This window comes from Neolamprologus multifasciatus, chromosome 4 (assembly GCF_963576455.1).
Source record: "Neolamprologus multifasciatus chromosome 4, fNeoMul1.2, whole genome shotgun sequence".
Lineage (NCBI taxonomy): Eukaryota > Metazoa > Chordata > Actinopteri > Cichliformes > Cichlidae > Neolamprologus > Neolamprologus multifasciatus.
Genome location: NC_140442.1, coordinates 29,384,566 through 29,639,112, shown reverse-complemented (window position 1 = coordinate 29,639,112; position 254,547 = coordinate 29,384,566). Strand labels below are relative to the sequence as shown.

At 41.1% G+C, this 254,547-nt stretch overlaps 4 protein-coding genes and 3 long non-coding RNA genes across 15 annotated transcripts; 5 read left to right on the top strand and 2 right to left on the bottom strand.

The window, feature by feature from the left end:
- Nucleotides 1-7,622: 7,622 nt before the first annotated feature.
- Nucleotides 7,623-11,250, top strand: LOC146520782 (prolactin-2). 3 transcript variants are annotated; one of them, XM_085157748.1, is made up of 5 exons: nucleotides 7,625-8,020; nucleotides 9,161-9,273; nucleotides 9,947-10,039; nucleotides 10,281-10,463; nucleotides 10,571-11,250. In XM_085157748.1, exons 1-5 carry the CDS (start codon nucleotides 7,909-7,911, stop codon nucleotides 10,742-10,744), a joined length of 675 nt encoding a protein of 224 aa, XP_085013874.1. In that variant the 5' UTR covers nucleotides 7,625-7,908; the 3' UTR covers nucleotides 10,745-11,250. The 3 variants fall into 3 exon arrangements, with proteins under 3 accessions (XP_085013871.1, XP_085013874.1, XP_085013873.1); XM_085157747.1 differs by having other exon boundaries at nucleotides 7,629-8,020; nucleotides 9,944-10,039; XM_085157745.1 differs by having other exon boundaries at nucleotides 7,623-8,020; nucleotides 10,281-10,606.
- A 1,798-nt stretch (nucleotides 11,251-13,048) lies between these two features.
- On the top strand, nucleotides 13,049-20,581 carry LOC146520781 (dual specificity protein phosphatase 3-like). Its single transcript, XM_085157404.1, has 3 exons — nucleotides 13,049-13,333; nucleotides 18,091-18,323; nucleotides 18,572-20,581. The coding sequence occupies exons 1-3, from the start codon at nucleotides 13,158-13,160 to the stop codon at nucleotides 18,778-18,780; spliced, it is 618 nt and encodes a 205-aa protein (XP_085013530.1). The 5' UTR covers nucleotides 13,049-13,157; the 3' UTR covers nucleotides 18,781-20,581.
- A 13,708-nt stretch (nucleotides 20,582-34,289) lies between these two features.
- LOC146520780 (uncharacterized) lies at nucleotides 34,290-43,257 on the top strand. The gene is made up of 2 exons (XR_014873763.1): nucleotides 34,290-39,655; nucleotides 41,324-43,257. It is a non-coding gene; the product is annotated as an uncharacterized LOC146520780 (long non-coding RNA).
- A 2,998-nt stretch (nucleotides 43,258-46,255) lies between these two features.
- Nucleotides 46,256-174,011, bottom strand: LOC146520778 (thyroid hormone receptor alpha). Of its 4 annotated transcripts, none has more exons than XM_085157393.1 (11): nucleotides 173,320-174,011; nucleotides 159,833-159,921; nucleotides 124,655-125,769; nucleotides 95,154-95,367; nucleotides 72,156-72,217; nucleotides 68,460-68,560; nucleotides 64,213-64,360; nucleotides 62,082-62,287; nucleotides 58,570-58,716; nucleotides 55,592-55,850; nucleotides 46,256-51,044 (listed from the first exon to the last, which is right to left on the bottom strand). In XM_085157393.1, the coding sequence occupies exons 4-11, from the start codon at nucleotides 95,207-95,209 to the stop codon at nucleotides 50,794-50,796; spliced, it is 1,230 nt and encodes a 409-aa protein (XP_085013519.1). In that variant the 5' UTR covers nucleotides 95,210-95,367; nucleotides 124,655-125,769; nucleotides 159,833-159,921; nucleotides 173,320-174,011; the 3' UTR covers nucleotides 46,256-50,793. The 4 variants fall into 4 exon arrangements, with proteins under 4 accessions (XP_085013519.1, XP_085013518.1, XP_085013522.1 ...); XM_085157392.1 differs by having other exon boundaries at nucleotides 68,460-68,581; nucleotides 173,320-174,000; XM_085157396.1 differs by lacking the exons at nucleotides 95,154-95,367; nucleotides 124,655-125,769; nucleotides 159,833-159,921; nucleotides 173,320-174,011 and adding an exon at nucleotides 76,123-79,345.
- Nucleotides 135,856-137,360, top strand: LOC146520779 (uncharacterized). 2 transcript variants are annotated; one of them, XR_014873765.1, is made up of 3 exons: nucleotides 135,856-136,026; nucleotides 136,120-136,239; nucleotides 136,326-137,360. It is a non-coding gene; the product is annotated as an uncharacterized LOC146520779 (long non-coding RNA). The 2 variants fall into 2 exon arrangements; XR_014873764.1 differs by having other exon boundaries at nucleotides 135,856-136,239.
- An 8,413-nt stretch (nucleotides 174,012-182,424) lies between the features above and the next one.
- Nucleotides 182,425-254,330, bottom strand: nsfa (N-ethylmaleimide-sensitive factor a). Of its 3 annotated transcripts, XM_085157376.1 has the most exons (22): nucleotides 254,191-254,319; nucleotides 226,818-226,835; nucleotides 214,700-214,785; nucleotides 210,740-210,839; nucleotides 210,614-210,653; nucleotides 208,551-208,717; nucleotides 208,350-208,460; nucleotides 199,971-200,046; nucleotides 199,558-199,713; nucleotides 198,800-198,999; nucleotides 198,550-198,715; nucleotides 198,232-198,306; nucleotides 194,346-194,533; nucleotides 193,263-193,358; nucleotides 192,987-193,143; nucleotides 192,747-192,880; nucleotides 192,463-192,609; nucleotides 187,242-187,376; nucleotides 186,768-186,881; nucleotides 186,265-186,320; nucleotides 185,866-185,923; nucleotides 182,425-183,598 (listed from the first exon to the last, which is right to left on the bottom strand). In XM_085157376.1, exons 1-21 carry the CDS (start codon nucleotides 254,200-254,202, stop codon nucleotides 185,893-185,895), a joined length of 2,265 nt encoding a protein of 754 aa, XP_085013502.1. In that variant the 5' UTR covers nucleotides 254,203-254,319; the 3' UTR covers nucleotides 182,425-183,598; nucleotides 185,866-185,892. The 3 variants fall into 3 exon arrangements, with proteins under 3 accessions (XP_085013502.1, XP_085013504.1, XP_085013503.1); XM_085157378.1 differs by lacking the exon at nucleotides 226,818-226,835 and having other exon boundaries at nucleotides 254,191-254,330; XM_085157377.1 differs by lacking the exon at nucleotides 185,866-185,923 and having other exon boundaries at nucleotides 254,191-254,318.
- On the top strand, nucleotides 208,898-209,877 carry LOC146520777 (uncharacterized). Its single transcript, XR_014873766.1, has 2 exons — nucleotides 208,898-209,141; nucleotides 209,716-209,877. It is a non-coding gene; the product is annotated as an uncharacterized LOC146520777 (long non-coding RNA).
- Nucleotides 254,331-254,547: the final 217 nt, after the last annotated feature.

Below are 254,547 nucleotides of genomic sequence, written 5' to 3'. Positions count from 1 at the left end.
AGTACTGTATCACCCCAATAGAGTAATTTGCTTTTCCCTATGATATTGAAGGGAAAGCACAGCCTTCAGTTTTCAAATCAAATCAAATCACTTTTATTGTCACATCACATGTGCAGGTACTCTGGTACAGTACATGTGAGTGAAATTCTTGTGTGCGAGCTTCACAAGCAACAGAGTTGTGCAAAAATACAATAACGTAAAACAAGCAAATATAAGAATGGCTAAATCTGAGAATTATATGAATAAATATATGTACAATATAAGAGTGTATGCATATTACTGGATGTGTATACTAAATATGTTTTTCTACGTGTGTGTGTGTGTGTGTATACATATTTTACAAATTAAATAGAGTAAACAATAAAATAAAATATATAAAAATATACAGAGTTGGTTGAGACATGTGCAAAACAGTGGCATTAATGTACAGTATGTAGTGCATAATGTTGAAGTTCCAGTAGTGGAGGTGAGGTGTCTATGAAGTGTTCAGCAGTCTGATGGCCTGGTGGAAGAAGCTGTCTCTCAGTCTGCTTGTTTGGGACCGGATGCTGCAGAACCGCCTTCCTGATGGAAGTAGTCTGAACAGTTTATGGCTGGGGCGACTGGAGTCCTTGATGATCCTCCCCGCTTTCCTCAGGCACCACTTCCTGTAGATGTCCTGGAGGGAGGGAAGCTCACCTCCAATTATCCAGTTTTCAGGGCTCTCTTCCGTGGAAACATCTCCCAATTTGGATATGGGAGACAACTTTTGTGATTAGGCTTTAAACTCAAAGCTTTTTGATATAGCATATAGGCAGGGCTGGAGCAGGTGACCCTGAATCCTTCCTTAGTTACCCTGCAATAGGTCTAGGCTGCTTGGGGCTTGATGCACTGTGTTTCTACTCCATTTTGCATTTCATTAATTAACATGCTGGCCTTAATTTTTAATTATTAATCACAGGCTCTCTTCCACAGTGTGTATTTTGTCCTATGCTCCGACTGGTAGCAGCAGATGGCTGCTTCTCCCTGAGCCTGGTTCTGCTGGAGTTCCTTCCCACTGTCGCCATGTGCTTGATTGGTGTTGCTTGATTGTTGGGTTTTTCCCTGTGTTATTGTAGGGTCTCTACCTTACAATAAAACCTTGATGTGACTGTTGTGATTTGGCGATGTACAAATGAAACTGAATTGAATAGGACTACAGAAGCATTGTCAGTGACACAAATGCATTGGTGGTGGGCTGGGACTGTTTATGGCTCATTCCACCCAAAGTCATCAAATTAAAAATAAATAAATCACAAATCGTCCTTAAAATGTTCCAGTTGAAAGATATACTTTCTAATAAGATTCGTGCAAAACTTCTTGCTAATAATATATTAGTTATAGATGCATTAATTTGTCCTCATATTAACTCACATTCAGAGTAGAGCCAGAATCTCACACATTTTAAAGAGAAAGAGAGAAATTCTTCCACAAATAGTGACATAGTTACTGCAGAGTAACAATGTCACTATTTGTGGACGACTGCAGAGGGCGCTCAACAACCTTGTTTTGATTTTGGAGCATAAGTAGAATACAGCCATTGAGCCCCGCACTGCAAAGAGAGGCGTACCTGATGAGTCACTCTTATCAGTGCACGCACTCGTGCTGATTGCAACTACTTGCAATTGGTCACCAAACATTGAGTGCAATCTCTGAGCAGCCATCGATGTTTCCTCATCACAAAAAGCTGCAGTTCTATGTTCACTCTAATGTGACTGAGCCACTGGCAAACTGGCAGCAATATTTTTAAACTTGAAAAAAAAAATTGGTTCACCTCTTTGCTTTTAGGCTTTTGGATAAAAATGCACAGACCTGCTTTATTTTAAACTCCATGTACAGCTGCCAACTGAGAGAACAATGTTTTGTGTGTTTTTGTGTGGAGATGATTATTATACGTAGCATAACGATACAAGTGGTTATAACTCATTATTCATATATAGGGATTTAAAAAGGCCTGTTCTTGGAAAAAACAGGAGATCCCTCCTTTAAGAGCATTTCAAATTCTATATAATTGAATTAAAACGGTCAAACTGATGGTTCCAGGTCTCAGTGTTTAACTAAGATCTTTTATTTTAACAGAGAAACAAATTGTGACCCTGAAGTAACATTTCTGTAAAGGTTTGATGAGAAAAACTGACATCCCTATAGTAACCCTTAAAAAAAAATCTAAAAATTAAATTTTTAGAAAGTCGCATCAATTGGTGATTATAAATTTCCTATAGCTGTGAATATGACTGTGAATGGTCTGCCTGCAGTTTAAACTGCCAAAAGTCATGTCCACCTTATTCCATCCATTACTTACTGCTACGTGCATTAACTAGTCATTTTTGGGAATAAAAGTAGCGGCAAGTTATTTGGGAGCAGAATGGGAATAAAGAATCTCATCAGGATTTAGAATATCTGAAGCCCTCTATGTGTCACCTCAGCATTATCCCCACTTGTCTTTTTAAAGAAGTCTTTGACACTATTGGACACGGTAAAAAACAAATCTTGATGCAACAGTTCTTTCAAATTCAAACTTCCTTTCCTGTCCAAAGTCCAGGAGAAAAATTGTGTTTCTTTGGCTCCAGGCTCTTCTGGGAATGACTGAGATCGCCGAAATATTTCAATTCAGGTTTACATTGCGCTGAAACTGTTTTTAAAAGTTTTTAATGATCTTTTAATAATTGCTGCCTCGGGTGACTGCCAACCTTTAGTTTTTCATTTGAGAAACAAATAAATTCTGTTGTAAAAGAACTGCCTTTGAATATTCTAGAAAGTTGATTTTCTGAAACTAAAAGCAACACAGCAGCACTTTTTTTAAGACCGGTGAGTAATGGCTGTATATTTCAGGAGAGAACTCTCAAGTATATGTGAAGGACAGACAAGAAGCACTGTCTGCTAGAGTTTAACAAATGTCCTCACAAACATAGGCTTGGATAGATAAGGGAAGCATATCTGCACATAGCATGCACCCACGCATCCTTCTTCCTCGGCTGCTGTGTTTGTGCTTTCATGTATCTGTCCTGATTCCACTGAGCTGGCGTTCAGTTGGAGCTCCAGTCTGCAGTCTGCTCTATTTTTAGCTCTGAGGCAGGAGGTGCTAAGTGAGGCAGCCGTCCCAGAAGTTCACAGTGAAAAGAAGAACATCTCTCTGAGGCACAGCAGTGCATTTATATGATGGGAAAAGGAAACATGGAAAAATGGTGATCCTATACTTGCACACCTGGGATCTTCAGAAGAACCTGTTTAACTGTAACAATTAGCACTATGACTGAGTTAATATGTATCTTTTTAGCCTACATGAGTAAATAAAAAACTGACATTCGTCTGAAAATTGGGTTGCCGGGGTACAAACATCACGAGTAGATAGGCATAGCACTCCATATTACAACATAACCACTTTTACAGGATGAGAAAAAGCCACTGTGTTCGGCAATGTTTGGAGAAGTTTGGATTTTGATCTCGTCTTCTTGAAGTATCAAAGGAAAACCCAAGCAACTCAAAGGGATCATGGATTAATAAAAAAATGTAGCGATTCTGATTCCATTTTTGATATAATTTATTGATTTAATTCCTAATTGATCCTTGTGATTTCTCACTGGGCTCTCATTGGCTCAGCTTTGAGAGTCACCACTATCGCTAAGCAGCAAAAACATTACATTTATGCATTCATGTGATCAGTGTTGGTCATTACTCAAAAAAGTCATGTACTACACATATTACACAGAACTGCTTTCTTAAAAGTGATGCAGTAACTACTCCCAGGAGAAAGTAATTCATTACATTACTTGTTATATTACTTTCACGTTTGAAGAGTGCAGGGATCCAAACAAACTGACTCCAAACTTTTAAACAGTAGTGTGTTTTGTGTACATGTGTCTGTAACTAATCAGGATTTTTTAGTTGTGTCTATCATCAAAAACTGAGTTGACGTGTTTTAACTCTGATGGCAAACTCTCCCTAACAAGTCCACTTTGAGCCCTACACTAGAGGTGCTGTGTCTCGCTTTTACAGGGCCTTACTAGATATATACAGTCCTTCATCTGATACTTTTAGGGAGCAGTGGCAGGAAGAACTGGGGGTGGATGTTACTGATGATCTTTGGCAAGAGTGCATTAAGTTGCATTAAGAATATATATTGTAGTTCTATAAATGCTAGACATTGTCTGATCCAATTTAAGGTTGTGTATAGGTTGCATTTTTCTCCCACGAAAGTGGAAAAAATATATAAGAACGTTTCAGCCCTCTGTGTTAAGTGTTCAAGTGGTCGAGGAACTTTATCTCACCTTTTCTTTCAATGCCAAAACCTACAGCTTTTTTGGAATCATTTGTTTGATTTTCTGACCAAAGCCATTGGCAGGGAGGTCCCATGTACCCCCTTTGCAGCATTGTTCGGGGTGTCTGAACCGGGATGGGCAAGGGACAAGACAGAGACGCAGGTTGTGTCAATGACTACTCTTGTGGCTAGAAAGCTGATACTTCTCTGCTGGAAGTCTGATAAACCTCCTACCTTCGAAATGTGGATGAGAGAATTTGGAAATGTACTCCATCTGGAGAAAATCAGGTTTATCGTGTTTAACCGAGAGAGTGTGTTTTATAAGATTTGGCAACCAGTCATTAGCCTGATGGATAAACTTAAGTGAAATATACTCTGTCTTAACATTTATGTATGCTGTATTACCACCTTGTTGACTTGCCGTCCACCTTCTATTGTGTTCTTTTGAAGGTGATTGTTGTATACTGCTTAATTATAAAATCAATAAAAATATATTGAAAAAAAAACCAAGTCCACTTTATGCTGCTTCCTGATCTGTCACGCTCATCAGTGGCTCATGGTTAAGGCCTTTGTCTGTACTTGACCACAGAGGCAGAGCATCGTTCAATCCTGCCAGCTGCCTATAGGGAGCATTTCAAGGATGACAGACTCCACTTTCTCTGCAGCAAGACAGCTCATAACGTTTTAACAGTGTCTCCCTGTCCTCATACTTCTACATCATCTTCTATCATTATTTTCCTGAATTAGAAGAAGGTGATAACTATTACATTTGTTAAACTGATTTGTTTTACATTAGACTGCTGATTTATTGTGAATGGATGATATTGTTTTATGATGCATTATACTGCTGAGTTAAGAAGAGAGTCGGGGCCTTGGTGCTCTGATAGCAGAGGAGACAGAGCACATTCCCACCCCACCACCTTGTTGGGAGCAGAAAAACAAGGAGCCGAGGTCATAACTTAGGAAAGAATGTGAATGTTTAGGCTTTTACGACTAGGTGTGGGCCACTAGAGGCTATACGAGCTTGAGTAACCCTCCACCAGTTTGAGATTTGCTGTGACCCTCTGCATGCATGTCTCTCCATCCAGATGGTTTATGCTCATAAAGTGTTGAATTGTATGGAATAAAAGATTGTTGATTGAGCATTTATACACCGAGTATTGTCCTTCCTTCAGCCCAAAGATCGAAAGAATTGGGAGGATATAACATTAGTAACAGCAAATTAGTCAGAAATGTAAAAATATGAATGTTTAACAGTAACTTTGATCATAAATCATGAATGAAACATCTACACAGGTGTACAGAGGCCAGTTTACAGCAGTAACACCTCCTTTGTTCCATTATGTAACCAACTGTCTGTTTATCATGTTAAAGCCCAACTAATCCGTCAACAAACGTTTATCGAATGACATCAACACTGACCAAAATTATTTTGTCAACTAAGACAGTAATACATTTTGTCACATTAGAGTCCTGAACGCCCCATTTTCTCTTCCTTATTCTGATTACATCAAGTTTGCACTTTTCTATAAAAACACTGGCACTCACGTGTCTTCAAAACCCTCAGCGTTTATTTTCTGTTTCACAAATGGAATTGTTTTTATTTCTTAAAATAAAATAAAATGTTTCCCCTTTTGCAGTATAATTGCAATTAACAGCAAAACCATCAAAGACTTAAACTGATGTGTTTAAATTTAGCAGTTAGTGCAAGTTCGACTTTATATTAAGACTTCAGTATGAAACAGCTTTCAGTTCAAGCAGACGTGTCAGGTGAGTATTTGAACCAATGAATGTGGATCAGTTCTACAGTCATCGGCCTATCCCAGACCATCCCAGCAGGGCGGATTATCGACTACGCCTTGAGTGGGGTCGGGTTAACATTTTGCACAGTCTGTTGTCTTTTGTTGGTTGTTTCTAGATTAAGTTTTCTACATATTTCATTAGCACAGTTTGTATCGTATTACAACATTATATATGTGCATTTGTAGGAATTCTTCATGGGCCAAAAGAACGTACTCCTTAATCGTAATTGTGTTCCTTCCTAAATTATCAAAAGTACGGAGCCCCGCAGGGGACATGGGAGAAAAAAAATTAAGACGGACCCAGAAAGAGTAATATTACAACTAAGTAGCTGCCGCCATTGTTGGAATTCAACTTTTGCAGGATCTTGCAAAAGTTTTGCGAGATCTCGCGAAACAAACTCGCAATCTCGCAAAACTTTTGCGAGATTCTGCAAAAGTTGAATTCCAACAATGGCGGCAGCTACTTAGTTGTAATATTACTCTTTCTGGGTCACAAAATACACTTTTAAGATATTTTGAGGCGTGGATGTAGTTGTGTAACGTCAGATACCTGCTCGGTTTACAAGACATCACATATTTGCAAAAGTGCTCCGACGTTTTCGGAGATCTGACACCCACCATCTCGAAGCTAACGGGAGGTCGAGACCTACTACAGCTGGGAGGAACACCGCTTTCCCGGCACATCGTGCCTCGACCTCCCAGTCGGCTTCAAACTGGCGGCCTTTGAAGAATGCGGCTAAAACTTTTGCGAGATCCCAAGTTTGTTTTGCAAGATCTCGCAAAGGTTTTCGCGAGATCTCGCAAAAGTCAGTCTTAATTTTTTTTTTCTCCCATGTCCCCTGCGGTGCTCCGTACTTTAAGGAACAAGTGAGTGTAACCATTTACTTTTTTGACTTAAATGTGAGCCAATGAAGAAAAATTAAAATGGGAGAAACATGAACCGTCATTCTGGTCCCTGTTCTGCTTCTTGTTGTCGTCTTTTCAGCTGAAGGTTTTACAACAACCTGATTAATAGCTGAAAATAGAAAATACAACTTGAACACACAGTTTTCCAAATTGTAGGAGATGAAAGATGTTTTTAATGTGAGCGTTAAATGACACCTGAATAAAAATCTTCGGTGTCACCGTTTTGGCCAAGGTAATGACATCAATATTAAACATCTTATTTGACACCATGTTTCTAAGATTTATATACAAAGTACAATAACCTTGGTTTCTCTGAATTTAGAATTAGAAAACTAATTAGAGGTCCAGGTCTTTATGTCTGTAGTTTATTTGTGTCATTTGGCTTCATGGACAAGCACAACTGGGTATGCTGATGATCTGAGGCCAAGAAGAACAAGCAGAAGCCATAAGAAGGTCATGATTAACCTGCAGTAGTGTTTCTGTTTCTGACGAACTCTGACTGCAAATCTTCAAATTAGTTGGATTTAAGAAAAAACAGAACCTGTAAAAACCATTTCAGACTTAAAAGAACAATAAATATAAAGAGTAGAAAAGTTGAAGCTGGAAACTTGAAATACTAAAAAGAAAACCTGAGACGCTGTTGGTCAGTCACGTGAACCTGCAGGTGCCACCGTGCTATTACAGAACATTAATGTTTTTATTTATTCAGTCAATTAAGAGCAAGGAGGGACGTTTTCCACCAACACACACAAACACACACAAACACACACAAACACACACAGAGTTGTCAAACTGCAATTACGTCCTGTTGCATCCATTCAAATCCATGTTTCTCATTATAAACTGGTTCCAGCACGTTCTTGGTAATTAGCAGAGTCACCCTGCTGCTGCATAACCAAACGACCGGAGCCGAGAAATTATAAAATGGAGGCACAAAGGAGCAAAAGTGAGAAGAAGACGAGGAACCAGAAGCTGACGGACGGCAAAAGAAGAGAGATGGCTCAGAGAAGAATCAGGGGAGGCAACCTCATGATGGGTGAGAAGAGCTCAGCCAATACAAAGCTTCACAGTGCTCTACACATCATTTACTTGCTTAAAAATGTAAAGAAATGAAAAACATTAAACCTGAGATTCTACCCATAAGAGGATTTTAGCTTAATTAAGTTAGAACCAATATGACCAGTTTGCTCACCAGCTCACAATCAAAGTTTTGGTCTTTAGCAACCAAATCTCTTGCACAAATATTCATTTAAATGTGATCGATTTGGAAGAAACAAATGACCATACATCAGAGATGTAGTATATATATGATATGAAAAATTATTCCTTCAATCATTCATCTTAGAAAAATAATTTACAAAGATGTGAAATAACCTGCATTTATTTTTTGTTTATTTATGATTCACTGCACCAGATTTAATAATATTATGAGTATAAAGCCACGGCTTTGCTCAAATTCTATTATTGTTGGTTTGGCAGCCCTTAAGAGGACAGCGCTAATAATAATGATAAATGAAAACTTTTATTTTAAACTTTTACAGCTATTTGTATGAGACCTTTTATAGAACAGGTTCAAATGTAGCTGAATACGGAGCCCCGCAGGGGACATGGGAGAAAAAAAATTAAGACGGACTTTTGCGAGATCTCGCAAAACTAACTCGGAATCTCGCAAAAGTTGAATTCCAACAATGGCGGCAGCTACTTAGTTGTAATATTCCTCTTTCTGGGTCACAAAATACACTTTTAAGATATTTTGAGGCGTGAATGTAGTTGTGTAAACATCAGATACCTGCTTGGTTTACAAGACATCACATATTTGCAAAAGTGCTCCGACGTTTTCGGAGATCCGACACCCACTAGCTCGAAGCTAACGGGAGGTCGAGACCTACTACAGCTGGGAGGAACACCGCTTTCCCGGCACATCGTGCCTCGACCTCCCGGTCAGCTTCGAGCTGGCGGTCTCCGAAGAATGCGGCTAAAACTTTTAGCCGCATTCTTCGGCTCTAAAAGTCCGTCTTAATTTTTTTTTTTTCCCATGTCCCCTGCGGGGCTCCGTAGCTGAAAGACTGCTTGAGGAGTGTACTTATTAAAGGGAAAAAGCCAAAAGGACACCAAACTGTGGCCCTGCAGCTGCTTCCTCCAACTCTGCCTCCGCTCATCTTTTCATGCTTCACAGTGTTGTGTGTGGTGGCGATGTGCAGAGCCGTCCCCATCAACGACCTCATCTATCGAGCCTCTCAACAGTCTGACAAACTGCACACGCTCAGCACGATGCTCACCCAGGAGCTGGTGTGTACCTGTGTGTGTGTCTGTGTGTGTTTGTGTTTGCACTGTAAATAAAATGTCACAGTCTCCCTAAACATAAACTAAATCCTGTTTAAACCCGATGCTTCCTTATTAGCTCGACATGCAGTGCAGTGGGTCTGCTTGAAGCTGCCTCGTTAGCAGTTTTCTAAGTTACAACATTTGGTTAAACTCTTGAAAAAGCAGCAGCCTTTGTGTTGAATTAAAGCCTGCCAAGCAGTTGTTCGTTATACGATAAGTTAAGATAACCTTTATTAGTCCCACACTTGGGAAATTTGTTTTGTTACAGCAGAAAGTATGTATGGTCGGAAGGGTAAGATGGCTCTGGCAAAAGGTCGGCAGCCTTAACCCCGTTTCCTTCATGGGTCGACCTTCGGGATCAATAAAGTTTTATTGAATTGAGCTGAAAAGTGGATAGTGCAAAGTGATATAGAAAAATTAGAAAAACACTGGAATAAGATAAGAATAAGATACTGTACACAACTGTACACAATAGAATAGAATAAAATAGAATACAAATGCTATTTACAATTGAGTATAATACAACAATGCCAGAAAAGAGTATTGCACTTGTGTTATTGCTATCACTGATCAATAAAGGTCAGCATGCTAAAGCCTGAACAATCTGTCTGATCTGTCCCATTCATTTAAACAGCAGGGCTCTGAAGTATTCCCTATAGACAGGGTTCACGCGTGCCACACCTCCTCTCTGCAGACCCCCACTGACAAGGAACAAGCACTTCAAGTATCAGTAAGTCATTTTACTTCATCTTGTTTTTTGCAGCCTTGCCTACTCTCTGTCACACTGTTGCTATGTCATATCTCTGATATCTTCAATATCTCTGCATCTCTGCTCACACAAGACACAATTTATTCAAGAGCCCCTTCAAACAGTAGTTTAAAAGCCAACGAGAACAAAGGTGTCTTCATCTCACTGAGACATATGTGCACACCAAATCTCCTTCACCTTATTGTTTTGATTTCTCCTCTAGGAGTCAGATCTGTTGTCCCTGGCTCGCTCCCTCCTGCAGGCTTGGTCGGACCCTCTTGTAGTCCTGTCCTCCTCTACTAACATCCTCCCGTACTCAGCCCAAAGCACCTTATCCAAAACTATCCAGAAGATGCAGGAGCACTCCAAAGACCTCAAGGATGGCCTGGACATACTATCTAGCAAGGCGTGTGGGCTGCAAACAATAATTTCTGAATATACATTTATTTGAACCAAGAATATTTTTTAAAAAAGTCAAATGAAAATAATTTTCTGGACTCTGTTTGTGTCCAGATGGGTCCAGCTGCTCAGACCATCACTTCACTTCCATTCATAGAAACCAATGAGATCGGCCAGGACAAGATTACCAAACTGCTGTCCTGCTTTCGCCGGGACTCTCACAAGATCGACAGCTTCTTGAAAGTCCTGCGCTGCCGGGCAGCAAACATGCAACCCCAGATGTGCTGAAGAGTGGCTGTCCAGCCTGAATCTGTGAAAAGATCGTTCTTACAGCTTCTATTGCTTATCAAATAGAGAAGTGCTCATGATAGAAATTTGCTGTCTTAGATATTATCTGGTTTGCTAATTAGTAACCTTTTTAGGAGGAATTATAAGACACGCACACAGGAAACTATCCATGGTTTGACTCTTTTAGCACAGTGAGTAAAACAGTGATCTTACTTTGCATTGAGCTAATTCTGTGTGTAAAATCTGTGACTCCTCCTTGTCTTTTCCTTCTGTTGCAGCAGAATCCACTGAAAGCTAATCTACTAAAGCTGAAATCTAAGGCTTCAATGAAGAATTATGTTTTCTTCCTAACTAGTGCTTAGTTGATGAGAAACTGCAGCATTTGACTTGAGTCGTGTCTTTTAAAAAGCTTTGTGAATTCAGTGACTTTTAAGTAAACTAACTAAAATCGGTATTTCAATTAAAAAAAAAAAAATCTTGCACGGTGAAATTCTGTTATTTATGTTTGTTTGTTTTTTCATGGGAAATGCAACACCTGTGGAAAAATTAGGAATACACTCAAATTTCTTGGTGACCATAGACTGTATATAAAAGACAGACCTCACAGACGTTTCACAGTGGTGTTACCTACAGAATTGTTGATTCACATTTTAAAGCGTCAATTTGATAGTACGGTGGCAGGGTGGTTAGCACTGTTGCTGCACAGCAAGAAGGTCCTGAGTTCAATTCCACCATCAGGTCTTTCTGTGTGGAGTTTGCATGTTCTCCCCGTGTTTGCGTGGGTTCCCTCTGGGTACTCCGGCTTCCTCCCACCGTCCAAAGACATGCAGCTTGTGGGGATAGGTTCATTGGATAATCCAAATTGCCACTAGGTGTGAATGTGAGCGCGAATGGTTGTCTGTCCCTGTGTGTTGGCCCTGCCACAGACTCTCGCCCTATGACAGCTGGGATAGGCTCCAGCACCCCCCGCGACCCTGAAAGTATAAGCGGAAGCGAATGGATGGATGAATTTGACAGTATTTATGTAGAGCAGTATTCGAGCCAGAAACAACCATAAGGTGTTGTGCTAAGGTCATCAGCTGAAGCTAGGTGCTATAGGTGTATAGACTGTCTAAAAACAAAGATAGCTGCTAAATAACAGGCTAATAAAACCCTAGGATTTTGCTGACAATACTCAAGCACAAACTACAATATTTACACAAAGCCAGACGGACTAAGAAGCTAGCAAATAAGTTTAAATCAACTTGACCTGACTCACAATGATGATGATAACAGTTGCAATATATATAGATATATACATATATATATAGATATATAGATATATATATAGATATATACATATATATATAGATATATAGATATATATATAGATATATACATATATATATAGATATATACATATATATAATTCCCACCAATGTAATTGAGCATTGCGTGGCACATCCAACATACTGTTTTACTTTAGTCCATGACACGCTTACCTTCAGGGTCATACGTCACATGAAAACCAAAATAGTTCCAAACGCCAGATCTGAATGAGGGTGGGGGAGGTTCAATTTGCCATGTTGCAACGAGCTTAGCTTCTGTCTGCTAGCTTGCCCTGCGCTCAGTGAATCTGTGTTCGACTACTCCGCCTAGCCTGCACTGTCGAGCGCAGATCCACTGAGTGCTCAACACAGACAGCATCGTCAGAAGGAAAGTTGATAAAATAAATTAAAAATTTTGTATTGTTCGATACATATGCGTACCGAACCGAAAGCACTGTATCGAACGGTTCAATATCGATATGAGTATTGTTGCACCCCTAATATATATATATATATATATATATATATATATATATATATATATATATATGTACACTTCCGCATTATAAGGCACATTAAGCGAAACAAAACAGTCAGATAAGTCAAACTTTACTTAACTCATTCTTCTTGCTTCTTCTACTTCCGTACCATTAATTGTTTCATGCTGAATTCTCTGGCTGCTGCTCTATTCCCATGTTCTGCTCATGAAACATGGGAATAGTTTCATGAGCAACTATTTAGTTTGAAACTAAAGATCAAACTAAAGGGTTTGATCTTTAGTTTCATTTTATAAACTGGACTTATTTTTCTACAAAGGTTTGAACTTTGAGAGTATTTAAACAAGAGAGAAAAGTGTGAAAATGTAATAATACTTATTATTATTATGATACTCTAATGCAATTTTCTCCTCTTTTCTCTCCCACCATGGTGGGGACCATTGGCCCAGGGCCGCCCATACGGGCGCTCCGGCCCTGTCGGTGGGTTTAATCGAGCCCACACTGAGCAGCGCGCTGTTCAGAGCAGCAGAGCGCTCCATCAGCCTGGTAAGCCGATACCTATCTGCCACGTTCATTCCTTCTCGGCGGATCCACTGCTTTGCTTCGGACATGAAGAACAAACATAACCAACAGGTGAAGACATCGGCTTCCAACCGATTCGACATGTCCAGCTTTGAGGTGTCACTCCAGCAACTCAACGATCTGTTGACGGACGAAAGCGGCTTCTACAGCTGGCCAACAAAACACTTCCACGAGGTCTACCCGAGGATATACGTCGGCAATGCGTGAGTCATTGTTGTCATGTATAAAGCGCTTTTTATAGACAATACAAATCCTTAATTATGACCACGTGTTTGTAAAAAGCCCGTATCATTCTGAAAATATGCGCATACGTGCAGGATGCACTATGAAACTTACAGAAAAATATGGAGAATATGAATGAAGTTATTATTGTTATTAGATTATACCCATATGACGAGGAAAGGTCAGCATGCAGAGAGGATTCACTGAGTAATGAAAGATGTAAACACATCATTGCATCTGTTTGCTTTGCACGCTTCACTCATGCGCTGTAGAAAGATCTCGACGCTCCAGAGAATGAATACTTTAGCTTGAGCTTACTAAAAGGACTTATTGCTATTAACCAGCACCGTCATATATGTGACATATTTAGATTTGTTAAAAATCCATTTTTTTCTCTTGTCTGAGTGTGAAATAAAATAAAAGCATGCAGGAAACCAACCAGCATACCATAGCCTGTTTAATTTTTGAAGAGGTGGAGGGGAGAGGGAAAAATGGTAGGAGTGGAGGAGTTTATAAATAGCTCATGTTCTTAACCTGCAGAGCATCCACAGAGGCATGCTCTACTTTGACTGATTTCTGCATGGTCACCATTGATGGCACACTGAACTGTGTTGAATTAATCTTTTTGAAATGATAAACTATACCTCAGACATCCAGGATCCAGGATGTCTGAAGTCATGTTTTATTCGTAGCCTATAGCATGTTTGAACAACAGACGTTGACCCAAACTTAGAGACGGACACATTTATTTTCCAGTACTCCAAAAAGTACAGTTTGAAAATACATGAAAAGCTAAGAGGTGTCTGTTATAGTACTGTGGAAAATCAAAATCACAAAATGTGTTTCAGAATTTATAATTGATGAGCTGATTCATCACATAAGTCAGTGCTTTCCCCTAAAGCTTATAAAGCCCCTCTATAAGTTAAACGTATCGGCAATTGAAATACAAATAGAGGGCTGTTGAGGAAAGTGAAATACAGGCCAACGTAGAGGGATTGGTTTAAATTTATTTCAGTTAAATGTTATTAATATAGTACCAGTCATCTCATTGGGCTTTATATTATAGAGAGTGAAGAATCTGTATTACTAGCATGTGGCAACAGTGGGGAGGAAGAAAGACAAGACAGACATAAAAAAGGAAATAGGACAAAACACTAAGTTCATTTGCCATGGGGAGGAGCTTGCCTAGTTAAGCATGCACTACAAGGATGAGTACAAGATGCCAAAGACACCCAGAAAACATGGTTAAAACTCTCATCTCCCTGGTGACAGCTGGTTGAAGTACGACCGCACGTTTACATTGTTTCTGCACAGAGAAGATGGTTAAATGCCATTAATCGGTTAAATGTGTGCGCATTTTTTAAAACAGAAACTAACCCAGTTGGTAGATGGTTGTAAACAGATGGCCACACAATGTCTTTTGCACTTACTCAGATTCTTATAAGTGGAACATTTAGATGTGCATAAGCTACTTATGCACAAGCAGAACTTCTCTGTACATATCGTACACAACGTTAGCACGTTAAACCCAGGGATGCAACCAGGTGATTATGAAAATGGTTAGCTCAATAAAACAATGACACAATGTTTGTATTTTACTTCTCTTTTTTCCAATAATAATGTTTGTTTTAACTGTAATACACAATTATATAGCAGAAACCTGTTCTTGAACACAATCTTTGTCCTGCTAGAAAGTCTAAGGAGGACATTCAAATGAGGTTCAAATGGTGATATCTATGGCATCAGCTGAACTTTTATTTTTGACTCATTTTTCAAATAGGAATGTTCCAAAGTACTTTTACTTTACCCCGATGATGTTAACAAGTTTGTCTCAAAATGTAGACTTCAGATGTTTAGCTGAAATCTTTCATTGTATATTACATGTGTGGAGTTTGAAAGAAGTAAGTCTGTAGCAGATGTGACCTCCAAGACGTTAAAGAAGCTTTCAGTTGATGTCGGGTAGTTTTTGGAGCTTGATCCATGGTAGAAACAATCTTTGAAAAGATAGAAAAGAGTGATTATACAAATAACACGAAGCATGTTCATGAAGTTTTAGAGGCTCTGATTCAGTGGAATCAGACATTTGTTTAACTTTCATAATCTCTGTGATAGCTAGCCTAAGTGTTAGCTTACTATAGTGCTGCTAACACATGACACTACATGGCATCTTCTTATCTCACGCTCACAAACACTCTTTCCCCCCAATAAACATAACCAATTCTAAAAGGTAGTCACAATGTTTATTAGATGACAGATAATCATGTTTTTTTAATCATATAATATAATTGATAATTAAAAAGTGCTGGAATTCTAATGAGTTAATGCACATGTTAAAGTTTGAGGTAAACATCATTTGAATTCCTTCACAGCTCTTTAATGTAAGCTGTATGCAGTGAGGAATATTCTAGATTTGAAAGAAAATAAATTTTACATGGCTGACTCTAAAAGCTTCACAGCAGCACTTTTGTTTTTTAGACCAGTGAGTCATAGCAAGACCTCTCTAGTATATGTGAAGGACAGAGCAGAAGCCCTCTCAACAAATGTCCTCACAAACATAGGCTTGGATAGATAAGGGAAACATATCTGCACATAACACGCACCCACGCATCCTTCTTCCTCAGCTGCTGTGTTTATGCTTTCATGTATCTGTCCTGATTCCACTGAGCTGGCGTTCAGTTTGAGCACCAGTCTGCAGTCTGCTCTATTTTTAGCTCTTTACATCTCTGAGGCAGGAGGTGCTAAGTGAGGCAGCCTTCCCAGAAGTTCACAGTGAAAAGAAGCACATCTCTCTGAGGCACAGCAGTGCATTTATATGATGGGGAAAGGAAACATGAGGCAGAAACATGAGTGACACTACACTTCCTTCTTTAGCTTGCAGTCTTGTGTTCTCCAGAAGAATCTGTTAAAACTGAAGAAACACCATCAGCAACAGCTCAGGTTCATTAACCTGTAATTGCTAGTGAGCATAGACTGTATATAAAAGATGAATACAGTCACCATGATATCAACCACTGGTTAGGGATGAAGGTGCTAAAAGCAAGGGGTGGATCTGACTATTATAACTACTGATATAATCCTTGTTTGACCTTAAATCATCAATGGAGTTCATGAATGTTCTAGAGATTTACAGCCCATAGTTACCTGATTCAGAAAAACATTTATTACCTTTATTAATCACATTTATTAACATTTATTAATCACTTTAAGCATATTTGCACTGCACAAGACACTAAATAATGTGGATTGCACAACACTGGACATTATATTCCTCATTTCCAGTTAATACTTGTACAGCTGCTGTTATTGTGTATATATATATTTATATTTCTTCATACATTCTTATATATTTCTATACTGTGTATTGTGTATTTTGTTGTACAGTTATTTTATTTTCAACTTTAATTTATATATTTTATCTTATTCTTTCCCAGTTAAATTTACCCTTCATTCTAATTTGTGTTGTACAGTTATCTCATTTTTAACTTAATTCTTATATTTTATTTTATTTTATTCCTTCCTAGTTAAATTTACCCTTTTTAATTTTCATATTTATTTCCTATCTTATTCATAGCCTTTTCTTTTTTTCTTTAGGTCACGAGCAGTTGTCTAAGCATTTCACTGCATATCGTACTGTGTATGACTGTGTATGTGACAAATAAAATTTGAATTTGAATACCTTGTTGCAGAACGAATAATGAATGAACAACATGAATTATGTTTTGTGTTGTAAAAGCAAGAAATGCACAGGTGTTGTTAATGTTGGCTTATTTCCATTAAGTCACACTTAGCCAGCGGGCTTCCATAATATATGGTTTAAAACAAATCACAGTTTGTCTGGAGCCATGTTTCCATATTTAGTTTCTCAGTTTTGAAATTATTTCATTTGATAGTCTGGTGTCTGCTGGCCTCTGCTGGACACTCCCAGCACTCCTCCTCACAGCCAGACTGCACTGATTTCAGTGCATGAATTAACTGCATGTGAAAAAATTGTCAGTAGATAATTGCCAATGTTTATAATGAACTCAATAATGGTGCCATTCAAAGCAACCTAGCTGCCAGTTTTAGCCATGAATGGGTATTTTGTTTACTCTTCGTGCTTGCTGCCGATAAAGTTTGAGAGAATAGGAACCAAATGCGGATAAATGAAAGCCAAGGACGTAGTTCTGTGCAGCAAACATATCTAACAGTGCAAAGACAGGAAGCAAGACAGATACTGGCAGCACATCAGTAAGCAAGGGAGGCGGGTTTGTTCTTTTAGTCATAATTACTGTTTTATTCTACTTTCAAATTCAATTTTAATTCTCTAGTATCGTGTCGCAGCAACAGTAATCTGCAGAAAGGACCTACAGTATCAGAGAGAAAGCTCCAACAATCAGATGATCCCATAAGATCAAGCATTTAGCAGCGGTGGGGAGGAAGAACTCATTTTTAACAGGAAGAGGCCAAGAACGAGGACAGTCGTCTGGTGTTTCTGGTTGGGAGTTGAGAGGAAAGAGATGACTACAAGAAGATCATAAACAAACTGAGGTTACACAAAATTTTAGGACATGCATTGTTTGCGATTGTGGCGAGTCCAAAGCCACGCAGCGTAGAAATTTCACAAAAACCTTTTGCAGTAGTCCAAGCACTGAGTCAGAGGGGTCAGACTGTGTTTAGTGTGTTGTCACGTTGATATTTAGTACAACCTGTAAGGGCCCCTTCATATTACATATTTGCTTCTGTTCTTTTCTTGATGCAGATTTGTGGCGACGAATGTGATGCGCCTGAAGCGCCTGGGCATCACCCACATCCTGAACACTGCAGAGGGGAACTCCTTCATGCACGTCAACACCAGTGCTGAGTTTTATGCTGGCACAGGCATCATCTACCACGGCATACCGGCCAGCGACACAGACCACTTTGATATCAGCGTTTACTTTGAAGAGGCGGCCGATTTTATCGAGAAGGCTCTGGCATACAAAAACAAAAAAGGTCAGAATAGAGGAGCACACAGATGTATGTGAAGTATTTGAAAAAATACAGTCATATCACGCTAACTGCAAGGAGTTCTCGCCAGTCAAGACGCTGGCTAGAACTAAAAAGGTTGTAAAAGGAGTGGCAAGTTTCATAAGTTTCATACTTTGAGGCCAACACGTATTAGATTAGAATTAGATTTGTCAGGTGATAACTTTGCACAGGTTTGATCAAACTGTAACACCTGCATCTCTTTTCCTCTGTAGGGAAAGTGTACGTCCATTGCAGGGAGGGCTACAGCCGCTCGCCTACCTTAGTTATCGCCTACCTGATGCTGCAACAGAACATGGACGTCCACACTGCTCTGGCCATGATCCGACAGAAAAGAGAGATCGGACCCAACGACGGCTTCCTTCGGCAGCTCTGTCGGCTAAACCAGAGGCTGTCCGCTGAGGGGAAGCTCTGGAACAAATGAGGCAGGCAGGAAAACATGCTTATGCTTAATCGCACACCCGTCCTTTCACTTGTTCTACAGCCTGAACGAGCCACAAATATGTGAGGGAGTGCCTGCTAAACATGGAATTTAATGTGTAAATTCGGGTACACTGAATTCCCAGCATGTTTACAGGGTCTCGTGTCTGTGAATATTACGTTCATCTGAGCTCACCTCGTATTTTTCAGATCCAGTCTGTGTAGCGTAAATGTTTTCCTGTTGCTCACTGTTTCAGAGAACATTTTAAGATTACGAAGTAAATGTTAATATACATTTATATATGTTGGAAGTGGTGAAAATTTAGATAGCATAGTGCTGTGTGATACTGTCACCGCCTTTTCTCATTGAAGCTTCCATACTCTTCCGCCCTCGTGGGGTCGAGCGCTTAGTGTTGGCTTCTCTCCTGAAAACACTGCCAAATGTCTCAGTGCCAGCCGCTGCCGAAGGGGACTTCAAGTGGATACTGTGATTTTTAAAATCAAATCAATGATTTTATTGCACTAGTATAATAGCTATTTTTCAACTTCTAATACTCTGACATTTATGTACAATATCGATGTTTAGTATATGCTTTAGGTAAGTGCACATATTCTGACCTCACATCTGATAGCCTGCCTCAAAAGTATTTTTCAGTCTAAACATCATTCTACAGTTATTGTGCTTTATAGAGAAATGTTAAAATGTTTTACATTGCCAAATTGTTACCTTTTTATTAAAGAGAAACTAATGTACTTTAATATTATTGGACCTGCTAAAAAGAACAAATTATTTATGAGAGTTGGATGAAAAGGTTGAGGGCAAAACACAAACCTACAGCTGCCAGTTAGCTTAGCACAAAGGAAAATGCTACGCTGTAGCACAGTAGCTAATATGAATATCAGAAGAATTATAGTTGGACATTTTGGTATATTTTTGTAGAAATTTAAACAAACAAGGAAAAGCATGTTAAATATTGAGCTTTACAGTTTTGTGTGTAGCGTTATGCAAAGGTAGGCTCCTTTGTTTTGTTTTTTCTTTTTCTTATTTTTTAAGCTATGCTAGCCACCTGCTAAAAGTAGCTTTGTAGTATACAAACACGTGGTATCAGAGAACTTCTAATACAGAGCTCAACAGTAACATACTCCCTTTTTTTTAATGGTTTAGGTTCCATTTTTACCACTGATGTTTCAGAAAAACCTTAAATATAAACTTTTGGGTCATGAATCCAGCTAACAGGCTGCAAGATGAATCATGACCATGAAGAGATTTGATTTTTAATCCCACTACAAATACCAGATACCACAGCAAATTATCCTTTTCATTATCCCAGTGCTGTATAATAGTTATGAGTAGCTAAGAATATCCTTTTGAGCTTCTCCTGTGCGTGTGCGTGTAGTGGATTATAGCTTAAATAATGATATGATACAGTGCTTCATTTGTTGCTGCAATCACTGTTCTCACAGTTTCTGAGAAAACCCCCCACAAATCTAAAATTTGAGGGTATCCATAAATCACATTTTTCAAAATAAAAGGGATAGAGATAAGCGGTACTGTTCAATTTGTTGTTCCTTTAGCCATTGAACTCCTTTTGCTTGCAGTCATTGAGGACCATCTTGCAAGTGCCCTCTGTTGTAGTGATGTTCGATTCGTGAACGAATCGTTCAATACTCGAGAATCACTTTACTGACTCGTGAATCATGATTCACAAGCCCAACTGACACACTGACTCATCCCTGTTGCTGTTAGCAAACTAATTTCATTAGTAGAAATATATCTAGCTTATAATTAAAACTGTGGGGGGGGGGGGGGGGGGGGGGGGACAACAGCCAGTTTCTTAACAAAAGCCTTTCTGCTCTGAACTGGAAGAAAAAACCCTGAGTAGAAGCTCACATCAAGAAAATAGCTCCTCGGTTCACAGTAGCATCGCTCTGCTAACATGCTAACAGCACATTTGAGCTACTCACCCCCTCCCTTCCTGTGCTGAATCGTAAGCGAATCACTCAGGACTCGCTCACCCCCTCCCTCCTGGCTCACAGCTTCTTCTTTTTTTTGGTTGGCAACCAATGTTAAGGCGCATTACCGCCCCCTGGCTCACAGCTCAGTGGACATTTAGATGAGAAAATATATATTTGACACATTTAAGGAAAATACTAATAAAATACAAATAAACAAAATAAATGTTTATTAAGCAATTTTGATAGGAAATTGCTTAATTTTAGAAATGTTTTTGCTCTTTTTTGCTCTATAAAATATTTTTTTTGTTGTTGTTTTTTTTTTAGAATCATTCATCTTAGCAGTAGGATTTACATGAAAAGAGAAACAAATTAAGTTTGAGTGAAAATGTACATTTTTTGCATCTCTGGTCAACTGACTCAGTGAATCAAATGACTCAAAACCTGATTCACTTTGGTGAGTGACTCATTAAAACTCGATTCAGTAAAAAGAATCACATTTACCATCACTACTCTGTTGAGCTTCTAACTGAAATACAGCTAAATGAGATTAACAGGACGTTGAATTGTGCTCCCTTATTGGCCCCAGTGGTATCAATCCAATCATCTAACTCTCATCATGACCATGAAACTATTTTTCAAAATGTCAAACTCTTCCTTTAATGTTAGCTTTGGGAGATTTGAATTCTTCCACTGAGCAACTCTATAATTGTAAACTGATTGTAATGTTAATACTGCCAAAACAAGACAATTGTTTGCCAGTTGCTTCTCAGTCAACGCCTTTTGCACATTTGTATGTTCATATGAGTGTTTTTGTCAAACTATATCTAGTTTTATATTATACGGCAGCATGTCAAAGTAACACTTTTAGCCCTGTGTACACACAGCTGTGTATATCTGTGTATATCTGCTGAGTCATGGTGTGCATTATTAAGTGTGCATTATTCGTCACAATGTGCATTAGTGTGCCTGTGACTTGTGAATCATCATGTGCATTACTGAGTAGTGGTGATATAACTGGTCATGTCAGAAGACTTTCCGATGATGACACTGCTCTTATGAAGTGCACTTTATCCAATGACACTGGTGATTGTTGTAGCTCTCTTTTCATATATTCATAAATAAATAAATGAAGTCTGTCTTTCTTTAATGTGTGGCTTCTTTCAAAGGAAAATATCTCAGGTGTGAGGTCTCAGCATGCCAAGATCCACAGCTAGAATAGATTACACAATCCATAATAGCAGCAGTTACACAATAGCACATTTTATTTTATCCCATCATACAGAATGCAGTACCACACAATAGTATTTTTACCAACAAGGAGATTCACAAACCGTTATGAGGTGAAATGTTTGCATGATGTCCAGCGTGTCCTGAAAAAGGTCTGAAGCAGCAAAAGAAGAAGTTTCAAGCCTAAAAGCAACAAAACAAAACAAGCCAACAAAAAAAACTGTCTACAGCAGATGAACCGTATCTTAAAGTCATGAACTCAAGAAGAAGAATCCAGATGTGACACAGGACCTTACAGATGATCTGGTGGCTGTCAAGAAGGCAGGGAGGGGAAAATGGGAGAAAAGAGTGTTTGAACTAAAAATCAGTGGCAACAGGTTTCATGAAATGATGAATCCAAATTTGAAAATCATCATCAGTATGTATGGAGGTGGTCAGGAGAGAGATACAACAGCAAGTGTCTATCCAGTTTTTAAACGATGACATAATGAATCCTGCGTTCAATAAGGCTGTTGTGTTTTTAACATATTGTCACTGTCAGATCACTGTGGGCCTCGGTTTTTATTACAGCTAATCAATTCAAAGCTCAGTGTTACGGTCGCATACCGCAACACGCATACCGGTGCCCCCTGCTCAAGAGGGAGTTAATGAAAAAAGAGGTACAGTACCTGCTTGAAAATGGTTTGGCCATAGCTCTTGGAGATCTCCATGTCTGCTGACACCAAAGTCAGACGGTTCTCCTCATTTTTGTACTGATTTTAGGAGGGTAAATGCAGTCGCAGTCCCTGATTCACATCCATTGCCTCGCATGGAAGACTTCATAGACAGAGTTGATGGCATCAGTCACCCGGTTTCCAATTCTCAGCTAAGTTCAAGCCTCATCAACTCAACTATTCCTCCATTGAGAAGGAAACCCTGGCCATGATTGCTTTGCAGCATTTCGACGTGTACGTGGGGTATGGTTTATACTGGCCATAACCCTCTGGTATTCCTAAAGCATATGTACAATCACAACCAAAAATTGAGGAGATGGGCGTTGCTCGCTCAGGAGTACAACATAGACATCAGAGAGGTATGGACAATGTTGTAGCTGATGCACTGTCCAGGACCCAGTGTTAATCTCGATAACAAAGTTGGTGACATGTGTTAAAAGTATATCTGTTTTACTTTATGTGATATTTTATGTGTGTGGGGGGGGGGTTGTTACGGTCGCTGACCTCGCGTGGCTCTCCCTATGTGAGAGAGCCTTTTTCTCCCTCTCCTGTGTTCCAGGTCTGCCTGATGAGCCGCAGCTGCGGTGTGTTGCAGCTCGTCAGCCACGGCATAGGTCGTGTCCAAATTCATGGGCTGCATCCTCCTGAGGACCCGGCCTTCGCGGTCTACGTGGACCGGGTCCTCAGATGGTCGGGTAGGCCGGAAGTAAACGGCTGGGGAAATTGGACGGTCTAGCCTTCTGATTAGCGTCACTGCTGTCTTGGTGGAGTTTAATAAACTCGGCCGTCTGCTCCTTGCTATCTAAAATATAACAGGACACTGGCGTAAATTCTCGACCGTCTCACACTTCTGTTTAATCAGTTTTCTGTTTGACGTTTAGTCAGCTGTGTGAAAACCAAGGAGGAACCCACCCGGGGGATTAATAAAGTTTTATCTAATCTAATCTAAACTTTAATCTCAGCCAAACCGATTTACTCACGAACAAATAAAACACTGAAAAAAAGACAACCTAAAAATGATATTGTTGGGCAAGTGACTTATATATTACGTTTAACCTGAGTAGCGAAACTCCGCGGTGATCTGAAAATGATGTGCCGGGAGTTGTGCCGCTCTCGGCGACTTCAGTAACCCTCGAGCACCCGACTAACTATCGAGCTGGTTGGTAGCAGATGCTCCGAAAACGTCGAAGCACTTTTGCAAATATGCGATATCTTGATAAACCGAGCAGATATTTGATGTTTACACAGCTACTTTCTCGCCTGAAAATATGTTAAAAGTTTATTTTGTGACCCAGAAAGATTAGTAAGAGTAATTTTAAAACTTAGTAGTGGCCGCCATTGTTGGAAACTGGAGTTTGGCTGGGCCGCGCTATGAATTATGGGATATGGTAGGCCACGAAGGACACACCCGACCCATCCTTCAAATTCGGGGAAAAGGAGGACGCATTTGTCGGCTGCATTCGGAGGAGTCTACGAATTTGGACAGCCTTCGGCGCGTCGCTGTGACGTAATCGGTCTACAAATGCGGCCTCAAGAGGGTGCAGCCCATGAATTTGGACACGACCATAGGCTGCCATCTCAAACCGCCACGCCCCCTCCACTTCCCCCATTTGCCAGAGCTGTGAGCTACAGTGGTTTGGGCAGCAGGCTTTAGCTGTGTGTGTGTGTGTGTGTGAGAGAGAGAGAGAGAATTTAAACTGTGTAACTTTGGTTTTCTTTCTTTATTGTGAGCAAAGGTGTGCCTTTACAGTGTTAATCGTTAATCACAGTGGAAGCAGGCAGAGGTTCTCTGCCATTTTTGTTTCAATTGTTTTCTCCTGTTTTTGGCGAGACAGGGACCTCGGCCATTGTATTTTGTTTTTGGGTAGAGAGTTCTTGGTTTGTTTTTTAGTTAAAGGGGGTGCTTTGTTTGGCCTTGGAGACCCTGAAGAAAAGAGCTTCCCTGTGTTCATTTTTACTTTAGTAGTTTTGTGCAATAAATTAGTGATGGGAATTCCGGCTCTTTTTAGAGAACTGGCTCTTTTGGCTCAGCTCACTAAAAAGAACCGGCTCTTTCGGCTCCCAACCGGCTCCTCAGGTTGTTTTGTTGCTTTAATTAATTTAATATTAACAACATTACTAATGTTAAAAAAAAGTGGTTTTATTTATATATGTTTATATATAAATATATACAGTGGCCCCTAGAGAAAAAGCACGTACAAACTCCAAAACACATTTCTGGCCTTAACTGAATTTCCAAAACAGAGCTACCTAGATCACTTAAATTACACAATTGAAAGCATATTTCTATTGTTTGTGTATTTATATACTAGCACTCAAATAATAAAAAAAAAAAGTTAATTTACCTCTTACTACCACACACCAAATCCAGTCGTTGGTACTTGCTGGCTTGTGTAGCCACTATGTAACAAAGCTCAACACTGCGCCCGAGCATCCCGGAGCACTTCTGTTGTGTTTTGTACGTGTTTTGGAGTTTTTACGTGTTTTGGAGTTTTTACGTGCTTTGAAGTTCGTACGTGCTTTGTCTCTAGGGGCCACCGTAAATATACTTTTATTTATTCACTCCACATACAATGTTATAAATAAATCATATAATAAAAAAACGAACTATTTACATTTCAACTTTTAACTATTTAAATTTTCAGCTTTTTCCTTTTACAAATTTAAAGTGAAACAACACAAAACACTGCAAACCACAACACAATTAAATATAAATTATAATATGAAAACAAAAAGAAGATGCATATTCTCTGTCATATGGACCTGCATGAATAAACTTTCTAAATCCTTTATCATCTGCAACTGAAAATAGTTGTGGATGATTACTATACCTTTCTAATGTGGCTGGCTCTCTTTCTCTCTCTTTCTCTCCCGCTCTGTTCCTGTGCTACTGCGAGTGTAACTACCGCCCCTCCCCCCTCTGCCCAGCGCAAAGCACAAGGCTCGCAGGCGGAGTGAAGCAGAAAAAAGGTGTGAGTGAGAGGGTGAGAGAAAGAAAAAAAAACCCACGGCTCCCAATAAGGAGTCGGCTCATGTTGTTCACTCCAAAGAGTTGGCTCTTTGGAGTGAACCGTTTTGTTCGCGACCGACACATCACTACAGTAAATCATGCCTAATGACATATTATAGTCATATTTTTCAGTAGTTTGGTTTCTTTTTCACTTTGTGTTACCCCCCACCCCAGATAAGACTTCGTTTTTAAGTGGGGTGTAACACTCAGTTTTTAAAACCTTACGATGTAACTGCAGCCCAGCCCATGCAGCAGTATATTAATGTTAACCTCTTAGTGTGGAAGGATTATCTCAGTTGTTCTCCTGACTGACATTTGGTCCGTTTACAGCATCCTGCCATGCGATTGCATTTGTTCCTAACCATCGGGAACCCTCATCTTAACTTTTATCGAGTGGAAAAAAGTTAGCGTTCATCCTCCAGCTTTACTGTGTTTATATTATGCTAACATAGCTGTGTCGCTAGCAATCACATAGCACATCATTATCTACCAGCTAGCCCAACTTCAGTAGCCCTACAAACGTCACTGCTGTTTAGTTTTCTGTCTTCATTTATGTTGGAAGTGATAACAGAGCTGTACGTTTGAATTTGTTTCAGAAATCCCTCAGTCAGAACCTGCTATATTATATTTAGATGGAAACTATCAAGCTAACTTTCTGCTAACTTCTAACTTCGATAAATTTCATAAATTCTGTTTTCTTGGATGCCTGGATGTTAAACTTAATTGTTACACCTGGTAGAGCAGCCACACTGATCATTTTATTACAGATGAAAGAATTTAGACAGTTTTTAACTCTCAGTGATGACGCAGTGATCGTTTGACTTTGGGACCTGCAGCGGAGTTTGGGCCCAGACACAGCTAATGACGTCAGACTTAAAGACTGGATAGCCATCTGTAAAACATGGTGGAGGCTCTGTCATGTTTTGGGTCTTATTCAAGCCAGTGGTGCTGGGGATGTTGTCAAAATTGACAGATATATGGACAACATGGGCAACAGCTTAATTTTTCACCAATAATCCCAAAACACACCTCCAATGCAGTAAAAATTTGAAAATGAACAATGGAACATCATCAGTAATGGATTGGCCTCCCCAGAGGCCGGACCACAACATTAGGGATCATCTGGACAGAGAACAGAACAAAAGGCAGCAAACATCCAAAGAAGAGCGTTGACGATCCTTCAAGAAGCCTGGAGAACTATTCCTGTAGTAGTCTTTAAGACTACTTAAAGAATTTCCCAGAAAGTTGCCTAAGAGAATTCATTCTATGTTGAATAGTCAAAGTTTTCTTACCAGATATCGAAGTATTGGTGGTGTATTCCTGTGTATGTTTGCATGTTTCTATGAAATGCTGCACACACTATGTTGAAATGCACCTGAAGACCTTTCTGTTTCCACCCAGTCTCTCCATGGAGTTCCTACCTGCTTCATTAATGGTGGAAGCTGCCAGTAGAGTTTTTTCTTATATATTTCAGTCTAGACGCCATGCACACGATTCAGCAAAGCAGCCAAAATTGTCTATCAAAACATTTGAATTCATATTTTAATCTCACATCTATTTTTACCTGCATCCAAATATTTTTTGTCTTGTCATTTTTGGTAACTATAGTCAACGAGGCACAAAAAGACACAAACATAAACCCTGGTAACTTTGAACATTGATAGCTGGTTGTCATTTACTGTGTCCTCTAGAGGGGGCTGTGGGACTACTAGAGTTTTAACAGCAGGTTAAGCAAAGCATCACGATGCTATATTTACAACATTAAAAGTTCTATGCACTGCCAGACTTTCAGTCACAATTGTGCTGTCTTTTTGCTTCAGTGTAGCATGCATTAATGCCCACAGCAAGCAGGAAACCCATATAAGAGTTCTGTATTTAACACTTTTGAATACCTTTAAAGGCCATTTTAGAGGAAATTAAATCTGGATTTTTATATGTTTTATAAAACAAATACATTTCCACATTGGGTTTTCAGCCAATTCCTGGAAGACTGAAATATGCAGAAGCTAAGAAGTAAAGAATCAAGACACATAAAAAAAATATAATCGAAATAATAAACTCAAAATGCAAGATCTTTGAAATCCACTGTGACATTTCCACAGTGCTTCATGTCATCTGCTGGTGTTGTTGGTGGTTGGTACACTTTGTTTTATCAAGTCCAGAATCAACACAGAACCTACAAGAAGCTTTATCTGCTACGTGAAGATGCTGATTTCCTTTTTATCACTGTTTGACTCGCCAGCCATCCCAGCTGACCTGAACCCCACAGAGTTCTCGATTATATCTGTGTTATCAGGAACTCTGTGGGAAAAACACCTGACCCAGAAATACAGACAAGCTGAGGGCTGCTATCAAAGCAACCTGGGCTTCAGCATCACGTTAGCTGTGCTGCAGGCTGACTGTCTCTATGCCACGCTGCAATCATGCAGTAATTCATGGAAAGGAAGCCCCGGCTAGGTGTTGAGGGTATAAATGAGCACCTGAGATACTGGAGTCAATGAACTGTGAGCCACAATCATAGAAATAAAAGCAAAAAAGCTTTGAACTATATGGAAATTTACCTTTTTTGAATTAACAGAAAGTAATATTAATCAAAACAAGGAAACAAAAAAAACATTTCGCATATTTAAGATTTAAAGGGCGCAACATATTCCAGTGATCCAGTGAGTGCGGTGTAGTGTAGCTCTTGGCTTGACTTTGATGATGCCATCAGGTACAGACAACATTTTTTGAGGCTAACATCAAAGAGGGTGTTATTCTCAGAGTTACCACTAGAGGGTATATTTGGACCAACATGTTCTAATGCGCTTCGTACTCAACATTCATTTTTTCCACCAGTCGTTATCGTGTTGTCACTAACTTCAAAAAAATAAATAAAAAGTACATGACTTCCATCACATTTATCATATTACCAAGAGTCAAGTCTCTGGCGTCCTGACAAGGACATTTTAATAAGCACCTCGTCCTCACTGATAAACCGTGCACATGTGCATTCCACAGGTTTGACAGGTTGAGCTCCGTGGTGGGGCCCCCTCCCTCCCTGATGTTATCCTTCCTCGTCTTTTCATGCCTGAGTTGATGCAAGGACATGTCTGTTAGGAGAGGAGGGTAACTCTCTTACATAACCCCCATCTGCATGAATGAATCCTTGGGGGTGGGGCAGTGTGTGAGGTGGTTGTCTGTGTATATCTGCCCAGTATTTGAAGGAATTTATTTCCAACTGGCTGATCCACTTTTAGCCTCTTAAACCTAACCGACCCTGCTGCCGGCACATCACACACGAAATATTGAAATTCAGTTGTAATTCCTGCGGTGATGGGAGGGGCCTATTAAATGGCCCCGTTTGTCAGACAGTGTTAAATGCTAACACGCTAACGTCAACTTTAACTCCCTTTGATCACTGCTTAGCACTAATCAGAACAGCTCAGGCTGATTTTGGATCTTTTTGTACATTTCATGGATATCTATTTAATGCAGTCTTCAGTAAGCTCTCATTTCTTTATATTATGTCAGGAAAATCGGAAATAGGTGCAGAAATTTACTGAAATGTGCAAGCAAACATGAGAATACATTATATAAGGCAGTTCAAATCAGTTTGCACACTGTCTTAATAATGCTGAGGTTGAGCTCTAAGGAGGCCAATCCATGACTAATAGGGTTCTATTGTGTGTTTTTCTATCTAGGTGTGTTTTTACTGTGTTTTTACTTACTCAAAGTTGCATGGTGGATCAAAATCTGGCAGTAGTTTTCTGTGTTCGTAATTCCATCGGTTTTGAGATTCCTAACACCACTGGCTGAAATGCAGCTTCGAATCATGACAGAAGCTCCACCAGGTCTTGCAGATGGGAGTAGACACTGATTGTAGAACTGACTTCCTTTGTTCAGATAATGATTTGAACCAAAAATTTCAATTTTTAAGAAATCCCTTAATGGGACCTGATTTTCAGCCCAGTTCTTGTGTGATGTAATCATGAACAGAAGATTTTGTTTCCTATTTCTTAAAGACTTTTCAGATACTGCTCGTCTGCTGTACATATTTTTGCCTAGTAAGCCTGCCACTTCTCCTTGTGTCCTCCATTGGTTCAGTTTCCTCAGACTTCTCCAAGTTTATACCACACCATGCCGAGCTGTGTCAAGCTTTCAGCTAATAGCTCTTTGCCAAAATAATATTTTATGGCTGTCAAACTTGACTAAAGCAGTAACAAAGTACCCAAAGATAATTTTTAATATGGTTTCTTTGCTATGTTGTCTCTTGTGGGCTGACAAAATACTGACTCATCCCTCGAGTTAGTTGTCTCGAGGGATGAGTCCTATTTCCGGCTGCTTGGAGACAAAATATAAAGAAATGACGGATGGCTCAAGACTTTTGCACAGAAAAAACATGTACAGCTATTTAGATGTTCCGACTTTCTCTTTACAAGGGACCCGTGGGTTTACAGACAGCTATGACTGGACTGAAGAAACCCTAAATCCTGATTATTCTTGGGTGAGACACCTGCTTTGTAATAATGGATATCTAAGGTTTTACTCAACAGTGTACAATTTTGTATCAAATCATCTGTAACACGTGGGTTTATGTTTTTAAAAAAAGACACGTGTGCTTTTCTTAGAAAGATTAAAATTGCAGGGAATGTCATTGTGAATGTGAGCATCATCAAAATACAGTGTTCTATTTTAAGAGGCTTGCTGCGAGCGCTTTTCCTTTAGTTGAGGGGAAAAATCTGTAATGGATGTCCTGATCTGTCAGTCTGTGTCTGTGTACAAGGGTGTATGTATGTGTCTGTCTGTCTGTCTCTCTCACTCACTCACACACACACACTCCACGCCAGTCTGCTGCATGTCTGTTCTGTACCAACTGTGCCCTTCTGTTTTTTGTTTTTTCTTTTGAGAGGGAAGCACGGGGTGGGTTGGGGGTGTGAGTGGGCTGTGAGGGACTTTGGATTGGTGGAGATAAAAGCTGCTCATTGTTACATCATCTCCTCCACAACAAATTTGACATCGACTGGCTTTTATGACTCGTGGTGTTGGTCATAATTTAGTATTCTGTGTCCAAGTGTAGCTCAAACAGGGTGAAGGAAACATACTTAAACTATTTCAACTGTACAGAGACAGGATGGAGAATTAAAAGTCAATAATAACTTTTAACTAGAAAAATTTGCATTTCCTGCGAAAATGCTGTGTGGATGCTTTAAAGCTGAAGCTGTCCGCTGAAACTAGATGAAAAAGCTGAAAAGTTGCAGAAATTGTAAAAACTTTGCCAAAGCATAAGAACCTTGCAAAAATGTAATTACTTAGCAGAACTGCAATAACTTAGAGCAGGGGTGTCAAACTCAAATAGACAGTGGGCCAAAATTCAAAACTGGAACAAAGTTGCGGGCTAACATTAATATTTATTGAAATATATTTATTCCTCCAGATATAAGAATGAATCTTTTCTTATGGACTCAAACACGTTTGCTGAAAAACTGAATATGGAACAAGCAAAGCTTAATACTAAACAATATATATATTAGCTGTATAATACCAGTAGGCCAGCTCTAATACTAATTTGGTATGGCTTCGCGGGCCAAATGTAATTAGGCTGCGGGCCAAATCTGGCCCGCGGGCCAGAGTTTGACACCTATGACTTAGAGGAATCATAATACTTGGCAGAGACACAAGAACATAGCAGAGCTTAGCAGAAATTTTGTAACTTGGCAGAAACATGATAACTTCTCAGAAATGAAAGAATTAAGGAGAAATACGATAAGATAACTGAAATACTATATTTAGCAAAAAATACTTAAACATTGCAGAAATACTATGATTTAGAATAAATACTACAATATAGCAGAAATACTCTGATTGAGCAGAATACTGTGATTTAGCAGAAATACTATAATTTAATGGAAATACCATGATTTGCACAAATAATATGACTTAGCAGAAATACTGATTTAGTACAAATACTATGATTGAGCAGAAATACTATGTTTTAGCAGAAATACTATAATTGCTAATAATTTGGTTAAAATATTTTGATTTTGCAGAAATACTATGATTTATCAGTCATTTTATAAAATAGTAGAAATAGTATGATTTAGCAGAAATAATATATTTAGCACAAATACTGAAAAGTAGCATAAATACTATGATTTAGCAGAACAGTAATAACTTAAGTAGAAATATAGGAAAAGCAAAATGCACAACTGAAAAAATGCTGAACATGGTTAAGATCCCTCAAATGTACTTGTTCAATTGTGAAAAATTGGCAAAATAATAAGAATAAGAATAAGAAGAATAACAGCCAGGAGATACACACAATTATAAATATGGACACATATGGAAACACAAATGCACAGAGGGACACACACAGGATCTAAGCCACTCAACCAGTCTGAATATATTCAATTTGAATCCTGCAATGAGATGCTGCTAAAAAAGGGTCTCTCTCTCTCTCTCTCTCTCTCTCACTCACTCACTCACACACACACACACACACACACACACACACACACACACACACACACACACACACACACAAACACACGCACACGCACATAAAGTGTGCTTCTATAAAGTTATTAGAAGTTCAAAAACTTTTTCATATACTGACTATTTTCGACTTTATATTTTCAGCTGTATCTATGACAGTCCAACAGCCTGGATCTGCCCAATTTGAATGCACCAATCAGAGATGCTGCTTCTGCCTGCTTCATCAGGCTGTGTAGTTGTTTCTGTTAATACAGCTACACCCCTTGCTCACACAGACAAAAACACGGGCATTCTGCAATGTATTTCTGACATGGAGCATCAATAACATCTTAGCAAAAATTTTGTGACTTAAGAGAAACATAATACTGTAACTTAGTGGAAATACTACAACAGAGCACAAAAACTATGATTTGGCAGAAATATTATAACTTAGCAGAAATAATATATTTAGCACAAATCCTACAAAGTAACAGAAATACTATGATTTAGCAGAATAGTAATAACTTAAGCGGAAATGTTGGAAAAGCAAAATGGACAGCTGAAAGAAGCTGAACATGGTTAAGTTCCTTCAAAACTAACTGTGAAAAATTGGCAGAAATTTAGAAAAAAAAAACAAAACAAGAAAAAACAGCCAACAGATACACACAATTACAAATATGGAAACTCAGATGCACACACACACACACACACACACACACACACACACAGGATCTATGCCTGTCAACCAGTCTGAATAGGTTCAATATAAATGCAAAAAAAAGGGTCTCTCTCTCTCTCTCTCTCTCTCTCTCTCTCTCTCTCTCTCTCTCTCTCTCTCTCTCTCTCTCTCTCTCTCTCACACACACACACACACACACACACACACACACACACACACACACACAGAAAGAGCAGGAAGTGAACAGAGGGGGCCCTTAATAGTGTTCCCTGCATGTTTCTAGGTCAATCAAACAGCCAGGAACTGCTCAATTTGAATCCACCAATCAGAGAGTCTGTGTACTTTTTCCCGCCAAAACAGGTGCACCTGTTTTTACACACGCAGCACCGAGAGAGACAGGATTTCTGCAGTCTATTTCACATATTGATGATTCCCCTCAAACAAATGGCCATAATTTCCTAACCATAGGGGCTACAACTGTCATTCTCAGATCGTTTTGTTCAGAAGAGATGGGGGAATCCTTAAGTGTTGAGTATTTAAAATAAAAATAAGAATTATTAGAGATATATGACATAGATGATTGGTTGGCTTAGAAACCATGAAGGCCTCAATATGCCAATTTTAATGTCCCAGCCCTCAGATATGATTGGCTGGTTGGGAAGCCATGCAGGCCCTGATATGTAAATTTGAATATTACAGTGCTCACAGAGGATTGACTTCCTGGGGACCTGGCAGAAATATATAGAAATACTATGATTACCCAGAAATACTACATTTAGTAGAAAATACTATGTTTTAGCACAAATACTATAAAATGGCAGAAATACTATAATTAAGCAGAAATACTATATTAAGCACAAATCCTAAACAAAGCAGAAATACTGTACTATGATTTGGTAGAAAAACTATAATAAATCACAAATACTATATTTGTCAGAAATACTATATTTAGCACAAATCTTATAAAATAGCAGAAATAGTATAATTTAGCACAAATACTGAAAAGCAGCAGAAATGCTATGATTGAGCACAATAGTAATAACTTAAATAGAAAAATTGGAAAAGCAAAACGGACAGCTGAAAAAATGCTGAACATGCTAAGGGTCCCTCAGATATACTTGTTAAATGAAAAAAATTGGCAAAAAAAATATAACAGCCACGAAATTACACAAGAAGATCCAATTCAGCCAACCAGTCTAAATATATTGAATTTGAATCTTACAATGAGATCATCCCATAAAAAGGCTTTCTCTCTTTCTCTCTCTCTGTCTCTCTCTCTCTGTCTCGCACACACACACACACACACACACACACACACACACACACACACGCACACACACACACACACACAGGGAGAGAGAAGCAAGTTTCTAGGTAAGTCAAACAGCCTGGACTGCTCAATTTGAATCCACCAATCAGAGAGGCTGTGTACTTTTTCCCGCCAAAACAGGTGCACCTGTTTTTACACACAATCAGCACTAGTGATGGTAAATTTGATTCTTTTTACTGAATCGAGTTTTAATGAGTCACTCACCAAAGTGAATCGGTTTTTTGAGTCATTTGATTCGCTGAGTCAGTTGACCAGAGAGTGCAAAAAATTTACATTTTCACTCAAACTTAATTTGTTTCTCTTTTCATGTAAATCCCACTGCTAAGATGAATGATTCTAAAAAAACAACAACTATTTTATAGAGCAAAAAAGAGCAAAAACATTTCTAAAATTAAGCAATTTCCTATCAAAATTGCTTAATAAACATTTATTTTGTTTATTTGTATTTTATTAGTATTTTCCTTAAATGTGTTAAATATATATTTTCTCATCTAAATGTCCACTGAGCTGTGAGCCAGGGGGCGGTAATGCACCTTAACATTGGTTGCCAACCAAGAAGAAGAAGAAGCTGTGAGCCAGGAGGGAGGGGGGGAGGGGGTGAGTGAGTGATTCGTTCGCTCGCTCTATGATTCAGCACAGGAGGGAGGGGGTGAGCGAGTCCTGAGTGATTCGCTTACGCTTACGATTCAGCACAGGAGGGAGGGGGTTAGTGAGTCCTGAGTGATTCGTTCGCTCGCTCTATGATTCAGCACAGGAGGGAGGGGGTGAGCGAGTCCTGAGTGATTCGCTTACGCTTACGATTCAGCACAGGAGGGAGGGGGTTAGTGAGTCCTGAGTGATTCGTTCGCTCTATGATTCAGCACAGGAGGGAGGGGGTGAGCGAGTCCTGAGTGATTCGCTTATGCTTACGATTCAGCACAGGAGGGAGGGGGTGAGTGAGTGAGTGATTCGTTCGCTCGCTCTATGATTCAGCACAGGAGGGAGGGGGTGAGCGAGTCCTGAGTGATTCGCTTACGCTTACGATTCAGCACAGGAGGGAGGGGGTTAGTGAGTCCTGAGTGATTCGTTCGCTCTATGATTCAGCACAGGAGGGAGGGGGTGAGCGAGTCCTGAGTGATTTGCTTACGCTTACGATTCAGCACAGGAAGGGAGGGGGTGAGTAGCTCAAATGTGCTGTTAGCATGTTAGCAGAGCGATGCTACTGTGAACCGAGGAGCTATTTTCTTGATGTGAGCTTCTACTCAGGGTTTTTTCTTCCAGTTCAGAGCAGAAATGCTTTTGTTAAGAAACTGGCTGTTGTTTTTTCCCCCCCCACAATTTTAATTATAAGCTAGATATATTTCTACTAAGCGAATTAGTTTGCTAACAGAAACAGGGATGAGTCAGTGAGTCAGTTGGGCTTGTGAATCATGATTCACGAGTCAGTAAAGTGATTCTCGAGTATTGAACGATTCGTTCACGAATTGAACATCACTAATCAGCACAGAGAGAGACAGGATTTTTGCAGTCTCTTTCTCATAGTGAGGATTCCCCTCAAACAAATGGCCATAATTTCCTAACCGTAGGGGCTAGAATGGTCATTCTTAAACCGTTTTGTTCAGAAGAGATGGGGGAATCTTTAAGTGTTGACAATTTATCATTAAAATATGAATTATTGAAGATATTTAACTTGTAATGCACCATAACTGAGTCGAGGCGAAGCAAAACTGCCTTGGCTTGCCCTCAAACAACGCTTTCTAACTCTAAATCTATTTGGAGCATCGATATCATTCTTTCACCATAAGAGACAGCAGGCTTTGGTGAACAGTCATGGAAATTTTCAGGTCTCTGTGGAAATCCATCAAAAAGATATGACAAGAGAAAAAAGTGCCTCATTTCCAGAGTTTGAAATGTGAAGAAATCTGAGCGACGGACGAAGTTCCTTCCTGCCCTCAAACAAATGTGACTCATCTCAGAACAGTAATACGTGATAAAATAATTCTTGAATTGTGAGCATCAGGAGTGTCTGAAGATATATTGGCACAAGCCTCATGTCTTAACTTTGCTTCGTTAAGGAGATTCGAAAATGCCTCTCATTAGAGAAATCCAGCGGTGATTTTGAACAAACTTTCCATTGAGTTTCTATGGACTGTTTTCAGACTTTGTATTGCTCTGAGGAGATTTGCCAAAATTCTATAAATCCCACAACAATGATAGTGACATTTTCTGAAAGCCAGCAAAAATACCTACGTTTTGATGTATAGATTGTGGTAGTTGAGTGAAAATTGAGCAAGTAGCAAGAAGTTGTTCGGACATGAAGAGAAGATTGAAAAAGGACAAGCGGCTCACTCAAAGCCAACTGCATAGCAACCATAACAACGCATGAATTTTCTGAAAAACTCAAAACTTAAAGAGGGATAAGATGAAAACGGTAACAGATATGAAAAAGCTGAATCATACATGAATAGCCCAATACTTTGTGAACATTTTAAAGTTTGAATGGAGTTTCTAAGTGAAAGTATGAGGAAGTAGTTAAGTTTCAAAAGCGGGCAAGTTTTAGCAGAATTGCAGAAGTTTCCCATTCATTTCAATGGGACAAATTAAAGGAAAAAAGCTTAATATTTCAAAAAGTATAATAGTAAAAAATATTTAAAAAAAATTGAGTAAGTAGTTAAGCGGCGAAAAACGGAGCAACTAGAAGAATAATAAAGTATAAAGAATAAAGAGAAACACGAACTCAATAGTGTGGATGCTTAATCAGCATCCACACAATAAACAACATAAAAAACGCAATTAATATTTTTGGATTCGGTCATTTGAGAACTGTATTTAATGTGGTTTGACTTACTGCATCTGATGAAGGTCATGTGTGGTGGTGAAACAGCTGAAAAGTTGTCCAACCCTGAAACCAGCCTTAAGCATAAGTTGTGTCAGCTGACTGTACTCTGGAGAACTGAGACGACAGAACAGATGACCTCGAATTCCAGGATAATGACAAAAATTACAGCACGTACTGTGGTCTGGGGTGCTAAACGTAAGGCCCGGGGGCCAGAATCAGCCTGGCAAAAATGTTAAAGACAACATAAAATTTTAACAGTATTTTTATAGATTTTACAACTTGTCCTGAAGGTACAGACCCACAGCCATTCATATTACACCAAAGCAACAGAAATCCATTGAATTACACAAATGTTTGTGTTTTTTGGCTGCTGTGTGTCCACACCAAAATAAAAGCATCTGTGAATCAACAGAAGCTTTCTGTTTTATAGTTACAGGACAGTCATGAGCCAACAGAACAGACAGATTTTTTTTTCATTTACCACACAAGTATTTCTTTATCGTCCAGAAAAATTGAGGCTTGATGTTGTAATTGCACTTTTTTTCTTTCTTTCCTTCTTTTTAATCTACTGACAGAAAGAGGATTTTAACTGGTTCGGCCCACTTAAGATCAAAGTGGGCTGTATGTGGCCACAATGCAAGAGTGAGTTTGATGTTCCTGCTGTAGGTCCCCATGTAAGTAAGTGTATGTGAATAGAAAAAGTCTTATTACTTACTTACCTATGAAACTTCAGGAAAAATACTGCAAGTTAAACTTTACGATAAGCTCAGGCATGAAATGCTACATTATTATATTACGGCTACTATTAAATAAGTTTTCTTCTTCACTACACTGCATGGTGTTACATTTTTTAACTTATTATAGATAAGATTAGAGATATTTGCCATAGAAACAATGGTCAACAAAATTCAGGTGGATATCTAGGGATGGGAATCGACAACTGATCCTGTAAAGAACCGGTTCTTGGAGTTGAGCTACTTGTCGATTCCATTTGCACTCGCACCACAATCAGCTGATTTCAGTTTGTGTGGGGGAACGGAAATTTGCACGAATGTAATCTGTTTGACATGTTGCTTAGTGATGGAGTAAAATCTCAAAGCAGAGCCAGTGAGAACCTGTGTACCATGAGTACTGATAAGAAATCGAACCAATAAGCGATATTGATAATGGAATCAGCATCACTCAATTCCCATCCCAATGGATGACTTGCTGTGGTTCCCAAAGGTTGGACGCAGAGTCTTTGCGGAGGGAGCGTGGTAAGAATAAAAAAACAAAACAGGATGCGTGGACACTGCTAGCATAATGGACAGGTTTTTGACGGGGCTCCCACACAGACACAAAGCAGGAGATGAAGTATCACCAAATATGCTTCCAAACCAACTTCCTTCCAAGCCAAAGACTAGAAAATATGATGATATTGGTGGTCCCAAGATAGCTATCCCCATCCCTAACAGAATTTGTTTCCCCTCCCCTCGGGAGCACACGCTGGGCTGTCCAAATCACAGACAAACAGTATCCCACATTCTTGACTTTTAGTTCACAAACACTTCTTATAATGGAATTTTGCCGTTACAGTAGGATGCAAATAATATCAGGCTGATCCTGCCACAGTTTGTTCCACTGGTTCAAATCTCGGACGAAGAGGATCCCACAGTTGTTTGTGTTTTTAAAACCATTTTGCACAGAGAAGGAGGCGAAGATTTTCTTGTAAAACAAAGGGGGCCTAGCCAAAAAAGTTTGGGAACCACTGATTTAGAGAAAGAAATCGTAACCCTAAACGTTTTCGTACCAAGCTGTAAACATGTTCATTTCCTCTCTGAAGTTGGGCGTTTTAATGAAGGTTTATGGAGTTTGGCTCGCTTTTAGCGCTGGCCTCAAGCAGACATTTGAAGAACTGCAGTTTGTTTGTTGTTCTCCTTTTTTGTGTTGCCTTCATTTTTCAGCACAACAGTTTGCAACTTTATGGATCTGATCTTCAAGAATGGGGGTAACGTGCAGAGATGTGATGAGCCACAGGAGGAACGCTTTGGGGAGGAAGTAGCTACGTCTAGGCTGCCTTATTCCCAAAGAGTCACCACAGCAGATAGCTCCAACCTTCCCAACAGAACAGCTTCCCGGGATCAAACCAGGGATCTTTCAGGGAATGTGTAAACACCTTGGACACTTTTTATATGTGCTATTGCTATTGGAGTTTAATCATCGTGTGTTTTATTTATTTGCTATTGTGAAGCAATAGTGAGCAGTGATCAAGAGGAAGTCAGGAGTCTTTAGTGAGTGTATGGTAGGAGTGACAGATGGGTTCAAAGCTGGGATTATGCCGAGAGCTGAGCGTGTTCACAGTGGTGACGGATGATCAGGCAACGGTCTAAACAGACTGATGTTTGTATGTGATGCTCTGAGGAGGCTCTGATAAAGAGTGTGCAGTGAAGAGTACACTTTGTTTTTTTGTTTCTCTTTTTTAAGCTTGGCTAACCTCCCGTCCATTAACACTGAAGGAGCGTGGTCATGATTGTGCTGCTTCCTGCCTGGTCCACAGCGCCATGGATCCATCCCTGATCACTACAGCACAACATCAAGTTTAATTTTTGTTGCAAAATGATAGAGACGTAGCGCCTTCCATCTGGTGACTGGTGACCATCAGGGAAATGCTCAAGCTAAGAGCTCTAATGTACCTTTTCTATCGTTTCGCACAGGTGGGTGTGTCGGGAGTTTTACCCAAGCAACAGCGGCCTGTGTATAAACCCTGTGATACGGAAAAGGCAGTGAACACAGATCAGATGATGTCGATGCTTGGGTAACATAACAGGATGTTCAGCAGTGTCTTGTGTTTTCTAGTTCTCGGAGTTCTGCCAAAAGAGTTGGTTTATTAGTCTCATCAGGACAAAGAATCTTTTTCCTCGTGCTCCCAGAGTCTTTTAAAGACAGTCTGGCAAACACTGAATGTGGTGTCATGTGCCTTTTATTCACAGCTGCTTCTGTCTTGCTGCTCCACCAGAAAAGCCTAGGTGATTGTCTTTCCTATGAAATCTTGATTGTTCTGCCATGAAGCTTTATATCCACAGGGTGTAACTTGAGGGTAACAACGATCTCCATATTATTTGGAGTGGGTGTGGCTCAGGTGGTAGAGGCAGTTGGCTACCAATGGAAGGTCGGTGGATGTTGGTAGTGTAGTAGAAATAATGGAGGACTTAAACTGAGTAGAAAAGCCTGTTTATCATGTGTTCACAGGATGCTCTCGTTGGCTTTCCTACTCGATTTTGCCAAGTGGCCAATTTTACAGAGTTAGGTTATATCACCCCCCTATTTTTCACACTAACCTTAAAGCTTGGAGTGTATGGGCTTTACATGCTTTAATGTTCAAAAGACATATTTTTCCTCATTTACTACTGCTGCATTTCAGCTCCCGTCTCTTTGCTGCGCCTCTGGAAACGTCTCCTTTCAATCGGTCAGCTGGCACGATCAAAGCAAAGGTTCTGTGTATATAAGGCACAGCCCTAAAGAGCTGCTGACCAGTAAAATGAAATAAGCTTCAGTCACAATAAACAATAGAGCTGAAAGCATGGCTGTTATCTTCATATTACATCAATGGTCAGACTATGTTATGACATCAGGGTTTTAAAAGAAGCTTGAAAAATGGCTTCAAAGTGTCGGCTGGTTTACAGGTTACAGAACTGAGTCTGAATGTGCAGCATTTGGATTTTTGGATCACCACATCATGTGTCTCCTGCTGCCTGACAGCAAAAATGGAAGATATGTAAGAAAGCACAGCCTGTTTTTAAAAAGAGTAAGCGTAAATGTGAACACAGGAGAGGGGCAAGCACGTCAGCTGCCACTGTGAGGACACTAAACATAAAGAGATTAAAAAAGCACTGGGTCTTCAGTTACTCAGATGCTATAGGAGTGCTTTGAAGACTTGTGTTTGTTCTTGCAGCATAAAATGCAGCATTTGGTGTGCTTTGCTCACAGCCAAGACATTTTAGGATTAAGGGCTAGAGAGCTGAGTGGAAACACAACGGCTGACTGTAAGGGAGTCTTTGCTCGAGTGAATGAATTAATGATCTTTACTGTTATACATAGTACAATAACATTTGGTTTGGCGTTCTCTTCATCCTAAAAGATGACAATAAGCAGATTAAGAAGCTTAAGCAGCATCATTGTAAATGGTCATATTGTTTGTGTGTGTATTGAAGTGTATTCTGAGGATTTCTGTGTTTACAGTCAGTTGTGTAGTGTGGCTGAAGCTGGGGTGATGGAAGCCGACCCTGTAGGGTAAAACGTGTCTGAGTCTGTTGATTCTTGTTTTTATTGTCATGAACAGTTTGCCAGATGGCGGTGACTCAAACTATTGATCCTGTCTGCAGCCTTCCTTATCCTGATGGCACAGATGGATTCCAGGTGTGGAAGTTTGGCCCATTTCAGTTTTCTGAGGAAGAAGAGGCTCTGTCGTGCAAACCTGACCAGCTGGCAGGTGCAAGTGGGAGATGTGGTTTCCTAACCGTGGACCTTAAGCGGAGGTGCTGAGGATCATTGTATCTACACTGCTGACCATCAGTCGGATGGTCCACTTCCAGCCTGCAGGCCCTTTCCATCCTCATTAGAAATGTGGGTGATCATCTGCAAACGTGATTTTGGAGTTTGGGGAGCAGATGGTGTGAAGTCATAGGTAAATATTGTGTAGAGCACTGGACTCAGCTCACAGCCCCGTGGGGTGTATCTGTGTTTAGTGTGGGAGTAATGGAGGTGTGTTTGCTGAGAGCCGGTCAAGCAAATCACTACATGGGTGTCGAGTTGCTGTGTCACATAGTAACGTACACATTGGGACTGGAAGAAAAGATTGTGCTGCAGTATTTTCTGTGGCAAGGACACTAGGCCTTTGTAAACCACATGCACGAGAGGAAAAAACACAAGAAGGAAAATCCAAAAAGCGTAACACTGCATGAGTGATTTAATCTGACCACAGTTTGGAATGCCTCTGCAAATGATCTGAATACTCAGACATGTGGAAACTATTGTGTTATACAGAGTACAATAAAGTGTGGTTTGGCGTTCTCTTCATCCTAAAAGATGAAAATAAGCAGATTAAGAAGCTTAAGCAGCATCATTGTAAATGACCAGGTCATATTGTTTGTGTGTGTATTGAAGTGTATTCTGAGGCAAATGAGTTTGCTCTTTCTCTTTACTGCAGCACACATAACGTCATCTTTTAGGTTCAGTTGCACTTAATGTGACATTAAAACAAATTCTGCATATAGTTAAAAACAGTACTGTGTACTGCTGAGAGCTATTCTAATTAAAGGAATTACAGTTGCTGCCCCCTTTTTGGAAGCAAACTATAAAAAAAATGAGGGATGCTTTAAGACTTTTGCAGCGTATCGAACACTGTACTTTTATATTTAGCTAGTTTAGTGTTTATTTGTCTATTAATTGTGCATCTGAAACCGAGACGATATAACTCCTGATCACTTGGACAGAGACAAAGTAGGCAGACTGTTCTCAAATCATTTTATAACGCTGTAAACGAATGCCACAGAGCCACAAACACAAACAGCTGCGAGCCACTGAGATGTCATTATCTGATTGTGCCATAAATGATTTGTCACAGAAAAGCAAAACAAACAGCAAACAAACCCACGACCAGCGAGATTGAATACAATATCAAACTGTCGTCTGGGGCGCTCCGGCTCACATCTCACTCAGCGTTACATTCAACACTGTGCTCTGCCATCAAACACATCATCGTCCCATGATGCGTCTCGGATAGAATAATTAGAGCCGGGATGGATTCTACTGCAGGGAGCAGCAAAGAAATAAAAAAGGAGACAAGTCTAATCGTGGGGATAGTAGTTTGGGGACGCTGGGTCCTAAACTGTTCTTATTCAAGGCACAACTTGCTGGCCTGTATTATATACACTAAATGCAAATGTTTAATTGCATTTTTGCACTTTTTTGCAATTCCTAAGAATACTGGACTCTAATTCACACTTGCATTAATAATTTTATTTGACTTTGACTTGGTATACCCCTCAGGTACGCTGTAGTGATGAAGTCCTCCCTCTCTTTGTGCCATGATGCCAGCTGATGACTAATACCTCAAAGCTTGGCTTCATATTTCACCAGACACAACAAAATAAGTCTGCATTTTTTTTCCTGAAAAACAACACTGTCACAGTGACATATCTTATAACCTGAAGAGAACCTGTAAGCATTTTATCACATTAACCATATACACTGCTACTTTTTTATCCAGTTCAGCTTATTATTTCTGGCATGTGAAGAGGCCAAAAGAGAGCGAGCGTTCCATATTTTTCCATGATCAAAATGATCGCTCCCAGGCCCTTCCTCTGGCACACAGCAGTACAATGAGGTATGAAAAGTTGTATATATCTCTTTCTTCTTCTTTTTTTGGTCTCTGTTTGATCATTTATCGTCATGTGTTTCTTTACACTTCTTTTTTGTTTAGTGAGCTTTGTTCTCCATCAAAAGCTATATTATTGTTACAACACTGACACTTTTACATATGGCAGATGTATACATTGCACGATTAACCTTAGCTGGAAGTTTGATAGATGCTGACATCAGGATGCAAATGTTTTTTTCTTATTTTTATTGACTCTAGCTTAACAAATGATACAGCTAAAGCAACTGTGGAGAGCACAAATCAGGTTCATTCACTTTCAGTTCCAACTGGACGATGGATTTGGCAACACTTTATCTTTTAAACAAGTTCAGAAATATTTTCACTGAGATGGTAACCTGGTTATTCACATTTCAGAGGTGTTATAAGGGACTGTACGTAAATTATTAATGAGGGGTGTGAAAGAAAAGATGTTTATATACAAATATAAATAATCCCCTAAAATGTAAATATATATAGAATTGAATAAAATAGTACACCTGAAACCATACATCTCTGTGTATTTGTTATATGGTATTTGTGGCCAAAGTATTTACTGTACTGAATACCTTCTGAGTCAAGAGCAAGGCCCATGTATAGCAAGGAATTCAATGACGTTTTCCACACCAATTATCTATGTACCTTGTCAAAGAAAATCTTTCATTGTATCAGCTTTTAGCAAAACTATTAAAATATGGTGTCAACACCAAATGGGCAGTAGACAGAGCGAAGTTAGCTCTAAGCTAGTAAGCTAATCTTTGGGCCCAACATTAGTTGTAAAATTGACATTAGCTCAAATTGACTATAGTTTTTTTTAATCACCTACATCTATCAAATTAGCCCAACACCAAATTGCTGATAACTCAAGTATGACCAGCAAATAAAAATATTATCATGAGTAAACCTCAAAACAGCAAGAGTACAACATCATCAGCTAGCTAGCTAATTAGTGGTTTTACTTAGAACAGAGAGTAGAGTTTGTCAGAGCAAAGATTAGTTTATCATTTATGTATTAAAATTAATTTAAGAATTGCAGGACGTTGCGGGCTGTCACCGGGTGAAATTATTTGCAAAGACTGCGCTAAAAAGGTTTGTGTGACACTCTTCACAGTTTCACTACAGCTTAGCAAATAGTTAGCAAGTGGTTACAGAGTGCTAGCAACCACCAAAGTAATCCCGAGGAGGTTTTCGCTGCAGTCGTAAACCCTTAGATGACCAGTTTCACCTGGTGACAGTAAGCAACTTTCTGCTACCACTCTCCAACTGGTTGGGGAGAGATTTTTCACCTGCTGCCGGTGATTACCACAGGATCACAGACTAGTGTAGGCGAGCCTAACTGAGCCTTTAGGAACTGACTTCACAGCAACTGCCAGCAAACTTCAGCAACTGTTTAGAGAAAATACATTTGTCCCGAACAACTTCTGATTGCCAGGCAGTCACTAACTGGTCTCTAAGCCTGTGTGACTGGGACAGTGGTATATTACGTTTTAGCGTATGAGAGGTTGCAGTAGTGACAAAATAAAAAAAGGTCAGAAGTAAGAAAAACGTAAGATTTAAAACCTTAAAAAAAAGTATGAATCCAAAACACTGACTAGCTTATCACACTAAACGTATATTTTTGAATAATGCAATTCATTCATTCTTATACAGCAGTGTGTATTACAGTGCAAGCAGTACAGCTGCTAGATACAGCCAACTATGGTGCCAAATGCAATCGCCTGTTCCAAGAAGTTTCAATCGTATTTATTAATATGGCTTCTTTTTCAGTTGGCTAAACTGAAGATGAGCTGAACCCTGACCCATGGGTGATGTCTGAGCACTAGCTACCACTGCACCAATGATGGTCTGAAAGTGCATATACAGCCATATTCTCACAGTAAAGCATCAACACAGATAGACATTCACTTACCAAGAAAAATCAGATGCAAATAAAGACAAAAGTATCATTAAAAAAAACAAAAATTAAAAAATTCCTCTATATAACATTCACTTCATCCCTTCCTTTAAATCACTCAAACGTTTTCAGTCATCACACAGTTCTTTCATAGACATACTATTTTTTTCTTAAAACGACTCATCAGTAGCAGTCTGTCACAGGACGTGGTTCATGTCCACCTCCAAAGCTCAACGGCCCAAGAAAAAGCAGAACGACGAACACTTGGTGCACAACAAAAGCAACATCGAAAGCAACATGAGTGTGGGACTTCACATCGTGTCTTTAATTATACAATTTCAGTATTTTACATTCCACGTGTGGACATATTCCTGCAGGGATTGTCGTCTTTCTCCACCAGAGAGTGCTAGCATGAGCCGTAGCAGGTTTCTGGGAGAGGGCGTGGAAAGGAAGGAGAGGCATATGGAGGAAACACCCGGGGGGGTTGGAGTTGGAAGGATGTGGAAAGGTGGATGCAAGAGCAATGATGTTGGCTTACGGATGTTTTCCCTGGGTAAGTAATAAAAACAGTAGTATTTGTTAGCTTTGTGCAGCTGCAGAGCTTAGCATCAAGTTCACATTTGAGTTTATTGTAAACGTAATATAACCCTTCCTTTGATCTCAGAGGCAGACAGAGAAAGCAAACTGTAGTGATGGTGTGGAAAACATGGAGACTGTTATTCTACAGCTTGACTGGGACGTCAGGACATGAAGTGGACGGAGGTGGCCTACCTCTGAGTGGCCTCAATTATGTCCAACAATGCTACACTGCCACAAGAACACGTGTTTTTGACTCTATGGCTCACACAGGTGAGCTTCGCCTGCATAAGTGCACCAACTACTTGAGCCATGTCCAAGCAGACAGAACAAATCAGTTCTTTTATTCTGATTTCTTCATGTAAAATGATTTTTTGGTTTTTTGTCTTGTCACTGAAGCACTGCTTGGAGATTATGAAGCCAAAAAAATTAGAAAAGACACTCCATGCTATTAGTAACAGAGCTGTCATGCAGAAAATATGCATGGCTACTTCGTCACTATGATGATCAAGACAACAAATGAAGGTACGGTCCTGTGCAGCTACTTCTCATCGGAGTTTAAAAACCCAACCGCTGAGATCAGACTTAAAGAGCTACCTGGACATGTCTGCTATGTGATGATGACTGTGGAAGGTGAGAAGGATGGTTGCTGTCTCTCCACTATGCTGGTGCAGCTGATCACGGCTGAAGGCAGTGTGCTCTGTGGTGCTGGTGTGCTGTGTTTTTTTTCTCTTTTTAAAGGACAGGAAGAGGATTTCCCCAGTGATCATTTGGCTGAGAAGGAGAGAGAGGGTGAGACAGAGAGGCCATGCTGCCAGCTCCAGTCTAAATCACGAAGTTGACCTCAGTCTCAAACTCGTTTGGGGTGGGGGGGTGGGGTGGGGGGATTCACCAAGAGGTTTGCAAAAAGCAAATCAGCCATGAGTTGATGATCTCCACAAGGCATCTATAAAAATTATATGTATGCATCCACACAGGAAGTGCATCATTTTGAAGCTGAACGTTGGTGATTAGCAGATGTTACCAATGGCCAACTAATATAGTAACCTTTGAATGTATTTACTGCAAATCATATGTCAATTACATACCCTGTTATGCTTATTTAAAGCTCTGTTCTGGTTTAAAAAACGTCCTTTTCTCGGTGTAGCACTTCAGTTCATCCACTGCCTGAAACAAGCGATTCTACGCTCTCCTTCCCTCCCGATAAACAACTTGCTGTTTTTCTGGGATGAGCGACTTCTGACTCGCAGGATTACTTGTACATCCACTCAACTCATTATTTGAAACTTCTCTGTTTAAACACAGTGACAGAATATATGAAAACGCACATCAGGTCCAAAGTCTAACCCCAAGTCCAACGTATTAAAAACAACTGTATTACAGACATTGATTCTTGTGCTACATGAGCGGTCAGATTCACGATCTGATTGGAACTGGCAGCATAAACTCACCCACTGATAGCTCGAATGCCACATACAATAACTGTGTTGTGTTTGTCTATAAATATTTGCTCCTGTATTGGGTATATTTGTACAACCTCTGTGAGGCACATTTACATGTGTGAATTAGAAAGCCAGCAGTACCCTGTCTGAGCCTTAGCCCGGTTGCAGCGTGGCTTTCATTCACAGTGATAGTGAGTGCAGTACAAACACAGCAGGTCTGCAGACGGCCGCTCTGAACTTGTACAGCTCAATCATGCTATTGCCGTGTGTGTGTGTGTGCAACTGTATCCCTGTATAAGCACGTTCTATTTAAATACCCTGCAACATAGATTGGTAACACTGAGAGTGGCAGCGCCGCGTCACAGTCCTTGTTGGTTATATAAGATCATCAGGGAGGATATTGGGAATGCTACAGACTAGCAGGGAAAGGGAAAAGTTTAGGAGAGGTCATAGAGGAAAGGAGTTCAGGGCTGCTGAAGAATACAGGCATGGTTTTAGTGCAACAGAAAAAAACCTGATAATCATTTGTAGAGGATGGCAGTGCGGGATATGATTGGTGGAGATGGTCTCAGAAATGTTAAATTCATGATTTGAATTTCTGGGCCAGTGTTTTCCGTTTGTGCTGCGATGGCGAGGGAAGAATTCAGGGACGTATCGCTCGGCGTCTGCGTATGTTTGCTGGTGGCCTGAACTGCGTCACACTGCAACGGTCACACACACTCGCCGTTTCCCTCGCTTCGGCCAGGACGAAAAGTCATATCCTCAGGCGGATTCTGCTGACTCGGTTGCTGTTTATTTACCTTCCAGTCACCACCCAGAAGAGTCTCTTGGGCTGATCGGACAGGGCTAAAATTCAACTGGGGTGCCAGTTTCCAGCTGTCACCGTGTCCTGACAGCTTCCTCCAAGTTCAATTGGCACACAGATCCAGATTCACAGATTCATGTCTGCAGTGTTGTCACTTTAGGTTCTTAAATAAAAATTAAAAATGACTCTTGATCCCAATTTTTTTGTGATAAAGTCTGAAAAAGGGGGGGGTGACTGAATTTCAGCTGTTGATCTCTGGCCCATGTAAAAGACACTCAGTGGGTCCATGCTTGCAAGTCCTTTGTGCACGGTGAGTACATATATCTGTATTTTTATATCTCTGTGCATGTTTATGTGTATGCGCTGCAGGTAGAGGGGGAGCTCCTTTTAAATGAGAGGTGAGGTAGAATCTGCCAGTTTCAGGCGGGACTTGCAATGGATACAGGCGATGGGGAGAAGCCTGAAGAGGTTTCCACAACCACCACCATGTGCTAGTGCTGAACCTAACACAAATCAGTGGAAAGCTGAGGGCGCGGACCAATGGGATACTCAAACACTGACCCAAAGACACAGGAAGTGTGCACAACTCAGGAGGAGGAAGTGCTGATCACAAAACAACTGCGGTAATACATGTGATAATAACTAAATGGGTGTTTAATATGCATATGAGTATGTGAGGTAAAGACAACAGCAGGTATGTGTTGGAGAGGTATTCCAGCTGTGTATAAATATAAGCAGACGTCCTGTGTATGCTATAGTTAGTATAAAAACAACGTCGCAATCAGCTTTTCTCTTCCTGGATGCTTAAGATGCCATGACTAAATCAGTGCTTTCTGGGGAACGGGGCTGGAGCTGGCCATTAGCCTTTCAGCAGCTAATGGCCAGTTGGAGGTAAAGATGATCCAAATCCACTGAATCCAATGAACAAGAAAAAAAAAGTATTATTTTTATTTTTTATTTTGGTAGATCATGAATGAAAAATATGTTTTAGAATAAATCTGCTTATAACTCCTTGCTGCTACTGTTGACATGGAAATGATAAAAACAACGTCCTATAACTCCTGAAGAAGCAATAAAGTAATAGTGACTGATATTCTGGGAAACAGGATTTCTTTCTTTGCTTTCTTACTTTGGTGAAAATAACACAATTTCCAAATCTGTCCCTTAAAAAATAAACTACAGCCAATAAAAACACTAACTTAGCACAAAACAGGAAATAATAAAACATCTGGCTTTAAACATTCCAACAAACAACAACAACTAAGCTAAACATAAAAAAAAATCATCCACAGTCACCGCCGCGCTATGAATCCTGGGATAGGCTGGGCAACAAAGGATACACCTGACAAATCCTTCAAATCTGGGGAAAAGGAGGACGCATTTGTGGGCCGCATTTGGAGCAGCCCTGGGACAGCCTTCATCGCCCGGTAGTGACGATGCTATGCTAGCATAGCATAGCTTAGCTTAGCATAGTTTAGCATAGCTTAGCATAGCTTAGCATAGCTATGCTAAGCTAAGCTAAGCAGTCTCTAGCGTTAGCTTCAAATACTGCATAAGAATGGTATCAAAATTTATATTTAAGTCACAGCAAGAAAGAAAGTAAACCTGTTTCCAAGAATATCGAACCATGTCAGTAAACAAAGAGAATTTACTGCACAAAGATGGATAGCAAAACACTTAGCGATCACAGAAAGCACCGTGATGTTCATGACATCTTGTAACCCCTGATGCACTACAGTAATTAATACCTATGGATTCAGTGTCCCAGGCATGGATTAAGCCCAGTTCCACACTTGAAGGAAAATTCAATGAAGATTTCAACTGAAAACAAAGTTTTTAGTGTTTTTTTAGACTGGGTTTCATCCCTGCTCAGGAAATCGAGCGATAACATCTCATGTCTGCAGTTATAAGACATATCTGTATATAAATAAGGGCTTCATACAAAGTTTTCTCACTGTAGCTTGCATATGGTTTGACTAAATATTACATGAGTCTGTGTTTTCTAATCAGAAAGGTAATATTGTTTGAGGTAATATTGTAGGGGTGTCTTTTGTGCATGTACACCATGTGCCTGTGTATACACGAGAGAGAGAGAGGTCAGTACGTGAGGGAGGTAGGTCAACAAAGACTCACGGGGCCTTGGCAGGTTGAGGGCTAGGCTGCGGACAGAGGATGGCTTTGCAGTTAAGGAGATGTGAGGGAAGTGTAGGGATTGAAAGAGAAGCTAATGATCAGGCCCCAGAGATTAAAACAAAACAAAAAAAGCACTTATCTGAGGTGATAGGTGGCTGTGCAGCTAGTAGAAACCAACCAAGCCCCTCAGTTTGCATTAGTCAGGAGCAGTACAGCTGTGTATCCATGGGGGTGCAAAAAGAGGCAATGCAATTGTTTGCATATAAATACACTTTTTATGGTGTATGAATGTGTGAATAGCTATGTAAGTATTTACATTGCTTGGACTTTGTGTGTGTGCCTAGTGCGACTGATTGCATTCCTCTGATAATATTGATGTGTGCTTGCTGGTGGTGGATGTTGTAGTTGCTTGACAAATCAAAAAAAACAAAACAAAAAAACAGACACAAAGGGGCAACAAAAGAAATTTACAGAGTGTGTTCTCCATGAAGAGAAAAAAAAATCCAGTTTTTCGTCCTCGCTTGTCCTTCAGCCAAACTTCCCCTCAAAGCCACCACAAAAGTGTTCTTTCTGAGGGTGATGTACAGTTACACTTCCTGGTCCTCGAACACCTCCAGGAAGAGCGGGGGAAACAGTTCATTGGGACACTCGACCTTCATGTGAAGGAAACGGCTGGCGTGGCAAGCCCCGATCATGCGCAGGTCTGTCACCTTCATCAGCAGCTTGGGCCAAAAGTGGGGAATGTTGTGCTTGCGGTAGTTTATATAGTGCTCGAACGCCAGAAGGTAAGCCTCTTGGCACTGCTCAATCTTCTCCACGCTGGTCAGCCCTGAACGGTCTGCAGGCAATAAAGAACACAGGAACAGTTACATGGGAAATGTGCCCTCCGCTGCCGGGTTCCTTTTAAAACAGGAGAAAGACTGCAAATTGAAATGCTGCATACATTTTTCTTGGAGAGGGCAGAATAAGTGATGTGACAGTGAGTACTGGAAACAGAATCTCTGAACAGAACATTGTATTTATATATAACTTATATAAATGAAGCTGTTGGTTTATTGAAAGTAGTATAAAGGATTATTTTGATAGTCAACTAGTCACCGATTATTTTTGTGATTAGTCAACTAATCATGCATCCATTGGAGGTAAAACGTACAGCTTATTGCACCAGCAGCATCTGCTCTTATATAACTATCATTAGCTTACAGCTTTAAGTGTTTAAGGTCTGTGCTAACTAAAAATAAAGACAAGATGGTAAATGGTTTGTATGTGTATAGCGCTTTACTAGTCCCAAAGGACCCCAAAGCGCTTTACACATTCAGTCATCCACCCATTCACACACTGGTGATGGCAGCTACATTGTAGCCACAGCCACCCTGGGGGGCACTTACAGAGGCGAGGCTGCCAAACACTGGCGCCACCGGGCCCTCTGACCACCACCAGTAGGGAACGGGTGAAGTGTCTTGCCCAAGGACGCAACAACCGAGACTGTCCAAGCCGGGGCTCGAACCGGCAACCTTCCCATTACAAGGCGAACTCCCAACTCTTGAGCCACGATCGCCCCAGATGATAGAGATGATAGTTTATTAAACTTTTAATGTTTGCAGATTGTCTCGGTGGAGTTCAATAAACTCAGCCGTCGGCTCCTTTCTATCTAAAATATAACAGGACACTGGAGTAAATTCTCTACCAAATTCTGTTTAATCAGTTTTCTGCTTGATGTTTATTCAGCTGTGTAAAAACTATAACTTTAATCACAGCCAAACCGATTTACTCAGGAACAAATAAAACACTGAAAAACGCCAAACAATAACATTAAGTCTGAAATGATGTGCAGGGAGTTTGCTGTTCTCGGCTCTAGTGACCCCGGTCAGCTATCGAGCTGGTGGGTAACAAACGTTTCCGAAAATGTTGGAACACTTTTGCAAATATGTGGTGTCTTGATAAACTGAGCAGATATTTGAAGTTTACACAGCTACATTCTCGCCTGAAAATATCTTAAAAGTTTATTTTGTGACCCAGAAAGACTAATCAGAGTAATATTAAAATAAATAGCTGCTACCATTGTTGCCAGCTGGAACTGGCTGGGCCGCGCTATGAATTCTGGGATAGGTTGGGCCATGAAGAATACACCCAACCAATCCTTCCATTCTGGGGATAAGGAGGACACATTTGTCGGCCACATTTGGAGGAGTCTTTGAATTTGGACATCCTTCGCCATACCCCTGTGACGTAATCGGCCTACAAATACGGCCTCCGAAGGATGCGGCCCCTAAATTTGGGCACAGCTACAATACCAGACACCGGACATGCATTCCTGCCATCTTCTGTTTCAGTCCGTTATTAAGCTCTTAAATCCTACTACTTATTCCTGCGTCTTTCAGGATCTTGCAAAGCTTCAAACGACGCGTCGACTATTAAAGTAGTCGTCAACGATTTTGATAGTCGACAAACCTAACTGAAAGTTGCAAAAGTGTGGCAGTAAAACACTGGAACTGCGTGTTTGCAACCAGAGAATTCGCAGCCATCAGCTACAAGGAAAAAAAGCCCAATATTCACAATTTGGAAAAAGCTGCTGTGTTCAGTATCTTTACCCCTAAAAATATCTCAAATGTACTCAGAAACAAACACAACCTGACAGAATTCCAGCAGCAGCACGTCCATAAATAAGCTGCCTTAGGTCATCCTAGGTCTTGGAGGGATTCCAGGACCTTGAATGACCTGCAGGATCTGCTCTTCTGATCTGCAGTGCTGCACAGTGCTTTGCTTTCCAACTATCAATCATGCCGATACTGTCTGTCCCTCCCTTGTAGTGTTGTTCAGATATTATTCTGTCCATCCTCTGAGTGTATCACTGCACACTAGTTACATCATTTCAACTATAAAACAGAGAATTAAAGAGATTTATGAGAAACTATTATTGCATTTTATTTTATAGCAGATGGTTTTGTGAATAAGCATCTAACATAATTAATGTTAAGGTTGCCTCTGGGTGTCTTTTACTTCACACTTTGAAGAAATCCAGCCCGAGTGGGGCTTTGTGGCCCAGCTTCAGAGACAGTGACTGTCTAGGAATTAGGGCTGTGTGGTGATAGGATTAAAAGCAGATTAGACAAGATTATTCCCATTCAGGTTGTTTAGGGAGTGTGGGAATTTAGTTGATGTGTTTTTCCTTCTTCCATCAGTGTGCAAATAAAGCCGGTGTGATCAGCTTTATGTCTGTGGTTAAAGGCTGTTAAACTGTGGTAGACTTTTAGCATTAGAGCAGAATTAAACTACAGGGCCAGTCCCATGGTGGGCGTTTTTTCCACTACAAATGATTGAAAAATTGGAAGCAAATAACGTCCTTACAAATATCTTTAAATGGCAATGAGCAAGCTCCACCTGCACCAGTGTAAGGACTGACCATGAACGCACTGGAAACTGCAAAGTTGCCTAATTGGCATCGTTCTGGGACACAAAAGAAGGTTGTCAGAAAGCTCCTTACAGACTAGAAGAACAGAAGTCTACTATTCTTTCCAGCTATCTTCCGTTTAATGACTGAAAACAATTGAAAATGTGATTTCTGTCAGGAGGGCACTCTGCCCTTCTATGTAATTATATAGAGAGACTAAAGGAGAAGCAGCAGCAAGACCCACCACAGAACATAACAGGCAGTCAACTGCATTATTTACAGAACATGCAGAAAGTAAGTATTCCTGTTACTTGTTCCACATTTTGTTATTTACACCCTGTTTTCCCTGATCGTCTGTTAGATGTTTCTACAACTTGATTGGAGTCCACCTGTGGTAAAGTCAGTTGATTAAACATGATCGGAAAAGATCACAAACCAAGCCATGAAGTCCAAGGAATTATCTGAGACAAGATCGTATTGAGGCACAGATTTAGGGAAGGGTACAGAAAAATTTCAGAAGCACTGAAAGTCCCAATGAGCAAAGTGGCCTCGTCATCCATAAATAGAGGAAGTTTGGAACCACCAGGACTCTCCCTAGAGCTGGCCATCCGGCCAATCTGAGCGATCAGGGTAGAAGGGCCTTAGAGATGACCGAGAACCCAATGGTCGTTCAGCGTGACCACAGAGCTCCAGGATTGCTCTGTGGAGAGAGGAGGACCTTTCAGAAGGCCAACCATTTCTGCAGCATCCATCAATAAGGCCTGTTTGGTAGAGTGGCCAGATGGAAGCCACTCCTCAGTGAAAGGCACATGACAGCCCGCCTGGAGGTTGACAAAAGACACCTCCGAGACAACGAGAAAATGCGCTCGTCTAATGAAATAAAGATTGAACTGTTTGGCCTGAATGCCAAGCATTGTGTTCGAGGAAACCCGGCGCCGCTCATCACCAATAGCATCCCCATAGTGAAGCATGGTGGTGGAAGCATCATGCTGTTGGGATGCTTTTGGCAGCAGGTGGAAAAAGATAAATGCAGCAACGTACAGAGAAATCCTCGATGATAACCTGCTTCTGAGTCTCTGAACCTCAGACTTTCAACAGGACAATGACCCTGAGCACATAGCTTAGATAACATAGCTTTGGGACTACTATGTGAATGTCCTTGAGTGGCCCAGTCAGAGTACAGACTTGAAGCTGACTGAAGATCTGAAAATAGCTGTGCAGTGATGCTCCCCATTTAATCTGATGGAGTTAGAGACGCTCTGCAAAAGAGAATGGAAGAAAATGCCCCAAAATGTGCTTAAACAAAGTACTGAACAAAGGCTGTGAATACTTATGTACATATTTTAGCCTTTTGTTTTTAATAATTTGCTAAATTAATCTGTAAAAAAGATAAAATGTGGAACATTTGAAGCACTGAATAATTTACACTAAAACTGCACAAGCAATACAAAAGAGCCAGGTGGAGTGGGGTTGCAAAGTGGCATGCAGAAGCATACAGCAACTATAATCAGATTGAAACATCTTGAGGTTGACTTCGTAGACGGTCAGAACCACCACACCTGAGATTTAACATCAAGTAATGTTATTAATGTTTTTTTAAACCTACCAAACTATAAAATTAAAAAAAAAGACTTGATAGAAGACAAATCAATCCTGCTATTATTGGCTGATTTGTACTCAGTGAGTGGAGCAATTTCATTGTGTGATGTAGCAACAGTGACTTAGTTTCCAACATAGTGTTGCATTAATGTGAAAAAAATCATTGTTGTTTTGTTTTGAAACATGTTTCAGGGAAAAATTATTTTTGTGTTCTTTCATAAGACCACAAAAGATAAAAAATCCTCACTTGCTGGTTCATATCTGAATTTATTTTCAGTGTCACGATTGTGGTGGGAATACAACCTGAAATCTAACGAAACCCGTGTTGAATGACAAACATCACATCTTCTCTCTCAAACAGTTTTTAGACGATGGTAACAATATTCGTTTTTCACCTGAGCTCATGAGCAGCACCGCCTGCATCAGCGCCACCTCCGAGTCATCCAGATTAAACTGTGCTAGACTCTTGCCCAGATCAAAGATGGCGTCCGACACCACGCCCAGCCCGCCGTTCTTCAGCTGCTCGCGTTTCACGGCCATCTCGCCGTTTAGAGTAAGAGTCTCGCTGTCGGGATCGTAGCGCACAGCGGCACGCAGTGACATGATCTCCATGCAGCAGCCTTTCAGCAGGATGATCTGGTCCTCACAAGGCAGCTGGGAAACAAGATTTGAGCTCGTCAGGAAATGAGACCACGGAGCCCCGCAGGGGACATGGGAGAAAAAAAAAATTAAGATGGACTTTTGCGAGATCTCGCAAAACTAACTCGGGATCTCGCAAAACAAACTCGGGATCTCGCAAAACAAACTCGGGATTTCGCAAAAGTTTTGCGAGATCTCGCAAAAGTTTTGCGAGAAAAGTTTTGCAAGATTTTAGCCGCAGTTTTAGCTCGAAGTTTTAGCTCGACGCTAACGGGAGGTCGAGACCTACTACAGCCGGGAGGAACACCGCTTTCCCGGCACATCGTGCCTCGACCTCCCGGTCGGCTTCGAGCCAGCATCCGAAGAATGCGGCTAAAACGTTTGCGAGATCTCGCAAAAGTTTTGCGAGATCCCGAGTTTGTTTTGCGAGATCTCGCAAAAGTTTTGCGAGATCCCGAGTTTGTTTTGCGAGATCTCGCAAAAGTTTTGCGAGATCCCGAGTTTGTTTTGCGAGATCTCGCAAAAGTTTTGCGAGATCCCGAGTTTGTTTTGCGAGATCTCGCAAAACTTTTGCAAGATCCCGAGTTTGTTTTGCGAGATCTTGCAAAACTTTTGCGAGATCCCGAGTTTGTTTTGCGAGATCTCGCAAAAGTCCGTCTTAATTTTTTTTTTTCTCCCATGTCCCCTGCGGGGCTCCGTATGAGACAATGCTGAACTTCAATCAGAAAAGTCTGGCCTGGAAGTCAACAGTTGTGTTTGTTTTCTAAACTAGTGACACATTGATGATAGAATAGTAACTAAAAGCTAGCAACATTAAGCAATTTGTTACAAAAATAAAGTTACACCAACTGCAATGATCTTTTTTTATTTACATTGACACAGTGTCCCGACTCTTTCGCAATAACAAACAGAATCACACAGTGAAATGGATTAGGACTGCTTTTCCTCCACCCCATCATAAGAGGGGAAGGGTTATAATATTATATTCACAACAAGTCCTTTGCCAGGCTTTATGTAACCAGGAAGCCCCTACAATATACATGATGAGTGCACTCAGTTAGGTGGGAAGCATGCGATGGCACTTGCTCACAGATCGTTTGCACAGAGAGCAAAGCAATATCAGTGAGTGGTGAGTCACCACTTAATACAGAGAGAGAGGGAGACAGCGGTGGGGGTGTGGGGTGGATTAGTCGGTGTAATCCCAGCTGACAAGCAGCAGGACAAAAGCTTCAGATGGAGGGAGTTCCCAATCAAAAGACCCAGCTTAGGTTAACGAGCTTGTTAGTGTTTACGCTCACAGTCTGCCTTTAAACATTACAGTGAAAGCAGAGTGTGCACACGTGTCGTTTAGATAACAATGTTAAATCATTTATAGCCTAAATTCAAAGTGGAAATCAGAATTTAAAGAAATGACAATAAAGAAACTCATAGTGTTCATTTCAGTAAAAGTGGAAGCTCGAGAGAGCGACGCATTTTTAAAGCCACTGGATTGAATTGTTCTTGTCTTTGAAGTCGACGGGCTATATTTAGGTACTGTGTGAGCTGACATTTTGGGAAAAGATATAAAAGACTGAAACGGGGGTTTGGAAACCTTTCCTGGGGCACAGAGTAAGAAATCCGACTGCTGCTGATGTTTCTCTTAAAACTTGTCTCTTACTGAATGCAGCATAAACTTAAAGAACACTATTGCAGATTTTTAGAAGCCTCTTCAATTAAATGTTGCACATTATTTACTGAGGTTCTTTAATCTGTGCTGCTAACTCATCTTGTTACCCGACTTTCATGTTAAGAGTAATTTCTGTCGATGACAGCTGGGGTCACCCATAAGTTCATGTTATCCAAGCCAGAAGGCAACACACTGGGTCAGCTGAAGGAAAGTTAAGTTGAAGGGTTGCCATTGTGACACACTGGAGGAGATCCAGCATATAATGCAAAGGCACAACTGCGAGGGACAGAACGGGACTTCCAGGCAGTGATCTAGAAATAGCAGCAGAAGTGGAAGCAGTCCAGAGCTGCACGAGAACATGACCTTCACGGTAAAATGATTTGGTGGGAAGCGACCTGTCGGCAAACAAACACAAACACGTTGCAGTCAATCGGAGGCAGGCTGTGCTGATGACTGCAACTCGTCTGCATCTCTTTTCAATAAGAGATTTGACTCAGCTGGTTGTATTCTGCTTATATTCCTACATAAAAGCAATACTGATAAGAGTCGATGTGATTTATTGTTAAATTGCAGTCTTGCAGCAAATATGTCACAATTTAAAGAGAAATATCTGATTTTTCTCTTTGATGAGGTTCCGTCTGGACTGGAATGTACGCCATTAATGTGAAATTTTGTGTATATAAACAGCAACAGTTTTGCGATTATCCCAACTCTGTCATCACGAACAGATTGCATGCTAACTTAATCCTGTTCAACTGCAAACTGATAGCAGACGAAATCCATCTTACAGCTAATGTTTCATATTAAAGAAATCCACATAAAAAGCAGATTTGTTTTATTGTACTATAAATCTAGTCCTGTGTAAGCGGGATGTGAGGAAAAGTCCGAGTCTGTCTGGAGCACACACACAGCATCCAAGGCAGAGGATCCTGACCTGTGAAGTTATCACTGAATAAAAGGCGTGAGTGATCGGAAAGTTGGGAAACTGATGTGATGTGCAAGCAGAATCAAAGCCTGAAGATAAATACCAAACAAAGAGTGATGTAAAGCCCCACGCATACCACATACCTCTGAAAACATGGGCAGTTTCTTGGCAAAGTCGACGACGCGAGTGATGGCAGGGGTCATTATCTTGGTGAACTCGCTGAAGACTTCCAGATCCACCTTATCTCCGTCTGAAGTGGGCACCATAGGACCCTGGCCAATATCATCGGGCTAGAAAGGAGACATTGTTCAACTATTAAATATCACAAGAAATATCTGCTGAATGAGACGCTTAACGCCTGACAATGTAATTGCGTGGTATTGCCACAAGGGGGAGATAGTGGTGAGTGCGATAGGCCGTTGCAACGCTTCTCTGCCTCAGACGAGGAAGAGCCTGCAGACCGAACGCAACTGATGTCTCCTGTCTCTGCTTTTCTCTTAAAAAAAACAGGTCAGTAGTTCAAGTTTGCTCACTGAAATGTACATATAAAGGCAAGAAACCTTTTTCTGTCTTAGTTTAAAGACCGCGAATGTTGTGTGAGAGTGTGTTTTCACCGATTGAGAGAAAGCTAACTATACCGCCATTTGTAATGGAAACCGCCATTCCACTTGTAGCCTAAATAGGCAGCTGGTCTTCTTACCTGTTTTATTTTGTGACAAATGCAGCTCTTAAGACGCTTCTTTTATCCTGACATTATTGGAAGTTACAGTTGATTAGGACCTACCCAGTTCTTATGTGTGAAATGTAAATAGTCTGATGTATACTGTTTGTGGATGATTGTAAACTGTTTGTGAGCAATGGTAGAATATTTTTGTTTATTGGTTCCATCCATCCATCCATTCGCTTCCGCTTATCCTTTTCAGGGTCGCGGGGGGCGCTGGAGCCTATCCCAGCTGTCATAGGGCGAGAGGCGGGGTACACCCTGGATAGGTCGCCAGTCTGTCGCAGGGCCAACACACAGAGACAGACAACCATTTGCACTCACATTCACTCTTTTATTTATTTATTTTATTGGTTAAAAATGTAATATATTGTTTAATCTGTTAAAGTATAAAGAAAGTATAATGGCGACATAAGCAGGTTAATTGCAGTGTTAACCCTTTAAGACCTACCATAGAACCAAGTCCGCCAGAGCTTATATTATATGTTTACATGCTGTGGAGCCATTTTTGGGAGCATTTCAAGTTGCTATACATCAATACAACCATTACAGCCTAAATTTTAATAATATGTCTGCATTAAGTGCATAGTAATTACATAAATTGCAAAAAAGTGCAATAAACTACAAAAAAATTGAAAATCGTTTTTGTTTTTTTAACATATATTTCTAGTTAGAGAAATTTAAGAGGCTTATCCCTCAAAACTGTAAATACAAAAAAGTTGCACAAAATAGTTTCCCACCACAGGAAATTTATTTTGAGTGTCTTCATAGTTTTATTTTTGAAATACACCAATTTTTATATACTGCAGGAAAAACGAAAATAAATATTATGATGCAAATTTGCAAAAAAGCAGCATGTGCATCAAAATAAACTATTTCCAGCAGTGCAATATGAGTCCTAAGCATCCCAGAAACCACACAGAAAGTCATAAAGTCAAAGATAACTTTTAAAAACACCAGTATAGGCTCATGAGGCCCTGATGGTAAAAAACTACATTTCCTCAAAATGACGTCACTTCCGGTTTCGGGCAGGTCATGGCGGACATGCGATAGTTCACGCTGATGGACGTAGGAAGTGTTACAAACAGCTGATCGGATCGGCAAAGCGTGTTTCTGGAATATTATGTTTTTGTTGCTGCAAGTGCTTTTTATGCAGTTTTTGCAAAGCTATATGTGGAAGGAAACTGTGACCGAGGACAAGCTGATGGCATAAGATGTAAGTACAACTCCTCCGGTTTCATATGCAAAAAAAATTATTGCGCTAGCTCACGTGGTTGCAGAGCTACCGGGATTTAAAAATAGTTACGCAAAACGGAGCGTGCTGCTCCGACCGGTTTTAAAGGGTTAATGGAGCTGCACAGAAATGGTTTTGATGCTGAACAGCAGTAGAATTGGTTACAGATTTACTGTGAAGGACACTCGTATACAATGATTATTTTGTAAGTTTATTTTTGCGTGAAAGCAAGGTAACCAAAAGGGTTTGAGCTGTGGACCGAATTGAATGTGTTTGTGTTGTTAAAAGAGAAATGTGTGCGTCTAAATGAAAAGAAAAGGACGTTAAATTCTGTTAATAAATCAGACGAGGAAGAGCCTGCAGACCGAACGCAACTGATGTCTCCCGTCTCTGCTTTTCTGTTAAAAAAACAGTTTAAAAACAGACCCCATCGAAGGCCTGTAACGCAGAGGAGGCGTATCAAAGAAGCTCAAGGAAAAATGGAGTCGGTTTAGGAGATTACAGCTTTAGAAGAACACGATGTAATATAAATGCAAATGCAGCATATACGATGTTACGTTATGATGTTACAAAACGGAAACAAATATTTAAAACTGCATGTTTCTGCTCTTTGATGCCAACTGTTCAGCGGTGTGTGCAAGATGCAAATCAAATCACAGTGGTTGTTTTAGTTTAAGCACATGAATGTTCGCTCTTTTGTAATATCAGCACAATGCCTAAGAAATTATTTCCAGTTGCTGGCGATCCAAAGCGTGAGCTGTGATTCGTGTCCTCCTCCTCATGTATCATGTTGTCTTTACCTTCCAACATAAAGCGCCCTGAGGCAGCGCTACATAAATGAAAGTGAGCTGAATCGAACGGTAACCTCGGCCTGCAGACTGTTCAAAACGTCAAAGCCGTCTTTACCTTCATGGAACTGTTGCCTGGTAACAAACATCTGACCTTTGCGTCAAGGTAACCTTGGGAGGTTTAAAGCACGTGCGCCTGCACGTTACACTGATCACATGGGACGCCACAGAGCGAGCTGGCCGCGATGAAAAGGAGAGCTCTCAAAACGGCGTCTTTTGAAATGAAAAGAAGTCGCCTTCTTTCATGTTGATGTTTGATATCTGAAGTGGAACGGACTTTCAAGGCGCTGTTGAATTCTGGAATAACGAGCTACATGAAAGAAGGAAGGAGCTGTTGCGAGGACCAAACAGCAGCCCGATTCAAATGCCCAGATCTGTGTTATGTAATGGTTTTCATAATCTAAGATGATGCTTTATACTTTTTCCACCTCTGTTGCTGTATAATTTACATTTTTGCTTTCTATAATCTTCATATTTGTTATCTCTAAAGCACCGTTGGGTGTGCAGGCAGTCATCATTGGACCGTTTGGAAGTTTTTGTCCTGCACAGGATCCTCCTCGGTCACATTGGATAGATCTGTGTGTAATAAATACATTTTTGCATGACGCAAAAGAGCGATTGTTGGCAATTAAGGTGCAAACGGCACCTCGGGTTCCTCCACGGGCTGTGTGCCACAGACCAACAGCGTGATGTAAAACTCTGCAAATCTTTACATCACTTTTACAGCAGTGTCGCGTTCAGTTCTCTGAACTGAACACGACACTGCTATTGACTTTCATGTGAAAGATTTCTGTTCCAGTTCATGCAACAGTACTCAGCCTAAAGGCGATGTCCACTCAACTAAAAGCCTACCAGGAATTTGCGCTTCTGTTTCCAGCTGGAGCCCTGGGCGTTGGTGTGCCGGTGGGCTTCGGTCACCATCCTGATCAGCTCCCACTCTGCGGTGTCTGGCTCTGGCCTCGTCTGTAGCATCCGCATCATTTCCTCTTTCTTCCTCTTCTCGCGATTCTCCTCGATCAGACGGCGCTTGGCCACGCGCTTTGAGTCATCCAACACCACTATCAGACAGGGGCAGGAAGGACACAGCAACATGGGATAGATGAGTCTTTATGGAAAGCCTAACAGTTTAGTCACAAATAGGCACAGTGAACATGCATTATTGGACCGAGAAGCTCTGATGTTTGTCTACAGCTGAGCTGGAAACCTTTCCAATGCAGTAGCTGTTGATCGCAGGTTTTACACTGAAAGGACTTTGCTAATAGGCTAATTATGCACTACGCCTGGATGCCTGTAATCGCAGCTCTCTTCCAACATGAGGACTCTGTGCACATTCAGTGTCAGTAATAATCAATCCCTTCCTGTAAGGACACGGGCTAAATCAGTTTTAGCAAACGTGTTCCAAACATGACAACAGAAGTGGAGAATGATCACAAATAGATGTTACTTCTGTTGCATAACACTTTGTAGTAAAATCCTATACACGCTGGCTGCTGTATAAAGGCACAAACAGCTTGCATACAAGGTTGCACAGATGATATCCTGGTTACGCACTCAGTGCTAATAAAAGCACCTACTTTTGTTTACACTGCCATCCTCGTGCTTGCAAGCAGCTCTGGTGACACTGAGTGTGTTTATCAGACGTGACCGAAGTCTCCTCCTCTGCTAATCCACTGCAGTAAATGGCTTACAAATTTAAAGCACTATTGCTGCTAAAGCAAAAACTAAAACAAACATAAAGAAGTAAATATGCTACAAATATTCTGAATGTGTGTTTGAGGTTTTTTTAAACATCCTGGGAAAAACAAACCCTTTCCTAGATCCACACAAGCAGATGCACTTGCAAAGATGCTGATGAGCATGTGAGTGTTCCCCATTATTCATCGCTCTAACTAGTTAGACTGCAACGTTGTGCAGAAATGTGTGAACACCCAGTAACACTTTTTTGCAAATTTTGAAAGGGTGTACTGTTGATCCCAAATTAGAGTCCAGTACAAAGTTTTTATGTGAGAACAAAAGGCTCAGGCTACCCACGCATGCACGGGTTTCACGCTGCGATGCTCTTGCCTCTCACTTACTTTGAGTGGATCCATCGTTCTGATTTGTTTGTGATGAATATTTCCCTCTCTGCGCTTGTGGATAAGGATGACTGATTGTTGTAGTTGTATGCGAACAACGCTAGGTGCCGATAGCTAGCTTAGCTCGTGCTAATCAAAGCTCCGTTAGCTTGTTTTGTGAAGGATTTTTATAGATGCTTTGAAGATTATGCCAGCACAGCTTCAGGCACAGCTGCTGTAACAATGTGCTCTGCTCACGTGGGCTGAAAAAGATAAAGCCAACGCAAAAGTAGCAAAAACTACTGCATAGCTTCACTTTACATAAAAATGACACAGTGCACAGTGCAGGGATTTGACAGGTGTCACAAATCAGGGAGCTAACTCAACCTCTGAACTGGACCTCTTCACCCTGTTTGTGCTCCTGCTGTCTTTTGGGACATTTTAATGGAATTAACTGAACAATAATTTGACTCTCTGTGGGGTGACACAGCGAACATTTTGATTCTGATGAGTAAAATTCTAGTATTTTTATCACTTTGTTACTCAGCACTGGTTAGCAGCTATCAGCACTTGTACATTTGATGAATGCCCGTAGCTGAGCACACTTGCAGGCATTATCAGATTAACAACTAATCACCTTCTCTTCTAAACAGAGTAACTTCTGGCTCTAAAAGTCCAACACGGCAGATAAAACAATCGACTAGCACCGTAACTGCCAGACACAATCTATTTTACTTTTTTACTTCTAGGTGAAATATTTATTTTTACTAGTTACTAGTTGTAATTTTTCTTGTTTTACTTTAACAGCACCTTCAATCTGCCTCTGTGTAAGAAGGCTGCTTTTTAAATAAATGAACCTCGGTGAACTAAAAATCGTTACCTCTTGTCTAAAAACTATGACGAGCTTAAAAAACAAAGAAAACACTCACAGTCCATGGCCATGCCCACAGAGATGCATTTCTTAAAGCGGCACAGCTGGCACTGGTTGCGCGTGATCTTGTCGATGATGCAGCAACCTTCATATTTACAGGAGTAGGACGGATGGAGGTTCTTCTGGATGGTCCGGCGGAAAAAACCCTGAGAAGGAAAGTGGAACAGGTGTCTTCCTGTTAAAAGGGAGTTTTTCCTTCCCACTTTCACCAAAGTGCTTGCTCATAGGGAGTCATTATGATTGTTGCGTTTTTCTCTGTATGTATTACTGTAGTTTCTACCTTACAGCATAAAGCGCCTTAAGGTGACTGTTGCTGTTATTGGGGCTGTATAAATAAAAATGAATTGAACTGTTGTGAAAATTAAATCCAGCAATTAAATGTTCTTGTGTTCTGATTACAATAAAACAAGTTCATTAAATGAGTCACATCACAAGGCATGTTGGTGACTGTGAGCCAAGATCCTGTTTGCCAAAAATCTTGAAGTAATGAACTGATGACTGAGCATCTCTCGCAAGCTTTACATGAGACGGTTTGATTGGAATAACACAGCAGACGTGGTTTACAAAGACCTGGTTTGAACCAAAAGTGGAGCGAGGTAGGAAATGTTACTCTGTTATTTGAAAGTTCAGTTCAGTTCATTTTTATTTCAAACATGAGCCTTCACAATCATTACAAAATATCATTCCATTATTTGTTTGAAAGGAGTAGGCAGAAGTATTTACTTATTTGTCCCTACCCCCTCAAATTTTACCTCTCATTCATTTAATTTTTTTTTACTTACCTTTTAATTAAACAAACAACATATGAAACAAAAGTAAAGCAAAACAAAGCATACATAAATCAAAAACAATAAATTAGCAAGCTCCACCACAGTATAGTTTCTTTCATATGAAAAATACAGAAGGTGTATATTTGCAGATACACAAGTTATGGAAAAACAAACAAACCAAAACAATAACAAAAAAACCCCCAAAAAGAACCACAACACCATTACCAGCAACATTACCGTCCTGGGTTAACCCCGTTTTCTTCATTCTTATACTTATTTAAAATTAGGTTTTTATATCTTACTTTAAACTGTTTTATGTTTTTACTGTCTTTTATTTCTTCTGTTAGACTGTTCCATAATTTAACTCCTGCAATTAAGTGAATACGAAACAAGTGTTTCTGCCTGAGGAAACACATTTAAATGTAAATGTTGCTTCCCCTGCGAGTGTGTTATATTGAGAGTAACTGCAGCCAGTTTGAGGGGCTGCTGTCAGGCTGCCAGTCCTTAGATCAGTTCACCTCTGTGCCAGCCATCAAGGAGTCTGCTGCCAACTCACTAATGTACAGTATGGCACATATCACTGTATTTAACACAGGAGATTGATGCTTCCTTTAGTGATTTTTCCCTGAATGTCAAACTGCTAAACAGCTGGATGCTAAACATCATAAAAGGCTGTTTTTTCTGTAGCCCACAAATCAAAAGGGACAAATAAAGACGCTATCAGACGTGTCAGACATGAGGCCCGATCACAGAATGGAATCTTCTCCACTGTTTGGCTGTGCTTTGTAAAATTGCAGTGCACAGGGGGATGGGACTTTTTCCTCTTGTTTTGTGCTGAGAAACTCATTTTTTTTAAACATTTAGAGTATTTAAGGTGGAACTGTTAATTTCCTGTGCATGACTCCTCAGTTTTACAGCCTTCTTACTATCAAAGAGCCGGCTGCTTCGAGTGAATGTGAAACTGCACTTATTTTTCTAAACACGTGTCAGATTGCTGCTCATGTGGAAAGGATTTATAAATATGAGCATTTTCAAAAACCACTTGTTCACATTAGAAGAAAACTGGGTGTAGCTTATGAGGCAATGGCGTTACTGGTCACATCAAACTCAACTTTAACTGGTTTTATGAACTGAGACCAGTCTGACGGCACTGATGTGAACTGTAGTGACAGATGTTCAGTCAAACTCACCTACTGTGTATATTAGGACACCGAATGTGTTTTCATCTTGGGCTGCAAACAGTCCCAAACAAAGTCGTCATTCTTACTCATGCTGGGAGCACAACAGCTGTGGTACCAAACAGACTAAATAAAGACTAAAGTGATTTCCTTTAAATAGAAAAAACTGAATATTTTTAAACCAGTCATGCTGCTCAGTCACATGAGGATCGTTAACAACCTAAATTGTGTCGGATGGACTGTGGCGTGATCAGAAAGCAACAAAGAGGCTATTGCTACTGAAATTGATTGAATGCTTGTTAGCAGCTAACATGGTTCAAAGGTTGCATAATACTCAAATTATAGCAACACTGCAGGGGCGTTTGGGAGCTTTGTAACTGCTGTATGCTATCCTGAGAAAAAGCTCCTCTCCACTGTGGAGCATCTATTCAGCTCTCTGACTACATGCATATTGTAGCTGCACAGAATGAGCTCCTCTTCATCTACACAACAAGACAGCTCTGCATCAGTACGCGTGAAAGAAATGGTGTCAGATATTACTGAGGTGGATTAATACAAAGAATGAGACAGCCTGAACATGCTAACATCTGAGGTTGGAGAATGAATTTTGATGGTAGCTTTCAGCTGCAGAATAATTCAGTTAGCTGCAAAAATACATTGAGCTCACAATGGTTCTTTCTTACTGATCCTCAGTGTTTCCTAAAGAAGTAAATGCAATTTTTATGTATAGAGTGAGGTGGGAGTGGGGGCACATGCAGGTGAAAGGAAACATAATCAGGAGGAGTAATCGTAGCTGCCTCGTCTAGTACTATTTTCCTCCGCAGCTTCAATTAGCTTGGCGTTATTAGCTTAGCTTGCAGACTCTCATGTTTACCCTGCAGAGGCGGGAGCCTATGACGCTGGAGTTGGAGTCTGTCCAAGACAAGAGACGTCCTGGAGATACAGCTGAATGTCATCACAACAGTGAACAAGTCAGTTGCTGGTAGGACAACAGAAGACATGGCGGGCTGGGGCTAGCTCGTTAGCAGTGAAAGAACTTACAAATCACACTGTTCACTATCTGCACAAGTACTAAAATACAGCACAAATGATACCTGGGCAGCCCACCCAACTTCACGATTATGTGTTTCGAACACTGAGCTTTTTCACATTTAACTATTCAGCTACATGCAGCTCTTTGAAATCAGTTTACAAGACAGTTTGCTAGTTTTTAGATTAGGCTTAAACCTTCCATTTTTGATAAAACTTATTGCTATGGCCTGAATCCTAGCTTAGTTATGCTCCAACAGGCCAGGCCGCTGTGGGCTTTCCATGAAGCACTTTTTTCATTCACTCTTTTCACTCTCCACATGTTTATACAGTTTGCACTCTGTGTTTAATCATTAGATCTTCTTAATCTCTGGCTTTCTTCCTCAGTGTGTCTTTCTACCCTGAACCCATTCCTTCTTCCTGTTAAAACAGAATTTTTCCTTCCCACTCTTGCCAGGTCCTTGCTCATAGGGGGTTGTCTGATTATTAACAGGTTGTCAGGTTATTAACCTCTGTCTCTCTTCCACAGCATGTCTTTATCCTGTCTTCCTTCTCTTACCCCAACTGGTCGCAGCAGATGGCCCCGCCCCTCCCTGAGCCTGGTTCTGCTGGAGGTTTCTTCAATTCAATTCAATTCAATTCAATTTTATTTATATAGCGCCAAATCACAACAAAAGTCGCCTCAAGGTGCTTCATAGATACAAAGAAAAGCCCAACAATCATATGACCCCCTATGAGCAAGCACTTTGGCGACAGTGGGAAGGAAAAACTCCCTTTTAACAGGAAGAAACCTCCAGCAGAACCAGGCTCAGGGAGGGGCGGCCATCTGCTGCGACCGGTTGGGGTGAGATTCTTCCTGTTAAAAGGGAGTTTTTCCTTCCCACTGTCGCCAAAGTGCTGCTCATAGGGGGTCATATGATTGTTGGGTTTTTCTCTGTATCTATGAAGCGCCTTGAGGCGACTTTTGTTGTGATTTGGCGCTATATAAATAAAATTGAATTGAATTGAATTATTGAGGTTATATTATTTTAGAGTCTTTACCTTACAATATAAACTGCCTTGAGATGACTGTTGTTCTGACTTGGTGCTATATAGATAACAAAGAATTGAAGTAACTGCTTTCAGATTTATAAGTTCCTTTGTGGTGATGTTAACTGTCATTTTAGAGCTGGATCAGCCACCTCTACCTCCTGCCAGAGCTGTCAGAGTGTATAATACATGACAAACTAATATCTGCACCATGTTGACACAGCAGAGGTGTTATGTACCTTGCAGCCCTCACAGGTGATGCAGCGGTAGTGGTACCCAGTCGCCTTGTCCCCACACACTACACATGGCTCGTCCTTCTCCAGGTAGCTGGGGATGTACCCTGGAACAGAGACGCTAAGAGCTATAGGAGAGGAAGAGGAGGTCGAAAAGGAAGATAGGATGGAATGAGAGATGGGTGAAGGAGTGCGAACAAGGGAGTACAAGCAAGATGGATGGTGAGGCGTGATGAGGGCAAGAGTGATAAAGGAGGATCAGGATGAATGGGGCCAGAGAGGGAGGAAGAGAAGAAGAGGAGGAGGAGTGATGAGGAGGAGTGGAGAAGGAAAGGAGGGGCGAGGATGAGTGTTATCAATGAAAGACCTGCATACACGGCCCCTACAGACTGTGATACCAGATGAAACATATACGCAGTTGCAAGAATAAGACAGTAAACCAATAACATGTGAGTTTTGAAGTCAGACGCTTAAACTTCATCTTAGTCACAATTACAGACAACACAACCTGATTATTGCCAAGACTTGCACATCAAGATGAGAGAGAGTTCAGCTCATCAATATTTCTTCTCATCAAGCAGCAAGCTCCATCTCAAAGGTCAGAATTCCGATTTGATCATTCCAAAACCAGATGCCGTACAGTGCAGCGAGGAATGCCCAGACCTCTACATCGGAGAGACCAAACAGCCACTTCACAAGCACATGGCACAACACAGAAGAGCCACCTCCACAGGACAAGACCCAGCAGTCCATCTGCATCTTAATAAGGTCAAAGGTCACTCTTTCGAGGACGCCAACGTTCACATTTTGGACAGAGAGGACAGATGTTTGAAAGAGGAGTGAAAGAAGCATCTATGTCCACTGTGAGCGACCATCTTTGAACAGAGGCGGCGGTTTACGACACCAACTGTCTGCCATCTATAATCCAGTTTTGAGTTCCCTCCCCAGACGCCTTAACGCCCACTCACACCCTGGGCCATCTGACCTCAGGAATTCACATGATAAGGTGGGGCCAGGTTTCACAATGAACTCACCCGAAACTCTGGCTGATTGGGACCCACACCCAGTTCCACACCTTGGCTCAGGCGATTAGAGGATCATCAGGGGGTCCTTTTGTCCCTCTGTGGGGGGAAACTCCCACTAGGTTCATATCTGGGACTCTCCACCATTTGACCTTAGAACTGAAGAAGCTTCTCGGATGAAGGTGAAACGTCTTCAAGTAACTTAAAGAAGTCCAGACGCTTTTCTTTGCAAGATCCTTTGACTACGATGACCTGGATGACTGAGAACCTTCACAGACATCCAAAACCAGAGTTTTCCTCTTTTTCAGCCATTCTGATATTTGTTCACTTGTGTGCTTTAGGATCAGAAGCTTCATTCTCCTATAATCTTATATGTTTTGACACAATTCTGAATTCCCATATCCCTCAATGACTGCAAGGATCCTGGCCTTGAGGAAATCAACTCCACAATGCTACTGCTCCTCACATACAAGTCGAGGGCCCCGCCCCTCCCTGAGCCTGGTTCTGCTGGAGGTTTCTTCCTGTTAAAAGGGAGTTTTTCCTTCCCACTGTCGCCAAAGTGCTTGCTCATAGGGGGTCATATGATTGTTGGGCTTTTCTCTGTATCTATGAAGCGCCTTGAGGCGACTTTTGTTGTGATTTGGCGCTATATAAATAAAATTGAATTACTTCCACCACACTTCATGGTGGGGATGTTTTGGTACCTTTTCAGTGTCAGGCAAAAGCTCAGCTTTTGTCTCTTTACGTTACGTGTTTTTTCATGAACAAAGACCAAAGACCAAAGCTAAGTGTTGGGATTTCTGCAAACATTTTACTCCAAACGCTGGGTTCTTACCAATCTGCCAGGACTGCATGTTGTGTTCTTGGTGTCCTGAACTTTGCTCCATTTGTGGGCAGTTTGCCTACCCATGGACTGATGTACAGCCAACTCTTGCTTTTGTAGCCTTTGCCAGCTTCATACCTCTTTTAAGGTCCTCTAAAAGTTTTGAGCAATGATTGAGGAACAGTTCACCAGCCAGCCTTTTTTAAAGATGATAAGACTAGTAAACAGATTTTTTATGGCTTTACTAATAGGGGGAGGGGGGGCTCTATAACCAACAATTGCAGTCTCCTTAATAGGAGCACCTCACTCCCAGAATCTTTTGGAGAAATCACTCACACAAAGTTTTTCTGCTTTTGTCTGTAAATGTGACTTAGACTTAAGGTCAAATATGAGTGGAAAGCCTGTTAATCCTTGTATAACAACCTTTTTCTTGCAAATTTAAGACAGGCCGTCTTTCCCGCAGACTCTGATATCATGCCAGCTTATAAAGTTTACACTCACATTCCCAGAATTCATGAAATATGCTTTTCATCTTCACATTTCGTTGACTAATTTATTTTTCTTCAGAAGTTTCCTTGAACTCTTTGATCCTCTGAAGTCACACAATATGAATATATGTAACGTACATAAGAATTATAACCTCTAAGCTGTCATGTAGTTGCACAAGGACAACCAACCACCCAAAGCACAGGTGCAAACAATAACCCACATGTACAGACGCTGCTGGAAATCACAAAAGTAAAGTCTGCTCCACAGGGAGCATACTTATTCAGTCAATCCTCTTGTACTACTGAAGAGAAGAAGAAAAAAAAAGTAGATCCATTCTGATTCTGTATAATTTCATGCGATAATGTATAATAAACATATAAAAGTGAACGAACAATGCCGTTCCTGAGTTAAGTGGTTTACAGGAAGTCGTTTGCATCTTCATCACAGACGTGATCTGCAACATAGCTTTGGTCGTGATGTAACAGTTAGCTTGTACAAGACCTACCAACTAATTGGTGACTGGCAACCATTGGGATCTCTGGAAAAAGCGTATTTCCTGACAGTGATGCATCCAAAAATTCCTTGTGACTGTTTTGGTCGTTAGCAGACTAGCACACTCAACTACGGTTTCTGTGGAAAATGTTAATTTGTCTGAAACCACACGCAACTACTGTGAAAAGTGTGGCCCAAACCTTTAGCCATCAAGTAAAAGTTGGATCTTTTGAAATGCACTGGTTCCAGCAGTAAGGCCCACCTTGGATTAAACGTGAACGTTCCAGTTTTAGTGTGCAGGAAAAGCCCAATTAAAGACATGTCTAGCTTCAAAGACTGTTGTGATTTTGCAATTTCAATACATACAATTCATAATCTAGATTTTTAACACGGCATTTGCCCCGATTAATTTGGCTCGACGATATCTGAGGCTAGCATAGTAAATCATGAAAAAAAACATGAACCAAATACAAAGTTTACAGGTAGAAATAAATGCTGATTCTGTTTATTTATCCATAACATAAATAATGAATATTGCATACATCTATTTCTTTTCTGATATAATCCATTAAAGATTAGTCCTGAACATTCATAGACCTGCCCAACCAATCCCCCTTGGTTAGCTGATTTGTGTTCAACAAGGCCTCTGAGGGAAACTATACAATGGTGACGAGGAATAATCATATTCCTGACAATAAGGACACCACTAAAAACCCAGGGGAGCTGCCGAGTCACGGATTTAAACCAATCACTGGCCGAATCCAGCAGTACATCAAAAGACATCGTCTTAGAGGAAATAGCTTTGAATTGTGTTCACTTCCATGTGGGGGGCGACACAAACAACAAGAGTGAGGCAGAGATAATAAAGTTAGTTACCAGACATGCTCTTCATGGAGCACTGGCTGTTCTTTCTCTTCCTTTTCGGCACCTCTGGCCATCTGGGAGGGTGGAAGGAAAAAAAGACATAAGTGATTAAAAAAAGATAACATTATAGCAGCTTCAGGATAAAAAATCATTAATAAGATTTCTTTTTCCAATCCAGATAATGCAAACCTGTTTCTGTTTTAATTTTTTTTTAATTAACTACATTAAAAGAAAATGCCCACTATAATTTTACAGCTAAAAATAAGACATAAGATAACACTGCTAGAAAAACTGGTAGAGAAACGTGGAAACGATGCTGCATTTTAGATATTTAAAGGAATCCTCTCCATAAATATGTTGGTCTGCAGTCATAGCACAGACTTACATTTTACATTTGGTTTGTTGGGTAACCAGAGCTGTTAGTTTGCTATGAAAATGTTTTTAATTTCTAAAGATCTACTCGTCAAGGTTGTCCCTTGTCTCCGACTCTTTTCGCTCTTTACATTGAACCTTCAGCAAAGGCAATAAGAGAAAATAATAGTATTCATGGGGTTGTAGTTAATTCAAGAGAACACAAAATAGCTGATGATGTCCTTTTGTACTTGTCGAATCCGGCTCTGTACTGACGCCCCTCTTCTGGACGACTGGTTGAGCGTTGTTGAGGAGATTCATAAAATGGAAAAACTTGCCTTTTTGTTAAGGCTGCAAGGTAATATCTATACCACAAGATGGGACAAGTGGTTGAAATATATATATATATATATATATATATATATATAAATATATAAACCTCTGCATGCCTCTCCGAGGCTGCTCTTACATCTGTAGATGTGCTGTCAATTCATGGATATAAAGTCATGTTCTCACTGCCAGAATTGCTTTGTGGGAAAAAGCTGTGCTTTTCAGTCGACTGCTTGTTTTGTTATTGTTGTTTTTGGTTGTTTGTTGTTTTCCTTTTCTGTTAAAATATGTAAAACCTTTATTAAAAACTAAGTAATAAAAAAAAAAGAAAATGTTTTTAATTTCTGTCTCCTTGTCTTGCTTGTTTTGAAATATGTTCAACACGTGGTCCCAAAATGAGTTCCTGTAATAAATTTGCTAAAGTCACGGTTGAGCGTGGAGCTAATTAGCAATCCAAACCACCACAATATGCATGGTAAACAAAAACAGCATAATCCAGTCTCTTCAAACACCACTTCAGCCTCGTCTATGGTTACAGCACAAACAGGCTGGTATATTTTAATCTTGTTATTTTGCTGCACTATTGAGTTTGTTCTGCAAATAGACTTTGGTTTGAGCCCATTTCCTTTTTGTTGCTAGGCAAAATTCTTACCTTGTTTAACGTTACTTGACGAACTATGCTACCCAAGCTAGCTAGAGTAGTGTTAGTCGATAATGGCACAGCTTAAACACTTGACCATACATGGTAATGACCGGTTTAAAAACAAACAAATAAAACGATAGGATAAGAACAGGATAGTTTACAAATTATCGAGTGTTGTCGTGTCATTTATGTCGGGCTCTAATGTCAGTTTGTACTGTAAGCATTCTGCACATGTTAGCATACTACGAATGGCTGGATGGACAAATGAACTGATAGGCAACAAAGTTTAACTTCCAACACTTTTGGGGGATTACTGACAAACTCTGGTCACGGATTCAAAACGGAATCATACCAATGCTTCCCATGCATGGACATGAAGGCTACAGACTTAAAGACTGCACAGGCACAATTCATCCCCACCTTCTGTCTCTTTCTATACTTTTGTACCCTTCTCCTTTATCACGCTCACATGACAAATTCTGTTATTTGCAGCAGATTTGGATTACCACACTCCCCCCCCCATCTATCCACATGTTCGGCTGTTTGCTCCACACCCCTCCCATTCCCATTTTCTCTGTGTCTCTTTAAAAACTCCGTCTCTCTCTCCAAACCACTGCCACTTTGTCGACTCACAGCTACTGCTATATTCCCTCGATCCTCCCAGTGATTTCTGTCTTTCCCTCCGCCCCACCTCTTTCCTCTTCTCCTCCCTCAACTTCCATCAACACTATTAGGTAACACCCCTGTCGTCCCTCCTTCCCCTCCTTCCCCCTGCTCACTGGCTGTCAAATTCACTTTGCTCTTCCAACCTAAAAAAAAGAAAAGAAAAAAAATCCTCTGACGTCTCTTTTTCAGTCCTTGCTGCTCTTCACGGTCCATGAAACATATTATCTTTAATGCAGTGCACATGGTGAGGCAGTAACATGGTGGGAAACTGTCTGCTCCGGTAGTTGATCAATGTAAACTGAACTGGAGTTTATGTCAGTGTTGACGGCTCTTGTATACATTTTCCACAATGTGAAGGAATAACTCAAATGTGCAAGATGGTGAGGTTTGGAAAGATTTCCAGAGAAGGATTTAGCGCTACTTGAAATCCAAATCCAACTTAAAAAATGACAATCCACAGGGTAGAGGAAGTTTACGTCTTTTGAAAACTGCAATCATAAAGCTGCAACCATTCATTCCTGACCGCTATGGGGGCAGCAGAACAGAACAGGCTGAAGACGTCCAGCCCTCAGTGGTCTCCATGGTGGTTATAGAGAAGAAGGGTGAACGATTAACAGTTTTGTATTTATACATATATTTTTTAGCAAGTTGTTGTGGTGTCTGCCATTTATCAATGAGAAAAGCCTGATATGTTACGAATCTGAGGAAGCTGCAAATCTATGCAAAAGGCGACTGCTAGAGCAAACAATCAGTCATATATGAAAATTATCAGAGCACAAATCTTTGCGTTCTTAGTATGTAGGCATGTTGTGATTCCAGAAATCCAGTAGTCAGCACCAAAATCATTCCTAATATCTACTTTCGCACCAAACCAATGTGTCCTTAAACACAAACCCCTTAACGAGTTTGTTTAAATGCCTGACAGGATGGTAGCAGGATGTTAGTTTGAAATGGGAACATTTATTTTGTTGACAGACAATAAACCGGTAACACGCATTTTTGGATAATTTTAGGATAAAAAGAAATGCACAGATCATTTCACACGTTGAGCTGAGACTCAGTCAGCTTGAGTCCTTACGATGGATCTCTTACAGGTGCGTCACTAAACTGAAAATGAGCCTTAATTGCTCTGAAAAGCAGGGCAGCATTTTCGCATATTGTCTTTTGCAAATCAGATGACTGCCATTCTTATCAATGAGTTGGGACAGAGATACTGCGACAGTTGGACAAGCCCATCTTCCAATGACAGTAGTTTTCACTGTGTGTGGGTGTACACAACTTTCCATTAGATGTCCCCTGGAGTTCTGAGGATTTCCTGCCCTGGCTTTTGGTCTCAAAACGTGTCGTAATGATCGGCTGTCACACCCCTAATGAGCTTGTTTAAACCATTACCATCTTCGTTAGATTTTAAACACTATAACTACCTAATTAATTAATTGATAGCTTTGTGAGTTAGTTGAACAAGCAGTCTTAGGCTGATTTGTTAATGTTACTACTCTTGTAACAAGCTACTTGGCATCCATGCTACGGCAGCTTTAAATAGAACCTTTGCCTTAATGAGATTCCCTTTGACAAAGAAATAAATAGAAACTATCCAAAGTGCATTTCTGTTAAAACAGAACATACATTTTGTGATAATGGAAACAATTATGTGGTTGCAAAGACAGACACAGGAGCTGGTCTAGAGCTCTGTCCTGGGGGCATCAGTTGAATGATCTGGATGTGGTACATGCACTCACAACAGATTTATTGTTAAGCTAGCAAGGCTTACAGAATCACTTGGAAATCAAATTTCTGGACTACTGTTATGAATTTGTGACTAATAAACTTACAGATAGTGAAGACCATAAACAGGACTCAACACACACAGACATCTCATACTTTGTTATGAGCATGTGACAGGGGGCACAGATGCCAGCAGAGCACACACCCACTTCCAACAGACATACATGCAATCGCAGAGAAATGCATTCCCGCAATCACACCAACCTGTTGATGCAGTACGGCTGTAAGATATGCATGTTGCTCCTTTTGAAGGAATATCAGCAGGAGAAGATGCAGCCCAGCAGCACCGTCTGCTGATCCAGCCTCCCAGGAAGTTACTGCACGTGTCCCACTCAGCCTGGTTCACATGAACACAAGCTGTGTTTGCAGACCTCAAATCCCCGACTATCAGCCTCCCACTGAACTCAGCGACGAGTTGATCCCAGACAAAAGAACTGAGCTTGAGTTGCTGCAATCAACTGAAACAGACTTCACTAGTAGCTCTGTGCCTCGGACTGGCTGCTGGGAGGAACGGCCGCGCTGTTTATTTCCCTCCGCCACCCTGCCTCCCTCTTGCTCTCCCTTCTTTCTAGTTGCTCTCGTCCAGCCTCCCCTCCCTCCCTCCATGTCTGCACGGCGTGGTGTAGTTCCTCCCCCCTACGTGTCATGCTCTCTGTCATCACAACACAACTCGTCATGCCCAGGTTTACCTTGTACAACCTCTCTCTGTCTCTTCCTGTCCTTGCTTTAATATACACGTTACATGTTTCTTCAGCGCGACTTTCCCTCTTCTCCCTCTCCGGATCTGTCACCTGTCGTTGCTGCTGATATTTTTACATTTGACTCCTGTCACTTTTCTATTTTGCCCTTTTTATTTCGTTCCCCAAGAGGAAAAAAAAACTGTTGCCTCTCTGGATCCAAACTCACTTAAGCTTTAATGCTAACTTGATTACATAACAGCAGTCTGATGCAGTCTCCCTAGTAGAGCCAAGCGAAGTCTTATGAGGACACAGAGATGCTAGATATCTCAACAATTGAATTAGCCTTTGTTTGTGATCTCTTTTTGCTCCTTGTGAAATCACAAGTTGTAGCTGGTTCAAATTTACCTGGGAGGGTGTAGCTGAATGATCCCAAGCAGGGTTCATCTGAGGCAGAAACAACAAGCTCCACAACAAACCACAAATACAGAAGAAGCTTTCATTTGCTCATTATTTCTTCTTGCTGTTTTCCCAGTTTCACATGAAAGGGAACGACTTTGACTTTGAGAACTATAACTGACAGCATGCACATTTATTTGCCAAAGTTTTATTTAAATGAATATTCTGTTTATGTTCAAAATAAAATATTGTCATTTAATATCTTGCATTTTCATACAGGACCTTCTGACTCCACAGGTTACTGTACGTCCCACTTTAACCAATATCCACGACTCATTCTCAAAAACACAAACTGCTTACATAATAATGACTTTATTTGTTGTTCCGTTTTTTTTCTTCTTCTTCTTTGAATTATGAACATAAAAACGTACCATCAGATTCCGAACCACCATGCAGTACCATCTGGAAACCATCTGATTGGCAACAGCTTCATTTTTCACCACAACAATGATCCAAACACACTTTCAATGCAGTAAAAGCACACCTGGATAGTGCTCCAGTACGTGTGTTTTTTTGCCCTCCATAGAGCCTGGAGCACAACATTATTCAAGCAGTGTGGAGAAAGGACCATGAAGGTGGCCAACATCCAGAGAAGAGCTTTGGATGCCTTTCTAGAAGTCGAACTTTTCCTGAAGAGTACTTAAAGAAAGCTGCCTAGGAGAGTTCCCGCTAATTTAAATAAAAATAATGATAAAGATTGGCTTACACATGTTTCCATTTATGTTTGCTATTGTGGCAATAAATCACAGCACCTGTTTTTATATGAGAGTGCAAAATGTGCACTCCTAGCATGTCGTCCGCAGTAAAGGCTAAACATATTAGACACATCTACGACTGATCAGCTCTGGTGCAAAAAAAAAGCAACTGAGCATGAAGTTTTTATATGAACCGACGTCAACTTTTTGATAATGTGCACAACAGCTTGCTTTGACAGTTTAGTGTGGCAAAACTAGGTAATTACCATTAAACAAAACAAATCAGTGTTTGGCAATGAGAATGCTGAAGTAATGAAGAAGTCGGGCGACTACCAGAGTGATAACATTTATCCTGAGGGGATCATGCGTGTCTTCAATAAAATTTATTATGGTCTGCTTTAAGCTATTATTTTTCAAGAAATTTCAAGCTTGCTGGTTTCACCAAAGGGAAATGTCAGGGAAATGTCAACCTCAAAGTGATAAGACTTAATATTCCGCAGAATGTAAATGCCAAATTTTCATGGCAATTCACCCAATAGTTGGAGAGAAGTATGAGAGATCAGGGTAAAAGCGGTCGACTGACTTGTAGATCTATACAACCACATCACTAAAATGAAGAGGGAGTCCAACTCCAAGTGGAACTAATTGTGTTTTCTTGATTTACTATAAAGTGGTGATTCTGGGTATGAGACAAGCAGAAACATGAAGCCAATGGAGACAAAAACTGCATACCGTCCACTGGCTAATAGAGTTTTTATAATGTTGAATTTTACACTGCTAAACAGCAGGTGCACACCCTAGTTTAGTTGGTGCTATAGCTAATTCCCAGCTTTTCGAATACTGTACGTTAGGTACGAGAAGTTCCTCTGAGCTACACGTTTCCATCACGTCTGTCATGTTGCTGGTTTCTGGAGCAAATTTGAGAAAGAACGTGAGAAATGTTTGCTCACTTGCATGAATGAAATTCTAGTATTTTATTTGCATGTTGCTTAACAAGCATATGTGTGTTTTTGCCTTGCACACGTGCAGCCTATAGATGCATCTTGCTGGTCTGTAACTACAGTATGGTCTCTCTTTCTTTTCTTTTTTTTTAAAACAGGCAACAACATGTCAGGTTCCTTGTAAATGCTGGCAGTAATCTCAGTCATGCCGCAGTCTCCAAATCGTGTTTTTTCATTGAATGACTGTAGCTGTAAATAGACTGATGGACTGTTAAACGGACTAATACAACCGCGGCTTGTATTCACAAAGCGTCCTTGTACTAAGATTAACTCCTCATGATGAAATTCTTAGAAAAGTCTTAGAATTATGACATTTGCTAGGAAGACAGTTAAAACTAAATCCTGATAAAATAAATAAACCAATTACGGAGCCCCGCAGGGGACATGGGAGAAAAAAAAAATTAAGACGGACTTTTGCGAGATCTCGCAAAACTAACTCGGGATCTCGCAAAAGTTTTGCGAGATCTCGCAAAAGTTTTAGCCGCATTCTTCGGGCGCTGGCTCGAAGCCGACCGGGAGGTCGAGGCACGATGTGCCGGGAAAGCGGTGTTCCTCCCGGCTGTAGTAGGTCTCGACCTCCCGTTAGCTCGAAGCGTCACAGGCTCGCTCCCACAGGACCACCCGTTAGCTTCGAGCTAACGTCAGGTTCAGACCACCCGTTAGCTTCGAGCTAACGGGTGGTCGAGACCTCCCGGTCGAGACCACCTAAGAATGCGGCTAAAACTTTCGCGAGGTCCCGAGTTTGTTTTGCGAGATCTCGCAAAGGTTTTGCGAGATCCCGAGTTTGTTCTCGCAAAAGTCCGTCTTAATTTTTTTTTCTCCCATGTCCCCTGCGGGGCTCCGTAACCAATCAACACGGGTTATATCCAAAAAATGTTAGCCCTTAGGACAGCTGATGAGGTGAAAAACTGTTTCACGAAGCTTAAGACTTGTTAAAAAGAGGGAGAAACAACGGCAACATAATTGTAGTCCTGATGTGGCACACTGAAATGAAAGGACATCACCTTCTTCCTCCTGGTGAGCAAACAGAATATTTGCTTATTCAGTTTGCAAAATCTAATAATGCAATTAATTAATCTTTTTCAGTTTAAGAAGATCCAATCATCACTAATCCATTTCCGCCAGACAATCTGCACTTTGTGTTACCCTGAACAATAAAACAGCATCCAAAAACAACAAGGCGGTACACATAATACATGCTCTTTTTAATAAAATAACCACCAACAGAAAGGAGGGAATGCTGCAGAGCCACAAAATTACCAATGAAATTAAGCAGTTAATGCAATTTATGCATCAAATGGATTTGCTCGAGAGGAAAAAATACTAATCTATTAAACATTTATTATTAGCTTCACTAGAGTGGCAAGAGTGGATACGAGGACATCAGTGCTGGCACAGAGGGTACACTGTACTACACAGAGAAGTCCTTGATGTACACAACAGCAAAAACTCCCATGCGTTTCTTTACAAGGTGAGGAAGAAATGTCCATTAAGAATTGCAAAAGTCACTACAGTTCAGGTAGCGTTATATCTGCACCCCACTTTACTGTTCATCTTTCTTTCTCTCTTAAAAACAGTTCTTCAATGATTCTGCGTTCAAATGATGCATAAAATGTAACTTTTATTAAATAGAATATTTCCGTTTATATCCATCTTGCATCGTGTCTTTTTGTCTGTCATTCCTCTCCTTTAGTTCCCCACCTCTGCTAACGTCTTTCTTTTTACAATGTCACCCTTTTTGTTAGGCTCCAACAAACCACTGACAGTTTTAGCAACACCTCAAGGTAAATTCCACAGCGTCAGCTATCTGTCAGCTGCGTCGCTGACTTGAAGAGCTGGAAACAGCATCGAAAAGGTTTTTATAGAAAACTGTGGTGATACTTGTACATTTAGTTTACTGTTGACAGAGCAGTCGTTCAGTTTTATGTCTGAATCTGCTGTTAGACACTAGCTAACCTGCCTGACGCAGGAATGTGTTGCTACAGGATGCATCTGCCCACTCTGATAACTTTTTAAAAAGCCTTCATGGTTCCTTAAGTGTCATTGTCTCTGCAGCATTAAAAAATGATGCAGAGGTCTGACCTCTGTGACTGTGGAAGGGTCATACAGTTGCTTTCCTCTGGTGGTTACACAAAAAACACACACAGATAGAGGCAGTGTTATGTCACTATCAGTGCTGGGTACTCATGTTGCAGTGCTGGTGTCCTTCCTAATTATTTCCTAGAGGACTGATAACTGCCACACTAAGGACGACATATTTACTTGTATAAAATAAGGAAGCATAACTGAATCTTGGGATATAAAGTCTACTCTCCTTGTTGCTGTTCATCTTGTAGCCTCATCTCAGTGATCACTGCTGCTGTGGTGTAGATCAGCTGGTTGGTTTCGTGATGGTAGCAAGGAGGGATTGCCCATAATGCTCCATTCACACCTTCTAGTAGACCTTCAGAAGGTTTCCAGCTTAGCCATGATCATGATGGGATCAGCTCAAGGGTCGTCAGGTCCTCAGGTCGTCAGACCAACTGTGTGGGGTGATGGAGCACCTCTTCAACCTGAGCCTGAGGCTGGGGAGAGTCCCACAGCTCTGGAAAACCTCCTGTGTTGTACCAGTGCCAAAGACCTCAACAGCTACAGGCCGGTGGCTCTGACATCCCACCTGATGAAGACCCTGGAGCGGCTGGTCCTGGCTCAGCTTCGGCACCTGGTGAGCTCATTGTTGGACCCACTTCAGTTTGCCTACCAGCCTGGCATTGGAACGGATGATGCCGTCATTCACCTCCTACATCGTTCCCTCGCTCACCTGGAGACCGCTGGGAGCACTGTGAGAATCATGTTCTTTGATTTCTTCAGTGCCTTCAACACCATTCTTCCCACAGTCCTGAAGGACAAGCTGGAGAACACAGGAGTGGATCATCGCCTCACTTCCTGGATTTTGGACTACCTCACTGACCGACCACAGTCTGTGAGAACTCAGGGCTTTGTGTCGGACAGGGTCGTCTGCAGTACGGGGGCCCCACAGGGAACGGTTCTGGCTCCTCTTCACCATCTACACTGCAGACTTCTCCCACAACTCCACCCTGTGCTTCCTGCAGAAGTTCTCTGACGACTCTGTAATAGTCGGCCTCATCACTGATGGGGACGACAAGGAGTACAGAGGACTGACCCAAGACTTTGTGGACTGGTGCAGCTGAACTACCTCCAGATCAACACTAGTAAAACCAAGGAGCTGGTGGTAGACTTCCGCAGGCACAAACATCCTCCACTGCAACCACTGAACATCCAAGGTATGGACATCGAGGCTGGACAGTTACAGGTACCTTGGTGTTCATCTGAACAACAAACTGGACTGGACTCATAATTCGTTTCACATACTTGGGTCAATTACTTTTCACAGTGTTATCAGTTCTGTCACTAGTTAGCTGCTTAGCTAACGTAAAGTAATGTAAGTCTATTAGTCGCAACCAGCCAACCAACCGGTAACGTAATGTTCTGTACTGGCACAAGAAGGCGTTAAACATGTTCTTAAAACTTAAAGTTTCAACATTTATTTCTTAAGAGTAGGGCTCCATAATGTAAATTAGACTTTATGCATGTAGAGTTTACTGACAGAGAAGGCTACACCTACGGCTTGGGTTGGGTGGAGCTGCTGCTACTGGCAGATTACAGAGCCAAAGCTGTCGCTAGATACGCCTGCCATAAAACTATTCTTATACCAAACATTTTTACTGAGATGGTAAATGGCCTGTATTTATATAGCGCTTTTACTAGTCCCTAAGGACCCCAAAGCGCTTTACACATCCAGTCATCCACCCATTCACACACACATTTACACACTGGTGATGGCAGCTACATTGTAGCCACAGCCACCCTGGGGCGCACTGACAGAGGCGAGGCTGCCGGACACTGGCGCCACCGGGCCCTCTGACCACCACCAGTAGGCAACGGGTGAAGTGTCTTGCCCAAGGACACAACGACCGAGACTGACCAAGCCGAGGCTCGAACCGGCAACCTTCCGATTACAAGGTGAACTCCCAACTCTTGAGCCACAATCGCCCCAAATTTTGGATTTGAGAATGCCAAATCCAAAATTCCATCCAAGTAACTCAGAGGAACTCTTCAAAACTGTTGGTATCAAAGCATTTCAACAATAAAAAAGAGGCAGCAAAAGTAAAACACTGGAAGCACGCTGGGATAAATCCTTTGCTGTCCAAAAGGAAAACGAAAGCAGATGAATGTGAAAAACAAAGGCAAGGCCATCTGGAATAATGTGCTCTAAATAGAAGAGATAAAGACGGATGTTTGCCAGAGTAATAATAGACAGATTTGGTGTAGACAAAACCATCCCCTTTTAGAATAACCTCAAGAACCTCAACAATGAAACACCAGGGTGCATGTGTTTCTGAAAGAAATAGGACCAACTATCAGAACTTCAATGTCCAAGTGTTTACAGTCATGATTTTTCAATAAATAGCAGTGGAACGGTCAGATATTGTGTTGTTGTTTATGGGAATTTTCACAGAATCTATCAATTTAAATCTACAGTAGACAGGAAGGTAGGTGATGGGCAGCAGATTGATCTGAATAGATTCAATTCAATTCAATTTTATTTATATAGCGCCAAATCACAACAAAAGTCGCCTCAAGGTGCTTCATAGATACAGAGAAAAACCCAACAATCATATGACCCCCTATGAGCAGCACTTTGGCGACAGTGGGAAGGAAAAACTCCCTTTTAACAGGAAGAAACCTCCAGCAGAACCAGGCTCAGGGAGGGGCGGGGCTATCTGCTGTGATTGGTTGGGGTGAGAGAAGGAAGACAGGATAAAGACATGCTGTGGAAGAGAGACAGAGATTAATAACAGATATGATTCAATGCAGAGAGGTCTGTTAATACATAGTGAGTGAGAAAGGTGACTGGAAAGGAAAAACTCAATGCATCATGGGAATCCCCCGGCAGCCTACATCTATTGCAGCATAATTAAGGGAGGATTCAGGGTCACCTGGTCCAGCCCTAACTATATGCTTTAGCAAAAAGGAAAGTTTGAAGCCTAATCTTAAAAGTAGAGATAGTGTCTGTCTCCTGAATCCAAACTGGAAGCTGGTTCCACAGAAGAGGGGCCTGAAAACTGAAGGCTCTCCCTCCCATTCTACTTTTAAATACTCTAGGAACAACAAGTAGGCCTGCAGAGCGAGAGTGAAGTGCTCTAATAGGGTGATATTGCACCTGTCAATCTCAATCACCTTCAAAACAATCCATAAGGAAATAGCTTATGGAACATTTAAGCTCTCCTCTCTCTGTATCCCAGAGATCGGAAGAATCAAGACCAAAGCTGTGGCCCAATCCGTCACTGAGACCTTTTCATGGTGGTTTCTCCTTTAATCTGTATATTTGATATAAATGGTGAAGACTCGAGAGTTCAATGTTTAAAGAACAGCATGCTACTGTTTTTTCTGTTGTTTTTTTAACATGTGAATTTCACTCTACTCAAGATGTGGACCAATAATCCTGTGGCAACAGTTGAATACTGTCTTCTGCGGCTCTGGTGGAACGTTACCTAAAGACAAACGCTGAAGCGTGGAGGTTAAGAGAAGCGACTCTGTTGTCGAAGACAGCGAGTGAATGTTCTCCAGTTGTAGAGTGGACTGAAATGCTCAAGGCCTGAGTAAAGCTTGCTGAGCTGACTCAGATAACTAATTCACAGCTGTGTCTTCAGTTCCTGAGTGCAGATCTTATAACATGTTCTAAGTATTGTTAACACGCTGGAACTTCAAAGCGCTAATTTTCTCTTTCTGCCTCTGTCAATATAGGAATGCTCGTAATCCGGCACCACCTGCTAAGTCTTACTGATGTTAAGAGGGCGGTCGTATGGGTGTCACTGCTGCGACATCTCTCTTTATGTTTGCCCTGCAGGCTGTTGATCTGTCTTCTGTTCTTCACAGTGACGCTGCAGGCATGTGAGGCCGAAAGAGATGACAAACAGCACAAGTACCTAAAAACCAAACTGCACAGTTGCTTTTAATACTTGGTTTTGACACAGGATGTCATACGATAACCTTCGTGCTAAAATTAAATTACAGGTAGGGCTGCCATGACTAGTCACGATTACGCCGACTATCAAAATTGTTGACGAGTTGTTTGAAGCTTTGTAAGATCCAGAAAGACGCAGGAATAAGTAGTAGGATTTAAGAGTGTAATAACGGACTGAAACAGAAGATGGCAGCACTGCATGTACAAGGATGCCAGCTGCCGTTAAACGCCAAAGAAGAAGAAGCAGCAGTCTTCGGTATCGTAGCTGTGTCCAAATTCAGGAGCTGCATTCTTCGGAGGCCACATTAATAGGCCGATTACACGACAGCGACGCGACGAAGGCTGTCCACGTTTGAAGACTCCTCCAAATGTGTCCTCCTTCTCCCTGGATTTGAAGGATGGGTCGGGTGTATCCATCGTGGCCCAACCTATCCCAGAATTCAATGTTTGATGCTGTTTTTTGTTTTAAACTCTGTTATTTTAGTGTAAGAACAACTATTTCAAACAACATGCACTACAAAATTACAAAAAGCTCAATCTTTTACTAAAATATGAAGGAAGCTGTAAAGAGCCATGCAGTTTGATATAAACGTCAGGATAAAAAAAAAACAAAAACTCATCAATGATTAAAACAGGAAGAGAATTTTTTAAAGGAGAAATGTGTTCAGAAACCAGAGATTCCACTGACTAAAAAGATGCACACATAAAAGAGTAGAAAAGCTAAATCTAGTGCCGTCTTTCATGTCCAAAACAAGCTGCACAGACATGTTCTTTAAGTCTGACTATAGCAATCGCAAGAGCACAGAGCAAGTGCCACCATCAGTGCTCTTTCCTACCAGAGATCTGTGCTTTGTCTTTGGAGCTGAAAAATCAGCTTTGTGATCTGAAGGACACGAGCTCCTCTCAGCAGAAACGATTCTCTTCAAAACAGCGTGTCGTGACGATGTGCCTGCATTCAGCCATGAGAAACTACAGCAAAAATACACCAATTAAATATCATATGTAGAAATCCACCTTTTTACATTTTACACAAACAGGAACATCACGGTGGATCACGCAGTGGGAACCACAGGTGGACAAAAATGTTTTGCCAGTGACTCAATGAGACTCTTGGGGGATGATCTGATATCCTCGTGTTGGTGTTGTTCCCAGATCATCATGAAAATGTTGTTCCAGGTTCAACATTGCAAGTGACCAATCACAGTATTGTGACGTTATTCTTTTGCGCACCAACCCATTCGTGCATTTATGAAATTCCAATGTTGCAAGGACAATATCAATTCTGCTTAGCGTTTATTAAAGGGTTAGGGTCAGGGTTAGGGTCCGTTGATCGGCGGACAAAGGCGGTTTCTCGCAGCTTAAGTACAGTTTTTTGTTTTACACCGTTTTTTCCCGAAGTCGAAAAAGTATGACATCACAACATTCTGATTGGTCACTTGCAATGTTGATCCTGGAACAACATTTAGTATGATGATCTGGGAACAACACCAACACGAGGATATCAGATCGTGCGACTCTTGGGATGTATCAGTGCAGGTAAAATATTTAACGCACTTTAATTTGTTCTGCTCTGGGTCTAATACACCAAAGACTGTTTAAAACAGATGCAGGTAGCATTCTGAAATATAACTGTGATCCAGCGTCTTTGAATCTCAGAGACTTTGGAGGTGGCAAACCTGGCAACGGTTGAACCTTTAAACACCTCTAAGCGAAGCATGGTTTTAATGCAGTCATTCATCCTTTGTGCTGACGTTTCAAAGCCATTTCAAGTGGGGGAAGTGTAACAGTGAATGAGCGGTGAGTCATCTCCAGTCAGTGTCAATCAACTCATTTCATACACTGGAGCTGATTTTTCCACCATCGCTGCCATTCGTTTTTTCTGCTTACAAATTCTCAATTCCCACATTGTTTTCTGACGAGTGGAAAAAAAGACCAAACAAAACTATTTTATTATCTCTGCATTCCAAAGACTCCCACGTGTCTCAGCTATTCAAAGGCTCCACTGCCACTTTCACTTATAGGCACCAATAAACTAAAGTGAAAAACTTGAGGGGAATGACTGCAAAGGGTCAAAAATTTGGAACCTGCCTTCACTGCAATTCCTGTTCCAATATGCACGGAGACACAATTTTCCATCATAACCAGCAATCCCAGTGTAATCTGTTAACACAGATGGTAGGAGCGGTCTAAATCAGCCAGCTCGATTACTCAAAGAAAGCAAACAGCACATGTTACGATATCTCAGCATTAGGGCTGGGCGATATGACCCAAAATTCATATCTCGATATATTTTACCTGGACGGCGATATAAGATATATATCTCGATATTTTTTTTTAAAGCCATAAAGTAAGAACAAAAAGAGAGTTCTTAGTCAAAGCTGTGTCCCAGATGTCACACAGGCACTTTTATTAACATAGAGCATAGATGTACATAAAATTTACTCAAAAATAAATTATGAGCATTTATTAAATAATAATGCTCCATAAATAAAAGAAAACAATGTTGTTTTTGTGCATAACAAAAAGCTCGCAATTGTGCAGTCAAAATGTAAACTAACAGATGCTGAGCATAGTAACAAAGACAGATTTCACAGCTGCTCTGTTCCCAACTTCTACTGTGTGACTGACAGCATTGAGTTTGAAATCCTCTTCGTAACCACGTCTCTTAACAGGTGCCATTTATGGTCCTTATACACAGTAGGGTAATATTACGTTGAAGCACAGTACGTATCACTCCGCGAGGCTCCTCGGTAGCCGTAATGCTCCGACAATCCATCAACCGGTGCAGCTCCGTAGCTTACCAAAGTCGTACTAAAACATTTTTTGACAGATTGCTGAGGGCTGTGTACCACATAAAATCGGTTCGCGGCCATCAAGCACAACCAGAATTCATACATAAGGCGCGCTGTCAACTTTTGAGAAAATGAAAGGATTTTAGGCTGTGCAGCGCCTCTGGGCTGCATGGCGTTAGCGTGGTTAGCTCGTTAGCGTGGTTAGCTAGCTAACACGTTGACGGCGTCCAGCCCCACGCACGGGGCGATGCGCAGTAACTCGTTAATGGAGATTTGCCGTGTCCATCTTGTCGCTTCCTGCAGGTGAAGCAATGGGGGAGGAGGGGGAGTTGTGTTCAGTGAAGGAGGGGCGAGGCCGAGTAATGTTGCGTAGAGACAAAAGTGGACGAAAGAGAGGCAAACTTGTGGCTCCACAAGTATAGTTATAACGTAACATAGACTATATCGATATAAAGGATATTGTCACATCTTAAATCTCGTATAAAAATATATCGATATTTTTTAAAAACTCGATATATCGCCCAGCTCTACTCAGCATCTTAAATCACTGCCTTCTATTCTTATTTTCAACTTTTACTCATAAATGATGAAAGCTGAACTGAAGTGGGCTCGATAAGGAGTTTAAAAGAATTTACATTTGATATTGGAGTCAGTATCTATGAAATGCCAATCCACCCCCCCAGCCAGCTAGCTGAGAGCGATATGAAAGCACTGATCTCAGTTCTGCATTACAAACATACGAGGTTATTCTAAGCACAAAAGTAAAAAGAAAAGCACAGAAATTCTTGTAATCACACAAATTTCTGCATGCAAACTTCTTCAAACACACATCCAATCACTCAGTTGCAATTCTGCTTTGCAGACATTAATTGAATCGCTCTGATAAAAGCGAACTGCCTCCTGAAACATTCAAAGGCTTCGCACTGCGGTTAATTTTGAGACATACACACACCAAATTCTATTTCAGCTCCCCGACTCCAGGCTATGCGAAGCCGTGTGTGTGTGTGTGTGTGTGTGAGCGCTTGTATCAAGAACACGCTGTGACTCAGGCAGCACAGAGGGGAGGGGTCAGGGCATGAGGCAGCACTCACAGGAACACGTGCGTGCCCAATGATACTCAGAATCACACGTGCGCATGCGCAAAAACAACACAAAGCGACAATCCCCTGTGATGTCGCACACTGAGGTGTCCCAAACTGTCCTCTGCTTTCTGCGGCTCCATCTGCCCTCACTGCTCCTAATCCAGCTCTCTTCACTCCGCTTATCCCCACACAGACGCACACACGTGCGCTCGTACGAGGCACGCATGTAAACACACACGCCAACATGCATACATTATTCATACAGCTGGGTAGGTACGTGGCACGTGCAACTTTTGAAAGTTAATCGGGGTTTTTTCTGGCTCAGAGTGGCGAGGAACTCTGCATGGCAATAAGCAGGTTTGTTTTGTTTTTTTGGAGACTGTGTGTTAATTTCTGACCATCTTTATGCTGTTTATGACAGTTGTCTTTATTTATACACAAAATCACACCTGTGTCTTTGGTGGTGGTCTGGGTGAGTCCATGATATTCTTTCCTGTTAGAGGAGGTAACCTGCTCAACCGTGCATATGACATGTGTTCACCTCAACGCTAAATGCATTTGTTAGAGTTTATAAACCCCTACTCTTTAATAGCTCTGATTTGTCCCAGCAACATTTCTGCTCATGTGACCGGGATAAACAGACTCACAGCAGCTCTGTTTTGAGGCCTTTTTCCTTCTGCTCTCTGCTCTGTGCGAGAGGAAATGCTGTGACGCTGTTGTCTGGATGTTCTTCTACATGTCTGAGGAAATATAGGTAGCACTCCAAATACATGATTACAATTTCAAATATGTGAATGTGTAATGAGCAGTGTTGGTCAAGTTACTTGAAAAAAGTAATCAGTTACTAATTACCGATTACTTCCCCCAAAAAGTAATCCTGTTACTTTACTGATTACTTATTTTCAAAAGTAATTAATTACTTAGTTACTTAGTTACTTTTTAAAAACACGATTTACAACCTGAATAGGTGATAAAGTGATAGATCTTTCAGCCCAATTCTACTTTTTCTGCATAATCATCATACAAAATGTAATCAAATGGAAAAGTCTCTTTTTAAAACTTGTTTTATTAGTTTTAATCTTTTAACTTTATGCATCAAGCAAAAATTTAATTATCTGCAACATTCTCTGACTGGAAGAAATTTGTTTAACATTTAAACCTATTTTCTGCACATTCCAGCACATAAAATAAAATATTTTTTTTTGTGTTTACACTCAGTCTTTCAAATAGATGCAAGTAAAACACAGCAGAAAATAAATAAAGTCAAAGACTAGCGGTCCTGTTGCTCTATTTTCACCTGTAAAGCAGGAGTGGGGTAGGCGGAGGTTTACCCTGGTGCAGGTGTGCAGCGGTCAGTGGAAGAATCCACGAGTTTCTCTGTGAGTTTCCCATTACGTCGTAGCTACTCGGTGCTTGTTTGGAAGTTTAGGGGTTTTTTTCGCTGTAAAAAGAAGTTTTCTTCCCACGCACAACGGACACTAATGTTTTTGTCACTTTTTATGGAATCAAACTCAAAGTAAGGTCAGTACTTCCACGCTTTAAACGCTGCACGCTCATACTCTCTCTGCACTCGATATATGATCCACTGTTGATCTGCACACAGCTGTTGTCACGAACGTCGCACTCGCTTACGTCACTGTCATGAAACATTCTCGCAAAAAAAATCACGGTTTTAGTAACGTGGTTACTAAACTAACGGCTTTTCCCCGCAGCAAGCCGTGCAATAACTACTTCATGCATCGGGGAAAACACTGGACTCCAGGTACACGACGCCCAGATGAAAACACTTCACACAAGTCGAGCTGCCTGAGATTTACAGAATTTACGATAAATGTCTTTTATCGGGATATGAGATTTTGGTCATATCACACAGCCTGTATGTTTGCAAGTTTTCTCCCTAACATACACAACAATGTCGATGAAATGTTTTGCACCGTCAAAGGTAGGGATGGGTATCGTTTAGGTTTTATCCAATACCGGTGCCAAACCCCTACTTTTGAAACGGTGCCGAAAACAGCTGAACATGAACCTCTCATGTTCAGCTGTTTTTTTGTAAAAAGATAACAATGTTAGCCTTTTCTGCAGCTATAGGGCATATATGGTATCACTCTTGGCTGGAAGCAGCTTAAACAATGGAAAAAACACAAACTTTGTCCAAAAACCTCTCATGTTTAACTGTTTTCCACTTTTTCTTTGGTCATTTTAGCCTTTTTGTCCAGGGTGAAGGGAGTATCTGCCATCAAACAAGAAGACAGCCGCATGTAGCTATGATGGTGTTTGCTAGTTCACCTTACATGCATTAATGCAATAACGTGGTTAGCTTACTCAACGTAAATTACACACGAACAACATTAAGCGACTCACGCAGAGAAGAACGGCTGCTGCTGCATCATCATCCTCATCATTTCTGCTACACTGGCAGGGCTAGGGGCCAGGACGCTCCTCTTCGGGTTTTTGGGGGATGTTGCAAATTCCAGGTCCGATAACAGGCACCACACCCGCAGTAGATGTGCTCGGTGTGAGGTCTCGCAGCAAGCTATCAAATACGGCGCATTTCTCAGCTTTAAAAAAACGCTATGCGTCGCCAGGTGTTTCATCAGATTTGAGGTGTTACCTCCTTTGACAGTATCACAGTATCAGCTTAAAGCACTTGTTGCAGCTGCTGAGTTTGCATCTTTTGCTGTGAAGTACAGCCAGACTTTTGACCTCTTCGCCTTGGGCGTTTTAATCTGTAGCTCTGCTCTAAAAGAACTTACGTACCTGGACCCGCCTACTATCCTCGGAAACGTAAAATGATTGGCTAGAATCTAAAGTGTATCACAGCTCAGGAAAAAAAAGCACCGAAATGTGCGCTGCTTTTCGGTCTGGTTACTACCGTTTATGTCAGAACCGGTGCCTATACCGGTACCCATCCCTAGTCAAAGGCGCCTGCGGTAGCACCCATAAGGGAGAGGAAGATGCTAACCATCGCACAAAAAGTTGGACTAAAGGAAGGTAGAAATTACCATATTTTTCAGATTATAAAACAAAACAGTCATATAAGTCAAACTTTACTCAACCCATTCTTCTTGCTTCCACCATTGATTGATTAATGTTGAATTCTCTGGCAGCTGCTCTATTACGATGTTCTGGACCTGAAAACAAGGTTTGATCTTTGGTTTCAGTCTATAATACTGGACTTCTTTTTCTACGAAGGTTTGAAATTTGAGTTTAAACAAGAGAGAAAAGTGTGAAAATGTTCACGCCTGTCTCTGGAAAGTGTATAAAGTGTGTAGTGAGGAGTTTTACAGCCTTAAAACATCGATAATAATTGTAAAAAAAAAAAAAAAAAGCTGGCTACTTCACGGATTTCACCTGTCGAGGGAGCACTGTAAACATACGCTGTGCTTCTGATTGCCCCAGAAGCTCCAAACAGGCTCTGCTGGAAACATGTGGCCGTGCTGAGTCCAACAATTTATATGTGACTTTAAGGTATAGTCAGTGTTTCACATTAAAGAGTGTGTGATGTGGTCCGAGTAACATACACGGGTGCAAAAAGGTTGCATTTATCAAACGAGCCACGCCCTGATATTTAAAGGAACAGTGTGATATCAGCTATCAGCAGATCACAGAGTGCAGTCAGCTGAGTTCTGTTTTCACCACCTCCTGGTTCATGTGGAAAGTCACAGCTATGGATTTAGACTTAGACATCGTACAGTTGCTTGCACAATGAAATTAGGTAGCAAGACCACAAAGATGCACAAGTAAAGAAATGTAAGAACACTATGTAGAGTATATACACGATGTTTGGGTTACAGGAAGCATGCGGTGTGTTCCAGGCATCATAATGAAATATGATGCCTGGAACACACTGAATTAAATATAATAAATTTATTATTTATTACGTTTATTAAATATAATAAATAATAAATAAGGGCAGAAGGGCTGTGGTCGTTAAGGATATGTTGAGGGATGGAAATTGCACATCTGCCGAAATATTGCACAGAACAAAATATTGCACGAAAGAAAAACAAAGAAACATAATAAATAGCAAATAGCAGCAACAGAATGATTGTACGATTGAATGGAGATCAGCTCACGCTCTTCGTCCGCTGTAGCACAAACAACTCTGGCTTGTGGTCAGCTGTCCAGAAGGATTGCATGTCTAATCTGTTGACATTAAGTACAATATAAGAAATAAATCAGGATGTTTATGCACATTTTTGTGCATTAGAGGCCTGACTTTGCTCAGGAAGAGGCTGACATTTTATCCAGATGCCGGTTGCTGCTGGATGATAAAACATAGTAGTTATGGTGAGTGATGGGAATAATGGCGTAACGGCGTTACTTTTTTCAGTAACGAGTAATCTAACTAATTACTATTCCTATCGTTACAACGCCGTTACCGTTACTAACAAGAAAATGCGGTCGCGTTACTATTTTTTAACAAACAGACGGTTGAAGCTGTGTTCAGCTCACCGCAGCTTATATCAGTTGCATGGAAGTAGCTGTAAGTAATCTGGGAGCTGCAGCTTTAAGCAGCTGCGCACAGATCAATCACTTTCTGACAGATGATCACTTCTTGGTAACACCTGGAGCTCAGGGGTAAATGATGACCACTTTAAGATGACAAAGCAACGAGGTAACATATACCACGTAAAACCAGAGTCATGATAAACAATATATACGCCTGTTTTTCCTCAATAGTTTCGTCACGTTTCACATCGAGGGACAACGCTAACAAGCACTCTCTGCTCATGAGCCAAAATAAACAAAACAAAAACATCCTGACATTTAGTTGTTTAGGCAAGTTTCAGGAGTGACGGCGATGGCGAATGGTTACTTTTCCTAGTAATTAATTACTTTTAGAATCTCGTAACTCAGTTACTAACTCAGTAGCTTTTTTGAAGAAGTAACTAGTAACTATAATTAACTACTTTTTCAGAGTAACTTGCCCAACACTGGTTATGACCCTTCACATCTTGAGTCTGAAGATGCACAAACGATTCGCCTCTTCGACACGTGAACGCCTTTAAGTCGTCTTCTCTGCCTTTGTTGTGCTGATTCTGCTCTTTAGCCACAAACATAAAACATGATGAAGAACAATCAGTTCAGCTTGTATTCAAATGACCGGGCCACATGGCGGCTTCCACAAACCGGCGCCTGCTGTAATGTATTTATTATGGATTTATTTTAACTATCAGAACGCAGTTTGTTGGACGCTGCAATGATGGACATACTGACTGACTACAATATCGTTTCTATTAAAGCCCCCAAACAAAATGGTTTAGTCAGCTCATGTCTCACTATTAAAAAAAAAAGATTTTGCTTTATGTGCAATAAAAATACAAGATATAAAAGTTGACCAATTTGAAGTTTGGCTGTGATAATGGACGCGTCTGTGATGTGTTTCAGCGACAGGCTCAAACTAATCTCAATGTTTGACAGCAGTTTCACATGAAAAGCTTCTCATTAAAAGAAAAAAGGGGATGCAGCAGCACAACAGTGCAGCTTGTTGGAGGAACGCGCGATAATAGTGTTCTGCTAAATTTGCTGGTGATCATATCTATAATATTGATTTATATATGTGCCGACATAAAGCAAATCTCAATAAATTTACTTTTTCAGCTTTCTTGCAATTTCCAGAATCTCTACAAATAAAACCAGTGGGTGTGACTAATAAAGCCCAGAGGGAAAGAAACTCCATGTGACTGTTGCTACATATGACAAAACGCTTCACAATGAAAGCACTATGAAGACATAATAATCACGTATTTATAAACAGTTACATGACTGTAGTATCAAAGAGGGACGTGTGGGACGAGCTATGGATTCTTGGTGGTCCATGTTTATTTCATTTGTTTACAAACTTCAGCTGGAGCTCCTCCTCACCGTCGTTTTGTGACACTTTTGTTAATTTAGTTTCGTTTTATTTCATTAACGCACTCTTTGGGTCTCTGTGCTCCAACATCGTCGCCACACAGCAGTGGCTTCAGTTTGCTTTAGTTTCTTCTTCATCAGCCTGATGTGAGTCTCTGTGAATTTATCTCGTGAAGCGGTAAAAGCAGTATGTGCTGCGTGTGTGTGTGTGTGTGTGCAGCTGCACGTGCAGGAGCAACAGTGAGTACAGTCGGCAGCGTGACAGCGCTCAGCCGTCCCTTTTACTGCTCCTAAATTCTGCTAAATTCATGCATTCCTTCTCTTTACCTGCTGAGACAACAGCCTGTCTCAATCATTTGTTCAGCTTCTATTTTTCACTTCATACCTCAAATTATTTGAACTTGTAGCTAAAAAAAAGTGTTGCTGCAGCTCCTAATCTTTCATTAATCCATCCATGCCTACAGCTCTGCTTTTATCTGTTGTCCTGCCACACCATTAATCTTAGCTTTCCTTTCATGTTTACATCAAAAATGGACACACACACACACACACACACACACACACACACACACACACAGCCAAAGGCAGATGTACACTCCATCACGTTTTGTTTACCACACACACCAGACCCCACTGTCTCACCCTTTCTCATCTCCCTCAGATGAGTTGCTATCCTGCTTGTTGGACATTGGCTCCATTCAGCCTCAGTCCCATCCAGCAGCCAATCACAGGACAGCGAGGCAGACACTGAGCTCGCCAGCCTGCTCAGCGTTCACTGGCAGCCCCCTCAGTAGCTAACCATCCCAGACTGTAGGCAGCGGTTGGCTGGGAGGAGCGCAGTGGGCGGAGCAGAAAGCTGGAAGGGCAGAGAAACAATGCAGTGAGAAACAGGCGGACACATGATGTGGATCATGAAATATTTCACTACATTTTTAATTCACAGCGTTACATAATGACAGATGTGATATTTCAGGTTCTTCTTTTGTTTCCAAACCACATCGCTGGATGTTCATCCAATCACGTGAATGAAAGGCTGGATTAAAAAATGTATCATTTTTTCAATATCAAAGTCACAGTTATTTAAGGTAGCTGTAGTATTAATGCCTGTAGCACTTAGCTAATTATGTCTATAATCCAAAGTAATTCAAATCAAAATAATGAACTGTGACGGCAGCAGATCGCACAGGTTGGCCCGGCTGCAGTCACTCTCAGACAGATCGCTGAAGGTCTGCAAATAACTGACATCTACATTAATAAACACAGACAGAGGCAGCAAGATGTAATCAGTCAGACGAGTGCCTCAAACTTTTGTATCGTGCTTATATTCCTATATGAAAGCAAGCTTGCCGTGTGCCCACATTTAATGCAGACAGCGATAGATTTGAATCCGATTTGTGATTTTCACACAGATTCCCACAAAGCGTTGTGTTCGATTTACACATTTTTACCCCTTGAATCAGGAAAGTCTGAGAAGAAATGAGGATAAAATGTGATTTTTGGCAGGACACACACACAAGCAGCCGAGACTGTGGGAGGAAAGCATCCCGAGAGAACTCGGGCCGTCACATGTAAACTCAGCTCCACGCAGAAAGGCCTGGCAGGTGGATTCAAACCCAGACACTGCTAACCTCTACACCGCTGTGCTTTACTTCATGTAGGGTTTTTTTTCATCTTAAGAATAAAAACACAAAAATACTTATAATAAGAATTATTTTTCCCATTGTATTATTATGATTATTATTATTATGTAACAATTAGGGATGCACCGATACCGATACTGGTATCGGTACTGATGGTACCGGTATCGGTATCGATACCGATCTACCATGGTATCGGTTCATGGTATCGGTTAACTTTTACGAGTATGAGTACACACACATTTTACAGTACTGGTATCGGTACTGGTACCGATACTGATACTGATACCAATACTACCAATACAATAATACCCGATACCAGTATCAGTATCGGGGCAGTACTGGTATCGGTATCGGTACCGGTACTAGTACCGATACCGATACCAGTACTGCCCCGATACCAGTATCAGTATCGGGGCAGTACTGGTATCGGTATCGGTACTGATACCGATACCAGTACTGCCCCGATACTGATACTGGTATCGGGTATTATTGTATTGGTAGTATTGGTATCAGTATCAGTATCGGTACCAGTACCGATACCAGTACTGTAAAATGTGTGTGTACTCATACTCGTAAAAGTTAACCGATACCATGAACCGATACTAACTTATTTCATTAATCAGAGGGTGGCTGGTCATTTCTGTTGTAGTTTTTTAGATTGGCCACTAGGGGAACATCCCGCGCTAAACAGGCACAGGGTTAGGCGAGTGAGACTGGCGGCTCCCGATAAAAAAGAGAAACTGGAGGCTGCTGTAGCTAGGCTAAACAAAATGTCAGCAGTGTGGAACAGCCAACTTTAACTCAGGTTTTGGAAAAGCGAAGAAAAATGTCAAGAGAAAATCCACGGGCAGTTAAAATAACAGAGGCTCTGACTCATTTTATTGCTCTGGATGACCAGCCAATGCCAGTCGTGGAAAACATAGGATTGCACCGTCTTCTCAGCATACTCGAGCTGCGATATGAAATATAATAAATAAACAGAAGTGTTTATTTATTATTCTGAAAGCTCGAGACAGTGCCAATAGTTCAGTGATATTTTGTTAAATTACAATGTGGAGACTCCGCAATAATTTAACAGAAGTGCTTATTTTTCACTTGAAATTTTTTTGTGGTCATTTTTATTAAGATTTTATTTTTTATCGGCAGAGAATAAAATAAAACCTGTCTTCCAATTCATTGCATGTGTGTGTGTGTGTGGTAGAAGTATCGGTTTTTGTACTCTGTATCGGCAAGTACTCAGATCCAAGTATCGGTATCGTATCAGTTTGAAAAAATTGGTATCGTTGCATCCCTAGTAACAACAATAAACTTCCATGCATGCGTGAACAAGCTTCCGATGTAACGTTTGACTTTATTGATCAGACCCTCCAACCCAGTTTGTGCTTTAATTGCTTCGTTACATTTTCAGGGGTGATTTCATGACGGCTTCTCTTGACTCCTGTCACGTATGTTTTTTAACTCAAACTCCAGGATGTGTATAAAAAAAACAGAACACTGGTGAAAACTTTGCAGACCTGCATCGACTCGTGTGACAAAACGAGGTTTCAGGACAGTTACGAATGCGTCCTCACTGTTGCTGCCTTCACAGTCGAGGCAGCACTCGACTGTGAAGGCAGCCGCAGGTACTGCATCACTGGTTTTGCCGTACGTCGTAGCATGGGTGCAAGAGTCGAGTGAACGATGATGTAATGGGAGCACTGGCCAACGGCGGAGTTGGGAGGGAGGGGCAGTGGTACTTGGGGAGGGTGCAGATTACTGCGTCCTAATCTGAAAACGTTCTGCGGCCGACTTCAGACTTCAGGGATTGTTTGTTCTTATAAAAACAACATCTGTGTTCTCACTACTGTTAACAGCAGAAATCCTGCTTCTATTACAGGAAACCGACTCCAGCCAAGTCTAATTTACTACAAGCTACTTACAAGTCCTCTGAAAGGAATTTAGGCTAAATTTCACCCTCACAGCTACGTTTAAACCCTGTTGAGCAAGAAAAGCAAACGAAACTTTCTCTACTTGTCTGCAGTTTGTACACTTTTGATCAGACTTCTTATTTACACTATAAAGTGTGTAATTAAAACGCTGTGTGCGATCCTTGTTATAGTTGTTAAAATCCTCACACCTAAAGACAGATCTGGATAATATCGATTATTTACAGTTTGTGGATATCAGGCAGGATAAGAAAGGCTTTCGTGCTCTGAACACATCAAATATCAACGACTGTTATTTCAGCAGCAATGCAGCAATTCAATGTTGTAAACACAAACTTGGTAATATTCTCAAATATGGTTGTTTGCAGAAACCTAACGGCCATTTCATACATGTAACTTGCCCGGGGCCGGTCTGGTCTGTGTGGGGTCTCTCTGGGCACCTCGGCTGCCCCCACAGCCCAAAGATATACATGTTAGGTTTGCTGGAGAGTCATGTGTAAATTAACTAAATTTTGCCATGTGTGGATCACTGCGAGCATGAATGAATAGGTCTCTTTGTGAGCTCTGTGACAGACTGTCCAGGGCGTACCCAGCCCCAAACGACCCTGAAGTGGATAAGTGGATCCATCACATACACCCATATCAGAGTCTGAAACCAGTTAAGCATAAGTGAGCAACTGTGAGCATGTGGATTCCCCCAGGCACAAGTGCTGAGTCCGATGCTATACGCCCTCTTCACATATGACTGGGTGATTTCCCAGACCACACTTCCCATTATAGCAGATGACACTACAGTCATTGTGCTGATCACTGACGGGGAGGTGACAGAAAACACAAGAGAAATGTCAGGAAGATGATCTCTCCCTAAATGCAGGTAAGACCAGAGGAGGACACAGCAGCAAAATACAAAATATGCATTCACAAATACAATAATATTTTGTATATTTCAAGGACTCTTCTATTTTTGGAGTGTATTTTTTATGTGTCTGTATTATATCATACATGCACTTTAAAAGTGAGTCTCTGTCCAAAAAATGCACTCAGTTTACTTTTTACTCACTATGAGCATCATTCATTATTCTCCCAGTAATTAAGGCTAGGATATTTTTTTATTCCAATACATTCTTCTTTTGCAGCATTTAAATAAGCTTTATCTGATTTGATGGTTTTGTTACAGACTTTTCAAAAAAGTGCTTTTCTTTTCTTTCACAAATGTACAAACCAGTGATGTCATGTTTTGTGACGAGGACCCAGGCACAGAGAGACTTGATGAATTTAAGAATCTTATGATTTAATAAAGAAATTTGCAGACTTGCACAGAGATGCTAAAATTATGATGACTGATAACAGAGAGAACAGAGACGAGGACAGGGAGGAACAGGTTTAAATGCACCAAGGAGACAGTCAGAGAGAACTCGGGACAACTGGAGACATTTAAGGATGCAGGGACTGACAGAGACGGGAAGAAGTCTCATCGTGACGAGTAAAGTTTATCTTGCCTGGATGGGCAGCTCTCTGGGTGCTCAGCACCCCCAAAGCTTGATCCTAGAATCACCCCTGATCTCACCAGATTTCACAAAACCAAAGAGCTTGTGAAGGAATCACAGCCATCTCACCTTCAAGTCAAATCAAGCACAGCAACCTCAGATTTGACATGTCGACTAAAATCCTCGACAACTTTCACAGTTCACAGCATCATCAGGCTCTCAATTAGTCTGCGGTTCAGGTTCACAAGGTCAGGCCATGTTTTTGTTGCTAAAAGGAGAAAGGTGTGAGGGGACGAGCAACATGTTTTATCGTGCATTTGAAAAAACAAACTACAACGGAGCCTTTCATAACGTTTTGGTCTCATGATGTCTGATGATGCCGTGAGCACTTCTATTGATGTCTGTGGACAACCCTGCATTTTGTAAGATGATGCTAAAGTTGGAGCCGGTGCATGTAATGTACTAAAAGCAGAGCCTTCAGCTGTCGAACCGACCGATTCAGGAAACTTAAGACTTCAAACTTTCCTTTTTGACAAACTCAGGCTGGCACCATGTGATCAGGAACCATCAGGAACCATCAGGAACCTTCAGGAACCATCAGGAACCAGGCTCCTGGGACCGCTGCTCCACTCCCGTCTTTACAGGACTGGACTGCACGAGCCATGTTCTTCCAAAGTCTCACAAAAACAATGCCCTCTCAGTTTCATTCATTATTAACTGAGTCATGTTTCAGCAGCTGCAGGCCTCAGCACGGATTAGCATGTCCACACTGTGGACACTTGCCAGGGATTAAAATATTACCGTCTGTTAACAGTTTGGTGCAACAGTCATGATCCTTTTGGACAGTGACTGTTCCTTTCAAAGCTGGCAGCTCAATGAGGCTTTTGAACCCAACTATAAAAACTAGAATACACCCTCGATCCAGCTGATTATACAGACACACGTAACTATGTATGACTACAACCACAAACCCCTCACAGCCCACCATCAGTCAGAGCATGCTTACAGTATCACTGTGTGGGGAGCAGAAGGGCCAGATGAGGGCACCAGAGTCACTGCAGCGCTGCTGTTGTGTATCCTGAGATGACCTGTGTCCGGCACAGAGACTCTGTGTTGTCACATGCAGCAAGTCTGATGAGAACTTGTGAAGTGTGACTTTAAAGATCGAGTTAGATGTGAAGAAAACTGAGAGGTCTGAATACACACTCGTGAATTGAAATGTGTAAATGTAATCAGACTAAATTCATCAGTGTTAGAGCTCAGACGCTTAAAATGCTAAACAATCAAGTTTTATTGACACGGGGGATAAGACTGTAAACAAACCTTAATAGAACTGCATTAAAAAGAAATGAGGGACAATTTTCCCTCTTTTTAATTGGAAAATAATACAGAGATTGTCTGTGAAGGTGCTCAGTCAGCCAGCTCACGGTAATCTCAGCAGGCTGGAAAGAAGAACGACTTCTGAAGCTTCTTGGATGAACGTCTTCATGAAACTTTCCATTCACTTTTCTTTCCAAGCTCCTTAGACTGACTTCAAGAACAGTTAATGTCATGATTAGAATCTGTTTAAGGATTCACTAAAGAATTTATTTTTTCTACTCCAGATTAATATCAGAAGGTAACAGTTTGCTCAGACTCGTTTCTTCAAAAGTCTCTGATCAATCGAACAACAATCCAAAAGCAAAACTTGCAATAAAGAGAAAATAGTCCGAGTTATTTCCACTGTAGATTAGTCATTATAAAAGCACCATTAAAATTATTTAAATTAATTTAACTTATTTAACAGGAACAGAAGAGATTATTACCTGATCTGCAGCTTTTCATTATTGGACTCAATATAAGCAGTAAAACTTTGAGATTTGGTCTCTTTTTAGTTTCTGCTTGATTTCAAAACCGGTTCCATACTAAGGAACTGGTTATATACATGTCTTCATCATCATAATGAAATATCACTAACATTCCTAAATATTTGCATGAACATGTCGGCATCTGTCCGTCTCAGTGACTCTATGTGAACAGGTTTGAATATTGCTGCCTGAGCACCTTCACTTCTTCAAATATGACACTAGGTGGCATCAGAGTGTGAGAAATCTATAGATGTGATGTCCTTTTGACCCAACAGTCCAAATACTGTAACCACACACACACACACACACTTTAGTGCCCAGGAGAACTCAAAGACTTTTAAAGCTGAGTAATATCTCCAGAGTGGAATGGAGCAATGAAACATTAATTACATTTACAGACAAAAAACATTTGCAAAAAGCATCATCTGCATGTTATAAATTATTTATCGGTTCAGTGAATCAAAGCAACAACAACAGTAAACGTTTATGTTGTGTCATGAGTTCACTGTAAGCTCTTCTGAATTATTGCATTTTTTATCCTGTAGGACTAAATCAATATCTTCTCTTCATGTATAAATACATACAAACTGGTGACCTGCACAGAGAGAACTTCACCCAGCTTTGCCTCGTCTGATCATTGTTATTGATAAAAAAAAAGGAGTAATTTTTAGCCAAGCGCTTAGAAATTTATCTACAACACAGATACTTTATAAAATATATGGACACGATATCTTTAAAACGATTTAACGTTCGTTAAACGTTCGTAGACTTAAATCACACCTTTCTTGGCTGCTACTTCAAAGCACATTGTGCGCTGTCTGTCCTGCGTGCTGCACAACAACATTCAATATTTAGTATTTACTGCTGTTTACACTTAGCTAGATTAATGCGATGGTGTTGTGTATAGTATGTTGCTTTGTTTTGTTTTTTTTGCTTGTTTTCTCTTTTTCTCTCAACAGGTGATCCCGGAGATATTTTTTCTTCCCCCCTTTCTCACTGTCCCTCTCCCCTTCTGTTTTTCTTTTCCTTCCTCTTTCTTTCTCCCTTTCCTATCCCTCACTCATGTCTGTCCCGTCTGTAACAACTGAAAATAAAATAAATAATAAAAACAAAGGTCGATCAAATGGACCAATACGGCAATGCCATGATGATCCATTTGGCAAAATAAATCCATTGGGTATCCTTGTTGGTCTTCAGACAACAATTCTGATGGCTAAAGAACCAAATGGGACAGGCGGGAAAAAATAAAAAATAAAAAAATAAAAATAAAAATAAAACGATTTAACACAAACATACTATTCAAATTCCAGCATTTCCAACTGGCAGACGTGATTTCATTTACGTCACATTAAAATCGCTTTTTAAAGAAAACATTTTGTTAAGTGCAGAGAAATAACCATCAGTTACAGTAACGGCAAATATGCATTCAACTTAAACAAAGCCATAAAATCAGACACGTAGTCTGGAAGGCTTCCTCACATTAGAAGGAGGGGAAAAAAATCAAAGAGTTTTGACAGTTTTGTGTTTTTGTGAACATGTACGTTTGTGTATGTGCGTAACTTTGCTTGCACATGAGTGATTCTGTGTGTTTGAGCCTTTAATGAGCTCGTGGTGGTGGCGGCAGTGAAGAAATGTGAGCACATCAGCGTTCTCGAGGCTCGCCCTGCGCTTTGATGCAAAATACCTGCAGCAGAAGACAGATGTTCCACCATGACACATTTTATATTTATCTAAATGTGCAAAATGATGTCGCAAAAAGCCTATTTTAATGTTTGCATAACCTAATGTCACTTCCGGAGGCTTGCTGTAACAAAAGGCGTTGGTTGGGAGGAATCTGAGAACTGTAAACACGTCATTCATTAAGAACCAGTTTGACACGGTTTCAGTTTTGTGACACGGTGCGTTAGAAGATTGGCACACTGTCCTCATGAAGGGTCAGCAACAATACTCAGGTAAACTGACTATTGTTGGTACTAAAGGACCCAAAGTGTGCTAACACCATTACACAACCATCAGTCCGAACCACTGATACAAGGCTGCATAGATTCATGCTGTGACTTCTAACTCTACCGTCTCAATGTCAGAGAAAAATTGAGACTTGTTGTAGCAGCCAACATGTTTTCAACAACAGTCTCCCGTTCTTAGCTGAAGGGACCCCCAGTGTGGTCTTCTGCTGCTGTAGCTCGTCTACTTTAAGGTTTGACGTGCATTCAAAGAGTCTCCTCTGTATACTGTGGATGTAATGAATGGTAATTTAAGTTACTGTAAACATTCGTATCGACTTGAAGCGGATTAGCCATTCTGCCCTAGGATCTATAAGGTGTTGTCACCCAGAGAACTGCTGCTCGTTGACTATTACAGACCTCAGATCAGACCGTCTGACACCAACAACCATGACACATTCAAAGTCACTTAAATCTCTCATTTGATGCTCAGTTTGAACTTCAGCACATCATCCTGACCATGTTTACATGCCTAACTACACTGAGATGTTTGTCCTAACAATTAGTCAAATATAATAAATCTAATATAAAAACCAACTATTTTTACAGTTTTATGATGCTCATTGAATGTGTCTTTTAAAAATAATTCTTAATCATTAACATTATTTGTATTGCATTGTTGTTACTAAAACGAAAGAAGTTTCAGTTAGCGACTCATTTGTGCAAAACTCCTGTCAAACCTGCTCGACCACGTTACGATGAATGTTTCGTGCACTGACTACAGACATATACGTGCTTACTAACTAGGCCAGAGGTCGGCAACCTGTGGCTCGCATCGAAGCGTCGTTAGCTTTGTAGGTATAAGTGAAACCAAAACTAATGTGCACACTAAAAATTGTGTTTATGGACATGTGGATCAGATGTATATTTAAATACACTAAACAAGTTGGAGGTATCTAAGACGAGTCAGTAGGTAACGACAGGGAAGAATCTCTTTAAAGAGTGGTGAAAGACACAGGCAATGCCAGCCCTGAATCCAAAAGACAACCTTATAATATAACCTTTTAACATCATATACCTACAAGGGACAGTTCACCCCAAAACATGTTTTTGAGAAGATGTATACTTGTATGGAAATATAAGCTTAGAATATGTCAAAGGGCAGGTAGGGCTTGCTGTTAACACAAATTCTTGAAAATTTTACTTCTAAATCTAAGATTGAGTTAGTTCTCTACAGTTACACATTCCAGTTTCCAGCTAAGCACTTCCAGGAAGTATCTGAAGTCTACATGAACCATGTGGTGACGCTGTGGTCAGAACCACTGATTATGGATCTCTTACTATTTGAGGGCTCAGGCAGCACTGAAGTCGCCTATTAGATAAGTAAGTAGGGATGGGTACCGGTATCTGGTGCCATGATGGCACCGGTTCTGACATAAACGGTAGTAACCAGACTGAAAAGCAGCGCACATTTAGGTGTTTTATTTTCCTGAGCTGTGATACACTTTGGATTCTAGCCAATCATTTTACGTTTCCGAGGATAGTAGGCGGGTCCAGGTACGTACGTTCTTTTAGAGCATAGCTACAGATTAAAAATGTCCAAGGTGAAGCGGTCAAAAGTCTGGCTGTACTTCACAGCAAAATATGCAAACTCAGCAGCTGCAACAAGTGCTTTAAGGTGATACTGTGATACTGTCAAAGGAGGTAACACCTCAAATCTGATGAAACACCTGGCGACGCATAGCGCTTTTTTAAAAGCCGAGAAATGCGCCGTATTTGATAGCTTGCTGCGAGACCTCACACCGAGCACATCTACTGCGGGTGTGGTGCCTGTTATCGACCCGGAGTTAGCAACATCCCCCAAAAACCTGAAGAGGAGAGTCCTGGCCCCTAGCCCTGCCAGTGAAGCAGAAATGATGAGGATGATGATGCAGCAGCAGCCGTTCTTCTCTGCATGAGTAGCTTAATGTTGTTCGTGTGTAATTTACGTTGAGTAGGCTAACCACGTTATTACATTAATGCATGTAAGGTGAACTAGCAAACACCGTCATAGCTACATGCAGCTGTCTTCTTGTTTGATGGCAGATACTCCCTTCATCCTGGACAAAAAGGCTAAAATGACCAAAGAAAAAGTGGAAAACAGTTAAACATGAGAGGTTTTTGGACAAAGTTTGTGTTTTTTCCATTGTTTAAGCTGCTTCCAGCCAAGAGTGATACCATATATGCCCCATAGCTGCAGAAAAGGCTAACATTGTTATCTTTTTACAAAAAAACTGCTGAACATGAGAGGTTTTTGGACCAGTTTTGTGTTCTCCATTCTTTAAGCACCGTTTAAGCACCGGCACCGTTTCAAAAGTACCGGTTTGGCACCGGTATCGGATAAAACCTAAACGATACCCATCCCTATAAATAAGATAATTTTTTCACTGTACGTCAGTCTACTTCTTGTACCTGACCATGTTTTTTTGGTTAAACCACTTAACTCTGGTTCATGAGTCATGCAACCATGAAAAAGGCGCCGAACACAAATGATGTTCCACTGTTGCAGAAAAATGAGCAAGTAACACATTAAATTGTATCTTTAGGCACTTTGTTACAAGCAGCTTGTTGCAAAAACATTTGCATCTGTAAAATACGCTGGAGGCTCTGTCATGTTCGGGGCTGCAGCTGGTCGATATGAGGACGATGTAATATTGCGATACACAATATATATCACAATATGTTTAAATAACCTCCAAAAACAATGTTATTTCAGTCATATCGTGCCTAGAATTGCACTGGTTTACTCATTCAAATCAACCATTCAGTGATTTTTTTCTAGTGAAAATAAAAAATCTGAATGAATTGAAATGTTTTATTTTTAACCATCAGTTTCCCACCGAGGTTTTTCACAGTAAGTGTCTTTCTGTGATCAACACAACAAAAGATCACAGCAACAAAAAAGTACATCAAGCAAAACTTCATGAGACAAACAAAACAACTGAAATTAAAAGGGTGTCTTTTGTGCTTCTAACATAAGAAAACTGTTAAATAAAATTTTTGATGACGTCAAATTACAGAAACAAAAGTCTAGACAGTGACGACAAAAAGCGACGGACCAAGAACAGTCTTAATTTTATAGTGAAAGACTTTTCAGCTGGTGGAATAAATTCAGGTGCTGCTACCTTTAGTGGCAACACTTTTACTGCATGTTTTGCAAATTTTTGCATTTTGTTTGACATCCTCCTCCTGAAGTCCAGATGACGAGCGAGTCTCATTCCCTCGCTTTGTCCCTATCTGGCAGGACATGAAGGATGGGGGTTAATGATAAAAAAATTTTTTTTAAAAGTGCTTAATATTTTCATGGCAACATGCTCGATGGCTACAATAAAGCCATTTTAACCAACACACGTGGAAAAACCTGTGATACATCAAATACATTCGACATATTGCCCGCTTCTACAGTTCAGTCAGCGGTGTGGGCGATCTGGTCAAAATTGATGGAAATTAAAACATATAAATGCTGTTAGAGTTTGAACCATCATCAGGAATAGGGCTGGGCTATATCATACCGTTCACAGTAATACCAGTGTAATGTTGGGCAACGATAGGAAAATGAAATATGGCGATAGAATATGGGTAAAACGCGCATGCGCAGTGCCTTTGTTTACATACACACATGGCGGCGACGGAGAACGTGAAGAGCAAAAGTGGATCGTTAAATGAAACGTATGAACCAGAATTGGTTTGTAAAAATGCTGCAGCTTCACTGGTGTGGAACTGGTTTAGCTTTCATCCGTCAGATACACAACAAAGCACTATTTTTGGTAGCGCATGCTAGCGGGCCGTCGTTATTACCGTGTTGTTTGGAAAATATGGCACACTTAAAATCAATCCTTTGATTTTTCTGAACATCGACAGAGCCCCTTATAATCCCGTGTGCCTTATGTATGAACTCTGGTTGTGTTTACTGACCTCGAAACGATTTTATGTGCACGGCGCTCGAAAATCTGTCAAATGTTTCAGTACGACTTTGCTAAGCTACGAAGCCACACCGCTTGATGGATTGTCGGAGCATTACGGCTATCGTAGGCGGAGCCTCGCGGAGTGATACGTACTGTGCTTCAACATAATATTACCGTATTGTGTGTGTATAACCTCTTTTTAAGTTTTGTGGATATTATACATGGTTATGTTGAGGATATGTCAGCCAGTTTCCACTGGAAATGCCTTTTGGTTAAACTGTCAGCGAGGAATTTGCACTGTTACATCTTTATATAACTTTAATGCACATAAAAAACAGCTGCTTGTTTAAGTGAAAATCATTGATTTTTTTGGGGGTTTTTTGCACTAGTAAAGTTGTGGAGTTGTAAAGAATTTTGTCTAGTGTCAATTATATCGTCAGTTATATGGTTAGCGCAAATTTTCAAATGTATATCGTGATAAATATTTTTGGTCATATCGCCCTGCTCTAATCAGGAAAGTGTCTGATTTCTCTGAGGTCTCATTTGTTCATCCCAAACACGCAGCCAGTGCAGTAAAAACATACCTGGATAGAAACACACAATAGAACATGATTCATAGTCATGGACTCGCCCTCCCCGGAGCCCTGACCTCAACATTATTAAAGCAGTGTTGGACCATTTTTACAGAGAAAGTAACAAAAGACAGCCAACATCCAAAGAGGAGCTTTGGAATGCGTCCTTCAGGAAGCCTGGAGAAATATTCCTGAATAATATTTAAAGAAAAAAGCAGAAAGCTCGCCTAAGAAGGTTTAGACTGAGTGAAGAATAAAGGTCATCATATCAAACATTGACTTGTGAGCTTGTGAGCTTTTATAATGTATTTTCATTTGTTTGCTTATTCCAAGAATGCACCATTTCCCATTTTCCTAACAAATGTCAAAAAGAAAGCAGTGCCTTGAGACTTTTCCACAGTATCGTATATGCGAACCTCGTTCTAAGATTTGCTGAAAACCAGCCCAGACACAGAAGATCACACTAAAGTATCTGAAGGTCATCTCAGCATTATCATGTCTGTTACCCTTTTCATTTCCATCCACCAAACCACATGGAATTATCAGTCGACATTTACCTTTCAATTACATGCTTTAGAGCCCTCTGCACATTTAAAGCTACCTGTGGAGAGGACTTTTTAGGTAATGGTTTGATTACAAATGAACGTGAATATGTAGAAAATGTTTTTCAAATCCTGGCATGCTCGATTTCTGCCTTCCTCCATTCCTCGCCTGCTCCACTTTCATTCTTTTACTTACAGCAGTCGTCTGCTCTGTGTGTTCATTGTTTCCTCCGCTCTCTTTGACTATGTACAGCTGCCGTTTTCTCTGCCGGCGACTGCAATTACGGGCTGTTGGGAGTGTGCATGTGTGGGTGACTTTAGATAACTGTCTCTGTATGCACTGGGTCAGTATGCATGCCTATCCTTTTAATTTGCATCTGTGCGTACACTTGAGTGGGCATCACCCCCCATTTTCCCCTCATCTGTTTACTTGCATTTTAAAGTAGCTGTGTGGGCGTCAGATGATGCCTGAGCTACTTTCATTTTGAAAAGCATAAAATTGAATTTCATTGCTTTTGGATATATGAACGAGAACAGAAAGACATTTTTTCCACAAAGCACATCAAATGAGCTCGAGTGGTTAAGCTTTGGATTTAAGGAAACATGTTTGCCTGTTCTTTCTCTTTGTACATCTACCAGCAAACAACTGGTGGATGAAGATGATGGGGTGGGTTATAACCAGAGATGGGCAGTAACGCGTTACTGTAATCCGATTTACTTTTTTCAAGTAACGAGTACAGTAAGGGATTACTATTGCAAAAACGGTAATTAGATTACCGTTACTTTCCCGTAGGAACGCTGCGTTACTGCGTTACTAAAACCGTGATTTTTTTGAAACAAACAAGCACCGAGTAGCTACGACGTAATGGGAAACTCACAGAGAAACTCGCGGATTCTTCCACTGACCGCTGCACACCTGCACCAGGGTAAACCTCCGCCTACCCCACTCCTGCTTTACAGGTGAAAATAGAGCAACAGGACCGCTAGTCTTTGACTTTATTTATTTTCTGCTGTGTTTTACTTGCATCTATTTGAAAGACTGAGTGTAAACACACAAAATATTTTATTTTATGTGCTGGAATGTGCAGAAAATAGGTTTAAATATTAAACTAATTTCTTCCAGTCAGAGAATGTTGCAGATAATTAAATGTTTGCTTGATGCATAAAGTTAAAAGATTAAAACTAATAAAACAAGTTTTTAAAAGAGACTTTTCCATTTGATTACATTTTGTATGATGATTATGCAGAAAAAGTAGAATTGGGCTGAAAGATCTATCACTTTATCACCTATTCAGGTTGTAAATCGTGTTTTTAAAAAGTAACTAAGTAATTAATTACTTTTGAAAATAAGTAATCAGTAAAGTAACTGGATTACTTTTTGGGGGAAGTAATCAGTAATTAGTTACTGATTACTTTTCAAGTAACTTGACCAACACTGGTTATAACTAGGCAGCATTTTAGATGAGTCAAACATGGGTATGGGATATTGTATTTGTTTTAAATGTTATATAGCTATGTGATATGTGACTTTTGTTGCCATGATGCCAGGTTTCTCTTGGAAATGAGATTTTTAATCTCAATGAGATTTTTTCCCTGGATAAATAAAAGGATTAATGTGAAACATGACCCCTACTCTACCCCTAATCCTTGCTTGTTTCCTACAATTTTATTTCGCTGGTTACTACCGTTATGTCCAGACAGTAAGTGGGTAACCAGTGCAGTCCAACACCATTCTGATGGGTCCTTAGCAACCAGCAACATGAGATGACTTGGGAGTGAGAACAAGGTTTAAGGTTGAGGCACAGGAAATATTTCTATAATGTCAGCAACACTGGGATCCTAGCTAGCATCAGGTACAATAGTTAGACGAAATCCCCCTGGATGGAGGAACAATGTCACCCTCATCATGGATGAGATTGCATCCGTTTTCCTAGAAATCATAAAGCATCTATGAGACGTTTTAAGATTTCTCAGTTTTTTCTTGCTTTCGTGCTAACACTAAACTATCAATGACCATCCAGAACCACGTCAATGCGACTGTGTCCAAATGAGTTTAGAGAAATCTGGCTCTGAATGTGGATCAGCGACTTTTCATGCTTGGCTAAGGCACGGGGTAAAGTGGTCGAGCCAGAATATCCAGCAGTAGTCCAGACATCGGCTGCTCGGCTGCCAACTAGCAAACGCAGAAAATAGACCGGCTCGTTTAATGCAGCACAGCCACAAAGCCTTCCTTCTGTGCCATTCCATCTGAAAGGACAATTCATTTTCTGTCCTTTTCTGTATGGAAAATCCCATCAGTGAAAACTACTTTAGCCGTGACATTTAGCCTGGTTAGCCCGCTTCACATGATGTACCGTTTCTTTTTCACTTATTATAAATTAATTGGTTATTTACCAAATTGTCAGTTCTGTGTAGAGAACACTGACTCAATCAAGCATAAAAACAACTCAAGAGATGAACCAGTGTTGAGCATCATTCCTATCAAAATAGTCAGGTAGCCTTTGTCCAAAGAAAATCTTTGAAAGATCTTCAACAAGAGTAGCTGAAGACTTTTCCAAAGTACTCTTGTAATAGTTACTAGTTCTTATCAATCAAGATAAAATTCCTAATAGGAAAGGCTGTGGCTCAATAGGATCATGTCTGCATGTTGTATGAATGTGTTTGTGAGTCTTGAAGTAAGAAAGTTCCTTCATTGGTCAAATAGAGGAGAAAAGTACCAGTCTAAAGAGTACCATCTACTTCTCAGTAATTATTCTGTAGTCAGAGGGAAAATAGATTAAAAAAGCAAAAAGAAACAAGAGTTCAAAGACATTTTTCTCAAGTAGCATCTTAACAGGATAACATGCACACTCTGATTTTACACAGCATGATGATTTAGATCACTGAGCTATAGTTATTAGGGGTGGGGGAAAAATCGATACTGTGTAGCATGGTGATATTTTGTTTCTAATAATGTATGGATACAGGGACAGCAGAAATCGATATTTTGTTACAAAAAGGTTTTTGTGCTCTGACTTCAGAGCATGTTGATCCTTTTTCTGAGCAAGAATCCTGACATTCCTTCACTGTCCAAATGTGTTTAACTTGTTTTTGGCAGCAATAAACATGACAGTTTACTTATTTTAATTAAGACATGTTTTATTTGAATTAAGTTTAAAACTTTTTTATTTCATGTAAAATTATATTTTGTTTTAATTTACTTTCAAATTCTTCAGTTGCTGAAGGGGCTGCATAGTTTTCATAAACTGCATAGTTCAGAATAGCTATAATTGTACCAGATGGTTGATTCAGTTAAGTTGGACTAGACTGTAATACAAACCGTTCAGTTTGTCAACAATCAAACTGAAATGAGAGAAAGACTGAGTGTGAGACTTTGATATTAGAGAAAATGAATATTGATAAAGTTTACCTTTATGTATAGAATCTGAATATCGCAAAATATTTTTAAAAATTGCAATAATATCGTATCGTGCGTTAAGTATTGTGATAATATCGTATCGTGGGATGTATGGGGATTCCCACCTCTAATAGTTATGCCTGAAAACAAATAGCACCTTGAATTTGGAAGCTACAGTAACCAAATCAAACCAAAAGTAACTCTCGTGTGATCTTTTGTGTGTTACGTGCCATTTTCTCCAAATTTAAAAGCCATAAAGTTCAGATTAACAGATACTGATTAAATTACTAAAACCTGAGATTGTGAGGATTTGTAATCTTCGTGTATTTTACCTTAATGCTGACAGATAACACAACATTTAAAGATGTTTTGTTGTTTAGTGAGAACCTGATTTTTTTTTACAGTTTGAGAGACAAACGGCTAAACACAAAAAACTAAACAAATATAAACAGATTAAAAAATAATAAATTAAAGCAGTCATTTTTTTTTATTTGTAGGTTTTACCAAAAAGTTGGGACGCTGTGTAACATGCACACAAAACCAGAATACAAAGACTTGCAAACCCATATTTTATTCACAGCAGACACATTTGTTCCACACACACGAACACACCAGCCTTTTGAAATCAAAGCTGTCCAGCTTTCTCCACGTCCCTGCAGCCCCTCCACCCTCCACCCTCCACCTCTGCTCCTTTGTGCACCTCTCTAATGATGAGCCAGTGTGTGAGGGCCGCCAACAATGTAGGTCTGCCACGGCTGACCTTCCTTTCGCCTCTCCTCTGTGTTTCTGTGGATGTGTCAGAATGACTGCGCTCTCCCTCGTCCCTCCGTCAACTGTTGGTGCTATTCTTTCACAAGCTGCGGCCCTGCTGCAGCCGCATAGTTGCCCCCGCTGCTCAAAACACGTAGGAACAATCAGCTCCTGATGCTCAGCCCTGCTGACCCAGCAGGAACAAGAAGCAGGGCACAGAATTATAATGACATTTAATTCATTTAAAGTGGAGGTAAATCGCGAGCAGCTTCTAGTTTCTACAGCCCTCGACTCTGTCAGCTGACTTAATAAATCTATTTAGCGGAATGCAAGCTAACGAGCAAAACTACTGTTAATGCGGGTGAACGGCAAGTTTTAACATTAAATATATAACATGGCAAAACAATGCAGTAGAGCAACAGTGCTACCATTAACCCTTTAAGACCTACCATAGAACCAAGTCCGCCAGAGCTTATATTATATGTTTACATGCTGTGGAGCCATTTTTGGGAGCATTTCAAGTTGCTATACATCAATACAACCATTACAGCCTAAATTTTAATAATATGTCTGCATTAAGTGCATAGTAATTACATAAATCGCAAAAAAGCGCAATAAATTACAAAAAAATTGAAAATCGTTTTTGTTTTTTTAACATATATTTCTAGTTAGAGAAATTTAAGAGGCTTATCCCTCAAAACTGTAAATACAAAAAAGTTGCACAAAATAGTTTCCCACCACAGGAAATTTATTTTGAGTGTCTTCATAGTTTTATTTTTGAAATACATCAATTTTTATATACTGCAGGAAAAACGAAAATAAATATTATAGTGCAAATTTGCACAAAAGCAGCATATGCATCAAAATAAACTATTTCCAGCAGTGCAATATGAGTCCTAAGCATCCCAGAAACCACACAGAAAGTCAGAAAGTCAAAGATAACTTTTAAAAACACCAGTATAGGCTCATGAGGCCCTGATGGTAAAAAACTACATTTCCGCAAAATGACGTCACTTCCGGTTTCGGGCAGGTCATGGCGGACATGCGATAGTTCACGCTGATGGACGTAGGAAGTGTTACGAACAGCTGATCGGATCAGCAAAGCGTGTTTCTGGAATATTGTGTTTTTGTTGCTGCAAGTGCTTTTTATGCAGTTTTTGCAAATATGTGGAAGGAAACTGTGACCGAGGACAAGCTGGTGGCATAAGATGTAAGTACAACTCCTCCGGTTTCATATGCAAAAAAAATGATTGCGCTAGCTCACGTGGTTGCAGAGCTACCGGGATTTAAAGATAGTTACGCAAAACGGAGCGTGCTGCTCCGACCGGTTTTAAAGGGTTAAGGCTCATCCCATTTGACGGGGACTATTTCTCAAAAGATTTACATTTCTGATATGAGACTTAACTGAAACAGAAGCAACGAAGACTTTATAATTACAATACTTCTTCATAATTTACAAGAACAGACAGCTGCTTTATCTAAATAGAGCGAAACTCAACCTAATACATGCAAACACATCAGCATTTAACCAACGTAATATTTTCAGATCAGCTTAGTATCGAACTAAAACGTCACTAGAGACAAATTTCATTGAGCCCATTGAGCCCCGCAGTAATCACTGATCTTTTATTTAATTACAGTCCCCTTCCTTTGCCTCATCTCACAGCAGCCTTCAAATCGAAATGTATGTCACCAATATATATTACTCAGCAGCCATGCATGCTGTACTATTGTTTTATATGAATTTCTATGGGTCAAAATGACTTTTTCTAGAGATAATATACGTATATTTTTATACTACTCACAACAAACACCGAGACTGATATCAGCGTGATTACATCATGATGTGATCGACGCGGGATCGGCAGGTCCGCCACTATAATCTAAATTTCTGTATACAGAGGAAACTCTTAAATAGATGCACATGATAAAAAACAGAAAAAAAGAAATGGGATTTTAATGAATAATAATATTGACAACTAAACTGTAAATATAAAAATAATATTCAAAGTGGCTTCATTACATGGATATAGAAGCGCAGGAAGAGACAAAGGGAACAAATGAAACATGTTTAAAGCTGATAGATCAGGCGTCAGGAAATGAAACAGCATAAGACATCAACATAAACGATAACCTCGATACATCTACTATCTTATCCCTTTTTTATTAGCAGTCGGCTTCCACGAAGGGCGTTGGCGTTCTCACCGAGGACACGAACGGCTGAACACGAGATTTCTGTGCTTACTCTTAAGTTCACTGATATTTTCTTTCACTTCCAGGATCCTCGCGGTGGAGACAAAACTATTACCTCCCTCCTTTATCTCTCACCATATTGGATGTTGAAGAATAAATTACAGATTGTAGCAGACTGAGAAAAGATCAAGGACAATGACCTCCACCATATGGGTGGATGCAGCAGAACGTCAGCTGTTGGTCTAGTAAATTCTTGCGGTACTTTTTCAGACTTTGCTTTCACACAGAGTCTAAAGTAGCATCATGCCAGTCATTTATTCAGGAGTGTCTTAGTACGCATGTTCACAATGTTCCTTGCTGTTGTTTTTGCCTTCTTCTTGCTCTACATTAAATTTGGGAATATTGATTAGCATAAACACAGAACAGCTGATGGTGTTTATCATATTCTAGATCTGATTAAGTCATTTCCTGTAATTACGTGATGCAGTTTGTTTGCTGCACAGCAGTTTTCTGGTTCTTTTCACTTGCCCATCCATTATTTTTCTGTTTGTTGTGTTTTTTAAGTTTAAAAGAGGATCTTCATTCATTTTAAAAGCAATGTGATTCATTTTTCTGCAACATTTTAAATGTGAGAAATGTTTTGATTAAAAAAAGCTTCATATTTTAACCTCTTCCAAAAGGGAATTCAAACCGTGTGTCAATAACATTGTTTCAAAGGCGTCCATCATATTTCTACTCTGGTGTAACTGAGTTGTCTATATTCATTGCTTTAAACACTTAAAAGTTGATGGTGTATCCAACTGATTTCGAGGTTTAGTCTCAGGAATCAAAACAAAACATTTTTAAAGAAACTTTACATGTTCTAATGTATCTGCTGCTGTTTGATAACCTGGAAAATCAAAGATCTAAGAAGAACTAACAGGAGCTAAGGCTCTATTTAAGGTCCTGTTCTTTAAAAACAAAACAAAATCAATGGCTCATCAGTGGTTTCACTCTCAGCACACTCAGTCACGTTTATGTAGCTGCTGTGAGCAGCACTTCAACTTTATTGTTCCCAAAGGGGAACTGATCTGCAGTGTGTCCACACATGCAACACAAAAACCAGCCCAGACATTTGATCATCAACAAAGTGCAATGTGCAGTAGCAGCAACAACGCTCATGGTTTAGTGTTATTAACCATGACAACGGCAGCAGGTATAAAAGACATAACATGACAGAGGTCGCCTTCCTCAGCAGCGTCCTGTTATAAAGTCTATGTCACGGCATTTTGAGTTTCTTATGTTTTAGTTTATTTTTGCATTATGGATCATTTCTTATTCTCTGGTGATACTGATTTGATTATAATTATGTTCTGTTCCTTTAGCTATCCGATGATGATGATTATTTCTGGTTTAGGTGCCCTCATCTTTAGTTTAGGTTGCCTGTGCTTAGTCTTCTCTGCCCGTATGTCCCTCTGTCTGTCCATGGTGTCTTGTCTGGTCCTCTGTGTCTGTTAGTTTCCTGTTTTATTCTGAAGGTCTTTGTCTTATGTGAGTGTGTTCAGGTTATGTTTCCCCTGCCTCGTCAGTAGTGATTTTCCCCAGGTGTGTTCCCCTCCTGTCTCTCGTCCCTTGATTACTGCCTCAGTGTATTTAAGCCCAGTGTGTCTTTGTGTCAGTGTCGCGTCGTTAACGTCTGTTCATCCTCTTACCCTCCTGTGTGTTCTGTTTGTCTGCCTGCTAGTTTATTTGCATTCCAGTCTAGTTAGTTCTTTGTTCAGTCTGCTTTTCCTCAATAAAGCTGAGGGTTTTGAGTTCACCTGTGCGTCCGTGAGTCCTGCTCTTGGGTCCACCTTCTTGCCTGCCTTCACACAGCCGAAACATGACAGTCTAAAAGCTGCCGAGACCGCCCTGAAATCTGACCAGCCACTGTAACCAAGTCTGGTCTTACTGGTCACAGACAAATCAACTTGTTAACACACTTGTTCTGTACAGGCCAGCTTCGACAAACTTTAACCGCCAACTTCACAGAGCTGACATTTTAGGAGATATAAATAACACAAACTCTTGCACGCCTGTTCTCTGAGCGTTGGAATGGGCTTTTCTCAAAGCCCTCTTCATTATATTTTTATGGATTAATAATTTAAGAGAAAAAATGCTGGAAAAAAATGTTTCCGTGTGAATGTTCTGGTCAGGATCCAAAGAGCTTAACACAGTGCAAATAAAAGCAACAAGTAATCAAGTGTTATGTGCGCAATTACCGATTAAACCGTACATACTGGTGAGCTGTTAGTTTAGGTTTTCTACAGTAATATTAATAATTTCCTATCAAGGATATAACAGCAGAAACTAGTTTGAGATGATTTGAGCTTATGCGCCATCACACCATCACAGCCACCACCTGCCTGAACCCCTGCACCACCCAAACGCCTGCTAAGCCATTATGAGCCTCAGTTTCCTGTTCTTAGCCGACAGGAGTGGCACCCGGTGTGGTCTCCTGCTGCCGCAGCCTGTCAGCTTCCAGGCTTGGTGTGTTTTCCAAACCCTGATTAAACTGTGGCCTTTCTAGCAGCTTGAAGAAGTCAATCCTTTCTTCTCTGACATCAACATTTGCACCCAGAGACCTGCAGCCCACTGAATATTTGTTTCTTTTCTGACACATCGACAGTTTGTGAAGGACTCAGACCAGCCTATCTGGCACCAACAACGATGACACGTTCAAAGTCGTTTAAATCATCATTTTATTTCTCATTCTGATGCTCAGCTTGGACTTCAGCAGGTCCTCTTCACCACGTCTGTGTCTGCATGCATGAAGTTTGTTCAGATTGAACAACATCAATCTAAACAAACACAAGACTACAGTGAACCACTGTAAATGTTTCATGTGCTTAAAAAGGTTTTTCACAGGCGGACTGTTTCCATTCTCTCTGGTGGGCACACACACACACACACACACACACACACACACACACACACACACACACACACACACACACACACACACTCTCTCATGACGAGATAATGGGATGTCATCCAGCCTCCGTTGCCCCATGTGCCCTCTCTGCAGCGACAGAACAACTGGGCCATTTAACACACTTATGTGCTTTTCCGAGCCTTCTGACTGGTTCAACATGGCCAAAGCTTCCTAAACTCAACACAAAAACACAACTGCTCAGTTATTGTGCTTGCCACGCTAACAAACCACTGACCTGACTGACTCATGCTGGCTTTGCGTTCTATACATCACTGCATGACGTGAGGAAACTATCAATGATGGAGCATAATAAGCATGACTCAGACTCCCTGTCTGCCTGTGGAAGAGCTGAATGGAGGGGACAAAGAAAAATTCATCTTTGTTTCTTTCCGTCCTGAAACTTCATTTTCCATCTTTCCTGTTCCCTAAACCGCAGCTGTAATCTGACTTTGTAATTCCTGTTCCTCTTCAAACTCATCCTCTGCACTACATCTTCACACTTAGTCAAAGGAATCAGCGTGTGGCCACATCAATAAATGTCTGTATTGTGTCAGTGCATTTCAGACAACAGTCAACATGCAGGACCAATGTTATGCATCATCTCTACAGCTGTATCTCAACAGTCGCCTTATGACTTAGTAAAGTTTTTTAAATCTAAGCCACAATGCTTTGATTCTCTCCTGTGCTACTCTGTACCAACAGCTGAAACGTGTTTTTTTTAAATGTCTTCTGCAACACTCATTTAAAGCAGCATTTACGCTGTTATAACAACAGCAGCACAGACAGCTACAAACACCAAGTACTCCAAGTCTATTTATACTGGACTGTTAGAACCTGTATTTTCTAATGACACTTACACTCTGCCTCAGTAAACCACTGCCAATGACACCAATGGCTTATCAAGCAGACTGCAACGTTGCTCACATTTGCACATTTTGTTTTAGCCAAAACAGTGATAACACATATGAGACTATTCTGCAGAACTGCACTACATTGGTCGTGTCCAAATTCATGGGTTGCATCCTCCTGAGGGCCGGGTCCTCAGAAGGTCAGGTAGGCCGGAAGTAAACGGCGTGGGAAATTGGACGGTCTAGCCTTCTGATTAGCGTCACCGCTGTCTCGGTGGAGTTTAATAAACTCGGCCGTCTGCTCCTTGCTATCTAAAATATAACAGGACACTGGCGTAAATTCTCAACCGTCTCATACTTCTGTTTAATCAGTTTTCTGTTTGACGTTTATTCAGCTGTGTGAAAACCAAGGAGGAACCCACCCGGGGGATTAATAACGTTTTATTTTATCTAATCTAATCTAATAACTTTAATCTCAGCCAAACCGATTTACTCGCGAACAAACAAAACACTGAAAAAAGCCCAACAATAACATTTTTATAAGTGACTTATATATTACGTTTAACCCGAGCAGCGAAAGTCCGCGGTGATCTGAAAATGATGTGCCAGGAGTTGTGCCGTTCTTGGCGGCTTCAGTGACCCTCGAGCACCCGACTAGCTATCGAGCTGGTGGGTAGCAGACGTCTCCGAAAACGTTGAAGCACTTTTGCAAATATGCGATATCTTGATAAACCGAGCAGATATTTCATGTTTACACAGCTACTTTCTCGCCTGAAAATATGTTAAAAGTTTATTTTGTGACCCAGAAAGAATAGTATGACTAATTTTAAAACTTAGTAGTGGCCGCCATTGTTGGAAACTGGAGTTTGGCTGGGCCGTGCTATGAATTCTGGGATATGGTGGGCCACGAAGGACACACCCGACCATCCTTCAAATTCGGGGAAAAGGAGGACGCATTTGTCGGCTGTATTCGGAGGAGTCTACAAATTTGGACAGCCTTCGGCGCGTCGCTGTGACGTAATCGGTCTATAAATGCGGCCTCAGGAGGAAGCAGCCCATGAATTTGGACACGACCATTATGTACTGTGTCATATCATGTACAACTGGGAGACCAGCATATACACTCTCTGCTAGAGTATCAAACTGCTCCCTATGTTGGCTAACAAGATGCTGCAAAAAACAAATATGCCTGTTCTGTTGCATTTGCACAACATACTTGTGGTTCAAATCAATGCCATTTGAGATCATCAATGATGCAAGCTAACTAGCATTTCCACCAGTGATAGTGTTAACAAGCAAAAGATGTTTAGCCAGTTAGTCATATCTTTGCTATGCTATGTTGTTAGTTTGTAAAATTAGTGGAAAAGTCATCTAAATATGGCAAATTGGGGGAAATTAGTCAATCTTACCCATCTAAGACACGGTTTTTGCTACGTAACGTAGTTTGAAATGTATCCATGTTAGCAGTCACACTAGCATTAGCTCAACATGTCAATCTTCCTTGATCTGAAAGCTCTACTGATACTGATGCTTTTCCTTAGTTGGCAAGGATCCTAGCCAACTTTAGCAAGAGCAGAGAAATTATGGACACTCAACTTAGCATCTAATTAGCTAATATCACAAAAATAGGTGTAAATAAAGTATTTTTTGTTCTTATGTGAAGTTTGTATTAGAGTTGTACTATGCTAGGAGTCAGATGTGTTGATGTTGTGTTATCCGTGGAATCCAATTTTAAGCTTGGCTGGTGTTTCCCATTGTTAAAACTGGGGACAGAAGAAAGAAAAGCTTTATGGTACTTTTTTTTGTTTAAATCTGATAATAAAAAGCATTTCAATACATTAAAACTACGTAACACACGTCTAATACAAGCATGGTTGGATTTGTTTTCTGGTGAAACTACCGACCTTTACTTAAGAAACCAGGCTTAGACAGTTCAGTCATATCAAATTTTAGACCCATCTCTAAGCTTCCCTTTCTTAATAAGATTCTGGAAAGGATTGTTTATACTCAGTTGATGGACTACTTGAATGACTCTAAATTGTCAGAAATCTTTCAGTCCGGCTTTAAGCCATTCCACAGTATGGAGACCGCCCTCGTAAAAGTTATGAATGACATCCTGATAGCGACAGACCGTGGTAAATATGCAGTGCTGGTCTTGTTGGACATGACCGCTGCATTTGACACAGTGGATCACGATTTGCTGATCTCCCGCTTGCAGCACTGTGTAGGAATTTCTGGTTCGGCACTTTTGTGGTTAAAGTCCCATCTCTTAAATAGGACCTTTTGTGTTAAGTTGGTGTTGGCTTCATCCTCTGTGGCCCCTCTGCTTTGGGGTGTGCCAGAGGGATCTATTCTTGGGCCGTTATTGTTTTCATTGTAGCTTTTGCCTCTTGGCGCGATTTTCCGGAAACATAAAGTGCCTTTCCATCTATACGCAGATGACTGCCAGCTCTACATATCTTTTAGTCATTCTGATAGTCTTCAAACTCGACCTCTGCTTGACTGCCTTACTGATGTCAAAGCATGGATAGCAAAAAACTTTTTAAATTTTAATGATCAGAAGACAGAAGCAATTTTATTTGGCCCAAATTGTTCTTCTCATACTCCGGATGTTAATCTTGCAGCTTTGACTTCCCAACTAAAGAGTTCAATCACAAATCTCGGAGTTAAAATTGATTCTGCACTTACCTTTGATGACCACATAAACGGGGTGGTAAAATCAGCATTTTATCACCTCAGACGTTTATCGAAGGTTAAGCCCTTTCTTTCCAAGCGTGACTTGGAAAGTGTTATTCATGCCTTTATTACCTCACGTTTAGATTATTGCAATTCTCTTTTAATAGGGGTTGGGCACTTTGTCACGCTTGCAATTAGTGCAAAATGCTGCGGCACGATTTTTAACTGGCAGAAGAAAATTTGATCACATCACTCCGATTTTGGCCTCTTTACACTGGCTTCCAATTGAATTTAGGATTCGTTTTAAAGTCCTTTAATTGTTTTTTAAATCTCTAAATGGTCTGGCACCTGTTTATTTGTCTGACTTGTTGAAGCCCCATGTTCCCACCTGTTCCCTTCGGTCAGCTGAGCAGTTGCTGCTTTTGGTCCCAAAGTCACGGCTGAAACTGTTGCTGCGCCGATGCTTTGGAATAACCTTCCTCTCCATATTAGACAGGCTACATCAGTGCCAGTTTTTAAGTCTTTGTTAAAAACCTATTTTTATTCTCTGGCTTTTAACTCTGTGGGTAACTGATTTTTTTTAATTACTATGTGCATATTAGTATTGTACAGCACTTTGGTTTACCAGGTGTGTTTTTAAAGTGCTATATAACTAAATGATGATGATGATTTCAAATTCATGTTTGCTAATTTTACCGTGCATCGCAAAAATTCTCAATGGGGTTAAGTTGTGGACGCTGTGGTGGCCGATCCATGAGTGAAACACTCTTACAATTTGAGCCTAATAAATCCTGGCGTTGTCATTTTGGAAGACCATCAGGGAAGAAAAAAGTCCACTGATGCTAATTTACAATATTCAGATAGTCAGCTGACCTCATTTTTGGGTATGTAACATTGCTTAGTCCAGACCTCCAACTACCAGTTCTCAGATTAAATGTAGTTTTACGTCACAGCACCTTGGTGGGGACTAGAGTTTTAGCCACAACATGTTAGACAACAATCTAATAACAAAAAAATAAGAGACATGCAACACCCTTGACATTAATCATGATCAAATGAAACATCTGAAAGCTCTGCAAGGAATTTAATCCAGTACAGTAACCCCTCTCTGCATGTTTGAAATTAAAAATTAAACAAGGCTTTTGTAAAGAATTAAAGAATGTCTGCCTCCTTCCAACCATAAAACTACTGTGCAGTCAACCAAATGTCTAACACTATTCTCAGTAATGAAACTCTGTATATGTCAGTGACATTTTGTACTCACCATTGTTCTGTAAGAAAAGGCTGGATGGACTTCAAAGTTGAGAAGAAAAACAATCTCACGTTATCCATTTATAAAGCTCTACCACCAAAGTTCAATCTATAATTCAAGTTCGTCTAAACTCCCAACCATAAATGTCCTGATTTGCACACTTATCTCAAGCGAAATGGTTGAGATAAGTTTCAACTCCTCGGTCTCTTAGAGACTTTAATTATTATTTTTAACAAGCTTTGAATAATTGTGTGCTCTGTTATCCTGCATCCGTTTCTTGTTCTCGAAACTGTTCCATCACTCTCATTAGACTCTTTCGAGTCCTGAAAGCTTCAGTCAGTCACTCATTGCAGCATAAATTAATGAATGCTAGCCCGACTTAATGGACATGCCTGGACAGCCTCTGATATACTAGAAGACTAGGTGGTGCAAATGTTTACCGGTAAATTGCCCTTTTTGTTTTTTCTTTTCATGTTTTTTTAAAAGGAAGACATATGTAACCCATGTCAAGTATTGCTAACATATCTTAATATAAGACAAGATTGAACAAGAACATGGGACAGGTGGGCTAATCTGATGAATATTAGCTGGCTTTAATGTTAGTGGAACACATCGACTCGATCCTCAAAAAGAGATTAACGCTGATTAAAGCTAAGCATGATCAGTTTGATGATCACAGCTATAAACAAACCCTGCATCCGATGTCGTACATTCAAGCTGTCGTTTACTGTACTGAAGAAAGAAAAAGGGAAAAAAAAGACCAAAAAAAAAAGACTGCAGATGCAACGCATGACCTTTGAATCTCTCAGGAGTGAAGGAAAAATTCACAGTCCTACTAAATTATTATTCTGAGCAGGACCCAAACAAAAGTAGTAATCTTTCTCTATAGCAAACTACATCTGCAGGTGGAGGCTATGTTCTTACAGGTGAAACACACGAGAATCTCACTGAGCTTGAAATCAATCTCGTAGAGCTCAAATGAGCTTTGTTCACAGATCTGTTCAGAACATGTTCATGACCTAGGTCATAGGTGTCAAACTCTGGCCCGCGAAGCCATACCAAATTACTATTAAAGCTGGCCTACTGGTATTATACAGCTAATATATATATTGTTTAGTATTAAGCTTTGTTTGTTCCATATTCAGTTTTCCAGCAAAACTTATTTGAGTCCATAAGAAAAGATTCATTCTTATATCTGGAGGAAGATTTTTTTTCAATAAATATTAACGTTAGCCCGCGACTTTGTTCCAGTTTTGAATTTTGGCCCACTGTGTATTTGAGTTTGACACCCCTGACCTAGATGCTCTGTCAGTTTAGGCACATCAGAGCCTTGAGCTAACTGCCAATGTCAACATGCTGGTTATAATCTCTTCAGTGTAACGTGTTAGCATGCTAACTATTAGCACAAGCACAAAGTGTTACTGTAGCTGACAGGAATGGCAGCTTTTCGACTGCTAAACGTGATGTTGGTGCAAAATGAAAGGTCACACTTGTCAAAATTCACCATAGAGAATATAAACGTACCACATTTTATACCAAACCATCCGATCCAACAGCTACAGAGATGTTTCAGTGACAAATGAAAAGGTCAGGAGCTTCCCAAAGTCATTGATACAGCGTCCTGGACCATAAAAGTCTCAACAAGATTTCATAACGATGGACACTGAGACATTTCAGTGACAGAGCAACACTGTGTTTTCCATCCTTTCCTGGAGTCATACTAGAAAAATCTATATTTTGAACATTTTATCATCTCCCAGCACATGATTTAGAAACACTAGAAGACGTTTTAGTCAAGCTTTTAGACAGATGGCCCTAAATGTCGACTTTGTTTCTATTATAGCCATCAAAGGCACCATATAAGACATCGAAATGTGACACAGCCACTGATAATTTGTCATATTTAACTTTCAATTGCTTAAAGCAACAAACCTCAGTGTGGCTAGAAAGTAGTGTGATGTTTCTTTGTTAAGATTTATTGAAGCATTTAATGACCTTTACTGCATAGAGCTCCTTCCATCTCTCCCTAATCTTCTGTCTGGCTCCACTCTGTATCATTTAATAAGGCAGAAATGTCATTCAAATGTCAGTTAGTGATACCTATAAGAAATGAAAAATATAAAACTAAAGGGGGTAGGGGTGGGGGGTGAAACAAACCAAAAAAAACGACTCACCATTATATTCTCATCTGTAGGAGAAGCTTGTTTTGTTTCCTTCTTTTATTCTTCTCCGTCACACCGTACGGATCTGTGTTTACGTCGTTCGGGCGTATAACGCTCTCTGTTACATCTGACAGTCAGTTCTTTACTTTTTGCATCTTCCTGCAGAGTAGTAACAGAACATGAGGCTCCCAATCCTTTCTCCTCTTCCTGGGGTAGCTTCACTACTCCACAAAGAGACGTCCAAACTCAAGGCGGTACTTCCAAAGCGGTCCCCTGAGCGATTGCTGATTTCTGCTACTGCTCAGATCTTGAGGCTTGTGTATGATGTGACTTTGCTGAGGATCAGATGAACTGAAGTTTTGTGCAAGCACCTGGCTACTGTTGCTATACTTGTGCCTTTAAGGCAATTGGAAGATTCCAGAGTGAGAAGTCTGCTGCGTGGCTTGAAGCATCAGGTTAGTGAGCATGTGTCGCCTGCTGGGTAGATTAAAGCACCAGGTTAGTGAGTGGTGACTGAAAGTTTACTTCTGTTTCCTGACTATCCAGAAGTTGTGTTTGCTGAGGTATACAGTTGTCTGCCTGGAGTAGAAAGTGTGAGCTTAATGAGGGTTTTCCTTTAGGTAATAAGCAGACCAGGTTTGTGTTGATCGGTTCTATCTAGGCCGTGAACAGGTAAGGGCTGGCAGGTGGTTACAGGTCAAAGGTCTTTGCTCACGTCACGGTTGCACTGAGGAGATCTTGAGAGGCAATGCTGGTTGTCACGGTAACAACAGTGGCAGGTCACGGGTGTATTATTGCTTCGTGTTGCAGTCACGGGGCTGGCTGTTTCGGTGGTGGAGGTAGACAGTGGGAGAGGATCCCTGAGGTAAGATGGAAAAACATTGCAATGAGAAGAAGATGAGAAAGTAATCATGGAAAGTAAACGGATGTTTCTTCCTTTTCTATTTCCCTTCGAGGTAGAAAGCAGATGTGGTTTTCTCTGACTGGAACCAATGACGGGAGGTAAAACTGTGCTGTCAAGTCTAATCTTCTACACTGGTAAAGAATGCTGGTGGTTTGCCAGAGTCTGAAACAAGTCGAATCTTGCCGTCTCATTCAGAGTGGATAGGGTCATTTAGGGGCTTCGCCTATGGAAGAAAAAAGAAAACAAAAACAAGTTAGCGAGGCAACCACATTGTGTTGGCAGAGGAAAAGACAGTAGGGACAACATTTCCCTCTTGATCACAGCAGCAGAGGACCTCACAAAGGCTACATTTGCGCAGCAAAGGCCCACAATTGGTTGGCAAGTGCTTGCTGGAGGTCGCTGGGTACACAAGGAAACCTCCTTGTGATTACTTTGATCCATTTTTAAACAATTTTTTTCTACAACCTTTTTTCCCTTGCCGAAAACAAGACAGTGATTAATCTCCTAAAACCTGAACTCATGGCATGCATTGCTAATTTCTCTTTGTGATTCGGCTTTATAGTGTTCGATAGAACAGCCGTCCCCAACCCCCGGGCCATGGACCGATACCAGTCCTTGAGTCGTTTGGTACCAGGCCGCAAGAGTTATAATGGTAAATGGCCTGTATTTGTATAGCGCTTTTACTAGTCCCGCCTAGGGACCCCAAAGCGCTTTACACACCCAATCATCCACCCATTCACACACTGGTGGAGGCAGCTACAGTTGTAGCCACAGCTGTCCTGGGGCAGACTGACAGAAGCGAGGCTGCCATATCGCGCCATCGGCCCTTCTGGCCAACACCAGTAGGCGGCAGGTGAAGTGTCTTGCCCAAGGACACAACGACTGAGACTGTCCAAGCCGGGGCTCGAACCGGCAACCTTCCGATTACAAGGCGAACTCCCAACTCTTGAGCCACGGTCGCCCAGTTGAGGCTTGGGTGTGAAATTTATGGTTTTCAGGGTTTTCAATCAGTTTTTATCGTTTAGGTTTCCCTGGGTCTTTTCCTGTGTGTTATGAACAAATCTTTTGTTTTGGTACAGGTACTGGTTTTATTTTGTTGTATTTATTGGTGACGCCTTAAAGGCCGGTCCATAAAATATTGTTGGACATAAACCGGTCCGTGGGGACCATAAAGTCACATTTGAGTAATGATGTGCAAAACTCTTTTTTGGTGTCTGAACACAGCAGCATTTTTCCTGAGCACAAAAACAACAACTGTGAAACAACAACTGTGCCCCTTTGAGTCATACGGCTCATTTGAAAAAGCAAAATTTAGTTTGTGGTCTAGACAACCCAAAATGTGATGTCCCCATATGTGGACGGCAGTCCTAGGAGGTTAAATAAAAACACTTGGACACATTTTGCATTTGATGCCAAGAACAATACGACTCTGTTTAAACCACATGGAGCAACTTTTACCGGTAAAAACACAACAAACCTTAAATTTTAGTAAAATGAATCAACTTGTGATTTAGTCTACAATAATCTAGCCCCATTTAGACTCGATGTCTCATTTACAAGAGAGACAAACATTAAATGACAACAAAAATACAACAGCATTAAAATAGCAATGATAAATAAATAGTCTAATGTTTACACAGTCATGTCAGAAACAGGAATACGTTCCTAGTGATGATTTTACAGGGTCATTTGTACGTCTTTTACATCTGCAAGTGAAACCAGCTGAGAGCTGAGAGTAATGTTTTCCATGAAGATGGAGCAGAAAAGGAGAATCCTGTTTTTCAAGTTCTGTACAAACTGATGGAACGATGACTGTAATGAAGAGACTGCAGACTATGACTAAGATGTTTATGTAACATGTAATCTGATAAATAAGCAGAGAGTAAATCACAAATAGATTTATAGATTATACCAGTGAATCATCCTGCGTAAGGCCAACAAGGGCCAGCCAGAAAATATAAAGTACAGTGATGGGTTAAAGGTTTACAACCAGTCATAAATCATAAAGCCGTGATGAACGGAGTCCGAAAGATGGAGCGAATGAGCAGAGGTGTTCGTGTAAATTATATCACCGTAATCCAGGACGGGTAAAAAAAGCCTTTTTCTTGCGGTGAAAGAGAAACACAGTCGATTTCAGAAAAAGAAGCCCAACTTCAAGTTTCCTTAACAGGTGCTCAACGTGTGGCTTAAAGGAAAGATTATCATCAATCACAATACGCAAGTATTTGCATGAGGTCACAGTTTCAATAGATGCCTTGAGCAGATACACGAGAGGGAAGTACTGCAGGTAGGGCTGTGCGATACGACCAAAATCTCATATCCCGATATAAGACATCTATCGTCCGATAACGATATAAATCACAAAAATGTAACATTTTCTGTAAATTCTGTGAATCTCGGGCAGCTCGACTTGCGTGAAGTGTTTCCAGCTGTGCGTCATGTAGCTGGAGTCGAGCGTTTTAACCGATGCATGAAACGATACATTTTTAGACATAAGTTGTAACGGCGCCGTTTTCTTTGTATTTATTACACGGCGTGCTGCGGGGAAAAGCCTGTTCTAATGTTTGAGTCTAAGGTTTATTTTTTAGCACCTGGCGTCTTTTTTACTTCTCATCCGTAAATAATCTGCTCTTTCACGTGATTCAGTTTATTTTGAAAAGTCTCAACAGGATCTTGAGCTTTATTGTGAAAGGTTTATGTGGAACAAGCGGACAACAACCCATAAAAACAAACACTTGTTTGTCTGTAGTGTGGTTATATTAAATATAAGAGAAAGAGAGAACTTTAAGACATTACTATAACCACTACAGTGACATCAAAACGATGAAAAAATTGCCGTAAACAGTTTATTTTGTGACACCACGAAACAAACGATAGTGTAAAATGAAACGATAGACGTTTTTATATCGTCATCCGATATATATCGTTATATCGAACAGCCCTAACTGCAGGCACGCTCTCCTATTTGAGAAGAGCATTTAAAAGCAGTCTGAGCTGACAGAGGTGAGCGTGTACACAATCAGCTAGTAACTGTTCAAAAACCACGTGGACGGTGCAAGCACAACAATAACTAACTGTATCATCTGCATGAAAACAGACAGTAAGTACGGTGCAATTTCCTCAAACCAGACTAGGAAGGAGATAAAACACTAGCAGAGAAAAAAGGAGACAAATTTCCACAGTCGCCTGAGCTTTTCATAAAACTAAACTTTTACTTTGAAGGCAAACGGTCTTCAGGTTCACTGCAGCTTAGAGACCAGTTTGCAAGGCGGGCAACCTCAGCAACCAGCTACTGACCAAAGCAACTGCAAGGAGGGTTTTGGTACAGACCTGTATACCAGCTGCAATCAACCTTGAGCAAACACTTTACTCAAAGACTCTGGGCCTGTGTGACCGGGGATTAGACAGATTATCGGGACAACCCACGAGCTGCTGCTATGGTTGAGGATTAGGTTTGTACAGGTGAAGAATCGTCTTGGGAAAGATCACAGCAGGGATGTCACCCAATGTACAACTAGACTCAGATGTTACATTTTGTTGACTCAGCCATCATTTTTGACCATTTCTAAGAATGTTTTAAATCACAGCAGCAGTTGTTCAAGGCCTCGTGCATTCGACTGGCAACATTTCCACTGTTAGCATCAGGTGGAAAAAACATTTCTTTGAACTGGGCTTTTCCTGCTGCGATTCAACTACTTCTCACCTTAATTATTTTTACCAGCACAGGTAGCTTGGTATAAAATAACACACCACTAGTTGTAAATATTAAGAGAAAACCTGTGTGGAGTACAAACTGGTATATCACTTAAACTACTGACTGTAGCATCTTATAAGCCAATCATATCCATCTTTAACCCTTTTAATTTAAGCAGTACGCTGGTTTAAATAAATAAACAAACCACAACAACCACAATAGTTACAGCGCCCAAGTGTTTTTGCAAAGTGCTTTAAGTCAAATGGATTTTAAAAAAAGAAAAATAACTTTTTAAAATTACAAATTAGAGAAAGATCACCATCAAAGGTCAGGACTCTTATTTCCTACAATTAGTTTTTTGCCAAATTAATATTCTCTCATGTTAAGATTTGGCAACAAATATTCAGATTGATAAATATTTGTTTTGGCTCTTGTGCATTGATCTTGATTCTTAGAGCAACAAACAGAGCAAATCGTTTTGTCAGACGTTACTGAGGCAATAGGCAGAAAGGCTTTCATGTGATTCTAGCTGAAGTGTAATATCGCACCATCCTCTGCAAGTCTGCGTGCATTACAATGAGTGTGGCCACAGGGCTGGTTATGCAAGTCGTGTAATCAGTTGCTTAATTACTTTTTCAAATAAGCAATCTCAGTGTAAAGGCAGTGTTTCTGACTCAGTCTGTTTGGAGGTATTATAGTTTTGTCATTTCTAATGAGTTTTTAATTTTATTTCATTTGTTTTTAATTCATTAATCTGTCAGTTTAGTTTTTATTGTTTCAAAAGGTTTAGTTTTAGCTTCGTTTTAATCGTTTCAGAGTTTATATTTGTCCTTTTAATTGATCGTTTTAGGGGTGGCAGTATCTCAGGAGGTAGAGCAGATCATCTACTAACTGGAAGTTTGGCAGTTCGACACTTGTGTGAATGAGACAAGTCGTATAAAATCCTCTTTGTGCTCAGTGAGAGTTGAAAAGCACCATATAAGAACCAGTCCGTTTAATTGTTACTGTGTGAAGGGCCTCGAGGAAAGTCAGCACAGGTATTACTGCTCTATTTGAAAGCAGCTGACAGAGTCTCAAACACATCTGTCACCGACTCGGTGACGTAATAAAATGTATAATAATAGTTTAACCGAAGTAACAGATTTCCTCTATATTTCTATTTTTAGTTAGTTAGTTGTACTTTTTTCTGAATGTTTTCTCACATCTAGTTTTAGTTTTGTTTTAGTCAACTATGATAACCCTGCTACGAACCTGTGGAGCGTATCCACAGCTTGAAGAAGAGCTCCGTGTGGGTGCTACAGTTATCTTTCAGCCAAAGTGTGGGGGAGGAGGTGCTACCAGTATAGCTCACAATGCAATGAGGTAAAGGTACAGTAGGCTACACTCCATAACTCCAACCCAAGCACTTCATGTCAGTTTGTGTCGGTGGCCCTGTGTAAACCCCTGAGTTGCTTGTACAGCAGGAAGGCGCGCTGGGAGCGGCAGAGTACTTCACGTCAACGCTCTCAAGCATAATCAAGACGTTTCACCAGTGGCTGCATTTACATACATTTGTTCATGTCACACATGTTAAACAAGAACAGCGATTAATGCACAGCAGAAAAAAGCAAAGCAGCAGTGTGCAATGACGTGCTTCCTCACACGTCAGCGCTTCTCTGTAGTGTCGATAGAGCTCATAACCAACAAATGTATGGAGGTCATTTTGCATCTGCGAGAGCTACAGGACTTATTTAGTATGCAAAGCAGCTACTGGGTGGAAAGTCTATTATAGGCACCCCGCATTTAACTGCACACAATGCACACACACACACACACACACACACATTCCCTGTTAATCTCCCTCCATCTGTGCGAGCTGGCCTCGGGTTCTCCGTCAGACACACATCTCATTGTGTGACTATCTGGCTCATTTAGACTCATGCAAGTCAACTTCATGCTAAAGACACACATCACCTCTTTGCTCCAGAGAAAATGTGAAAGTCGAGCCTCATTTTATTTTTTCTATTGAGGGTCGTCCATCAGACTGTAGCTGGATCACGCATGCTAGCTTAAAGATAGCAGCACACAGATTAAAATGTTTAGTAGTGTTTGTATTACCTTTATATTTTCCAAGGCTCCTGTTCACATAAAATAAACCAATTAAAGAGCGTTGTATATTCAGATACCTACACAGACATGGGAAAGCCCCACAGAAGGAAACCCCACACAGAAAAGCTCCAGCAGGTTCCTCTCATGTATAAAAATTTCTATATTAGTGGTTTTCAAGTATGTAAAGGTGTGCCCTGTGCATTTATGTCTGCAGAAACAACACAGCAGTTCCTGAAATAAACACAGTCTCTATCTTGCTTCTGAACACATAGAAACACACAGAAACTCCCTCAGTGAGTTTGTTTGTCCAGTGTGGATCCACTAATATAAATAAATAAAATCATAAATTTCTTTTCTCTCGCTAACTTCCCCTCGTTGGACAATAAAGCATTGAATTGAATGAACGGTGCTGCTGTGGAGGGTAAGCAGCACCAAGTTCCTGGGTGTGCACATCTCTTCTGGTCAAAGCCCAACAGGGACTCTACTTCCTCTGCAAACTGAGGACAGCGAGAGCATCAGCATCCACTATGAGCACCTTCTACAGAGATTATAAATAAAGAAATATTTCAGAGGGGCTCATTTCACCCCCCAAACCAGATTTTAAAGTTTGAGTCGTGCACATCGCTGAGTTTCACCCTGCATGTGTAATCACTCTCAGTGCATTATTAATGTAAGCTGCATTGCTTGGCTAGGTTTAGGCATTAAAAACAACTTTACTAGGTTTTGAGGTCAAATGCACCTCTTGCTACATCTTACCAAGGCAAACACGAGATATACTTCCATCTCTAATCTACTGCTAAGAAATTTGGGAAACAGATTTGTTTTCGTGACCTTTTCATGTTCTGACAGGAAACAGCGAGCAACATGCAACAGCACCAAGTCTTCTTTAGATAAACTGTCAGGTGAAGATATTTTTGATTGCATATTTGTAGCATCTGTACCAAGCACAACACTCATGGTATTAGCACTGTTGGTTCACACCAGGAAGGTCGATGTGGTTGGGCCTATCAGTGTGCAGTTTGCATGTTCTTCCACACAGGGTCTCACTGGGGACTCCAACTTCCTCCCACAGTCCAGAGACCCGTGTTAATTTTGTTGACCCACAGTTTTCATCAATGACCATTTTTCATCCTGACAAGAACAAGATGACAACTAAAAAAATAACAGAACAAAAACTATGATGAAATGTACCGGCACTTTCATTAGTGAGTAAAAACAAAAATATTATGGTGAGATTAGATCTGTGTAGAAAAGCGGTTTGAACCGTGAGGTTAGACGCTGATCTGCGCGGAGGAAACGGTACAATTGTTCTGATTAGGGATGCAACGATACCAATTTTTTCAAACCGATACGATACCGATACTTGGATCTGAGTACTTGCCGATACAGAGAACAAAAACCGATACTTCTACCACACACACACACACACACACACACAAATGCAATGAATTGGAAGACAGGTTTTATTTTATTCTCTGCCGATAAAAAATAAAATCTTAATAAAAATGACCACAAAAAAATTTCAAGTGAAAAATAAGCACTTCTATTAAATTATTGCAGAGTCTCCACATTGTAATTTAACAAAATATCACTGAACTATTGGCACTGTCCCGAGCTTTCAGAATAATAAATAAACACTTCTGTTTGGAATAAAATAAATACAAATTAGGTTTGAGAATAAAATAAACTTTTAAATTATTGCAGAGTGTCCATATTGTAAACAAACAAAATAATAATTATTATATAAATAATAAAATATAAAAAATTATAAAATAAATAATAAATAAAATAATAATTGGCCCCCTAGTGGCCAATCTAAAAAACTACAACAGAAATGACAAGCCACCCTCTGATTAATGAAATAAGTTGGTATCGGTTCATGGTATCGGTTAACTTTTACGAGTATGAGTACACACACATTTTACAGTATCGGCCCCGATACCTGATACCAGTATCGGTATCGGTGCATCCCTAGTTCTGATGCTTCTAAACGTCAACACAGGAAGAGAAGAATCAGACAAACGCTTAACACATATTGTATTTGATGTCACGAAAAATAAAACACCTGGTAAAATGGTGGAGGAACTCCCACTCACAAACTCTTACAGTTAATTGAATCCACTCAGATTTAGTCTACAATAATCTTACAATATTTAGTCAAATTTAGAAGCTGAAATTCTAACTAAAACTAAAAGATGACTCAACATTTGCTGCCAGAGACATGCAGTTAGTGGGTTTAGGTTAACTGGTGATTGTAAATTACCCACAATTGTTACTGGGCTCCAGACTCCCGTAACCCTGAACTGGAAAATGGAGATGGATGTGATTTGTGCAGGTCTAATGATAAGTTGTGTTTACACAAAAACACTGAGGCACATGTGGACCTGCTGTGTGCTTCAGCACATCAACTTGCAAACCACCATGAACTAGTTTCGCCGTGGTTCATGGTCCATCGCTGGTACGCTCTACTCTCATGATGGAAGAGAGCGTTTAAAAAACAACCTCTGCTTTCGCTCACATTACTGCAGAAAGCTTAAATACCCAGCAGCAGGAAACATGAAATGAAAGAGACACCAAGATGAATCCTGTAAAGACGGAAGGAGGCAAAAGCAGGCGTGAGGGAAGAGCGAGCTGATGCATCATTCTGTACAAAGGAGGAAAAATGGCTTCCTTCCAGCAACAGTTACACTGACAGATGTACAGTACAAACTGTTTACAGTAAAATAATGCAGGTTAATGGGTTAATATCTCAGCGTCTGCTAGACTGATTGTGAAAGAAAAAGACAGCTGATAAAATGAAGTAGATTTATGTTTCAGAGGGAGAGATTCCCCTTAGTCTTCAGTGATTTCCTGTCTCTTATTTAGCATCAAGAGCTATTGTGGACTTGGAGTGAGCCACAGATATACTGTTCTTATTCTCTTGACTAATATTTGCTAAAAGCTACAACACCCAGCAGAAACGGTTAAGGCGCTTTCAGGGCGTAATCCTTTTGTTTCAGTAAACAACAGGCCACATCACCAAAACTGTAACTACTTTGTATAGAAACGCAGATTATGGCAAACAGAACAAGAGAAGCTTTTCCTCAAGCCATCGACTGACTGTCACAGAGTTACACTTCTACTGCTCAGAGTGTCAGCACAGCTCTGTCGTCTCACTATCTGGCAGCAGTCGGTGATAAGCTCACACTGTATTTGAGTCTTTCTCACGACTCTTACCGTTTTGGATGTGGGCAGATTTGGAGCCTAGAAAAAGCCCACTGCTCTGCCTACGTATAATGTCCTCGTGAGTGGATATCAGGCGCCTGTAGAGCAAAATTGAGTATTTTGGTCTAAATAACCCAAAATGTCCTCATGTGTGGACGCCAGGTCCTAGGAGGTTAAATCAGTGCTGCGATTAGTGACCAAGGTTATTGTAGTTCAACAAAAACAAACTTAAACTGTGAGTGTGACACAAGGAGGCTTTGATACATAGGATTATGATTACAAAGAAAACACGAATTTATATAGAACGGATTCATTTTTCATATGAAAACGTCAAACTGTGGACATTCTTTGACATGTTGAGCTTTAGTAACGATGCAAATAGACGAATACTCATTTGTAGTACATTCATAACAGGTTACACGTCTCAAACAGTCGCTCACAACACACCCAGCAGGTCACAGTCCTGGGTGTGTGGCTGCACTTAGCGGGGTTTTGTCTTCACCAGAAGGACGTTTATTGGATGAAGAATAAAATAGTGTGCTGTTTGTTTGTAGTGTATGCATCAGAAATTATTCAATAAACTGTATGATTTGGACAAAGTTTATAGAGATATTTGCAGACGGCGAAGCAAAGATAACAGGAAACACGTGAAATATTAGAGCTTTGGCTTCGGTTTTTCTGCACAGCCGAGACTCTCAGTCTGGCTTTTCCTGTGCAACACGTTTTTGAACAACAGAAGCGTTAAGGAGTAGTGAAATGTGAGCAAACGTTCTGGACGAAAAAACAAACTGAACAGAAACCCGTTCAATAAACGTTTAACATATTTTCAGGCGAGAATGTAGCTGTGTAAACCTCAAATATCTGCTCAGTTTATCAAGACACCACATATTTTCAAAAGCACTCCAACGTTTTCGGAGACGTCTGTTACCCACTAGCTCGATAGTTAGCCGGGGGCGAGGCTCAGTAGAGCAAATCGTTTTCAAACCCACCGCCGTCTTTCACTACTCAGGTTAAATATATATAAGTCACTTAGATAAGTTAAAAATGTTATTGTTTGTCTTTTTTAGTGTTTTATTTGTTCCTGAGTAAATCGGTTTGGCTGAGATTAAAGTTATAGTTTTTACACAGCTGAATAAACGTCAAGCAGACAGCTGATTATCAGAAGTGTGAGATGCTCGAGAATTTACTCCGGTGTCCTGTTATATTTTAGATAGCAAGGAGTTTATTAAACTTCACGGAAACAATCTGCAAACTTCATTACAATTTAACAAACTATCATCTTGTCTTTATTTTTAGTTAGCACATACCTGTTAGGAGGTGGTGAGTAGGTTTATTGTTGTTTTTTGGGTTTTGTTTTCCTTCTTGGCACAGGTAGGCAGGGCGGGGCTTGATGGCATTCCGGCACACCTGCGGCGCATCGGACGTCATTAGGGAGCGCTTTTATGGAGCTGAATCTCGGACGTCTGGTGTCGGAGTATTGTCGTCTCATAAGTGGTAACGTGTCGGTGCAAGCTGAATCTGTGGATTCCACGCAATTGAGCTGCATGTCTTAGGATCCATCATCTGCCTGCTTCTCCTTTGTTTTAGTCTGTCCCGCTGCCTGTTCGCCTGCCTAGTCTTCGGTGTGTGGGCTTTTGTGGATCCGTGACGGAGAATTGCTTCATACCCGGCTGTGACCACCGCTACACCTGTATGTCGGTGTTGCAAGTAAGCTCTCCAACTCTCCTCGTCCACTTTTAGTTGAACTCTCGGCGATCGACGCTCTCTAACTTTGTTTGTCCCTCGCTTTTTAGGTAATTCCGGTGCGTCATCGGTCCGCCCGCATACCCCGGCTCCGTCTTATCCTGTCAGCGTTGCTCTCCGTGTACATTTTTTGTCTGTCACTGTATATAGCCCCTTCCCTTGTAAATATTCCCTCATCTGTGTACATAAAACCTGCATCACTACAAGCCTGTGCTCGTGTGTTTCTGCCACTAATCCATTCGGGTAAGGTCCCCTTAACAATACCTTAAACACTTAAAGCTGTAAGCTAATGATAGTTATATAAGAGCAGATGCTGCTGGTGCAATAAGCTGTACTTTTACGTCCAATGGATGATGATCTGATTAGTCGACTAATCGCAAAATTAATCGGCGACTAGTCGACTATCAAAATAATCGTTTGTGGCAGCCCTATTCCAGACCCCAATCGGACAGCCAACTCCTCCTCCCAGACCCCCCGCCCCAACAGGCCACAGAGAACGGGGGTGTGAGAAGACTCCAAACCAAAGCTACCTGCCAGAGAGCAGCAGGTAAGCACATAGCCCCTCCTGATAGCCCTCAATGTCTACGTGTATTTAAAATTGAGAGGTGGGCAACGACGCCAGGGGTGAGGTTGTACACCCTGATGGTCTTTTGGATTCTGTGTAGCGTGTCACCCCCAAGATCCTATATGTATGTGTTATGAGAGTGTGAGTAATGTGAAAGTCTAAGTTGTGAGATAAAATTGAGGCACAGGCAGCCAGAAGGGGACAGAGGGGGGGATGCCTCCCCTGCACCCTGGTGACATACCTTTACCCCAAGGCCCTGCATGTGTGGGTGATTGTGGTGGAGCGGGAAGAGGGAGGCAGCTGGAGATGGGGAGGGAAGGAAGGGAGGGGCAAGTGACCCCTCCCTGGGGCCAGCTCCCCCACTGACCCCAGTAGGCTCCCCCACACTCTGCAACCTGCCAGGGAAAGGGGGTCCAGGCCCATCCAGACCAGGACCCAGTTTAGCAGCGCCGCCCAGCCTCACAGAGCCCGGGACAGCCCACCCGACCCCACCACAGAGAAAACTGCACCCACCCCATCATCCACTCATCTTCCAGACTACACAAGACAGTAGACGCCCAGGCTGAGATCTTCCTCCACCTCTCCTGTATCTCCCCCTCCTGCAGAGAGAGTTCCTGAAGAGAGGAGACATCCTGCAAGATGTAACAGCCTCCCCCACCAGTTGAAGAGCCCCCCAGGTGGCTCGATGCACTGGTGGCACCCTGCGCCAGGGCTGGGCCCCCATACACCCACCCGCCCACAACCCCAGCGACACACCAACCAGGACCCAAGCCCCCAACGCCCAGCCAGGGCCCCAGCCCAGAGACGGAGCACCCCCAGAACCTCACGCCTGTCCCGGACCCACCCAGGGCAGCCAGGCTACCAGGTCAGTAACCCACATCCGTCAGCACAGACCCTCCCCTAGCCCTGCTGCACGCAGCCACGAGGAAACCGTCACCTAAGAGCCAACAGAGCCCTTAATAGGCCATGACCGCAACCCCGGGTTGAGTCCTCCAAGGAAGATGCTCCTGGGGAACCCCCGACGCCCTAAGCCTGTCCCTACCCCCACACCAATGACAGCAGCAAAGGTGGGACCAAACTATGACCCCCCCCCCCCCCCACCCCACTAGGTGATGGAGCTGATCAAAGGAGCCCAGAGCGATTGATCTGATGTGGTGGCAGAGGCTGTATCAAGACTAATGTAAACTAATAGATAATTTCTGTATTGGTTAGAATTAAGATTGTTTTTATTTTTCCAGTTCATGAGGACTGTTTTCTTGGTTATGCATAGGGAAGTGAAAACCATATGGGCTATATTCTTTTCTGTAGTGACATTATCTAAGCTGCCCAACAAACACACTAAAGGGGAAGTTGGAATGTTACATTTCAGACACTTTGATAAGTCTTCACATATCTCGCGCCAAAACTTCTGAACTGGTGGACAGAACCAAAGAGCGTGGATATAATTGTCCGGTGAATTGGTTTGGCAGTGTGAGCAGTTGTTGGTAGACGTAAAGCCCATCTTGAACATCCGATGACTGTATAGTGCACTCTATGTAATATTTTGTATTGAATTAATTGAAGACTGGGATTTCTAATTAGATGAAAGGTTTTTAAGCAAATCTGAGACCAGAAGTTTTGGTCTGAGTTAACTGATAAATCCGCTTCCCATTTTGCAATAGGAAGTGATATTGATTCATCTGTTTTAGAAAGCATTCTGTATATTTTGGATAGTAATTTGGGGGTTTTAAGAGTAAGAAATTGAACCACACTTGGTGGTGTTTGTAGTTCAACTTGACCCGGTTTAAATTTCTTTTTTACTATGGATTTAATTTGTTGATATTCTAAAAATCTTTTCTTGTTGATCCCATATTGTGACTTTTGTTGCCATGATGCCAGGTCTCTCTTGGAAATTAGATTTTTAATCTCAATGAGATTTTTTACCTGGATAAATAAAGGATTAATAATATTGTGTAACTAGTCTGTCAAATGGAATAAATTCTGTTCCTTCTAATATATGTTCTAAGTATTTGATTCCTTTACCACTCCAATCTGGACAGTTTATCATATTATTGTTTTGTGATATGTCAGGGTTGTTCCAGATAGGTGTACGTTTGCATGGGATTAATGAAGACTCCATCAATTTTAGAAACTCCCACCATGCTGTCAGAGAAGAGCTGATGCTGATGCTTTTGAAGCATTCATGCCGTTGGACGTTTGAGCTGATAAATGGTAGATCTGAAATCTCTAGATTATTGCAAAGTGCTTGTTCTACATCTAGCCAAGGTTTGTCTAAGAGGGTATGTTTTAGCCATCCTGAGATAAACTGAAGCCTGTTGGCTAAGAAGTAGTGCTGAAAGTTAGGTAGTTCTAATCCTCCTTTATCCTTGGTCTTTTGTTGTGTTTTTAAGCTGATACGTGGGGGTTTATCTTTCCTTGCCATTTTTTCTCTCTAACGTGAAACCCATCTCTCCATGTGCCGCCTGACAACGGAGGTAGTTTTTCCTCAAGGTGACTTCTGGGGGAAGCCCATTGAAAATAAGGAGGAAACAACTCATAGGTAGGAGTGTTGGCGCTGAATTCAGAAAGGTACACAGCACCTCACCACCAACTGAGCACATCTCATAACAGGAAGCTACATTTCTGAGGAATTATGAGAAGTCAGTCGAGTTTCCATTTCAACAACATTATTAGAAATTATGTGAAAACTGATGCCCAGATAAGCTGTGTTTTTTAATAATAATAATAATAATAATAATAATAATAATAATAATAATAAGAAGAAGAAGAAGAAGAAGAAGAAGAAGAAGAAGAAGAAGAAGAAGAAGAAGAAGAAGAAGAAGAAGAAGTTTCAAAAACTGTCCAAATACTTTTGGAAGGTAGTGTAACCTGCTAGACTCTTGTCATTTCTAACAGTGCAGCGATGTATTGTGTAATTTCTGTCATGTACAGATTTATACATGGAGTGTACAAAAGGATTACTGAACTAATAATCACTGATAACCTAACCTTGCATAGACTCAAACTCCATTATCTGCTTAGACTGTAATGACAATTCGTTGCTTACATTCTGAACCAGAGTCAGAGGTCAATATTTGCTGAGCGACGAGTTTTCATGCAGACAGAAAGCTGGTTTCACGTAGCTTTCTCCATCTGTGCCTCCATTAGAACAGAGAATAGTTATACAAGCAGCCCAAAGCAGGACAAACATCCACACGTACAGTAAGGGGACAGCCACAAACACAGATGTGTGTGCTCCACACCATTATACACATATACTGACACTGGGCCCCTCGTCAAACTGAGTGTACAGTGTGTATGATACTGGATGCTTCACCAGCATCCAGATCAAAACAGAGAGCAGAGCCGCCTGGCAGAGAGATGAGAAAGGAGGAGAGGCAGGAGAGCCAAAGGATGGGCGGATCATTTGGCTCTCCTAACGGGAACAAGAAGAAGCAGTACATGCCTGGAACAAGAAACAGAGGTAAGGATGAGGCGGACGAGGGGGAAAATAGAGTGGACGTAGATATAAAATGTATATGAATTAGCTGGAGAGGTTCTTCTAATGGTTGCATAGCAACTATTTGAAAACAGAGCTCAATCTGCCAAAAGGGGAATAACATACAGCTCTCCTTTTCAAACGCTCAAGGGCTAAATAATCCTCCCAAATGTGCAACACACACACATGTTAGCTTGCACATGCAAATCCTACAAAGCTTCCAGATGTGGATGAAGACAAAAAACAAAAAACATATTATGACCATCTACCAAATATTGTTTCTTTGTAGACTGGAATTTTTCTTTTTGGAAAGTGAAAAGATGCTCAGTTGGATTGAGATCTGGGAATTTGGAAGTGAAGTCAACACCTCAAACTCGTTGCTCTGCTCCTAAAACCATTCCTGAACATTTTTGCTGTGTGTCAGGGTCCCTTTACTGCTGAAAGAGGTCACAGCCATGAGGAAATACCATATCCATGAAAGGTTGCACATCACCTACAACAACACTAGGTGCTAGGTGGTAACAAAGTAACATCCACATGGATGGACCCAAGGTTTCCCAGCAGAAAGTTGCTCAAAGCATCACACTGCTTCTGCCAGCTCGCCTTTTTCCCATAGTGCATCCTGGTGCCAGGTGTTTCCCAAGTAAACAAAAAGCAAAGACCAGCCAACCTTCTCCTATCGCTCTATGGTCCAAATCTGATGCTCACATGTCCACTGTTGGTGCTTTCAGCAGCAAACAGGGTCAGTAACCCGGCTGGTCTATGGCTATGCAACTCCATGCACAACAAACTGTAATTCACTGTGTATTCTGACACCTTTCTGTCAGAAGCAACATTCACTGTTCCAGCAGTTTGAGGTATAGCAGCACGTCTGTTGGATTGGACAACATGGGCCAGCCCTCACTCCCCACGTGCATCAATGAGTCTTGGCCGCCCATGACCCCGTCACTGCCTTATCACCATTCCTTCCTTGGATCACTGACCATAAACACCCCACAGGAGCTACAGTTTTGGAGACGCTTTGACCCAGTCATCTAATCATCACAGTTTTTCTCTCCAAGGAGGCAAAAGCATAGCTGTGGACATGATCAGCAGATACATAGATTTTAGCGCCTAAAAGAATCAGTTCTGACTTAATCACGCTCCATCTTTAGATTAATTTCACAGTTTTACTGGTAGACCTTTCTGACAACGAAGTGAAGCCATGACACCACTCCACTGAACAGTCACTTTAGCTTGCAAAGCTAGTCATCTACTGCTGACTGGAATGGTTAGATTGATAGTGCTATTGTTTGTTTTTGGTACTTTAACTTATTACTGTGGATCAGAACCCCCCTCCCCCCCTTTTTTAAAATCAGGTAAAAAAAAATAAATCAATGGAGTCTAGTGGCTAGGAAAGAGTGATTGCTGGACTAGCCGTGTAACTCAAGGCAAACTTGAGCGAGCTTGAAGTGCAAGGAGAAAGGTGGAAGGGGTTATGTGAGACTACAGTGGGATGACTCACAACGCTTTAGGTTTTGCAGCTTGAACTGTATCAATATAAAACTATAATGCTGAATTCTGTGTTATTGTCGAAAAAAATATATTGTTTTTGTGCTTTAAAGTGGTATAAAAATTTGATCCAGACATACCCTTTTTGTAATTTCCTTGTAAGTATGAACTAAAGCTGTACTACTTTAAAGGGTTGCTCACTCACCTTTATACTACAACTGCTACTACCAGCACCGATTCATTTCTCATATCTATTGACCTGTTCAGACCTCATACTTCCCGGCTGAATGCTGGGATGACTTTTCCAGGTAGCTTTGAGAAATAGCCTTGGGCTTAAGGGGTTAAGGCGTGTACGAAAAGTTATCTCATTTAGCTGTGAGGTAGGGCTGGGCGATATGGCCTAAAATTCATATCGCGATATAATTTGAAGCATGTGCGGTAACGATGGATATCACGATATATTATTTTCTTCTGTATAACGTATTTTCCACACTATAAGGCACACTTAAAATCCTTTAATTTTCTCAAAAATCGAGAGTGCGCCTTATGTATGAATTCTGATTGTGCTTACTGACCTCAAACTGATTTTGGCTGCAGAAATCTGTTAAAAATGTTTTAGTACAACTTTGGTAAGCCGCACTGCTTGATGGATTGTCAGAGCATTACGGCTGCCATAGTGAGGAGCTTCGCGGAGTAATCTGGGTCCAAAACTCCATCCACTTCAGGTCCCAAAGTCAAACGAACACTAAGAGTTAAAACGGTCTAAATTATTTCATCTTTAATAAAATCATCAGCGTTGCTGCTTTATCGGGTGCAACAATTAAGTTTAATATCCAGGCATCCATGAAAACAGAATTTATTAAATTTAACGGAGTTAGAAGCTAACAGGAAGTTAGCTCGCTAGTTTACACCTAAACATTTCATACCATGTTCTGACTGAGAGATTTTTGAAACTAATTCAAACGTACAGCTCTGCTACCACTTCCAACATAAATGAAGACAGAAAACTAAACAGCAGTGGCGTTTGCAGGGTTACTGAAGTTGGACTACCTGGTATATAATGATGTGCTACGTGATTGCTAGCGACACAGCTATGTTAGCATAACATTAGCACAGTGAAGCTGGAGGATGAACGCTAACTTTTTTTCCACTCGATAAAAGTTAACGTGAGGGATTCTGGTGGTCAGGGACAAATGCAATCGCATAGCAGGATGCTGTACACGGGCCAAACTTCAGTCAGGAGAACAACTGAGATAATCCATCCACAATACGAGGTTAGTTATTAATATACTGCAACAACATGGGAATAGAGCAGCTGCGAGAGAATTCAACATTAATGAATCAATGTTACGGAAGTGGAGGAAGCGCAGTTTTTGGCTTTCCCCATATTTCAAAAGTGCTTCATCTCTTTGCTATGACTGTCGCCCGGCATAATTTGCAGATGATAATGGTTTTAGCCGCTGCAATACTTTCGACCAAAACAGGCGCAGCTTGATGACATCATCAACATGCGATAGAGCGGTACAGTCAAAATCTCTATCGTCGGCCAAATTTATATCGTTTCTATCGCCCACCCCTACTCTGAGGCGACATCAATGACGTTTTATTAAATGCAAATATGCCCTTCTGTAATTTACCAAGTGGAACGTGGCTGTGATCCTCTCGAGATCAAAGGCTGAGTTCCACTCAGCCAGTCATTTTCTCTCCAGAGCATAACTAATGGCAAGGAGCGGGTGCCACATCAGTCTCGTTTGTGGAACATTTTTTGCTTTAAATGGGTTTTTAAAGTGCTGTCGCTTTGGTGTGAAAAAAAAATGTATAAAGGGAGCAGTTAGAAGCCCTCAGAAAGAGGCGGCTTTTTGACATGCCTGAGGTAATGAGACTGCACTTTGTAGAGTGGGAGCACTTCATCTCTGTCTGCTTCTTAAGTGTCACTCTGACACTCACACAGCCGAGGGGAAAAACCAGTCACAAAAAGTCTCACATCGAGCCATGATGAAAGCGTTTTTAGAAGGATCGCTCATCAGATCTGTTCCCATTTTCCGAACGGATCAAGCCACACTGAAATCCATTTTATTTTCCTTGTTCTGCGCTCGGTGAAGCATTGTCTCCACAGGAAGCTCATTGAAGTCACACGAGGTGTCAAAGCAGTGTCACCATGAAAGCTTGCTGCTCCTGGTTAAGCCGCCATTTAAAAAGAAACATAAAAAGAAAAATATAAACTTAACTTACCCTTTCTTACTCTGAACAAAAAAACAAACTATCAGATTCTTGAATCGTGCACACCGACCAATTTTGTTCTTGCTACTGTTATGAAACAGAATGACTCAGCTCCTACTCTGTATAGAGAAACATGCTTAGCTCCAGGTGGAAAAGCAGGAGACATTGTGACATAGAAACTGAAAACATAATCTCAGTCTTCCACAGCATGTCTTTATCCTGTCTTCCTTCTCTCACCCCAACCAATCACAGCAGATGGCCTCGCCCCTCCCTGAGCCTGGTTCTGCCGGAGGTTTCTTCCTGTTAAAAGGGAGTTTTTCCTTCCCACTGTCGCCAAAGTGCTGCTCATAGGGGGTCATATGATTGTTGGGTTTTCTCTGTATGTATTATTGTAGGGTCGACCTTACAATATAAAGCGGCTTGAGGCGACTGTTGTTGTGATTTGGAGCTGTATGAATAAAACTGCATTGAATTGAATACCAGAGATGATGGAATGGGCACAATAATCATTAGAGAGACGATCTAAGTGGTTACAGAGTTACGCTCCTCTCACTGTTGATGCAAGCAAATGAAGTGAGCTACCTACCAACACAGCTTCCCCCTGCAATGTCTACAACTGCTACAAAGCAAAGCACAACAAGAAAATCTCTTCATATGTAGATGGGACTTTAGTTTAGGGCTCTTGACACGTTACTGGCTGGGTTTATACCTCTCACCAACCCTAAAGCAGTTTCTACACGGCATTTGTAGAAATGACCTGGTAGTAAAGCAGGGCGATATGACCAAAAATATTTATCACGATATACATTTGAAAATTTGCGATAACGATATAATTGACACTAGACAAAATATTTTACAACTCCACAACTTTATTAGTGCAAAAAACCCCATCAATGTATTTTCACTTAAACAAGCAGCTGTTTTTTTATGTGCATTAAAGTTATATAAAGATTTAACAGTGCAAATTTCTTGCTGACAGTTTAACCAAAAGGCATTTCCAGTGGAAACTGGCCGACATATCCTCAGCATAACCATGTATAATATCCACAAAACTTAAAAAGAGGTTATACACACACAATACGGTAACATTATGTTGAAGCACAGTACGTATCACTCCGCGAGGCTCCGCCTACGATAGCCGTAATGCTCCGACAATCCATCAAGCAGTGTGGCTTCGTAGCTTAGCAAAGTTGTACTGAAACATTTGACAGATTTTCGAGCGCCGTGTACATAAAATCGTTTCCAGGTCAGTAAACACAACCAGAGTTCATACATAAGGCACACGGGATTATAAGGGGCTCTGTCGATTTTCAGAAAAATCAAAGGATTGATTTTAAGTGCGCCGTATTTTCCAAACAACATGGTAATAACGACGGCCCGCTAGCATGCGCTACCAAAAATAGTGCTTTGTTGTGTATCTGACGGACGAAAGCTAAACCAGTTCCACACCAGTGAAGCTGCAGCATTTTTACAAACCAGTTCTGGTTCATTTGTTTCATTTAACGATCAAAGGCACTGCGCATGCGTGTTTACCCCTATTCTATCGCGATATTTCATTTTCCTATCGTTGCCCAAAATTACACCGGTATTACTGTGAACGGTCTGATATAGCCCAGCCCTACCTGGTAGTGCTATATGGAAGGGTGCAACTGACTGAATCATTTGGAAAAAGTCCAAAGACGATGAGCTCTCTTTTAAAAATAATTGCATTTTGATAGGTAAGAATCCAGAGTCATTAGCAAACAAAGGGTTTTTTGAATACTTGAACAGAGTCCTTAAATGGTCACCTTAATGTGCTTTGACCTGAAGTTTAATAGAAGTTTCGTAAGCAGTTTCAAAATGGAAACACCAATAAAAAATTTTCACCTTCACCTAACTCATCAAGAAACCAAACCTCCACACCATGATCTCCATTTATACAGATTAACTGCTAATCTGCTGCCATAAAAATTGTATTTAAAATCCAGATGAAGATCATTTCTCTTTCCATTCCCAGACATCATTTTCTGTTTTGTTTATCATTTTTAGAGCTGATGGCAAACAGGAACAGTCACAGACATTACTCTGATTACAGAGTCAGTATAATGTACTGTGTAATACAATGGAAAACTGCAGTGATAGCACTGCTGATACAGCTGCTGTCATTAATTCAGTGACTGATTAACTTGCTGTCACAGATAAGGTGCCCTGAGAAAAACCTTGAGTTAGGCAGCTTTACATAACATTACTGAGGTCTTTTTGAGCTACATTAGAGGGCGATATCTGAAACATCAAAGCAAATCAAATCTTCTACTTCCATCCGATGCATCTATGTCAATGTGTTCATGAAACAGGGCAGCTTCTCTGTCTCTTGTCATGTCCACTCTCTCTCACAAGCCAACTCTGAAAAATCCTATTCAGGACCGAGCAGTGAAGCGTCAGTGTTTTCAAACAGCCCGTGACCCACTTACGATGTCTGACTTATTAGCTTCGCTACTCTGTGTGTTGTCTTTTCCACCTATGAATGCGTCTTTAACCCTTTAAGACCTACCATAGAACCAAGTCCGCCAGAGCTTATATTATATGTTTACATGCTGTGGAGCCATTTTTGGGAGCATTTCAAGTTGCTATACATCAATACAACCATTATAGCCTAAATTTTAATAATATGTTTGCATTAAGTGCATAGTAATTACATAAATTGCAAAAAAGTGCAATAAACTACAAAAGAATTGAAAATCGTTTTTGTTTTTTTAACATATATTTCTAGTTAGAGAAATTTAAGAGGCTTATCCCTCAAAACTGTAAATACAAAAAAGTTGCACAAAATAGTTTCCCACCACAGGAAATTTATTTTGAGTGTCTTCATAGTTTTATTTTTGAAATACACCAATTTTTATACACTGCAGGAAAAACGAAAATAAATATTATAATGCAAATTTGCAAAAAAGCAGCATATGCATCAAAATAAACTATTTCCAGCAGTGCAATATGAGTCCTAAGCATCCCAGAAACCACACAGAAAGTCATAAAGTCAAACATAACTTTTAAAAACACCAGTATAGACTCATGAGGCCCCGATGGTAAAAAACTACATTTCCGCAAAATGACGTCACTTCCGGTTCCGGCCAGGTCATGCGGGACATGCGATAGTTCGTGCTGATGGACGTAGGAAGTGTTACAAACAGCTGATCGGATCGGCAAAGCGTGTTTCTGGAATATTATGTTTTTGTTGCTGCAAGTGCTTTTTATGCAGTTTTTGCAAAGCTATATGTGGAAGGAAACTGTGACCGAGGACAAGCTGATGGTATAAGATGTAAGTACAACTCCTCCGGTTTCATATGCAAAAAAAATTATTGCGCTAGCTCACGTGGTTGCAGAGCTACCGGGATTTAAAAATAGTTACGCAAAACGGAGCGTGCTGCTCCGACCGGCTTTAAAGGGTTAATAACAGCACAGCAATATGTCTTTGTTTAACGTGACAACTCAGCCGAGTTTGATGCTGTCCAAGCAACTGTCCAATCACAGCTGGACAGATGTAACCAGCAAAGGCATCAATATCAACAATCAAAGGTTGACCGCAGCCTGATGACAGATTCTCTCTGATAGTTTAAGGAAAAGGAAAAATAAGTTTAAAAAAAGAGAGATGCAAAAGCTAAAAGGAGGACAGTTCTCATGACAGTGATTTTTCTTTTCTTTTAGGGTTGGGGGCCTCACCCTTAGATGGGAACAAGGCTTTTCTTGTGGTGCACTTCACCCGTATCATCTGGGCTTTAAGCCAGTATCCAGATCTACCCCGCCGCATTTTATGGTTTTGTAAACAAGGCCTGGAACAGATGAGCAGGCATCGCTCAAAGACACTGGATACCCAGATCTGCTTCATTAATTCTTCATGCTGCTGAACGTTTTTTTTAAATGAGCAGGGCTGTTTGTTGTGTTGTCAAAGCGTTTGGCGCCTCAGTCACGACTCGTCCAAGCGCAGACAAATACGGCACGATGAGTCTGACGAGCACAAACGTTTTAAGGGAAACGACGACACGTGACGACGTAAAGCTGTCTGTTCTTACTCGCTCACAGGGAAGCAAAGGAGCATGACATCTCACTGTGCTTATTTGTCTGCGAGGTAAATGTCAGTGTAGTGGCTTCGAAACAATCGCTGGCTCAGACCGTGCAAACAGACGAAGGTTACAGGCTCAGCAATAAGAAGCATAGACAAACATTTCTTTCTGCATGATATCAAGAAATGCAAATGTTTCGTCTCGTCAGCACTCATCAATGGGGGTTTTAAAATCCCTTTTTCTTAAAAAAAAAACAGACAGTGAAAGAGGAAGTGCAGAGGATTAGGAGGTGGTTGGTCCAGATGGCATGCCTTCAGAGGTATCGAGTGTCTAGGACAGTGGACAGAAGGAGCTGCACTGTGTATTTGTGGATCAACAGAAAGCGTATGATAGGGTGCCGAGACAGGAAGTGTGGTACTGCATGATTGGCAGAGAAGTATGTGAATGTGGGGCAGGACGGATACACTGGTGATGCGTGCAGTAGGTGTGACTGATGGATTCAAGGCGGTGGGATCACATCAGGGATCGGCTGTGATGGACAGGCTGACTGATGAGGTCAGGCGAGGCTCTCTGTGGACTATGATAGTAGACAACACTGTGATCAGTGAGAGTAGAAAGCAGGTGGAAAAGAGCCTGGAGAGGATGGATGAAAGTCAGTAAAAGCAAGAGTGATAAAAGTGAGACAGGTGAAGCTGCAAGGAGTAGAGACAGAGTGGGTGGATGAGTTTGTACACCTAAGGACAGCTGTCTAAAGTAACAGACGGTGCACAATAGAGGACAGGAAGAGTGTGAGCAAGGTGGAGATGAGTGTCAGGGGTTTATATGTGACTGAAGGCAGCAGAGTGAATAAGAAGGTTTGCAAGATGGTGCTGAGACCTGCTGCGATGTGTGCTTTGGAGACGGTGTTGCTGACATAAAGACAGCAGGCCGAGGTGGAGATGCTCAGTTTTTCATTGGCAGTGAGAAGAATGGACAGATTTAGAAATGAGTACATCAGAGGAACCGCTCAGGGTGAGCAGTTTGGAGGAAAGGCTGAGATGCTTTGAACATGTGCGGGGGAGGGATGGTGGATATATCAGATATAGGATGCTGAATATGGAGCTGCTTGGCAGGAGGAGAAGAGGAGGGACTCCGAGGAGCTTTGTGGATGTAGTGAAGGAGGAAATGCAGAGGAAAGATGGGACAGAGCAGATGATCTATTGTGGCAACAAATAGAGTCAGCTCAGGAAGGGCTAAATCCTTTTTCATGGCACAGTAAATGTACTTCTTTAATTTGATACACATTGATAAAAAACACATGATGTTATTGTAACGCACATGTAAAGTTGTATTCCATAAAATAATATTTTATGGAAATATTCTATCATCAAAATCTCATTATTTACAGCTATTAATGTGGGTACATGCTGAAACACAGTACCCTGATTAGCATGTGAATAAAACCTCAATGGGACGGCGTGTAATAGACTGTAACTAGTTATTATGCTAATGCAATAGCTAGCCTTCCACCACTGCAGACATGCATATTCTCTCACAGCTCGCGTTGGCTCTGGTGCTACTCTGTGCTTCTTTTAGAACAAACGCAAAATAAACAAAATGACAATCGAACAAAAGCTTCATGCCTCAAGCTGCTACTGCACTTTATTTTCACATTCATGGACTGTTCACGCTTATTAACATTTGAGACTCCCCAGATACCCCAAGAAAAAAGCAACTAGCCAGAGAAAACAAACAAGCTCATGTTTTTTAATCTGCTAATTGTTTCTCTGGGTTCATCTCGATCTCACACTGAGATTCCACTTGCTGACTAACAGCTGAGATGATTAATATTTATGAGGCGGCCCCGGAAAAATCACCGACATGGACATATCAAGTGGCAATACTGTCAACTTCACAAGCGGCAGACCCTTCTGATATTCTACGAGACCAACAGCTCGTCTGTTCCTGTTCTCGGCTCTCTGGTGACAGCAGATCATTTATATTAGAGCCACTTGCGCTGCTCTGTTCTGGTGTTTGCCAGCTGTTTCCCATTTCACAAGCAACCAGGAAAATGGATCCAAATTGTAGCAATCAAAGACGCGCCTGAAGCCGCAAACGTCACTGCTGAGGATTTAGAATGTGGAGAGATGGAAAAGACTGTCAGCCTGAGTCGGACGGGCTTTCTGACACGCAGCCATGTATCTAGCAATGATCACAGTCTGTCGCTGTAATAAAAACAACAGGACAAAAATACCTAAATACAAAACAACCCCAAAACCCAACCTGTTTCAACGACGTTTCCATTGGTGTGTTGAAAGATCCAAAATCCATCCATAAGACAAACATCCGCGATCGTGGCTCAAGATTTGGGAGTTTGTCTTGTAATCGGAAGGTTGCCGGTTCGAGCCCCGGCTTGGACAGTCTCGGTCGTTGTGTCCTTGGGCAAGACACTTCACCCGTTGCCTACTGGTGGTGGTTAGAGGGCCCGGTGGCGCCAGTGTCCGGCAGCCTCGCCTCTGTCAGTGCGCCCCAGGGCAGCTGTGGCTACAATGTAGCTGCCATCACCAGTGTGTGAATGGGTGGATGATTGGATGTGTAAAGCGCTTTGGGGTCCTTAGGGACTAGTAAAGCGCTATATAAATACAGGCCATTTACCATTTTACTCAGAAAAGCACAAAGTCTGATTCTTTTGTTTTACACAGGGGCTGTCAAACTCAGTTTAGGGCCCATACAGCCCAAGAGTGTCGGACCAGTAAACGCGGTAAAGCCCCCACTCCTCAAAAGGACAACAAAGTTGTTGTTTTTCCAGTGGTCCAACTTGACTCCTTCACTGACCTGATTCTGGCCCCCGAGCTTCAGACCAGTCCAGCGGCTGAACTGGAGTGCCAGTATAAGATAAATAAGGATTATTTTGAGCCGTGACTCATGCAAAGCTACTCTAATAGAGTTCAAATGTTAAAAAAAACAAAACAAAAAATTTGCAGTCGGAAATGAGTACAATAGGTCCTTTTCCATTGCTCATTAAAAATAGAGTCAAGAACTAAAATTCTTTTCCTTCCTGGAAAATAAACATTTTTGCTCTGTGAGGACCCCCACAGTGTGACCCTCCCTCCCCCACCACCACTCTAAAAGCATGCTGGGAGAAACCAACAGGTTTCCCCTGAGGATATTCTGATGCACAGCTGGGGTACGGCCCTAATCACATCACACACTGGAAGAGAAATGTGAATGAGGATATCACCCATGGGCAGGAGCTGTCTTCAGCGGCTCTGATCTCCTGTGTGAACAAGTGTGCAAATACGCGTTTTGTTCGAACGATTCTCTGCTGAGATTGTTTTTATTTTTTAAAACTGCTCGGGAAATGTGAGGGATTACTGAATAACACACCAACGGAAACCCCTCAGGTAAAAAACGATTACAGGGATTGTGTTCAGCGGTTTCACGCAGAATGCTGATGTTCTCTGGAGCTGCCTGTGAATGACAAAATAGTGAGAAACCCCCGAAATCTGTCAACAGAACAAATGGTTTTCCTGCAACTGTGGTGTGATGGACAGAGTTTTCTATTGATTCAGGCACTTCAGACAAAAATATTGACAAAATGGCAAGTGCTATTGGTTTCCTACTTCAGTGCTACTTATTACCCACACTTGTGGTAATCCCAAGCAGTTGAGTGCCTGCTTGTTGGAGTTATTTCCTATTGGAGTCAATGTGGCTGCGACAAGGAGTTTCTTTCCCCTGTTTTGGCTGCAAACTGGATCAGATTTGGATAACGAGGTAAATAAGATGCACAGATAATAAAAACAAATCTCATATCTACTCTTCAGCCAATCAGCTGGTGATGGGGGCATCATCACATGACCTTTGGATGAACTCATACACAGCACACAGTCTGCTAAACATGTTAGGCTAAATGAACAATACATCAAACATGCTGAAATATACCAATTCTCACGAGTGTGAAAAAGAAGTCAAAATCATAATGAAGTCAATTTGCAGTTTAACAGCATGTAAAATCTTCTCCAGCTTGTGCAGAAAGCACCCTGCTGATATTTGGCATTCATGAAAAAGCTTCAAAGGCATTACCAGCTTCCAGCGAGTGACTGTGAAGCTTCATCTGATTTATGTACAATGTGAGAAAACACAGATGGATTTTAATCAAATGAAAAGACTGTTTTCTTTGGTAAAGCTATACGTGGAGAAAGGTGCAAATGAAAATGGAAATGAAACTAATTTCAATCTAAATGAGAATCATGCAAACTGACAACAGGGAAACGATCAGAGTATAAACACATCACACCATTTTTGTTTTACATTTATTTAGTTTTGTGAGTAAAGACAGATTTTTTTGGTCAGACTCTAAAATAATTCAGCTTCTTTGACATTTATATATTTGTACAACAAATAGCTTTAACTCTTTCTCCCGGAAACACAACATGTAACAGCCTCCCCTGTTCCCGTTCTGATGCCTCAGTATTTGTCAATAAAGTTGTTGTTTGTTGATCATTACTCATAGTTTCTGGAGTTTTCCAAGGGTGGCTGCATAGGCAGAGACCAGCCTCACTAATTTCTTCTTTTTTGTTTCATACCCTCACTAACTGCTGATACAAACCCAGTCATGTTGTACTATGAGCAGGTCTGAAATATGACAGCAACTGTTTAGTCAGAAAAGAGCTTCTAGGGTTACTCATAGCAGGCTTTCAAGGGGTAATGAGTTAAACCCCATCGAAACCAGTAAACAAAATGAGAAATATAGCTACAATTACAAAAGCCCCGTCCATGCCAGCATACAAATCTTATACAGTGGGGCAAAAAAGTATTTAGTCAGCCACCGATTGTGCAAGTTCCCCCACTTAAAATGATGACAGAGGTCAGTAATTTGCACCAGAGGTACACTTCAACTGTGAGAGACAGAATGTGAAAAAAAAATCCATGAATTCACATGGTAGGATTTGTAAAGAATTTATTCGTAAATCAGGGTGGAAAATAAGTATTTGGTCACCTCAAACAAGGAAAATCCCTGGCTCTCACAGACCTGTAACGTCTTCTGTAAGAAGCTTTTCTGTCCCCCACTCGTTACCTGTATGAATGGCACCTGTTTGACCTCATCATCTGTATAAAAGACACCTGTCCACAGCCTCAACCAGTCAGACTCCAAACTCCGCCATGGCCAAGACCAAAGAGCTTTCGAAGGACACCAGGAAAAGAATTGTAGACCTGCACCAGACTGGGAAGAGTGAATCTACAATAGGCAAGCAGCTTGGTGTGAAAAAATCAACTGTGGGAGCAATCATCAGAAAATGGAAGACATACAAGACCACTGATAATCTCCCTCGATCTGGGGCTCCACGCAAGATCTCATCCCGTGGGGTCAAAATGATCATGAGAACGGTGAGCAAAGATCCCAGAACCACACGGGGGGACCTGGTGAATGACCTGCAGAGAGCTGGGACCAAAGTAACAAAGGTCACCATCAGTAACACACTACAACGGCAGGGAATCAAATCCCGCAGTGCCAGACGTGTTCCGCTGCTGAAGCCAGTGCATGTCCAGGCCCGTCTGAAGTTTGCCAGAGAGCACATGGATGATACAGCAGAGGATTGGGAGAATGTCATGTGGTCAGATGAAACCAAAGTAGAACTTTTTGGTATAAACTCAACTCGTCGTGTTTGGAGGAAGAGTTGCATCCCAAGAACACCATACCTACTGTGAAGCATGGGGGTGGAAACATCATGCTATGGGGCTGTTTTTCTGCCAAGGGGACAGGACGACTGATCCGTGTTAAGGACAGAATGAATGGGGCCAAGTATCGTGAGATTTTGAGCCAAAACCTCCTTCCATCAGTGAGAACTTTGAAGATGAAACGAGGCTGGGTCTTCCAACATGACAATGATCCAAAACACACCGCCCGGGCAACAAAGGAGTGGCTCCGTAAGAAGCATTTGAAAGTCCTGGAGTGGCCTAGCCAGTCTCCAGACCTCAACCCCATAGAAAATCTGTGGCGGGAGTTGAAAGTCCGTGTTGCTCGGCGACAGCCCCAAAACATCACTGCTCTTGAGAAGATCTGCATGGAGGAATGGGCCAAAATACCAGCTACTGTGTGTGCAAACCTGGTAAAGACCTATAGTAAACGTTTGACCTCTGTTATTGCCAACAAAGGTTATGTTACAAAGTATTGAGTTGTATTTTTGTTATTGACCAAATACTTATTTTCCACCCTGATTTACGAATAAATTCTTTACAAATCCTACCATGTGAATTCATGGATTTTTTTTTCACATTCTGTCTCTCACAGTTGAAGTGTACCTCTGGTGCAAATTACTGACCTCTGTCATCATTTTAAGTGGGGGAACTTGCACAATCGCTGGCTGACTAAATACTTTTTTGCCCCACTGTATGTCACATACACAGTACAACATATAGTGAAATGCTTGTGTCCTGAACATGCATGGGGGGTATAGCCAGGACCCTTACTGGATACCGGGTGGGAATCGAACTTGCGATCCCTGCTCCAGAGAGTGTAGTCTTATCCAGCCACATAATGCAGCAGCTGCACTTAACAGACAATGTCTGAATTCGGTCTTTGCTTCACTGTGGATCAACTAAAAGTATAGAAAGCCGAGACGGTCAGAGGACAGTTTAAGTTGTATGCAGGATGTGCCCCCATTAGCGGGCCATTATAGGTGGAGGCTGGGCAGCACGGGTGAAGACAAAGAATCTGAAGAAGCTGTAAAAAGGAGCACCTGAAAAGCTTCATGACGTACTCTGTGAGTAAAGCTGTTGCAGTGAGCACTTTGTGTGGAAATGAATGAACTCTTTGACATCCAGGTAGTTAAAGGTAGTTACCATGACCATTAGAGAGTGCCGCCGTCTGCATATGTGGTGACCTTCAAAGGTTTTTGAAACATGCGCCTGAGAGTAAAGTAGGCCATGCTTTTATTTCTCCACACTTGGTAAAATACAAAAAAAGGTCATAAATGTGCAGCAGCACCTCTTCTTTGATATAGGCTGAAGTATTTCTGTCACTGGGTCAGGGTCTGAATCCTCACATTTATGTAGCCCTCACAACCAAATAAAGGACACTGGAAGTTGAGAGCAGAATAAATCTTACAGTCTGTGTTTATAGATGACAAATTCGAAGCTACCATCTGTCAGCATCATAAACAGTGTAGAACTAATAGTATAGGTTTCTTAAATATAGACCAACTTGTTATTGATCTAGCTTTCTGAGTAAGGTTGGAGTGATATCTGATCCAAATGTCTCTACAAATAACATTTTTGCTGTTATGTTACAAAAGAAAAACAGTTTCCTTAACTAATCAGCAAGAAAGGTCCGTCTATCCTGTACCTTTGCTTTGTTTGAGCTCAGGATGCAAAAGACTGTCACAGCTTTAAAAGCATTCACATAAGCAGAGATGGGCAGTAACAAGTTACTTGTAACGCGTTACTGTAATCCGATTACTTTTTTCAAGTAATGAGTAAAGTAAGGGATTACTATTGCAAAAATGTAATTAGATTACTGTTACTTTCCCGTAGGAACGCTGCGTTACTGCGTTACTAAAACCGTGATTTTTTTGCGAGAATGTCTCATGACAGTGACGTAAGCGAGTGCGACGTTCGTGACAACAGCTGTGTGCAGATCAACAATGGATCATATATCGAGTGCAGAGAGAGTATGAGCGTGCAGCGTTTAAAGCGTGGAAGTACTGACCTTACTTTGAGTTTGATTCCATAAAAAGTGACAAAAACATTAGTGTCCGTTGTGCGTGGGAAGAAAACTTCTTTTTACAGCGAAAAAACCCCTAAACTTCCAAACAAGCTCCGAGTAGCTACGACGTAATGGGAAACTCACAGAGAAACTCGCGGATTCTTCCACTGACCGCTGCACACCTGCACCAGGGTAAACCTCCGCCTACCCCACTCCTGCTTTACAGGTGAAAATAGAGCAACAGGACCGCTAGTCTTTGACTTTATTTATTTTCTGCTGTGTTTTACTTGCATCTATTTGAAAGACTGAGTGTAAACACAAAATATTTTATTTTATGTGCTGGAATGTGCAGAAAATCGGTTTAAATATTAAACAAATTTCTTCCAGTCAGTGAATGTTGCAGATAATTTAATTTTTGCTTGATGCATAAAGTTAAAAGATTAAAATTAATAAAACAAGTTTTAAAAAGAGACTTTTCCATTTGATTACATTTTGTATGATGATTATGCAGAAAAAGTAGAATTGGGCTGAAAGATCTATCACTTTATCACCTATTCAGGTTGTAAATCATGTTTTTTTTTAAAGTAACTAAGTAATTAATTACTTTTGAAAATAAGAAATCAGTAAAGCAACTGGATTGCTTTTTTGGGGGAAGTAATCAGTAATTAGTTACTGATTACTTTTTTCAAGTAACTTGACCAACACTGCACATAAGCCTTGCTGCTCCCCCTGATGTGCCTCACTCCCTGCTGTGAGAGGTGCAGACAGATGGGCCCCACCTACTTTGAATACAAACACCAGTAATTCTTATTGTAAACTATTCTTTTCAAATACAGTAAGTCATTTGGTGAAAAGTCTTATCATAACTTATACTACACACTGATCAGGCGATCAGGTGAATGGAATAACAGTGATTATCTCTTCATTGTAGCACCTGTTAGTGGGTGGATCTCTTAAGTGAACATTTTGTCCTCAGACTTGACGTGTTAGAAGGAGAAAAAATGGCCAAGTATGCAGATTTGTGCGAGTCGGGCCAGATTGTGATGACTAGACAACTGGGTCAAAGCATCTCCAAATCTGCAGGTCTTGTGTGGTATTCCCACTCTGCGTTGGTCAGTATTTATCAAAAGTGGCACAGTGGTGAACCAGCAACAGGGTCATGGTGGAGCAAAGGCTGGCCTCTGTGGTCCAATCCAACAGACGAGTTAGGCTTCAGACTACACAGCACATCAGAGTTTGTTGTGTATGGGGTTGTGTAGCCGTAGACCAGTCAGGGTGTCCATGCTGACTACTGCTCGCCACTGAGAGCACCAAAAATGGGCACATGAGCATCACAACTGGACCACGGAGCAATGGGAGAAGATGGCCTCGTCTGATCGAACACTCTTGCTAACATCTTGGTGCCAGAGACCACAGGACACCTCCACAGATCTGGTGGAGTCCATGCCTTGGAGGTCAGAGCTGGTCTGGCAGCAAAAGGGTGACCGACACGACATTAGGCAGGTGGTCATAATGTTATCAGTGTATATTTAAATTGAGGCCTACTCGGTTCTGTGCTGGGGGGCTTGCTCACCATGTCTACTGCTTTCAATTAGGGCTGCCACAAACGATTATTTTGATAGTCGACTAATCACATCATCATCCATTGGACGTACAACATACAGCTTATTGCACCAGCAGCATCTGCTCTTATATAACTATCATTAGCTTACAGCTTTAAGTGTTTAAGGTATGTGCTAACTAAAAATAAAGACAAGATGATAGTTTATTAAATTTTAATGAAGTTTGCAGATTGTTTCGGTGAAGTTTAATAAACTCCTTGCTATCTAAAATATAACAGGACACCGGAGTATATTCTCGAGCATCTCACACTTCTGATAATCAGCTGTCTGCTTGACGTTTATTCAGCTGTGTAAAAACTATAACTTTAATCTCAGCCAAACCGATTTACTCAGGAACAAATAAAATACTAAAAAAAACAAACAATAACATTTTTAAGTTATCTAAGTGACTTATATATCATGTTTAACCTGAGTAGTGAAAGACGGCGGTGGGTTTGAAAACGATTTGCCGGGAGTCCGGTGTTCTCACGGCTCTAGTTAGCCTAGCCCCCAGCTAGCTATCGAGCTAGTGACTAACAGACGTCTCCGAAAACGTCGGCGCGCTTTTGAAAATATGTGGTGTCTTGATAAACTGAGCAGATATTTGAGGTTTACACAGCTACATTCTCGCCTGAAAATATGTTAAACGTTTATTTTGTGACCCAGAAAGAATAATAAGAGTAATATTAAAACTAACTAGCTGCCGCCATTGTTGGAAACTGAGCTGGGCTGCGCTATGAATTCTGGGACACAGCTTCTTCTTCTTCTTCGGGGTTTAACGGCAGCTGGCATCCTTGTACATGCAGTGCTGCCATCTTCTGTTTCAGTCCGTTATTACACTCTTAAATCCTACTACTTATTCCTGCGTCTTTTGTGATCTTACAAAGCTTCAAACGACGCGTCGACTATTAAATCAGTCGTCGACGATTTTGGTAGTCAACTAATCGCGACAGCCCTACTTTCAATGCATGCAAACAAAACAAAAAAGAAACACCATCACACACACTTTATATGTCAACTGTGGCTTTGCTTGATATTTATAAATACAGACTTGACTGTGGTGCTTCCCTGTTCAGCCAGTCCAACTGTGCCTTAAAGGGGAAGAGCTCCAAACCACATCTGCACGACCACAGTGCAGCAGGTTCTGCATAAAGCATGAGCCACACAGCTGGGTTGCTGTTACAAGGTGGTGAGTGAGCGTTTTCAAGGCCAACCCTAATTACATTTGACTCCTGAATAACGCTGGCACATCAGTTGGTTGAGATTTTGGTTGCTCGTGAGGAAATTAGGATAATGAGAAGGCAGGAAGGGCTGAACGTGTGTTGTAAATGTGCATCACGAGGGACTCAGTGGTGTGAAAATGATTTGAGGCTACGTGAGAACTAAAATTAAAAATCACATCAATTACACAGTGTGTCAGATCACAATATGTCCTGTTGTGGGGAATCACATCAGAGAACATCTGGCTGAGTGTTGCTGCTGCACTGCTCTCAGTGCTTTGCCTTCCCCACAGTCACTCAGCAGAGCTAACGAGGAGGTTCAAGAGCAGGCGAAGATTTACAGCCCACAGAGAAAGAGAAGGAATCCATACTGTGTAGACTCAGTTTGATTACCTTCAACCTTAATATTATTGTACGAGTTGTGTTGCACTGCAAAACACCTTTCCTCTTATCACAATTACAGTCTCTCTTCCTTTTTATCACACCCTTAAAAAAAGTTAATATACAGATTTAGCAGACATTCAAGAAAACTTATTCCGCTTATTTGCCAAAAAAGCTACAGTGTCTGCAGACAAGCTAATGTAACAAATATAACAAAGTCTTAATTCTGATTCCTCTTTTTTTTGGGAACCAAATGAAAAGCAGCTGAGTTTGATTTTGCTTCGTATGTTAACACTGCAGCACGAGCATGCTCTTCATGCTGCAGCAGATTCTGTCCTCATTATTGCAGAAAAGAAAAATCTTCCAAACACTAAAAAGGCAAAGAATCTCACAATCTAATTAAAAAGTTCTCTGTGAGACCTTTCAGTGGCAAAAACGTTTCTCAGTTGTAGTCTGAACATGCTCAGCCCTCTGCCCCGAAGGCGTCACACAATTATGCAGCTGACCAAAAAACCCTGAGTTCACTTACAGTTTCTGCTGGAAATCACCAATCATAGCAGCAGCCTGTGTCACAGAGGCGACATAAAAAGAGCTGCTGACGATTATGTGTTTTATTTAAACGTTCGTTAACCTGCTTTTCCTTAGTGTTATGTAATGCAATTTCACTCCTGAGCCCGGGCCCTGCAGCATACATATACTTTAACATCCAGGTGCATGGTTTGAGAACATCTTTAACATTATAAAGAAAACACTTCAATAAAATTACAGAACAGCACTGTGTTGGTGCAATTACTGGCACACAAAGTATGAGTAATTTAAACCACCTGCATGAATTTGAGTGAACGGTTCAGCTGTGAAGACGAAATAACAGATAACCCACCTGGTGCTGTGGAGGTGGAGGCCGGCTTTCTTCACCAACATATTTACTGGAGAACATCATGTGGCAAAGCGTCTTCCTTTACAGAAACTCTGGAAAAAAAGGAAAAAAATGCAAAATGCATTAAACAAAAATATTTCAAGATGATTATTTTATTAACAAATATTATACAACACCAGTTTTTATGCTTACATTTATATAGGACTGAATCACAATAACAGTCACCTCCAAGGTGCTTTATACTGTAAGGTAAAGACGCTGAAATAATATAGAGAAGAGGCCAAAATTCCCAATGTCGCCAAGTAAGCACTTGGTGACAGTAGGAAGGAAAAACTCCCCTTTAACAGGAAGAAACCTCGAGCAGAACCAGGCTCAGAGCGGGGCGGCCAAGGAATTCAATTTGCATCTGGATAAATGGTTTTAAAAAAAAAAAAAAAATAGAAATGAAAGAGGTTGAACAACACCACTCGTCATATTTATAATTTGGAAGAAACAGGAAGATGTCATTTTGCCTTTCAAAATAACAGAGTGAATTGTCACTTTGTCTGAATGCACTTTTGTCTGTTTTTAATAGAGGTGGGAATCCCCATACATCCCACGATACGATATTATTGCAATTTTTTAAAATATTTTGCGATATTCAGATTCTGTCCATAAAGGTAAACTTTATCAATATTCATTTTCTCTAATATCAAAGTCTCACACTCAGTCTTTCTCTCATTTCAGTTTGATTGTTGACAAACTGAACGGTTTGTATTACAGTCTAGTCCAACTTAACTGAATCAACCATCTGGTACAATTATAGCTATTCTGAACTATGCAGTTTATGAAAACTATGCAGCCCCTTCAGCAACTGAAGAATTTGAAAGTAAATTAAAACAAAATATAATTTTACATTAAATAAAAAAGTTTTAAACTTAATTCAAATAAAACATGTCTTAAATTAAAATAAGTAAACTGTCATGTTTATTGCTGCCAAAAACAAGTTAAACACATTTGGACAGTGAAGGAATGTCAGGATTCTTGCTCAGAAAAAGGATCAACATGCTCTGAAGTCAGAGCACAAAAACCTTTTTTGTAACAAAGTATCGATTTCTGCTGTCCCTGTATCCATACATTATTAGCAAACAAAATATCACCATGCTACACAGTATCGATTATTCCCCCCACCCCTAGTTTTTAATAGCTAATATTAAATCTTTATGCTAACATAATGCAACTATAATATTAGAAGGTTACTTGGCAACCATTTCATGTGCTTGTCAAAAACATATATCGTTAACATTTTAGATAACTTATCATCTGCGTTACTGTTTTAAAATGACGCTACTGGCACTGACTACTAAATTTCTGGTATCATGTAGTCCCTCCTTACAAGCGTTTATTCTTAGTGTTTAAGAGGCCACAGAGGCCAGAATAGTGGTTTTAATCTCCTCAACCGTTCATTGGTTGCTGCAAATCCCAACTGCAAAGGTAACTAGTTTGACCAGCTTAGTCTTCTTTGTTTCAGTATTTCCAGATGGCTTGCTTGTCATTTCTGAGGCTAGCAGGAGAAAAACTCTTCGTGAAGTTCTAATATCCTTTGCATGATCTTCGGGTAAATTACCGTAAAATGCACACAAATGATCAATAATAAGAGAAGCACACTGACACTCCCCCTTCGCACCAGCCTGTTTTGTTTTTACCACCACGCATGTGTTAATGAATTAGAATCATTCAAAACAAACAGGAAATACAACCTGCATACTCCCAACCTTCCAATGCATACTTGTCTATATAAGGAACAACATTTACCTTGAGGTGAAGTGGCGAAAGCAGTGAGTATGTTGCAAGTTCAATTGTTCTTAATAACAACTTTGTCCAGTGTTCCCAATCAGCAAAGACAAACCACAAGGCAGGAAGAAGACGCCAAAATGCACCAAACATCAGACAGATGAGTCCGTCCGCAGCACGAGGACAGTCAATGATGTTTTGCAGCATGGTTTGAATTTCTTGCAGTGAAGAAATCCTGATCTTTCAAGAGTTAAAATACTTGGTGTCTGGGACCCCGTAAACCCACGCTGTGAATACACCGTCAGTCTTTTCACAGACTAGTTTAAAGTTGTGCTACAGATGCATAGAGATATAGAAACCTTATTATTAGCTTACAGTATTAAGTTTAATGCTATGTAGACCAGTAACAGACAGCTAGTGTCAAGTTACAAAAAGCAGTGAGGCTTAAAAAACTTTCAGTCTGATGTTTTCTTATGTGAAACTGAGCAGTTTAATCACTGAATTTACCAGAAAGCACTGCCTCTAATTAAGTTTTAATTAAGTGTCATTAAATTTCTGTGAGTCTGGAGAAAATATCGGTCACCACTGTGTGTGTACACGATTAACTAAGCTGTTTTTGTTTAAAATGAGAAAAAGGAAAAGAATCCATTGATCATCTGGATGTTCACGCTCTTTATTACAGGTTGTGCCTCAAGCCAGATCACATGGCTCTGCTATCAGGGAGCACTTCCAGCCACCTCAACACTTTTCTCCTCAGTCTTCCTTTTGAATAGCTGCTGCCGGCGTCGAGCCAAAGTGCTTAATGAAAGCGGAAAAACACATTAATCTACAAACTGGTGAACTGGCAGCAGCTCATTATATTGCACAGGTGAGAAGACGTGCAAAGCTGCTGGCCCATGGCAATCCTGAACTATAAAGACAGCACTGTCAGGCTGAACAGCCGAACTGTTAAAATACTACAACACACTCATTTTAGTTTATAATAACTGAGTTAGATCAATGTAAGAACTGGTGGACAGATGGAACCAGGCACAGCAATGACTCTATGATCTTTGAATAGAGCTGAAATAATTAGTGACCCTAAAATATCCAACAGTGCTGCTACGGTGCAGCCGATAACATTCACTAAATCCAGCAGTTCTTTGAGTTGGGGCTGGAAACAGCAGGGGAGCTACCCCAAATCCTTCCAGCGCTGTGGATCCATGTGCGGAGCATGATCTTTCCAGCACTTATTCCCATCTCCTCCCATTTTGATCTCCCAGCTGTGCAGTCAGTCTCTCTCTGTCTTTGTGTCTCTGATATTGAAAACACCAAACTGCCTGAAAAATATTCTTTCAAGACTCACAGTGTGAAGTTTACTGTATAGGACGGCTCAAACCCTCAGAGGGAGGAGCAAAGGCCTCGGGCTCACTGCAGAAGTTCACTCAGAGCAGAGAGTCTTGTCCTGTTGATCTAATCCCTGGGCTACTTCCTGTTGTGGCCACTCCTGACACCATTCTTTGTTCCAGAGAGTGAATGTGGGCGTGTGCATGCGGCACAAAAGACAAAAGCCGGTTATAAAATCTCTCTCATCTCACTAAAGTTTTGTCTTTCTTCTCTCCCCTGAAACAAAACAAAGCCCTTGAGAGCTGCAACTGTGCTGCAACAGATCCAAGGACGGAGTGAGAAGACTGATCACAGAAACGGGCCAATCAGAGCAGTTCAAAGGAGAACAGAACCGCATTGGTGATCGGGGCTGTCACATGACAACTGGACGATGAAATGAACGACTAACAAAAATGCCCCATTTGACCAATCACTGTGTAACAGCAAATGTGGAAACACACGGACGAGATCATGATTTCCCCGAGGTTTCAGGTGATTAAAGTGAGCAAAATATTAGGCGTGGCACAAAACCAGACAAACATTTGTCGTGTTCAGCTCCTTTGTGGCCATCGGTGTTGAAAGATTTAATCATAATTGACCTTATTAAGATCAGATGGTGGCGTGCTAAAAGCCAAAACTAGCACGTTCAACCATTAGCTGGATCCATGTTTGCTAATCAGTGCAAGGCAACACACTACATAGAATTGTGTTCAGTACCTCGTAGCAAACCATGTTTGTGTCAGAAAATTACAAAACAAACCCCAAAAAAGCTTCAAAAGGCAGCATCACAGCAAACACGGTTAAGAGATCAAACTTAGCAGACAGAACGGTTTTGTTCTTCTACAAAACCATAAAAATGCTCTTTGATGTGAAGGTTTAATATTGGTACAGGAAGTTAAATCTTCTTTAGCACTACAGTAATAAACAGGTAATTGTAACACAGTCTGAACAAAGTACTATTTATAAAAGCTGAAACCTTAAATATAAAAGGTTGTTCTTGAAAAATCGTAAAAATCTTTGGTGCAGGACAACCAAGGATGAAGGTTTCTACTCTGAGTCTTTAATAACCTTTAACTGTTTCTGTAGTTCCAAATTAACACGTGAAAACTATTTAGGAAAGAATCGTTTTCTTACTGGGGCGTCAGTTTGTGTTTCAACAAACTATTGTGTGATTGCTATGTGACAGGTTCGGATTTCCAAGCTAAGCTAATCCAATAACCCACTACACACCTGGGTGGTTGTAAACCAAGTAAACACCAATAAAGATTAAATCAAGTTTCAGCTATTTTTATTTGGGAGCAATTCCCCTGGGTGCCAAATACTGCAACATCGGGCAAGAGTATCAATAACTAACAATAAGTCCCTTTTTTAAGGTTTTTGTTAAACAACCCAGCTTCATACTACTAACACCTAGTTTCATTTATTTATGTGTTTAATTACAATAGACAAAAAGCTGGGCTGTGCTCACATTTTTCCATAGCTAACACCACTGGTACTCAACTCACGGTGAATAGCACTGGTATAGAAAGTCCAGTTAGAGAGAGTTTCCTCCAACAAAGGTCCAGACTATCATAAAGGCCAACGTGCATTTCATTTCAGTGCAGTAGATTTTGTATCAGAGTCTTTATAGAGTCAACAACTGGTTGTCAAACACAAACCATAAAGCAGAGTTCAACAGTGGGTGTTTGTAGCCTCTGTTAAACAGAAGCTGCAGGTTCCTGCTTTAACAGGAAAGTATGACTCCAAAGAAAGCTGTGGGTGAGTCTGTGTGTGAAGACAACGAGAACATTACAGCTATTTTTGTAAAAGATGCGCTCACACTGACAAGTGCTTACAGTTCTTATATCATAGGACAAAACTGAAGACTTCATCCATCCATTCGCTTCCGCTTCTCCTTTTCAGGGTCACGTGGGGCGCTGGAGCCTATCCCAGCTGTATTAGGGCGAGAGGTAGGGTACACCCTGGGCTGGTCGCCAATCTGTGGTGGGGCTAACTCATAGACAGAGACAACCAGTGTTGCTCACATTCACTCCTACATTCACACCTACGGGCAATTAAGGCTACGTTCACACTGCAGGCGAAAGCGCATCAAATCCCATTTTTTTGACCCTATGCGACCCATATCCGATCATGGTGTGACAGTGTGAACGGCACAAATCCAATATTTTCAAATCCGATCTGGGTCACTTTCGTATGTGGTCCTGAATCCGATACATATCTGATGTTTTAGAAAGCGACTGCTGTGTGAACGGTCAAGTCGCATTAAATCCGTCTTTTATGTCACTGACACAAGACAGACGCCAATTATCAGCGCTCGATAAGACATCGCGAACGCTTCCTGCCCATCCAGTGAAACTGTTGGGAAGACAACGTTGGAGAAACGTGAACATTTTATTTGTACTGTATAATCTGCAGATTCTGACAGAAATCTGCAACTATCCTTTGAAGCAGCGCTCCTCTAAAACAGCAATAAGGATCATTATTAGGTTATTTACATTATTATGTAAATAAAATAACTTAAAGCAAAAATTGGGAAACGTGAAGTCCGAAGTCTTTATATTAAGGCCATCAGTCAAACAATACTGTTGGTCTGGGTCTAAACAGAGCGCGTTGTGTGTGACGTCTTCTTTTGCGCATGCGCCGCTTTGAGCGTTCACACTAGAGCGCGTTTGCTGTCGCATTTTATTTGTAGTGTGAACGAGCAGACAAAAAAATCGGATTTGATCGAAAAATCGGAATTGAGCATCAAGACCTGCAGTGTGAACATAGCTTTAGAGTTTCCAATTAACCTGTCCCCACTAACTGCACGTCTTCGGACTGTGGGAGGAAGCTGCAGTACCCGGGGAGAACCCACCCAAACACGGGGAGAACATGAAAACTCCACACAGAAAGAGCCTGTTCTTCTTAATGCATTTCCAAGCAGAGCTGGACCAAACACATCTCCACACTTTGTAAGGCCTCTTTGACCAAAACGCAGAGCAACGCCATGTTGCAGTCCACAATTAGCAACCTCGACTCACCCAAGATGACTTGGGCGGAGCTGAACCACAGGGTTTAAGAAAAGCACTCATCGAGAGCTCGGACTAAATGGGAACTGTTGGGAAAGAATTCCAAGCTAATGACATGTTAAATTTATTATCCTGGGAGAACCCGGTAAGGCTCAAAGGTGAAACTGCTCTACTTAGAAGGCTCCAAGTCAACACAAACATGCCTTCTTTGTATACACACTTTGTGTACTACAGTTCATATTTATCATTGTAAAGTCTTCAGTGTGGGTCACAAACTTTGGACTGTAGATGCACCAGTCAGTCAGTCAGGATTTAAGATTAGCAGATTTATCAGTGTTACTGTACAAGCTGGTAAATACACAACAACAGCTGCAGTACGAAATGCCAAACTAGGATTGATGAAGTTTACAAAAATGTTTCCACACAGATTTTTACTTGCGCTGCTGCCGAGGTATGATAATGGCTGCCAACGTTTATTTGGCAGCGCCTTTTTGTCCTTTATCCTTCCAAGAGAACGAAGCCATCTGCAGTATGTTTCCCTTCAACAGGTTTGTATGAGAAAGTTAAGCTGGAGGTTTATATGGTTTCTTATATGAGGGATTAACATTCTGCATATTAGTCGTCTGACCGTGTCATGTTACTTTCTCTGAGTGACAGAAACACAAATGTGAGCTTACATGTGACTGCTGCTCCATTACAGCAACATAATTCAGTTGTTTTAAATAATTACTTATTAACTAGGGCTGCACGATTTTGCATAAAATGAGAATCACGATTTTTCTGCTTAGAATTGAGATCACGATTCTCTCACGATTTTCTTTTCCAGTATAAATATTTATTGCACTTATTAACTGCACATCAACTTCATAACAGTTGAGACTGAACATAAAAACAATAAATAAACATAAAAACAACAAATGTCTCACATTTTGTCGTTGCCGCAAAATGTTGTACTGCTTGAACTTCCATCTCCACCGTTGCTCGACACTGCGTGTACAGAGCAGGTAGTGCAACATTTTTAAAATAGTTGTGGGACGGCACTGTGTAGCGTTTGTCTAGGGTGTTGATCAGTGTTGCAGTGTTGATGGAGCCATATCTTTGGTCAGGTGATAAGTAACAGCCTCCGTAATTTCTTTGTGCCTACGGGAGTTCGACGGGTGTAGGGAAGCGCTGTATAAGGTTCCCGTTATTGATGTTTGGGTGGTTGACCGGGACGGATGTTCTCCTGTCACTTTCTCGTCATCCCTGACGTGCTCGCCGTTGTTTTTTCCTGCCAATTTTAGCAGCCAGCTTCTGTATCACGTGGTATAAGGCTCCGCCCTCGTCATTTGTTGAGCAGGAAGAGTGAGCGCTTGTTTTCATGCAGATTACGTCCCGGATCAAAATGCGGTACAATCGTCGTCGTCGTCTTTTTTTTTTTTTTTTTTTTTTTTTTTTTAAATCGTTGTCATTTGGAAATGAGATCACACATAAGTATGAATCGAGATCGTGATTTTCTAACGATTAATCGTGCAGCCCTATTAACATTATTATTTTTATAAACATCACAGTATATGTGGGATAACGAGACGCGATTAACGCCTCACGACCAGCAATCGTATGGTCGCAAGAAAGTCAAACCTGTTTGAAATCCTGTCGCCTGTCGTGAGGGTGTCAACGCAACCTCTCACACTGCGCACGCGCAAACACAAGAATGAAAGTGAAAAAGACGGAGCAGCACGGCAGCGTGTGATCTGGACACAAGTGATGGAGGCACAACTTGTATAAGCTATAAGCTTCATGTTATGGACGCACAGTGTGAGCACTGAGGTCACATCAGAGCATCGGGTCGTATAGTGCGAGACCCTGCATCGTGACCTACGAACTTCTAACCCCTGCGATTCAATTGTACAGTTTGAGCAGGAGCTTAATAACGCCACTGAAAAAAAACAAAACAAAACAAAAGATCGCAGAGTGTATGCCAGCTTTAGGAGGTGATTTGGAAAGATCTTGGTGGTTCTTGTTGATCAAAGTTCTTGTTTTTTTAGTTACTCCAGCTGAAGTAAACCACTGACAACTTCTGGGGTTGAGAAAAAGAACGCTGCTGTAAAGAAATGGAAGCATTTCATTTATTGACAATAAAATATACAAAGAGCTTTGCAGTTAAAACGAACTCCAAAGAATGATTGCATAGGTAAAATTGGACTTTATCAGCCAGCTGTATCTGCACGTACGTTTAGACTGAGGACAACTGAAACATTCACGGTCTCTGAATAAAAGCCCACAAATGCTTCTAGAGGTCCCAGAAAGAGTACACTAAGAACAAGAGCTGCTAATAACTAATTACGGCTGCCAAGGAGGTTGTGTTTTTGGTACGTGTAAGTCATTCTGATCAACGTTGTACGGGTGTGTGGTAGGGCTGCCACGATTAGTCGACTACTCACGATTTCGTCGACTATTAAAATCGTCGACGCGTCGTTTGAAGCTTTGTAAGATCACAAAAGACGCAGGAATAAGTAGTAGGATTTAAGAGTGTAATAACGGACTGAAACAGAAGATGGCAGCACTGCATGTACAAGGATGCCAGCTGCCGTTAAACCCCGAAGAAGAAGAAGCTGTGTCCCAGAATTCATAGCGCAGCCCTGCGCAGTTTCCAACAATGGCGGCAGCTAGTTAGTTTTAATATTACTCTTATTATTCTTTCTGGGTCACAAAATAAACGTTTAACATATTTTCAGGCGAGAATGTAGCTGTGTAAACCTCAAATATCTGCTCAGTTTATCAAGACACCACATATTTTCAAAAGCGCTCCGACGTTTTCGGAGACGTCTGTTAGCCACTAGCTCGATAGCTAGCCGGGGGCTAGGCTAACTAGAGCCGTGAGAACACCGGACTCCCGGCAAATCGCTTTCAAACCCACCGCCGTCTTTCACTACTCAGGTTAAACATGATATATAAGTCACTTAGATAACTTAAAAATGTTATTGTTTGGCTTTTTTTAGTATTTTATTTGTTCCTGAGTAAATCGGTTTGGCTGAGATTAAAGTTATAGTTTTTACACAGCTGAATAAACGTCAAGCAGACAGCTGATTATCAGAAGTGTGAGATGCTCGAGAATTTACTCCGGTATCCTGTTATATTTTAGATAGCAAGGAGTTTATTAAACTTCACCGAAACAATCTGCAAACTTCATTAAAATTTAATAAACTATCATCTTGTCTTTATTTTTAGTTAGCACAGACCTTAAACACTTAAAGTTGTAAGCTAATGATAGTTATATAAGAGCAGATGCTGCTGGTGCAATAAGCTGTACGTCCAATGGATGCATGATGTGATTAGTCGACTATCAAAATAATCATTTGTGGCAGCCCTAGTGTGGAGTGGGTCACGGTAACAATTTGCCACACCCACCAAGCTCTTCATGATCGACTTCTTTATTGATCAAATATCGACAAAAAGTCTTAGAACTTGGAAACTGTGATTCTTACAAGAGTGGTGTGTATCGTAAACATACAGAACGCACTGTACAAAGATCTAAAATATGTCGCCTTAGACTTCTCACCTCTCCTTCCAGGTGAATACACTGACGTGAAGGTTAAAGTGACGATAATGCTATATGGAGCTATTTAAAACAGCTTCTTTGTGTTGCTGCTTGCACTACAATGTCGACAGAGAGTTCCCAGAGAAGACAGGCTAGTTTACCCAGGTTGAATTACAATTGCAGAGGGCAAAACTGGCTCAAGTTGTCGCTTTTTCTTGACATTTTCTTGCCTGAAACACATGAGCCACCCAAATACTACTTGCAGTGAAATTCTAAATGTCCATCTGATTCTAAAAGCACTTAAACAACAGTTCTGTGGTCCATGTTGACACTTAACCCCACCCCTCCAACGCACACGCTTGTCTACATCTGTGTGATGCGAGCGTGCCGAGGGGCAACGGCTGCCTCCACACATTATGTAACCAAGCTCAGACAAACACACTCAGCAACCCTCACGCTGAGCCTGGATCAGTGGGTGAAGGGTTGACGGGCAGTGGAGGGGATGCCACTTTCTCCTCACCCTGCCTGCACCCCATTCTAGCTACACATTAACCCCGAACCTCAGAAAAGGACGCAGGCCTTGCATTAGAGGGAGAATGAGGATGTCAAAAAGAGGTCACCTGCAGCTGCTGGCAGGGATTAAAGCTTTGTATGTGTACGCAGGCTTAAACTTACATGGCCTTTCTTTGCTTTGTAATTCCATCCACTCGTTCATCGTAATTCCCTTACAAGGACTAGGAACAGCAATATTCCTTAAAGAAAAAAAAAACAACTCTTTATAAAAAGAAATCCTCCGAGTCGCCTTGTACACAGAAAATATATATGAAAGGCACCTTTGAAAGGATTTATTAAGCTGTGGCACTGAGGTTCAGCTACAGCTGAGGGGGAACTCGTAAAGCTGAATACATTTTCAAACGGCTGCTGAAAACTAATAAAAAACACCAGCTACCAAATTCATAACTTAAGGAACTCCAGATTGCTTCCTATGTAATTGTATGTAGGTCTGGATTTTACACTCTGGGGAAATACTAAAGGGGGGGGGTCCACATTAATTTGTTTCATACGCAGCTGTGGCTCTGACAGTGTTTTATTTAAAATGATGAATGAATAAAGATGTGGGGAAAATGTCTCTTTACTTCCATGTATTCATCACTACACACTGAAGGAGTGTTCTGTGCAGACTCTCGGTGCTGGACGAAAGCTTACAAGTAAGGAAACATTATTAACCCTGAAGCCAGTTTATTGGCTGCTGTTGCTCAGAGTTTTTTGTTTGTTCCTATAGTCCTTCAGTCCTTCATCACTGTCTTTGTACAAGCTCACATTCAGCCCTACAAATGTATGAAAATGGACGCAGACACAGAAGTATCTGCTGTCACACATGAAGTTGAGAGACATCCTATTCTTAATCCACAGGGTCTAATATGCTGTCAGCCCACCCTTTGCACCTATAACAGCTTTGACTTTCCACAAGGTTCGGAGTGTTTTGTGGAATTCATAACGATTGTTCCAGAGGTGCATTTGTGAGGGGATGACGAGAAGGCCTGGCTCACAGTCTCCACTGTTCATTCAGGTTGAGGTCAGGAGTCTGTGCAGGCCAGTCAAGTTCTCCTACACCAAACTACTCATCCATCTTTATGGGCCATCCCCAAACTGTTCCCACTAAGTTGGGGGGAAGAAATGAAGCATTAACAGTTACTTTCACTGGAACAAAGGGACCAGAAAACAACCCCACACCATAATTCCCCCTCTACCAAACTTTACACTTGGCCTGGTGCAGTCACACAAGTATTGTTCTCATGGCAACCGCCAAACCCAGACTGCCAGACGGAGACGTGCCAGAGAACAAGTCTCCACTGCTCTAGAGTCCAGTGGTGCTGTGCTTTACATCAGCGGTCTCCAACCTTTTTTGCGCCACGGACCGGTTTATGCCCGACAATATTTTCACGGACCGGCCTTTAAGGTGTCGCGGATAAATGCAACAAAATAAAACTAGTACCGGTACCGAAAAAAAGAAGATTTATTCCTAACACACGTGAAAAGACCCAGGAAAACCGAGTAAACGATAAAACGATAACAAAATAACGCTGAAAACCGATAAAAACCCTGAAAACTATACATTTCACACCTGAGCCTCAACTCTCGCGGCCTGGTACCAAACGACTCACGGACCGGTACCGGTCCGAGGCCCGGGGGTTGGGGACCGCTGCTTTACACCACTGCAGCTGACGCTTTGCGTTGTGCTTGGTGATGTAAGGCTCCATGAAGCTCTCTAAACACTGTTCTTGACCTAATCTGAAGGCCACATGAACTTTGGAGGTCTGCAGCGACTGACTGTCACTGAGAGCACCGACCGGACATGTTGCACAGTTAGCATCCTGTCATAGTACCACACTGGATTTCACTGAGCTCCTTAGAGCAGCACGTTCCTTCATAAATGCCTAGGTGCTTGATTTTATACACCTGTGGTCGAGGAACTGGAACACATGAATTCAATGATTTGGATGGGTGAGTTGATTAAATATACTGTAATATGACTTTAATGATGATATTATGGTGGAGGAATATCATCTTAATTCTTCCACTGTAACAACCTCAGATGCTTCTATGACATACACATTTGGATTATGTTAAAGCTTTAAGTCAGAGGTGGCTGCTGTGATTGGCAGTTGTGCCAAAACAGGCAGCTGTAGCCAGGAGCTTCAGCTAGGCACTGAAGAGTCAGTGAATCACTGAGTAGCTCAAGGTGGATGTTAAATTACAGATAGAAGAATAATACTGTGAAAATGTGTAAACTACAGTGAAGTAGTTTACACATTTGCGAAACAAGTAAAAGATCCACGAGGAGACAAATCCCCAGAACGGCATCAGGCTAAAAAAGACCTCAGACCTGCTGTGGAAGCCCCTTATGAATCAGCAAGCAGCCAAAAATCAGCTTTTACTGTCTTTTTTCAAAGATTAGGATCACAATTTATTAATGTAACACTAATAACATTACTTGATATCAGTAAAAAACTAGAGCCATGTATCTGTATATGCACTAGTTAGTTGTAGCACTCAAACCAGGGGTATACCACCATAAAAGCTTTGGAAAATGTAAAGGAGTGCATAGATTTTACACTTTTAACAGCATTTACATAAGTATGACAGCCCCCCCCCCCCAAAAAAAAAAAGTAATTAAGTAATGGATAAACAACAAAATAACAAATAAGTTCCTGTTTTCCATCATCTGCTATAGAATTGACTGTTTTCTTTTAATAGTGAGTCCACAGTTTGTTTGAAAGGTAAGGGCATTTTCTTTAATTTTATTAAAACTTCATATTTTCAGCTGTGAGTACTCCAGCTTTATCATGCAGGCTGTAAGTGGCAAACGATAGAAAAGGAGTTTGACATCCCTGAACTACAACTCTGGACAGAAAATAAATGACTGAGCCCACCTTGACTGGTCCACATGCTTAGCAAACACTCGGTCATTTGAATAGGAATGGCAATAAGAATTGTGAGGCCGTACATTAACGACACACCCACCCACACCCTTACTGCAGAGAAGTACAACAGACTGGTGCTAACACCTATATGTGCAACCCAGTGCATAATAGCATAAACTCATATACCAGGCCTCTCCCTATAGAAGCAGCTATATTCATACATGACACATGTATGACTCTGAATCCTCCAGCAGCTTTTCAGGCAAACTTTGGCACGCGAGCGCCCACGGACAGACCGACCTATGGGCTCATGTCACAGCAAAGGAGCGAGCAGTGACGGTGGAGATTACACTACAGACACACAGACACTACATAGTTGTCACGTCTTTCCTCGTTCACCTCTGACTGCAGAATGTAGAGTAACCCGTGTCACACAGTGCGGTGGCGGTAAGAGGAAGCCGGTGTAGGTGAACCTGGGGACGTCACAGAGCTGCAGTGCACCGGCCAGACGACGACGGCGTTGCCCTGGAGCTGGAGTACAGCAGGCCGGCGCAGCGCCGGGGTTGACGGGAGGACAGCGCTCACCTTGCACCGGCGTCCCCGAGGAGAAGCTTTCAGCCTGTTTTCGCTGAAGTGTCAAACTGTCTCACTCAGCAGCACTCCACCGCTCAAATAAAAGCGCCTCCCGGTAGCGTCCACGTAAACCCGCTGAACGAGGAGCTGCAGTTGTCTCGTGAAGAAACAAGCTCAACAAACACGTTAAAAAATCAAATAAAAGCTGCTTTACCGACTCGAGCCGGCGTCCGCTAATGCCTCTCCTTCCGGTGTTAGCCTCCTCTACCGGTCCGCTTTCAGGTGCCTGGAGACTGGAGAGCAACGTCCGCTAGCCGGTACTGTCAAAGTCATGGCCACGGTGTGCACAGGGAACTCCACAGCGTTTACGAGTTCTCTATGCTCGGTCCTCCCCCATGCCTGTACAGTACGGGTGAACGCGGGTCAGGAGCCTGCGAGGGAGGCTCTACACCGAGGGTCTGCAGCACCCTCTAGCGGACGGATGTGAACATCCAGCGCGGAGGGTTATATAATGCACAGAACCTGGATGATTTTAATAATACAACATTTAAACTTACTCTCATGTTAGCTGTCAGGCAGGACTCTGAAGGCGCGCCCTGACTAACTGGGTTTTTCTGGACATCTTCAACCTGTCTGCCTTAAATCTTCTGTACCCAAAAGATCAGCTGTCTGTTGCCTTAGTGATTATAGTCCTGTGGCCCTGACTCCATGAAGTGCTTTGAGAGGATGTTCACAACACATCAAGGACGTCATCTATGTTGGTCTGGACAGCCATCAGATGGAAAGTTCACAGGATGTAAGTCCTGACCCACCTGGAACATCACAACTCTTATGTCAGGGTGCTGACGGTGATAAACCGGCTCTGAAGCTTCATAACCCGGGTCTGTCGACATCGCCGCGACACTGGATCAGAGACTTCCTCTCCATCAGGCCTCGGGTGGTGCGACTGAGGAGCTGGACATCTTCCACACTGGTCCTGAACACGAGCACGCCACAGGGCTGTGCGCTCAGCCTGGTCCTATTCACTGTCTTCACTCGCGTTTGTTCTGCCATTCATTTCACTAACACAGTTGTGAATTTTGGAGACAATGATGAGACTCACTATAGAGAGGAGACCCAACACCTGACACGCTGCTTAGACAACATCCTCGTCCTGAGCACCAGCGAGAACAAGGGGGAAATTGTGGATTGCAGGAGCAGAGCGTGTCCACATAGCATCTGACCTGAGCTGGTGGCTGAACACATCGCACCTTGTGAAGAAAGCCCAACAAAGGCTGCACTTCCTCAGGAAGCTAAAACGGACCAGGCCGTCTTCTCGACTGCTTGTGAACTTCTGAGTCAAGTTTGCCTCAAACAATTAACGGGAAAAGTGAAGCAGCACAAAAGTGTTTGACTTTAGAAACTATTTATATGTACCTATAACGTGGAGTAAAAATACAATTAAACATTTTTTTCTCAGTTTAACCAGTTTTCTTTACAATAATACTGATTTGTTTTTTACTTCATTAACACTAAATAAAGCATAAACGTCCGATAATATCAATATTTCTGTTTTGTTTAAATCAGCCCTTGTGCTCAATGGAGGCACAGTCATACTGAGAGGAAGAACAACACCAACTCACCAGATCCACTCCCTGTAAAGCTGAATGATGAAGATATTTCTTTTAATTTGACACTTTTATTTGACAAATAAACTCTGGTGGATTATAGTGAAGAAATATAGAATTATAGAAGACTGTAAATTGCTGATTCGGCCTGCATATTCTCAAAAATTCCAAAGTGGACAATGAGATAGTACATTTTTAAGATGAGTCAATAAAGGAATTACAGCAATGTGCACATTAATAGACGGGAAAACATTCAAATCCTTCGAGAATCTACAGAGACAATTTGGACTGGATACATCAGATTTATTTAGGTATTTTCAATTAAGACACTTTTACAATACAGACATTAGGAAGAAGTTCTTGAGAGAAGGAAGCCATATAATAGGAATAATAACAGGTGCATATAAAATTCCTCCATCAAGAATTTTATCGAAATTATATAATGGTCTGCAAAATTTGAATAGGAATGAAACATTATATATCAAACAAAAGTGGGAATCTGAATTACATCTTGAGTTGTCAGAGGATGACTGGCTCACGCAGCATAATTCCACCAGCTCTAGACGATGGAGAGAATATGGCTGGAAAAATGTGATTATTCTTTATTACTCCTTATATCAAAAGCAAGCAGCTGAAAACACCCCAACGATGCTGGAGATTATGTGGAGACTGGGACGCCAATCATTCTCATGTGTTTTGGAAGTGTAAAAACATCAAACCTTACTGGTCTTACTGGGAAAGCATTGGTAACAATGAAGAAAGCGCTGGGGTATGACGTGCCGTGTGAGGCACGAGTAATGTATTTTGGAATATGGGAAAATGTAACAAAGGAGGACCATTACTTTAAAATTATGTTGTTGTCGAGCAAAAAGGTAATAACAAAAAACTGGCTGAAAAGTGACCCTTTAAAATTGGAAGAATGGACTGATGTAATCGAGGACATGCATATAATGGAGAAAATGACTTTGAGACTGAAATCTGATAAACACCGAAAACAGTGGACAAAATGGATAGCCTATAAGACTCACTCAGCCCCATAAGGCAGGGACCGCTCCTCGTTGGGTTTTCTTTCCTCTTCCACAGATTAGGTGTCCTTTATTCCTTTTCGTTTGTTTCTTTTGTGTTCCTTTTTCATATTTTTGTTTGCGTGTACTATAAAATTGGAAAAAGTACAAAATAAAAAGTTTAAAAAAAATGTTTTTTTTTAAAAAAGCAAAAATCAAAAAGATCGTCTGCACTGCAAACGGAAAGACAAAAAAAGTTTTCATCGCTGTCACAGTTTCTGTTTCTTTCTCCTCCAACCTGACAGCGCATGCTGCCTTTCTCCTCCCCTTTAGGGTGGAGCTGTGTACTTTCCCGCTCCTCAGTCGTAGCACCTGTTTGCCATCAAGTTGATCCACTCCAGTGCAAACAGACCAGCTGCTAGTGTTGCACCAGTGAGCTACATACTGAGCTGAGAGGATAGAAACTAAGGCTACGTTCACACTGCAGGTCTTAATGCTCAGTTCCGATTTTCTTGTCTGCTCGTTCACACTACAAATAAAATGCGACAGCAAACGCGCTCTAATGTGAACGCTCAAAGCGGCCGCATGCGCAAAAGAAGACGTCACGCACAACGCGCTCTGTTTAGACCCAGAGCAAACAGTATAGTTTGACTGATGGCCCTTAATATAAAGACTTGTTTCGGACTTTACGTTTCCCAATTTTACTTTAAGTTATAAAGTTATTTTGTTATTTACATTTGGCCTAATAATGATCCTTATTGCTGTTTTAGAGAGGAGCGGTGCTTCAAAGGAAATGTTCACGTTTTCTCCAACGTTGTCTTCCCAACATCTACACGGGATGGCCAGGAAGCGTTCACGATGTCTTCTCCCGCGCTGATAATTGGCGTCTGTCTTGTGTCAGTGACGTAAAGACGGATTTAATGCGACATGAACATTCAAACAGCAGTCGCTTTCTAAAACATCAGATATGTATCAGATTTAGCACCACATACGAAAGTGACCCAGATCGGATTTGAAAATATCGGATTTGTGCCGTTCACACTGTCACACCATGATCGGATAGATGGTCGCAGAGGGTCAAAAAAGTCAGATTTGATGCGCTTTCGTCTGGTAGCCTAAGTATTGATATTTGGATCGTTCTGCCCACGTCTACACCTGCTAGTGGTAATCAGAAATAATTGTCTGTGTCCCTGTGTTACTTACCTTCATGCTTAGTTTTGTGTGTAAATGTAAAGGCTGTGAAACTTGACACCAGTCTCTGTTGGTTCTGCGTTTGGGTCCACCTTTGCTGACTGGCCTCACAGCCTTGACAGTGACTGCTGACATATTCAACTAAGACGTGCATCTGCTGCATCAGACTAGCTCAGTTTTGAATTACTGCTTGGCCTTGACAATTCAGTTTTTTGTAGGTTTAGCGTAAAACAAAATTGTTTCACAGCAATGCAAAATAAAAAGCTTTAAAATGAATTTCCTCTTAAACAATCCACCCACTTGCTTACCTTATAAAAAGGTTTGATATTAATATACATTGTTACTATTCATTCCTACAGGCAAAGGGCTGGCATTTTTAAAGCACTTTCAGTTTTGGGTTTAATTTTGTTGTTTTTTTGCCCTACTTGAGGTTTGACTTATTTCACATCTGTACATAGAACCAACTTCTAATCATGGAGACCTCAGGAACCCTTTTCATATGAAGTAACATTGCTAAGACACAAGGCAACTTGGCAAAATATACATTTCTCATTTAACTTAAAGGAAGCAGTAAAACCTTCTTAATATAAGCAAGAAAACTATTTCCTGTTCTGCCCAAACACAGATTGCTAGACGGTGCATGGACCTTAAAAAGGTGAACTTAGTTATCTGCAGGTAGTGGTGGCTGTAGCTCAGATGGTAGAGCAGGTCACCTACTAACAGGAAGGTTGGTGGTTTGATCCCAGTCTGCATGCCAAGTATACTAACCCCATGTTGCTCTCTGATGCATCCATCGGTGTGTGAATGTTAGACAGGAAGTGCGTAGAAAAACGAAGAAGTCCGTGGGTAAAGGTACAAGTTGTGTAAAGGGCTTTGAGTGCTCAGAGTAGAAAAATGCTATTTAAGAACCAGTCCATTTAATAATTAGCCTTGGATGATACAAATCTGTAGATTGTATCAATATTGACAGTAACAGACTTTTGCTGTTGCTTTATTTTAGACTTTTAGAGAGTGTACCAGAGTGCTGAAGACCGAAGAGGACCAAGGATTTATCTGACATGAACTTCCTTCCCTTGTGTCTCGGCCAGTAGCTTAAAAAGATACGCTAATCTGACTGCACCCTATTTAAACTGAACTGAGTACCAAATAAAACACCAACTGTAACAGCAGGTCACGTTTTTAAAAACACACATATAAGAAAATTATTGATACGTTTAGTTACAATTCATCAGTTTGGAGACTCTTCAGTGTAAATCAGTGGGGAGGAACTCTAACTGACAGGGGTGAGAACACAGCCCACTGTAGCTGTTCACTGCTGGGCTTGGCCTCTGCTAACTGGAGTTACTGAACTGGGCTGAATTGTTGCTGTTGGTACCTCGTGGAGCACGTTAACTGAATTATCCATGATGGATAACAGTTCCACTACCTCACAAGTGTCCAGTTGTCAGCCAGTCACAGAACCAGCCATCCTAATCAGTTTAATCAGTCTATTGGTGTTACCAGCTCTGATGCTGCTTCCCCAACAGACCACAGCAAAGTATACTTCCATCAGTCTGCCACACTCACCACACAGTATCACCGTAATGTCACAGTTTCCCCCCAATGCAGTTACTTATAAATAGTTTTTATAAATGTCAACTAATCATGATTCATAATTAAAAGAGGTAATATTTTGAGCTCAAATAATGGTTTTCTCAGTACCTTCTTCAGAATGAGCACTACACAGCAAATTCAAAAGTGTTAAATGTTTTGGTGTTAGTAGTCTTAGAGTTAATTTTACTCTAAGTAGAGTCACATTCTTTTAATGTAACTCTGAGGTGTAAAATGATAGTAGTTAAAATCGAGTGTTAAAAATGAGTGTTTCTATTTCAAATCTGGAGGTGTTACAATGGAAACATTAACTCTTGACCTCTTAACTCTGAACTCCTACAGGGGCTATGACACCAATAGAGTAAATTCACAGACTCCGCCCCCAGCACGGCTCCAATCGAAGCTGAAGTGAAGCCGTTTCAGAACATTTTGCTCTACATATTTGAGTTGTTTGCCATGCTTGGTAAGTCATTTTTTCAAAGATTGTTTCAATTATTGTTATTAGCTTTTACTTCTGTGGCTCTTTGGAGTTGAGACAAAGCTGTGTGAAAGGCATTAGCCATGTTGCTCGCTGATAGCATAATATTCTGTTTTAGCTAGCTGAAAGGTATTGTTTGGGGGCAAATACCACAGCCTTGAAAAAAAGCTTGCATGTGAATTTTCAGTCAAACCTTTGGTCAAATTCACCTAAAACAATGTCTAGAATAGGGATGGGTATCGTTTAGGTTTTATCCGATACCGGTGCCAAACCGGTACTTTTGAAACGGTGCCGGTGCTTAAACGGTGCTCAAACCGGTGCTTAAAGAATGGAGAACACAAAATTGGTCCAAAAACATCTTATGTTCAGCTGTTTTTTTGTAAAAAGATAACAATGTTAGCCTTTTCTGCAGCTATAGGGGATTTATGGTATCACTCTTGGCTGGAAGCAGTGCTTAATCAATGGAAAAAACACAAACTTTGTCCAAAAACCTCTCATGTTTAGCTGTTTCCACTTTTTCTTTGGTCATTTTAGCCTTTTTGGCCAGGGTGAAGGGAGTATCTGCCATCAAACAAGAAGACAGCTGCATGTAACTATGACGGTGTTTGCTAGTTCACCTTACATGCATTAATTTAATAACGTGGTTAGCCTACTAAGCTACTCACGCAGAGAAGAACGGCTGCTGCATCATCATCATCCGTCATCATTTCTGCTACACTGGCAGGGCTAGGGGCCAGGACTCTCCTCTTCGGGTTTTTGGGGGATGTTGCTAACTCCGGGTCCGATAACAGGCAACCCACCCGCAGTCGATGCGCTGGTGTGAGGTCTTGCAGCAAGCTATCAAATACGGCGCATTTTTCGGCTTTTAAAAAAAACGCTATCCGTCGCCAGGTGTTTCATCGGATTTGAGGTGTTACCTTCTTTGACAGTATCAGCTTAAAGCACTTGTTGCAGGCTGCTGAGTTTGCATATTTTGCTGTGAAGTACAGCCAGACTTTTGACCGCTTCGCCTTGGGCATTTTTAATCTGTAGCTCTGCTCTAAAAGAACGTACGTACATGGACCCGCCTACTATCCAGAAACGTAAAATGATTGGCTAGAATCTAAAGTGTATCATTCCATACCAGTTGGTGGCGGTAATGCACCTTTCAGTTGTTTGCCAACCGCCAATATAAATGTAAGGAAGAAGAAAGTGTATCACAGCTCAGGAAAAAAAAAGCACCGAAATAAAGCACCGAAATGTGCGCTGCTTTTCGGTCTGGTTACTACCGTTTATGTCAGAACCGGTGCCATCATGGCACCGGATACCGGTACCCATCCCTAGTCTAGAATGTGAAATGTTGGTATAATGGTGCTACTTGAAGCCTGAAAACGATCTCCCATAAAAAAACAAAAAAAAGAGCAGACAGCAGTAGCAGACGTCCTGACTGGGTTCTACGTTAGCGTTTAGGTCCCTCCAGAGTTTTGTGCACACGGTTTAGGTAAAAATGAAAAAGGTTGAGGTTTTACATTTCGTTCAGTACCTGTTGCCTGTGTCCTTGTCTTTTGGGAAAATACTTTACACAAGTAATGGCTCAAAAAGGATTCCTTTTTTTTCTTTTACTGTGCTGCAATTGATTGTGCCATTAATTAGTGTCAACTAATTTTTATTCAATCTCCACATAGGATATGCTTGTGAAGATGGAATATGGGGGAGAGCAGAAGTGCGTTGAAGTTCCACAAAGTGATGAATGAAGGACATGTATATTGTATTTTGTATTTATTGAAATAAGTGATGAGAATGCTGTTATTTGCATTTACCAGCTCACCTATGTCAGACCTTTTGATAAACAAAATTCTAATGAAAGTGAGAACATGTTCACTGTTACATCTTTCAGAAAATGTTTTGAAATTGTGGTGCACAGTTCAGAATAAATGTTTTTCAAAAACCATTGCGTCTTTTTAGTAAATGTTTATTTCCAAAAGAAATTTCTAGAAGTTCAGAACAGTAAAATTCCCGCTTATTAGAATTAATTAGAAGATAACTCTTACGTAGTTAAACTAAAATACTCTTTGAGAGTTAATATATAAACTCTTAACACCAAGTGTTAAATTATCAACTCCAGACGGATTTGGTGTTTAACACTAAATCAGAGTTAACATACCAACTCTCCAAAAAGAGTTAAATTAACACTCTCTGGTGTGGACCCATATAGACACTTTAATAGTGTTGAAATCAAATCTGACAGTATTAATTTGGACATGCTGGATTTGCTGTGCACGTGTCTTTGTTTCTGCATCTGTAAAGTTTATAGATGCTAGCCGAGCAAGCTACTGTTAGCTAATAACCTAGCATTTCACTCGTTGGAGTAAAAGTGGTTCTGGCTTAAATAACAAACAAAGCATACTAGCAAAAAGGTGTGACGTCCTGGAGAAACTAATACATAACGCAATAGTGGCTTTGTCCATCTTTTATATACAGTCTGTGTTTTCACATATATTACAAGATTGAAAGATGCAGTCTGTGACAGTGCAGCTGAGGACTCTTTCTTACTCAGCTTGCACATTTTAGTTTATTTCATATTCCAAATTCTATTATATTAAGTATGTTTTCACTTCCCATTGATTTAGCTAAAGTTTTGTTTGTTTTTTGACACTTTGGCTTAGCAAATGTCTAACAATTCCTAAAAATTTATAGTGCTCAGCTAAATAATTTGGAATTATTGTAAAGATGTTTCTTTTGTTTGTTTTACAGATATTAGCATACTTTCATAACATCATTTGTCTTTACAGGAAGCCAATTAGTTGAATGAATGAGTAACTAATCACTGATGTCTGCTAATCCTGTCATTGACATTTAAGCCAGAATATTCTAAACTACGGAATATTTAGTGTCCAATTATATGTGAACACATGTAAGAAGGTGACAGAAGGGTAGCGCTATCTCATATGCAGTCATTTCAATAAAAATATAAACATTTTATAGTAATTTTCATGTAATATTCACTTTGTTAATTCAAAATGCATCTACGGGATCTCAGAGCCTTTTGTTCTGGACGGCACATAAAAAAGAAATGACACCATTTCCTGTGCATATGTGCTCTTTTTTATTGCAATATCTGCATGTTGACATATATTTACACTCACACACGCACATACGCTCACGATGCCAATGGAAGCACTGAACACATGACATGAGAAAACAAACGTAGCAAATTAACCAGCAGCTTTCTACACTTCACATGCACGGACTGAAACGCACACGCACAATCCCATTCGACACTCCACGCACACACTCACGCGCGCACGAGTTCCCACAAAGGACCACCAAGAGACTTAGTCAAGGTTTGGATGTTCAGAGTGGAGGATATATTTATAGATTTGTTTTTAACACTGATGATGCCAGAACTATAAGAGCTAAACTGAACTGTACTGTACACAACACAGACAGGCCGGCCATCAATCCAACATTTACTTTCACTATTACACTAATCTGGTAAAGTCAACATCTCCATAGCAACAGGGAAGAAGAGTGATACTGATACATTTTGAAATAGTCTTAAGTTCATGATGATCCTCGTTATATCTATGTATACTATTTACAGAACATAAACATACTTTATATTTAAAGGGATTACATTTACACATGGAACATCATCTTTTTTAACTACTATTAAATATTCACTAAAAGCCTCTTTGTGATCACATCTTGATATTCAAAAGGCTTCGGCATTTTTGCATGTGCTCCGTTTGATACTGCTTGTGAGGAGACACATAATAATAATAATTACCTGCAGCCAGACGAGAGGTATGCAACAAACACAACAAAGACTATAGCTTAAAAACATAGATGACTTAAATTCTTTACTCTTCTTTTTTTCTTTTTATACACACGATTCACATAACACCACTTTTTTTGTTACAATGATCTATTGTTTTTTTCAGGTTTTAGTTTTTTTTTACAGATAACATTTTTTAACAGTACGACTTCCAGTGTTTTACTCTGATATGTGTACTTGATGATGAGAATGCCGAGTAGGAGGGAAGTGATTCGGTGGTATTGCCTACAGATACATGCCGAGTTATAGAAGAACCCGTTTGTTCCTCTCTTGGACCAGGTGTGTAGTTACATAGATAAATGCATCGATGGATTGGAGGAAGATCTCTTCTTTTCCTGCTCTTCTTCCTTATTTCTGGGTGGCGTGTCTATTGTCGTATGTTTGGTTTGCTCCTCTCTACTCATAGAAGCTCCGATCACTACAAAAGGGAAGAATGGGAAAAGAAGGCAAGCTGTCTTACAGGTTGGCTTGCATCCATCAACACACTTCCCATTTTAGACTGACCCGTTTTAGCAACCCCCACCACAACACTAGAGTCTTTGTTTGGTATGAGCAGACTTTAACAGGGTACTAAACAAGAAACTGTCAGTGAAAGATGGCGGTAGCGTACGCTGCTTTATCTTCTTTCTCAGCTTCCTTGTAAAGACTGTAATTTACAAAATAAACATCATAATGTATTCGATAAGCTGAGATGATAAACCCAAGAGGACAGTGTTTACTGAGGTCATAGATTAAGTGACTTGGTTTCAACGTAACTTTATTCTTTGAGTTATTTACAAGTTTCTCTTTGTTCACAGCCATTGACATGTCGAAGAGGTTAACACGTGAGGAGCGGATCGAAACTGTGTTGATATCTGGTGAACGCAGTAACCGGGTCATTGCAGCAGGTTTCAATGCAAGACACCCCACGAGATCACCCATCTCCCATGCTACAGTTAGCAAACTGCTTGCTAAGTTTCGTGAAACTGGTTCAGTGTTGGATTTGCCAAAATGTGGACGCAAGAAAACTGTCACTAATGAAGAAACATCAGTGGCTGTCCTAGCTTCATTCAGCAAGAGCCCACAGCGTAGCCCTCGCCGCATGTCCCTGGAGAGTGGCATTAGTCGAACATCCCTTCGGCGGATATTAGCTACTCACAAATGGCACCCTTACAAACTCCAGCTACTGTAGCATCTCAACGAGGATGACCCAGATCGGCCACAGAATTTGCAGAATGGACAAAACAAAAATTGGAACAGGACCCTCAGTTCACACAGAAGATTTTGTTCAGTGACGAGGCAAACTTTTATGTGAATGGTGAAGTTAACAAACAAAACCACCGCTATTGGTCTGACACTAACCCACATTGGATGGATCCCTCCAAGACTGTTGGAACAACAAAAGTGATGGTTTGGTGTGGTATATGGGGCACAACGATAGTGGGTCCATTCTTCATCAATGGAAACCTCAAGGCCACTGGATATTTGAAATTGCTACATGATGATGTGTTTCCCTCTTTATGCACTGAAGCTGGCACGTTCCTGAGTTTTTCCAGCAGGATGGTGCACCACCACATTATGGGTGCCAGGTCCGAGCATTCCTAGATGAACAGTTTCCTAGAAAGTGGATTGGTCGTCGTGGGCCAGTTGAATGGCCCCCAAGGTCTCCTGATCTGACCCCCTTAGACTTTTATCTTTGGGGTCATCTGAAGGCAATTGTCTATGGTGTGAAGATACGAGATGTGCAGCACCTGAAACTACGGATACTGGATGCCTGTGCTGGCATTTCTCCTGCGGTGTTGCTATCAGTGTGTGAAGAGTGGGAGAAGAGGGTTGCATTGACAATCCAACACAATGGGCAGCACATTGAACACATTTTATAAGTGGTCAGAAACGTGTAAATAACTCATGAAAGAATAAAGTTACGTTGAAACCAAGCACACCATTGTTTTTCTTGTGACATTACCAATAAGTTTGATGTGTCACATGGCCCTCTTCCTATTGAAAAAACAAAAGTTGTATCCAAGATGGCCGACTTCTAAATGGCCACCATGGTCACCACCCATCTTGAGGAGTTTGCCCCCTCACATATACTAATGTGCCACAAACAGGACTTTAATATCACCAACCATTCCCATGTTATTACGGTGTATCCATATAAATGGCCCACCCTGTATAATAACTAAAACATGCAAACAAACTTAAACTCTGAATCAAAGATTAATAAGCATGAACTAAGGCACCATGGGATAGTGAAATAAAATAAAGGGGTAGTAAAACTTCATGCATGACATTTAGAATGTCATGTTAGGCTGATGAGATAATGTTTATATATGTGGATAAAAAAAATGACGTGCTGATGATATAATGAATGAAAAATTGGGAACATTTTAAGTTAAACTATTTAATTAACAATAATTCCTTTTCTTTTACAAATTGCAACCTTTAATCTTTTTAATTATAAATAAAAATCACTGCGAGCTCTCTTCTATATCTTTCAATATATTTTGTATGTTATGTCTATATGCTTTTTTGGTTTTACAACAACCTTAATATAGCCAATTTTAGCTAAAAATAAACTATAAATGCTAATGTGAATGTTGTAATATTTGGCCATTAATTACCATTTCTATGTAAAAATGCTAATACCTTATTAGCAAGCTACAGCTTCATATTCTAGTTTCATCACTTTGTTGTTCACCTTACCAGTACACAGCGAGAGCGACCAACAGCTTATATTCGGATTTGGTCACCTTCATTCAACCTGGTGATTGCAGAATCAAGCCATTAGTGTTAGTTAGTGTTGAAAACGGAGTAGCTGATTGTTAGCCTTTTTGTGCTACTGGCACAATAGGAGCATCTACTATATCTGGGAATACAAGATTGAACCTTTTAAAAAAAAATAGTGTTCTTGGCTATTGTAAATGAGATGTGTTAAGTGTACTCTTTCAGTGATGCTACCAACATCCTGATACTCTATTTTAAAAAAGGGGTAAACATATGAAAGGAAAGGAGATAATGATAAAAATAAGAAGGTTTAGGCTGATGAGAGATGATGATAGGTAATGAAAGTTAATGAAATTGTTGCAGAGCAGTTGTACTCACGCCCCCTCGTCTCTAAGCAGAGACAAGAATTTGGTCACTCTGTAATCTGGATCCATCTAGAGACAACAAAATAAAGACGGAGAGGAACTGAAGAGTGGTGGAAATAGAAGGAAAAAGTTCACACTGAATCATACAGTCACATCTCATATTTCCTAACGACATTAGGCAGTGACACTAGGATGCTCCATTACATCCCTAGAACTCTTTCTAAGGCTCTAGTCACTATGCTAGTCAATTCTAGCTTGATTGTATTTGTAATAACCTGATAAATACTGAACAGTTAAAATAGTTTTGGGCCACAAATTGTCTCCAGCAATGTCATCTTTTGGAAAATATAGCAAACAACACAATTTAGATGGGTACACAAGGTCTAGTAAATGGACCAGTTAGAATTTCTATTGCTAGTTCCCAAACTACTGCCTATCACCAAGCAAACTTCAAACCATCAGTCAACTCGTCTGTCACACACAAAACCTTTTCAATCTGTCGCCTTGCTTCTCTACCTGCATTGACATCTCGATGAGCACGAGGAGTTTCTTAATGCCTATCCAGACCCGCTTTCCTTTGAGTTGATGCGCGATGCTGGCCCGCTCTTTGTCTGTGAAGCTTCCCAGTAGCTGCAAAGACAGTAAAGCCGATTCAAGCAGCACTTAAAGTCTCTGGTATAAGCTATGGAAAAACATGCTTTTATTTCAGCTTTAGCAGCTAGGCTTTTATTTTCAGTTAAATAGGTTTTTCACCACAAGATTTCTTGTTTTTGTATGCGCATGCATTTATCCTTTTGGGAATGGGGTGGTTATGTATAATTCAGCACCTTCATCTCTGAGTGCAAGTTTAAGTGCACAATTATGATTATTTTTATCTTTAAGCAATAAAACATGCATGCTGGCCTATTCTAAAATGAACGTGATTTTTTTCTGTTGTCTGTACTGTATGTTGTGGCCATTTGTGTGTCTGAAATGATGGGGCCATCTTACCTCTAAGGCATCGATTAGCTGGTCCCCAGTAGAGATGTTGGGGATATGGATGGTGGTGCTAAAAGCATCTAACATCTCCATCTCCTGTAGGACGTCCTTCCTGCTGGTGGTGCCGATGATGAGCAGCTTCCGGCCCTGCAGGAGGTTTAAATTACTTGTTTCTGTGGGTTGTTGATTACAACACAAATTACAGCAAATTATCCAGTTATTTTCTGTGCTTATGAATGATTAATTTCTTCATTAAAGGTCTTACAAGCCCTGTGTGGACTTTATTTTTACAAAAGGTTTTTCTTGTTATTAGTAAATTTACTACCATACCTCATGTCACAAAACTTTTCAGAAAAACAAACACTGTTATGTCCATCATTACCTACAGATAGCGCAGGGCGATATGGCCAAAAATATTTATCACGATATATATTTGAAAATTTGCGATAACGATATAACTGACGATATAATTGATGCGAGACAAAATACAACTCCACAACTTTACTAGCGCAAAAAAACCCCATCCATTTATTTTCACTTAAACAAGCAGCTGTTTTTTTTATAGGCATTAAAGCTATATAAAAATTTAACAGTGCAAATGTAAATTCTTTGCTGAAAGTTTAACCAAAAGGCATTTCCAGTAGAAATGGGCTGACATATCCTGAGTATAACCATGTATGATATCCACTGAAGTTAAAAAGAGGTGCTTTGCAACATTAAAGTGCAGTGTGCCAAATAAAAAAGTCAAATATGTATTTTTCGGACTATAAGGTGCACGGGATTATAAGGCACATTAAGCGAAACAAAGCAGTCAGATAAATCAAACTTTATTCAACTCATTCTTCTTGCTTCCTCCACTTCTGTACCATTGATTCATTAATGCTGTATTCTATCACAGCTGCTCTATTCCCATGTTGTTGCAGTATATTAATGACTAACCTCGTATTGTGGAAGGATTATCTCAGTTGTTCTCCTGACTGAAGTTTGGTCCGTTTACAGCATCCTGCCGTGCGATTGCATTTGTCCCTAACCACCAGGAACCCTCACGTTAACTTTTATCGAGGGGAAAAGTGTTAGCGTTCATCCTCCAGCTTCACTGTTTATGTTATGATGTTATGCTAACATAGCTGTGTCGCTAGCGATCACGTAGCACATCATTATATACCAGCTAGCCCAACTTCAGTAACCCTACAAACGTCACTGCTGTTTAGTTTCCTGTCTTCATTTATGTTGGAAGTGATAGCAGAGCTGTACGTTTGAATTTTTTCAGAAATCTCTCAGTCAGAACATGCTATCATGCTTAGGTAACTAGCGAAACTAGCGAGCTAACTTCCGCTAACTTCTAACTCCGTTAAATGTAATAAATTCTGTTTTCATGGATGCCTGGATGTTAAACTTCATAGTTGCACCTGGTAAAGCAGCAATGCTGATCGTTTTATTAAAGATTAAAGAATTTACAGTGATGCTGTGTGTTCGTTTGACTTTGGGACCTGAATAGGGTTGCCAACTCCCTGAGAAATAAATAAGGGACACCTCGTGGCCAGGGCCGGGCGACCCAGTTGTCTTCACCCTTCCCAGTGTGGTGAATTTTTTAGCTCTTTTTTTGTGTGTGAAATTATTATTTTTAACCATTTGACTTGAATTTGATTTAAGTAGATGCGTATTCTTTGTGATATCAACACATGGGAAACAAAAATCATTTAGCCATTTATTTTTAGCTCAAAATGACAACATTAACACAATAAAACAGGTCTCTTTCTTAAACAGAAGCCTGTCATGCTTAACTTTTGATAATAAAAGTAAATCTTTCTTTAAAAGAACTCTGTCCTGCTTAACTTAAAATTATATAAATTAATAGAAAACAATAGAAAGAAAAATATTCTTGTAACAGTGCACATTTAGTGCATTTAGTGCAATTGGCTTCAGCAGAGGCATTATTTCAGCTTTTGCTCCCGTTTGTAAACCCACTTGTTCCCATGATTACGCGTCATAACTCATCATCATTATTCATCTATGTATTACTTTTATGTATTACTCATCTATTTGTTGTAATCATCTATCCTTGCAGTTGTTTATTACACAAAATAAATTATATTATCACACTTCTGGCCACATAGCGCTGATATTCACTGCACATGCCCATTTTAACCTTAACCAGAGGGTTTAAAAACAAACAAACCAGTGTTTACCATATCTGGTTCTGCCGTGGCCTGGTAGACAAAAATTGGTTAAGGGTTCCCCGAGCTTTCACGCCCCTCATGTTCTTCATGTGCCCACCATTAGAAGCACGCCTATGGAAAAAGTGCGCCGGCACACAGTGCAGTGCGCTTTATAGGTGTTATCGTGCACTTTTCCAGCCAGGTGTTTTCCTTTTCCCATTCTTCCCTGCACTTTTGCAGCCTTTTTTTCTTTCTCTGAGAGGAACAAACATTGCTGGTCTAATGCTGGGCTCACACTGTGCGATTTTTGGCCCATTTTGAGCCGATTTTTGAGTCGTGCGACCAATTTGGTGATCGGCCCGATTTTGGCCTTCATCGTGCATCGTGTAGTATACGTGGGGTAACGAGAAGCGATTAACACCTCATGACCAGCTCCCGATCATCAATCGCTCGTGAGGGTGTCACCGCAGCCGCTCACACTGCTCACGCGCAAACACGTAAACGTCGGTGAAAAAGACGGAGCAGCACGGCTGTGCAGCGTGTGATCTGGACTCAAGCGATGGAGGCACAACTTGTAGAACTTTGGAAAGCTCATCCGAGCCTTTTCGATGTGGCATCACCAAATTATCACGACCACAACAACCGTGAAAATAGTTGGATTTACATTGCTGCTCAATCACAGCTGCCTGATCATGTTTGTCATTAGTAATTTAGCAAAGTTGATGGTGGTGTGTGTCTGTGTGAGTGAAAGACAAAGAGGGAGAGCGAGCGACAGATTTTCTGTTATAACCTTCATTTTATGGAGGCACAGTGTGACTCAGGTCGCATCAGAGCATCGGGCGGTATAGTGTGAGACCTGCATCGTGACCTACGAACTTATAACCCATGCGAGCCAATCGTGCAGTTTGAAAATCGCAGTGTTTGCCCAGCTTCAGGTGTACTGTCGTCTGAGACTTGCACCGCAGTGTCGGCGTTTGTTTCCCTGTTGGCCATGCTTTTTGTTGTGGTCATCTGTTGTCTTCCGGTATTGTCTCCGCAAGCGACCTTTCCTCAACCAATGAGATGAGCGGTAATCTGAATTGTCATACTCGAATTGTCATAAGTGTGCTGTCAGCTCATTGGTCACAAAGCAGGGGCGGGGCTGGGAATTATGTTTTCAAACAAAGCGTTAATTACATTAAAACTTATAGACTACTTTTGATTCTCACTGTATTACGGGACAAAGTGCGTCCCTTATTAGCTCAATACGGGACGTGTACTTTTGTTTCTAAATACGGGACGATTCCGTTTTTTAAGGGACGGTTGGCAACCCTATGTCGGACTAAGGTGCTCGTAAATCTGGGAGTAATCTGGGTCCTATACTCCGTCCTATTCAGGTCTAGGGTTGCCAACCGTCCCTTAAAAAACGGAATCGTATTGTTTTCTATTAATTTATATAATTTTAAGTTAAGCAGGACAGAGTTCTTTTAAAGAAAGATTTACTTTTATTATCAAAAGTTAAGCATGACAGGCTTCTGTTTAAGAAAGAGACCTGTTTTATTGTGTTAATGTTGTCATTTTGAGCTAAAAATAAATGGCTAAATGATTTTTGTTTTTGTTTCCCATGTGTTGATATCACAAAGAATACGCATCTACTTAAATCAAATTCAAGTCAAATGGTTAAAAAAAATAATTTCACACACAAAAAAAGAGCTAAAAAATTCACCACACTGGGAAGGGTGAAGACAACTGGGTCGCCCGGCCCTGGCCACGAGGTGTCCCTTATTTATTTCTCAGGGAGTTGGCAACCCTAGTCCGACAAATACGGCAATAACGACGGCCGCTTGCATGTTCTACAAAAAATGTGCTTTGTTTTGTATCTGACACCAAACACCAAACCAGTTCCACATCACAGATCTTGCAACATTTTTACAAACCAAGTTCTGGTTCATCCGTTTCACTCAACAATCGGCCATGTGCGTATGAAAACAAAGGCACTGCGCATGCGCGTTTTACCCATATTCTATTGCGATATTTCATTTTCTTATTGTTGCCTAACATTGTACCGGTATTACCGTGAACGGTATAATATGGCCCAGCCCTACCTACAGACACTTTGTAACCTACAGCAGCCAGACAACAGGACTGAAAATATATGACAGAAAGCTACGGCTTATTGAGGTTTAACCTGTATAAGCTAAAGTCATAATAATGTTGAAGATATCTTGTAAAAATGATAAAAAGAAAAAAAATTCTTACTACATAAAAAAAAGTAAACTGGGACTGTTAGTATTTTTATGTTAAGGAACAGGAAAAGTAAGTAAAAAATAAAAAATCCAAAACATGGAATTCATGGGTAGCACCTCATTATAACACACATTAGTTAAAGATTTGGGATGTATATTTATCTGTTCTTTGCTAAGCTGTAACCTAGCTTAGCTTAGCACAAAGCCTAATAATGGGGAAATTAGCTAGCACTTCTATTGAAAACTAATCAAATCCACAAGCCAGTACTTCTCTTGCTAACTGGCAAACAATGAATTTTAGAAGGATAAGTGGCATAAAGTGGTGTAACCTACCCACTGGACAGAGACAGACTCATTTTTACTGCCCGTGTTTGAGTATTTAAGCTAAACTAAGAAAATTAGCTAGCTAGCTGAAGATACAGATGAACTTTTCTACCTGTATGCACAAAAGTAACTAATTTCGCTGACATTGGATTTGCTTTATATTTTTCTTATTATCACCAGAATATCATAGAAAGACCAGAACTACGTATAAGGAAACATACATGTTGGTGCCACAAAGACTATAGACAATAGAGATAATGTCACTCTATTCTTTATAAAACTAGAGATATCGATATTGTAGTATTGCAATAAATAAATATTGCGACATTTGATTCACAGCTTATTTCTTTGCTAGAACAAGTGGACAAGAATCACAAGTAAGAGTAGTTTTGTTTGTTCTATTATTTTCAAAGTAATAATAGTAATAATACACATTTGGTGCTTTAGTGAAATAGTTTGGGGGGTTTTTCTGGGGTTTTTTGGCTAGTGTGTAAGTGTGTATACAGATTTCAGATGAACTCTGACCTTGGGTGGAGCTTTCTTGAGTAGCACCAGCAGAGCTTGAAGGACCAGATTTGAGAAACGTGGACCAATGGGCACATAGTCCAGCAAACGCTCAATGTCATCCACCACAACACAGCTCAGCTGAGACTTATAAGCATCATCAAAGACCTGAAACAAAGAGAGGTAGAGTGAAGACAGAAAGGCATTAATGCATGAGAAACAACAAGAAAACCTACAATTTTAAATGTAAACATCTGATTATTTAATGAACTGGTGTAAAGTCAAAAAGACACTGCTGCATTTACCTTTTTGATTGCCTGACACTTGGAGATCTCTGAGTGTCCAATCATCTTGTCTGGAGAGCAAATCTTGATGAAGGGGAACTGTGAGTCCTCTGCAATCTTAGCTGCCAGGGCTGTCTTTCCACTGTGGGGTGGGCCTGTTGGAATGCAAAGGGGAAGGTACAGTTTGCTGCTGATGGATGGACATTTTTCTATTAATACTCCTCACAGGGGTACTAGCTGGATGTGTTTCTGACTTCTTACCCTCCAGTAAAACAGCAACAAGTGGTGTGCGATCACTGTTCTTGGTCTGCTGTACCAGCAGCTCTCCATCATCCAGAACATGAGTGACTGGGTCGCCCCATTTGATGATGCCATTCATGATGTAGCTGGAGTAGTCTTCCTGGTTGGTACCAAATGCCTTGGAAAATTTAAAGAAGAAGTATTAGGAACATTGTTTTGCCTTTTTCATATCACTGGATTAAACTGTATTCATAACATAAGCTCATGACATCATCTCTGAAAACAGCAGAGACATACTGGTTTGATGTCATTGTTGAGGGATCCCATGAAGTCATCTCTGGTGACCTGCAGCTTCTCTGCCCTTTCCATGTCCACCTCAACTGTAGAGGTAGCCTGGAGATGAAGTCATCACATTTAAATTATGACAAATTAACGGGGCAATGTCAACTCAATCCCCTGTCATTACTAATCTGAAATATCTACAAAAAACAAAAGTCAGCAAGTTTCAGATGAGCATAAAATCGACTAAGGAAAGCAGAGGAGCTAGTGTACAGCTGTTGATTTACTGGTTGATCTATGCTCCTACCCTCATCCTTGAGCTGTGGGTAGTAGACGAAAGAATGAGGTCACTGAAATTAAGTGAAGTGCCCAGACACACTGAAGTGTGTCTGGGCACTTCACTTAATTTCAGTGACCTCATTCTCTCCCTTAGAGACAGTAATATATATGCGTTGGGTGATATAAACAATGCATTGATGCCCTAAAGCAGGGATGTCGAACTCCAGGCCTTGAGGGCCGGTGTCCTGGAGGTTTTAGATGTGTCCTTGATCCAACACAGCTGATTTAAATGGCTAAATGATCTCCTCAACATGTCTTGAAGTTCTCCAGAGGCCTGGTAATGCACTAATCATTTGATTCAGGTGTGTCGACCCAGGGTGATATCTAAAACCTGCAGGACATCGGCCCTCAAGGCCTGGAGTTCGACACCCCTGCCCTAAAGTGTATCAGTTGCTGTGGTTTGCAGTAAACTGCATTTCTTGAACAGAGACGCAAATCAGTAATTAAAATGAACTAATGAGAAAGTTGATCTCCATGATGACAACTACCTAAATTGGCAGAAAGCATATTTGTGCCATCCACTAACTTGGAGGAGGCAGGGTTTATGACCTATACTGCTGCCAGGCACCAAAACTGAAGTGACATCTTTGCTTCAGTTTTGGGGAGATGCTGTTGTCCATGGTTTTTACAGCCACTGATGTTTAAATCTGATATCTGATCTGTGTTTTAGACAAAAACTATTCACGTGGATGGTGTTTCTGCTTCGTCACTACACTGACACAGTGCTATGTATGCTTTGTGTATTGGGAAGTGCCTAGTGACCTTGATGTGCCGGTTCATGGCGGTTGACTGCGCAGCCCTGACCAGACCCTCCAGCTCTGCACCGCTGTAGTTCTTAGTTTCCGCTGCCAGTTCCTTGACGTTGACGTCGGAAGCGAGAAGGTTGAAGCTTCGCATCTTGTTGGTGTGGATGTTTAGGATCTGGACACGTCCCTTTTCATCAGGAAGACCTAGAGATTAGAATGAGGGTTAAAAAAAAGAGTAGGAAAGATCATTAGTATACAGGCTTCTATTCAGAAACATTCGAGCTGAGCTTCCAACTAGCACTAGCCGTAGACAGTATAAAAGATGGATATAGCTTCTGGGTATTAAAATGGAAGCCAACATTCAAATCCCTTAAATGTGCATTATTTGCTCCCATCAGGGAGCAATGTCTGAGGTTACAAGCAGTGTTGCCAACTTAGCGACTTTGTCGCTATATTTAGCGAGTTTTCAGACCCCCTAGCGACTTTTTTTCTAAAAAAAAGTCGCTAAAAAAAGACGTGAAAGACATTACAAAAAACAATAATTGCTAAAAAAAATTTAATTTGTAGTTCTAAATAAATTCTAAATGCATTTAGGACGTTTTTTGCTCACTTTATGTCAGCAGCGTAGGTTACAATTACATTAGCATGACCAATTATGCAAATTAGGTGATGACGTCATTTAGCGACTTCTAGCGACTTTTAGGACAACCAATAGCGATTTTCCTTACTGAGGAGTTGGCAACACTGGTTACAAGAAGAGCTGCAAGTCTTTGGGAGAACAACCTTCTTTCTTAACTCTCAAAAGACCTTCCTACTGAGTTCATGGTCTCAGTCACTCATACTGAATTAAAAATTAAGTCGGTTTTATAAGTCTTGGTCATACTCTTGTATGACCAAGATGGCAACAGTAACAATACTCATTTCGTTGCTTGAGAAAGGGTCATCAAAAACCAGTGGGTGAAAGCACAGTAGCTACTGTCTCTGGGCACTAGCTTGCTTAATGTGCTAATATTAACTAGCTAACAGAAATGCTTTAGCTACTGATTAGAGACACTTTAATGAAGCTTATGCCCCAAACATCATACTTTTTACGGTGCTGACTGAATTACATGGGTGCTACTGAGTACCAATTCACACTAAATCCATTGGTATCAAATTTTAGCAGCAGAGAGAGTTTGTATTTTGCAATAGACCCTGTGCACGAGAAAATGCTAACTTCCTGTTTTAAGACCGGATGTAGGGTTGTACATTTCCGATAGCTTTATTTTGCAGTCAATTGCTACTGTGAAGGTGGACTCCAAAATCATGTCCAAAACTCGAAAACGGAAAGATTACGTTAAGTTACAAAGAGCAGAGGGTGGGAACACTCACCATTGCTGTGTCATAAAAAAATCTAATGATCAATTTTGATGTTTGAAGAGCGTAGCTCGATTGTTTGTTTACATCAGCGGTCTCCAACCTTTTTTGCGCCACGGACCGGTTTATGCCCGACAATATTTTCACGGACCGGCCTTTAAGGTGTCGCGGATAAATACAACAAAATAAAACTAGTACCGGTACCGAAAAAAAGAAGATTTATTCATAACACACGTGAAAAGACCCAGGAAAACCGAGTTAACGATAAAAACGATAACAAAATAACGCTGAAAACTGATAAAAACCTTGAAAACGATACATTTCACACCTGAGCCTCAACTCTCGCGGCCCGGTACCAAACGACTCACGGACCGGTACCGGTCCGAGGCCCGGGGGTTGGGGACCGCTGGTTTGTCGATTGTTTGTTTACATCACTCAACACAAGCAGAAGCACATCTCTGTATAGTGACAGTTATTATGATTTAAACAGGCAAATGTCCAGCATTCAAACTACAGGTGAACAATAGTCAAAGCCATATGTTTCCCTGTTATGTTGATATCAGTACACACCTACACAGCATGTCAACAAACTGGAAAAAAAGCCACAGGATATAAAAAAAAATACATGAATGATTGCAGGTAAGGGTCTCTATATATTAGTATTTACAAAGGGTTACGACTTATCTTCACAATTACAGTGGTCCCTCGCTATAACGCGGTTCACCTTTTGCAGCCTCGCTGTTTCGCAGATTCTTTTAGTGCAATTTTGCATGCTTTTTTTTTTAAGCGCATTGTGTTCTGCGTCCCGATCGGCTGTAGATCACTGTCGATCTCCTCCATGCCGTGCCGTGCTGTCCTGTACAGTACAGAATCGCTACATCGATCACTAGCAGTGTGACTCTGAAGTGCTGTAATGTACGTTTGTAAGTTTCTCCCCAACAAACACAACAATGTCGATGAAGGCACCTGCGGTAGCACCCAAAAGGCAGAGGAAGATGCTAACCATCACAAAAAGTTGGACTTCTGGACATGCTAAAGGAAGGTAGAAGTTATCGTTTTTTGTTTTTTTTTACCATATAAGGTGGACTATAAGGTGCATTAAGCTTAAATTAAGCAATTAAGCTCAAAGTTAAATTCGTTAGTTCTAAAATCTGTCATTATTATTTATAGAGAAACAAATATACTGTAGGTTTATTTCTCAAATAAATGTTTGGGACTGAAAACAGGTTTTGATCTTTGGTTTCATTCTGTAATGGACTTTTTGTAATGGACAGTGTGAAACTGTTCATGCATGTCTAAGAAAAGTGCATAAAGTTTGTAGTGATGGGTTTTAGTCCTAAAACATCTAAAATAACTGTAAAAAATAAAGCTGGCTACTTCTCAGATTTCACCTGTCGCTGGTTATTTTTAGAACATAACACCTGCGATAAACGAGGGAACTCTATATACAAAATACCGAGAAATTTCAATCCTTTCTCTCTTTTGCTCTGAGGCGCGAGGGAAAAATATCGACAGGTCGATGAACATCATCTACAGATATATTCGGCAAATGCTCAAGACATCTTGAGAAATGTAAATCGCTTCTTGATTCGTCCATTTGGTTGACTTTTTTTTGGAAAACCCCACCGTAAACAAGCTGCGAATATCACACCGGAAACGAAGCGCCCTACAGGAGTTTAACCACCGGAAGTAGCATATGCTAAGGCGCACATAGTCTATTGCTCAATAAAAAAAAAAGAAAAATAAATAGCAGCAGAGTTAACATCTGAGTTAAAGGGAGAAAGAAACCATGGCAACACATCTAATCTGTGGAAACACCGAGTTCACCGAAGGACCTGCTGCTAACTGCAGTATGTCTGATGCTAACTAGATTTATAAAGAGGGGTCTAGTAGGATCAGGGCCATGAGCTATAGACAGGAGAAACAGGGACTACTTTTTCTGGATAAAGTTGTTCCATTTGGCATGCACACTGTGTTCTTGTTCAGAGTAACAAAGACGCTGTTTTTTGGAAGAGGAGCTGCGTTTGGATTTTCAAAATGTTATTCAATTAAATGGAAAAAAAAAAGAAGATTATGTTAACGTGGCATGCCTCTACATACCATCAGGAGAAAGCCAGGACAGTACATTCATTTAAAGAAGAAACATTTTTTCCAACACTGATTTTCCTGCCACAATATGTACTTTGTACTGTGACGTCTTATCGGCCGAGTATAATAAAATGTGTTTGTGTCATTCAGAAGCTTAAAGGTGGTTGCCTTATTTTCCATTTACCTCAATGATTGGATAAGCCCGGGTTTACAGTAATACCACTACTGCAGCCACAAAACCACAAACTCTGAAATAATCCACGTGTAATCCAGTTTATATGCCAGCAAAATATCATCCTGGTTCTGCTGTGGAAATGATGCTATTTGGATTTAGCTGACATTTTAATGGTTTGGATTAATGGTGCCCCACCTTATAGCCATTTAAACGAGCACACTGCATCACATTTTACTCCACGTGTGCCTGAGACTTGTACCCAAATGAGAAAATGCAATCTCACCGATTTCCATTTTCACCTCAAACCTGCCGGGTCTCATCAGGGCGTCATCTATCAAGTCAGGCCTGTTGGTCATACCTGGAGAGAAGGAGCGAAGGCGAGATAACTGTGAACCCAGAAGAATTCATGCTGTTAAAGATGCTACGCTGCATTAACTAAATTTATTGTTTAATATGGATAAAATGGTTTTCCCAGCTTTCATGGAAATAAAAAAATGATTGTTGTTGACTCATATAGGCCTTATGTGTTCGAACGTAAGGGACCATTACACATATTTCAAAGCTAACAATGGGTTCAGTCATTTCCTCTGATGCTACTTACCAATGACCAAGATGTTGTTAAGCTGCTCCACGCCGTCAATCTTGGACAGAAGCTGGTTGACGACAGTGTCGTGCACGCCTGTGCTGCTGGCGCCCGTTCCTCTCTGCTTGCAGATGGCGTCCAGCTCGTCAAAGATAATGATGTGAAGGCCACTGTTAGCGCCCAGCTGAAAGTCCGAATAACTTTGTAAGTTGTGTATTTATTTTTAGCTTAATACAAGTACAGAAAAAAACCACCAAGTATTACTTACCCTCTTCTGCTCCTCCTCAGCCTCGGCGAACAGTTTGCGGATGTTAGCCTCAGACTCTCCCACGTACTTGTTCAGGATCTCTGGGCCGTTGACGACCTTCGGCTCGCGGGCGTTGAGCATCTTGCCAATCTGCCTGGCCATCAGCGTTTTGCCACATCCTGGTGGTCCAAACAGCATGATGCCCTTCACGTGCTTGCAGCCTGGAAGAAGGAAAGTTGACGGCATGATGAATGTTAAAGGGACAGAGGCAGAGAGGAAGAAGGAAAGAAGAAGAAAAGGCAGACGTAAAAAAAAGAAAGAGATGGGGCAGGAAAGACAAGGGGAACGACACTGAAGATGTCAGATGATGCCAGACAAGCTAGGAAGTTGTCCAATGTGTTCAGTGCCACAGGGAGGAGACGATTCATAAAATGGGCTGTAAAATCAATATAATGCTTATTTTCTGTGTGTATCATGAATAAAATAAAGGGTATGGTACAGGCTCTGTGGCTTTGTTCTTTCACTCTGTTATTGCAGTATATATTATTTTTTATTAGCATGGGGAATACACACAGTACATACAACATGCTGAGGTTTTCCCAGCAATGTTTGATCCATAACAAGCCACAAGCTGCTTATGTTGCATTTTTTAGGTCTTGCAAAAACAATAGAAACATACATTTTCTCACCATCAGCCCATTAAGGAATGGGGAAGATGCAAGAACTACTCCAAGAAAGACAATCACTGTAGCTTAGTACAAATGAGAGAGCTTCCTCACCCATCTGCTCCACAATGTCTGGGGGAAAGACTCGGGAGGCAAAGGCTCTGCGGAAAATGTCTGAGAATTCCTTGTCCAGACCACCAATTCCCATCTTTTCAAAGTTCCAGTCTGGGTTGATGATTGTCTGTCGTGCCTCCTTGGTCTTTGCCTTGCCTGTTAAAACATAAAGGGGAACGATTCTCAGATATAAGGAAAAGTCAGTGAGGGAAAAAAGCATTGAAGCTTTTCTTGTGGGCAGAGGAGCTGCAGAAAAATGCTTTTTCCTGAGAATGTGTTCTTGCTGCCATCTTGTGGAGCACTTGTATTTATGCCGACATGAATTGTTAGTACAGCTTGAATTTGCCTGTGTTTGCAAAGCGTTTTTTTTTTGGTTCATGCTTGCTATGAGCAGACTACAGGACAGAACGTACCGACTAGTGTGAGGGATGAATTCTCAGCCTTCTCAAAGATCACCTGGCTGTTGCCCACCATCAGACCGACGTCGATCTGTCAGAGATGAGAGTTAGGGTCAATAGCATAAGGATTCGCTTGTATTTTAGTCACATGCTAAATAATCATGGTTTCACAAACCAGAAGATGTTGCTTTTCAAATCAACTGCTGCCACTAAATTTTAGCCATTTAGTTCTTCTATAAAATGTTTTTCACTGGGGTATACCACGTAGGTGAGAACTGAGAAAGATATAAATGTGAATGTAACCCCAACCCTACCTATTAGCTTAACATTTAAACCCAACAGGTCATTGTTGACTCCTCTCGAGTTGGGGTAGGGTTAATGTCCACTGTTTTTAAACTATTTTGCCTATAAAGCATGTGGCTTAACTGTCTGAGGTCTAAGTTGTCATCAGTGATGCTATCAGAACATATAAACTCTTTTTAAAAACTCCTGAGTTTTAGGGTTACAGTTGGACGTTAGGGCTGGGGCTGTTACTGATGCCAATGCAGAGCTCACAAGTTTAAAAAGCTATATTTCGATAGGTATTAGGACATCTGCCAGGATAAAATCTGTTGTATTTATTTACTTCTCAAATCTGTGGTGATTATTGACACAAATTGCCATCCATTACCCAGAGATCACTCTTCTTCCACTTATCTTTTACATTTCTGATAATACATCCCTGCCTCTCCTCCCATTAAAACATTAGCTGGGAGAGATCTCCTGAATGTCAGTATTCTGTGATATCCGGTGGAGACAACATAAGAGCGTAAAAGCACAGATACAGGCAGATAAATACAGCAATTACAGCACATAAAAGAGATGCTACAAACAATAAGTGGATTACGCCTCACATGAATCCAAACAGGAAGCCAAAGTCAAAGAAAAAAAGTCCTTATTCTTTGTTATGTTGAGTCACATGCTGGATAAAGGTCTAACCCAGGGGTCAGCAAGTGTATTTTATTTATGTTAGTTCTTTTTTAACTTGTAGTTCTAAATTGGAAGATTATTGTGATATTGAAATATAAAAATAAAATTATTTTATTATTTTTTCATTGCTCAAAATAAGCGTCACACTCGCGGAAGCAGGTGTACCCGCCGAAACGCCGTGCATTTATCGAGACTTTCAACCACAGGGAGGCCAGTTATGGATCTTCGGATCCACATCGTCAGCAGCTCCACCGTGAACTATGTTAAAAACAAACAGCGCTCACGCCTCACAGACGACAGCTTACAGTCCTGCGTAAAGATGAAAGTGACTTCGTACAGCCCCGATCTGCAGACGCTGTGCGCAGAGGTTCAGGAGCAGAAGTCTTATTGTAAATGGTAAATGGACTGGTTCTTATATAGCGCTTTTCTACTCATCTGAGCACTCAAAGCGCATTGTAAACATATCACAGCAGACCCGACGATGTTTGCATGAACACGCTTTTCAGCATCTCTTTATTGACCACTTTTCACACACGGTTGCTGTACGCATACAGCCGGCTGTAGCTTTGCAGCTCACAGCCCGACACACACCAACAGCAGAGAGAGCACAGACTTTAAGGCGGTGAGGCGTGATTGCGGGTGCCGCTCAGGTGCGTCCGCCTCCCCTGCAGCGGCGCTGCAGACCACGCCCCGCCACACACATTAACCTGGTAAAATACATATTTAGGCAGAATTTTGCAAATATCTATTTTTCAATTTTTTAGCAGCATAGTGCTTTTTTCCAATTAGTTTTTAAAAGTCAGGTCAAAACTCCAAAAGCACAAAGGCGATATAACAGTTTTTGTTTGCTGGATCATTTTAGTTCAGCTTTCTTTCCTTTTGTTATATTTCTTTAAGAGTTCAAAATGTGTTAATTGCATAAATAAAATTTTCTCTGTAGCACTTCAAGGATTTCATAAGCAGCACACCTTAGTTGTTCACACAAAGCATAAAAGTAAAAAACAATAACAGTGTTATCTTCATTTTAGATGTCAGAAAGTATTTGCGGCTCCCAGTGTTTTCTTTTGCGTGGAAACCGGCTCCAAACGGCGCTTTGGGTGTTAAAGGTTGTGACACCTGGTCTAACCACGAGGTAAATTCATGGACCTGCTTTGTGTATACCAGCGCAAGCGTTAGCTAACAGGCTTAGCTTAGCGACCATAGCCTATCAGTAACATAGGACAACGTTAACGGTTCAGATCATGGGGAACTTTATTAGTTTGATTTTTGAACTTGCTAGGAATTCTGTGGTTGTTGTGCAGATTCCCACAAACCTGCCCCAGTGATTACATGTAGTTTTACCTTCGGGCACCATCAAAACAACTTTGTTCTAGAATTGCTTTTGTTTTTAAAAGATGTACTTTCCAAAAACACATGTAGTAAAAGGTAGAAGCCATACAGCAGCAGCTTCTTGCTTGCACTGGTGCATTCTTTCAGAGTCATTGTGGTAACATTTTCATATCTAATTGTTTCCTGTCAGAGTCAAATCTTTAGCTTTGACTCTCCAGCACCTGTAGCTACACTTTATCTCAAAGTCATGGAGACGTGATGTAGAATCAGCTGGATTCATGTTTTACTTTGCCTCCATCCCTTTATTCCCAACCAGTCATGACAGATGGCTGCTGCTCTTTGACCCTGGTTCTGCTGAAGGTTTCTTCCAGTTAAAATGGAGTTTTTCCTTTCCACCTAAACCAAGTGCTTGCTCAAAGGGGGTCGTCTGATTGTTAGGGTTGCTTCTGTATTACTGTAGGGTTTTTACCTTGTGGTAAAAACCCATCTTGACATAACTGCTGTTATGATTTGATATGAACTGTATTATATATATATATATATATATATATATATATATATATATATATATATATATATATATATATATATATATATATATGTCATGTATATTCACTCAGAGTCTTATGACATCAAAAACATCCCATTACAAAAACCCTGTTGGTGACAAAGGTCGGGAATGACCATGTCTCATTTTTTTCTTTTTTTTTTGCATTTCCAAACAACAACAGTGGAAGCTCATTTTCCTCCTCAGTCACCTGGTCTATGAGCGGAGCTACTATGGCAGCGGTAAGTTCCAATTTGGGAATGATCACAGGTTTGAGTTTATTAATTGCTTAACTCTTCAAGGATCTTTGTGTCCCATCCAAGCCTCATTCAAGTTAGTTTTTGTGGGATTAGCTTTAATGTGGATGACGATGAATAATAAATGGAGCTCACATCAAAAGTGAACTCTCTTGGTGAGAGTTTTGTCTCTTAAATTGAAAATAAATTGAAACAGGTTTGTTTCAGTATAACATTGTATGGCTGGAGATCTTTCAACAGGTCTGGCATCGCTATTAAAGTCCAGATACTTGTTCTTCTTTATTATCGTCTCTTTAGGTACTGAAAGGTTAATGGTTCTGCTTTTACTGAGCAAGGTGTTTAACTTGAAGTCATTGTTACCACACAGTGTTGATTGTGTGCAAGTTTCAGTTCCTCCCCTTCATCCACTACTTATTTAGGAAGATGCCCAGTTAAAAATGATTGAATGCTTTTCTATTTATTCAATCCACACTGTCTTGTGCACATTGCAGGGAAAAGGTCTGCACACTATAAACAGGAGAGGATATGACACCAGAGCTGCAGCATCTTCTACTTTTCTAACACACAGTTGTGATCGCCACAAGAATCTGAGAAGAATCTGGGTGAGTTGTATGGCTTTGCAATATACTTCAGTCACTATCTTGGGGCAGTAGGTGTGTCAGGGTTCCTGGGTCATCGACCCAGTGCTTTCGGTTTTGTTCAGGTTCCACACCACGCCTGACAGAATGACACGACCCGTGCCACGAAGACACGACTGGAACCCAGCGGACTCGGACCTTTTTGAGTGGCAGGAGGCAGCGCTCTCCTTGTGGGCGGAAAAGCTCAAGGAGAGACAGCGGCTCTTCGCGGAGCGAGAGCACGTCTTCGAGGGCACTCGCTTGGCTCTGGGCGGGCCTCGGAGACGCCGCATTCACCCAACTGCTACCTCCCATGCACCGGAGCATCTGCCGTGGAGAGTGGACGTTTCGCGCCACACTTCGGCGGCTCCCCCTCTCGCGGATCCGCTCCCCGCTCACATGTCACCTGCCTCATTCGCCGGACCCTCCACTTCGCCACGGCACAGGGGCTATGCCTCCCACCTCGGCTCAACAGAGGCTCCCGCACCAGAGGCTCGGCTGTGTACCCCGCCCACTTCCTCTTCCCGGAGAAAGCGGGGCACACGCCGCCATAACACGGACTATTTTCAACAACTCCCGGTGGTGAGTTCCGGTAACTGTTTTCCACCCTCCTCATTTGACTCTTCACCCAGATTCACCGCCGACTCATGGGGAGTTTCCCTCCTGGATGATGTAGACTGGGAAGATTTTTTTCTGCTGTGCTCCCGCAAAGACTGTAAATCGTGGTGGCAGAAAAACCAGACCAAACCCTGATAAACCTGCCTGTGTCACACACCCGGTCACTATTTCCACACCCGTCACTCAGCCATTTCCCACCAGCACGGCAGCCCAGATTCGGCCTTCCTCCTCAGCCATTTCATCACCTCAGATGACTAGGGCCCAGCCTACACCCACACCAGTACCAGCTCCCAGGAGGAGGGCAGCTGCGACGCAGCCTACCTCCACATCCGCTCTTGTTTCCCGGGTGGGGGTGACTGGTGTCCAGCCACCTCCCGTGCCTGTCCCAGCACCCAGGCTGAGGGCAGCCTCAATCCAGCCTGGCCTCCCTAGAGGCTTGGAAGAGCTAACCGGTTCACCTACTACTTCACCTCTTCATCCACCTCCTGATCCAGTCTTTCACGCCCTCGCACTGTCCCTGGTTAGGCTAGCTGAGGTGTCCCCTGCTCAGGCACCAGCTTTACTAGCCCAGGCTGTAGCTCTATCTCCTTCGCTAGCTCAGTCTGTAGCTCATCCATTAGCCTCCTCAGTCCAGTCAGTTCACTCGCCTGCTCTCCAGTCTCCTCCTGCCCTCCAGTCCCCTGTAGTCCAGTCTGTCCAGTCTGTAGTCCAGTCAGTCCAGTCGTCCCCTGTAGCTCAGCGTCCTGTTCTCCAGTCGCCTCCCGTCCAGTCAGTCCAGTCTCTCATCCACCACCCTGTTCAGTTCCCAGACCTGCAGCCACAGCACCCAGAGCCAGCTGTGAGCCCTCCTGCTCTTCAGCCAGGGGCCTCCGCGCCCGCTGGCCCTAAAGCTGTGGCTCCGTCACCCCCGGCTCCCATGCCGTCGCCTGGTCCAGCCTCAGCCTCGGCGTCGGCCTCTGCTTCGCCTGGTCCTGTGGCTGCCGCGCCGTCGCCCCAGCCACGTGCTGGACGCCTTCGCTGGCGCAGCCGCCCACCGGACCAGCTCAGCGGCCGCCGCCGCCTTCCTCGCGGCCGCCCACCGGACCAGCTCAGCGGCCGCCTTCTTCGCAGCCGCCCGCCTGAACTGTCTCGTCTCGGCCGCCGCCGCCTTCCTCGCGGCCGCCCGCCTGAACTGTCTCGTCTCGGCCGCCGCCGCCTTCTTCGCAGCCGCCCGCCTGAACTGTCTCGTCTCGGCCGCCGCCGCCTTCTTCGCAGCCGCCCGCCTGAACTGTCTCGTCTCGGCCGCCGCCGCCTTCCTCGCGGCCGCCTGAACTGTCTCGCCTCGGCCGCCGGCCACGCGGCCGCCCGCCTGAACTGTTTCTGTTTTGGACTCCGTCCCTCCGTCCTGGGCCCCCTCCGCCCGCCCTGTTCTGGTTTTTCTTTCTTTTTGGCCGTCGGGTGCCGGCCTTTGGAGGGGGGGGTACTGTCAGGGTTCCTGGGTCATCGACCCAGTGCTTTCGGTTTTGTTCAGGTTCAGTTTATTTTGCCACTGCCTGTTTCACTTCCTGTTTGTTCCTGTGTCAGCTCGTCTCGTGCCATTAGCCAGATTATGTTCAGCTGTGTACTCACCGGTCTCTCATTATCATCCTCATCAGTCTGTGTATTTAAGTCTTCTGTTTCTACTCGTTCTTTGTCGTGTCATTGATGTTGATGTTATGTCGTCGTTTCCGCCAGCCAGTCAGCCACTCAGTCCGTTCGTCCTTCCTTCGTTCATTCATTCAGTCAGTCGTCCAGCCAGCCATTTCCTACCTCTGTTCTGTTTGCTCACGCCATCACAATAAACACCAGTCTTCACCTACCTGTGAGTCCTGCGTTTGGGTTCCTTCTTCCTCGCCCCCACACCACGCCTGACAAGGTGCAGTGGGTCAGAGTGTTGTTGGGGAAAAAGTCGACCCAATATTGCCCCAGTGTGTCACGAGTGTGAACAGGTGAATGTGACTTGTAGTTTAAGACATTTTCAAACCAAAAAGTCTAGAAAAAAAGTAAAAGAATTTAAATGCACTACATTTAATTCAATAACTGCTGTTCTGCAGAAACACTTTAATTTTAAAGCTTTGTTTAGCACTTTGTTTTCTCTCAGTGAGATCCTCTTTAATCTTTATATCCCTAAATAGCCAGTCCCAGGGCTGGACTGGGACAGAAAATCGTCCCGGGCATTTTGACTAGAGACCGGCCCACCAAAAATGTGACGTCATTCAGGGGTAAAACCGCAAAGGATTCTGGGAACTTGTGGCAAGCGGTACTAGCGCATGCAGGCTTTCAATTGAACTCAGTTACACAGCGATAAAAAGAAACACAAAAAATGGCAAGAAACTGTTGTATTATTAACTGCAACAGCCGGTGTTGTGCCAAAAAGTGATTGCTCGTATTTAAACTGCTATAAGTAACTTGTTGGGCTATAATGTGAAACATATGTCAAATGCATCCCTCATGGATGACATAAAGTCATATTGAGCTACAAACAACATTAGTGTAACAAGGTAGAAGCCGCAATCAGTCTTTGGCAGTGACTTTTATATAACCTTTATTTATGTCGTTAAAAAAAAGTCTAATTAACATTAAAAATGTCTTTTGTAAGAAGTAGTTGGACAGCAGAAATGGCTCAAATATTACAATAGTTCTGTAAAAATATTTAAAGTGGGGATAAAGGAGCGGATTGGTTATAATGTAAGTACAATAACACAGAGTTGTAAAGATACTTGAAAAAACAGATAATTTTTTAATTCCATATATAGCCCCTTTGTAAACGCTGTTCACCGAAGTCTATTTACCAACATAGATATTACACATAAAAAATACACGCAAACATTGGAAATCAGTTTTTGGCACAACACCTGTTGCATGACAGCCACGGGAAGCCGACGGGTAAAGAGATCGGTTGTTATCGGAGAAACTGTTTAAGCCATGTTTCCGAAGTAACAAAGAGCCGATGGATGGTCTATAAGATTGCTAAACAAGGGGGAGGGTGCATCCGACCTCCTCGGCTGTAATTGGTCCAGCCCAGAGTCGATCATGACCAATTGGCCAATCCAACACCTTTCATTCATACCCTTCCAAAAAAAAAAGAAAATCGATCGGCCCATAAAAACAAAAAATCGCCAGCGGCCCACCGGGCACATGCCCAGTATGTCCAACGGCCAGTCCAGCTATGGCCGGTCCTGCTGTTACAGTTTCCAGCTCAAGTTGTTACTTCTTAGCTTTTAGCTTTTTCAGAACGTTTTGGTGTAAGCCTGGCAGCTTGTGACAGTTATTCAACCTTTGACTTGTTTTGCAGTAGTAATACAAGACCAGGAAGATTGTGATGGCCTCAGTGAACACAGTGAATCAACACTCTTTATATGTGAAATACAGCTTTGAGGTGCAACATTCTCTCTAACGTGTTTACAAAGGAAACTCAACAGTTCATTTAGACACCTCATCCATAAACTCTGGCAGCGCTGTCGCTGCGGGGTTTGACTACAGCTTGACGAGATGAAGTCCCACATCTTTCTTGGAAATAAAGTTAAAAGGGATTTTTTTTTGCATAATTTGCAAACAACACAGATTTTTGATTAAAACAACCAACTTTGCACTTCTTCATGCTTTCAGTCTCTGCACAATTCAATTTGTCTAACTATATTTGTGCACACTGTATTAAGATAAAAGTACGTAAAAAATCATCATTCCAAAAACATAACGTCCTTTGTAGAGGAGGAGGTAATATTATGAGTAGGGCTTCATTTCTCAAATGCAAATCAATTTCAAGCTTCCTCCCTGGAGTTTAATTATGAAAGCGTAATGCGTTAGTCCAGTACAAACAACAAACTCCCGCAGGTGACTCACATCCAGACTCCCGTCCCCACTAAACGAGCCCTAACTGCAGGCACTTCCAGTAACAACCAGCCTGTTACTGCTCAGTTCCTGTTTTTACCAATAAGCGATTTCCAAGCTGTATAACTCAGAGCCTCTACATCAAAACCCTGATTTACTTTACTTTCCCTGAGGTAATTTGGCTGATCTTGTTATTGTGACTCAGTACCTTTTGCTGTTTCTTTCCAGACGCTGGTTCTCCTTTGAGGATGCTGGCATCCATGGCCTCAATATCCTTCACCACCAAGCCAAACAGCTTGTCACAGAAACTAAACACGAGCTGAAAGACAGAAAAGCCAAAGTCAAATGTAATGCCTCTGAATATCGATATGTGTGAGAGTCTGACACTTTGAGGCATGGAAATAAAAACCTGCTGGGTGACAGAAAAGGCCTGGTTGTTGAACTGCTGGATGAACTCGGCGGCCATCTTGTCTGAGTCGTAGGGAGAGGAGTCGGTACTCTTCTTCTGCAGGAAGTCGATTTCGATTGTCATGGCGCCGATGCACTGCTTGGTCTTGTCAAAATTGTAGTTGGACACTGATTGGACAAACAAGGCTATAATTACTATCATATTAATGAGTCAAAATCTGCTTTGGATTTTTATAACAAACGCTAAAAAATAATGAATCTAAAAGTAAAAGCTGCCACTGGTAACACATCAGATGTATGCTCCATCCTAAAGGTAAACTGTCCAATTTTAACTGTAGCAATTAAGCTACATGCTTAGGCATAGGGATGGGTACCGGTATCCGGTGCCATGATGGCACCGGTTCTGTCATAAACGGTAGTAACCAGACCGAAAAGCAGCGCACATTTCGGTGCTTTTTTTTCCTGAGCTGTGATACACTTTAGATTCTAGCCAATCATTTTACGTTTCCGAGGATAGTAGGCGGGTCCAGGTACGTACGTTCTTTTAGAGCAGAGCTACAGATTAAAAATGCCCGAGGCGAAGCGGTCAAAAGTCTGGCTGTACTTCACAGCAAAATATGCAAACTCAGCAGCTGCAACAAGTGCTTTAAGCTGATACTGTGATACTGTCAAAGGAGGTAACACCTCAAATCTGATGAAACACCTGGCGACGCATAGCTTTTTTTTTAAAGCCGAGAAATGCGCGTATTTGATAGCTTGCTGCGAGACCTCACACCGAGCACATCTACTGCGGGTGTGGTGCCTGTTATCGACCCGGAGTTAGCAACATCCCCCAAAAACCCGAAGAGGAGAGTCCTGGCCCCTAGCCCTGCCAGTGTAGCAGAAATGATGAGGATGATGATGCAGCAGCAGCCGTTCTTCTCTGCGTGAGTAGCTTAATGTTGTTCGTGTGTAATTTACGTTGAGTAGGCTAACCACGTTATTACATTAATGCATGTAAGGTGAACTAGCAAACATCATCATAGCTACATGCGGCTGTCTTCTTGTTTGATGGCAGATACTCCCTTCACCCTGGACAAAAAGGCTAAAATGACCAAAGAAAAAGTGGAAAACAGTTAAACATGAGAGGTTTTTGGACAAAGTTTGTGTTTTTTCCATTGTTTAAGCTGCTTCCAGCCAAGAGTGATACCATATATGCCCCATAGCTGCAGAAAAGGCTAACATTGTTATCTTTTTACAAAAAAACAGCTGAACATGAGAGGTTTTTGGACCAATTTTGTGTTCTCCATTCTTTAAGCACCGTTTAAGCACCGGCACCATTTCAAAAGTACCGGTTTGGCACCGGTATCGGATAAAACCTAAACGATACCCATCCCTACTTAGGCATTAAAGCCAAAGTGGCCTGCACAAGAAATTAAAGCAACAATTTAAAAATGTATTTGTCTTATAATTCTCAAATATGGGAACAAACCACAAGAAGTTAATGAAAGTTTTTCATTTATTTTTTCAGCACGTGTCAGTTCTTAACTGTTTAGCTGCAGTAACAGGCCAATGCTACTATATAACTGCCTCAGTGATTTCTAGAACTACATAATAATAATAATAAATGCAAGAATATCTGTAACAATCTAATAGGACAACTGCTATTACGCTAACGTTATTAGCTCTGGGAGCTTTTAAAAAAAGGACGTTTAACATCACATGCTTCTAATTTCAGCATAAAATACAGCAGTGCAGACACCACCCTGTCCTGACCTTTATTGGATGTGCCTGAGATTACTTACATTACCCGAGAAAAGTCTGCAAAACCAACTTAGTTCATTTGAAAATGCAATATGTAATCTTAGTGCCTAACATATTATATTTGAATAAAATGGAGTTTTACATTAATGACTCGCTGCCTGTTTGTCTTGAAAAGTCAGTATTCATCACAGAAAGTAAACCGTCTTAATTTACCAGTGCATCTATATGCAGCAGCTGAAAGCTTGACAACAGTAACTATAGAGGTTTTGAGTTGGTGTGCTTAAACATCAACATCAGCAATCAGAGAAGCGCATTTCATACCTTCCACCTCCTGACCTATGGAGAGACCGGCCCATTTCCTCTACAGGAGAGAAAAACAAAGAAGAAAAGCCTGAGCATGTGGCTAACACGTACTTAACAGGTCTGTGAGTTTTTGCACGTGTGTACCTGTGGCAGGCTGAAGGCGATGGTTCCTGCAGACACAGTGTGGTGGGTCTTGACTGTAAACACATACTTGTGGTTGGGTGTGGTCTTCACACTCACATGTCTGTGGAGAGAGATTGGATCACAACTTTTATCCTACATTACATGTTTATAGTTATTGCTCAAGTTGAAGCTGAAGGTGTCTTTACGTTTATTTTGATCTTTTGAGATAGCAACTCTCAAGCCTGGAGGATCCCAGCTCTGCCACCTCACATGAACTTTAGGTGCTGTTAGGACTGTGGGCAGGTTGGAGCTTCTCTTTCTCTTGCAGCAGGTAGAACTGTGGGCAGAGCTGTATTTCCAGTGCTTGCTCCCGCACTCCTGTTTGTCATTCTCCTTTATCACTACCGGATATTTAAGTAGTGGCTGTGGCAGCAGTTCTCTACAAGATCATTGTCTCCACTACAGGGATAACTTGTATCCCTCAGTGTGACTTAATCCTTTTTATTCCCGGTTGATCTTCCTAATGGTTCTTGGACTTCTCACCTTCAAGTTAATTCTTTCTTCACCTGCCCTCTGGAAAAACCGAGCCACTGCAGGATATCGACTTACCTCCTTCAAACCTCAGTCTGCTCACCTTCAGTCAACCCTCTCCTGTGCCCTTGGTGCTCACTTATACAAGCAAGCCTCTATTACGTTGCATCCCTTTACACCGTCTATCGCTAAGAGCAATCTGCCCTCTCAGTCTAAACCAGCCGAGCGCTTTTCTCTCGTGTATTGTAAATAAATAAAGGTTGCAGATGCTGAAATATGCAATTATTGCACAGCGGGATGCAAAAGTTTGGGCAACCTTGTTAATAGTCATTATTTTCCTGTATAAATCGTTGGTTGTTACAATAAAAACTGTCAGTTAAATATATCATACAGGAGACACACACAGTGATATTTGAGAAGTGAAATGAAGTTTATTGGATTTACAGAAAGTGTGCGATAATTGTTTAAACAACATCAGGCAGGTGCATAAATTTGGACACCGTTGTCATTTTATTGATTCCAAAACCTTTAGGACTGATTACTGGAACTCAAATTGGCTTAGTAAGCTCAGTGACCCCTGACCTACATACACAGGTGAATCCAGTAATGAGAAAGAGTATTTAAGGGGGTCAATTGTAAGTTTCCCTCCTCTTTTAATTTTCTCTGAAGAGTAGCAACACGGGGGTCTCAAAACAACTCTGAAATGACCTGAAGACAAAGATTGTTGACATCATGATTTAGGGGAAGGATATAGAAAGCTGTCTCAGAGATTTATTCTGTCTGTTTCCACAGTTAGGAACATAATGAGACAATCAAAGACCACAGGCTCAGTTCAAGTTAAGGCTCGAAGTGGCAGACCAAGAACAATCTCGGAGAGACAGAAGCGACGAATGGTGAGAACAGTCAGAGTCGACCCACAGACCAGCACCAAGGACCTGCAACATCATCTTGCAGCAGATGGAGTCGCTGTGCATCGGCGCACTTTACACAAGGAGATGCTGTATGCAAGAGTGATGCAGAGGAAGCCTTTTCTCCGCCCACAGCACAAACAGAGCCACTTGAGGTTTGCTAAAGCACATTTGGACAAACCAGCTTCAATCTGGAATAAGGTGCTGTGGACTGATGAAACTAAAATTGAGTTATTTGGGCATAACAAGGGGCGTTATGCATGGAGGAAAAAGAAAAACCACCACACACACCACAGCTGCAGTTCCAAGAAAAACACCTGCTACCTACAGTAAAATATGGTGGTGGTTCCATCATGCCGTGGGGCTGTGTGGCCAGTGCAGGGACTGGGAATCTTGTCAAAGTTGAGGGACACATGGATCCCACTCAGTATCAGCAGATTCTGGAGACCAAGTCCAGGAATCAGTGACAAAGCTGAAGCTGCACCGGGGCTGGATCTTTCAACAAGACAACAACCTGAAACACTGCTCAAAATCCACTAAGGCTTTCATGCAGAGGAACAAGTACAACGTTCTGGAACGTTCATCTCAGCCCAGACCTGAATATTATTGAAATCTGTGGTGTGAGTTAAAGAGAGCTGTTCATGCTCAGAAGCCATCAAACCTGAATGAACTAGAGATGTTCTGTAAAGAGGAACAGTCCAAAATATCTTCAACCACAATCCAGACTCTCATTGGAACCTACAGGAAGCGTTTAGAGGCTGGAATTTTAGCAAAAGCCGGATCTGCTAAATATTGATTTCATTTCTTTTTTTGTGGTGCCCAAATTTATGCACCTGCCCAATTTTGTTTAAACAATTATTGCACACTTTCTGTAAATCCAATAAACTTCATTTCACTTCTTAAATATCACTGAGTGTGTCTCCTATATGATATATTTTATATTAGGGGCGATCGTGGCTCAAGAGTTGGGAGTTCGCCTTGTAATCAGAAGGTTGCCGGTTCGAGCCCCGGCTCGGACAGTCTCGGTCGTTGTGTCCTTGGGCAAGACACTTCACCCGTTGCCTACTGGTGGTGGTCAGAGGGCCCGGTGGCGCCAGTGTCCGGCAGCCTCGCCTCTGTCAGTGCGCCCCAGGGTGGCTGTGGCTACAATGTAGCTACCATCACCAATGGGTGGATGACTGGATGTGTAAAGCGCTATACAAATACAGGCCATTTACCATATTTAACTGACATTTTTTTATTGTAACAACCAACGATTTATACAGGAAAATAATGACTATGAACAAGGCTGCCCAAAGTTTTGCATCCCACTATATATGTCAAAAAGCATAGTATGATTCACTGGCTTATTTGTATGTGGTTTGTGATTTTTTTTTCTTTAATTTTCTTTTTTTTTTTAAATTTATTGCTTCTGCTGAACTGATCTGCTGTCTCTCACTTTAAAATGCCAAATGCAGCAAGAATCACATGACAGGCGAAGGGTCGAAATGCTTATCAAGAAGTGCAAAAACTAATTAGATTCCCCACTGTTACTAAACTGTGTGTCAAGTGCAAAATGTTGCAAACACACACAAAAAATGAATATAAAGAGATCCTTGGGAGAGGACTGTGAAGAATGCCACCCAACAAGACTGAGGTGAATGTGACAATGAGAGACAAAATTACGCATGAAACAATGCAGCTGTATCTGCTGTGTTTGACATTCATCATTCCCACTGTTGTGGATTTCACTGGCAATAATTACAAACCCCAAAATACAAAGAAAACCTCCCCTAGTTTCATCACGTGGTCAACAATCATTGACAGCGAAGAACTTGGAATGGGGACCATAAATCAGGGAGCATCACCAGCTCCAGCGCCCTAGGCCTTTACCTTCCATGTTCTCACACTTTTAGGTATCTCTTGATAGAGCAGCCTTATTGGTTCACCAGACACAACCAACAAATGGGAAGAGTCTTTCGTGTACTGCAGATTCTTCATTGTTTTACTTATGAAGCCCTGTGACAGACTGGCGACCTGTCCAGGGTGTAGCCTGCCTCTCACCCTAAGACAACTGGGATAGGCTCCGGCCCCCAGCGACCCTGAAAAAGGATAGGGGGAAGCGGATGGATGGATGGATGGATGGATTGAGGATCACATCAGATTTTTACCCTTTTTAAAAGCAACACAATGAACCGTGTATTAAATGTGTAGATTTTAACAGAGCTCTGAGTCATCACAGGGTTAGAATTCACACCTATGATAACCTCAGAAGCTCCAGTGACCCACCTCGTGCCCCATGGCAGACAACAGAATCTTCAGTTTGACCTGAGTGCAGATTTTCATCAGATTCCTGCAGCTTTACTTATCATTGTTCCATAATAAAGTGAAATGATAATCATCCACTGCAAGTCCATCAGATCCCTGACTGTCGTCTCCAGGATGAATAATGGCTGATAAGGTGGGCGGTCAGGTGGGTATTTGGATAACTGATTGGAGAGATGCCCGGGTGTGTGCTCAGATTGATAAATGCGACGGTGATTAGGTAATAGGAAGTACTCACTGTCCTGACTGCAGGTCCTTCTCACTCACCACGGCACAGTTAGTCAGCGACAGCTCGTCTGTCGGGCATCGTCCCGCTTGCATGGTCTGCAGAGAGAAAGACAGCAGAGGAAGGACAGAGACGCTAAGAAACATAATTGTTTGAGAGATACTGGGAATGACCACACACATTTTATTCCAGTACACTTTATATTCTTTTAACATGGGATTGTTGTAGGAATTTCCTCCTAGAGGGCACTCTGAGGACACTGCCATGATATTTTTCTATTCTGTAACATTACTGACATGACAACTCAAGTAGATGCATTCCACCTGTTAGAAACGAGGTGGTCCAACCTGAGATACCCACTATTAGATATACAGAGTACAACATGTAGTGAAATGCTTGTGTCCAAGCTGAAGACACAGCTGCGCCATTCCAGGGCTTGGTTTTTTTAGCCAGGACCCTTACTGGATACCAGGTGGGAATTGAACATGCGATTGCCACTCCAACAGGTGTGTAGTCTTACCACTACACTATCCAGCTGCTGAGACACCGTGCTAACACCAGGTCGGACACCCCCTTTGCCTTCAGAACTAACTTAATTCTTCATGGCACAAATTCAAACATCCCTCAGAGATTTCGGTGCAGTGAACTCATTGACATGTTCAACAACAACATTCTCAGATGATTTGAGCTTTTTGACGTGGGACATTATCCTGCTGGAAGACGATGGGTCCACTCAAATTCAAATTCAAATTCAAATTTTTTATTTGTCACATACACAGTACGATATGCAGTGAAATGCTTAGACAACTGCTCGTGACCTAAAGAAAAAAGAAAAGGCTATGAATAAGATAGGAAATAAATATGAAAATAAAAAAAGGGTAAATTTAACCAGGAAGGAATAAAATAAAATAAAATATAAAAATTAAGTTAAGAATGAGATAACTGTACAACACAAATTAGAATGAAGGGTAAATTTAACTGGGAAAGAATAAGATAAAATATATAAATTAAAATTGAAAATAAAATAACTGTACAACAAAATACACAGTATAGAAATATATAAGAATGTATGAAGAAATATAAATATATATATACACACACACACACACACTCTTTTCATGAAGGGGTGGACATGATGGGCAACAATACTCGGGTAGACTGTAGTGTTTAACTGATGCTTATTTGGTCCTAAGGGGCCCGAAGCCCCCACATCATTACAGCCTGAACTGTTGGTGCAAACCAGGATGGATGGATCCTTGTATTCACATGTTTACATGTTTCTGAATTCCCCATCTGAACATGACAGCAGAAATCGAGACTCATCAGATCATTTTCTGTTGTCCAGCCTGTGTAAACTGCAGCTTCATTTTCATCTTCTTGGCTGACGGGAGTGAGGAGGAGACAGAGTATAGGGAGCTGTTGGACCACAAATGACCATCTTCGTAGGAAGAGATAGCTCGTGTTTTCTTAAGTTGCAATGCATCTGACTTCATTTCACATTTCACCACAGACATCATTTAAATGTCACAGCCTACCTGAGTGTTGTTGCTGACCATGTCAATTTCTTTCTGACTTCAGTATGCCCATTTTCTGATGGATGCTTCCAGCTGGACAACACACCTTCTCACAAAGCTCCAATCATCTCAATTCGAGCCTCTACAGTTATGAAATCCCAATATTCTGTAGAAGACCTTCAGGATGTGGTAGAATGAGAAATTTTGATTTGCAACCAACAAATGAGCACACACTTTTCTTTTTGTCCCATTTTTCCTCACAATATTTCTGACAGCCAGTCTCATCATCATCAGGGTGTCCTGCTGCTTTACATTCAGTCCATGTCAAAACTCAACCAACCTCCCAACTCAAGAGAGGAATTTTCTGAGTACCCCTTCTTTCAGTTCATCCACTTTTCCACTGACACAGCAGCGAACACACTGACACACTCTCATTTGAACACAAATTGAAATCCTTTGCAGAACAACCACGTCTGCCACACTGAACAAAAGTGGGCAGATAGAGAAATTCCATTGCACATTGCTGCAGCATGACCACATGAAGTGGTAGCCATGGTTACTGCATTAAGTGACGACGGAGAGCCTGTGGTGATAAATGAGTTTTGCTTTTCTGTAGGGGTGGGTTTTAATAATCGATTCATCGATTAAAATCAATTCTGGCTTGGATAACGTGAAACCGATTCATTATAATACTGAAACGTTTTTTTAATATAAATGTATTTTGCCCGAAATTCCAGAATCTCAGGTGAAACGTCACAAAATTTCGACAACCACCAAACATTTAAAACAGTAAATGAGAGCAGGAACACGCTTCTGCACAAAGACGTAAACACAAAGCGCGACCGCGGATCAGAATCAGTGAGATGTCTCCTTTCTCACCTGACGGCACGGACATGGTCGGGGCTGAAAACCGACAGCTCGCTGATTCTGATGTTTTGGCGGGTCCGCGCTTTCTGTTTACGCCCTTTTTGCACTGATTCTAAAGCTGTTAGTTTGATCTCTCTCCAAACAATATTGACCAACCAGCACTTCATGCACAGCTCTCTCTGTACTTCAAGAACAGTTTCCCGTCTATCCACGAAATCTGTTTTCTGCATTATTTGCTTGCTTGTTACACACATGTCTACGTTGTTTACAGGCTGTCGGCCGCTGTTTTTTTTTTCCTTTTACTTACTTCCGAAAAGAAAACCTAATTTCTGCCGTTCAACAGGCTTCTGAACAAATGTAAACTTTTTAAAATTATACAAAATGCAAAACGCTGTGTCTCTAATAAAACCTCTGTAACTTCAGAGGTAATGTTCATATATTGATTAATGGTTTTCTTTCGTTTTTGATCTACTACAGAATATTTTTATAAAATCCTGTTTTTCTGTGTTTTATCTTCAGCTGCTTTGACACACAGGCCTCTGCTGTGATGCTCACACCTTTGATAAAGTCTGGAAAGTGTCAGCTTCCTTATTATAGATACAAAAATATGTAAATGTACTGATCTGAATTATAATATTTCTGACTGTGTGAGGCAAAATTTCCCAGATTCAAATCGAATCGAATCGAATCGAATCGATTCAATTCTAGAAGTCAGTGACGATACCCAGCCCTACTTTTCTGCCCTCAGCGGGAGAACAGGCTACAGATCTGCGCTCACTGTGAACACATGCTTTTTGTTTTTACTGAAGCTCTTCATTCATAGAAGTTTGTGACGTATGCTGAGGAAACTTGGTCCTTTGAAGCAAATGTCCCAGTTTCAGTGATGAGGTTTAAGGAGACACCTTTGTCATCCATCACCTCTTGGCGCTTGGATCAATTTTGGTTGCTTTTTGCCAACTGCAGTTAACAAGGAGGCTGACAAATCTGAAAGAGAAAATTCAGGTGGGTGGGTGCTATGCTGCTAGCAACGTAATGTGAGCAGCTGCAGGGACCCAGTGGAGAGAAATGAAACACCGAGCGTGACGTGAGCTGGTTTAAGACAGAGCATTTTATTCCCCTTATTCCCCCAATATTAGCATTTCAAAATTTCAAAGACTTTCACTGGCAAATAAATCACATTTATGCACACAGGTTCACTGTACTGCCAAAACTCTTAAACTCTGGTCACGATTTCATTCGTATGATTGGTTCACAGCATTTTCCTAAAAAGGGAAAAGTGGAATTAATAATTTACTGTCATGGGAGCATAAATAGTGTCCTCTAGTTACAGGCAGATATGGGGAGTAACGCGTTACAAATAACACTTTACTGTAATCCAATTACTTTTTTCAAGTAATGAGTAAAGTAAGTAATTTGATTACATTACTTTCTCGTAAGCACACTGCATTACTGAACCGTGATTTTGTTTGTGTCTCATGACCAGAGATGGGCAGTAACGTGTTACTTGTGACGCGTTACTGTAATCCGATTACTTTTTTCAAGTAACGAGTAAAGTAAGGGATTACTATTTCAAAAACAGTAATTAGATTACCGTTACTTTCCCGTAGGAACGCTGCGTTACTGCGTTACTAAAACCGTGATTTTTTTGCGAGAATGTCTCATGACAGTGACGTAAGCGAGTGCGACGTTCGTGACAACAGCTGTGTGCAGATCAACAATGGATCATATATCGAGTGCAGAGAGAGTATGAGCGTGCAGCGTTTAAAGCGTGGAAGTACTGACCTTACTTTGAGTTTGATTCCATAAAAAGTGACAAAAACATTAGTGTCCGTTGTGCGTGGGAAGAAAACTTCTTTTTACAGCGAAACAAACCCCTAAACCTCCGAGCAAGCACCGAGTAGCTACGACGTAATGGGAAACTCAGAGAAACTCGCGGATTCTTCCACTGACCGCAGCACACCTGCACCAGGGTAAACCTCCGCTTGCCCCACTCCTGCTTTACAGGTGAAAATAGAGCAACAGGACCGCTAGTCTTTGACTTTATTTATTTTCTGCTGTGTTTTACTTGCATCTATTTGAAAGACTGAGTGTAAACACACAAAATATTTTATTTTATGTGCTGGAATGTGCAGAAAATAGGTTTAAATGTTAAACAAATTTCTTCCAGTCAGAGAATGTTGCATATAATTAAATTTTTGCTTGATGCATAAAGTTAAAAGATTAAAACTAATAAAACAAGTTTTAAAAAGAGACTTTTCCATTTGATTACATTTTGTATGATGATTATGTAGAAAAAGTAGAATTGGGCTGAAAGATCTATCACTTTATCACCTGTTCAGGTTGTAAATCGTGTTGTTAAAAAGTAACTAAGTAACTAAGAAATTAATTACTTTTGAAAATAAGTAATCAGTAAAGTAACTGGATTACTTTTTTGGGGAAGTAATCAGTAATTAGTTACTGATTACTTTTTTCAAGTAACTTGACCAACACTGCTCATGACAATGACGTACGAGTGTGCGATGTCCTTGGCAGCAACAGACGTGTGCAGATCAACAATGTATCAACATTACTTTGAGTTGGATTCTGTAAAAAGTGACAGAAACATCAAGAAAACTAGAAAACTTCTTTCTACAGCGAAAAATGAAACTTCAAATCTGAGCAAGCACCACGCTGCCACAGGAAGGTGAAATTCACAGAGAAACCCCCGCTGTGACGACCGCTGCTGCACCGGGCAAACCTCCACCAGCCCCACTCCTGCTAAACAGGTGAAAATAGATTTAAAGTGACAGGACTCAGAGCTGCTGAATCTTTAATTTTATTTATTTTCTGCTGTGTTTTACTTGCATCTATTTCAAAGAGGGAGTGTAAACACAAAAACATTATTTTATTTTATATGCTGGAATATGCAGAAAACAGGTTTAAATGTTAAACAAATTTCTTCAAGTCAAAGACAGCTGCATATAATTTCATTTTTGCTTGATGCAATAAATAATAAATTAATAAATAAATAATAATAAATAATTGTGCATAAAGTTAAAAGATTAAAACTAATAAAACATAAAGAGAGACTTTTTCATTTGGTTACATTTTATATGATGCAGAGAAAATAAAACTGGGCTGAAAGGTCTATTGTTTTTTAATGTATTCAGGTTGTATATCATGTTTTTTTTAAAGTAACTAAATAATTAAGTAACTAATTTTGAAAATAAGTAATCAGTAAAGTATAACTTTCTTGGAGAAGGAAACAGTAATTAGTAACTAATTGCTATTTTCGAGTAACTTGACCAACACTGGTTACAGGTCAGCTTAATTTGCTTAATACATCTGGTTTAAAAATGTTACAACATGATGGCGAAAATGTGAAATTTGAGACTTGACCAATCAAAGACTGAGGCCACAGTGCCTATAGCTGTCTGTGAGTACACCAGGACTTTGGTCTCAGTGGATGGACATAAGAGTAGTGCTACACCCTAGTTCTGAATTGTACAGAAGAAGATTAGGACCAATAGAAAAAAGTGTGTGTGTGTGTGTGTGTGTGTGTGTGTGTGTGTGTGTGTTGGGGGGTCAGAATTGTGAGGAAAATCAGATTTCTGACATTAATCTTAAAATTCTGTCTTTTTTCTCTGAATTCTGAAAGATAAAATCCAACCCCCCATTTCTCTTTTCATAGTCCCAAGTTCTCTTCTCTAAAACTGTCTTGCAGCAGGCTGGGAAGCAGATACAGTTGGGTATCGTCAGCATAGTGTGTGAGTAAATCAATCGACCAACCTTTGAAACTTTATATGTTAGGAAGAAAAGAGGACCCAGCAAAGATCCTTGGGGTGTCCCAGAGAAAATCAAGGTTTAACCACAGTAGCCTACTACAAGAGGATTTGATGGCTCACTATGTCAGTGGTCAATAATTGATGTAATAATCAGGCATTCATAATAGTCGTCCATACAGCATTTATATACATGCACATGGCAAAATATGACAGGGGGTTGTTAATTTGGCTCATCTGAAAGATTGAAAGCAACCTCAGAGTAAAAACATCTTAAACTGGCGTCTTCATCGTCCATAATTAGTTATATTCCAGTATCATAAATGATAGATAAAAATAAAAGGTACCCCTGACTTATCATCAGCTATACTTTTATGCATCCACATCTGGTATTTATAGTGCAGGAAGTGTAAAGCGGATGCTTTCACAACACAGAGAAAAAGTGAGACTGCTGTGAGTCTTTTCTGGTAAATGAAGCCTGGAACACTTAGTGATGCCCTAAATTTCACTGAAATGCTTCATAATTAATGCTCTAGAGATGGAATTCCTTCCACTGCTTGCAACGGCAGATTTAGGAGTCAGGTAAGACTCACTTAAATTTCTGTAACTTGTTTTTACATTCATCACTTTTGCATCTGGTAATTAAGAGCTGGTATTAAAAAAAAGCATGCAGCTCGAGTGTTTAGCCTCCTCATCTGGAAAATAGCTGTCAACAGAAAATTGTTGCACTGGCAAAATTCCATATTCAGATCACTGAGTAACAAAACAATCTTTGCTTTAATCTGTTCTCCAGAATTCTGCCAAATCCAACTTTAATCTCAATGGGATTTAGGTCCAAGCAGAAATATGACCTCACAGTTAATCGCATATGGATTACAAAGTTTACATGCTCATTTCTCTTTCACGTCCACTAGAAAATATAGACAGGCGACATGTTGCTACAATGGTCCGAGTCCACTTAGAGGGAAGCGTCACTGCAAATCCGAGCTTGTCTAGAGCCACCTTTATCCCATGACAGACTTACTACGATGCATTAGCATGCATTTTTCTTTAGTTTGTCATTTTCTGTATCTGAATGTGTGTAATACTGCAATACTACACGTTCTTTGTGTCTTTAAATGACAGCAACATAATAAAGAGAAAACACATCTTTTAATATTAACTGTTTGTTGCATCTAAAATGAATGAAATGCATCAGATGTAGCACGATACTGGTAGAAGAGGCAAACACTGCAGTGTTGGCGCTGTGCCCACATCACCTGCACCCCAGTAGTCTGAGCAGACAGAGGTGATTCAGAGCAAGACCGCTGTGTCTAAGACCCTTAAAGGGGCATACAAATAAATGGCCTCTGCTTGTTTCTAGTCATTTCTATGGTTTGTCATCATGTTTTAAAACATAGCACCAGTCAGTGTAGCTTTATCGCATACTGTACACTGTAGTGCTCAAATATAAAGAGGTACATGCAGGAAAACCCACAACACACAAAACTGTGCATAGTGACTGTAGTTTTTAATCAAAGCTAATCAAATGTATGTATGAATATTTTTGAGGATTTCTGGTGGTCTGTTGATTTAACGCTACATTTCAATTTCCTACTATTTCAAAAGAAACATGAAACACTAACTCTCTCACCTTTACTGATGTTAATAATATAGATAGATTCAATAAATACAAATATTTAAGGCATATAAATTATGCATGATGTTTAAGGCCTTGATAAAAAAAGGAAGCTATGATGATATGGTAGCTCTGGATGAACCTTCCTAGCACTGCCCTACTTGTTGATATAATCTATTCCATTAGTTCAATGGGAAAAAAGGCTTTTCCCCTTTTGATTCAACCAGGGGAAGATGCCGCTGCTATAAATCCACGTGGAACATTTTTTGTTCTATCCAAAACGTTTTAAGTATATTATGGTAAATGGCCTGTATTTATATAGCGCTTTACTAGTCCCTAAGGACCCCAAAGCGCTTTACATATCCAGTCATCCACCCATTCACACACACATTCACACACTGGTGATGGCAGCTACATTGTAGCCACAGCCACCCTGGGGCGCACTGACAGAGGCGAGGCTGCTGGACACTGGCGCCACCGGGCTCTCTGACCACCACCAGTAGGCAACGGGTGAAGTGTCTTGCCCAAGGACACAACGACCGAGACTGTCCAAGCCGGGGCTCGAACCAGCAACCTTCCGATTACAAGGCGAAGGCTCAACTCTTGTTGACGATGAGCTTTTTTATCGACTGTGCTTTCTTCCAGACCCTGTGTGGACACAACAACTAAAGCAATAGGAACTTTGTTTTTTAATTATGCCAAAATTAAAAATGTAATGCTACATTGCTGCAGCTGCAGTTGTAGTTCATCAAACTAAACTCTGAGCTCAAAGATACTGTCAATTTCGTGAAGCCAAGAAGAAAAGACCATTCTCACTCCCGAGGCGTAATATAGAGACCATTTGTCAAGTCCCGATCCGTTCCTGAGGAACGCAAAAGGTGACCTTCCGCGTTCTTATGCTATGCACCGGGTTATGGATGAAGTTGGGTGCCCGGGAGTGTAATATACTGACGATTTGTCAACTAGCGTAAAATGTTACGCTTTGGGAGTGAGAACGTGTCGAGCAGAAACTCGTAGCTGAGTGAAAACCTTTGGTGGGGAAGTAAAAGGAGTATTTCATTTTTTTACAGTTATTATTTATTTCTACAATAACTCAGATGTCCTAACTTGTTCAAATGCAGGCGCCCTTTACATGCCATATATTTGATGATATAGTATACTGTTTGTAATTTCTTCTATTTTCTTGGATTTCAAAAGCTGCTCTTTCAAGTACAAGCCTAGACTATCCTCACTAGTCCAAATGTGCACAGAGGAAGCATGATGCATTAGGGTTCATTTGCAAATCATCACAGACCAACATCTAACAATGGGGGGTCAGAGAAAGCCATTTTCTAGTCAGAAGGAATGAAAATGAATTAACTTTCTGGAGCAGAGCACAATTGATGACACTTTGCAGTAACGCTGATGCTTTTAGCCGTGGCAAAGAAATTGATGCGTGTGATGCCGTAAAAAGCAAAAACACTTGGAACACAAATACTGTACAAGCTTGCCAGCTGCATCTCATCTAGGCTAACCTAGAAACCATCTCATACACAGTGAATATTAAACAGACTATTTATAACCAAAGGCCATGCCTCTGATCTAATTAATTTTTAAAGGCTGTCTGTCAAACATTTGTGATAAAATTCACTATGATTAGAAGAGGTGAGTGGATTGTCTTATGCATACTTCAACATATAAAGTGGAGGTAAATATGGGATGTGTTGGCCACTTGCTTTAGGTGTGATATCTTCAGGGGTTTCCAAGTCTTTTGCCCAAATAATACTAGATAAAGATCATCTTTATATTCAGAAATTGAGCATGCACATATCCAGCTCCCTCACATATTTGGACATTATCCAGTCTTTAACCTGCCAGTTTCCTAGTGCAAAATCTGCATGGTGGCTGAATGTGCTGACATACAAATCGTTGCAACAGTCCAAAACTTTCCATTGAGAGAGAGAGAGCAACTGCTTTCAATAGCCTGTTGTGATTACATTAACATTGTCTGAAAGTTAATTTATGAGTCCATGTATCACATTTCCTCATTGTGTAAGGTGGTATTTAGAATACAGTTACTTTGTTGAAATAAATGGATTACACGGCGGTACTTCCCTGTTTCATATTGTCGCGGGTCAGGACTGTTTGGGTTTTGTTTGACAGCTACGTTCGGTTGTTCCAGGCGGCAGCGTTACGGTTGCCATGGTTACAGGGTGACGCTCTCTCTCTCTGCGTGTTTCCTGGGTGAGAGAGGCCTTTTTGTTGTTGTTGTGCTAAGCTAACAGGCAGAATGCTACAGGTATAGCTCTAAAGAATGTAGCATCATAGGCAGTGTAGTCCGTGCTGCAGGGAGAATGGACTGCCATACACGTTATGTGTCTGTGAGCGAGGGAGGGAGAAAAAGGAAAAGTACGAGCTGTCATCGAGCAGAAACGGGAGCTGGAAGCATGTAAATATAATAATAACCACTGCAGCCAAGAAGAGAGCCCGACGAGCCCAGTTGTAAGTAAGCTATTAAGACTCGACTGTACACCCTGTTCGTGTTTTCCTCCAAAAACAATAAGTTCTGTTGGAGCAGCCTTTCAACGCCTCTCTCTGTCTCTCGCTAGCAAAGTTGACCCAGACAACAAAGTAAAGCTAGTTTTCAGCTACGAGCCCGACATGAACCCACCGTATTAGCCAGAGGTCCCTTTACTACGGTTCGGAGCCGCGGACCTTCAGTAACAGTAATAAATCACAGCAATAGTACATTCATGTAGTTGTAAACAGCATGATAATATATTAAGTAATCCAAAGTATTCAGAATACGTTACTCTCATTGAGTAATGTAACGGAATACGTTACAGAATACATTTTGGGGCATGTAATCTGTAATCTGTAATGGAATACATTTTAAAAGTAACCTTCCCAACACTGGCTGTCACTGCAGTACTTCACCGGGGTATTTATGAGTAAAAATGAATCAACTGTGAAAAAACACTCAGATAATAAGCAGGGCATATCAGGCCATCCTCATTTGGATTTTGCACTGCAGGCTGTTTTTCACAATCCACTAAATCACTCTGATGAAGACCGTGGATGCACATTCGCAAATTTCATTCTTGCTTTGGAGAACATGAATGTCTGCAGGGATCACCAAAGTCATTAGGAGTTATCCAGGGAATTACGAGCAGCTAATGATAGCAGGTTCCTTATTCTCTCTGTTCACATTCTGTATCATGAACATCGCAGCAGAAAAATGTGTTTAAGACAAAATGTCGAGAGGAAAAAGAAAACTGCCACTCCTGGTGCTTCCCTGCTTCCCTTTGGAAGTGTTCTCAGTTTTACAACATTCAGGCCTACCCAGAAAACTGACAGCTGTCCTGAGTATATATAGCTACCATATTCTGATGACTCACCCAGTCTAAAGCGTTTTCAAGCTATAATCCATGTTTATGTATTATTATTATGGTTAACGCATAGCAATTATTGTGATGTATAAAGCTTTACAAAACACAATACCTTGAAAAGAACCCTTTTGATGTCCATCTCTAGCACAACCCTTTGTCTTTTAGCTCTTTTGACAGCTACAGTGCATTTCAACTACATCTTCTAGCTTTTGTACTTTGGCCCAAAGTCAGTGTTTATATTTTATTTTCATCCTTCTGACAGAACAACACAATCAGCAACTGATTTAGTAGAAGTCACACCTCTCACTCATTCATTTCTAACCAACCTGGCCTGTCCATATCACCTGTAGTACTGGCAGCTACCCAGTCTTTCCACGGATGGACAGACTCCAACTTCACCATGAGTTGGAACAGTAAGAAGAACTTCTTCATATGTAACTACTGAGCTCAACAATATGCTAAGCCTAGGATCATAGTCATTAAAATCTTCTGATGAAATGATACATTAATCATAGCTGAAGCCAAAAACCTCTTCATAAATGTTAAGGAATGCCAACTGTTCACTTTAGGATTTTTGGTGTCAGCAAAGTTAGCTAAGATGCTGTAAAGCTTGGATCCACCTCACAGTATTATATATTTCTGCAAACTATCTGCCTGCTGAATCAAAATGGTAAGTTCCTAATGGAACACATCCATTTTGTTCTGGAGACTTGCAGTTTCACAGGGGAGTTGATTAATGGATGCTCAGGAGCTAGCATTTCCATCCAATCAACATGTGACACCAGCTTGAGTTTGCTGCCAAAGACTCGGTGGTTGCCGGTGGTTGCCTCATATCTCTTGAGGTTCGAGCCAGATATCCAGGCAGCAGCGGGAGGCTGACAGCAGTGACGCAAGCAAGCTATAGAACCGACTCTTCGGTCAGAGAGTGAGCAGAAAATAGCAGATATATCCCACATAAAAGAAGATGGCAGCTCTCTTTGAGAGTTATACACCCATACATACCTTGAAAAATATTACGACCTTGTGGGCGCCAGTGGAGGCAAGCAGAGAGGAAGGACAGAAGACAGCATTTGAGAAGGAGGGGGACTCAGAGCAGCAAGCTGCTGGAGCTAAGGTGCGAAGCTGTGGTGGCTGCAGACAGGTGCACCTAAACTGCATTCACATGTATGGAATGACTCATGCATGTACATATACAGATTACCTGGGGTGGTGAGGGGTTAGAAGTGCATACAAGCCAGAGTTGGGGTTTGCTTAGACTAAATTACAAATGTTTGTAATGTTTCTTGGAACTTTTTCCCAATAAATAAACCCCAAGTCTGGTGGGCTCATGCACAAAATGTTATGCATGTCACAGGACAATATGTCTTCCACACACTGGAGACAAAGTGCCAGCTGCAACACTGTGGTGAGAGATGATGGACAGAGAAAGAAGTCAGCCATTTTTTCCCCTGATTTGTGAATATTCATTTATAATGGATGGATTGTGACATGGCATTAATGTAATCATACTGGTAATGAAAACTTTCACTGCAGTGTGTGAAATGACAACAACTTCACATCCAATTTAGTCAATAAACAAGTCAAATTTTGGAAAATGTAACATCTGAAAATTTGATTAGAATTGCTCCAAAGCATTTGCTTTGTTCTGTTATGGCTGCTAGCATTGTTAGCATCAGTTAGCATTAGCCAGCATGCTCAAACAGACAACATATATCACAGGAAGGGTACCAAAGCCACAAGAAAACAGATTAACAGGTCTTTAACAAGCATCATTTGTCTTCAGTTTTGCTCGGTGTCATCAGTAAACCTGTGTTTGCCTCAGTGCTCTGACCCTCCTATGACAGCTCTTTTAACACAGTAGGAACAGCAAAGGGATACAACCTGCACAAAAAACATGTGAATAACTTTAAAGGAAGCAACCTTGCGAGAGCACACAGGATACAAAAGATTATTTGATTTGATACCAGCTCTATCTATCTATCTATCTATCTATCTATCTATCAAAAGCCTTACAAAGGCTTCATTGTGTTGTCAGTCTCTAACTCTCACTGTGAGACAGAGACGGACAGACTGACTTTGGTCTCAGTAAGTATGCTGAATTTTGGACCTTGCATCTGATTGATTTATCATCATTAAAAGATCAGAAACAGCTATGGCGACTCAACTCTTATGGGAAGGTTTACCACATGGTTCAGGAGTGTGTTCGTGGGAATCTTTGACTCAAAGTCTCCAAGCGAATTTATCCCAAAGATGTTCTATCAGGTTGAAGTCACATTTCTGTGCAGGTCAGTCAAGTTCTACTAATCCATGTCTGTATGGACCTTGCTTTGTACAAAGTCCCGAAATCAGTCCACAAAGCTGGGAGCATGTAATTGTCCAAAATGTCTTGGTATGCTGAAGCATTAAGAGTTCCTTTGACTGGAACTAAGGGACAAACCCAACTCCTGAAAAACAACCGTAACCACCCACACCATAACCCCCCCCCCCCCCCCCCCCCCCCAACCAAACTTTACACTTGGAACAGTTCAGTCAAACAAGTACCGTTCTCCTGGCAACGTCACTCGTCACTCGTCACTCGTCAAGTATATAACAGGTATATTTTACTTATATATATTTTTTTTATAGTACAATTCCCCTCTCGCCTCTGAAGGCGGTCTAGCCTTCAAGCTTGGGTTCTCTACCAGAGGCCTGGGAGTTTGAGGGTCCTGCACAGTATCTTAGCTGTTCCTAGGACTGCACTCTTCTGGACAGAGATCTCTGATGTTGTTCCCGGTATCTGCTGGATCAGGGCAACGTCCGAGCTGGCATGACTTCATATTTATCTGTTTAGGCATGCTTAGCGTGGGGGTCCTAGCCTTTGCAGCTGATGTACTCTGGCGTTCTTTCCAGTTTTTCTCACATAATTCTATGAGCGAAGGATCCCAAATCAAATAAAAAGATATAGTATTTTCTACATGACTGCTTCTTGTTGATTGTTATTCAGTTATACTGCTTGAAAAATAATGTTTTGGTGCTGACCGTAGTGGTCTGTTAAACTGCCTTTCATTTTCCTTTGACCATGAAAGCTCAAACCAAGAATTGGCAGAACACAATGACTTGCCTCTAGGCAACAGCCAAAGTCACTCGTGGGCTCACATGAACACTACCAGCCATAACCAAGGCTAAGTTGGTAGGTATGGTTGGTGCAATCAACCCATCAGTTAGAATCAAGCTTATCAGCGAATAACATAACATATTCGCAATAACATAACATAAGCGAATAACAAGCGAATCTCTTGTTTGTACTAGTACAAGACTAGAGACCTTCCAATATTTCGACCTGAAACCATATATATAGATATTAAATGCCAGGAAGACCTAGACTGTCTCTTCAAAGACGCTAGTATGGGAGAAAGATAAATGAATTCAAGAATCCTATTTTCACTCACTGAGACTGTGTCATATTGGATAATTGGGGACAAAAAACCCTCCAATTTCATATTAATATTAATTTCAATTGCATAGATCTGGCTCAGGTCCCTCATATCCCCTCAACTGCTTAGAATCAAGTGTGAAGACTTCTGATATGAGCAGGTTCGCTGGCACAGTTCAAGAACATAACATTTTCAGGTGAAAAAGAAGAGATAGTGAGCAGTTCTGCTGACAGCATGATTGTCCTCCCCGTTTCTTCCCTTCTTTACACTTTAACACAGTACTCTTTTGTGATACTTCAACCTCAGCTACTTACAGTGTCGGGGAGTATCAGAATACATGTACCGGTGTTACGTATTTAAAACACAAATAAGTAACTGTATTCTGTTATAGTTACCATTAAAAAGGGTGATATTCAGAATACAGTTACTTTGTTACAATAAATAGATTACACGGTGATCCTTTCCTGTTTCTTATGTTAGGCTATACCTTCTCTATGTGTGGTAATTCCACTTGGTGGAAACCCAAACAAACAGGCATTAAGAGGCTCTAATGCCTGCAGCCCATGTCACCTCTACTTGTGGCCCGCATAATGACGTGGAGAAATATTTTCTTAATTATTATTCAAAAAATGATTTAATATGAAGGCAATGGGCAGAGAGTTACAGGCATAGCCCTAAAGAATGTAGCATCATGGGCAGTGTAGTCCGTGCTGCAGGGAGAATGGACTGCCATACACGTTATGTGTCTTTGAGGGAGGGAGAAAAAGGAAAAGTACGAGTTGTCACCGAGCAGAAACGGGAGCTGGAAGCATGTAAATATAATAATAACCACTGCAGCCAAGAAGAGAGCCTGACGAGCCCAGTTGTAAGTAAGCTATTAAGACTCGACTGTACACCGTGTTCGTGTTTTCCTCTGAAACAATAAGTTCTGTTGGAGCAGCCTTTCAACGCCTCTCTCTGTCTCTGCTAGCAAAGTTGACCCAGACAACAAAGTAAAGCTAGTTTTCGGCTATGAGCCCGACACGAACCCGACATATTAGCCAGAGGTCCCTTTACTACGGTTCAGAGCCGCAGACCTGTTTTATATAAACGTGAAACAGTTTTCTATACGAGATCGCTACAAAAAGTGCAGCCTTACCTAATGTCCACCTACTGTTACTCATTTTATATTAAGATTTAAACATCTAGTTGGTATTGGTATGGCGGGTAACCTTCAGTAATAGTAATAAATCACAGCAATATTACTTGCATGTAGTTGTAAAAAGCATGATAATATATTAAGTAATCCAAAGTATTCAGTGTCAAATGACTTTGATTTCACTGCACCTCCCTCATCTAATAACTCTGCATTCACTCCAGCATACATCACAACTGTGACAAAAATTCTTTGGTGACTAATTATGTAATAACCCAGATTTTTCTCCACGTTTTTAATAAAGCCATATTGTCTTGTTTGAATTAATAATCTGCCTGTGTCTCTCCCATGAGACAACTAGCCAATTGGCTGCCTCCAGGTTCCTTGATTTTTTTATTCAGAAAGCGTTCTTCTCTTTTGGCAATGTGCCGTGGAAGCACTCCCTGCATCTCCCTTTCATTCTAAATATTCTTCTAATCCCAGCATCCCATTAAATTATTCATCCAGTCAGATGTCTTCTCTGGCAGTCGATGGGTAATGAAGCTGCATCTGCAGTGCCCAAGATAGTGACTCACATCTGCTGTTCCCTGTTGAGCTTGGCTAAGCTATACACTTTCCCACTTAGGGTTTTTCTGTACTTATCAAATAGCACATGTGTCTGAGACATTATCATATGTTGTGTCCGAGGGTTCTAACCCCATTGGTCATTGCTTTCATCCACATCTTCTAGCTTATTTTTAAGGAAAATCCAATCTGTGGACTTTAAATTGACTTGTTATTACAGTTTTATTTTTTTCCTTTACCATTATATGTTGTTCCTCTTTTAAGATCATCAGTGTATTTATGTATGTCTGTTCTCTATGATCAAATACTACGATATATACTGTGTATCCCAGCTATCAGAAGGCAAGAGGCAGGGTGCAAAACAGGTAGCTAGTCTATTGCAAGGCTTCCATTCTCTCTTATGGCCAATTTAGAATTACCAGCTAGTCTAATATGTCTTTGTAATGTGGGAGATGTCGAAGCATCCAGAGGGAATACACGCTGTGTTCTTCCATTACAAGAACCTAGCCCTAGTTATGATCTTTAATCTTCAGTCTTAATCATTTATCCCTATAAACCTGTTGGTTCAGTATAAAAAAGTCAAACAAATTTGTTACATTTGCTTCCCTGTAAGGGAATCAGATGGATATTTCTTTCAATCCAAGCGAAAGAAATATCAGTGAAGCCCCACAGTTAATTCCATCAGCCCTGCAAGCATTTTAAACCTTGTGTTTTAGAATTCATAATATATACAATACACTAAGCTCAATCATACAAAATCAAATCAACAAAGCCCTTGATTAGTTCTTGCCTGACATCTTAATCCAACACACACAAATTGAATATTTGCTATGGGCCATCTCTGACCACATTAGGACATGAATGAGCTGCATATGAGAGCCAGCTCACTTTCCAATTTAAATAAGTAAGTAATTCTTCAAAGATGGTATTAAATCAAGAAGGCTGTAGCAGTCAGTGCTTTAATTTTTCATTGGCTGTCAGATTTAAATTGTTACAGGTGTGTCTGGGGACACTTTAAGATGCAAGTTCAATAGAAACTTGAAACACAACATTATTAGTAGAGGTGGGAATCACCACACATCCCACGATACGATATTATTGCAATTTTTTAAAATATTTTGCGATATTCAGATTCTGTACATAAACTTTATCAATATTCATTTTCTCTAATATCAAAGTCTCACACTCAGTCTTTCTCTCATTTCAGTTTGATTGTTGACAAACTGAACGGTTTGTATTACAGTCTAGTCCAACTTAACTGAATCAACCATCTGGTACAATTATAGCTATTCTGAACTATGCAGTTTATGAAAACTATGCAGCCCCTTCAGCAACTGAAGAATTTGAAAGTAAATTAAAACAAAATATAATTTTACATTAAATAAAAAAGTTTTAAACTTAATTAAAATAAAACATGTCTTAAATTAAAATAAGTAAACTGTCATGTTTATTGCTGCCATAAAAAAGTTAAACACATTTGGACAGTGAAGGAATGTCAGGATTCTTGCTCAGAAAAAGGATCAACATGCTCTGAAGTCAGAGCACAAAAACATTTTTGTAACAAAATATCGATTTCTGCTGTCCCTGTATCCATACATTATTAGCAAACAAAATATCACCATGCTACACAGTATCGATTATTCCCCCACCCCTAATTATTAGATATTCTTTATGCATAGTATGCGGTTAGAGTTATAAAGTTTCAAAAAGCTATAAAACTTAACTGTTATGTAAAATAAAAACACATCTTAGCAGCAAAGGACTATTGGACTACATGGCTATCATGTGTAGCTGCCATGTTTAGGTTAGGGGCTATTTTGAGTCAGTAACCAATTACTCCTCCTCTGCAGAGTGCTGATGAATCTTTTTGCTCTCAATAACATGCTGAAAAATCATCTGTGTTGGAGGTAAACAGAGGCAGAGACAGATGTCTTCACTTCCACACTCCTGCATACATTTATAAAAATGTTCTCTTATACTTGAACTCAGTCTTAAGGTTGCTCCCATTTGGTGTGATCGATTTATAAAAGATGCTTCAGGTTTTTACGTAGGTTTGTCAGCAGTACAATACACTGGTTATAGTCTAACATGATAAAAATGTAATAATAAGACAAAACTTGTCCCACATACCCATCATTATGGTGCAGGAAGTCGTTGCAGTTCTCCTAACACAATATTGCCACATAAACTCTGATATAGGAGGAAAGGAAGTCTGTTTTTTCCACAAACTCGCAGGTTTTGAAACTGTTCTAGCATCTCCCTCTGTCATTAAAATGGTGTTAAAAACAGACACACTCATGTCTTCAACCCAGCTGTGGTGCAAAAACGACCGGTTGAAGTGCCACAAAAACTGTGTTGTGCAAGTACGTGCCATTAGACACCATGCTTTTAAGGTTATAAGAGCTGGGTACAATAACCTCAATTTTATCTGAATTTAGAAGCAGGAAGTTTCTGGAAACTTCTGCCGCTTGTATCTGCAATCTCTGTTTAAGTGAAAGTGAAGGAAAAAGGACAAGTAAATCATCAGCTTTGCTTTGCCTTTACCACAGCAGACCGATACAGTGTCCACATCAACGCTGATGACTCATCAATCCATCTCTTGCTCCTCTCTCCCTTCACTAATGAACAAGACCCTGACATCCTTAAACTTCTTCACTTGGAGCCGTAACTCATTCCTGACCCAGAGTGAGGCTCAACATTTTTCTGGTTGAGGATAACAACCTTAGACTCGAAAACACGTCTGCTAAATTGCCCTAATGCATGCTGGAGGTCACTAGCTGGTGAAGCAAGAAGAACTACATGTCCACATGTACGAAGAACATGAACCTGAGGCCACCGAAGCAGAAACGTTCTCCGACTTGACTGTGCCAAGAAATTGTACCCATAAAAGTTATGAACAGAATTGGTGACAAATGGCTGTCCTATGGAGTGTAGCTCTCACTTTACTACCAGCAATGCAAACCATTCTCACTACGGTGTTAGAGGGACTTTATTGCCAGTCACCATGTCTCCCATAGGATACTCCGAGGGACGCGGTCCCTCGGAGTATCCACAAAACACATGAAGAGTAACAAAAGTCCACAAAACACATGAAGAGTAGTTGGGTAAACTCCCATGCACTTTCTCATAACCTTGAGAGGATTAGTCCAGTGTCCCACAACTAGGACGGAAACTGCTTTGCTCTTCCTGGATCCAAGATTCCACTAGTGGACAGACTATACTGGCATAGAGCTTCCTGGAGAAACCGAGGAGTGTGATTTCTCTGAAACTGGAACATTCTTGAAAATGGGGACCAAATCACCCGGTCTGCCAGTGCAGAGGCAATGTTCCCGAATTCCACACAGTGCTGCAGAGGTGTGTCATTGAAGACAGCCCTACAACATCCAGAGCATGTTTCCTGGTGAGGGAACAGTGAATCCCTTCCCTCCCCAGAGACCCGTCAGCATAGAGGTCTTTGACCATTCCAGTGACCTCACCCATAGTGATGGGTGAGTCTAAGCATTTCTCCCTAGACTCAGCTTCCACTACACAAGATGTGTTAGTGGAATTGAGGAGATCATCAAAGCTTCATCCCCTTTCCGAGTCGCCTGACAATATCCCAGAATTGCCTCAAGGCCAACCAGAAGTCCTGCTCACAGTCCTGCTTTAGCTAGTGCTAGGGCTGCCTTTCACTTGGCCTGTCCTACAAGAGTCCCACAAGCCAGCCAAGTTTGATCGGGCTCCTTTAGCTTGATAGTTCTCTTCATCTCTGGCATCCACCATCTCTTTCAGGTAGTAGCACTACAACAGGCACCAACCACCTTGCAGCCACAGCACCTTGGTTTGGAACACAGTCCACTTGGACTCAATGTTTCCAGCCACCCTTAAGCTACTTTGAAGCTCTGCTGGTGGTGGAATATGAAACTCTTGCAGACCAGATGCTCCCAACTCACCCTAACCACATGTTTGGATACACCAAGTCTGTTCAGCATCCTCCCTTGTTACCTGACTCAACTCACAACCAGGTGCTGATCAGCTGACAGCTCTGATCCTCTTTTCACCCAAGTGCCCAAGACATACAGCTACAGGTCTGATGATTGCTAGACTGTTCATCAACCTGTGACCTGGGGTGTTATGGTGAAAAGTGGACTTGTGTACAGCCTTATACTCAAACATGGTATTTGTTGTTGCCCGTTCAAGCATTTACGTCTCTCCTTCAGCAATTTAAAACTATATCTCTTATAAAACCTATAAGAGATATAGTTTTGATACACTATTATAGCAAATTCTACCTTGTAAAACTTTTCCTTACTGTGTACCAAACTTGGGGTTGTTTGGGGTGTGGGGCCTATCCCTCTTATTATAGTACAAAGAGCTGGGTCCACCTGAACCAGTCCTCAAACTGGTGCATCACAAACCCAACACAGTTACAGATACACTCACAACTCATTGTTTCTAAAGTTCATTAAATTCCATCACAGGTTTGGACTCATTGATCCTACGTGGACTTTACCATAACTGTTACACACAAATTTTAAATTGATTTTTAATCAATAAACAATTATATTATTAATAATAATAATGGATTGGATTTATATAGCGCTTTTCAAGGCACCCAAAGTGCTTTACAATGCCACTATTCATTCACTCTCACATTCACACACTGGTGGAGGCAGCTACGGTTGTAGCCACAGCTGCCCTGGGGCAGACTGACAGAAGCGAGGCTGCCATATCGCACCATTGGCCCCTCTGGCCAACACCAGTAGGCGGTAGGTGAAGTGTCTTGCCCAAGGACACAACGACCAGGACAGAGGATCAGGGACAGGACCAGGGATCGAACCGGCAACCTTCCGGTTACAGATACGCTTCCCAACCCCCTGAGCCACAGTCGCCCCAAATATTGATAATTACAGATAGTAATGAACCCTTAGTAATGTTGCAGTTTGTCTGGGTCATTAGTGTGTTTAAAGAATGCGCTAAAAATTATTATATAAAGATAAGACAAATGAGAGTGTTACCCTTTGATGCCTGATGATGGTAACTAGTTTCAGTCTGCCACAAACCTTTACAATGGCTACTCACATTTCAAGGAATAACAGAACAATGGCATGAGCACAGAATGGATAATAAGAGTTAAATATTCCAGCAGTTACTGCAGTGCAATTATTTTTTTCAGTTCAACCTGGGTATACTTGTCCACCTGCGCATTTCCAGGTGTGTATGCCCCAGGGCAGCTGTGGCTACAACCGTAGTTGCCTGCACCAGTGTGTGAATGTGAGAGTGAATGAATAGTGGAATTGTAAAGCGCTTTGGGTACCTAGAAAAGCGCTATATAAATGCAATCCATTATTATTATCATTATTAGTGTATGTGCTGTATGTGTTTCTCACTGTTTGCACTGTTGTGCATCCATTTATCAGCTGTGTGGTTTAATGTGAGTATCTGTGTGTTGCTCTGTTGGCTGCCCAACAGCAGAAAGCAGCTATCTAAATATAGCTGCAGCTCAGGGCTCACAGAGGAAGGCCCTTCATACATCCAGGGATTAACCATTACTCTGTCTGACTCACACAAAGACACGCACTTAGACACTCCCACTCTAAACACAAACGTACAAGTATTTGATGCACACACAGTATGCATAGAGAAGACATCCACATAAGTAGCTGTCACACTGAAGGACTGACGTTAAGTAATTTTATAATTTAGTTAATTAATATGTAGATAAAATGAAAAATATTCCAATAATGAATGTCTACGTGGACCAAAATAAAAGTGCTAACAGAAATGAATGTTAAAAATTAGGTTTATAAAAAACAGAAGACCATCTTTTCCTCTTTACGTCAACAGTGTAATAGATTACACTCAAGGTTAATTTGAACAAACGAGGGCTATATATAAAATTAATGTTTTTTAAATTGATGAAATAGAAGGTACGGCAATAGCAAGGAAGAATGGCAACATCAGCTAGTAGTGAGAAACATCTGGACAACACCTTGGCATATTTAGTAATGCTAGAAGGAAAATACATCTATCAGTTCTTTGGCTTTACATATGTATCAGGACATAATAAAAATAATTTGGTCTTAAAATGATTTAGATACATCAGATGAAAAACAGCAGATGACTAATTACTCATTCTCATAATTTATTTAATATAAACTAAGTCAAACACTGATAGAAATTCTATTGTCCATTTGCTGCTGTGCTTGTGCAGCTGCATGACCCAATTTTAGCCAAGCTTTAGATGTCAGACAGATGGGCTCACATTTGACTCTAGAATACTTTGGAGTCTCACCCCTCCACCGTGCTTGACAGTTATGATGAGGTGTTTGAATTCATGCTACTGTACATTATGGCCAAAAATTCAGTTGAATTTAATTTTTATTTATATTGCGCCAAATCACAACAACAGCTGCCTCGAGGTACTTAAGATAGTAATAATAATACAGAGAAAACCCCAATAATCAGATGACCCCCTTTGAACAAACACTTGGCAACAGTGGGAAGGAAAACAGGAAGAGATCTCTGGCAGAACCAGAACCTAATTCCTATAGAACAGTAAAGGTTTACTTAGTTTTTCCACACACTGTTAAATAAATAATGACATAGTGTAATATATCATATTACAGGCTTCATCTGAGCTTGTATTTACCTAATATTAAAACCTCCCAATGACCCGATTATTATTATGTCCTGAGACATAAAATCTTAGACTTTAGTTAAGGTGTAGCTTCGTTTTACTATGACTGTAAATATGACGATGTAACATAAAATGTTTTAAATCTCTGGCAGTGTTTTGGTAAGTGCTGTAAATGAGACTGTTATAGGCGAGCTGTTCCCCAACAAGCATTACTGTCTGGCCTAAATCTCACTGAAACCACATTAATATGAGTTTCTGTTTGAATTAACATGAAATTCTATCATCATGAGTAGATATAGAAATTCAGTTGTGATCATTAATAAAAATAGATCATTATAGCAATCCAGTTGGGAAAAATGTGGCCTCATTAAAATGCTGCTTTCTTATCAATTGTAGAAAGGTTTACCGTGTTTCTCAATTTGCTTTCGATGCCATTACATTCAGAAGGAGAGTTTAATTTTGAAAAGGTATCTTTCATTCCTATTGCCACTTCCATCAACATCATTTGCTCATTTAACTCAATCTCCATGACATGGCTCCACAAGAGGAATGTCCAGGGATGAATAATCTTATTGCAAGACTTGACAAGATGTAAAATGGTGAAAGACCCAGGAATAACCAAGCTGTGCAAAATCAGTCATAGTTTCACCAATCAGAAATGCAGTTCCCATCCCAGATTAACGCTACAGACTCTGAAAGGCGAGTTCCTTGGCAGCGGGATAATCTGGATATGGATGGTATCCCAGATGGATGTCCTCATTTGTTGTTTGGCACAAAATGTCAAGATTAAAACTTGTTAAGAATGTGATAATTCAGTTCAATTCAATTCAATTCAATTTTATTTATATAGCGCCAAATAACAACAAAAGTCGCCTCAAGGCGCTTCATAGATACAGAGAAAAACCCAACAATCATATGACCCCCTATGAGCAGCACTTTGGCGACAGTGGGAAGGAAAAACTCCCTTTTAACAGGAAGAAACCTCCGGCAGAACCAGGCTCAGGGAGGGGCGGGGCCATCTGCTGTGATTGGTTGTGGTGAGAGAAGGAAGACAGGATAAAGACATGCTGTGGAAGAGAGACAGAGGTTAATAACAGATATGATTCAACGCAGAGAGGTCTGTTAACACATAGTGAGTGAGAAAGGTGACTGGAAAGGAAAAACTCAATGCATCATGGGAATCCCCCGGCAGCCTACATCTATTGCAGCATAACTAAGGGAGAATTCAGGGTCACCTGGTCCAGCCCTAACTATATGCTTTAGCAAAAAGGAAAGTTTTAAGCCTAATCTTAAAAGTAGAGATAGTGTCTGTCTCCTGAATCCAAACTGGAAGCTGGTTCCACAGAAGAGGGGCCTGAAAACTGAAGGCTCTCCCTCCCATTCTACTTTTAAATACTCTAGGAACAACAAGTAGGCCTGCAGAGCGAGAGCGAAGTGCTCTAATAGGGTGATATGGTACTACAAGGTCATTAAGATAAGATGGGGCCTGATTATTTAAGACCTTGTATGTGAGGAGCAGGATTTTGAATTCTGGATTTAACAGGAAGCCAATGAAGGGAAGCCAAAACAGGAGAAATATGCTCTCTCTTTCTAGTCCCTGTCAGTACTCTTGCTGCAGCATTTTGGATTAACTGAAGGCTTTTCAGGGAGTTTTTTGGACATCCTGATAATAATGAATTGCAGTCGTCCAGCCTGGAAGTAATAAATGCATGAACTAGTTTTTCAGCGTCACTCTGAGACAGGATATTTCTAATTTTAGAGATGTTGCGCAAATGGAAGAACGCAGTCTTACATATTTGTTTAATATGTGCGTTGAAGGACATATCCTGGTCAAAAATGACTCCAAGGTTCCTCACAGTGTTACTGGAGGCCAAGGTAATGCCATCCAGAGTAAGAATCTGGTTAGATACCATATTTCTAAGATTTTCAGGTCCGAGTACAATAACCTCAGTTTTATCTGAATTAAGAAGCAGAAAGTTAGTGGCCATCCAAGTCTTTATGTCTTTAAGACATTCCTGCAGTTTAACTAATTGCTGTGTGTTAGATAGACTGGCTTCATAGATAGACCGAGTTGGGTGTCATCTGCATAGCAGTGAAAATGTATGCTATGTCTTCTAATGATGCTGCCTAGGGGAAGCATGTATAATGTAAACAGAATTGGTCCTAGCACTGAACCCTGTGGAACTCCATAATTAACCTCAGTGTGTGAAGAGGACTCTCCATTTACATGCACAAATTGGAGTCTATTAGATAGATATGATACAAACCACTGCAGTGCAATACCTGTAATACCTACAGCATGTTCTAATCACTCTAATAGGATATTATGGGCAACAGTATCGAACGCTGCACTGAGGTCTAGCAGGACAAGCACAGAGATGAGTCCACTGTCAGAGGCCATAAGAAGATCATTTGTAACCTTCACTAAAGCTGTTTCTGTGCTGTGATGAACTCTGAAACCTGACTGAAACTCTTCAAATAAACCATTCCTCTGCAGATGATCTGTTAGCTGTTTGACAACTACTCTTTCAAGGATTTTTGATATGAAAGGAAGGTTGGAGATTGTCAGGAGTGTCGTGTGTGGAGGCGAGGAAGTGACCCAAATGCAGGACTCGTGGATAGTGACAAACTGAAGATGGTTTATTATGAATCGTGGATGAACAGGGCAGGAACAAAGGACTGGCTGGCTGGCTGGCTGAAAGACTGGATGGATGGCTGACTGACTGAGTGAACTGAACATACATACGAGAGACGACATTAACATCAATGACACGACAAAGAACTGGTGAAACCGAGGAACTTAAATACACAGGTTGAATGATGACAATGATTGGAAACAGGTGAGTACAGGGCTGAACATAATCTGACTAATGACACAAGGGACAAGCTGACACGAGGAAAAAACAGGAAGTGAAAACATTGATGTGGCAACATAACCTAAATGTGACGAAACTGAAAACACTGGGTCACCGACCCAGGAACCCTGACAGAGATTGGCCTATAATTAGCTGAGACTGCTGGGTCTAGAGATGGCTTTTTGAGTAAAGGTTTAACTGCAGCCACCTTGAAGGCCTGTGGTACATAGCCGATTATTAGAGATAGGTTGATCATATTTAGGATCGAAGAATTAATCAATGGCAGGACTTCTTTGAGCAGTTTTGTAGGAATGGGGTCTAAAAGACACGTTGATGGTTTGGAGGAAGTAATTATTGAAGTTAACTCAGAAAGATCGATTGGAGAAAAAGAGTCTAACTTAACATCAATGGAACTAAGAGTAGCTGTAGATAATATTACATCTGTGGGATGATTATTGGTAATTTTTTCTCTAATGATAAAAATTTTATTTTTGAACAAGTTAATGAAGTCATCACTAGTTAACGTTAAAGGGATGGTTGGCTCAAAAGAGCTCTGACTTTTTGTCAGCCTGGCTACAGTGCTGAAGAGAAACCTGGGGTTGTTCTTATTTTCTTCAATCAGTGATGAGTAGTAAGCTGTTCTGGCTTTGCGGAGGGCTTTCTTATAAAGCAACAAACTATTTCTCCAGGCTAAATGATGATCCTCTAAATTTGTGACACGCCATTTCCTCTCCAGATTACGAGTCATCTGCTTTAGGGTACGTGTTTGAGAATTATACCACGGAGTCAGGTACTTCTGATTAGAGACCTTAGTTTTCACTGGAGCTACAGTATCCAGAGTCGTACGTAGTGAGGAGGTGAAATTATTAACAAGATAATCGACCTCTGTTGGGGTAGCGTTCAGATAGCTGCTCTGCTCTGTGTTGGTACAGGGCATTGACGATGATAACAGTGGCTGGATTATATTCTTAAACTTAGTTACAGCACTTTCAGAAAGACATCTACTTTGATAAAGTCCACTCTCCACTGCTGCGTAATCAATTATTGTAAATGTAAATGTTATCAGGAAATGATCAGACAGGAGAGGGTTTTCAGGAAACACTGTTAAATGTTCAGTTTCTATGCCATATGTTAAAACAAGATCTAGAGTGTGATTAAAGTGGTGGGTGGGTTCTTTTACATTTTGAGAGAAACCAATTGAGTCTAACAACAGATTAAATGCCATGTTGAGGCTGTCATTTTTAGCATCTACATGGATGTTAAAATCACCCACAATAATTATTTTATCTGAGCTCAGAACTAAATCAGATAAAAAGTCTGAGAAATCAGACAGAAACTCTGTGTAAGGTGGACGATAGATGATAACAAGTAAGACTGGTTTCTGAGTTTCACAGCTGGGGTGGACAATGTTAAGCATCAGGCTTTCAAATGAATTAAAAGTCTGTCTTGGTCTTTCATTAATTAATAGACTGGTGTGAAAAATTGCTGCCACACCGCCCCCTCGACCTGTGCTTCGAGATTTCTGGTAGTTAGAATGACTCGGGGGTGTTGATTCATTTAAACTAACATAATCATTCTGCTGCAACCAGGTTTCTGTAAGGCAGAGTAAATCAATTTGTTGATCAATTATTAAGTCATGTACTAACAGAGACTTGGAGGAGAGAGACCTAATATTTAATAATCCACATTTCACTGTTTTACTCTTTGGTTCAGATGTGGATACTGTATTGTTCTTTCTTTGTAAATGTTTAAGTTGTTTGTTGCTGGTTTTTAGTTTGTTTTTTGTCTTTTTGGAAGCTGACACAGTCTCTATGGAGATGGGTTTTTGGGGGGGTAGCAGGAGGAGAGAAGCTGCAGAGAGGGTGTAAGACTGCAACTCTGCTTCCTGGTCCCAACTCTGGATAGTCATGTTTTGAGGGGTTTAATAAATTTGTCGATATTTCTAGAAATGAGAGCTGCTCCATCCAAAGTGGGATGGATGCCATCTCTCCTAACAAGACCAGGTTTCCTCCAGAAGGTTTGCCAATTATCTATGAAGCCCACATCGTTTCTGGGACACCACTCAGACAGCCAGCAATTTAAGGAGAACATGCGGCTAAACATGTCACTCCTGGTCTGATTGGGGAGGGGACCAGAGAAAACTACAGAGTCCCACAATGTTTTGGCAAAGTTGCACACCGATTCAATATTGACTTTAGTGACCTCCGATTGGCGTAACCGGGTGTCATTACTGCCGACGTGAATTATGATTTTACTGAATTTACATTTACCCTTAGCCAGCAGTTTTAAATTTCCTTCAATGTCGCCTGCTCTGGCCCCTGGAAGACAATTGACTATGGTTGCCGGTGTCTCTAGCTTCACATGTCTGAGAACAGAATCACCAATTACCAGAGTTTGACCCCCAGCGGGTGTGTCGCCGAGTGGGGAAAAACGGTTAGACACATGAACGGGTTGGTGGTGTACCTGGGGCTTCTGTTTAGGACTACGCTTCCTCCTCACCGTTACCCAGCCTTTCCCCAGCTGCTTGGGGTCTGCCGGGGAACAGCTAGCGGGGCCTACGCTATCTTCGGCTGCACCAGCTACAGGGGCCTGGCTAGCTACAGGTGAATGAAGGGTGCGAAGCCGAGTTTCCAATTCAGTAATCCTGGCCTCCAGAGCTGCAAATATGCTACATTTGTTACAGATATCATTACTGCTAAAGGAGGCCGAGGAGTAACTAAACATCTGACACAATGAGCAAGAAAGTGCAGGAGGGACAGGTGAAGTAGCCATGGTGCTAACGAGTCGGCTACGAGCTAAGCTAAGCTAGCGAAACAGTACAGAGACAGTGAGTGAATACTTTGGCTATAAATTAGGTAGTGAGTACACAGAAAGTGTGCTTCGGATGAAGCACGTGAAGATTATACTATGAAAAAAGAATGTATTTAAAAGTTTTTAATTAAATTGCTAAGCAGATAAGCTACTCAGAAACACCACTGTGTTTGAGCAGGAACAGGAAGTGATACTATACCACAGAGCGAGCGAACACCAAGTGACAGCGCCACCAAGGAGATAAGAACTGGTGACTACAGAGAGCACAATCCTCTAAGAGATGAGATCAAAATATGTTTGTTGTCTGTTTTGCTTTGTTTATCACAGTTCCTCCCAAATGATGTATCATAAGGAAAGTTTGGGTGTGCCTTGTGATTTTGTTTGGACCATGCATTGTTACTTCAGTGTACAACTGCACAAAAAGTAATACATGGTAAATTGACTTGTTCTTATATTGCGTTTTTCCAAAATACTTGAGCCCTCAAAGCACTTCTAACGACTGCATCGGGAGCAATTTGGGCTGCAGCAGACTGGAGCAGCCAAAGATCAAACCACCAATTAAAAGATAACCTGCTCTACCTCCTGACACATTTTTGCCAAACAAGCTAAAGGAACAAGTCCAATAACTGTCTGCAGAAGTCATCAAATTGTAACATTGTGGCAAACAAGCTGAAGAAGGTCCTTTTAATGCCAAAAATCTGCTCTGAGAGAAACCTGGCCTACTTTAAAAGACTGAAGGGTCTGAATCAGAGGCAGCAAGAGTATTTGTCGGACTGAGTGAAGGTGTGTAATAAGGCCAAACAGGCGAGTTATACGCAATTAGAGTTTGTTTCAAAGGGGGAAAATGCAGGCACCGAGACAGTTGGCTACATGTAACACACGCTTATAATGAGAAGAAGAACTTGCATGGCTTGCACTTAAAATGACTGGCTGAGCAATCCCGGTTTAAATTTGACCAGGACTCCACACAGTAAAAAAATACTGGACATACAGGTCATTTATAGCTGGCACATCGGATGTTAAGACTCCCAGTCTCTACCATCCTGAAATAAAAACATCCTTCCAGTGTAAACTGTCAAAATGATACAAGAAATACTACAGAACAACACAAGTTGAAAAGTAAGACTTCAGACCAACACAGCACCTATTTTATGTAAAAGACAGAGTAACACAACCCCTCCAGCAAAAACCCATCTCTGTGAAGAATAGCAGAACACCTTTCTCCTATCCTTGACACAGAGGAAGATTCAGGCATCCAAATAAAAATAAAATAAAATAAAATAGAATAAAATATTGAGCTGCATTTTTAATGTGGTAAATCTATAATTTTAGTACTTTAAGGTTCAAATTGCAACTAGTGCATTTACTGTAAGGTGATGCGGTGATATTGCACAGCAGCGTCTTTTGCGTTGCTCCCTGTAACTAGAAGAAAGGAGATCAACTGGGTGCTGCATCTGTTTTCTTTAAAGTGGGCCAAAGGTTATAAAGCATAACTGTTTGATCAGTAACCTAAAAAAATCCCAGATGAAGACATTTTATGCAGAATGTGACAGAGGAAGTCTTTGAGGATCCCACCTTAATGATGTCTGCTGCTTGGGTGTAGGTGCTAAAAAAAAGTTGGGAGCAGTGGAACGAATAACAGACTGTTGGGAAATGTCTTCAAAGCAGAAGATGAGTGGGGGAAATTATGAAGGAAACAAACAGCTGATTAGGTTGAGAAGGTGACGGAGACCACTGGGAAGGAGATGCACATAATAGATGAGCTGTCATCTTCTGTAGCCCACTCACTTGTTCAACTGCACTAGTAGGTGTGCGTTTCTTTCCTCCCTTCATTGACTGGAATCAATTCAGCTATTGATTCTGACATAATCAAATCAGTCCTTGAGAGCACCTACTCAGCGCAGGCTGGAAAGTAAGAATCAGCACTGGCAGCAACAGCTAGATTTTCAATTACATATGCAAAATCATGTGTGAAGGGTTAAATTGAGTTTGGTGCTACAAATCATCCGTCCAATTTCTTAACCATTCCAACTGCAGCATATCCCAGCAAACAGAGGCACAATACACCCCCATCCACACCTACGGCTAATTTAGAAGCAACTATTAAGCTAACGAAGATGAGAAAACCAAAGCACTGGAGGAAACCCACGCAGGCACAGACAGAACACGCCAGCTCCACACAGAGAGGCCCCAAGATCCGTGCTCTTTTAACCACTGCACTGCCGCGCTGCCTGATGATACGTGCAACCTAAGTGTGACAGTATCACCCTGACAAATAGCTTCCATAGCATGAACATTACATGTCCAGGTCAGGGCTGATTCAGGATCAGCTGTAAGAAAAGCAAAACACAGTCAGACGATTCTAACACACACTAGCTCAAAACACGAAGCACTCTGAGAGCACAAGGCAGCTCACTCTCTGAGCAGGATTGTATTTTGTAACAGTAATAGTCCTGTATGTTGTTTACATTCATATTCATATATTGTTTATAATGCAGTGAAAATCAGATAAGAGTAGCATGACAGATATTTTGTTTGATTGCACAAAGGGTAAGTGATGGTAAGGTTTTAAAGACACTTTTTGAAAGTTTGACCTTATTTAACCTTGAAGATGAGGCCAGAGGTCCAAAGTCCCCATATATCATTCCCTATATGTTGTCAATTCAAATGATGGTGGGAAGAAACAGTTTAAATATCTCTCTATGTTATCACTTTGACCTTCAGATCAATCTGCTGACCTTGAGGTCAAAGGTCTAAGCCTTTTGTCAGTTTTTGACCAGTAAATCAATAAATATGTTGACATTGAAGTCCACGGTGGATGTAAGCCAAATTTTAATCAGCTGTTAGCCAGACTCCACTCTGCGCACCTCCAAAGTTTTATCAGAATTAATTGAAAACTTTTCGAGTTATTGTGTTTATAGACAGAATGACGCGCACGCAAACACTATCAAAAACCTAATCTACTGTACTGTAAAACTGACAATAGTCACATATCATGTTTGGATTAAAATTTCCCTGATAACGGTTTTCCATCACTTTTATGTCTTGGTGAAGTCTTGGCCCATGCTCATGATTGCCTACATTTAGTTTAAAAAAAGTCGAGATGAGAAAGTAAAAAGTGCGTCGTCAGCGACGTTCTGGCCCTCATTAGCTGATATGCTTTCAGGATTTTATCCACAAGCTCAGCATAATTCTCTGCTCTGTGATTGCCAAGAAAATTCTGGACATCTCGCACCAATGCATTCCCCCTGCTGCTGAGTCACTGAACCCCTTGTCAAGCATCAGTTTACCAACAAACACACCGCGCTTGGATGTGGTGTCACTTTTCATAAGACTGAACTCATTTCTTAAATTCTGAAACTCACTGACATTTCTGTCCAGTCATCCTAGTTGTCCAATCCTTGGAACATCCATCCATCCATCCATCTTCATCCGCTTTATCCGAGGCCGGGTCGCGGGGGCAGCAGCCTAAGCAGAGAGGCCCAGACCTCCCTCTCCCCAGCCACCTCCTCCAGCTTATCCGGGGGAACACCAAGGCGTTCCCAGGCCAGCCGAGAAATATAATCTCTCCAGCGTGTCCTGGGTCTGCCCCGGGGCCTCCTCCCGGTGGGACATGCCTGGAACACCTCACCCAGGAGGCGCCCAGGAGGCATCCTTGTCAGATGCCCAAACCACCTCAGCTGGCTCCTTTCGATGTGGAGCAGCAGCGGCTCTACTCTGAGCCCCTCCCGGATGGCCGAACTTCTTACCCTATCTCTAAGGGAGAGGCCAGCCACCCTTCGGAGGAAGCTCATTTCTGCTGCTTGTATCCGCGATCTCGTTCTTTCGGTCACTACCCACAGCTCGTGGCCATAGGTGAGGGTAGGGACGTAGATCGACCGGTAAATTGAGAGCTTCGCTTTTACACTCAGCTCCCTCTTCACCACGACGGACCGGTGCAGCGTCTGCATTACTGCAGCTGCAGCCCCAATCCGTCTGTCGATCTCCGGCTCCCTTCTCCCATCACTCGCGAACAAGACCCCGAGATACTTGAACTCCTCCACTTGGGGCAGGAACTCATCCCCGACCCGGAGTGGGCACTCCACCCTTTTCCGGCTGAGAACCATGGCCTCAGATTTGGAGGTGCTGATCCTCATTCCCGCTGCTTCACACTCGGCTGCGAACCGCTCCAGTGCGAGCTGGAGGCCCTCACCCGATGAAGCCAACAGAACCACATCATCCGCAAAAATCAGAGATGAGATTCTGAGGCCACCAAAGCGAAAGCCCTCCGCCACTTGGCTGCGCCTAGAAATCCTGTCCATAAAAATTATGAACAGAAACCGGTTCCTTGGAAAATAAAAGCTAAAAATCAAAAATGGGACATGCTAGACCAAAACGGTTTATACAGTAAATCAAGCAGTATGGTGCATTTACAGTAACTTTGGCTTTAAGTCTTGAGCTCGTGCTCTCTAATCCAGAAGGCTTTATGAGGACCAGATGGCTGGTGAGACTGAATAGTGAGCCAAAGGTCATTAGTTCAATCGGGAACCCAAGTGTCTTACTAAACCATTTACTTCCCTCCAGCCATAACCTGACTCGCTGCAAAGTGGCACGAAAGCTATTACGAGGCAAAGGCAGAATATTCCTGCATGAATTCTGATTTCAGTTTAGCATTTAACCTCAGATCAGTAGTCACTTACTGCCTCACCATACTGCCCAGGGTCGACACATATTGTTCTTAAAGGTGATGTAAGGTTTATTATAAGCACTTTGACTGTGGTTATTTATTATTAGTGTAATGCACAACTCTGGGTCCTGCTGCTGACTGGTAGTGAACCCAGAGGAAAGGCTCCAATGAACAGCTGTTCATTCATTCCTGTAACCTGTTACAGACTCTGTTTACAAGCTGTATTTTATGGAGAGTTTTAAAAAAAAGTGGGCAAACTCAGTAAGTGAAAACATAATGTGGGGTTTTTGTGATTTTGGAGGTCTGGTGTGGATGCATACACTAAAGCTGTATGATATGGGCAAAGGTATTGAGCCACACTTTCTTTACACACCTGATCTGTATTGTCAGGCTAGCAGCTGTGTAAACACTGTATCAGTGCATGACCAAAAAGCAAGAAACAGCCCAGCCAGAGGTCAGCATCACAGCAGGAAACCCATAGTTGTATCTTTTGTTGTCATTCCCTCCTCTAGAGCAAAGCCAACACAGTGTCAGAAACAGGAGGTGAATGCTGGGCTTTTACAAATATGCTAACTCGTGCTGACATCTCGTCCATTAAAGATTTTTCTCTACTGCCCTCTAACCTCAAAGCTGGAAACTCCACAAAAAAAGAGAGAGGGATGCACTCGAATAAAAATTGCTTGCTGACAAGCCACACGAGCTTTCCACCTTCTGGGCTTAACGTGTACATTTTGCTGGATGACTGTGCACACTGTAAACTGCTTTCATAGACTTTCTGAATGTTTCGCAGACAAAATCTTTAATGGTTTCTGGCTGATGATAAACAGGAGATGTGGCATTCATGGACTCCTGAACAGCAATCCATCGGGAAACTCCAAAATGCTACAGGCAGCATTTTTCCACCCTTACCAGCAAAGAATCAGAGAAAAGCTGAACCAAGAAAACATATGAGCTGATGTGTTGCAGTGACAACAGTGACAACAGTGTTGACTGTGATCTTCCTATATTATGGTCCCAGTATGGTTACCATAGTAAACATGTGAGATATTAGAGGACATAAGCGTTCTTGTTTTTCTTGACTAATCATATCCATATCTCAAGTTTGCATGTACTTATTTTGAAGTATTTATTTGTAAATAGATATTAAGGTTAATAAGGTAAATAAATGTTAAGGCTCTTAGCAGACCTAGCAAGTTTCTTTGATAATTTCATGCTTGCTAGCTTGTGTGGTAATATGCTTTAGAACAGGATTCTCTTGTTGAGACTGTTGTTGATGCCAGGACTGTTTCAGTTTGGGGAACTGTTTGCTTTGTCCTGATATCCTCTGACAGATGACTTTATGCCCTGAAACAGTACAAACTGTGCTGGGCACCTCAGAATGAAGGGTATACGAGCGAGTGCCAGCTGGGGACATCAAAAATCATGCCAGTGGACACTTCTGACAAGCTGGGTGACCAGGGGGGAGGACAAGCTATCACACACACACACACACACACACACACACACACACACACACACACACACACACACACACACACACACACACAAAAACTGCACGCAGGCTTGGGGAAATGTGATACATTACTAAGTCTGGTAAAGGGAAACATGATAAGCTTTGTATTCATTTGTGGAACATGCTCTAATGCAAACACACTGCTCAGTGCTACAACAAAGAGGTAGAAGATAATGAATGCACAGTAATGATTAGAATGTAATATAGACAGCAGAATGTTTTCAGTATTAGAGCACGATCATTGAGTTCCTTTTATCTTGTAAAACTAAAGTCAAAAAATTGTGAAAAGTTTAAAAAAAATTTGATGTGAATTTGAGGCCCAACGTATATAAACACTGGAAGCATTAGATGTTTGTGAATAAAAACATGCACTGTAAAAAGATGATGATGCTTCTAAACAAGAAAAGAAAGAAAAAAGATTCTGGGTTCAAACGATTCTCAGGAGAAGACAGCAGCAGGGAGAATTTCATGGTTTCCAGGATTTGAAGCTTTATCAGCATCTAGCTGTGTGTATGTGTGAGGTACAACAGTATCTTAGATTATTGCATATTCAGTACTGGTGACCATTTTCAACTCAGAGTGCACTTGTTGCCAAATGCAGTGGTCTGATTGGTCAGATCTGTTTATTGAGCTGATAAAATAAATACTGCAAAGTTATGCGTTCAGTGTACATGGCTGATAAAGAACAGGTGAGTCGGCAGAAAAAAATGTAATGCACAAAATATTTATACAAATTTTATGTGTCAGGTCTGTGAAGGTCTTATGATTTTATTTTTATTTTTTTACATTGAAATGTAAGCTAATTCTTCATGGCTCGAGAAAGGAAGACATTTTTCCTGGTGACAGAGAGCTAGTTTCAATCTTTTAACGTAATTTTAAGGATGTAACTCTTTTACTTTATGCACTTCTTTTAAAAAGAAATTAACTGGAAACATCAAAAACTCAGACAGATGCAATCTTGTCTTGTCAGTTCACTTGGAGAACTGAGGTTAGCACAATTAGCTTGCTAGCTAATGCGAAATAAGAAGCTGCTTGTTCCCTTAACAGATTTTTATTTAAAAAGCATTGCTTCATAAAAACAGCTAAGAACATGGAAATTAAACTAGCCTCTGTTGTCAGAGTAAACTCCAAAGAAGCTGTTTGACAGGGAAAGGTTTCTCTAGGTGTTAAAAAATCTTAAGAAGCTTTGATTTCTGCTCCCTCTAAAAATGTTTTAGAAAAATTTCCATCTTGAATCTTTATGGTCTTCATGGCTTGTCAGCTTCATTTGTATTAGTTTGCATTGGTTTTGAGTCTTTGTGCAGTTTTATTGATCCTTTGTGCTCATTTTGTGATGATCGTCCATGTCTTTTTGTTCTTTTATGCTCTTTTTGTCTCTGTGCATACAGGAATGGGCCTAGCTTATGTTAATTTGTTAAAATATAGTACTATGAATTGTTGTTATATACAGCAATATAATGACAAAAACACATTAATAACACGCAGGCAGATTCCTCATCTAAATCATGATAGAAATAAAACATGTGGTCATTTCGATGCAGTGTTGACTGAGCTCCGTTGAATGCTGAACCTCATAAATCAGGCAGCAGTCGGACTGTAAAGACATGCTGATAGAGTAAAACGACTGCTGGAGTATCAGAAAACAGTCCCACTGACGGAGGAGGTGCTTCCACTTTAAGTGTGATAGCAGTCATGTTTTCCACTGACACATGAAATCCGGGCACACGCAGCTTGAGGCTCGTTGGATAACAGCACCAAGCTAATGGCGTGTGCTACTCTCCAGCTTTAGCATGCAGAGAGGTGATCGAGAGGTTATGTTAAAATGCAGTAAATGTACCAGCACAAGGCACACCCTCAATCAGAAGCACACTGGGTTTCACTGTTTTTAGATGAGCACAGTGAGAAAGTTGTTGTGTGGAAGGCTAAGGCTGTTAGCACCTTGCATCATGACTCGGCAGACCACCTGCACCTTTGTGCTGATGAGTCTGTCTTCAACTCAAATTAATACAAGCTCTGCACTGGAAATGAAGCTGCACTGCACCATTTACAGGCTGACGTGGTAGGATGGGCGTTTTTCAGAAAGCCATTGTGTCGTAGACTTTGTAAGTGACTTGTTGGTTTGATCCATTTGCCTTCTGGCCAATGGTGACATGAGAAGGTTTAAACCGTTCTCATATTTGTGTAGCATGTAGCTAACAGCTGATGTGCTTAGCTCAGCACAAAGCCTGGAGGCGGAGTTGGAAAAATGAGAATTGTCATTTTAAGAAGAACTTTGTGCCAGGCTAAAGACATATTTCATAACATCCATTTGACATTAAACAAAGGTGTTAACCATACACATAAAGTTCTGCACCTAAATAAAGCTGGACCTTCATTAATGCAGTTGGTAACGCCACTGTTTACCTAAGATTTCATGTTAAAACAGCAGAACCTGAGATATTAAGAATCTCCAGGCAATAACTAATAAAGGGGACTTCTTATATTAATTTCAAGTTCCATATTTTATCATCTGTGTCTACAGAAGTTGCTTATTTATCTCACTGAGGAGTCATGTGACCGCTAACTGTGTCATTAACTTGCCCGTCAATTTGGATAAGTGACAATCATGGTGACGATGTAGGGTGAGTGCACAAAGTCCCAGAGTCATGCAGGCCTACAGACTGATCCACAACCATCTGGCAACCACTGCAACTGCTTTGGGTTGCTAGCAGACTGGTACAGTCACTGGAACACGCTGGGAATCTGTGGTTGCCTATTAGTGTTTGCAGACAAATACATGTCTTCCATCCAAAGTAAATCTGCCCCAGCAACCCTCCATATGAATGGAAGACATCTGTTTGTCTGCAAACAGTAATAGTCAAGCGGTAGCTATCATATATAAATCATAAGGAGGTTTTCGGTACAGACACTCCAGCGACAACTGGTGACCTTCAGGAACCACTCTCCAATCAGATACACATTTCCCCTTGTAACTAGTAGTTGTATCACATCCTACATGGCGGACAGCTCTTGTGTAAAGTCCACATAATGTTGCATGAAAAACCTCTATACTGGGATGCGATGCTGCTCCTCAGTTCAGTGTTTCCTGTAGGGTTTGTGCTCGGTCATGGACACGTAGCAGCTTAAGAGAGTGAGGACAAATAGTCATTACTGGCTTTTCAAGTCCACTTAAAGTTTGCCTGAAGTGAACATGTGTAAGTTAGCATCATAGTGTAGTATCTTGTGAAAAAGTCTTCGCAGTTACAGATAAATGACAGACACGCATGTATCTAGTGATAAAATTCTGTCACTCTGAGACAAACTGACTTACATGATGCCAGATGTGAAGTTGATCTTAAACTGGAGAGCTGGTGGGACACTGAGAATAAGGAGTGAAGCTCAGTTAAATGAATTTCAATGTTTGGGTTATTTATGACACTGCTGATCTTAATTTCACAATGAATTGAATTATTTTTTGTAATTGAAACTGCGGCGCCTGCTCAGGGCAGGTAGAAAACGTTCCGATTCGCAGCATGTGGGAGAAAAAATCCCCCAAAGTTAATTACATGCAGACAGCTTAATATTGCCATTGCAATTTATACTCGATGGTTACGATAAAGCCATTTTAACCACTGTACGTGGACAAACGAACACATCGAGTACATTCGATATATTGCCCACCCCTACATTCACCATTATAACAGTGTAGTCTTGGCACTTCCTTTTTACACAGTGAAAACAAATGTGATAAAACGTTATCTGGTAAGCTTTAGAGAAGAGCTTAGTCTGACTTGATTGCCAGGCTAACCATGTCCACTGTTTGCCTGTTTTATGCTAAGCTAAGCTGAGCAGCTGCTGGACGTAGCATCATAGTGATATCAGGTGTCAATATGTTTCTCCAGAGTCATACATGGAGTCATGGAGGTAAAAGAGGCCTGGAATAATGATATACATACATCCGCAAAAACGAGAACATCTGTCAACTGTTGATATTTATCTTTTGTGTTGGCTAAAAGTTCAGAAGCCCTGCGAACAGTATTGTTTGTTTACAAAGATTTTTGGTTGCTACAGTAAATAGCACAGGTTGCTATTTACTGCGTTGCATAATAAAGGCAGCAGTCTGGGGGTATCAGGGTTTAACCCAATAATTCCTACTGCAGCACCAGTCCTGGTGTTATTGCCAGATGTGACCTGTATAACTGTATACAGGGCCACTAGGGGAAGCTGAGGCCGGTTACCGGACATCATCCTCCCTCTGCTTCGACAGGTTGCAACCTACATGTCCATATGCAGGTAGGTTACAGCCCACCAGTCAGCCGTGCTGCTCTGCTGCTTCACAGCGCATCCAGCGCTCCCTAACGCCAAACACACACACACACACACACACACTGGAACACGTAAGGCTGTTTTCACCCTTGTCACCAAACCACCACTCTGCGCGTCCCACACAACACCGTGCACCCTTCCACGCATCCACAAAGCTTCTCAGTGGTCGCTTTTCACGCAATCGCGTCAAGGACAAGCAGAGCCCAGAATTAAGCACCGAAGCAGCTGTAACGGGCGGGGGGGGGGCTGGTGGCGAACACACCGTCCTGTAGCAAATTGCTGCACAAGCTACACGTTATATCACACGGTGTGAAATAAACACCAGAGTCCGCAGTCGCGGTGACATTCAGGTGCTCCGTGTACCGACACCCCTGACAGTCCGCACATACGGCTCGTCCGACATTTTGCTCTGCGGGTGCGCTTCTTTCATTACCGGCCACGAGCCGGACTGACAGCGATTTGTTACAGGAACAAACGCAGCACACGGAGCTTACCCGGGTCGCCATCTTCACGGTTGCGGTAGATCAGGGGCTCGCAGTTTGAGTCAGCGGCACGCAGGACAGCAGGGACGGTCAGGGCGAAAGGAGCGACAGCAGATGGGCTTATAAGCTGCGGCGCACTCGGCTCTGATTGGCTGATTCGAGCGGAAGCGGAGGGAGACGTCACCCCACTCGTCTGGATCTTTGAGCAAAAGTGGGTCTACATTGATAAGAGTGGAATCCCGGTGGATAGCGTTTGCATATTTGGCACGTGCACAGATATTAGACATTTTTTCCCCTTTTTCTAATAACAATAATGTGAACTCTCTAAATTGTGACTTTCAGTGCAGTGAGTGTCATCCTGCCTCCATT

Bases quoted from the DNA above. Each gene is read 5' to 3' on its own strand.
- LOC146520782 (XM_085157747.1), top strand. From the start codon at position 7,909: ATGGAGGCACAAAGGAGCAAAAGTGAGAAGAAGACGAGGAACCAGAAG. The intron at 8,021-9,160 runs GTGAGAAGAGCT...CATGCTTCACAG, and splicing joins GGGAGGCAACCTCATGATGG to TGTTGTGTGTGGTGGCGATG. The intron at 10,464-10,570 runs GCGTGTGGGCTG...GTTTGTGTCCAG, and splicing joins TGGACATACTATCTAGCAAG to ATGGGTCCAGCTGCTCAGAC.
- LOC146520781 (XM_085157404.1), top strand. From the start codon at position 13,158: ATGAAGAACAAACATAACCAACAGGTGAAGACATCGGCTTCCAACCGA. The intron at 13,334-18,090 runs GTGAGTCATTGT...TTCTTGATGCAG, and splicing joins AGGATATACGTCGGCAATGC to ATTTGTGGCGACGAATGTGA. The intron at 18,324-18,571 runs GTCAGAATAGAG...TTTCCTCTGTAG, and splicing joins GGCATACAAAAACAAAAAAG to GGAAAGTGTACGTCCATTGC.
- LOC146520778 (XM_085157392.1), bottom strand. From the start codon at position 95,209: ATGGAGCCAATGTCCAACAAGCAGGATAGCAACTCATCTGAGGGAGAT. The intron at 72,218-95,153 runs GTGAGACAGTGG...CCACCCTCCCAG, and splicing joins TCTGAGGGAGATGAGAAAGG to ATGGCCAGAGGTGCCGAAAA. The intron at 51,045-55,591 runs GTGAAAAACGAA...TATTGCCTGCAG, and splicing joins GGTGCTGCTCATGAGCTCAG to ACCGTTCAGGGCTGACCAGC.
- nsfa (XM_085157376.1), bottom strand. The intron at 198,307-198,549 runs GTAAGTAGCATC...CCTTCTCTCCAG, and splicing joins TAACAACATCTTGGTCATTG to GTATGACCAACAGGCCTGAC. The intron at 192,881-192,986 runs GTAAGAAGTCAG...GCATTCCAACAG, and splicing joins TGTTGCTGTTTTACTGGAGG to GCCCACCCCACAGTGGAAAG.